The 288,358-nt window shown below is 37.8% G+C and overlaps 8 protein-coding genes and 2 long non-coding RNA genes across 24 annotated transcripts in view; 5 read left to right on the top strand and 5 right to left on the bottom strand.

Annotated features, from left to right (window-relative positions):
* Window positions 1-33,999: 33,999 nt before the first annotated feature.
* LCORL (ligand dependent nuclear receptor corepressor like) lies at window positions 34,000-114,802 on the top strand. 10 transcript variants are annotated; one of them, XM_072037745.1, is made up of 8 exons: window positions 34,000-34,276; window positions 59,752-59,817; window positions 67,153-67,232; window positions 67,478-67,607; window positions 76,894-77,148; window positions 87,468-87,558; window positions 96,685-101,570; window positions 113,710-114,802. In XM_072037745.1, exons 1-8 carry the CDS (start codon window positions 34,120-34,122, stop codon window positions 113,721-113,723), a joined length of 5,679 nt encoding a protein of 1,892 aa, XP_071893846.1. In that variant the 5' UTR covers window positions 34,000-34,119; the 3' UTR covers window positions 113,724-114,802. The 10 variants fall into 10 exon arrangements, with proteins under 10 accessions (XP_071893846.1, XP_071893849.1, XP_027313129.3 ...); XM_072037748.1 differs by having other exon boundaries at window positions 96,685-99,368; window positions 113,710-113,875; XM_038177993.2 differs by lacking the exon at window positions 113,710-114,802 and adding an exon at window positions 88,982-89,813 and having other exon boundaries at window positions 34,005-34,276; window positions 96,685-96,840.
* A 3,835-nt stretch (window positions 114,803-118,637) lies between these two features.
* On the bottom strand, window positions 118,638-143,306 carry NCAPG (non-SMC condensin I complex subunit G). The gene is made up of 21 exons (XM_027457335.3): window positions 143,005-143,306; window positions 142,287-142,496; window positions 141,157-141,385; window positions 140,014-140,159; window positions 139,021-139,105; window positions 137,739-137,931; window positions 135,483-135,632; window positions 133,480-133,620; window positions 132,335-132,458; window positions 130,656-130,745; window positions 130,343-130,522; window positions 129,892-130,002; window positions 127,668-127,787; window positions 126,654-126,890; window positions 126,145-126,326; window positions 123,278-123,452; window positions 122,725-122,886; window positions 121,723-121,894; window positions 120,187-120,279; window positions 119,662-119,737; window positions 118,638-118,998 (listed from the first exon to the last, which is right to left on the bottom strand). Exons 1-21 carry the CDS (start codon window positions 143,113-143,115, stop codon window positions 118,872-118,874), a joined length of 3,114 nt encoding a protein of 1,037 aa, XP_027313136.1. The 5' UTR covers window positions 143,116-143,306; the 3' UTR covers window positions 118,638-118,871.
* Window positions 143,307-145,238: 1,932 nt separating this feature from the next.
* On the bottom strand, window positions 145,239-150,988 carry LOC140002502 (uncharacterized). Of its 2 annotated transcripts, none has more exons than XR_011809227.1 (4): window positions 150,754-150,988; window positions 149,486-149,578; window positions 149,060-149,116; window positions 145,239-146,591 (listed from the first exon to the last, which is right to left on the bottom strand). It is a non-coding gene; the product is annotated as an uncharacterized lncRNA (long non-coding RNA). The 2 variants fall into 2 exon arrangements; XR_011809226.1 differs by having other exon boundaries at window positions 150,616-150,988.
* Window positions 150,989-151,362: 374 nt separating this feature from the next.
* On the top strand, window positions 151,363-191,020 carry FAM184B (family with sequence similarity 184 member B). Of its 4 annotated transcripts, none has more exons than XM_027457336.3 (11): window positions 151,363-151,872; window positions 164,487-165,248; window positions 171,361-171,471; window positions 178,977-179,189; window positions 180,457-180,610; window positions 181,770-181,897; window positions 182,810-182,994; window positions 187,566-187,683; window positions 187,852-187,956; window positions 188,649-188,848; window positions 190,364-191,020. In XM_027457336.3, the coding sequence occupies exons 1-11, from the start codon at window positions 151,738-151,740 to the stop codon at window positions 190,452-190,454; spliced, it is 2,202 nt and encodes a 733-aa protein (XP_027313137.1). In that variant the 5' UTR covers window positions 151,363-151,737; the 3' UTR covers window positions 190,455-191,020. The 4 variants fall into 4 exon arrangements, with proteins under 4 accessions (XP_027313137.1, XP_027313138.1, XP_027313139.1 ...); XM_027457337.3 differs by having other exon boundaries at window positions 188,652-188,848; XM_027457338.3 differs by having other exon boundaries at window positions 181,785-181,897.
* A 555-nt stretch (window positions 191,021-191,575) lies between these two features.
* MED28 (mediator complex subunit 28) lies at window positions 191,576-193,119 on the bottom strand. Its single transcript, XM_027457340.3, has 4 exons — window positions 192,796-193,119; window positions 192,641-192,707; window positions 192,325-192,437; window positions 191,576-191,867 (listed from the first exon to the last, which is right to left on the bottom strand). Exons 1-4 carry the CDS (start codon window positions 192,961-192,963, stop codon window positions 191,670-191,672), a joined length of 546 nt encoding a protein of 181 aa, XP_027313141.1. The 5' UTR covers window positions 192,964-193,119; the 3' UTR covers window positions 191,576-191,669.
* A 559-nt stretch (window positions 193,120-193,678) lies between these two features.
* On the bottom strand, window positions 193,679-207,372 carry LAP3 (leucine aminopeptidase 3). The gene is made up of 13 exons (XM_038178309.2): window positions 207,141-207,372; window positions 206,552-206,667; window positions 206,166-206,220; window positions 204,651-204,756; window positions 202,615-202,774; window positions 200,910-201,074; window positions 200,169-200,327; window positions 199,199-199,323; window positions 197,737-197,825; window positions 196,949-197,051; window positions 195,108-195,187; window positions 194,292-194,404; window positions 193,679-194,194 (listed from the first exon to the last, which is right to left on the bottom strand). The coding sequence occupies exons 1-13, from the start codon at window positions 207,228-207,230 to the stop codon at window positions 193,996-193,998; spliced, it is 1,560 nt and encodes a 519-aa protein (XP_038034237.2). The 5' UTR covers window positions 207,231-207,372; the 3' UTR covers window positions 193,679-193,995.
* A 1,877-nt stretch (window positions 207,373-209,249) lies between these two features.
* On the bottom strand, window positions 209,250-214,710 carry CLRN2 (clarin 2). The gene is made up of 3 exons (XM_021267747.4): window positions 213,612-214,710; window positions 209,987-210,166; window positions 209,250-209,533 (listed from the first exon to the last, which is right to left on the bottom strand). Exons 1-3 carry the CDS (start codon window positions 213,862-213,864, stop codon window positions 209,268-209,270), a joined length of 699 nt encoding a protein of 232 aa, XP_021123422.1. The 5' UTR covers window positions 213,865-214,710; the 3' UTR covers window positions 209,250-209,267.
* An 84-nt stretch (window positions 214,711-214,794) lies between these two features.
* Window positions 214,795-223,727, top strand: QDPR (quinoid dihydropteridine reductase). The gene is made up of 7 exons (XM_027457342.3): window positions 214,795-214,971; window positions 215,104-215,196; window positions 216,226-216,322; window positions 217,607-217,747; window positions 220,070-220,178; window positions 220,705-220,788; window positions 222,849-223,727. Exons 1-7 carry the CDS (start codon window positions 214,885-214,887, stop codon window positions 222,952-222,954), a joined length of 717 nt encoding a protein of 238 aa, XP_027313143.2. The 5' UTR covers window positions 214,795-214,884; the 3' UTR covers window positions 222,955-223,727.
* A 6,587-nt stretch (window positions 223,728-230,314) lies between these two features.
* LOC106014980 (uncharacterized) lies at window positions 230,315-244,169 on the top strand. Of its 2 annotated transcripts, XR_001186714.5 has the most exons (4): window positions 230,315-230,673; window positions 231,161-231,212; window positions 240,201-240,336; window positions 243,767-244,169. It is a non-coding gene; the product is annotated as an uncharacterized lncRNA (long non-coding RNA). The 2 variants fall into 2 exon arrangements; XR_002399148.4 differs by lacking the exon at window positions 243,767-244,169 and having other exon boundaries at window positions 240,201-240,943.
* Window positions 244,170-252,784: 8,615 nt separating this feature from the next.
* The window catches only part of LDB2 (LIM domain binding 2), a 373,131-nt gene continuing 337,557 nt past the window's right edge, over window positions 252,785-288,358 (top strand). The window contains exon 1 of the mRNA XM_072037750.1: window positions 252,785-252,819. Coding sequence (XP_071893851.1) covers window positions 252,800-252,819 — 20 coding nt within the window. The 5' untranslated portion in view covers window positions 252,785-252,799. The remainder of the gene's footprint in view (window positions 252,820-288,358) is intronic.

Genomic DNA, 288,358 nt, shown 5'->3' on the forward strand with positions numbered 1-288,358 from the left:
GCTGGCAGGTGGGGGTAACCATCAGCAGCGTGGTTTGTGTTTTTTTTAGTGATAGGTGCAGACAAATGCAGCCTTTCTTTAACACCCACCACCAAACTCAAGGAATTTCTAAACCAAACATCTTCATGCCCTTGTTATTGTTTTAGTTTTTGTTGTAATTTTCACATGCAGTAGAGGGCCCGAACCTACACAAAGAAAATGATTACCAGCTCACACTGAAATTAAGACAGATCACTCTGCAAACCAGCTGAGTTATCCCATTTAGTTGAAGAAACCTTTTCAAGGTTGCCTGGGGAAAAAAAAAAAGAAAAAAAAGTAAATTCCAGATTCAAAACCATACCACACTGTTAATATACAATGGAAATCACAATACATTGCTTGCACCAGAGTTTGATTGCTGACAATTTCTTGGCCACTCTTTCCACAAGTCAAAGAACTTTCACTAAAAATAGAGGGTTTTAAGACTTTAGTTCTCACATTGAAGCCATGAAATAAAACTAGTAGCTTTCATGTAACTGAAATAATGATTTCAGGCTGCCATAATTGAAGTCACACTTTTGAAAGAACTGACTCAAATGCACATTATGGGCTCTGAAACCAAAATGTAGACTGGCTATGTACAGATCTGTTCTACAGTTGTAGAGCACTTGGAACTGCACACCATGCCCCAGTGTAACAATCCTGAATGCCTTGTTCTCTGCCTTGCTAGATAAAACTGCAGTCTGAATTCTTAACAGTGCTTTGATCCAGTGCTAAAATGAGGAATTATGTCCTGGCCAGAATACTTCCTCCGAGCCCAGTGTCAAGCAGGGACAAGTGCACTCCACTTGAGTGTGCTACCAAAAAGGCTTTTGTCCTAGTAAAGCACAAAAATGATCCTATGTTCATTCCTTCCATTTTACATCATGGACTTTCCACAGTACTTGCCTGCAGAATTTACATTTAAGCCATGCTACCACAGATTACATATATATATATATATATATATATATATATATATATATACACACACACATATTCTAATTGCTTCTACTTTCTTCCGTTACAATTATAAGGGTTATCTAATTAATTTGGAAACATGGATGTTTTGAACTACCTTCAGTAAAGCCACTGTTAAGCTCTGCAGGCAAAAATTGAGCTCTGTATCACCACCAGATTCTTGTAGAAGCTCTCTGTCAATAGACTTTTAATTATTTCTGCATTGTGCGTAAGAACACATACCACAATGAAAATTAGAATTTCTCTGCTTATAAGTAAGAAAATATTCAGTAGCCAAAGACAAATCTGCAAGAATTTCACTTCTGGAAAAATGCGTGTTTCAGAATATGGCATCAGCAAAATGTGAATCCTCTTTAATCTAAACATTTGTTTTTACACCTGTCATACAGGACTAAATATAGCTTGTTTCTGTGCTCCACCACCATATGTTGCCAGTTTCTGAGTGCAGCAAAAGTGGTTTTAAATTTAAAAGGTTCTATGCAAATTCCAGCTGCTAATAGCACTCATTTTTATGTTCAAAAGGGGTTTACTGCTTTATGTAGATGTTTAATTTGTGCTTGTAGTTACTTAAGGTATATTCAAACATCTGATGGCACTTGTCGAAATTTTCTATGGTATATTCATCCTGTACACCTGTGAAAGGTTCTTGAGAAGAATGAAGTACCACCAGCTACACATGGAAATGTTAGCTCATATTAATCAACATATTGCTTAAACTCATATACTTTTAGATTACACCTTCTGAAACAGAATTAAAATTATGGCCTTGTTATTACACTGTTCTACAAGCAAAATGGGGAAGCTGGTTAGTGCCTCCGAATGTCTGGGACCAGATCTTTTCTCCTAACCTGTGCAAAAAACCGTCTTTAGGTCAGACACAGAGTAAATACATTAGCAGAAAGCAATCTGCACATAAAGCAATAAAACTTCATCAGAACAAGCTACCAATGAGTCCCAAAGAGTGACAGCAAGAGAGTGTCTGTGGACAACTAAGCATGCCAAACCCCAATAACAGAGCACTAACACAATGTTTAAGGCCATCAATTCACCGTTCCCTGCAGAAAAAGAATCTTTCAAGCCTTTGCTTTTACTCAGTAATGCTACAAACTCTCAAAATGGTTGAATCCCTAGTGAAGTCACCTGGATTACCTTTCTTCATCCCAGCTCTTTCCTGGGTGAAGCATTTTCACTGAAGCTCTCACCTCAGTCCAGATACTGCCTAGTCACAGATTTTCAAATCTGGCCTGCATTACCTTGCAGGCAACTTTATGTGCAGCCCAAGTTCATGCTTATTTTAAAGAGTGTCCTTGCACCTTCCTGGAGCACACGGTTTTCTCCAAAACTCTAGTCATAATAGGGAAGAGGATTTGGAAAACCAGTATGACCATCTGATAGATTATTATCTATACTCTCTGTAAACCTATGAGCAACAGCTGAAATATATAACGATTCAAATTAAAAATGTAGCTTCATATTTCAAAATATCAGTTCAGCATTTTCTTCAGCAATGTGGAAGTTGCTAATATACCTGCTGAAAGCAACAATGCAGCTATGACACTTGTGGAACCCACACCTTTTTTGTCCCCCCTAAAAGGCAATGGGCAGAGAGAAATGGGAAAAAAAAAATGTTAGAGATCCATCCTTCATCTTCAGATGCATAAGCTGAAATATTTCACGAGCTTTTGATTTGCAGGAAGCCCCAAACTCCTTTTCAGAAAACAAGCTCCTGCAGGGCAAGGTTCATTGGGCATTTGTTGTCCGTTGAAAGTCCCTTCTAAAGTATGGGCTAAAGCTGGTTTGCATTTTCTTAGCTCTTCAGCTAAACTGACAATTTGTCAGTTGCTCTTCTAAACAGACATATCTCTTTACAGGTTGATTTGAAATTGACTTTCTTTGAAACTCAAATCAGGCTCTAGCAATGAATTATATAAAACTGCTAATCCAAAGCTTGTATAACTAGCGTGTAACTATTAACTTGTGTAATTTGTGGAACAGTTAGATCACTCTATTTTGCATCCGCCTTTTTCTATTTTATGTAACTAAAATGACACAAAAAGATCATCAAATAGGTACAGGACACATAATGATAAAAGATTTTATAGACATGATTCTGGGAAGACTATGTTCCTCACAAAGGAGTTACACAACTCATTCTTAGAAGTGCCAATAAAATCTTTATTCCTCTCCTTCCCCACCCTTTCCCATCCATACACATACTAACATGAATTGTTATGCAGTATTTTGGAAAAAAATGTGTTTTATTACATTTTTATAGTTATATACTTTGTTATTCACCTAGTTTATCTATTACTTGGTATTTGTGTGAGGCTTTCAACAACTTCTTACATGTATATAGATATATGTAAATTCCTTCTTTATCCTGTTCCTTCATTAGGTATCAGATTTTTAAATATTTTAGGTCAGGTCTGGGAATATTCACTGCTAGGTCATCCTGTTCTGAACATACGGTCTTGTAAAAGAGCATAGCTGGAAACTTGTAGATTACTGCAGCAGACTTCTGGGATTCCAGTCTCTCCCTAAACTTTTAAAGCATTTGCTGTAAACCTCCTATTTAGAGAGTCGTCAGTCATGAAATCAAAATGTATATTTTAGTGATAATCCCTTTAATCCTTTTTGAAGTTTTGCATCTTACAGTAGGAAGCACAGGCTGATCTAGAAAGGCAGAACATAAACAGCCAAACCATACTGAAGATTTGCTAAGGATTTCTTGGGACAGGACAGGAAAACAGATTTCTAATTGCCTTACACGCACCATTTTTTTCCTCTGAAGTCAGGAATGATGGTTTCTCTCTCACAGATCTCTTCTGATTTACAGGTTAGGTGTTGTTGTGCTTGTTTGTTTCTTTTTTCCTCAAAGAGGAAATACCAGTCACTAAGTAAAAAAGTGTTTCTTGAATAGAAGAATGACAAAATTAAAATTGTCAAAAGACCATCAGCAGAGGTAACTAAAACAGGTAGTACAGTTTAAAATCTGAGAAAGGATTAGATATTTGGAGGTTAAGATTTCTAATACATAGTAATTAAAGCTATTTTAAAACTTCCAGCTGAAAGACCTGGGAAAAAAATTAACTCATGGTTTAAGCCAATTATTGCATAGTAGCAGTTAAGATTGCATTTAATTCCTGCTCAGATTTTTCTACAGCTGCTTGTTGGAGATGTTTGGGTACCATCTTCTCCAACCTGTGCTACTGTTCACTGAATACTGGAAAAAGTCTGGCTACAAGTGTGATCCACTGTGTTGACTCCAGTATGTATGTTCAGTTGTTTTTTACATTGCTACAGTACCATAGCTTCACAGACTGAAAGACAAAATGTCTACCTAAACAAACCAGCAAAGCTTAATATATATATATATATATATGTGTGTGTGTTTAAACAGTTTTCTTAGTTACATGATAAGATTATGAGTGGTACAGGTGAATTCCTCTGAGCTGGGTCACAGGTTTGCCTCCCAAAGACTTTGCCTCCTATAAAGTCTGAAACTTGTAGGTGCCGCCTTTTGTAAATATTAATAATGGCACAGGAACAAGTGCCACAAGCAAAGGGCACTTGGCCACTCAGAGGCCTCCCAGCAAAAGCTCACTGCCATACAATCCCTATATCATTTGTTCTCCAAGCTTCTTATAAACTGGCAGATGTACATAATGTCTATGTATTCCACAACATGTGGAGTGAAGGCTGCAGTTATGCCTTCTTTCCTGCTTGCATTTTGGACATAACATTTAAATAATTTTTTGAAGTAATCAGGAAAGCTTCAGTGCACTTTCAAGCACTCACAGTGACTGACCTAATGCAGCCTGCATCCCCCCCAGCTGACCTTCTCTAACCACACTCCTAAATATACTCTTCAGTTGCAATCAACTTGAAAGCAGCCAACTTTAACCTCTCACACAGATTTTAAGATAATAATAACAATAATAAAATAAAATTTCAGAACTTTCAAGCAGTATTAAAGACACCACCCTAAATTCTGCCAACTACCTGGCAGCCTGAGCAGGTACCCAGCAGAGATGCCTGGTGCCTCGGTTCCCTGGGTAACAAGCTTAGGGATAGAGCACAGACCTGCCAGGAATAAAGCATGAGCCATTCCACTTTTTTTGCTGTCATTTTAAAATATTTCTCTATCTTAAAAGGTGGTTTAAAAGAGACAGAAATCACCTTGTGTGCATTCTCCTTTTAAATCAAGGGCAGACCAATGATTGTTTATTTATCCTGAGCAAAACTAATGATGGTCTTTGTCCAAATCCAAGCAGACAATGCTCACACCACTGGAGCTGGCACGACACGTGTCAGTAATTCACGGGACTGGAGCAGGTTAGAAACTGACTGCCTTGGTCACACACAGAGCACGATTACTTAATGATAGCAATTTCCCAGTTTTACAGTTTGCAGTGCCAAGGAAATATCGCTTGTGACAGTGGAAACAAATCAAGCCTGAAGTGGTTATTCAGCATGGAGAATCAGAGCTGGTTCCTCTAACACTGAAAAATGTGGAATTTATTTCAGTGCTTAATTGATGATTTCAATGCCTATTTCTAAGTAGATTTGTAGGAAAGTTTGGGACACCAATCCTTTCAAATAACCAGAAGTTATGGATTAAAGTGTTTTTGCTTCTTTCAGCTGTTATCCTGACTCTGGATTTTTTTTATTTTTTTTTTATTTAATGATTTTTCACTGTATGCCATTAGTCTTCCAACTGTGAGAGTTATTTATTTGTGCTGTTTTCCTAAGTAGCCCTGCTAATTCTCTAGTGAAAGACCATGCATAAAAACAGAGCTACCAAAGCCAGCTGAAGCCTTTCAGATCAGAAGGAGAAGGCATTAGGGAAGAAAAGGGTTGTTGAAACCTCTCAAGGTTAAATTAAAAACTTCGCCTTCCCTCATTAAATAAGTGCTTTTCAAATTTATATCATCAGTTGTAATAGGAATTCACAGACAGAAAAAACATGATGGTTTTTATATTTAAAATCATTTCAAGAGAAAAGACTGAAAGGTATTTGGTTTAGCTGGTAATGAACTAACAACACAATCTCTCAAGAATAACATCATCAGTGCACAGAAGGGGAAATTCTACCTATATATATTTTGAACACCATATGTAAACAACCCTGTAACCATGTAAACACCCATATGTGATGATTTCATAAAGTTATAGGAAATGAAAGAGTCAAAAAAAAAAAAAAATCAGCAATGGGGGTTGTTTTTTTGACTAAAAAAAAATCATTAGCCCAAAAAATAACACACAAAGGTTTTTACAGCCGAATAGCTTTCAGACCGAAAAACACTACAAATCTATCACTGCTTTCTGACCTACTTTCCATGGTCATGGCTAATTCAATCTTCTTGCTTTTCATATCTCTCTGTCTCTGCCAACAGACAGATGAGCAGTGGAAGAACAGAAGAGACAGGTTGGGTTAAGAGGCCAGATCAAGGTAAATCATAGCAAACAAGAGACTGGAAGATTTCAAAGATCTAGTCACTAAATAAGCAGAAAATTACTCTTTTAAGATAAAGTTAAAGGACATTATTAACACAAACATATGTTTCATAAATCACCAGAAGGTGTCCAAGTAAATGATCTTTCCAAGGATAATGTAATGTCTGAAACAATTATTATATCACCTACAGTATCAAAACTAAATTCTACAGGAAAATAATTAAGAAAAATGAATAAATAGCAGATACATTGAAAAATGAAACTTCAAAAGTAGGGGAAAAAATTGAGTACACCAGAAAACTTTGACATTTTCTAAAATAATTATTTTTTTCTTTAAGAAATATGTATTTGTTTGGGAACAGGAGCAATTTATAAAATGAGAAACAAAACAAAACATAGGATTAATTTCAAGTCAATTGAGCTATTTTTCCTGACCTGCACAACACAAAATAATTTTTAAAAAGCTAATAATATTTTGTGGTTTTTTTCCCCCTAAGAAACTTTTTGTTCCAACCTCTATTCTGTGCCCTCTCACCTCCATTTTATTCTGATTTGATAAGTAAATGACATATATGTAACAGCACTGCACAGTTTTTATGTGACCCCTATGTCTTCTGATACATTTTCATCCCATTGACCACTTTCAAATAAAAGAAAATGCAAATTTGTGCAAATGTGTCTGAAAACTGACTTCTGTTTGGAAAAGATAGACCCCAGTTCAAGTCCCTCTTTAAAAGACAGTGCAACTCCATCAGTTTCCTGCTAACTGGACAGCATATCAGACTTCGTATAAGCTGCTGCATGACCAGCCAAACAGGTTGAAGGGAAGCAGGATTCAGGAGTTAGAAAAAAATAAAGGGAGAGGAGAACATTATCACATCAAGAGTTTTACTGTTCACTTGACTTTTGGTGTGGTTGTTTTTTTTGTGTTTGTGTTGTTGTTTTTTTTTACTGTTCACATGACTTTTTTCTTTACTCATTTTTTCCAATTTGGCCTCAATTTAGTTATTATTTGTACATTCCTAATTGAATATTAATAAACTCTCAGGTACGAGCTACATCAAAGACACTCAGGATCTAAAATTCAAATGATTAGGGGGGGTTCAAAAGAGAGGTAAAAAAAATATGTTATTTGCACTGCCTTGATTCAGAGGACCTGCACCCTCTGACTTTGGCCCAAGTGTGTAAGAAGCTACCAACTGCACTGATCTACATCTTGTGTAAAGGGTTCCTATAGCTCTGGCTGAACTATGCAGGAAGGAGGCAGGTGTGTCAGGTTTGCCTGATCACACAGATGAAAGATGTGGCTGGACTACATCATGGCCCCATGCAGATACAGGGAAAAGATTTGGACAGGGAGTGGGGACACAGCCAGAATCTGCTTCTGTACCCAGGCACACATCCAGGTCTTACAAATAGCTTTTGAAACTCATTTTTAGTAGCCAAACACAACAGCAGTCCCCACTGATAACTCTTAAATCTCTTCCATGCAGCCTACTCATTTGTCTGGTCATGTAGCAGCTCATTCAGAGGCTGATACACAGGCCATGTATATGCTGTCTGGCTAGCAGGAAACTGCTGGAGTTGCACTGTCTTGGTTTAGGAAGGGACAAATTTGGGTCTACCTGCCCACTGAGCTTCTGCCATGCTCCCTCTTTCTCCCAGTGCATCTTCTTGATCAAGATGTACCAGGAATACACTTCCTAAAAGCAACTATCATGTCTTTCTACATCTTCTTCCAATAAAGACAAAGCACATTGCTTATATGGATTAATTACTTTTCTGAGCCGAACACTTTATTCCTCATTGAAATCTATATCAATGCTGAGACAGAAATAAAAACAGTAGGGGCATCAGTTCTGTCAAAAGGCAAGTGAACATCTTCACAGCCCCACAGTTTTCATGCACCCATGTAAACCTCTTTTAAGGCATGTTTGGATTTTTATTTTTTTTCAGTCCTAAAAGAGCTAAGTGGATTTTGTGCATTTCAGTTATAACCACAAGAACCTACCGGACACATTTCGACCAATTTTCTCAAGCTATACCATCTTGTGCTGTGACTTCTAGGGGAGCTGTATGCACCACCAGGAAATGTTAGCACCTCTACTATTGTTTTTTGTAGTTTTACAGAAAGTAATTTTTGTTTGTTCTTGCCTGCAAATTTACCTTTCAGAAAGCTGCCAATATTGGAAAAAAATAAGTATGCCAAAATTGCAATTCTCTCATTAGCTACAGCACTTTAACAATCCTGTAGAAAAGCTATGGGAAAAAAAAATAATAATAATAATTTCTATGACACATTTCTTTTTTATTATTATTTACTAGGAAATACTGTGATGATTAATTTTCTGAAATTTCCAGATGACAAAAGAGAAAGTAGAAATACAGAGGTATTTTTCAGCTCTATAGTTGATGTTATATGGAAGGTTCAAGCAGACCTTCAAGTAGATTAAACACACTTAGTTTCACAATTTAATATTCACATATTTAAAAAATAATACTTCTTCAGAAAATGATGGAACTGGATAAACAATTTTTAATTGTAAATCATAGGTGTTTTATTCTGCAGTCTTCTGACCACACAGAGGAAAGGAAAAGGGAAAGTTAATTTCACTGCAACTTGCAGTTCAAGATTGCTCCTAAAATTTATTTATTTGAATTCAAGAACTGGAGACAGTGTTTGTTCAGAATTTCATTTTAGTAGACATTTTGGTAGAAAAGAAAGTAAAAAATAAATTGAAATTATTTCAGTAAATTACGATAAGAATAATTAACAAGAAGTTACCATTTTACTATAAAATCATTTAGGATTCTTTTCATTTTTTAAAATATTATTGCTATATATTATGGAAGATAAATACCTCTAAGCAGCTAATAAAGTACCTATCATTTATGTACTGAAACTTCCTAAGGCATCTAGTAAATCTAATGATTTGGGGTGTGTGTTTTTCATTCTTCAGCTACCTCAGCTAAGAGGTGAAAACATGTGGGAGATTGATAAAACATTATTATAACCTTTATTATAGGTCATTATTATAACCTCGTGGCTATAAGATTGACTATATTGAGTAACCCAGTTGACAGTAAAGTTGATGTGAGTAAACTTGCTCAATTTGCAGAACTGTAAAATGGTGATCTACTCCAAACATGTATTTAGAAAAGCGGGTTTCGCTACAGAAAAATAAAAAATATATATATTAAGAAAGAAAGAAAGAAAGTTCACCTTTGAAAAACAATCTTTCACAGTGCTTCTTAAATCAAAGAGGCTATAATGTTTTCTGTTATTAAGAAAAAAAAAAAAAATATTTCATAGCTTTCTCCTTCCATACTCTTTTTCTTTGAGCTTTGAAGACTTTTCTTCCCTCAATAAAACAGGAAAAAAAATTCTCTTGTAGAGCAAAAGTACGAAGATCAAGTTCAGAAATATACAATAGATATTTATTTATTTATAGTACTTTGCTTTCTACTCTATAAACTAAAAATATCCTCAAAGATCATGTCCACTTTTTAAACAATGGAAATTATTTTGATATTGCTTGAATGGTCTTCTAAATATCTTTTATAACTTCTATCAAAAATAGCATGTGTCATTTTTAACTATAAGGATATAATAAAACATTTAGTGTAAAATTCTATAGTTCTTCACTGAAAGGAATTATGATTCTTCAAAGGTCAGCTATAAATACCTTTTCTAATGCCTTTGTGACTGAAAAGAGCTTCATAATAATGAGTATAATCTTTGTCTGTCCAGATTTTCTTTCTCAAGGAAATCACAAATGGGTAATTTCTTCCTGTTAAATTGGCTTCTTTAACTCTCCTTTACAGGTGTTCTGCAAGGTTCACCCTTTCATAGCAAAGGATAAAAAAATAAACCTGTAAAAATAAAATTAAATTAAAATAAAATAAAATAAAATAAAATAAAATAAAATAAAATAAAATAAAATAAAATAAAATAAAATGTAGCTGGTATCATTGCAAAGTAGTACTTTAGGAAAACAAACTTCAAGAAAAAAAAAAAAAAGGAAACAATTCTAGATTAATATAAGGAAACACAGGAAAACCAGATTAACAGGTAGGATTGCTGTTTTCATTGTTTCCTTAGATGGGCCTCACCCACTGCTCCCAACACCACAGCAAATATAAAACAAGTCCCAAAGGGCAAAAGGAGCTGTTGGTGTACCTTTTGAAATTATATTTTGCAGCTGTTTTTACAAGAAATCTGTAATAATATGAGCAGGTAGTGAAGTTGAAGACATCGTAGAGCTCTTGTATAAGCACACCTTCTCTGCCATTTTAGGAGATATTTTTTCTGTTTACTTAGCACTCTCCTTAATGAAGTAAATCAAATAAGCCACTGAAACCCGAAGTTGAGTAAATAAGAGTAAGGTCCACAGTAAGTACGAGAGTACAATTGAATTTCCAACACTGCTTTGGTGGTTTTTATTTTTGTTTTTAATTTTAAAAGTCCCTCTCAAGTGGAATAGATCTAGCCAGTAGTCTTAGTGGCTATCTCACTGTACCCTGGCTTTTTCTATATATCCCATGTAGATATATAAATAATGTCTTTACTTAAGATAACTATATCCAGAAGTCAAACTACTCTGAGACATTTCTTGGTAACTCCAAAAGAACAGTCTTGAAGGTGTTTATAGTAAAAAAAGGGACCTATACAGATAAAAGTGACAGAATTAAGAGCCTCAGTTTTATCTGAGCTGACACACTGAAAACAGTTCATTTAGTCTGTATGTGAAGACATGGAAGAACATCATTTTTTATGGCTCAGCAACTTAGCCTTCAGACCCCCAGGGATAGATTCTGTCTCTTTGAGGGCACCGGGTTGGTCTTCAATGAGAAGAGGAATCACCTTTTGGGTAGGTGTGGTATGTACACTTGTCTAACATCAACTCAACAAGAAAAGACAGGATCTAAATCTCTTCCCCTACTAGACAGAAGAGTAATTTTTTTCCAGAAGTTGTAGCACAGGTCATCAGTTGGCCCCAAAAGCTTCCTTTTGAAGACCCTCCAGCAACAAGTGGTGCTCAAAGGCTGTGCAATGAGGCAGGTGCCAGCCTTCAACAGCCTGCCCAAGGAATTATAGGTTGGAGCCAGAAGCAAAGTAGCACACATCAAAATAACACACAATTTTAGTTTTGTGAGGGTTGAGTGATCCCTGACCACCATATGATGCCTGATGCAAATAAGGAAACTCAGTTTACATATGGATCATCTGTAACCAGAGCTGAACATGTGGATGCAACCAAAGTGCAAAATAATGTTTAAATTCATATATGTGAGCAGTGGGGGCTATAATAAACAAATAAACCGGCAAACACAGATTAACTGTTACCTTTTTTCCCTAAGATGGTTTTGAGGCATTCAGTGCATGTGGCTCTGTTACATAAATCTGAGGATTTTTTCATGTCAAGGAACCGTAAAAGGGTACTAATTTCAAAAGACTACTAAATATTGAAGTTTCCAGTGCTCAAGTCAATGCAGCCATAATTTATTCTGTCTGTAGCATTGCAGTCAAGAATCTCATATGATGCTTTATGTCATGATCCACCAATTAATTCAGCACAGAGCCACACCACTGCTGAAGGGGTCGAGCCTGTCGTCTTCCTCCCTTCCTAAACCCTGGCCCCTCTCTTGTGCAAGTATCAGCACTCAGGAGGACTTGTGGTGAACTAGACAGAGGTCTCATCGCCATGATTATGTGAGTGATAATCCCTGCTCAAGGGAAAGGGCAAGACTAAGCACTTTGGTTGTGCCTTTCAGTGGCAGTGATGGGTTATGCCTGTTAAACTGCTGTGGGATCCCCAGGTAAGGGCTGCCACAGAAAACCCTAAAATGGCACAGACTGTTATCTACTGCAGCTTTTCATGGGATCAGCTACAGTGATTCCTCAGCCACATCTGGCAGCTTCTTCTTCTGCCTGACACTTCATATATTTTTCTGATATTTAAGCTATTCATCTGCAGTAATAATAGCTATTCCAGCCTCATTAACTAATGAGAATAATTGTCCATTGTCATTTTTATTAAATACTTCCTTTTTTCTTTCTTCTTTTTTTTTTTTAATAGTCATGCTTCTTACTGCACTTCTTTCCTCAAAGTTGACTAGGATGAGTTGATTCCCATTGTGGCTGCTAGAAGAGGATGTGAGCTTAATAATAATGGATCAAATCCCTGTCCAAATTAAATCAAAAGCATAGCTCTCTGATTGCATTGCCATTTCGATTAACCCATTGTTATTCAAATGCAGGAATTCTGCTAAGAGAACTCCAAGTCTCCATTGTTTCCTATGAATCAGCTTTGTTACTCGTGCCTTAGCTTCCCCTTGTCAGTGTAGATTTTGCAGCGCCTCTGCCCCATCATGAAGCACACACATCTTCCCTAGCTGCCCTTAGCACTAATTTCAAGACACATGGAGAATTTGGCAGAGACCATTACGGCGCAGTGAATAGAACCACTGTGGTTAGCAAGGGCGTCATGAGCAAGCCCATATTACAGTGTCATAATATAAACATATAACTAATTAACTAAATAATGAAGAGGAGACATAAAACAGTTTCTTATGCCTGGGGAATTATAGAGCCTAAGGCTCAAATGGCATCTTTAAATAAGTATTTCTTTGCTTTCGTTAAGGCAGGTTGCTTTATTTTAATATACATTTCATATTAAAATTAATTATAATGTATATTGGATTCTGCAGTTATAATTTGTATTTTCTGCTTTATGTGTCACTCACTCATTAGTTTCCTAAATAACAGAGAACACATTTAGTCAGTTGGCATTTTCCAGTGTTTTAATTGCCTGCTGTGATATAATTATTGTGACATTTTGGGATGTTTTTAACATCCTGAATTAAATATTCTGACATCCCACAGAGCACTTCATGAAAACAGTCAAACTGTATTCAAGTCATTAGGAGTCTACAGTTGTCCTTTAATATTAAAATTATTTTTGACACCAAAAAAAAAAAAAAAAAGCAGATAAAATTAAAGTATTTAACAACTTAGATCTTATGTCAGTTTCCATCTTGAAAATTGCTAATTATTATTAGAATATAATGAGTAACTACAGATCTTAAAATATTGTATTATTTTTTTTTTAATTTTCTTTTTTTTTTTTTTAGGTAGCTATCAAACAATGCTACCTCTGATGTCCTATCTACAAAGTTCAATTTTTAGTGAACTCTCACTGTAAAATTATTCTACATTCATTTAAAAAAAAAAAAAAAAAGAATAATAATAACATCTGATTCACAATGGTTATGAACTACTTTATATTCATAAAAATAATGTCAGTTGCACAAAAAGAAATGTTTACAAGAGTTAACATAAAATGCCTTGGATTCCAGATTAGAATTAATTTCTGGAAACAATAATTGTTTAATGGATTACATAAAGAGAATTAGATAAATCAAATAAAATTTGTGAATTAGCTCCTAAAAGATGTAAAAATAACACATATTTAGATAATAAACAGACATTTCCCTGCCTTGGTCTTTTCAGCCCTATTTTGCAAAAGGATTGCAAATTTCCTGGCATGTGAACGTGGAGGTTTTAGGAACCACAGAGGCAATGAGGGCAGCTCCATTCAACCTCCAGTCCAGCCTTTCTGCCTCTGCCTGCACCACTGCAGAAACACACAGACCTTGTCAGGGACAGAAAGAAAAGTCAGAAGAGCAATGGAGGGTGATATTTTACGCTGGCAGTCTCCAATTAATACCTGGTCCCTAAAGAGTCATACATTGGCTTGTGCACAGCACTATATTGAATTGTGCTGTGGTCAAGCTACAAAAACAGACAGACACAACTTGGCACTTCCCTTCCTCGTGTGAGTCAAGCACAAAGTAGTGCAGTTGTGAGTATGGCACTAAACCAGAAGTTGTGTCTGGTGATTAAACACAATCTTAAAAAGCAAGTCAATGTTTTAATATATACTCAGCATTTGATTTATACTTAATGCTGACACCCTAAAAATCCTCCCCCATTAAAAAAAAAAAAAAAATCAATTTGTTTTTTGACTTGTCAAGGTCTATATAATGATTTTTCTATCTCAGCTGCAAATTTAGTTATTCGACAGTATTAATCAAATTTCAAAAGATTGTCTGAATCTTCCTACAATGAAAATTGGAAATGAATGCAACACTGTAATAATGGAATAATATTCTACAAATCTTAAATGTAATCATTTTATGTTTATGCAAAAAATATATTGGCCTATTGAGCAACCAAGACACAGATAATGCAAGATGAGTGACAGAGTCAAGACCTAGTTTGTGTGGAAAGGCAAGAGCTGGCAGTTGTCAGAGCTGAAACTAGATGTGAGGGCTAAACAGACCAATATCCTATTGACATCAGTTAGACAGCAAGAATATGGAAAGCAAAGTTCTTGATTTCGTGATCACTATGCATTAAAATATTTTATATCAAATTAATTATCTTACACAAGTGAAGAGACAAGTGCAGTGTGTGCAAAATTAATGTCCATCGTAACCTCAGTGAGAAGCCAGAGAGATAATGGAGTTAAAACTTGGGGAACAAATTTGCAGCAAAGATGTTACTTTTATGTATATAATTACCTGCCTTTTCTGTGAGTTATGACTTTACTTATATGAGTACTTATTTACTTTATATCTTTCTGATGGTACACTGATGATTCATATTGACTTGAGCATGCCCTAGTGTATTTACTGCAATAAAATGCACTGAAATAATTCCAATGATACGATCAAAATGTTCAATTACCCAGCTGACATTTAATGCTGACACTCCACTCCATCCTCATGTCAAACTTCCATGCAGACTTGAGGTATTTTTGTTGTTGAAACCATGTCTCCATTTTTATGTCATAACACTTTAAATGAGTTAATTACAGTTCCAAACAGCAGGTGTGTGTTTTAACAGCCATAGGATTTGCACTAACATGCTAATTGCTCAAATATTCTGTTAACTTAAGTGAAACTTGTGCTCTGGCAGAGCAGGAGGAATAAAGAACTAAGAAATAAGAGATTACAAATAATAAATAAAATCAAACTCACATAAACACAGTATGCATTTATAGACAGTACCACACTGGCAATGATCTCATTTTACCCCAATTCTGCATCATTTCTGAATATGTTAAAAGATCAGCACAAGCGTCCTCAATCATATTGATCCTACTGAAGTCACAAGTCCTTTTGCCTCATTTTAGCTGCTACTTGGCCAGGCAACTAAACTAACCGTGCTGAGTGGATCCCTTCTCAATGGAGCATTGAAGTACACACTTCATGCAGCACAGCCCAATGGAGACTCAAGCAGCCACTTGTAATGAATGTGGTAATACACAGCCGTGAATTGGCTTTTCCTTCTACCTACAAGAATTGCCAGACATGAAGATGGTGACAGATCACTGCAAGTGGGAAAAGATGCAGCTTATTCAGCTGCTCATTTTCAGGTGCAAAATCTGAGGGTAATGAGTTTTTTAAATTGAAATATGATCAGCTGACTCTGTACACCATCGTGGGGTAGCATTAAAAACCAAAGAATAAACCAAAGAACTGATAAGTGCCAGAAACAAGACTTTAAAAAGTCTTTCCAAAAGTTTTATGAAATATATTTTGCAGGAATACCTATCAGAAAATAAATATTTTTGTGCCTGTGTGTTGGAAAATGCTAATAGACTCTTCACTTTGCTAGAAAATCCATCTAACAAAAAGCCATCAATGCTTTACTATTTTCATTCATGGTTTGCTACAAGGTAGTATGAAGTTACTGTCATATTTTCACTTAGTTCTTTCACATATACTGAAGTGATAACTGAGGTCATGAGTAAAGTCTTGCTCATATTTCAATATTTTCAGACAAGGTACTTCACTATTAATAAATTGGAATTAGACCATTACCTTTACTGAAGGAACATTACACTGGGAGCACCCACATTAGCATTTCAGTTCAATAAAAAAATTAGTGTTCTCAAGCATATCTTTCACTCATCCCCATGTACTATGCTCCATTTCACATTAAAAAGCTATTTTAGAGTGCAAAACCTGGAGTTTTTTCAGGTGAATGTATGCTGGAAGGTATGCTCAAGAGGCACACCTTATGTTGTCTGGCCAGGAAAGCCTTGAAAAGCATGAATAATGGAGGCAGAAGATCTGATCACCAATGTTCAACTCTGCAGGTTCAAGGTGTGAAGCCACTTGCTGATGTGCACATAACCATTCTGTCCAGAAAAGTGACATGGAAGGTTTGATATTTAAATGTACAAGTCACTAAAAAACAATATTTCCTTTTTGTCAGTATGTCTTCACCACCCAGATAACAAAACCAGGAAGATGACACAGATTTCACTTCTACCTCTATCTGCAGGTTAAAAAAAAGAAAACCTTAAACCTTTCCCTCTGAAGAAATATCTGTAACCACAAACCTGTGGGTAATATATGGGAGATGGTGCTCTCAGTGGCATGACACTCTGGCATCACACAGGAAGAAAGTTATGATAAATCAGATAAAAAAGAGAGAGTTCAGCTCTAACTTAATGGTTAAGACATTTTTATAAAAGATGGGAATGTTTGGTGACAGTCTGTGGGTAAATAGATGTAGTTGCAATTACAGAAAAAGCCACCCCTAGAACTGGTTTCAAAAAAAATATTACAACTGCATTCTGCCAGGGCCCTAATCCTGTACTAAGTATTAAGTATGCCCTAAGAATTCCTCCCAGATCAAGCTGCTTAGAGGATTTGGTAGAGAAACTGTTCCCAGATCACTGCTGGTCTGAGGGAGAACACAAGCAAGCTCCATGAAGCCTTGGACATGCACAAAAACAGCTCTGCAAGTGGACCTTTAAAGGTAAAGAAAGAAAGAAATTCAAGTGCATCTGGAATTAAAAAGTGACTGAGCAAGGTCTTCTTGGATCATATTTTAGAGTTCATGATCAAAAGCCCTTTATTCAAGCTATTTCTGATTCCTGTGATTTTGAAGTATATTAGCACTGTCCCTATAAAAGAAACAGCAGGACCTTTGGAAAATAAACAGAGGCAACTTCTCAGCAGGAAGGAAAGCAGACTAACAGAAGGCAGCATAGACTACAAGCTGCAGAACTTAACAGGCTTTAGCAAGGCATCATGAGCACTGGAAGCCTGTCGGTGGAATAAGCCTGCATGCCAGGCAGCTGTGGTTGTGGCTGCTGCCAGCCCCCAAGCAAGCTGCTCTCCAGCCAGCTCTCTGCTCTGCTGCAGTCAATAGGCATAACCTAAAACCCATCCAGGAAAAAAAAACTTTTGGTATGTGCTTGTTGTGGTTTAAGTCGGCAGGCAGCTAAGCACCACACAGCCATTTATTCACTCCCTCACAGTGGGATGGGGGAGAGAATTGGGGAAAAAGGTAAAACTTGTGGGTTGAGATAAAGATAGTTGAATAGGACAGAAAAGGAAGGGAAAAGAAATATTAATAATAATAACAATAATAACATATAAACCAAGTGATGCACCATTCAATTGCTCAGCACCTGCTGACAAGTGCCCAGCCCATCCCTGAACAGTGGCCATCCCCCCAGCCAACTCCACCAGTTTTATTGTTCAGCACAATACCACATGTCATGGGACATCCCTTTGGGACAGTTTGGATCTGTTTCCCTGGTTCTGTTCCCTCCCAGCTCCTTGTGCACCACCAGCTTCCTTGCTGGCAGGGCAGTATCAGAAGCTGGAAAGTCCTTGGCTCTGTGTAAGCACTGCTCAGTAACAACAAAAATATTGGTGTGTTATCAGCATTATTTTTATCCTAAATCCAAAACACGGCACCATACCAGCTACTAGGAAGAATATTAACTCTATCCCAGCCAAACCAGAACAATATCTACCCCTTATTCTATACCATCTATGTCATGCTCAGGTTCCACACCTTCCAATACATCCCAGTTAATCAACACAAACCTTTCCTGTCTTTTGATATACACACACAGCTATCATTTCCCTAGTCTATGGACCATCCTTCTAAAATGTCCACTGAGTTCATTTAGTCTACGACTTTGGGCTCCATCTGTCATAACAGACTTTCAGGGTAGGAGAGATGGTGTGTGGTGTTGGATTGCTGCATGCTGAAGCTAATTCTGGTTCCATCACCTCTGTAGTTTACTCAGTTCCATCAAAATTCATTCTTCATTAGTCTGAGTGATTCTCACTGTAGCACCTTTGATATGGCACCCAGCCAATTCATCCACCATTTGTCCCCCTCCATCTTTCCAGGTCATTACTGCCAGTGAGCTGTCACACAAATAATGGTGTGCTCCATACAAACTTCCCCACATGGGCTGCATGCATTTGACTTTGTCTGGACCTTTGAATAACTGGTTGCTGTCCAGGTCACCATAAGCCACCTCCAGCGTGACTAGTTCCCTCAGGTACTGGATACCCCTCTCCATGGCTGTCCACCCACCTGGTGTACCAATACATCTTTCTTGAAGAAGATTCCTTCATGACTGAGAGGAGTTACCTCCAGAGGCTGAAGGCTTATTTCTCTTTTTCGACCACTTTTTCAATGTCCCTTTCCCTAGAGAGGGATCTTAGTCATTTGGCTTCCCTGCCCTCCAGTATCACACTACTTGCCCTGTTATTCCAGCATCAGAGAAGCCAGGTGACAATGTGCTTCCCTGAGCAGTGACTGAAATCCTTTTGCACATCTTGCAGATCAACCAGTGATATGGATGGAGTGGTTACTGCCCTATTTATGAGATCTGTGCCTTCCTCCTCCTCTTCTCCTGATGGCCCTGCTTTGGAGTAGCTTGCCTCACCCACTTCTTCCTCCTTCCCCTTTATAGGAAGGGGGGAGCCTTCTTCATGCCTTCTTCCCTCACTTCTTCCCTTACTAAACGAGACTTTCACATCCATTGTTTCTTTTCATGTATAGCAGTGACAGATGTCCGCATGGGTTTATTCTCCGGTTCAGCCACAGGGCCTGTCGCAGGGGTTGGAGTGGCCACTGGGCCTGTTGTTTTGTTATCAGATCCAGGAGCCTTCTCTTCCTCTGAGGGTGCTGAATAGTGTTGAACAAGGCTCGGTAAGCTTGGGCCAGGCCCCAGCACATTTCAGTGATTTCATAGAATCATAGAATCATTAGGGTTGGAAAAGACCTCCAAGATCATCTGGTCCAACCATCCCGCTACCACCAGTATCACCCACTAAACCATGTCCCTAAGCACTAAGTCTAACCTCTCCTTAAACACACCCAGGAACAGTGACACCACCACCTCCCTGGGGAACCTGTTCCAATGCCTGACTGCTCTTTCTGAGAATTGCCAGGGTGACAGTATACTTTTCCCAAATATTTTACTAGTTATTCAGCATTCAGGGGCGACATTTCAAAGCACTGGAGGTGCCCCCTGGCCTAGGTACCTGTCCATACTATCCCACACACTCTGTCACTCATAACTATCCTGCCTTGAAACAGATCTCTGGGTGTTATTCTTATAAAGCTTTTTAACCTTAAACAAAACCAGGAACATATTCAGGAGACACAGCAATAGGAACATGCTGGCTTGAACATCCCAAGGATATTCAAAATTCTCAAGAGCTATTATAGCTCGCCTGGAGGAGAAGGGGAAGGTGAAGGGGAAAGGGAAGGTGAAGAAGTAGGAGAAAGAAAATTAACTCTATCCCAACCGAAACCAGGACAGCTTAAGTTCCTTTCTAATTAGGAAAGTGGGTAAGTGGATTCTTGAAGTTAATCACCTACTTAAGTGCTTTCCTGAATTACAGCCATGCACTGCTATACACGATGACTATATCTTTATGTAGACTCCATCTTATAATTCTATACAGAAGCAGAGAATGAATGTATTTAGAATAAAGGAAGGGGGAAGAAGCTGAGTAAATTCTATCCATGCTAGTATTGTATGCTTTCTTAATGCTGTCATAACAGCTTGACCTTTGTTTAGAAATCCATTTGATTTTCTTGTCATTTGAGATAGATATATTTCAAAGCAATAAACTGTTTCTGGAGGGAAACACATTTCTTCCTTTTCATGGTGCCTTTTGTTTTTCTTCACGTAAGAAATTTTACCATTTCTTACTTCTATTGTTAAAAAGATATGGTTATTTTAGGTTTGCAGTACTTCCAACTATAACTGCATTGTGTATGGCAGACAGCTGTCTCCTGTCTCTCACCCTGGCAAAGCACCTTTCCCAGTAAATATTTACAAAGAGACAACATTTAAGTACACTGTAATTAAAATGTTAATTTTTAAAGAATGAGAAATACATAATGATGATGTGATTAAACCAAAGAAAAAAAATAGCAAATAAGAAAACATGAGGTAGAGTTAGTGCAATCCTATTGATCATTGTAAATAAAACAGAATGTTTCTTCTTGAAAATGATCATTCAATAATGAATATTTGTTCTCTGAATTCATGCAGAAACCCTTCCACATCTTTGTGTCTCAAAAAATGGCTACAGCATAACAGCAGAAAAAAATACTTTGCACATGTAGATCTGAGTAATGAAACAAAGACATATTTGTTTTTAGCTACGCATATACCCTTTTATTTGTGCTTGGGTAGGCGATGACGGGATTTTGAGGAGATTGCTACATGAGCAAATATTTGTCCATATAAATTCTCTTGTAGGTTCAAGGCCTAAAGTAATTCAAAAAGAACTCAAATTTAGCCAGAATCTTGATGTTAGATAAGCTTCACCTTTTTTTGAGCTCACCCAAAGACATAATTTTTTCTCATCATCTAGTAAAATCAATACTGTAAGATCACTACTGTAGTGATCCTACTCTTTCACAGCAAAATCTTCTCCCAGGTGAACGTGCCTAACTGCTCCCAGTGGATCTCCTCCATGCTGACCTGCAGCAGCCAGGCAGCTATTCTCTGTGCTCAGTCACAGGCTGATTAATGAAACATAGCATAGAATAAAATGTGAACAAAAGGTTTTATCAACTATCGTGATAGCATTGGTTATAACCTTAAGCTTGGATTATCAGGTTAGATAAAAATTCAACTTTTTTTCTCTTTTTATTATTTGTCCTATCTTCCTTTCCAAAATGGATCTCCTTTATAAATAAGCTTAAAAAAAAATTATTTATAACACTCATTTCGGGAGCTGATTAGCATGTGTTTCACATTATTGTACTAGGTGAGTATTTGAATATTTTTTTTCCTTTGATCTGATTATTCTCAAGATGATGCATTGAAGTTTTTTGATTCTGGACCATTTATTTTATTTTATTTTTTTTAATCTACTGAGACTGCCTACAAAGACCATAATATGTACTGGAGTATTAGTTGCATTAGAGGCAGGTTAGCAGAGCCTCAACCTTTCCATAAACTCCTGGATACCTACTTACTCATTCTCAGAGAGGGAAGCAAGGTAACTACCAAATCACTCAATATTTTAAGGAAAGATAATTTCTAATTATCATTTCTCAAGTTAGCTATATTGAAATGAAATGTCATAATGAAACTCCCAAGAAGCTTGCATAACTTGTACCAAGAGGATTTCCTTACAGCCTCTTCCTCTAACTACTCTTGTCTCTCACCTATTGAAAGAAGCAAAACTTGCCCTAAATATATAGTCAGAAACAAACAAGCAAACAAAAAAAAAAAAACTACACTCATCTGCCTGCCTTAATTTCTTTTGTTGTTATAAGAGGCAATGTGAAGGAGGCAAAAATACATAATAACTTGTTTCAATATTACTTTCTTTTAATTTTAATTTTCATACTGAGCTTTGCTTGCCTGACAAGAGTTTGCTACTTATTTATGTGTTTGTATGCAGGGCATGTGTGTGTATACATATATGGCTTCGTTTTCGAGAGAAAAACCCATTGCTGGTCCCAGATTCTGTGTGATGTGGAACTGTTTCTCCACCTTTAAAAATTGTTTTAAATATTATAAAGTGGCATTTTAAGGAAACATATGAGCTTGTTTTAAATCCATTTCTCTACTCCAAGGCATGTTATTGCTTAATTGAATGCCTCTGTAACCACAAGGAAACGTCCTTCCATACGAGCAAAAGGATGACTGTAATCCCATGTCCAGAATCACCACCATCACTTAAGCTTATCTCTTTAGGTAGGCCTACTAGATCATCTTTTCTGTTTCTATTGGGAGCACAGCTGTCTTCCCAAGAGTAAATTCCAGCTCTAGAGGGTATGCCAAATTCCCATGTTGGCCAGAATAATTACAGACAAATGCAGGAACAATTTATAGCTTATGTCATTCTATCCTGTTGTAAGCTATTTGACTTTTACATTGTTTTATTAAAAATATAGCACAATATTTTTAATCTTCATTTGAAGATGGGAATTGTCTGACAGTTTAGTGGTTAAAAGGGAATGCTTTCAAAACGATCTTTTTAGTAGGACTCAGCAAAGGCTGACAGGCAGTGCCAAACTGGTCAATAAATAAATCCAAGGACAGACCACATTAATTCCTCTAGAAAGATTAATGTGAATCAAACAGTTATGTTCTTACCAGAAAATAGTGAGTATCTTTTACCTGAAGTCCTTTTCCTGCCAGTATTTCACTTTAGTAATTCTAAAAATTCTAAGCGTTCTTATACATCCTTTTTTAAGTGCATTGGAAAGCTAGAAAACAGGCCAGCAAGGATCACAGTAAATAAAGAAATAAATGAAAATTGAGGAATATGGCTTAGTTTGTGACTGCAGTTCATAAATACCTTTTTGCTCCCTCTCCCACTCATCAGAGGCTTTGAATTATGACCTAAATACTTCTGAGACACCATGCCAAACCTGATTTTTTTTCCTCTCATCCACTCAAAAAATGTCAGTTCAAAATTAATAATTAAATCAAGAGAGTAAATTAATTTATTTCATGGCGAAGCATATTTCTTAAAATAAAGTTGTCATTGTTTACTTGATAAAAACAATTTTGGGACTATCTGAAAACCCTCACAAATGTTGCTCATTTAGCAAAGGCAGGAGGGGAAAGAGAGGTTCTGCCTCTTTTCCTTCCCAAATAGTTTCTCTATGGTATTCACCTAGATCATGAGTAACCCAAAGCACATTATCCTGTTCCCTCAGAAATTAGAATACACTTGTTTGAGCACTGAGAAGAGCCTGATGGTTATCACACTACAGAGGGCTTAGGGCAATGTTTCCTTGTCTGTGGACTTACATGCCCTTTAGTTTTATAGCTGTCCACTTGGTATGGATTAGCTAAATATTTGCATTACTTATTTGGTGACGAGCTGTATATCTACATAGGGCCCTATCCTGAGGGATGACCTTAGTTCAAGCTTCTGCTTCATTTGTTTCCCCAGTTTGTTTTTGTTCAAAACCCCCAGGGGTTTTGGCCCTCCCCTCAGCTTCTTTTTTTTTCCCCTACTATATATATGATTACCATCCTGGACTTGGTTCTTGTATCACACCTATTAAACCACTAAAAGTGGTATTATTTTATTAGCAAACTCCAAGGTTCTATTTCTGTGAAGCAAAATGCATTCCTAATCCTGCACTCTGCACAAATCGGTAATACGAGTGATATAATAATAATTAACAGTTAATGTTCAACTCTTTTCATATCAAGATGTTCTTGGGCAACGTTGACTTATCACTGGATCACATGCCACATAAGATCTTGTTGATGATAATTTTGATCCGAAGTATACTCAGGTACTCAAATTTAACAAACAATCAGGCCACAGATGGCAGTTAATCTAGTCTTTGACTAAATTAATTGCTTTCATAATTGGGTACACATGGAGCTGTTTAAACATTAAGCACAGTGTACTTAGGTATCTTTAACAAGAGAAAGTAGGGTTGTTTTAACCAAAAGATTTGTGCAGCTGGGAATAGCAGGAAAGTGGGTGTCATAGGAAAAAACAATGCAGTGATTTCTTTGCAGAGCTAAATGAAACAGTAAGACTAGAATGGGCATGATTGGTTAAATTCAATAAATGTTCTTAATTGTTTGGAGGTAGGAAACTTTGTACTGTTATCCCTTCACTGGGTACAGAATTGGTTTAAATATTTGGGACATTACATGTTTTATTAGTTTCCCCTACTCTTAACCAATTGATTGCCCACATGTGAAAATAAAGGGAGAGGAGTATTAGTTACCAGTAAGCTAGCATTTCTATGCTACAAAGGAAGTGCAAAATGTTTTAAATTTCTTTAATTTTCACTGATAGGAAATATGGATCCTAGGAGTGAAAAGATTTTATTTCCAATAATCTATTGCCGATAATAATATAAAGCAGTTGTGCAAGGTCGGCATAGAAATGGAACTGAGATTTATTTTAGAAGGTGCCCTCCTTGTATAAAAAGCAGCACTCACAGGGGATAAAGACACTGCTGAGGAGCTTAGTGAGTTCTTTGCATTGATGTTGGAGGTGGCAGAAGCTAGAGAGATACTTATGCTGAACCTTTTTTCTGGTAGGAGGGAACTTGGCATCGGACTTTTCTGAAATCAAAGTGGTTGTGGAAGATCTATGGAACAAGTTGCTAAATAAACACTAAATAAGTCATCAAGGCTTGAGTCTTCACTTGAGTTCCGGATGAATTTCAGAATGAAATAGCTGAGTTACTACTGGAAGCATGTGACCTCTCATAACTTCAAACCTGGGGACTGCAGATAGCGTCACTAGAAAATTGCCACCTTCAAAGCAAATAAATAAGTAAATTAGAATAAGATTAAGATCAAAATTGCTTTGGGTTTTACAAGTAACTAATTCTATTCCAGTTTCATAGTCCTACAGATAAAAAGATAAAAGATTAGAGCCCACTTTAACGAACAGCAACAAAAACTACTGGTTAAAGGCATTCCCAGCACCTCCTTTCAGGTTCTCCAGCCTGAAGGATTATTTGAATAACAACAGGAATCTATTTTATGGCACTAACACCAGGCTGACAAATGTTTAGAAAAGCTGATTGTGAGACTGCCTAAGAATAAGAGAATCAATCTAAAATGGGGGAGGACTTGTCACAAGTCTATGCAATTACTCAGTATTGTGAAACCCGCTCAAGTGGTGGTACACCCTTGGCGTGTAACAATATTTACTTGTTTAACACATAAGTCTACTGGTTTTTATTTTACTTATTATAAATAGTAAACCATTAGAGTTATGACAGAGTCTCTACCAAAACATTGTCAATTCTTACATTCATATCACAAAATCTTTTATTTTCTTAAGCCCAAGATTATGGAATCAAGTGAAGATAGGAGACTTTTGACTTCCACTTCAAAGAAATTCTACAGGCTGGATGGAGAAGAAATATGTCCGGATCACTGTGGCACAGGACCCAAACTGGAAGGAGCAGGATCCCAGCCTTACTCTGCCATGGCTACAGGGCTTTCAGACCCACACTTCCTAGCCAGCTGTCTTTGCTGCCTGCTGTGGGCACACATTGCTGGGGAATGTAGATAACTAGCTGTGAAAGTGTCCTTCATGGCAAATGGTGAAAGCCTAAAGTCTTGAATTCTAAACAAGACGAAAGGGAAGAAATAAATGTTTTGCTTTGAGGAAGTGGACTTGCATAAAATAAAGGAGGAAAAGATCCATTCTGTCGGCATCTGAACCCATGAATAACTGGAAGGAATAAGGCCATTTGGGGATGACCAAATTATGGAAAATGACAATAGCAACGTTGCACCATTTCTTATGGTGATCCATAGTAGATCTACATGGCCATCCAACTTTCTCAGCAGGAGTCCAATGAGGAACTGTTCGGTCTGCAATATTTATCCTAGTGACTTCCGTTTTGGTTATCTGAGGAGATTACTTCATACAGTCCCAAAAAAAAGGAATACTCAATGTGAATCTCTATTTTTTCTATTAATTTGTGTGAATTAACATAATACAAAATAGTCTTTACAAATTAATGGGAAAAACTGTACAGCCAGAAAACATAAGAAAATCAGAAAATCAAGTTTCAGAAAAGCTACTGGAAAATAAAATGAACATAAAAATCATTCCTTATCTTTGATTTCAAAACCTACATTTGAAAAGAGGTACAATAAGATAATCACAGTTACATTAAATGTATTATCTGTTTTTTGTGAAATATAAATTTTATTTTTGTTTCCTTACGGCAGTACTGAAAATGATTAAAATCACATGAAAAGATAAATATTGAGAATTGCTGAAAAGCAAACAAGCATTTCAAGAACTGTTATGTGAAGGCCACAGCAAACTAAACCCCGTAACACTGATCTAGCGAGGTCCTTATTTTCAAATAAATTTTTGTCTGAGAAATTGTATTGCTGTCTTTTTATTTCACTACAGAAGTAGGGCATTTCATCCACAATGTTCCTCCTTTCTTTTTCTTCTACTTTTTTTTTTTTTTTTTTTTTTTTTCAGTTTGAGAAGTTTAGCTTGAAAATGGAAGAGATGGAACTGGTGGAAAAGGAGGGAGGAGGGAGTTAAGTGGGGATTCAGAAGGTAACATAACCTAAAACACAGACAATTCAGCTAAGAGAAAGGTTATACATAAAACTGATAAGATGAAGTTTACAGATGTAATAAAAATAGTTGTCTTAAATCAAACCATGAAAAGCTCAGCTTCAAGAGGCAATAACTGTGCAAGTGATGTTCCAGGAAATAAGCAGCTTTACTCAAGTGACCGATGAGCTTTCCAGCCTCATTTCCTGCCACCTCCCACTGTGGGTGCTGGTTTGGTTGGCTATGAAATAGCAGACAATGCCAAAAACTATAGGAAAACCTACCCAGTGTGATGTCCCACACAAGGAAGAGTAGTATTGGAGAAACAATATCCTCCTTAGCTTAAATTGTAATTAATCTGTGGTCCACAGCAGAGCTAGCAACCCTTGCGGTATTTAGTTTTAGGGAGTACTTAGCTAGCGTAATTGTAGAAGTCATTCATGATGACAGTAAACAGTTCTTTGTCTTTTCACTAGTGTAAGTTTGGATTACCAGCACGTTGCCCTGATGACTGGCTCAGTATTTCATGTCTATCTCTAATATTAAGCTGCAATTAGCGATCTATTCTCTCTGGGTTTAATGGCAGTATATTTTCAGCTGCAGAGTTGCTCTGGTGATGGCATACTTAAATTACTTAGCCACTTGGGAAACTTTAGAGAGAGTGAGTGACATTACTCAGCTGTGTGGAACATAGGATAACAGTTTAAATGGAAGGAAAAAAACAGCCATATTTGACAGATAGTGCTATGGAGACATCACTTAGGCATATATATAGGATTTTACCTTCCCTCTAAATTTAATTTTAATAGTCATATAATGACGTGTTAAAACAGCAGCTTAATCTATAGAAGACTATATTTTCCTCTTTTTTTTTTTTTTTTAATTTTATTATTATTTCAAGCTGGCTCCTTTCACTTACACACCTTTTTCTGTCAGGTTCATGGTGAAACATAGGATATATCATCCTCAGAAAAACACTTAAAAATAATAAATGTTTTAAATCAGCACTGAACAAAAGTTGTTATATTTCTACTTGCAAAGTACTGTGATTGGCTTTTAAAAGATAAAAACACAGAATCTTTTACTTATTTTGCATATTAGCACCTAATATCACCTTGCGAGCATGTATTCTTTAAAACTCTTTTTTTTTTTTTTTTTTCTACTGTAATGTCTACCAAAATGTAGCTCTGCTTTGAGAAGTGATTCTATTAAATAACATTTTAGGTACTGTTCTGATCAAATATTCTCAGCTTGCCATGAAGCAAGCTTTTTTGTTTGTTTGGTTGGTTGGTTAGTTTGGTTTGGTTTTGGTTTTGGTTTTTGTTGTTGTTGTTGTTGTTTTGTTTTGTTTCTTTTTTTTTTTTTCTCCAGCTCTACAGCTTTGTCTAAATGGATTGCAGCCCTCATACACATGCACTCTTGCATAGTAAAGTGTGTGTGATGAGAAAATGACCCCTTGGCTACATAAGCAGGAAAAGTGTGGCACAGATTGGGCCACCAAAACCAACATCATACAGCTTGTGCCCATCCACTCTGCAAGGATGGTGGTCTGCAGCTTGCAAGTACTTTGATGGGTTGTTATTTGAGCCATAAAAGATGGCATTACTGTCACAGGATGAAGATGATACTTCTGCTGCTCAGAAGCCCACAGATTAATTCTACTGAGATAAAAAAAAAAAAAAAAAAAAAAAAAAAAAAAAAAACCACTGTGGAAGTCAGTATTAAAAATCTTTATCCTGAATCCTATAGCCCATAGTGATGTTTTGCAGTCAGTCTTGGTCCAACCTTTGTTGACTGCCTAAGGAGTTGTTTATTTTAAATGAGTTTGTTTAGCAGAGCCGAGTTGGGAAGCAGAGAATTTACCATGGTATGATCAGTCAGATTATGAACGAGGGAAGCAGAATATTAAAATGCCAACTTTAGCTTTGTCATGCAGAAATAATGAGAGATATTTCCTCTTCTTTTTCAAACATTTTTGCTTCTGAAGAATCATCTATTATGCTGGAAACCTGAGCACATTTGCATGTTAGAAAGCAAGATAAAGCATACTGTGAATTATATTGTTACAGAGAGGAAAAAAAAAAAAAAAGAGGTAAAAGAGGTATAAAATTCAGAGGAGGAATGAAAACAGGGAAACTTGGAAAGGGAAATGACTTCTCTGGAACATGTTGAGAAGGATACCAAATAGCTCTGAGCACTTACAGTTCTCGTGAAAGCATGGGGAGGTGAATAATCAAGTATTAGGCAAAACAGAAATATTCCACAAGTTTCTGTCACCCCATTTCTGTCTCACTATTGACAGCAGTTCAGATGGTGAAATGGCTGGTTCGTAGCTGGGTCTTTGAAAACCAAATAAAGGGGGACAAATGATGCTGTATCAGTTGGTGTGACAGTGCAGCACACTGGAAAGGAAAGCAAAGGGGGACTAATAACCATGGGGGGGATGCTTGTTGTGTGCAACTCTCTGGCTTCTGTTTCACTCTCAGGGTTGTGTTTCATTTGGTGTGTTATGTCTGCTGTTTTTTTAAATACATTTACCTCTTGATAATTAATAGGTCTGAGCTGATTCAAAATCTTGGCTTCAATGTATCACTAAGTTTACTAAAATTATGTGCAGGCTGAAACATGACTGTTGGCTGCTTAACTGTAAGAAAAAATGGAATTGTAGCTATACCTAGTGGATTTATTTAAGTATTTTAATAAGTTACAAATGAATAAGGTAACAACCAATCTCCTGAGAGCAGCTAACACTTACAGTCTGAAGCAACCAATTTTGATTTAACCAATTGGCACCGGTTGAGGATCACCCATAAAATTATTCACACAGAGTATATCTGCTACAGACAAATACTATTCCCCTTTCAAAAGTCACAGGGTAGTTATCTCTACAACTGTGGTAACCCATTCAACCCAACCCATGTCACTTCTTCGTTCAGTAAACATCCTAAATTATCACACATTTGATGAGTCTGAGGCAGTGTACATAAACATGGACATCTGTGAAGTACTACATTTCCTTTCCTCTCCTCATTCTGGTCCACTGCTGCTTTGGGAAGGCTTTCCATCTTGGGAACTAACAAAGAATTTATTTATGTACCATGTCCACTCAAGAGGAAGGTAACACTCACAGAGAGGGCCTTGCAGACCACAGCTATGCATGTGGTACCTGCATTGTTTGCATGAGTTGTTCTGGAGGCAATCCCTTTCTTCAACCCTGCAAGGGAACTTTCTGCCGTCATGCTGTAATTAGAGTAGATGAATTTTCTCCATAGCTCCTTGGCAGAGGGGAGCATCACCAGACTCTGAGCCTCTAAAGAGTAGTGATAAACTCAGATCTGAAAGGAATGCAGGAAGATTTCACTTTGTGTTCCAAAATGGTATAAAATGAAAGTTCTATAAATGTCTTAGTTAACCACATAAAACTGAGTGTATCTATCATAAATATTTACTGTATGGTTTTATTTCAAGCCTTGCTTGCTCCAAACAAGGCTAGTTTGATGCATGGCTGTTACATCTCTATTAAATCAGCTAGTATAGTTAAAGTAGATAGGACATGAAGAATATTCGTGTTCTTGAAAGCTTGGCTGCTTTTAGATAAGTTGGTTAGATGGTCTGGTAAGAAAACAGCAATTCGCATGCAAGCTTTTCTTTTTACCTATTTTGATCCTCACCGCTTTAAGAGCACTAAGAACACACAAGAAGCATTTTTCCATTTTTTACCTTGCTTTATGACAGATACGGATGTTTGTGAAAAACAGTCATCTGTCTGCAATAATCAGGTTTCATGTGATTAGAATTAGGTCAACAACATGAGCTCAAGTATAGCACTGGCTTGATTGGCTTAGTGCTGCCTTTCTACTTAAGGTAAGCTTCACTTTATGAATTTCTTGGTCTTTTTTTATAGGCAGAGATTCAAGGAGAAGTTTTTGGCCAAAAATGTTATTGTTCATTTTGAAATTCACCTTGGCTGGCTTTCTATTAACCTGTGCAAATACACAATTGTGCACATATATTGAAAGCAATATCAACTGATGCTGATGAAATTCCCAAAGGCAGACCCTGTAATTAAGAGAGAGCAGTATTTTTCATTTTATATACTGCTGAAACACGCAGTCACTGAACACCAAGTATTCTGCAAGGAAAATGTCTCAGATTTAAGATTTGTTGTAAGGCACATGGAGCCCCTAAACCCAGATGTCTGCAACTGTAAAGGATTTCAACCTTTATAAAAGTAGTTATGTTTTTAAAGCTATTTTTGTGTGACTTCATACTGATTGAGGATGTTATGAAATTCTAATTCTGAACTATTAGATTAGTCATAATCTTTTCACATGGGCTAGGCTGCTTGCTGCCATGGGCAGGTTTCTCATAGCACTCCTGCTGCACTGCACTACAGCTGCAGGTCTGGTTTCTGCTGCTGGAGGCTACTTTCCTCCTTCACTGGAGGAAAAAGAGTAGGCTGTATATCAAACCTGGAATAGTGGAGGTATCTGCTGGCGGTAGCTGAAAGAGTAGGTGGATCAGTTATGCCCTAAACCATACATATCAAACCACAGTGGCAAAATATTTATCATTTGCTAGCTGTCTGTGCCTACCTCTCTTGGGTGGAAGCTGCCATCCCTTAGGGGAAGCAGCAGAATTAAACATTTGTTGGCTATTCAGCATTTCACAGTTCAGTGCATCAGCCTAAATCTGTGAAGTTTGCGGTATTTTAGCATATAAGATTGTGATCTTATGCATCTTTATAATGTACTAAATCACTGGAATATGTATATTGCATATAGATTTAAGCAGTTATATTTTGGTAACCTAACGTTCACAGTGATTATTAAATATCGCTTGTTCAGTTTAGCTAGATCCTTTACCCAAATGATCATGTCAGTGTTTATTGTGAAATCTCCCCTAGCATTTATTCTTCAAACCCTTGTTTTCTGTTGTCATTTATCTTTCAAATATTAATAGTTCTCTGCAATACTCATTCATAAAGCTATTGTACAATTCATTATTTAACACTTTTTGTTTTACCAGAAACACTGACAATTTCAAGATTTACAAATTGTGTTCATGTAAGGGGGGAGGTTCACCATTTCAGGACATACTCATTTCAAGATACCATCTGCAAAGGCTTTGTCTGTTCAAGTTAGACTGTTTTAATTACACTTCATCCTTACTCCCAGTTTCCACAAAGCAGTGCTTATGTGACAAAGAGCCACGCAAAGCTGTCTGTACAGGAGTGAATTTCATCTTTGGGGATTAATTATAAAGAGGTTTTGGTGATGAACAGTTTTGCAATGTATCAATAAGACAGTTCAATCTCCCCAATATGCATTTAAAAAAAAAAATAATTCAACATTTCAGATTGTGATAGGGTTGTAGATAAGCTCCTGTGACAATTTTATTTTGTCTTTACCCACAAATTAATATATGAGAGAAGAAACATGCCTAAAGACCATAATAGTAATTCTTATAGCTTTAAACAAAATTGTACTGGACTTTGCCTCCAGAGCCATTTCTAAGTTAACTGACTCTCTGATCCCAGAAAAATTAGCTAGGATAGGCAGCTAAAATGAACCAAGTTAAAATTAGCCGTCACTGCCCCTGGCTCTGCCCTCAGTCAGTCTTGGAGTTTCCTTGTTCACAACAGTGGAATCGCTTCTATAAAATGAAGTCCAAGTCCATGCAAGCAGTAATCTCTTGGCTAGGAAGTCATTTTGATACAGAAGGAAAACCAATACAATTAATTTAAAAGCACCACCCCTGAGGGTTCAACTAAACAAGATCCTTGGGTTGCCTGCTTTAGTTTTAGATTTGGAAGAATAAAGCATCTCAAAGGGAGGGAGCTGTTCAATACCTAGTGCCTAGCATGTCTGACAGCTAGGCAGTATTTTCAGAAGGCCTAGGAATACTAAGTCGAGGCAGTTTGAAATTCTTTTGCCTTCCCTCCCTCTCCCTGAAATTTGCCCTCCAGCTTGGTCAGCCACGTTTAGTTCTTTTTTCCTGCAGTGCCTGGAGAAGTCTCTCGAATGGGACTTGCAACTAGAGCAAAAATTGTATAAATGAACAAAAGGAGGTGGGGGTAGTGTCTTGTCAATTCTTTATTTAAACATAGGCATCAAAAAAAAAAAAAAAAACCTCTTCAGGTGAAGGACATTTGTGTCCATATGAAACTATGATAATCTCCGGGGTTCAATTAAATGAATAGTTTTTAAAATTGCTGTGTGCTGAATTCATTAAGCTCTATTAGCTGCTTTACACAAATGACCAAGTTTATTTTTATAAAATCTCTTTGGGAAAAAAATAAAATTAAAAGGGATAAAAGCCGTGACCTGTCATCTGTTACAAAAGCTCAGTTCATTCCAGTGGAAACAAAGGTGATCTTCATTTGCAGGCAATCCCTGAACACGTCCCTTGCCCAGAAAAGCATCTTCAACGAGTTCAGAAGGAAATATCTGCAAAGTTTTGCACGAGTAGCAAAAGCACAAACAGATTTCTTAAGCCCATCTTGTGAAGAATAATATATCTAAATACATTTTTAATAGTTTTTCCTTCAGAGTTTATTATTAGTTTGAAACCGATGCATCCTAGCCTCACACGATTGTGTTTACTCTGTGTGGGCTCTGACGATGCCTTGCAAGAGTTGCCTTGGGTTTCGCTGCTTCTGAGGCGAAGCCGGTGACTGTTGGAAGTTCAGGGCAAATAAAAGACACGAGGCGCTCGCAACAGATCTGAGGTGGAGAAGGAGGAAGCGAGGAAGCTGCCGAGCTGCTGCTGGCCGCTTACTGCCACTTACACCCCCCATTGGGGATGGCTCTGGGGTGGGCGTTCGGCTGCCCCCCCTCCCGGCTCCCCTCTGCGGACTACAACTCCCAGCATGCTTTGCTGCACAACCTCCCCCCGCGGGGCTGCAGCAGGTGGCGCGCTGCCCTTCGGGATTTGTAGGCCAGAGGGGGGGGGGGACATCGATGGGAAGCGGGGAGGGGGGGCCGGTTGGCGGCCCGGTTACCGACCCGGAGCGGGGAGAGGGAGCGGAGGAAGGGGGGGGGGGGCGGTGAGGAGCCCGGAAGGCGGGAAGGGAGGAGGGGGTGGACACGTGTCAATCACCCCGCCAGGCGGCGCGCGCGCGCGCTCCCCGCCCCGGATGCTAAGGGGGGAGGAGGAGGTGAGGGGGGGGGGGGGGGCGGTTGGGCGCGGGCACGCGCTCGCTGAGGTTTGAAGGAGGGGGGGGGGAGCGCGCGCTCGTATGTAAATGAGCGGGCGTGAGGTCAGAGGCAGATGGAAAAGGGAACAGACAGAATGGCCGCCGCGGCTCCCGCTCCTCCTGCCGCCGCCGCCTCCTCCTCGCAGTGCCGGAGCCCCCGCTGCACGGCGGAGCGCAGGGGAGTCCGCCGCGAACTCGACTCCTGGCGGCACCGGCTCATGCACTGTGTGGGTAAGCGCCGGGAGGGGGCTGCGGGCGGGGAGCGGGGCGCTGAAAGCTCGGGGGGGCTCGGCGGCGGGGAGCGGGCACGGCAGCCCCAGCCCGAGCCTCCCCCTCCGGCTGGCAGCGGCGGTGAGGGGCGGTTGGGGGGCGAGCCGAGGTCTCCTGAGCCGCCAACGGGCAGCGCGGGGTGGGCGCCGCGGCTCGGCTGAGGGCCGCCCGGGCCCTGCCTTCGCCCCCTTCCCCGGCTCCGGCTCCTTTTGTCTCGGCTCCCCGCCGCCCCCCCACCTCCGCCCCTTCTTCCATCGCGGGTGTCTGAGCGGGGAGGGGGGGGGGGGAGCGGCGGGGGTGGTGTGTGTGCGCCTTTAAGAGCCAGCCGCTCCTGCACTGACGGTTGGGATTTGAAGTTTTCCCTCCCCCCGGGAAGTTGTCATGGCGACGGCAGTTCTCCCTCACTCCCCCCCCACCCCGGGGCTGCCCCGGCCGCGAGGTTCCCCCCTCGGGTCACGTGACGCCCCCCTCCCGCGGGGGCGCGCGGGGCCCTGGCGCCGTTCCCGGGCGGGGCGGGGCGGGGGCGCGCTCCCGGGTACCTGCGGGGCCGCGCCCGGCGCCTGCCCCGGTGCGCGCTGCGCCGCCCGCTCCTCGCTTCGGCCCCGGGCTTTTGTGCCTGTGCTCTCTTCCCTCCTACCCCCCCCTTTTATTGTTTTTGTGTTTTTTTTTTCCTTCTGTTTTGAGGCACCCACGTGCCCGGGGCCGCTCGCTTGTCTCGACGGAGCTCGCCCTGCTCCGGCCCCAAAAAGCCTCGGTCCCAAAGGGCCGGCGGGCAGAGCCCTGGAAGGGGGTGACCGAGGGGTGACCCTGTCCCGGTGCTGCTGCTGCGTGTTTTGGGGAGCCTGGTGGCTCCGTCGTGTGTGCTGTCAAACACCTGTGTGTGTACTACTGCACCTGTACGTAGTGCACTTCTGTAACCTTTCCCGTTTAACATAACGCTCTTTAGAAAACAAAACGCGTTTCCACATACTCCTATACTCCTCTCCCACTTCTGTGGAAAGGATGAAATTTAATTAGAATACATAAAAAGCGCTCGTTCGCTGGCACAGACATCACAGTGCACTGCTAGAGCTGACGGGCCGATACCTCGCACGAATTATATATGAAGCATCCGCTCCTCTGGTTACATCTTGCTTGATGGCATTTCGTTTTTAAATCTAAACTGGGATCCTAAAAGCCTGCGTGATAGTTGATAACTGAAGGGACTTTGAGCTGTAGCAGGGTGCTATCAGATGCATTCAAGGAACACAGTGGCACATGACCAGCACGGACGAGGACTGCGAAGAAATGCAATGAACTCTCTGTAAGATAAAATGTCACTGTAGACTGGGACCTCTGCTGGGCAGATCTGTTGTGTTTGAGAAACTTCTTCCAAGTTGCTTTGCGGTTGCTCTTTCACTGAGATTCGTTATGTGTAAAACCAGAAAATAATTACTTACACTTTACACAGACTCCGCTGTGTTATCGCTTTGTGCTCTCATTCCACTTGAAATGCTTTTTTAGGATATAATTTCTTCATATACTCATATGCAAAAATTAATTAATAGAAAGAGCCCTGCATTATGATTAGCTCCTGCTGAGGAGGAGGGGCATGGGTTATGGTTTAATAGTTAGTCAAGAGCTATCTCTGTTAAGAACTGTTACTTGGCATGCCTGTTGAATAGCCCTTATCTAAGAGAAAGTGTAAACACAGTGGTAAGGAAGTGGGTAGGTAGTCAGTGTAATGGAGGTAGAGTACACTTAACTGCTTTTATTTTGAATGCTTTGAAATCCTGCAGCATTAACTTCTGCAAAGTAACCCCCTGTATTGGTGCTAATTAACTTTCAAAGTAGAAATGGTTAATTATTCTCCCTCAGCAAAGTATTCCTAAAGATCAGAAGAGTCTTACCAAAGCTAGTGTTAACTGGAATGTCTAAACAATTGCTCAATTCATGGCTGAAACAGCAACAAGAGGGAGGGGGAAGTGGTGAATATGATTGATATTTGGTATAGCTTTTTGTTTTTTTCCTCCACCTTTTTCAAGAGTCATACCTGTGTAGCAAAGTGGTGAAAATGATGTAGCGAAGTAGTAGCCCACCAGTGCTTGAGGTAGTTCAACATCAATCCTAAAAACACCCACATCTCACGTCTTTCTACCCTTAACATTTTTTATTACCAAAATTGTTGAAAGGTGATGTGACATTGTGGACTGTAGTTTGTCAAGCAGTGTGTTAAAAGAGTGACGCAGGAAAGCAGAGATTCCTTCAACATGTCATCTGCCAGCCGTTTGGATGAACAACTTCTTGATTTCTTACATTGTTTGCTATATTGATGCTAAATCTGACACGTTTCTGTGCTATGGTGTTGCTTAAGCACCTTGAAATCCTTTATATGTGAGGGATGCCTCACCCACATGCTTTATGGAAATGGTAAACCGAGCCAGAGGTAATCCTTCCAAGACACTGATTGCCCAGCTTGAGGCTAATAGTCAACAGATTGTTCGTATCCACAGCAGCACGATGAAAATAACTCGGTTGTCTGAAGTGTACTGTTTGCTTGAGGGTCAGTAACGGTTAGGGACCTCTGCTTGAAGGGTTTGATTGCTGAATGGGTTTTTGTTCATCTGTCAAAACCTTGTTGCAGACTTGAATGTTTACATGGGTTTAAGAATTAAAAGCTTGTTTCTTGCCAGGCTATTGTGTTAATTAGTGACTCGTGGAATATTACTTTAAGTCCCAGGTCAAAATGTTCAAGCACTTAAAGACTTGGAGAAAAACAGTGATTAAATTTCACTGATATCTGTTAGTTGAGATCAAAATGTATTTGAAGGTACCCGAAAAAATCCTTCATGTTATAATTGCGTGGAATATAGTCACGTAAATTCCAAATAGGTATGCCGTATGAAATAGCTGTTCAGATGGTAGGCTTTGTGTATGTTACATTAAGCACTAACATTCCTAAGATGCCTAGGCTTCTCCTTCTGGATGTGCCTTGCTCCAGAGCACCTAGCTCTTACGTGACTACAAGCTCAAACCTGGAGGCTCTTAGAAGCCATCTGCAGCTCGTGACTCTGTAGCTGTTTGTGCATCATGTACAGGACATGCCAACAAATTCTGTTCAGAGCCCTGCTTACAGGTGTTTTGTCCTAGGCATGATCTTTGTTATATAGCTAATAAACAAGATACCTTAATTCCAAATTCTGTGTTTATGTAAAACTGTCTGAAAGTTTGGAGTTGAAGTACCTAACTTATACAACAAATGAATTCCATGGTGGTGTAAATTGGAAAAAAAAAAAAAATATATATATATATATATAGGTGTGTATCAGAAGGGCACCACACCTGAATTTTAAGTTATCTGATTAAAACTTTGCAGTGTGAAGTGGTTATATGCATTCCACTGGGTTAAGAGGCTTTGATGTGAAGCTATATAAGTTTAACGTGAGACTGCAGTCAGCTTTAAGAAACAGGATTTATGCAGTTCTCTGAAACAGTCACCGACCCCACAGATCAACATTACTTGGCAAAGTGTTTTGCCTTTACAGGCAAAGTGTTGGCAAGTGTGTTGAGCCCACATAACTTTCATGGCATGGGCACAGAGGAGAGGCCTAGGAATTGCATGAAGAAGCTACAGCATGAGCTGGTGCTTTTCTTTATATTACAGTGGTATCGTCTGTGTTAAGCAGAGACTTTTTAATGGAAAATGCCAGGTAACTTCAGTCATGGAAGTCAAAGTTTTCTTTCTAGGGCCTTGCACTGTATTGTGAAAATATGAAAGAGTGGGAATGATCTTTCAGTATGGAAATTAAAGATTTTAATAATAACCAATTCTTAAAAAATAAGTGCGTCATTACTTAGGAGAAGGATAGAAGTTCTCCTGATCCTTTGGTACAGCTCGGGGGCATACATTTGACAGGAAATAGCCTTGGAATTGCTTTCTTATGAAAGCTGAAAGTTGATCAAAATGAAAATGTACTCTTTGGTATGCCTGTGAAATCAAATCATGCCATCTCCTTTGCTTTCAGTGTCACTTCTTTCAGACTTTTTGCTTTCTAAACTAGGGTACATCAGTAAATCTAATTCTGTTCGTTTTCATGACTAAAGGTTGAAAGTTGCTTTTTTAAATATTTCAATTCCTGCACCAGCTTGTTCTTTTTTGAACAAGTTAGTTCTCAAGTGGAATTCCCCCCAAACCAAAGACTTGTAGCTTCTGCACTTGGTATTATCCCCACTGTTGGAGCCCTCCTGCATTAACTGCTTCCTGTCCTTATCCCCGCAATAATACACAGGAGTGTCCCCACCTTCCCCATGGCTGTAGGTCCTCTGCACAATGTCACAGGGTTTTGCTGTTTGTTTTGTAATGCCATCACAGTTGTAGGTGACTTCCTACAGCTGCCACAGTGGCAGAACCAGCTATTTCACTGTACATCTGTTATGTTCTTGTCTGTCTGCTAGTGCTGCAGGCAGCCAGTATCTGCCAGCACTGATGCTCTGTTACGCTGGCAAGGCTGTGTGCAGGAACGATCTCAAAATGATACCTGCTTCTTTGGCACTCTGGGCTCCTTAAACAGCAAGCAAGCTTACTGTGGCCATAAAGTCATTGTCAGGTGTGAGCTGTAATACCAGCGTAGGGTCTTCCTGTGGTTCTGTCATGCTTTGAGCTGCGATGTGACAAGCAGGGTAAGGAAAAAAGAAAATGTTTAGACCCAGTGCATGGATATATATCATTGGAGGTTTCTGCAGCATATCACATGAGCTGTCTTTAGATTGAAATATGAGAAGACACGTGGGGCTTGCTTTGCTTGTTTTGGAAAACGTGCTTCAATAAGCTGTGTTAAAACAGCTTCTTTTCCATGTTTTTTCACAAGCCTTGTCCAACTCATCAGCTCCTCTCAAGATGTCATGGCCTATTGTTGTCATTATGTGTTTTTGAAGGGATGTCTTATATGGGATTCCTGAGGGTAATATTCATGTAGGAAAACAATACAGAAGGTAGGGTGATGACATCCAGGGACTTAGTTTAAAAAGTTGGGGGGAAGATGCAGCGGTGTTGTGTATATTTAGTGGCAGATGCCTGAGTAGTCTGCTGATCTGCTGTGAACCTGCAGCTGTAAGGTGGTACGGAGCATGCCTTTGTGACAGGCAAAACAGTACCTGCTGCACAGACCACGTGGGATGCAAGCAATGCTCTGCTGGAATTATTTGCCCTCAGAACAGAAATGTGTTCTGGAGCATACAAGTAAATACACGTGCCTTCGGTAGCGCGCATAAAACCTGTGATTGTTTTTGTGCTCCTTGTGCCTAGATATTAGTATATGGAAGCAGTTCAAGTTTTAAGTGTTCCAGGAACTGCTGTGATCTTTGTCTATGGTTTTAGGCATAGCTTGAACTTTCTTATTGTATGTTCTTATATGGTAGCTGTTTATTTTTGTGTGATTGATAGTGAGCTGAGAAATTTGAACTCTGCTGGTCTTCCTGCATTGTAGGCACTAACAGCTTAAGCTGTAACTTCTGTAAACCAAAAAAAATTGAGAGATGTGTTGTCACTGCAATTCAATCTGTTTTTTTCTTTGAACTGGCATTCAGTAACTGTACAGACCTCTGAAGTTGGTAACTTGTTTTTGTGTTGTTGCATACCATAATTTTGTTATTTTTTTTTTTTCTGCACTCATTGTATCTTTTGTCATGGTTTGTGTAGACCAGTATGAGGATTCATTCATTAAAACTACCCAACAAACTCGATGGTAAAATTAGTCTTACAAAAAAAGCTAACCTAACAAACAAGAGGAGAAACGTGGCAGCAGAAGGAAAAGGGAAGGAAAGGTCAAATCTAGTTTAGCTTGGCTCGGTTTCCTAGTCAAGTTTACTACGTACCTGCTGTTTTTCCTTCTCAGTCAAGTGTAAGTGGCTTCACTAGAGAGTGAATCAGAGTGGCTTCTGATTTTAAGTAACTTCTAGCAATGAATTTTTTGTTCCAAATGAGCTAGAGACAGAGTTGGCTGAACAGCATCCCAATCAAAACGATTGTTGACAAAAGCAAGGTTACAGTACTGCTAACAACAACGTATTTCTGCTTGTTCTCCTCTGTGGTGGAACTGCTCTGATCTAGTAGCCAACTGCCCTTCTGTTTTAAGTGGTTCTGAGGGGCCTCTGTGGTGGTTGTTCCTCTTGGTAAATTTTCTGTTGAGTCTTCTGAACCGTCTTACTGTGGTAGTAAGCACTAGTAGTTCTGTAAAGGCAGGAAAGAGGAGTTTGTCGTGCTGATCAATTCATCGGATTAGTTTGTTCTGTTGAGAAGCTAGCTGTGTTTCAGCTCCTGGCAAGTAGCCAGGGCTTGTACTGCCTACAGCCACAATGGGAAAAATGAGTACCTCTTCCCCTTATCCGCCCCTGCCTTTTTTATTTCTCAGCTCTATTATATGGGTGTTTTGAATAGATAGTTACAATGGATCCCTTCTTCTTGAATATGACTCAAGTATTAGGGCTTCAAACAAGGTTGTTATTCTAACCTTTAGAGTTCAGTATGTTTATGTACAGTGTAGAGGTCAGCCAGAGCTTTATAGACTTCACTAACTTAAACTTCTTTGTCCTCCTTAGGACCTTGTCTTTCATGTTATTCTTGAACTTTTTCTTCTATGTACATAGGAAACTTTGATAGGTAGGAATATTGATAGAGAGATGAATGTGAGATTCGTATTTCTGGTATCAAACTCCTGAAAAGTAGGATGGCATTATGAATTTAACTACCATATATTCTGGAAGGTACTGAGAAGCTTGTTTGAGGGTGTAAAGCTATTATGTGATCTATCTCTTTGTCACTGCTAATCTACCACTTTATCCTTCCATCTGCTAAAGGCATAGAAAAGCCAGGAAGAAGAGAGGAGAGAGTAGGGAAGATGGATGTACTGGCTCATCCATTTGAGACTGTAAGGGAGTAGATGATGTATTACAAAGAGCAGGGGATTCTGTATCTGCAGAAATGCATCCAGATATAGAAGTTGAATCCCTTTTTATTGGATGTGGTCAGCTGCATGTGAATTCTCAGATCAAAGACCCATGTAGCACACCATCAGCATCTTTGTGTCCACTTCTGGCACAGACCTGGTTCCTGTGTAATATCTTGAAGCTGGATTAACCCCTTTTGAGATGAATCCTTCATTCTTTCCAAATTTTTTGGAGTCTCAGCTGTTATTTTGGGTTGTCTTTGGTTCTCAACATCCATGTAGACTTGCATCTAAATAGCACCATGTGTTATATTGTGGGGGTGACAGGGGTAAATGTCATTAGATGTGAATTTTAAATTTTTTTCAAGGTCTGGTGGTAAATAGAAGATGACTGAACTTGTAACCTCTTTTAATTATGTCCCTCAGCTTTCAGGTTCTGTATAATTTTGTAATGTCCTGCTTTTTAAATATGGAACATCCTAGCTGACTCGAGATCAATCGCTCATGTTTAAAGGGCTTTTCAGTAGAAATATCAACTGTTTTGCTGTCTTACTCTGAAATACTACAGATTGCTCTTAAAAAATATTTATAATCTGAAAATTAAATATAATCTTCCTCCCTTTGCAAGTCTTCACTTCAAACTTAGTTAAAGGCTAGTTAAAATCTTATATATGAAGACTAGTCACCACTGTCATAATCCCACTGCTTTAAAAGCTAGCTTTCTAGTTTGCTTAGCCACTGATAGGTCAGAGGAGTGTTGAATATGCTGCTGCTTTTCATAACTCATACCAAAAATCTTTGTGGATCATATTAAAAAATTTTTTAATTCTTAAAACTACACAATTTTATGCCAGGTTACTACTGGTGCAAAACTGCTAGGTATCTTTAATGATGAACAAATATTGCTGCCATATAGAATGTACGCTATAGAAAGAAGCTGTCCATTTGTGACCTGTAGATTGGACGCAGGTCATCTAGTGGGGGAAAGAAAAACGAGATCTACTCAAGATCCACTGCTACCTTAAACTACTCTGTACATAGTGCCAGCTGTGCCACATTCAGTCTTAAAAGTTTGCTATGCTACCAGCTGAGTGACACAGACTGTGGACATCCTTTTGGGTCTGGTTCATGTCCCTTCAGTCTTCTTGTTCCTGGACCACCCTATCTGTTCATCCCTCAACTTCCATGAGCAGTAGCTTCCCATCCTTGACTTAATAAAAATTACTAGATTGTTTACTTCTAAACCTTTATCTATTCTCTTTGACTTTAAAGCAATTTTGACAACTGTCTCCACAAAAATATTCTCTTAGCTTTTGATTTTTTTTAGGTATGTTTCTTCATAGTTTATTTGCATTACATCAAAAACTTGCACACCAAATAAATAATACTTTCAGTCCTTCAGTCCAAGAGACATCAGTCTTCTCTAAATGTTTTGTCAACTTCCTTCAGAATTCTTCCCTCAGATATTGCTGTTATATAATGCATTGTATGGTACTTGAGGAAAAAGGAGTATATGCTTCTTCATATCACCTTATCGAGGAAATGTCAGGCTCTGGCATTCTTGCCAGGTCAAGAAGTCTTATTATCAGAGGGTTCTGCATATTTATCAGTACCCATGTGAAGGGACTTCAGTGTTCTGGTTTTTTGTTTGTTTTTGGAAATGGATTCCAAATCCATTCTGGCTAGAAGTGTCCTAATTTCTAGCCTAAACTTATTCACAGTGTATATGCACTGTGGTAATGTTGTCAGGTTGCTTTTTTTGTTTCCTCCTCCCATTTTGCATTCTTATTCAGATATTCTCACTTATTTAACATGGTAAAAACAGAGTATTAGTGGACAATGAGTACAAATGACCCAAGTTACCGTAGTGGATTTGATTTTTTTTGTTGTTGTTGTTCTTGTTCAGACAAGCTGGGGGGGGATACAGCTACAAATATACATGCTAATGTAGACTGCTAATAGCTGATACTGTCCAGAGTTTACTGTGTGCAGTGTGATGCAGTCCCAGTTGCAGTGTAGGGGCTATAATGAGCTCTCTGCTCTGGTGATCTCCTTGAGCAGTCTTTCCGTTCCTCCTGTTCCAGTTTGAAAAACTGCTTGGAAGGATTCCTTAGAACCCATTCAAACAAAGTATAGTCAGGGTTGTGCTCCGTGGGGGTGGTAGTAGTGTCTCTGCATCATTGGATAAGAACAGGTCCACTAAACCAGAGCAAACTTGTCTAGTGCCGCACCTATTGTCTGCAGCCAGTGGTGGACTGCTAGGGGGAAAAATATGAATACATAATTATATTTCAAAAATACCTCTCATCCTTCAACGACTCATCTCGATCCTTTAGAGAAAGTTTTCTTTGTTCTGATAACTGCCCTACAAGATGATTCTGCTTGTTGACTTTGAGTGAGTGGGTGTGTGGTTGTGTGTTGTTTTGTTGGTTTTTTTTGTTTTTTTTTGAAGCAACATAAAACTTCAGTGGATCTCTGTCATCTGGTTATGGATTCTGTATTTTATGTGACTCATTTGCTTGTCCTAAAACAAGAAGTGGAAGCACCATATGAAACCATTATTTAAAATATATATATATATGTAAAAAGGCAAGTGATAACAGGTGTTTCCTATTTGAATAGTTCTGGGGTTCTTCCAGTTCTGTTTTTTTCTGAAGATCTGACGTATCTTCACTTGGCAATCTCTTCTGTCCTCCGAGTTGAAGAGTTGTGTGCCTTGTAGAGAAGCTGTGTATTAAATTTGATCATTCTTCCCTCCTTTCTTACACTTTCTGCTTGTATCTTACAATGTGGAACTAGAAGTACATGCAGTAGCCAAGGTTGTGTCAGTTTATGGTGACAGACCAGGGAACAATGCAGAAGATATTCCTCTAAGAACTCCATAAATTCATGGTATATTACTTGCCATTTACCAAGCTTATTTGTTCACAGGACAGTGTGTTTGAACCCCAGGATTAAAACCTGAGTGACGACTCAGTTCAGTGCCTGTTGCTGTCTAATGTGAGGATTTAATTTCTTCACCATTCAGCTTAGTGCTTACATGCCTTTGGTTATCTTCTTCCGTTTCACCACCTTGACACCTCAGTATTTTGAAGTTCCCCTGATGTTCACTGACCTCTGCATCCCCCTGCTAATACTAGACTGCCATGTAGGGAACTGTAAGTCTATTAGATAATCTCTTTGGGTGGAAGAGCACTGGCACCCCTGGGACTCTCTTGTGTCCTTCTGCTGGGAAAACTAACTGTTCATTTCTGTCTTTTAACCAGCTAGTTTTCTTTGCAAGAATTTCTGTATCTGTTCCTTGGGAAGCTTTTTTTAAAAGCTTTTGTTTTTGTGTTCCTGTTCAAAAGAGTCTGTAACATTATTACAAGAGGATGGAGAGAAAGAAGAGTTAGCTTCTTGGTCTGAGGGGTTAGAAATGAAAACTTCTGTAGATCAGGCAGTACAGGACTCATTGGTAGTACTTGATTGATGGAAAACAAGCTTGGCAGTGATGCAGTACGATGGCTATTGGAAATACAGTTTATAAACTCACTTCTAGCATGTCACCTTTTCACTTTGGAGTTCTACCATTTTTTAAAAGCTGTGTTTCGTTTTATGTAGTCATAATGGCTTTGGAGTTTAGAGGTCTGCTGGTGTGGTGTTCAGAGAATTTTGCTCTAAGGAAGAGATCAGAGAAGCTTTGTTTCAAAGTTGTACTGACGAAGGTCTTGTGAGACCTTCTTCTACTGATGCCTGAACTTGGGGAACTGTCCACTTAACAGCTTACGGTTGTGTTGTAATCTGTTGGGAAGACAGAGCCTTCAAATTTCTACTATTCAGCCTTTAATGGGTTCTTCAGTCATCCTCAGGTGTGTATGTTCCTACACTTCATACCATCAGTATGTGATGAGATGTCATGCTTGTGTTTGAGGCCACCATCATCTTCTGTTCTGGCACAGTCAGAGCTTCAGGTATGTTTCTTGTGGTCATTGATAAACTGTGTTTAGCAAGTCATCTGCTAAAACTTACCCTCGATGAAATCTAATACCCTATCTCCAGGCTTCTTCAGCACTACTTGTTGTTAAGTTTCTCCTTTCTTGTTAGTACCATGTCTATTTTGTGTGTTTCATGATTATTTCCTCAGCCTTGACAAAATTTTTCCTCAATGCTGATCCCTATCCACCCTAACACTAAATGATTTATATGCTGTACGTCATGCCTGAATCACGGCCATCATCTCCAGCAAGAGATCTTTGTCCCACAAACCTCTAGGGAGTGAACTAAAAATTCAAGCATCATGAGCTTCTCGTTTAACTGGTCAATGCCTTCTGCGCTGACACTGTGGGAGAAAAAGCTGTGAGATGCCCCCACCATTGTGTGGGGCCTTCCTGTTGACTGTCCTTTGTTCTGTATGACACAGCTTCTCCACCTGCCCTTTGCTGACCGACTGACCTAATAACGTGGCATACAGAACAACTAGGAGCTAGGTACAGGACAGCTTTGTCAGCAGCTTCCTGCACTGACACCATGTGGGGGAAAAAGCTTCCACAGCGTGATGATTTTGGTTACTGAAACTTGCGGTCTTGTTTGCTGACTGTGCCTCTTAACTGGTGACCTTAAAAATACTTACCCAGTGGTTTTAAAGAGGAATGACCCAAACCCAGTTTTACTTTCTTTCAGGTTTCTGCCTATCGTAGCATTTTGGGGGCTGGTGCTTGAAGTGAGAAGTAGTCGTTTGTCCCATTCATATTGTCTAAAGAGATCTTGGCATCTTCTCAGAATCCCTCTTCAGAGGGATCAAATTACTTTTCTTTTTGGAGGAAACTGATATTAACTGTGTTCCTTAAAGGCAGTAGAACAGCTACTTGTTTTTTTTTTTTTTTTTTTTTTTTCCTCAAGAACTTCTTATTGATTTCCTATGAAGGAACAACAGGTTGCAGATCTTCTGTCACGTTGTCAGCTTCATTCGCCCACCACAGCATCACAAACCCAAGAACCAGAGTAGCCTCTTCTACTGCTGTTGGCAAGAGTAACCAGTTGGTGGTGATTTGGATGGTGTATTTGAAGAGTTGACTGTCCTTTTGTTCTGTGACACTACTTCTCCACCTGTCCTTTGACAACCGACTGACTGGATTATGTGGCATGTAGAACAATTACAGACTAGTTACTAGGCAGCTTTGTCAGTAGCACATCTATAATGGTCCTCTGGCATTTTCTCCTTCATTCTTGACCTTACAGATAAGTAAAAGACTTCTTTGCGTGGAATATGAGTGACTTAGACCTGTGAGACTAAGAAGTTTGGTACTGGAGAAGTAACTTCATGTGATGTTTTCCAGAATGCTGGAACTGAGATTTATCTGGTTCCTACAGTACTTCTCCCTCTTGCTAGAAATAGGCTTTCTTTAAATAAAAAAAAAAAAAAATCCTATTCCTGTATTGACCTTGCAGTTCAAGTTGGCCTTCATAAGTGGTTGCTGTTGTCTTCCTAAATTGTTTAATTAACGGGAAAAATCCTAGGTAAAGATCAGCTTGAAGTACTGAAGTTTCCCATTTTTGTGTTACTAGAAACTTGTTGGAAGCAATAAGATGACTGTCTTGGGTCAAAGAAACATACTACATTGTCAAAGTAGTAGTGAAACCTGGTGGTGAGTCAGCTTTTTCTGATTTTCTTCTCGTTCCTGGTCTTCCAGAAGAAAAATTAGTATCTGTTTTGCTTTTGCTTAATGCTTCTGCATCAAATGCATTATCTGCTTAAAGAGCAAAATAGGTATGTAACTTCTCATTTTATACTATAGAAAAGGGGAAAAAATATCACTTCAGATTTTAAAGTAAACTATTGAATTCACAACTGAAAATCAATGTCTGTCTAGAAATAGAGTGATTCTGCTAAGGAGGAGCCAATGCTGGAACACAGGAGGAGTGGAGTGTTTCTAAGGTGGGATGGTACACTGTGCTTAAACCCATGCACTTTGTGTAAGAGCTCATCATTCTCGCCATGATTAAAGTATTCAGAGTCCTGCCACTATGTACTTGAAATTAGTCTGTTTCTTTTCTCTCCTTGCCACCACTCAGTCAGACGTTAATAACATGAGTTTTATAGAATGTAGGAGCTAATTAAAAGATCATTACAGACTTTGCTAATTCCCAATGAATTCTCAGAGCAAGTACATTTAGACATTGTGTGATTTCTGTTCCACACCAGAGGTAAGTCTGAATCCAAAACTTAAAATCTTACCATTTGGTGCTTTGTCTTGTGCCATGTAATCCTTGGGAGGAAGTTAATCAAATTTGTATAGATGTGTACTGGTTGCTTTTTAAACTTAAAAAGCAAGAATAAAGCACCCCAATTAGTCTCTGAAGCATCTCTAATTCTAAAAGCTAAGATGAGACCAATTCACTTTTTTCTGTTCTCTTATCTGTCATCTTTTCACTGAGAGCGCCTAATGTGAAGCTAAAACTTGTATTTGTGGTCTTCATTTCCTTATTTCTGCTTTTTCAGTCTCCAGTGGGAATTGAGGAAATTTAGCTCTTACTAAATGTTAGCTGATGAGAAACTTGTGTGCATGCACGAGTTCTTTTTAGTTGTATCGTACAGGTTCAGCAGAAGTGACTACATTCAAGATGTAGTTTGCAGGTTGGTTGTCCCTGACATGTAAATAGGCAATGTATCTCAACTTACTTTCAGTAATGGTATCTATTCTTGTTAGCTTTGGGCATGTTTAAGACAAGATCTGAAATCAGCTGAATTGAGCTTAGATATTCTAGCCTAAGTGAAGCATGTGAGTAAAGCACTTTCAGTTTTAACTTTGAACTCTATAAAATTTTATAGAGAGAAGAGTCATGGTTAATACCTTTTTTTTTTTTAACTTCAGGTGAAGTTTTTACATAGATCAGTGCTCAATTCTGGTTGACCTAGTTGACACGTTGGCAATTTGAAACTCTAATTTGCCAAGCCAAATTTTCTTTGGATATGAAAATGGTGCCTGTGGTTTTTTCTTTTAACCAGATCTTTATAAGACTAAAGGTGGAAATACATGGCATCATTATCATAAAAATGTAGAAAAGTAAGCTTATGACAAACATATAAAATTTACTTATAAAGGTATATCCAAGATTATAAAAATATTTTTTTTAATATATTGGCTTTGGGGTTTGTATGTTAGTAACATGCTTGGAAATAAACTTTAAAGAATGTAGGATTGATATCTATAGAGTTGATAATGTGTTTGCTGTGTGATAGTTTGATATCTAGATACAGAATGACTGTCATTCTGTAGCTTCAGCAGGTAAGAAATAAATGTCAATGTAATTTCAAAACAGTACGCAGCAAATAGACAAGTTGTCTGCTTGAGGCAGAAATGGTAGATGAAAGGAAACCACCTGAAAATTCTCATGAATTAGAAACTCTGGATTTCTTAGGGATGACTTTCTGTGAAGTCTACTAGTTAAACTTGCTGTTGGGCATCAGTTTCATGGAGCTTTTCTGACGGCTTGCAAGGTCTTGATGTGAAGTCTTTCTTGCAGCAGAGCCATGGTGTGGTTGCAGAACCCTCAGCTTCAATTTCTCAAACACTCATCAAGCTTGGGATGTTTTGAATTAAATACTTCTTTGGCTCAGTGAAATACTATTTTCTGATAAGTTTATTTTTCCAACAGCTTTCCCCAAGATCTCCCTTTCAAGCAGAAGGCTTCATATTTCTGATTCTGCTAATCCAGGAAGTGTGCCAGACGAACTCATTCATTAGTTGACTGCTAGACTTCCATCCAGATGCTGGTTAGGCATGTGGTGCTGCACAGTAGGAAAGCAGTGCTGGAACCTGTTTGTTGTTAGAGACCTGCTGTGGACTTTGCTTTTCTGTGATGATTCAGTGAGCATCTAAATAGACATGCATGTAGGAATGAAGCCTTTCTCTAACAGTTTCCTTCTCTAAGGAAGTTACAAACTTGTAACCAACAGAAGTTGGCTGTACAGTTCGTAATAGCAGTTGGTATTGAGACTATCATAGAGTTAGGACTAGAACAAAGAAAAGCAGAAGCTTTGTTGGCAGAATTTTTAACCAATGCCAATGTGAAATGTATTTAAGGTCTCTTTGACCACAGGCTGAAGATGTCTCAATTCCGTGTCCTGCTGCAGGGCTGGCTAGCTTACTAAGATCCAAAAAGTGGTGAAAATGGGGAAAGAAGTGGTAATAGATGATTCAGACAGTTTCTGGTCCCTTTATTCTGGGAGGTAGTGGATGCATCTTGCACTGAGTTACCTGGGCTTGGTCACCCATGTCTCTTTCAAGAAATGAAGCCTCAGTTCATGGGAGGATTTCTGCCTGTTACGTGACACAGAGTGTCTCCTGCTTCAGTGCTGGTCACTATAAGCAGTAACAGAGGGCCATGCTTCCTTCATTGACTTGCAAGTATGTAAAGTAGAGATGTCTTGATGTCTGGTGAGATTCAGACCAATTCTAGATCTAAATGTTCCTGCATGACAGCTAGGATTACACCATTTTTCCAAGAAATTAGAGTTTTTTATAGTAAATAAAATTCTAGTAACTGTCACTTAAAAAGCAATTTTCCTTCTCTCTACCCCAATACTAGCTCAGTTACTTCTGAAATGCTTAAGGAAAAGACTTCAGATTACAAATAACACAAAACTCTCAAAGTATCTTGCTGCTACTTTAGAGATTAAATCTAGTTTTGACAGTCGCTAAAGTAGCAATGTCTAGAAGCTGCAGTAAAAGGTGTCATGGGCTCTCCTTTTTAGGGGTCTACAAGGGCACATTCTTATTGACATAAAGAATGCAGAGATACTTCCTTATTTACTGAACCTCATCTCATTTCTCTTACTGTGATTTGTAAGTACCTGAAAAATAGATATCAACCTTAATGCTAGTCTTGGTCATGGCTTAACCTACAAATCTGATTTATTTTTGCTCTGTTGGCTGCCACCCTTTTCTTTAAAATTGTTGAACAACTGGGGAGGGGGTGGGGAACACTTCCTCTCTTTGTTTTGCTCCTGAGGTATAGCCAGTGTCAGCCTCTAGCACTGCACGTTACTCCCTCTCTGCCTTCTGCTGAGCTGCTCAGTGGGTTAACTAGCTCTTTTGATGTACATGTCCTTCTTGGAAACCGTGCCATCGCTGTGCATCCCCTGGAGGAAGCACAATGTTAAGACTCAAGCATGATTTTTTTTATCCTAACTGCAAAGTAGCCTGTTAGAACTGAGGCTCTTCTGTAAGTTTCATTGCATGTCTCACTGACAAGTGTATGCAATCTGTGGTCACCCAGTCTCTCTTTCTCTGGCAGCAGCAGTGCCCTCAACCAGATTAATTTTTTTGGGGTAAAGGTTTGCATTAGACAAATATCTTTCTTAGCTATGGTGCTGAATTCGTATTGGAGTCTAAATAGAGGATTTCCTCCCTTTCACGCTGGAATCTCTGGTATGTTGGTTCCTGTTTGCTCATGGATCTGAATCAATACAGTAAAGAAAATGAATGTATTAAGTTTAAATGTTTTAGAACTATCTTACTTTTTTTTTTTAGTGCTATAAGCAAAAACTGGGTTCAAACTGGGCATAATAGTGTAGAGCAGCCTCATCCCAATCCTACCACCCCCATTTGAAATCCATCCTTAATTATGTTCCAAGAAAAATGTTCCAGGAAGAAAATGGGGCTATTTTTCACCTGAGAATCTGGCCAGCATTTTGTCAAGTCTTACTGAATAGATATCCTGTAGTGACATTGTAGATTGGGGGTGGAGGGGGGAATAGGGAGTGGGATAGGAGGAGTAACACTCAAATGAAATTTTATTTTTGCTTCACTTGTCATGATCTAGACCTCAGGTATTTTACCAAACAATCTAGTTGTGTATGATTTTTTTTTCTTATGACTTGTATAAATGGCAGAAATATTTTATTTACTTTAACTCAGTGCCTCAATGGTTTCATAACACAGTAGATCCTTTCCAAGTTCTTGTTATAGTAGCTTTTTTTTTTTTAAAAAAAAAGTATTTGAGAATAATACCTGTATGTAAAGAGTAGATTTACAAATCCATCTATAGCTCAGGGGGGGGCAGCCCCTACCCGTGGAAAGAAGGGAGTGGCAGAAGAAACCGAGAGATGTGAAGGTCAAATTTAAGTTACTCTGCTGAACACCTTGCTCTTTATTCTTATAAAATATGAAAGTAACTCTTGTCTGCAGAATATTCTCCTTTTATCAAGTTATGAGGGAGTTGCTGCTTGTATCAGAATGGGCTAAAGATAACCAGGTGTAATAGAGCAGGAGACTGAGAGAACTATTTAATGCTTTTCAGAAATTTGAATTAGTGGTACAAAAATATCATAAAATGCCTTCTAAATCAGTCGAGAGTGGTCTGACAAACCAAAGGAACTTGGTGATGATTAATGAACATATGTTCTTAAAGGGTTTCATTTTTGATGCAATTAATTGTTTTTCCAGCTACTTAGAAACAGGAGACTTTCTTTATTTGGAGACAAAAAGGCAAAACTTATATGTAGATAACAATCTTTCAGAGGAACCAGTGACCTAGTGCATTGTCAAATACAGTGGCACACGGAGTGCAAGTAGCACCTGTGAAATGGGGGCATACACTTCAGAAAGCTGTAACTTACATGATTAGAAATTAAAAGATGAGTAAACATGAGCTCTTAGACCCATTCATCCCCATTCAGGGATAACCTGTCAAAGGAGTAATCTGCCTTTCTTTAAGTAAGCCAAAACAAATACTTTTTTCCCCACTCTTGCACCTGTAACTTTAAGTATTGAAGAAATGACTTGAAAAGAAGAGAAGCAGAAGTTAGTCATTCAGAGACTGAGAAACTTAGTGTTCTTTCTGCATAGGTTACTTTTTTTTTTTTAAAGCAATTGAAAATAAATCTAATGCCTGACAGGACTAAAGAAACTGGATTCTGTCTGTGGTATGACTTGGTTGAATCCAAGATAGCTGACTAATGCAAACTACAAAACTTCCTTCAGGTGCATTCCTGTACTGAGCCAAACTAAATTACACAGTTGTGAAGCTGTATAGAATGAGGACAAGTATATATAAGTGACAAGCCTCAGTTATTTTCATAAGCAGAACATCAGTATTGACTGGTGAAAGTTTTTGCTCACTGTGCATATTGCCTTGCCATGAAAGGCAATGAAATAAAATAAATACTGAAATAAAAGCATATGGGAGCAAAAGGAGGCTATCAGTTAAGGAGGTTAGTTATTGGTTATGACAGTCTGGGGTGTGCAGGGCCTGTCTTTTGATCCTTACTTGGCCATAATTTATTCCCAATGTGATTTTTAGTTTCTGAAACGCCTCATATGGTTTGTGTAACAGTCTTCATAGATTAGGGAAACACCTCTTCAAAATACAGGTTGTGATCTATGACTTCAGGGTGGGAAGATAACTTCCATGAAGACCAGATAATAATGTTCACAGGCTCAAATTCAGAAGTAGGAATTAAACTTAGTTGTAATCAAGTCACTTGAGCCAGTAGGTGAAATAACGCTACTATTACAGAAAACCAAAAAAGTTTCATTTTAATGCTGTCTGGTGGTATTGTGCTTGTGCATAAGCTCATTAAATATAATCCTATTGTTTGAATTTCCTAATTACATTTTGAAGACTCTTTTAATTTTTACAGTTCTTTAACAATTAAAATCAGCAGTCCTGAAACTATTTTAATGTTAGTTTTGGTTTTAAAAGCAGCATTAATTCTATGATTAATGTTGTTGATCTGTATGCTGCTTAGCATGTGCATTTTTCTGCTTTAACTTTACGTTTGATTTTATTATAATATCAAGTAAAAACTCAAAAAAAAAAAAAAAAAAAAATGCAAGTCTTCCTTGTTAGAAGCATGTTATTTAATGGAGGTGTTTCTTAAAACCAGAAGAGTGGTGAATGGTAAGTAACAGAAGTGATATGGACTGTAGTAAACCAGCTTGAACCACTGTAATTCAGATGTGATTCCTAGTGTTGTAAGGCACAGGGTGGAGGAAGATGGAAATTAATGGGATACTAGAAGAGGGTAGGTTTAGATATAAGGAAAAAATTCTTTACTGTGAGGCACTGGCACACGTTGCCCAGAGAAGCTGTGGATGTCCCATTCCTGGCAGTGTTCAAGACCAGGTTGGATGGGGCTTTGAGCAACCTGATCTGACTGGGAGGTGTCCCTGCCCATGGCTGGGGCGGGTGGGACTGAATGGTCTTTTGAGGTCCGTCCCAACCCAAACCATTCAATGATACTAATAATTTTTAGACTGTTGCCCTCAGGGGGCAGTGGCGACCTGGTTCAGGAACGGCACGGCGACCAACCCCAGGCCACTCGGTCCATCGGCTCACAAAACAAACAAGTTTGTTTTATGTCAAATGGGAGCATATCTTCTCCCCCGAAAACACCATCTATGAGGGTGAAGACCATTGCAGAATGAAGCCCTTTATCCACAATGGCTTTAACAATCGCTTGCACGTCCTTAGGGTTTATTGGTGAGTGAACCCTCTGCCCCCCATCTGTCACCCAGACTGGGAACGCTAACATGGCCGATAGAGCCCAGACGGCGCACGCAATCTTAATTTTCCTCCAATCCGTGAGAGGAATTTCTCCCCCTCGCGGTGCAGCTTTATTTCGGTTGGGGATGTTTTTGCTATCTGTCCCCATTTCCTCCTCCGAATGTTGTGTGAGGGGCCCCGCCCCTCACCCCTGCGTGCGGGCCGCTCTCTGCCTCGTGGCTCGCCCCGCCGCCTTCTCAGCGAGGTGTTTGCACCACTAGAGCATTTTTTCGGATGGCTGTTCCGATCGGCTCGCTGCCCCTCTCTCACACTTCTACCTCCTCCCCAGTTGTCCCTGCAACCGTTCTCTTTCTCCCATTTCCATGTGTTAGTAAAACCTAGCACTTCATCCCCGTTCCCACCGGAGGCTTCTTCACCTGACTCTTCGTCTTCTAGTTCGGCACCGTACTGGGGTGCACATGGCCATGGTCTCTCCCAGACTTCCTCAGGCTCTAGTTCCCCACCGGCACCCCTGGCTTCCTCAGCTGAGCCACCCCATAGCTTCCGCAATTTTGATATGACCTTCACAAGGGTTTCCATCTTCCTTGTTGGTCCGGGAGCGTCCTCCCCGCCGGGCTGGTCCCGCCGCTCCGGCCGCCGTTCACCCAAATCCAGGAGTTTTCCCGGGTTTCGGCACCACTTGTTGCCTTCAAGGGGCAGTGGCGACCTGGTTCAGGAACTGCACGGTGACCAACCCCAGGCCGCTGGGTCCATCGGCTCACAAACACCAATGTGGTGGATGGCAAATGGCGTTTATTGTCGAGTCACATGGGGTTATGTAGCTGAGGCCCATAGCGTCACTTCTGCTTGCTTACATCGCAGACCATGCACTACTGCCCATCAAGGGAGGGGCTCCACCTTTCCGTACAGCGCCACATCTTCCAGCTGCCAGACCCTAACTACCCACATTTATGCATGAAATCTGGGAGGATTACAACATCTACAATGAAGTGAACAGAGCTGTAGTTTAACAAAAGTGCGTTTTAGAGAAATGTGAGATCCTGTGGTGCCTTCAGAGGCTTCTGTACTAGGGCCCCCAGCACAAGAAAAGGATATGAATCTGTTAGAGTGGGCCCAGAAGAGGGCCACAAAAATGATCGTTGGGCTGAAGCACCTCTCCTGTGAAGAAAGGCTGAGGGAACTGGAGCTGTTCCTTCTGGAGAAGGCTTTAGGGAAACCTCACTGTGTCCTCTCAGTACTTAAATGGGACTTAAAAGGAAGATGGAGAGTGACTTTCTGCATGGGCAGACAGTGACAGGGCAAGGCAGAATGGTTTAAAACTAAAACAGGAGAAATTTAAACTGGATGCTAGGGGGAAGTTCTCACTCAGAGGGTGGTGAGGCCCTGGCACAGGTTGCCCAGAGAAGCTGTGGATGTCCCATCCCTGGAGGCATTCAAGGCCAGGCTGGATGGGGCTTTGAGCAACCTGGTCTGGTGGGAGATGCCTTTGCCAATAGCAGGGGGTTGGAATTAGGTGGTCTGTGAGGTCCCTTCCAACCTAAGCTGTTCTATGATTCTGTGGTCTCTTCTAATAGATTCTAATAGACATTTTTCACTTTGGTGCTGAAAAGATGAAGCAGTAAATGTGAATTGGTGAAGCGAGACTGTTAAACATCTCTCTTCCATTTAATTTTTTCTAAGTAAGGACTGTTTGTGTACTGCTTCTGTTATGTATCCAGCGATATGGGTAAAACAGTGTTTGAGTGGGGAAAAGTATCAAAAGTGAATGTATTTAGGAATATTTACTTTGAAGGCTTTTTATTAGTATGTGCTTATACTTTTCTAAACTGGAAAAAGCTACAGTAGATCAGGTGTGGGGAGAGGGAATGGTAGAGAGCAGAACGCCTATAAGCAGATGTTTTTTCTAGGTGACATGTTGCAAGGTCATTTGTGTGGCCAGATTTTGGATTATAGGGGTTTCCTTCCCTGACATTCCTTCCCTTTCTCCTTTCCCGCTTCCTCTCTCCTCCTTGGTGGCTACAGTGGAGTAGCTAGCTATGTGGCTTCCTGGGTCTCAGTTACAAGTGGCTGTAACACCTCCATATACCTTGCATCAATTGCGGATACTGGAGTTTGCCTAAGTTTTTGTGAGGCCCTTCACTGAGATTTAGTATTAATGTGTTCTAGTGTAGAACGGAAGAGTAAGGAAAAAAACATAGTTTGTTTTTACCAAAAGATGGTTAAATGACAATAAACTGGGGGGGTTGGACCCAACGATCTTTTGAGGTCCCTTCCAACCCCTACAGTTCTGTGATTCTGTGGTAAACAAGACTAACGGAATATAGAAGTGAATGTGATGTAGAGTATATAAAACACTTCAATATAACCTGCACACATACTACTGGTCTCTTTCCCAACTGTGTAATAACTCTCTAGCTTCAGACCTGCCAAGTGGTGTGTTTGAAAGTGGTACTCCGATGCCAACTTCTATTTGTTACATGATATGTATTCTTCTTGGATGTTCTTCTAAGGCTTGGTCTGAGTCATTTGAAGAAACTTGTTAGAAACATGCTTGCAGGCTCAGCTGTGGGATGCTACTGGAGATCTGTCCCTGCTTATGCCACTTTTTTGGGGGTGGTAGAAGCCTTGCTTTTATGTTGTCCTGTCTTTACCCTCTCTGTTGTTCTCCTACTTTCTGGGCTTCAGGCTGCATTGCCTTAGCAAATCCTTGGATTTTGAAACTGTCATTACCAGGCAAGCCTGTTGGCAATAAGGATTTGCATTACCAAATGGATCCTGTTACTTTTGAGCACTTTCTCAGAGAGACTCTTATTGCCATAAAATCTGAAGTTCTGCCTGCAGCCAGATAACCAGATGCTTACTCCCAGGGTGTGTTTGTTCCTGTCAAAGCCTTTTCCCTGGATCACCACCAGCGTCCTTCCTATTGTTCCAGGATATCTACAGTGAATATTGATTGCTGAAGATCTCCCTTGGCAGTATCATAGTGACCAAGCACCACATTATAACATTGAATATGGTCAGGTGAACTGTAAAATATATATATATATAATCTCTCAGCTATATCCTACCTAGATCAGGACCCCAGGCAAACAACAGACCTTTGTAGCCGACCAGACAGTATGTTCCATATGTAGAAGCCTTCATCCCACACATGCAGAAGTCTGCAGCCACTGTTGGTCACTGCTTCTTTTTAGTGGCTTTGGTTGTGGACCCATGATTCAGGCTTAGATGCCAAACCTGGCAGAACTTCCTTCTGACCTGTTCTCTGGGCTGTGTGCCTTTTCAGCGCCTAAAGAACTACTGATGGAAAAAGAGAGCCCTCTTCCTGTAGCTGGAAGTCACAGCTTCCAGTAACCATGTCCTGGGAGTCCTTATTCTAGCCCTGAGCAAGGAAAGCAACAGATTTGGGAGAGGATGATCATAAGGGGGTTAAGGAAGAAATACGTGTTGTAGGGGAAGTTGACAGCTTTGTTCAGAAAAGTTAACTGTGGAAACATTTTTCCTTAACTGTCAAAAGATTAGCAGTATCATAAACTTATGCTTATGAAAATTGTTGGAGGAATGACTTGGATCATAATGGATGTCAAGTAATTGATAGAGCTGATACTGTTTTTATGTAAAGATATAAGAAGACAAGTAACACAATACATGTGCTAGAGATAAAAGGACATTGCAAGATGATAAAGCATGGTGTTTCTCTTCAGTTTGGAGCCAAAAAGTGTCCAGGATAAATTAACAGTAGTTGTGAAAGGCAGTTTAGAGTCAAGCCACCAAAAGTCTGATATGAAGACATCTGTAAAATGAACTTAGAACAGATTTTTTGATTGATTGTTGGAAAGGTGTATCAGTAAAGGTGTATAAGTACTTATACAGGTGTATAAGTAAAGTATATTTGACCAGTGTCTGTAGGCTCTTCAGGTTTTGAAGAGTTCCAAAACTACTACTTACATTTCCAATGAAACAAAGATCTGTTTAAATTCCTGGGCTCAGGTGGTTACATTTCATGAAATGTTGTTGGCTTGTGTTCATCAGCAGTAGTAAGTCAAACCTGTGGCCCCATGGGGAAGCTCTGGTAAGAGAAGGGTAGGACGGAACCCAGTTTGGTGAAACATCAGTGAAGTGGATTGGTGCCCACTTTGTTCAGAAGCAAAAACCATAAAAGCCAACTGTGCTATTTACCATTTATAACACAAGATGCATGGAAAGCAGTTTTGGAAAGAACAGGTTTTTTTGCAGAGCTAGAAAGTACTAAAAAATTGGAGTTAGTACTTGTTCTGGAATAAGCCCAGCTGTTTCCAAGCAATGCTCCAGTGAATTGTAACTTGCAAGAATCTAAGTATTGGCTAGCTGCTGAGCTTAAGTGGCTTGCTGTTTATAACATTACACTGCTTTTCTTACTAGGATTTCACTTTTTTCAGGTGGTTATTTGGGGAATTGCATCTCAATTTAAGATTTCTTCTCTTGCCCTTGAAGTCAGAAGAGCTAGGAATCTGTGCAGTATGATCTGAATTGATATAACGTTGAATCTCAGGGTCAATGGATGATATTTTAATATAATTTTTAGTGTATACTTGGACGTTGGATTTTTGGATTTTTTTCTAGTTTTTGTAGCTGTGTTTAAAAAAAACACCTGAGAAGAGAGTGGTTCTGTCTATTACCTTGTGCTGTTGTATAAGACTATATTTATTGGAGGAAAAAAACCCAGAAACCTAGAATAGAAGTATATTTATTCCTATCTCAAATTGTAAAATTATAGTAGGTACTAGTCAATTTAATAATATACATATAATTCTTGTATAAAACCCATGGAATCATACAAAATTAAAAGGTAATTTTTAACACAATGTGACCTGTCAGGCTGAACAAAAGTTAAAATAGCTTTAACTTTTTTTTATTTTTTTATTTTAACCTTTAGTTAAAATAACTTGTCTAGGTTAGGATTTTAAATTATTAAATATCCACTATACCTCATATAGCATGTTAATTCCTCCTCATACTAGTGTACATAAGATCTAAACCAGAAAGTAAACGTTGTCTGTGATAGAGGGTATCATGGGTGATGAGCAGATTTATAATTAGAAGTGTTCTGTGCTGATGGTAGGCAGATGTTTCCTGAAGATACTGGTGGTATCTTTCATGTAGTAGGATGATAAAATAGTCTTGCAAAGTGCTGTCTTCATACTCAAGACCTGTTCATATTAAAGAATGAGAACCTTCAAATGCTGCTTTGAATTATCCTCTTAGTTGAAAATAGGCTTATTATATAGGAGTCTGTAGGAGAGAAGAGAGGGCACATGAAAATTATTTCTATATTGAACAAAACTTCCGTTTTATTGATGTTACAAATTCTGTTTCATTAGTTGTCCTGCATGTCCTCTTCCTTTTCTGTTTGTTGCAGACAGCTAACGATTGATTAACTTCTCTCCTGCTGCAGTATGTGCTTTTACCAAATACCTAAAACAGACTAGCTAGTAAATCTGGAAAATAATTGGATTTATCTAATCCTCAATTTTAAAATGTTTTCTCTACAGAACTGTCATCAGAAGCAAAGAAGCTTTCTTTTCTTTTATTTGTAGAATACTGGCCTACTCATACAATATAATTTTTTGTGAGCCTAAATGAGAAGTTTCTGATTCTGAAATCCTGTGTCCTCCTGCCCTCTTCTTCCCAACTTCTAATTCTCAGTGTAAGAAAGACTTACTCCACTAGTGTAGAGCTATGAGGTTAATCTTCCAACCCTTAAGATTCTATAGTAGTTATTTTAAGTCTAATGAGGTTGTTGGGGCATGGCTTAATAGGCTGACTGTGTGCAGATGGCAATAGCCTTGTCTTATGTTTATCTTCTAATTCTGCTGAATGGTACTATAGTGTCAGGAATAAACACACCCATGTGATAAATGTAACGATTTTTGAAATTGCTCTTGGAATTTGAGAGAATGTCTGTTGCCAGTGTTCTCAAACTTGCATTCTTTTTATAAGAAACCTTTGATTAACTGTTCTAAATGTTTCTTTTGTTTCCAGGTTTTGAAAGCATTTTAGAAGGGCTTTATGGACCAAGGCTACGAAGAGACCTCAGTTTATTTGAAGGTAAATAAGCCAGCTTTTAGTGGGATGATCTTCATTTGCAAATTTTCTTTTAATTAGAGGCATTTTAAAGCATGTAAAGTTTATTTAAAAAATAACCTTTTAGTTTTGTTTCCAACTTATTTTTCATCATGCTCACGTCAGTACTGTGCATGAGCAAAATATTAGCTAAAATGGTACCTAAGCAATCTTATGTAAGGAAATTTGGGATTAGTTAAACTCTCATGAAAAAAGTTTTCTGGAATATTGTAATTCTGGCTTTATTTTTTAGACAGCTTTTAGAAACTAAGCTGAGCAGCTTGTCTTCCCTATCAATAGTAATTGGAAAAAGGAAGATTATGAATGCTTGTTTGCTTTTTGTAGTAGTCAAGAAAGCGTAATCTTTTCTATTAAAAAAAATATATGCACTAGACTTTTGTAAGACCTATTCTTATTCAAAATGGGTTTGGTTTTCTTGGAATAAGTGTTAATAAATAGTTAACTAAAGATCCAGATATTATCAGTCTTGAACAAAAGCAGGGAAAGAAAATCCAGCACAAAACTGCCTTGAAGTGTTGAAAGAGATGTACTGTCAAAATTATTTTCATGGCTTTAAAAAAAAAAAAAGCATTATTTGTTACCAAACCTTCAGAATGTTCTGTTTAATTTCCTTACAGTTTTGATAGTTCATAAAGTTTTGTAATTAATATACTGCTAGTACATTAGCCAGTGTGTCGTATACTGTGTATGTTTGCTTATAATAGATTTGGAATGATTGTTTTAACTTGGCTGAGGTTTTGTCCTCTTTGTATTGTGTCAGTTCCTTGGCCGGTATCATACACATAACACTATTTTCAAGGGGAGGGAGAGAATTTGAAATACTACTTTACTGCTGTTTTAAGAGTAACTTTCTACCACTTACAAAGCTAAGCATAACACTAGTCAGACTCTTAAAAATGTTTAAGAAATTTGTAAATTTGGGCTAGAGCTTATTTTCTTGAGTGGTACTCCCATCTCCTGTGATAAAAACAAGCCCATTACTCTTTGGAAAGGAAACACGGCAGTGTTGATCTTGTAATAGTGTACAATATCGTTTTCTTGTTGTAATTCTAATAGGTTGTTATATGTTAGGCTTCACATTGATTAGTGATTGAAGCTTTATTATTCTCTTGCATCAAAGGGTTTACAGTTTGAAAGGAAACTCAGGACATTTTTTTGGGCTTTTGCATAAGGTGACAAAGCACCAAGCAAATGACCACAGTGTAAGCATTACAGCTAAAGGATCCCAATAGTACACCATAAAGTGTTACATTACGACTTTAGAGTTGCTTCATTTGCTGCTTCCTTTCTTAAGGGAAAAGCTTCAGTTTATTTATCTCATGCTGTTGAAGATTCCTTGTGGCCTTCTGTTTAAGGTGATCTACTATTTCCATTTTTGTCTGAATGCCCTAGTGGATCTTTGTCCCTGCAGGTTAATGTGTATCTAAAACATAGAATTTTAAGTGATTTCTTTTTTCCTTATCTGAACATCAGTAATGTACCTGAATTTTGAACAGTTAGAGCTTCTTTCTGTGTTTGACACCTATAAAATTGGTTTTATTTCTGGAGCAACTGCAGAAGAGATGAAGGATGATGGGATTCCCACCCCACCTTATTATTTTATATTCCTTTTTTTGATATAGATACTACAACAGTTTGAAAGAGACTTGCTATGTTCTCTATAAATACAGTAGAAGCAGACATCTTAGGATTTAGGGCTGTTTCTAAACTGACATCTGAATTGCATTATAAAGATTAATACAATCTTGAGTAAGATTGACAATAAATCTTCCCCGTCATAATTCAAGTGCCATTTCTTCCATTTTTACAGGTAATGAAACTAAGAGACAAATTTGACTCACTTCAAAGTCTGTCATTGGTATATAGAATAGCAGCCACACTTTTAGGCTGTTAGCAACATTTTGTAAAGTGTCTGTTTTGCTCATCATGACCACTGGATCACTACTATCAGTATTGTCAACATGCACCATTATGCTTTGTTAGCAGGAGAGTATGTTTCTTTGAATAAAGCGTAAGAAATTAAATGTCTTCCCTATCCAGAAATTTGTGAGAATCAACTGAAATATATGCCTCTTACCTACAATACCATTTTTCTCTTATTGTTCATTCTTATGTTTTTGTGTAACAAAAAATGCATAAAATTTAATATATATTAATTGTATATTTCTTCCTTAATTGTGTGTTGAAATAGTATTTGATCTATAGATTAAATCACTGTAATTAAAGCTGCTTGAGTAAAAAAAAAAAAGACAAAATTAAATGGTAAAAGGTACATTTTTAGTTTTGCTAGTCCTCTTTTTCTTACCTTTCAAAGAAAATGTCTTGTAAGCCTTAAACTTTCTTACTAAGCAGCAAACCAATTGAACAACCCCACCCATGGTAACAGATGATGATCTGATGGCAAGTTTTTTTTCATAATCTTAAAATTCTTACATGTTGTTTATGTAGGACTTGTTTGCTTAAATGATTATTGTTACCTCTATTACTCATCACCATTTTTTTCCTGACCGCTTTGATAGTGTATCTTCTGGTTGCAGAGGTGTCAAATCTTATCTCAGCATCCAGCCTTGGTCCTGCTCAGAACTTCTCAAGTCTTCTTGTGTCACTGAACCTTTTAGGGTTTCCTAATCCTTTCCTTAATAGCCATTTTCAGCTAAGTAGATTCACATGTAAATTGTTACTCTTCACATTCTACTTCGGCATATTCAGTTAAACTGTTAGAAAGCTTTTCTTCTGTGATGCGTATATTCTCATGGGATTATGTGCTGGGATTTGGGGTGAGATTTGAGATGAAGGGGTTCTGTTTTTTTATGGACAGAGGGAAAACACTGTATTGTGGGTAAAACACAGCTTTTGCCATTCTTCCTCTGCCAGGGAAAAAAAAACAACTTTATACAGGACAAAAGGGTTGTTTGAGGGTGTGCTGTGTTCTTTTTTTTACTGAGCTTTTCTTGAATATTTATTTATAGTGGAGGTAATGGGATGAAAATTTACATTTGAAACACAAATCTTTTAGTCATAGTCAAGTTTTTATGAAATTAAAAAGGTGAAGGAACATGATAATCACCTCAGATACTTCAGTTTAATTATTAAGAATCAGTAGTGCCATATGAAAAAGGGGATTTGTTTGAAATTGTGACAAATTGCCAGAACATTTGTAGGGACATTGTAATAATGCAGAAAATCCTGGGAAGTGTGAGTCTGACTTCTTTTTAGGTTTAGTAGATGATTTCACATTTTAAGAGATAAATATGAAAGCCAATTGATACTACAGATATCTGTTAACTCAGCATGACTTCGGAGGAAAAAAGTGGGAGGAAACAAACATTTGAATGGCTTAAGAACTGAAAACAGGTGGTAACTTTTGTCAAAGGCCCTCATTAAACTTATTTCCCTTTTTTATTAAATAGCTTTGCACTAAATGATATTGGTTTGAAGTAGTAGTCTGAACTATGCAATAATATCAAAATACTCTTTGCACAGTCCAGCAACTTTTTCTCATGGGCTGGCTGCTGTTTTAAATTGTCACCAAATCATTTATCAGCTGATTCCAAGCAAGATAAAATGGGGGAATGAATGATTGTGATCCTAAATTAAATGCATCTAAGAGAGACAACCATACTTTCAGAAAGATCAGAGGCACAGATGGCCTATCTGTAGTTAAAAACTAATACTGACATCGATATGTTTCCTCTGATGGTGACCTGAGACTGTTGTGTGCCTGACACTTGATGTATTTGACACATCAAGCAACAGCCCTGGCAGTTGCTTCTGGGAATTTGCTGTTTTATTGTGTGTTTTTTTTTGTTTTGTTTTGGATAAGCACTGGTCTGAGGTGAAGAATAAGATACTTGGTTGTGTATTTTGGTGGTGGTGATTTTTGTTCTTCTTTTTTGAGGGGGGGGGGGGGAGGATACTCTTTCAAAAGATACCTGTGGGGCATGAAGTAAATTGCAATGAGTCTAGGTCTACGGCTGCTGTAACATTAACTAATGAAACACTGGATGTAAAGGCAAGCATGTGTACTTAGTTCTTTTCATTATATTGAGCTGGAATAGGTATCATTAATTCACGCAAGTTTATTTGACTTCTTGACTTTGCTGTGCTGATGCTGAAAGCCTGCAGCTCTGAAGAAAGGTGTCAGAGGATGGTTTGGAAATAATTTTATAGCAAAGAGCCTTCTCTTCTCTTTACTACTTATCTTTTTTCCTGAAGCATGACTTGAATTTTAGGGGACAGTCCCTGAGAGCACATTTAGGCTTTCTCTTTGCATCAGTATTATGATTTTTAACCACTATTTGCCAGGTAACAACAATTTGTTCTTTTCCTTGTTAAGTTCCAAAGTTCTTCTGTTAGAGAAGCCTAGAATTGATCAATCGCCTCTAGATTTGAGTCTTTATTCTGATAGCAGTGTTCTCTAGCTCACTGAATTCTTATGTTATACTCTTATTCTTAATACAATACCTTGTACATGATTTACACTTCTTTGAATAAACTTAGTGTGATGCAGACCTTACGCCTCTTAAGTGGTGCTTGCTTGGTCCACAGAAGGATTGTTCTCCAATTAGACTTTTACCGGTAGAACTTCAGGATTCCAAGGCGGAAGAATTACTCTGCTAAATTTACTAGCTATGTTGGAATTGCACACATAATCCCAAGTATAAGTAGTCACATTAGATTAGATTCCTGTTGTGATTTGCAAGGAAAACTATGAAAACACGAAGTTATTACGAACGTATATAATGTTTGAAGCTTTTTATGTGCAGACATCCTGAAAGAATAGTCCTGACAATCAGGGTTGTGTAGATTAATTTAGCAAAAATGACGTGCTGTTTTTCTTACTGTGCAGTTGGAGAAATCCCATGTCTTTTTTTGATCATCAGCTGTCCAACCCATCAAAATTGCTGGTTTGCATCCCTGGAAGTATATAACATGTTGTTAATACAGAATTCTGCTCTAAATTAGCGTTTGACAGCTGAGATAACCCAAGTAACTCAGTATTATTATTTAAATCAAGTTATGTTTGTATTTAACTTAAGAACATTTTTTTATTCATTTTATTTTTTGGCTCCTCTGTGCCTATTTGGGAAAACAAACAAACAACAAAAAAAAACCTGCAAAGCACTTGTAAGAGAGGAATGGGGATGGAGGGGAATGTCAGAAACGTTCCAGAAACACCACAGTGAGAGAAAGGGAGGAGGAAGAGGAGGTTCTCCAGGTGCTGGAGCAGAGATGTCCCTGCATTAGCCTGTGGAGGGGACCACAGTGAAGTGGAAAGCTCCTGTAGCCCTTGGAGAACTGCACCAGAGCAGGTACCTTTGCTGCACCCCAGTGGAAGACCCTATGCCACAGTAGGTGGCCTGAAAAGGAAACTGGAGCCCTTGGAGAGGCCACACAGGTGCAGGTTTTCTGGAAGGAACTGTGGCCCTTGGGGTACCCCTGCTCCCTGCTGGAGCAGTCTTTTCTGAAGGACTTCCCTGTGGGCAGGACCTGCTCTTTGAACTGCAGCCTGTAGAAAGGACCCATGCTGGAGCAGTTTAAGAAGCCCTGTAGTCTGGGGGAAGGTTCCTGTGCTGGAGCAGGGGAAAAATGTAAGAAGCAAGAAGCGGCAGAGAACAACTCTTAAAAACTGATGGCAACCCCTGTACCCCTATCTTCCTTGCCCTGTTTGGGATCAGGAAGGAGATTGAGTTTGGAAGGAAAGACTGATTGTGAAGAAGGCAGAATCACAGAATTTCTAGGTTGGAAGAGACCTCAAGATCATCGAGTCCAACCTCGAACCTAACACTAACAGTCCCCTCTAAACCATATCCCTAAGCTCTACATCTAAACGTCTTTCAAAGACTTCCAGGGATGGTGACTCCACCACCTCCCTGGGCAGCCTGTTCCAGTGAAAGGCGGGGAAAGATGTTTAGTTTCACCGTTTTGTCATTATGGAAATTGTTTTAAATGGCAATAAATTCAATTTACTTTCCTTAAGCTGAGTCTGTGCCTGTGACAGTAATTGGTAAGTGATCTCCCTGCATTAATATTGACCCATGAGCTTTTCCATCTTATTTTTACCCCCTGCCCTTGGCTGCTAGCTAAGGTCAACCCACCACAGTATCTGGAAGCAGATAACCTCAGGAATCTCCCTAGCAGAACTGTACTTGTAATGCTGCGGTTGAAGGGAAGATGTATTTGGTATTAATAAGGAAAACAAATTTTTAAGCCATGAGTGCATGAACTGGAAATGACTGGGATATAGGAAGATCTGTAGTTGATGTAGTTAATATTCTCCTGCCAAAATGATGCAGCCATGATCAAGACTCATATGCAACTGGGGTGCTGCAGGAAAGGTACTGTTTATTATCTTGAGACCTTGGTCACCTGTGTTCAAGAAATGGGAGTTCAACTGGGAATAGTGCAGAGATGAGGGCTGAGTCTCATGAGAGACTTAGGTAGATTTGATTAGCATAGCAAAATGAAGTGTAGGGGGTGGGGGGGGAGGATAACATTCTCTATAAGTACATCAAGATGCTGAATAGCCATGAGCAGTAACTGTTTAGGTGTAAGAACAATGTTGCCACAGAAACAGATTGGAATAACTTTGACATATGTAAATTTAAACAAGAAACTAGAATATTAATTTTAATTATTAAAGCAGTCTGCTTTGGAAAATCTGTAGTGATTGGTGGTTTGTTAAGAGTATGTGGTTGAAAACTAACTTTTTAAATGGAGCTTAATAACTTGATTAAACAAATAGATTGTATGTCTCCATTGAGATCTATTTAAGCCCTATGTTCCTTCAAATCTAAAGTATGATGTCAGATGACTTTAAAATTCTCGTTTTTATCAGAACAAATAAAGCATTACAAGTGAATGTAGGGTTTTGGTTCATTTGTAGTAATAGTATAAAATAGTCTAAATATGACACATTGCTCAAGTAATGAGAGGACTGTATCTGAATTCCTAGCTTAGTTTGGTGTAGGCTTGCAGACTTTAAAAGGAATAATGACTGGGTTTCAGAGCATAATTTACTTTACTCAGATGCCTTTGGTAACTGATAAGTAATCAACTGAAATGTACGGGTTCACTTTTCATTTTAAGGAAGATGCCCTCTGATTTGAAAGTTGAACCATAAGAGCCAGACTAGACTTAAGAAATAACTGAAGAATTGAATACTGTTGACTGCATTGTACCAATAAATGCATATTAGGTTACAATGGAACTTAGTTAAGAGAATTGTAGGATGTGTATTTTGTTCTCTGAATCCATTTTTACGTGTTTAAAACATCTAGCTTTTTTTCTTCTTTTAAGACTGTGAGCCAGAAGAGCTAACTGACTGGTCTATGGATGAGAAATGTTCCTTTTGTAATTTACACAAAGAAACAGTCAGTGTAAGTATGAACATGGTATGAAGCATGACTCTCCAACGCCTAATTTTTGGTATGAAAATATGAATCTTTGCAAATAGGTTAGCTGAATTTTGCAAATAGGTTAATACTGCATTTTGACTTAAGATAGGTTAGTTATGATGGGAAGTAGTAAAAATCTCTTTAGTGGCTCAGTAACTTAATTGTGTATTATACTATCAGTAGACTAACTTCTGAAAGATTGTAAAAATCTTCCATGTATCTTCTAGGATCGTGCATCAATTATTGGTTCTTCACAGTCAACGCCTACAGAGGAACTATCATCTCAGGGCCAGTCCAACACTGATAAGATTGAATGCCAAGCAGAAAACTATCTAAATGCACTCTTTCGAAAGAAAGGTAATGAAAGCATGTCTTTTCTATTAATAGATGACATAAATGTAGCAGAATCAAATGATTTAGGGTTGACTTTGATTCTGAAGTAGTTTTTATTAATCTGCTGAGAATGCTGTTCTTCCTGTTTTATTCATTGTTTTTTTTCCCTAATCTCTTCCTTTAGTTTTAGCAAATAAAGCATTAATTCTTTACTTGCCGTTGCTGTGAGTCTTGTTGCATTGTTTGTTTTTCTTTTAAATCTGTGTTCATTACCTTTTTCCTTTTCTAACTTTTTTCTACGCCAACTTGGGATGCAGTTCTTGGAGTTTTTAAGTATTTAAACACTTTCTGTCCCTAAACTGCTTTTACTTACAGTTTTCAGGAGGCAAACTCTTGTAGGTGAGATAATGTGATTTACGGATTACAAAATAGGATTTGGGATCATCTTATATAGAAGTTGTGATTTCATATATATATCCAAGCCAGTGTTTGAAGCTTCTTCTTAAAACAGTGTTAAGAAATTTTATTCTTCGACTACTGTCATTCTTTGGCACTTGTCAAGTTATAGCAGTACACGAGTGACTGGCAGGTCAGCTTGGTTCATGTAGGTTATTTGCCAGTAAGCTAGTCACTATTGATAGAGGCAAAATTACAAATTTTCTTCCTCAAGTTCCTGTGTAAAGAACACGAGTGCATCTTTATTCATTGTGGGTTTCAGAAGTTTTATTGGAGTCTAGTTGGTGTACTTGAATGTCAAAATAGGTGAGTGTGACGGGGTGACAGCCCTCTTGTACTCTGTCAAAGTAGTAGAGCAAGTCACTCATATTCACTTCACACAGGAAGGGGGGGGAAGGGAAGCTAACTTTCTCCTGCTTTACCTTGCTGTATCAGGAAGAGATTACTGTGCCTTTGAACCTGGGATGGATGTAATCTCTTTCCATACAGGGCACGTCTGTTCAGCCTACAGTTTACTTAAGACTTTGAATGGAGTGCAGTACGTATTTTGAGTCCATCTTCATTCCTTGTCTTTGCTTAAAACCACTTGTTTTCCATTTGAAATAAAATGTTGCCATGTCAGTGTTTATGAAACTTCTATTATATTTTGATTAAGGGGGTAGTTTCATGGCATCTCCCTAGGCAAGTATTATTAAATTCCTTCAATTTTCTACCTTCTCAGCTGTTTCCTTGGTCATGTGATATACAGTGTTTTCCAACATTACCTGCTTTATGCTTTGTCTAGATAGAATCATAGAATATCCTGAGTTGGAGGGGACCCAAAAGGATCATTGAGTCCAATTTAAGGCTCCACACAGGACCACTCAAAAATCAGACTGTTTCTGAGAGTGTTGTCCAAGTGTCCTTTTAACTTCGGCAGGCTTGGTGCTATGACCACTGCCCTGGGGAGCCTGTCCCAGTGCCCAACCACCATCTAGGTGCAGAACCTTTCCCTAACACCCAGCCTGACCCTCCCCTGTCCCAGCTCCATGCTGTTCCCTCGGCGCCAGTCGCAGTTCCCAGAGAGCAGAGCTTAGCACCTGCCCCTGTGCTCCCCTTGTGAGGCTGCCATGAGGCCTCCCCTCAGCCTGCTCTGCTCTGGGCTGGACAAACCAAGGGACCTCAGACACTCCTCATACATCTTTCCTTATAGACCCTTCACTGTCTCTGCCCTCCCTTGTATGTTCTATAATAGCTTTGTATCTCCATAGAGATGCTGTCTTTTGATTCTCCTTGGGAGGAAATTTTATCATGCAAGAAGTGAAACTTGGTATGACTTCACCTTAGCAGAGTGAGTGACTTCTGTGAAATTTCTCAGAAAAGCACTTGTTTTTTTAGCATCTTTCTTAGTTTTTTTGATTTGCCAGATCAGCTCAGTTTAAAAGGTTTTGTGTCTTGAAAAACAAGTGGAAAAGCTTTCCTGGTTATCTTTGATTCTCTGATGGTCTTGTGCATTCTTGGGTAACTGATAGCATGTTGAGGAGTTTTCTAGGAATTTGCTTCAGTTCAGGTTCAGCAGAGTCTTGTAAATTGTTCAAATTATGGAAGGAAGAGAGGAACAAACTGTTCTTTGCAAAGGGCATGTAAAGCCAATTTCTGAGATACTAGTTTCTCTTTGTAAGAGCAAGCTGAAGAGTTTTGCTAGGAAAATCCCAAGTCTTTAAGAACTTCTGTAGGCTTTTGAGATCAGTTATCCCTGGGAGGGTGGGAGATCAAAACACTTGTAGTAACTGTTTAGCCTAAGGAACTTCTGTTACACTTGGTAGTAAAGCAGATACTTTTTCATGGTCAAAGTACTGCGGAAGTCTTGGTTGGCTGCCTTTAAAACAGAAGTAATAGTAGTTTCATTTTGTTTTGATTATAAACAATAGTAGTTTCATTTGTTTTGATTATAAACTTTTCAAGAGCATATACTGTCTCTTACTGTCATGACCAGTGGAATTTCATTTGGGGCATCTGTGAACAACTTCTAAGACAGAGCAAATTAAATTTTATTTATTGGTCTCATTATCCTTTTACTTTCAAAATATGCTAGTATGTGGTTGGATATTTTAATTTGCAAACTGTTTTTTTTGGCACCAGTTCAGATGGTCTCCAGACATACAGGCGTGTTATAAATGTTGCCCATAGCATACAACCTGCAGGCATTCATTGATGAGGATGTCTGTAAAATCCCAAAGATGATGACTCTTCCCTTTTAAGAGTGATAAAATCACTGCCAAGATGAAAGAACAAAGTGTTAGCTTTTTATTAGGTAGCTACTGTTGTGTTAGTGAAAGACAAATTTGGTAGACAGTTGTCTGTAAGGAAGTCCTATCCTTGGCAGGCACTTCAGTAAAGCCAAAGTAGTTTTTGTTACCTGCTGTAGCCCCTATTGAATTGATTGTTTACACTAAACAATTTATCTGAAATGCTTTCTTCCTAGGTATGACATCTCTCTTTGCCCAATGGGTGTTGTAAGTAGAGTAGACTCTTCACTTACGTAAGATTAAAGTATCCATTTTCTTTTGGCAAAGCAGCCGTGAAAAAAAAATATAATGTGCTTTAAGAAATTCAGCTTTTTTCTTGATTTCAATATTACTTTTATTTCAATATTTCTTATATTTCACTACTTATTTCACTATTGCTTATATTTCAATATTCTTTTTTCAATATTACTATCAATATTACAGAATGTGCTAATCTTTACATGGCAGAGATGTAGTTGCTCAAGAGCTTTATCAGACATTTTGATCATTGAATATTAATTACCTGGCTTTCTGATAATCCACATCATATGTTCCTGGAAGCTTTCTTTCTTTCACGATTACCTTAATATGAACTCTTAAACCAAAGGTCAGTTAAATACAATCGCAGCTGTGAATCAGGTTCTACCTTCAGGTCCTGATCCACCAGGACAGAAACCTGAAAATCTTTTTATGGAAATAAAGGAATTGAGGTAGAAAAATGGAGGGAACAAAATAGTCAGGATGACTTGAATGACTTCAGTCTTTCTAGGTTCTATGTGTAGCTCTGTCAAGCTTCTTCAGTATCATATTTTTGACACCAAAGTAACTTCCTTTAAAGCTTAGTTTTCTCTTGTTTCTAGGTGCCTCATGTTCTAAAATGTTTCCTTTCATAAGTATGTATTTATACAATATAATTGCCTTTGCTTTTGAGTTCTCATTCTTTACTTAGTTGTATCTCAGGTGCAGAGATGTCAAGAGCTGGTTACGCTTCTCAGACAGTATGTAGGGTTTGGTAAACCCTATCTAGACTTGCACCTATAATCTCAGACTACAGAAAACCATCGAAATGTTCTTAAATATTCATCTTTTAAAAATTTTACTTTGAAGATGAGTTTTGATGTGCATACTACTTAATCCAATACCTGCAGTTCCTTCTTAATAATTCTAAGAAATCTGATTTGTCTTTTCAAAATCTGGTATTATCTGATAAATTAGGTTAAGTACAAATGTAAGAACTGAGAACTGTCATAGCAAGAATGTGGTACAAGTGTGCTGCGCAAGCTGCCTGTCCCTCAGGTTCATCAGGAAATAATGTTTAGCAGTATTTCAACTGCTTGCTGAAGGAAGTAAAATGTACAATGTGTTGATTGTCTGTTTGCCAGTATTACTGTCTCCAGTAACTTGAATTTCCTGGTCATTTTCAACTTCATTTAAGTTTTTCTACTTCATTTATCCTCAGAGATATGAGGATACAAAGTAAAATGCCATTAAAGTAGAGGAGGGAATAACTTTGAATGTTTAAAAGAGCTGAAAACTAGAATAAACTTGGCCCTTATTCCTTCTGTTTGTTGATCAATTAAGCAGACTAAACTAATCATGAGGGGTAAATGGCTGTATTCTGTTTTTTTTTTTAACCGGGCAAAGATTGTACAATGAGCTGAATAAGTTTACATGTGGAGCTAAGGATGCTGCTGGTACAGTTTGGCTATTAAGATGGGGTCATTCTAGAAAACATGCAGCCCCTTTGTTAAAGGGAGAGGTGATACAGGAAATGCTGATAAGCAACCTCATATTATTAGTTCTGCTGTTCACAGAACTGCCTTGTAAGGTACAAGGAGAGCTATGATTCCCTGCTGATTTCAGCTGCCTTTTTGTACTGTATCAGAAGAGAAATCAAAGATTGTTGTCCCAATTCCCTTTTAAATGGAAAAATTACTATTTTTCAAGATGCAAAATGCTAATGTGGAACATAAGTTTGGGAGCTTTCAATTCCTTCTCCATTGTCCTGCCAAATACATGTGTAAGACTAAATTAGCTGTTAAATCATTTTTGCTTTTACAGTTTAATTCACAGAATAGTAAAACACAACGATTTGAATAGCTACAAGGTGGTATAGTACTTAAACTGAGGGAGTCTTAATCCTAAATGTGAGGTTTGGGGAAAAAAAAAAATGTTACGTTTAGTCATAATTGCATATCATCTTTACTGCTGCCTTTGCATACTGGCTGGAATATTCCACAAGCAGAAAATACCAGGCTGTATCATAAGTGACACATTTGTATCTTAATAGCAGGAGGATCTACAGTGATCTGAGAGGCACTAGAGGACCATCAGAGCTACCTATTACTCCAAATTCTTAGAAACTTTTGCTGGGTTTGAAGTGGTATGTATTTGCATACACAATCTATGGAGTAAATACAGCTGCCTTGTCATGTAAATTTTCTATCTGAAAAATAGAAGCTTAAACAGATGCAGGCTTATAAATCTAGAACTTTAAACTAGCTGTAATCAGTACTCCTAATAAAATATCTTAGAATAAAAACTTTAACTTTTTGTTCGTACAAAGTATATTTGGTGCCATCTGCTGATAATAATTAAGAAATATTTGCTAGTGAGACTAAGCTCAGAGGTTTAATAACTTCCCACAAAATACATTAAATGTCTTTTACAAACTTTGTGTGACTAGTTAAAGATTTCCTATGTGTAGTGAAACCTCACCACTGAACTTAAAATTACAGGTCTCAACATGTTTTCATTACATACAGTAATGAAGACACTGAATGTAAGCAATTACACTCTCATACACGTTAACCATGTACCCTGTTCTGATCACACAGTCTTATATTGATAAAACATACAAAGTTACATTTATATTTTATAGAAAAAATTAGACTATGGATATAGTGTACAAAAAGAAAATTGTATATGAAAATATCACTATCATTTGAGTATCTATCATCTCTCATCTCTCCTGTTTTATTTGGATAGCTGTGGGAAATTACTTCTGACTTAAAATATTCTCAGTTAGTTCTTCCTAAAATTACAAGTTATGTATCCACATAAGCTTTGTTTCCATTAGAGAGGATGCAGTATTAATAAAAATGGATCAACAGCAGCTTTGTAATACCTCTGAGGAGGTTACTGAGAAAAGAGGATCAAACTCTTCATAGTGGTGCATAGCAGGACAATGGAAGACAAATTGAAATGAGATGTTCTTGGTTGTATAAGGAGAGATGAGGATCAGCAAGCAGTGGAACAGGCTACCCAGAGAGATTGTATAGTCTCCATCCACAGAATTTTCAAGTCCCAGCTGGGTAGAGCTCAGAGCAGTCTGGTTTGATCCTAAAGGTGACCCTGCTTTGAGCATGTAGTCTTACTACAGACCTCCTAAGGTCCTTCCAATGTGAATTATGATTTAAGGGTGTGAGGATGTCATGCTATTTGTATTTTTAGCAGTTAAATTTAGACTAACTAGGGTCTAACTTTGTAGACTGAATGTATATACATTAGCAGATAGAATACTGCAAATGTGCACCTGGAGCACATTTTTTAGATTGTGCTCCAAGGTGTTTTTTTTCCATCTGATATTACCTTTTATAGTAAATTAACTTAAACAGTCAGTAGTTGTAGCAGTTATGAGAAATCTTACTGCATTTATTCTTCCATAGGGGGTATTTGGAAATAATTAAGAAAAAATAAGACTAATAAGATATATAAGAGCAAAAAAATAAAATCTTTGTTATTCCAACTAGTTCAAAAGATGGTTTTGCTGCTAATGGAAAAGCAGACTTGTCAGGCAAATGTCTAAAAACAGTTCATGCTTGGATATTACCAGTGTGAAGACTCTGAAACAGAATAGGAAGAAAATAGAAACATTATAGTTCTGGAAGAACTTTGTCTCACTTACAATACTTAATGTTGGTGATTAATAGGCAGATGCTTATTCCAGGCATTTGTGTTTTTCGGTTAATTATGAGTATACCCTGTGCTTCTGATCTCTTGGTTTTTAAAGGCACAGATTGTATCGGGATGTAAGGTAACTGTCTTTCCCATTTGGGCTCATAATCACCTGTTTTCCAAAAGTCTTCAACAAAGGTTTTCTTGGCTGCATGCAGCAGACTAATTTCTCATCTGTTATAGAATGACCCTTCTTATATATCTGTTAAACTGGTGTTGTTGACATTGCTCATACTTCATTGTATTTGAGTTTCTTGATTATTCACTGTAAGGTTTTTTGTTGTTGTTTTTTTTTTAATCTAAGTTTTTGATCAGTAACTTTCTTTGTTTGACAGTGGTGGAATCATAGCTTTAGGCAGATACTGTTCCTAGGTAACCCAATTTTCCAATTCTACATCCAAACTTCCCTTGTTCTTTTGTTACTGGTGTATGTACACTAACATTTTTACATCCGTTGCCTTGCTGCTTCAGTATCTTTTGTGAAGTTGTTTTCTCATGTATCTCTAACTGTGTGCCAGTTGGACACTTCATGGATTCATTATTCAGGAATCAAGAAATACCAATAAACAAATAATACCTGTGTCTGGATGTTACATGATGGAGAGAGATTTTTCTCTGCATGAATCATCCTGCATTTGAAATTTCACTTTGTGCCCCTCCTCCAGAAACTCCTATCAAGTTTTAGAAATTTTGGTAGCAATCTGGTTGAAAGAGTGTCAGAAGATAGGCCTTCAATCATAAGCAGCCTTCAATCATAAGCAGATTTGTTTTTTATTCATGTCTTGCGTAAGGTCTCTTGAAGCCAAGACATCTAGCATATACTGAGCTTTTGAAAATGCTGGAGCTTTACCTTACCTAGTAACCAAAAGACATTATCAAGAAGCACCAGAACAGTCAGCTGCCTCAGCAGACCAGATCTATGTATTTGTAATGTCTTGCAATACTTCCTTGGCAAAAATGAATTCTTCAAGGTGAATGTTTAAAAAATTAAAAAAAAATAAAATGAAACAAACAGAATCTTACATACATTCATCTTAAACTTGAGCAGTGTGCTTTGGTCCAATCTCAGTGATCATTCTTGCTGGTAGATGGATATAGCTTCATTGATATAAAATGCTTGAGCAAATACTGTGTGATCCACTCATCTATCTTCCAACAGTATATACCTGGGTGAAATATTTGTGAGATCCAGTCCTTTCAGTTTCTCAGCTTCCAGGAAGACAAAACTCAGCTACTTGGCTTTTTTTTTTTTTTTTTATTTATCTGTTCTGGACTGATATAAGTTCACTGGTAACTGCCACAATATCCTTTTGACATTGCTTTCAGGCAATCAGGAATGACCTAAAAGCTAATTCCTCACGTTCACAATTCCTTATTTTTAAGCTTTAAACCTCTGTTCTGATGAAGTTTGTTTTGCTGATTACCTGTGAACTTGAGGATGGACAGCGGATTAAGCAAAGCTTTGAAATGCATATTTTTGTGTGTATAGTGTCTAGGGAAAGAAAGAAGAGTGGAATAGGTACTACTACTGCCACATTAAGGAAGAATGTAAACATTGGACTATGGACAATTGTGCTCATTTTTTTTAACTGAAATATTGCAGTTTCTGGTATTGCATTGATCAGTAATACAGCTTACTCTGTAGTAGATTTCTTATGTAACTAAGCATAAAAATGTAATTTTTATTTGGTTTTGGCATTTGGAGGGATTTTATCACGGTAATTTACAAATGTAGTTTCAGCTTTGCTTGTCAGATAAACTTTAATTTTTTTTTGTCTAGCTGGCACATATTAAAGTTATAGGGAACTTATGTTTGATCCTTGTACTCATTTTGTGCGTTTAAAATAAAACGTTTTTTTCCATGGGATTGTTGTATGTATCCACGCACACGTGTCCTCACACAGTGTGTATACAGTTTAGAACAGGAAATGTTTCTTCTCTCAAATAATTTCATTGTTAGCACTTTGACCTCTGAAGATTATTAATGCAAGCAACTGAATTTTACAATACAAATTATATGGGAAATCTCAAGTCATATCACATCAGATTTGATGTTGAAACCTTGAATCTCAAATAGGCATGATGATCTAATATACACATGAAACAACTCTTCTCTAAGGTTAACTTCTGAGAAGTCCGACTGTTCTATATTATACAAAGGACTAATCTGTAGAATTGTAGTTTAAAAATAACTTGTTTCATTTGCTCTTTGAAAGTAACTCCTTGTATATTCATACTTCTATTTATCTTGCACTAAATATTCGAAAATCTTTTCTGAGCTGAAAGTTGTCTTAAAACAAAAATTCCTCTGAATTACCAACAATAAATGCAAAGTCTGATTCTTGTACTTGCACTGTTTATCTTCCCGTATAATCTGACTTACTCCATGATAGTGAAATTCCATGATAATTACGTAAGGTAAAAATTGCTGATGGGCACTAAACGCACTCTTGCAAGTGACCAGTAAGGATTATTTATAAGAACAATTTAGGAGGTATCTTAATGTGTTCATTAAGTACAGTGAATGGGTGCAGTGAGTTCATGTGTGTATGTGGAATCTTTATTTAAAGAAAAGTATTTCAATTTGTTTTCTTAATACATCTGTTGCTTGTGTTGTTTTTTATTCCTAGATCTTCCTCAGAACTGTGATCCTAACATTCCCCTAGTTGCTCAGGAATTAATGAAAAAAATGATCCGCCAGTTTGCGATTGAGTACATTTCAAAAAGTAGCAAAATTCAAGAGAACAGAAATGGTTCATCGTTTGAACCAAGTATGATATGTAAAAGTATCCAAATGAACCAAACGGAAAACTCCCTTCAGGAAGAACAGGATAGCCCTCTAGACCTCACTGTGAATCGAACTCAAGAACAGAATACTCAGCAAGGTAAATATCCTCTATCTGCTTTTCTGTGTTTTGATGTCATTTACTACCTTATGTCTCTTCACTTAAAAATAAATAAATTGTTCTTGTATGTGCCAAATAACTATATATTCTGTTTTTCCAAAGCAGTGCTCAGTACATGGAAAAAGAAATAAGAAATTGTGTGCTTAAAAGAAGTCTTTCTAAAAGCATTTTTCTTATTGTGTGTTTGGTGATAAGTATCCTAATTTCTGGGTGCATGTTTTCAAGTAACATGGGAATTTGTTAGTGTTAGAATACCAGCTCTTAAGTCTGTTATCTGTGTTACCACAGATGAACTGTGGCTCAAGATTTTTTTTTTTTTTTTTTGGAAGGAAAGGGCTGTTAAGCCTTCTGAGAGAAGAGAATTTACTGCAATTTCAAAGAGCAAAGTTCATTCTGGCTGATTTTTTCAGTACTGATTAAAATGATGGAAGGATGAAGGGTGAATTTTCTGAACTGATCTGTAATGATTAAGAGTTAAACACAACTTTATTCTTCAAGGCAAGGAAAGATATTTCATATTTGTAAATGATAATGCAAGATATTTTTCTTGCTTTACTCTTAAATACTGTTATCCGAAACTGATGATAAAAGCACAAGAGTGCTTTGGACTTCAAACTTAATTTGGAATAGCAGCAATTTTCAGGGAGGATTGTGAATTTTCAGGGAGGATTGTAAATGTTGTGCAACTGTGAACGCTCTCAAAATCTGCTCATCTTTGACAAATACAGGGGTTCATGTTAGTCCAACTATATTGCTCATCACAGAGAAAAGGGAACCTGTATCATACTAAAGTTAAAAGAAGATAGAACTGCAGAATTAAACTTTTAAAAGACTACATTTTTCATAATAGCTTTCATATGTTTGTGCTTAATGATGCAGTCTTCAATTAGATGATGCATCATTTGGGGGAAAAAGATTTTGACCTTGCTAAATGTACCTATTCTATGAAATTTAACTTTTTTTTTTTTTGACAATCACTAAGAAACTTTGAAGTTCTTGCTTTTATTCTGTGTGATTAGCAGAAGCTAGTTCATGTCTAGATTTAGACATGAATTTATGCAGACTAAATACCTCGTGCAGATGAAATCCTGAGAAAATATCAATTGTGTGTTGACATGCCTCTGCTGTAGATGAATTACAGATTTCAGACTTACAATCTCTAGACTGAAGCTTTTTTTTTTTACCCCACCCCCACTCCAAAGATGGTAAAAAGTACTTTCCTGGTATCGGCACTATAACCTGCTGCTTACTTCAACAGTTTGCTATAAAGAAGAACCAATTTTAACACTAAAATATACATGAGGGTGTAAAGTCCCCAAAGACAGGTTCTGGGTCACTGAGCATAAATAAGTCTTAAAGGAATGAAAACGAAGGCAGAGGGTGAATGAGGCAATAGGGTAGGGTTAGGAAGAAAATTCTACTGCTACAGTCACTCAGCTATTTTGAAGTACACTGATCTTTTGTCCAAAAAAGTTCATAGCATTTGAGGTATTTTTATCTTTCAAGTCATCTGAATCTTATTGCTGTTTACCCTAATTATATAATATAAGTATAAACAGGTATAATCTTGAACAAGCTTTTCAGTGGTACCTTAGGATGATTTAGTCTATACAACTAATATAATCCTGATCCTTAGGCACTGTTATGCAATTGATCACGGATTTCAGCTTTTAATTGCACTTTTTTTAATTGTCTAACACAGAACACTCAAGTCTCCAGACTGGAGGAAAAAAGCTGTATGTTCTTATTTGCTGCCTTTCTAGTAGTCTTCTAATTGTCTTGCACCTCTTAATCTATTACTTGCTTGTTGTAATTTCCAAGTGAAATGTCAGTAACAGTACAAAGTTCAAATCTGTATGTTTGATCTGTTGTTGGATCCTCGAAACTGATACCCTTTGAATTCAAATTCTCTCCTGTGAAGCAGGTAATGGCCTAAACATAAATACTTGAGATTCATCTTTTTAATTAGGCAGGTGCTTTGTATTTACAATAGTCTCATTTAAAATGGCAGATCTAAATAATAAAAGCAGGTAGCCTCTTACCTGTACTATGGGAATGATTCTTGAACTACTTCAGAGGAAGTTTTAGGCTTTATTTTCCAGATCACGAGAAGCATTTTCTTGCACTGAGCTGATCCAAGCTAAGCACTAGTTCAGTGCTGAGCAAAGGTTCTGCCACTGAAGACATCTGGATGATCTTATCTTCACCTCAGAAAGTTTCTTACCTTCCTTTGTTATCTCTAGGCTGTCTCTGAAGAACTCTCATAATAGTCAGGTTTGACACTAACAGTGCTGCATGTTGCCAAAACCCCTGCATATTGGGTTTATGTGCCAGTTTTAGCAGTAGGATGAATTCAGGTGTGGCATCTGTAGGAAGAGGTTGGGGGTTGCTCTCTGCCAGGCACAGCCACTGCTGCACCAGACCCACCACAGGTTGAAGCAGCGTGCAACAGCAAAGTTTGTGGCACCTCTCTGAGAACATGTAAGAGTGAAAATGCTGGAGGGGCAGAGTGAGAAACAGTCCTGCAAACACCTAGAGCGGAGGAGGAGGTGCTGCAGCAGGTGTTTCCCTGCAGCCTGTGGAGAGGACCACGAGGGAGCAAGTATTTCCCTGCAGTTCATGGAAGAGAGTGGTCTGGAGTAGATATCTGCACTGCAACCAGTGCACATCCCCACATCAGATCAACTTGGCCTTTCCTGAAGGAAATAAGGCCTGTGAAGAGTCCATACAAGCAGGGGAGAAGTGAGAGAAGGAAAGTATCAGAGAGGAGACTAACCCATGCTTCAGGGGAAGAGGGAGAGTTGATTTGGGAGTGAAGGAGAGAAGTTGAGCCTGGGAACAGTTGGGAGGGTGTTCTATTGTGTTGTCTTCCTCATGTTACCCAAATCTATTAAAATCAGCAATAAATAAATTTTCTATAATTGAAATCCGTTTTTACTGTGACAATACTTGTTGTCTGTCTTGACTCATAAGCTATTTCATTTTACTTCTTCCCTCGCCCCTCACTTCCTTCTGCCTGGCCTCCTGACAAAGGAGAAAAAGAGAGGGTGGGTGTCTGGTTGCTGACCTAGGTCAACCCATCCCAATCCTGGCACTGAATCATTCAGTAAATGAGCATTTAAGCACAACATGCAAGTACCTGTAGCTAGCACCTGCCTCTGGTAGTGGAGTACCAGAATTACGCTCTGCTTTCTACTGTAAGTGTGATAATTCCATTGCCACTTGCTAGTAAATAACTAGGCTCAGTTGCTTACTTCTAACTGACAGTAAAGTGTCAGAAAAGACCTCCAAGACCATCTGGTCCAACCATCACCCTACCACCAGTATCACCCACTGAACTATGTCCCTAAGCACCATGTCCAACCTTTCCTAAAATGCCCCCAGGGATGAATCACAGAATTTCTAGGTTGGAAGAGACCTCAAGATCATCGAGTCCAACCTCTAACCTAACACTAACAGTCCCCTCTAAACCATATCCCTAAGCTCTACATCTAAACGTCTTTGAAAGACTTCCAGGGATGGTGACTCCACCACCTCCCTGGGCAGCCTGTTCCAATGTCTAACAACCCTTTCAGTAAAGAAGTTCTTCCTAACATCTAACCTAAAACTCCCCTGGCACAACTTAAGCCCATTCCCCCTCGTCCTGTTACCAGGCACGTGGGAGAACAGGCCAACCCCCACCTTGCTACAGCCTCCTTTAAGGTATCTGTAGAGAGCGATAAGGTCGCCCCTGAGCCTCCTCTTCTCCAGGCTGAACAAGCCCAGCTCCTTCAGCTGCTCCTCGTGGGACTTGTTCTCCAGGCCCCTCACCAGCTTCGTCGCCCTTCTCTGGACCCGCTCTAGCACCTCGATGTCCTTCTTGTAGCGAGGGGCCCAAAACTGAACACAGTACTCAAGGTGCGGCCTCACCAGAGCCGAGTACAGGGGGACGATCACCTCCCTAGCCCTGCTGGTCACACTGTTTCTGATACAAGCCAGGATGCTGTTGGCCTTCTTGGCCACCTGAGCACACTGCTGGCTCATATTCAGCCGACTGTCCACCATCACTCCCAGGTGATGACTCCAGATGGTGACTCCACTGCCTCCCTGGGCAACCCCTTCCACTGCCCGACTACACTTTCTGAGAAGAAATTAGGAGAAATTTCCAAGCTAAACTTCCCCTGTTTTAACTTGAGTATATTTGCTAGTATCCTACCACAAGAGGCTGATGCTTCTTAATGCTACCAAGGACTCAAAAAGAGTACGCTGTAATTATATCACAAGAGAAAATTTGTTTTGCCTGCAATGTGCCTAACAAAAATAGGGTATGTGTATGTTTTTGTAATTCCTTCTCCTCTGAATGAAGCCAATGATAAAGCAGCATCTTCACAAAATAAAATGTGGATTAAGAAACAGTCTTGGACTATTTTACAGCAATTTTAATTTTTTGTACAGCATTTTAGGGAGTGTATCCCAGCAGCAGCTGCTTCGATGTAAAGGTTTCTTCCCCTTAATAGATACAGAAGGGTTCATCACCCTGAAGCACATAAGCAGAGTGACTTGCAAAGAGGCAGAAGTACAAACTGTACAATTACATACTCTAAGAAGCTAGTTTAACTGTACAATTTTTTTGTTGACTGATAGAGTGTAAACATAGCACACAAAAAAAGCAAGAGAATTTGCGTAACGCTTTTTCATGTCTCTTTGATTCATCATAGGTAGAAATTACTAGTAACTAATATCATGGATTGTCTTCTGTTTACTAGTAATTCCAGAGTTGGGTGACAATGAGTGTTGTTTTGCTGCACTGAAGTTCTTACAGCTATTCCATAGCTATATCGTTGTTGGCTATTCTTGAAGTAGGAAAACTAAGGATAACCAGAGTTAAAAAATTCAGTTTGAATGATTTTAAACAGCTTTTTATTATCTAGTTTTCCTATATGCATGTGAAATCACCAAAATTTCCAACAAAACAATTCTTAGTTTTTGAGAAGTAATTAGTTTCATAACTTGAAAACCCTCCTTCAACTTGGTATGGCAACTGGACTCACAACATGTATGACTTCTTGGTTGCTACAATCAGGTGTATTGAAAAAAAAAATCAAATAAAATAATCCTTTACCATCATTTTAATACACTGCTCTCACTATATATAGTGGGGAAAATGCTATGTCCTTGAAGGTACACAAGCTATGTTTCAAAAAATAAATCGTTTAATCTGCAAATATATTCAAGAAACAATTTGTTTAATAATTGTGTAAAAAGGTCATCCTTGGAACAGTGTCCAGGGTTTTCATAGAATCATTAAGGTTGGAAAAGATCCCCAAGATCATCTGGTCCAACTATCCCCTTACCATCAGTATCACCCACTAAATCATGTCCCTAAAAACACCCCCAGGGATGGTGACTCCACCACCTTCCCTAGGCAACCTGTTCCAATGCCTGTCTGCTCCTTCTGAAAAGAAAGGGTTTTGTTTCTTTGACTCCCAGTAGTGGAAAACAGACAAACTCCGAGCCATTTGCTTGCTCCTTCCTTCCTCAGTGGCAGACAGGGGGAAGTAAGACCAGAAACAAGAGCTTGTAAGTTCAGTTAAGGACAGGATGCTGACTTACTGCTTGACATCATGGACAGTGACTCACCTTGGGAAAAGTTAATTTAAAATATTGCCTATTAAAATAAAAAGGCATTTTTCCCTCACATGTTTTCTGAGAGGTGCCACCAGCGTGGCTGCTGGGCTCAGCTGTGTCCTGCAGTGGGTTCGCTGGAGCTGACTGGAATCAGCTGTGGTCAACCAGCATGGGGCAGCCCCTCTGCTGCCAGCACCTTGCCACATGCACCCACTGTATAGCCAATTTGGCAGTCCTTCATTTTACAAAATAACTGGTCAGCAAAAATTAGTCAAAGTGGTAGTTAAAAAGTAATAAAAGACTTTGGAATTACTGATAGTTTTCTAAAAACAGTGTCTCCATAAAAATAGACAGTGAAGGGCAAGGTATCATCAAGAAAGGTGTTGGAGACAAGGCAGTGTCATTTTGTTCCTATTTAAAGATATATTGAGGTTTGCCACAGTATGATGGATAAGGCAAAGGAATAATTGTTATTTACCAAATCTAAAAATACTAGAACTAGGCAGGGTTTGCTGAAACATTTTAAAAGGAAAGTAAAAAAAAAAAAAAAAGTAAGGTGTTTCTTTTACACAGTGAATTATGAACATCTGGAACTGTTATGACAGGAGGTGGTAGAGCAGGACAGTGGCAGTGGGTTCAAAAAAGGCCTCTCATAACTTCCCAGTTAACAGAACCAAGGCCAGATAGTAAAGACAGCAGTCAGGGAGAGAGACCTCTGGGTTCTGTGATCCATTGGCATCTGCTGGGAGAGCAGGAGAGGAACGAGCTGCGGGTGGTGGCCAGGCTGATGTGCTCTCCCTTGCTAGGAGTGGAGTTTCTGCAGTGACTGGAGTCAGAGGACTGAGTAGAGTAGATATCTGACCTAGTCAGGCAGTGAAAGATTTACTGAAAATCAGAAAATGATTTTTTTTTGCTAGAATCAGTATTGAAATACCAATTGTAGGAACTCAGGTATCTGATACAGACTCATTTTTTCTCTGTTCTCTAACCTTGCTAGTCTGGTGGAGGTTCACATTATTGTGGTCCTATTTATTCTGAAGATGTTTTAGCTTAGTTGTACCTTGGTATTGTTGTACCTGGTGATGTGATGCTGAGCAGTCAGGTCCAGAGGTCAAGCCATTTCTTTGAAATTCCAAATAATTAGATTGCAGCAGAAATAATTCCATTAGAAGGTCACGAGGAGCAGACCTGAAAAACTTGTAATAACTTTTCTATATTAACCAGTATTGCAGAGTATCTGTTTATGAAGGCTATTTTTGTAAAAGTCATGGTTTCAGATGAAGAGTGCAAGCAATTCCATGGCTCTAGTTAGACCCACATTATATAGAGTTTTTTCTGCTCCTGATGTTATTCACTTCCTTTCCAGAATTTTTGCCTAAATCATCTGGTTTGAGTGATTTGATAGAAATAGTAGGAGTGCTGGTTTGGTTTTAAAAGAACTGTTCCTACCTTGGAAGTAATGAAGGTTTGTTGTCTGCCTGTACAATCTGTTTTTTGTTCCCTAGTGCTATAAAACTGTGTGACTTGGGTCCTGTATTAGGGCAGGAGCTGAAGGATGAGTTGTAACTGCTCTATTCTGTACCTTTACAATAAGGTGCCCAGGGGACAAGCATGATCATAAGGGGTACTGCTGTTCAAACAGATTTCTGTTTGTCATGCAGGAGATATGTACATAAAATTACTAGACTGTGTGAACATCCTATTACAACAGAAATTTTGTTAGGCTGAGAAATCAGTCTTACAGAAACCAATACCTGGATAAATTAATGCCCTCATTACATAGAAAGGATACCAAAAGATCATATTTAACTGGGTAAGTGTATGCACAAAGTGTGTAAGTGTAGCAGAGGAAGCATTAGAATGCTTTGTAACTTTATGCAGGACAGAAATGTATTGCTGTACCCACAGAAGCAGGGCTTCTTTTGAAAATCCTGGCTTGGAGATGTGGTTAGACACATGTTTATTTGCATCTCGTTATAGGTAGTTGGCTCTGTAAACTTCTGGTCTTGTACCTAACCAAAATGAAGATCTCTACTGTTTATATATACATATGTTCATTTCATCTCATTTAGTCTTAAAATGTATTGCCAGTGCTCTTGCATTCCTACCAATTGGAGGTGCTCCTTCATCATAATTTATTTTACTGTAAAGCAGTAAGATCCAACAACAGTAGGATCATTTTAATGAAACTTTCTAACCTATCAGCACCTCCTGCATCAGATTGTTTTATTTGTTTGACTGAAATCACTGAAGAAAAGCCTGGTCTGTGGTGACTTTATCTGCTATTTTGTATGGATATCAAATCTCTCACATGCTTCTCTTTCACTCTTTTTACTGAGGATCACCTTCCCATAGAACATTGTTTTCATGGAAGAGTCATATGTATACTTAATAAATGCATTTGCTGTGTTGAACATTCAGCTGTCTTGAATCTGAGATGGTTATTCCATTCTGCTTACCTTTTAGAGGCCCAAAATGTATTTAATTTCATGTCTCAGGAGTCTGTATTTTCAGTGCTGTCCTCTTTTTAGTCATTTTTTCAGTTTGTTGGGGGTTTATATTGTCAAAGCCAATTCTGAAAGACTGGAGATAAAAATTATTTGGTTTGTTTAGATTTCATTGTGGAATCTTACGAGAGATCTTGTTAGCTTCAATTCCTTTGTGGAGTGGTTAGAAAGAGCCATTCCTGTTGGTTGTCTTGATATTCTAATGTCTTTAGCAAAACTCTCTATTTCAAAGTTATAGATTAATTTGGTTTTCAACAGTGTTTCTCAAAATGGGTTTTCATTTAGGTGTTTTTGTTTTGTTTTAATCTATTCTTGGTGTTCTTTTGTTCTTAGTAATCACGTAATAGTGGTCTACCTAATGATTAGCTTTTGCAACTTGATGACTTTGAACTTTGAGGTAGTTTTCTGAGGTATTTTTTCCAGTGACTTTGTCCAGCTATCTCTTCTAAACATTTTATATCACGGTGCCTGTGAATATCAACTGAAGGTGGAGAAACTATTCTGAAAGAGAACACACAAACCCTTAAAGGGTAATGTAGTTTGTATCGCTAACGAAGCACAACAGATGAAATCTGTCTGTTGCACAGGAGTCAGGGTAATTGCAAGTATTTGGGATTTTTAACAGCTGGGTAGTAGTCTGGATATTCCTTGCAGAATAATTCTGTAGTGATTTTATTTGTCTTTTCCTTCTGGAATATTACTGCTTCAGAAAGCTTGATTAGCATTAATCAACCCCTTCCATAGGGTTTAAGGAAGACTTTGAAGGGAACAAGTTTAGCAGAAAAGGAGCATCTTTGACAAGTGGTGTATCTATAAATATGCTTAATATTATTACATTGGCCTACAATGGTAATTTTTCTCTCTTTACTCTTCTTCCAACATAAAATAGTTGAGCAACTAACACTAAAATATATTTCTTTGCAATATTGGAATAAAGCAGAGTTAACCTAACTATTATTCTGAATTCACATTTGAGTTTTGGCATTTGGAAAATCCAACCAATGCTTCATGTCTTCAATCAAAGGCTGTAGGAAAACATATATAATTGATTGATGTTTTGCAGATAATACATGATAACGTGTTGCAAATAATACGTGATAACTTAAAAATGATACGACTGTATAAAGGCCTAACATAAGATTGCTTGTAGAGTTGAATGTTGAGCTACATGTTGAAACTCAAGGATTCTTATAACAAGCATACAAAACAGCCCAAGTTTGAAACAGAAAACCAAGAAAAAAGGTATGAAATGAAGCATGTTCAGGCAATTTATCTATAAATTAAATGTGATTTAAAAAATATAAACCAAAAAAATCTCAACACTCTAACTGGAAGGAAAGTGTCAGGCACTAAGGAGGTTTGCTAATTTTCAATGTTTGTAAATACTGATTTGAAACAAAATATGGCTATTTCAAAAATTCATAGGTTTCAACATCCAGTTATAAATGTTGAATATAACATTTGCTGGTGACTGAACAGAGTGAACTCCCACCCTAGTTTAGGTCTTTCTCATTCTTTAGTTACGTCAATTACTTCTGTGTGGGGAAAGCAGGGGGAGTATGTATAAACAAACTGTTAGTAATGTTTATGCTGTTTAATGACATAGGTCACATACACTGAAAACACTATGGGCTTGAGCTCTCTTCCCATTATTGGGGTACTACTATTCCTTTCTCATCCAGTAACCTGATCTGATCTCATAGCTGACTCTGCTCAGAGCAGAAGGTTGGTCCAGAGACCTCTTGAGGACCGTTCTAGTCTAAATTATTCTGTAAGTCTGTGATTTAGTTATGTCCGTTTTAACTTCATTATCAGATTCGTTTGTTTACAGTATGTTTGTACAATAATACGAAGTACATTGCTCTGGTTGCCTTAAAAGTAAACGGTGCAATATCCATGCATACATGATTTTTAGGAAAACAGACATTGCTGTTTAAGACATTCTTCTTTTAAATTTCATGATTTTGTCGTGGGTTCTTGAGTTTTCTTAATTTTAGACAATTTTGTTATAAATCAGATAAAATCATTTGCAGACAGCTGATACTGTTAAAGGAATAAGATGCCAGAAATTTGCAAGGTAAATTTAACTGCTTCAAAACTGTGCCATAGCTACAACACAATTGCTGACAAAATGTCTGAGGTCATCCTTAAACAAGTGCTATCATCACTACTCGTTCTTTGCAGGGGATGGAGTGCTAGATCTCTCTACAAAGAAAAGCGCAAGGTTGGAAGAACCCAAATATGATCCATTGTGTTCTGAAAACTCGGTGTCTGGGTAAGCAACGTTTAGGACTCTCTTCGGCTTATGTAAAAGAAAATCGGGGGTTTCTCTTACTTCTCTGAAGTCAGGTTTTATGTTCATAACATATTTGTATATACTGACACACACGTGTGGTTTATATTTTGCTTTCAAAAGAATTTGTGTCACTCATAAGTGTGTGTCTATGTATATATCATATGTTTCATTTGTCTTTTTCCTTTTTTTCTGTTTAAAGAAAAGTTATCAGAACAATCACCAAACTTTAGTTCATGTTACTAAAAATGAACTGAAAATTGATTATGTAACACAATAAAAGCAGTAGGACAGTAGAAGAGAATGCAAATATATTCTTTCAGAGTTTACTTAGGAAACTTCAATTTTTGACAAAAATTACCATGTTAATATTTAGATTTAAAATATTCTTCAACTAACATGAACAATTAAATGACTGTTATCTATAATACTCCTTAATATGAGAGAAAGAAAGCGCGCGAGAGAGAGAGCTCTTAATCATCATACTTATACTTACATCATGGTTCTGGCTATGGTGTGTGGTGGCAAATAGTTAAATTTCTTTATTCAGCAAGAGAAATGTTGTTGCATCTGCTGAAAGCTACCACAAAGCTAGTGAAACGCATTGTTTTGTTGGATTTCGTTATGATTTTGGCATCCTCCCATCCACTAGCCATAGCAGGACCCTTTTTGTCACCTGTACGTCTTACAAAATAACTTCTTACCAATAGGAGTCCAATAGCAATATTTGTTGGATGATGTAAAGTTGCATTTTATTAATTTGCTGATATGAAGAAGTTTAAAAATTAATATGACTTTGTAATTAGAAAGCTGTAAATAGTGGCTAGAAGTTTTTAAACGTGTGTTTTATTTTGCCAAAATGGACTTGATTGTTAACTACAGCTCTTTACCTTATGGTTGTAGAAAACCTAGTTTTGTGTAAGTCTGGGATGGTTGTGTGTAGTTATGTACTTATTGCTGCAAATTTTCTATGAGGGGGTTGACTCTTTTATTACTTGTTTAGCGGTAACGTCACGTTTCTACTAACAAAAACTCCTTCAGGATTTGGGTATTTAATGGAACGTTAATTGTATAATTAAAATTATAACAGTGTTGCTCTGCAAGTATGTGAACAAGGGAATATAGCAAGCACATGAGAATATTATCGAATACTGAGCTAGGATATAAAGTTCTTGGAAGGGCTGCTGTAGAAGCCACCGTATGATTTTTGACGCACTGTCCTACCAGAACTGTAACGTTTTGCTAGGATAATCATTTAACTACCACATCTCAAAGGCTTAAAAGTATCAGAAGCAGTGATGTTACCGAAGCAAGGAGTATAATAAAGGAGTGGACCCTTCCCTTCCATAGCTGTGTGAGAGTCTCTCATACATCAGTTTACCATCGTTTCATTCCATCCATCCAGGAGACTACACAGACACAGAGAGGACTATGTGGAAAGAAGTGCTGAGTTTGCAGATGGTTTGCTCTCAAAAGCTTTGAAAGACATTCAGTCTGGAGCACTGGACATAAATAAAGCAGGCATACTTTATGGCATACCTCAAAAAACTTTACTTCTCCACTTAGAAGCCTTACCAGCAGGAAAGCCTGCACCTTTTAAAAACAAAACTCGAGATTTCAATGATAGTTATTCATTTAAAGACAGTAAAGAAACTTGTGCAGTCCTACAAAAAGTAGCCTTGTGGGCAAGAGCTCAAGCAGAGCGCACAGAAAAAAGTAAACTCAGTCTACTTGAAACCTCAGAATTAAAATTCCCAACAGCTTCCAGTTACCTCCACCAGTTAACTCTACAGAGAATGGTCACACAATTTAAAGAAAAAAGTGAAAATCTACAATATGAAACTACAAGTCCTACTGTACAATTAAAAATTCCTCAGCTAAGAATAAGTTCTGTGTCCAAACCACAGTCTGATACTGCTGGTCTTCTGGATGTTATGTACCACGTTTCTAAAACCTCCTCAGTCTTAGAAGGATCAGCTCTTCAAAAATTGAAAAATATACTCCCTAAACAGAACAAAATTGAATGTTCTGGACCTGTAACTCACTCAAGTGTTGATTCCTACTTTCTGCATGGGGACCTCTCTCCTTTGTGTCTTAATGCTAAGAATGGGACAGTAGATGGAACCTCAGAAAATACAGAAGATAGTTTGGATCGTAAAGATAATAAGCAGCCAAGAAAAAAACGTGGCCGCTATCGGCAGTACGATCATGAAATAATGGAAGAAGCAATTGCAATGGTAATGAGTGGGAAAATGAGTGTTTCCAAAGCACAAGGAATTTATGGGGTACCTCACAGCACTTTAGAATATAAAGTAAAAGAAAGATCTGGAACATTGAAGACTCCGCCGAAGAAGAAACTCCGATTACCAGATACTGGCTTATTTAATATGACAGATTCAGGGACTGGCAGCTGCAAAAATAGTAGCAAGCCTGTGTAGAATAATTGTTAGCAAATTGTTTTGTGTGTGTGTGTATGTATGTCTGTATACACACACTGTGTGAGAAATACATATGTTCACTCTGACAGAAGACGTGAAATTATACAGTTCAAAAACCACATACATGCCTTTTGAAAAATAGTTTTATTCAGGGTTTTCACTGTGGACAGAATTATAGAGTTGCTCACTTAATTCTGATAGTGTGTATTTAATATAATCCTTGTATAAATAGGTGAAAAGATTCAGGTTTTATTTAGTAGTCAATAGCATAAAGATGTTTTGGGAAAACAAGTATTTGTCATGTGAAACATAATTTTTAATTGGTGAAAAACCACTCTACCCATTCAACAAACCATCTTATTACGGAAATACAAGAACAATGGTTAGCAAACTTCTAAACTTCACAGAATACTTGCAATAAATTGTAAGTAACTCAGATTATACAAATCAAGGGATTTTTTAAAAAGCTAGTTCCTTAAAAGAAAGTGAATTTGTGAAGTATTAGTAGGATATAGTACATTCTGTGAAAGAAAAAAAACTTCATCGTTACTTAAATATCCAATACAAGTAAAAAATAAACATTTCATTACTAAAAATGTGTGTTAGCAGGCATAAACTGCATTTTTTTATCATTTTAAGACAATTTTGTTGGTGGTTTAGAAAGAAATTGGTGTTTACAAAGTGTACACTTATGAAACCTGAGAAATTACTGTAGTTATAGAATTATTAAATATGAAATAAGATGGAATACTAAGAGCATAAAATAATTTAAACTTAAACCTAATTTTCCTTTTTAGTTTGAAAAATAAGGTGACTTGTAAGGTTTAAAAAGAAGGTTGGAATGCAACTTAGAGCATGTTCATAATGTGCACAGAATGAGCTTGAGAATGGCGTTTTGTTTTGTTGTTCTTTTTTTTGTTTAAACGTTAGTTTAAACAAAGTGTTTAAAGTTAGTGTTTGGTTAGTTGACGTTATGACTACTTAAAATTTATTTAAGGATTGTGTCACACTCCTATTGAAAAACCTCACTGTAACTGTAATGTATTTGCTGCTGTGACATTTCAAAACATTTTCAGTTTATCAAAATGAATACCAAGTTACATTATCATTTTGCTAATAACCAAATTTGCAGTTCAGGGTCTTGATAGAAATACAAATATTGAACAGTGAAGCTGTTTTGAACGTTCAATAATATAAATTCTTTATAAATTTGGTAGTTAGAAGCTAGACAGTTCACTTTAAATAGGTAACTTTTAATAGAATTTAAGGGAGACCAATTACCTTCATATTGCAGTTTTTAAATGAATTTCAAAGTATTCACATTGGACTTTATATCATACTTAATTTTTTCATGGAATATCACAAAGAACGTGTCTACATACGAAGAATGGGGGCTTGCTTCATGCATTTGATACAGAACATCAATGCCCTTTTCCTCTCAAAATGTAATTACTTCTGTATGCATCTAATTTGGGTAGAAAAAGACTTCTCTCCAACTTTTATACATTTGTTGCACATGCATACATTGTCAATTTTTTTCCCACTTAAATTTGCCTGTGTATAGGTTAATTATAAAAACTGAAAGGGGACATTAGATACATATGGGCCACATCAGGTAACTTGATTTCTAGATAAACTTGCCATTAAAGTCAGCAGAGAGCATACTTACAATATTGATGGCAAAATCTAGCCCATATTTATTAACCTTATTAAAAAATAACAACTTACATTTTAAAATACAATAATGTTCCTTAAGTGAAGCTGCACAAACAGTGTATCACTTCTTTGGTCTCTCAGATCTATACTGAATCTTCTTCAGTGACTAAGGTTTACTTGCATATTACAAAATGAATCCTTTTTTACGCAGAACTGTACCCGATAACAAGGAGGTTACAAAACAGCAAGTGTCAGGGTCATCTTTCCTTTTAAAAGAATTAAGCCATACTTTGTGAGGGCCAGAAGGATTAAATTCTTAATGCATCCCCACTGGAAAGTGAAGTTGAAAATAACCTTAAACGTTTCAAGATCTGTCTTTATACAGTTTTACTTGCAAAAATTTGGGGCTTCAATACTTTGCCTAATATTTGTACCATACTGGTGTTTTCTACTCCTCAGACAATATTATAAATTTGAATCTGAAGTTTATATTGAAGGCAAGTTACAGTACTCTTTTTATATCATTTAAAAGATGACCTGACCAAAAAAATAACAGGATTCATAATATCAGGGATCATTTTACTATTGACTTAACAGTACTCAGTAGTTTTGTATGTAATATTATAATTAATTTTCAACATTTTAGTACTTGTATTTATTTTTTGGTCAGAAATAGTATATTAAAATATTTTTTGATAGTTTATAGATGATACTCAACCTGTAAGTGTTTAAAGGAACAGAATTATTTGTTTCTAATTATTAGGCTAACCTTTGATTACACAACTAAGGAAAGGCAGGGAAATGTGTAGATTCTCCTTCCCCAACCCCTATGTACTCCATTAAATGTCATTTAAATTACACACTTTGAACTGTTTTATAAATTCAGTTACCAGTCACTACTTAGTAATTGACATTTTCTGAAAATCCATGTTTCAGCAGAATTTTAAATGAAGGCGAAAGCAAGCCCTACATGCTTTCTACTTATTTGAATGTTTCTCAAGTATTTTATATTAAAAAACAGTGCCTCTGTTTTTAGAACTACTGCTCAGTAAAGCTGTTTAAACCATTTCTGGTAGCTAATGACAATTTTATATTAAATTGTATATTAACTTTAGTGAGACTGATTTTTTAGTTGTTTACAGTACAAATACTTGTATTTGTTTTTTAATTGCAGTATTTCCATTGTCGCAGTAATTTAGTAAAACTCTGTGGCTGCCTTGATTTTTGACAGATTTTTGTTAACAACTGATTTTTAGGCAATTAGTTATATTTATGCATAAATCAATTGCACTATAATTCATGAATTATTTATTACAATATTTTCTAATGAATTCCATGTATTTGTCTTGTGTTGTAAATGTACTGTAATTCTGTTTCTTCTTTGTGTTGTTATATTCCTAAATCTGATTGTATGAATTTAATTGTTTAGTTAACGTGTTTCTACGTTGTAATTTGTAGTAAAGCACTTCAATGCTTTTGCACATAAATTTACAACACTGATGTGTGATTGATTTGCTCATTCAGTAAAAAAAAAAAAAAAAAAAAAAAGAAAAAGAAAAGAAACAAAAAACCTGTACACTGACTCATTTGACTTACTCCTGAGGCACATATTTAACAGGGGCATTAGATCAAGACCTGTACAAATTAAGCATTTAATGACTAATTTACTATGAGAATTTCATATAGCAGAGATCATAGCTTTAAGGAAGGGTGCTATATGGGTGCTTAAATGGAACCAAATATTCATTTTACTAATACTATTGTGGATAAAATACAGCTTTGGGGGAGAGATTTATTTACTTAGGAAGTTCTGTGAGTACAAACTGATAGTTCCATCAGAGTTCTATGCAGTCCATACAAGTACCTGCAGATGTGTTCTGTTCCCAGTTCTGCCCCTCTGCTCAGTCTTCAGCGACATTGCTAGGTCGGTCCAACAGGGACAGAACTTTAGGGAAGGAGATCTTTTGGGAGTCCTCTCATAAGAACACTTTCCTGAGAATTTTCTGGATTTGAGGATAAATATTTGCTTATATCTAAAATAATATGCTGAAGGGCTAGTTCTTAACCTTACCACATCTCTGCCTTTGTGCCAGTTCTGGACTCCAGTCGATCATCACTCTGTGGTATTAAATGCCCCTTCCATTACAACTAATGTAATTCCATGCTTGACCTTTGTCTTCAGGGCTTTTGTACACAGAAGGTGTTGGGGGAGCAGCATGTATTGCTCCCGTCCCCTCTCAACTCCTCCATTTCCTATCCACTCTCACTGGCCACCTTTTTTTGTGTCTGTTGTAGGAAGTGTAAGGCAGCTCTGTGAAGGAAAGATGCAGCTGTGAAATAGCTCGTCCTTCTGTGCCGTTAATGCTAAAGTCCTTTGTCCCAAAGAGAGTCTTAACTGCTGTGTGACAACACAAATTTAAAGGGCTACAGGGAGCCCTTTCAATTTTATTGAAAAGCTATTAAAGGAGTTTGTCTAAATATATGGACATCTCTACAGAGAGAGACTCTCTCGAAAGAAAAAGCGTTGTTTTAAAGCTTCTGTGTGTTTGCAGAGTAAACTCTACTCCCAGATGGTGACCATGTCAAGGCTGCTGCATTTTCACAAGCTTCAGAGACCTTTTGGAGTATGGTAGCATTGCCCTAGGTGAAGTTGTCTGTCAGCTTTAGAAACTAACACACACGAAGGGAAAGCAAGTTTTAGTTGTGTTACACAAGGGTAGGTAGCTAGGAAATAAATCATGTTAGGAGAATGTCCAGTATGTCCACAGTAACCAGCATATTATTTTTTAATAGATTAATCTCAACATATCAAATTCAGAGCAGTTTTAACTTTGAGAAGGTTTTAGCACTTGGGAAGGTTCTTCCGCCAGTGAGCATATATGAAGTAGCAATTACTTACATTCTGGATACAAGCAGTCTCCATTAAAATATCTCCAGTGAAACATCATTAGACAGAGCTTGCAAGCCTGGAAAGACACAGACATCTGTTTAGAGATTTGTCCATAAAATCTGTACAGTAGCCATCAGGTAGCAAATTATTACATAGCAAAAGGACTGTGATTTACAAACAAAATACTGAAGACCTGGTGCTTGGGGTGTTTTTTGGTTTGGTTTGTTTTTTGTTTGTTTTTTTTTCTCTTTAGCCTTTTAATACATTATTTCATTAAAGTCATGGTGGGGAGGGCAATTATTTTTTATCCATAATTGTATTACTAGAATAAGCTTTGTTTTCCCAAGTGTAGTGATGCAGTTCGACACCTTGTGACTCCAGAGAAATAACGTTCTGAATCTTCCCAGTGCAGGGGTGTTTCAAAACTAGTTAAAACCTGACATAACATGCCCTTGAATCATGTTTTTTATTTTGGATTGCAAGTGCAAAGAGGGTTTTAGTCTTTTTATGTCTCCAATTTAAATATAATCACAATTTCAATTGGTAGCATCACAATTATCTTAGGCTTTTGAGTTAGCAGTAGAACCTAATGATTGATTTTCAATATATTCCATTTCATACTAAATATTGCAGAGGAAGGAAAGAACGCAAGGGATTATTAAGCATAGTTGGCTGTTTTCAAACTCTAAACATTAAAATCCACATGGGGCATTAAAAATACAAATTTGTGTGTATAATTTCCAGTAAGAAACCTGAAGCTAAAAGTTATTATTGATGTTAATTACGTTGGGTATGAGCTAACAAAAAAATAGGTAACTTTTTAATAAATATATTCCATTTTAAATATGTATGTTCCTTGTTCAGCACAATTGTAAAACTAACCAAAATGAAGGTTTTCTGAAGTACAGGCTTAAATGCAAAAAGTTACATAAGATAATATTAGGACAAAAAGTTAGTGTCATGTTCAGAGTTTGGTGATATGTTTAAACAATACATACTTTTCTAAAACAGAATTCTTCTAATACTTTCTGCTCATGCAATTGGTTTCAGTAAAACATTTGAATTAGATGGTAACTATCTGGTGATAGTTGCTATCCAGTGTAAGGAATTTGTATTTAATTGAAGAACTATCTGTATTAATTTCTACCATGGAAATTTTTCAGCTTTTCAATATAAATGATTGATTAGGTAAGTAGTTACATTAGTTTTAATAATTTATGAGAAATGAATTAAATAGTTAAGGTAGTATTTCATCAGTGATTTTATTTTGAGTTAATATCTTTGAGAAAACTGCTCAGAAGTCTTTCTTAGATACAGACCTACCCTATATTTGAGATTTAATGGATATTAATCTTTGACACAGCAGTTTCATATTCCAGTGGTGATTATCTCTGTTTCTGTATAAGGAAACTGTGTGTGCGTGTGTATATGTTTGTGTAATATATTGCAATGAAGAGCCTGTGATGCACCACTGTAATTTATTTAAAAAACAGAAGGGAAGCTTGTATCTGAAAAGAACCGTAACAGTAGCAAATGTCTATTTTAAAAATTCTTTGTGAGCCTATTAAGTGTTACTGAAGGAAAAAAAGAAATGTCTTTGAGAGGATCTTAAACGAGTATCCTAAGAGCAGTCAATACACTTTGGTGTACATCTTAGGAGGTATCTCAGGAGAGATGGATCCATTCTTGCCTCAGCCACAAGCTTGAATTGTGACCTTAGGCAAGTCATTTACCCTCCCTCCCATTTGTGCAATGGCAGTAAAAAATAAGCCCCACAGGTTCATGGTGAGGTTTTACTTCATTAATGACCAAGACAATTTGAAATATGAGGAAGCTAACACTACTGTAATTACATTTAGATATGAGAAGCTGTTTTTAGAACTATTCTATTTGTCCCTTAGTTTCTTTCTGATTATTCTTCTTCTTATGGTAGGATTACCACTGCTGTATACAAGATGCACATCATTTCTAGTAAAACTTGCAAATTTGAGTGAACTGTGCAAATAGAACAGAACTGTTTGGCAGACTTCAGGTTTTTAGTCTTGAGCTTAGCCATTGTAACAAACATTAGATATGGTGTTTTACTGTAATTTATGTTTTGTTTTGATTTGTTTTCATTTTCAGTTCAAGCTCAACAGCTGATGCAAATTCAGAGGAAACAACTAGTTTGGAAAAAGGAAAATCAGCATTAAACAAAGTTTTGGAAACTTTTTGTTCATATCACTGGCAACAGACTTTGGCTATGTTAAAATTTCTAATACAAGATGAAAATGTTCCTATAGCTTGCAGTTGCACGCAAACACATTTGGTCCACTCTGAAACTCCCAGTTCCCTTACAGAAGAGGATGTTCACGTTTCATTTTGCAATTGCAATGGACATGTGCTGACAAAAAGGTGCTGTTTACGAAATCAAAGACCAAACACTTGTTTACCACCTCTATCTGTTTGTGTTAAAGATTTCCATTCTTTGTCATGCCAAGCTGTAGCAATTGGATGTATTAAGACAATGGTGAACAAAGCATGTAGTTCTCATAAGTATTGTGCTGAACAATTGCAAAATTCTAGCAGGCATTCTGCAAAAGCAGCAGCATGTACGTCTTCAACTAAGGACTGTGATCTGTTAAACAGCATTAAAAATTCAAATAGATCTCGCAGCCCATCACCACCTCCCCTGTCACCTGTACAGAGTAAAGAATTTGAAATATCAGAAGGATCAGGCATAGATTTTCCAACTTTAGATAACAACAAGCTTGAAATATCCATCAACCAGCCTCCATCCCTCTTGCCAGCTGAAAGTAGCAATGAAGAATTTGAATATGAAGGTAAAACATGCAGAGGAAAACTGGCTGAATACTCAGATGGAACACTGCAATCAACAGATCAAGAAGGCAAAAATTATATAAATTCTGAGAAGGTTGAGAACAGTGAACATTATGCCATTTTGCAAGATTTAATGGACCGTATTAATGAAAAGTTAAAATCAATAGACACTACAGACATAGCAACAAATCTTGTAAAGTTTTCTAATAGTGACAGGGCACCAGAAAATGATGTAAAATTAGGAGACTTCATAACCTCCCTTTTGCATAACGCTAAGGCAAGTGATTATAGTTTTATGGAATTACTTCGCCAACATGATAAACAAATGGAAAATAAAATTATCCAAACAAGATTCCGCAAGCGTCAGGAAACATTATTTGCAATGTATAATTCTCCTGATTCACCATTCATTCGGCGACAGTCTTTGCAAATCAAGAGGCAGCTTGCAAGCCTTGATGAAACACTTGTAAGAAAAAAGTCAATTTCTGATAGAAATGCAAAAAAATCTACAAAGACTTTTGATAAGATATACCCAAACAAAAGACACAGTTTTACAGTGATAGAAGATAAAGCTTTGCAATGTCTTGAAAGTAATCCGCGTATGAATTGCCAAACCAAACCAATGTGCTTTCCAGTACACCAAACAGAGTCTTTCAAACTACCTCTTAATAATTTTCAAACCAGCCCTGACTTTCTACTTCTTTCAGAAGACAGAGCTGTTGCCGCCAACCAGGCTAAATTTGCAAAAACACAAGGAGATTGTGAAAGCCTAAAAGAGTCTGATCAGATTCCTCAGGAGGAGGAAAGCAATGAAATTCCAGGCAGAACGAAACGCAACATTGTGCCTCCTGGATGGTATTCAGTGTATGTAACAAACAATATTGTATTTAGGAAATCATCTGATGCAAAAAAGTCTTTAGAAGGTTTGGAAAATATGGAAATAAATAAAGATGTTCATGCTGACAGGTGCAGTGACATAAATATAAGCAAAATTGTGAGAGACACAAATCTGCAAGTCGTTGTAGAGCGTTTAGAAGATACAATAAACTTAGCTAAAAAGACTAACAGCTCATGGTTGGATGCTTACAAAATAAGCCAAAAATTAAAAGATAATGCCTATGAACAGATTATCAACCCACTTGCTAGAAGAGGTTTACCTTTCAGTCTGAGTGAAACTGGATACACAGGACAAAGCTTCCTTCCACATTCACATGTGCCAAGCAGCAGTAAAACTAAAACTGTGTGTGTGACGACAAACAAACAAGAGATGGCTATAGATCAAGAAATTAATGACTGCCTTTTGAAGTCTCTGACCTTTGATTCATCCAGTTCTAATTCCAATAATGAGAACTCACATACAATTTCTGAAGCTGGGGAGATCTCATCTCCCTTAAGCTACTCAAGTCCTATTAAGCTTATGTTCGTCTCAGAGGTTAATAGTAGTGAAGGAGTCAAATACACTTTGACATCTGCAACTGCATCTTCTAAAGGAAACACAGATATTTGTTTATTTCAGGGGCATGCAAACACTGTGTTAGACAAACAGACCACAAAGAATCTTTCTCATGCAGTCTGTGACAAGGATTTCGATTGCAAAGAGAGTGATACCAAGGAGGAATCAAACTGTGCTTATGCAGAAGAAATTACAAACTCATGTGCAGTTGTTCAAACTAACTTAAATGACTCAAAGCAAAATGAAATTGTGGAGAAATCAAACAGTAGCAGTGAATCAGTTTTAAAAAGAAAGCCTGGTAGACCAAAGAAAATAGGTCCTCAAGTTGTTAAGCAGGTTAAGAGACCTATTGGGCGGCCTCCAAAACCAAAAATAGACGTAACTGAAAATACAGAACATAGACCTGCACTTAACAGTGATGGTAAAAGTACCAAATCAGATGCAGCAGTCACGGAAGACGTTAACAGCAACAAAAATATTACTGTGACGGTTGTTTTTGGAAGGTCGAGAAGAACTAAAAGATACGTTTCTGAAGGTAATCCAAATGTCATCAGCACTCTGTCCACAAAACACGTTGATTTCAATGTTGCCAATGACCACAGCAAAGTGCGGCATAGCACAGAAACTGAAAATGCTTTGAGTGAAATAGTAAAAGCCTTACAGAAGCCTTCTACTGAAAATGAGGTCTCTGGTTATGACTATGTTAGACCTATCAAGAGTAACCTAGCATCACCACACCCTTGCAGCAATATTATACGGCCAATTAAGAAACCCCTAACCACCGTTCGAAAGCCTGGTAGGCCAGCAAAAGTAAAAATCTCTGGTATATCCGTGACCATTAATAGATTTTCACCTCAGGAAAGAAAAGTGAGTATTAGCAACTGTTTGCCTCCTTTACAACAGCAGAATGTGTTAGAAAAAAACATACCACAGGAGAGAAACAATCAACTGTGCAATAATATGGGTCAAGTAAAGAGCATGCAGAAAGATTCTAGAGAAGATGGATCAAACAACATTATTACGACAGTGTCAAGGAAACGTGAAATTCCATTAAGACATTCTGTTAGAGACAGAAAACCTTCACTGCATTTTTTGCATTCATTAGCATCCTCTAGTGCGTTTACTTGTAGAAGTGCCTTGTTACATAAGTCTTATAAGCTCCATTTGAGAAAAGCTAAAGATCAAAAGGAAAGACGTAGGCAATCAAATCAGAGCGCCACATCCAAAGATACCTCAGAAATGCGAAATTCAGGAAGTGCAAAAAAGGATCTTAAGGATGGCGAATTTGGGCCCATTAATGAAGTATCATCAGATCCCATCTTTTCATCGAAGCCTTCTCTCAGGTGGTGGGCTACTTCCACTTCAAGTGACACGTTGATGGAAGAACTAAATAATAGATTTGAACAGATAACTAATACCTGGTTGCGAGTGGGGGGAAATGAGTTTGATAAATGTGTGTGTGAAAACAGGGATCCCGTTGAACAGGACTGTAACACTGAAATGTCAAACCCTTTAGACTCCTGCCTTGTAGAACTTGAAACATCACCTATAAAAATGCTTTTTCAGAAAAAGTGTAATATGAATGAGCTCTGCACCTGGTTTATGCAAACTACAGAAACGCAGTCTCTCTCTCTAGTGAGAAAGGCAAATGCTCGCAATCCTTTAGAAGTAGTTAGTACTAGAGAGATAAAGGTGGAAACTAAGCAATCTGACCTTAGTACTTGCCCTTTCAGAAAGCACTTTAAAAAGTTTGCACTATCCTCTCCTTCAAAACCAGCAGGGAAACTACAGATATTACATAACATGGTGAGGTCTCCAGTCTTAAGCATGAAAAGTAATTTTACATTAGCCAGATTAAAAAGAAATGACTTTAAGAAGTTACAGCATGATAGGTGGGGACAAACAAAAAAAAAGCTGTATAATCAGGCTTCTGGAGGCTGGAAATCAAAAAGGAAAAATTTACAGTTCTTTTGCCAAAGCCAGTTGTTTAAAAGTACAAGTGGGGAAAGCAATGATGGAATGCCCAAGCTCCAGGAAAAAAACACGGTAGAAATGCAGCCCACTCAGACTTTGGTAGAATCTCAGAGTAGCCTCTTGCCAACTGAAAATGAAGCCAGAGATGCATTTGTTCAACAGATGATGGGATCTTCTGACTTTAACCCACATCCCGGTTTAGCAAATATACTATATAAGTCACATGCAGAGACAAATGGAACAATTTGTTGCCAGCAAAATGGTAGAAAAGAACAAAGCCAAGATAAACTGTTTCAGAATACATGGAAAGCCAAAACCTTTAAAGATTGTAGAATATTTCTAAGAAAAATCAACCATATTGAGCAGCACAATTCATTTAAGTTAAATAATGTCATTTATTCTCCTGAAGCTGTTGAAAGTAAAAGCCATCCTGCCTATTTGGAAGAAAAAAGACATCCTCTTTTAAGGTCCCATTCTACTAAGCAAAATGCATTAAAGAAACAAGAAAATGAAATGGAAACATCTAAAGGATCTAATTCATCTAAAGTGACTGAAAGGCTGGATGACCAGTTTCACAGCAGAAAATTAAGTAGTGGTGTAAGCCATGATGATATTCCTGCTGGTAGTTCTGAAGTTGTTATCAGAATAAACAAAAGAAAAAGTCCACAATGGGAGACCACTGATACAAATGTAAGAAAAAGGCATAAGAGACAATCATGCAATAGTGGACAAATGGCAACTTATTACCCAAAGTGCCAAGTAGGTAAGTTCCTGTTCCCCCCTTCACCTTAAAATGCAGTCTTAAAGAATTAGAGAGGTCAAGCAACTAAGCACTTTGGATTTATTTTTTATTTTTTATTGCATGATAATCATTTTAATTTCAGAGAAGTAATTAAACATAGCATCAGAATAACGCAGAAAGTGCAAATTTAACACATACAGAATATTTTACACTAATTTTTCAGCTACAATAGGTGAGTTACATTGTGTTATGGCTATAGCGTGCCAAGATGAAAGAAAAATGCTAACTGACACGGTCCAGAGAGGCAACAGATCAAGTTCTGACATTTCTGAAGTCAGTGGCAGCTGGTTATTGATTTCAAAATGAACAGAATTTCAAAATGAACAGAATTTCATTCCATGGTGTAGTTACTCATATTGTGAGGAAGGGTAAACTATAAAATGAAGTAGAAATTTAGTTTATTAACCAACAGAGTTGTTTAAAAACAAAGCAGAACATTTTTGTCATGTCATGATTTCTAATGTAAATCTGTAATGGTTTCGTAATGAAATAGTAGAAAATAGTACTATGTACTTCTGAGAAGTATTCATTCAGAGATCCGTTTTAGTATCCATTCGATGCCAAATGAAATCTGCTGACTCTAAAGGGTTTGTGCATTGAATCCTTACAGAACAATTTCAAATACAAAATTACTCTAGTCAAACTCAATAAACAGTTACCATGCTAAATGCATTTGTTTGGCATGGTTTTAGGCTAGTGTGAAATTAAATCCATTTTTAAAGCTAGATATTTATAATACATTGTTATGCAACTGTGATCTCAGAAAGGCCATAATTTTACTTACAAAGAGGGTACACTTGTGAAATTATTTCTTCTCTTGGGTGAAGAGATCTCCTTAAACAGAAGTCTCAATTTATTTCAATAAAATAAGTAAGGTGTTAAGTACTCACCAAAGTAGAAGAGTTCTGCATAAGGAATTAAATTACTGCAGGAATACTCATTTTTAGAAACAACTGTATTAGCTATTCAGATTATATTGCCCAAAGGATAAAAAAACTATTCAAAACAGAGCAAAATCTTATGTACCCCTTTGTATTTTATATTGTAGAAAACTATCCCTGATAATAAACTGAAGTATTAATTTAAGTTGTAATATAAACAATATTATGGCTCTTGTATACTTCATTTCTTTTGTGCTTTATGTAATATATACAATTCTTCATATTAAGCTCATTCAGTGTAACCATTCAGCGCTTTTCCAAGGTACAGAGTTTTTTTTACATTTAAGCTATTGTTTTGTATTTTAATTCACTGACTTGGGGTCAAACTCAACATTAAAAAAAAATGTTTTTATGAAGTTCAAACCTTGACACAAGATTGCTATAAAAAAGCCAGAACTAGAGAAGGAAGGGTAACATCTATGTTTGTTTGTTTGTTTTTGCAAATGAAGAAAGAGCTCTCTCATACTTCTTTTTCTTTCATAATTTTGACTGTAGCCAAGAAAATTTTGCATTCAATTTATATTTATCTTTATACTGTTTCTTGCTATAGCAATGTAAGACCTATTACTGTGATATGGTCTCGTATTAGTTTTAATTGGGACTCAATTTTATTTACCTGATAACTTTCCTCCCTTAGTTTTGGATCATTAGGAAATCTGATAACTATTTTACATTATTTCATTTACAGTTTTTTTTTTTTTATTATTTTCCTTCTTACTCATAGTTTCTCATATTAATTGTTGTCTTTAGAAAGGATATAACAGAAAGGTCATTGGTTAAGGAAATATTAAAAGATAAATGATGATTCTGGAGCTTTCTCCATGCTTGTAACCCCAAATCTTTTTTCAGCATACTCTTGCAGCATAGAAAAGGATGTCTTGTTTAAGCATGTTGATTCAACATTGTGTACTGTCTGCACTAGCCAAGGAAATCATATAAATATTTTTAGTCTACCATGTAAGTTACTGGCTAAAAAAGAAGGAACATGATTTCTAGCTGTGCATGCATGTGTTTTCAAACATCGTTCTTGCATCTGGAAGTTTAATGCACATGAAAACATCATTATTCATTCATATGTTCTCTGGATTGTATTTTTGTTGATGTGGTACCATAATTTATATCATTGTTCTGTTGCCATGCTTGAAATGTTCTTATGGTGACACAGTCAATATTTAAAGTTTTTCTTCACATTTTACTGATCTTGGTGTCTTATGAAATATTCCTGAAAGAGGGAGGTATTGTGATGCTGTTTTATTATGAAGCATTGTGGCAAGTAGGCAGAATGTTGTCAAATTTTTGTGTATACCTGATATTTGTTAGAATATGCAAGTGGAATAAAGTCAGTCAAGTTCTTACAGCTCAAGGTGGTACCAAGCAACTAGGACTAGTCTCACAGTCAATACAGCAACAGAAAACAAATAATCCCTTTTTCACATTATCTGTTTTATTCAAGGTAAGGTGGATGGGTAGACACATTGGTCTGTATGTTGTATGTTACTACTCAACTTCTGAACTGTTGCTTCAACAGTGCATTTAATGTGTTGAGGGAAGTTCCCTTTTACCATAGATATGGGTTATGATTATTTATATTACTTTCTTTAAGAACATTGAAACATTATTACTGTCCATGGTGGCAAAGAAAATTATATAAAAAAACTTTTAGGAAAGCATTTATGTTTCTTGCCATGAGGGTGGGTCAGACCACACTCACATACCCTGGAGACAGCCAAGCGAAAATAAGAAAAACTATTATCCAACAATAAAATGGAACACAATAAAAGACTTACCATGTAGTGAAAATATTTTTAAAATTACTTCAGAGGGTGTGGATTTATCAGAGTATCGGAGACATAAAGAAGACTGTGGACCTGCCACAGGAGCAGGCAGCACTGCGTTCAGATGACACAATATCCATGTCCGCGTACCCTTTGTGTAAGGTTGGAACTCACATAGAAAAGCTTTTAAAATGACTTCTGATCAGCTGGAGCTAGGATATTGTCTTCATTTATTTTTCAGTTTCTTCACATTTTTTAGCAAGTCTTCCAGCTTTCCCTTTCATGAAGGAGCACATTCTACACTGCTAAAGTGGAACCAATTTTAAATATTAGATGAGGTAAAATGCAAAAGAGACACATTGAAAAGGTCATTAAGTCTGCTGATCTCAAGCAATTCTCTTAGCAGCCATATCTTAGCTCTTCCTGGAAGGCTTTTCATCAGAAGTACTTGGCTTCAGGATGTTTCACCTGTGATGCAGATGGACATTTCCTAACTGTAACTGCCAGACAGGAAGTTACTTTTTCACACAGCCATAAAACAAAGTAAGGAAATTGATTGAAAACAGAAAAAAATAGTGAAAAGAACAACTATTCTCAGTAAGTGGACTATTTTTAATGCAGAAGTATAAAAGCAGAAATGTAGACTTGATATATAGCTGACTACACGTATATAATAAATCCTGACTCGTTTAATGAACCTCGTGGTCTCTGCCTCATTCCCCAGCAGCTCTCCTACCACTGCCCGATGTTCTGGCGGGCTTCACACGATGGGATTGCACCTGCCACATGCAATGATGTAGCCTGTCCGGCTCCTCTGTGAAAAAGAAATAAGATTTTGGCCATATTTTAAGAACAGTATTTTCTTATCACAAGGCTTCTTATTTCCAAGCTGTATCTTTTCCAAAGCAGGTGTATAGGTAGAGTTATCTTCCTAGCTCCATGCTTTTTGGCCAGCAGCTTTGGACACTTCAGAGTTCTAGAAAAGTTACTATTTCTGCTCTTGTGGAACAGGTCTCGACACAATTTATGTTCCTCTTTCCATTTTTAATTAACTGAAGGAAGGGGACCTTTTTCTGATGATTTCTCACGTTCTGGACATCTGTCATGTTCTAGGTTGTTCCTCAGTATTCTTTACAGTACAAATAATGGTATCTATCGCTTTATTAAGAAGATGTAAATCTGTATCTAGAGAGAAACTTCATGTTTTATGGGATCTAGACTTGTTTTCTGTATTCTTTTGATAGTTCTTTTGGTCAGTCTGACAGGTTTCACTGTCTTGCTCTTTCAGCAGCCGAAACTCACCTGACTTCTGTCTGCATTCAGCTTTATCCCTCACCACAAATGAAATCTAGACAGTTATTTAACTTTTATTCAGCCCACCCACTTCCCATCCTCTTACGTAATGCTACATGCTCCTTTTGGTCTCCCCTTTCCAGCAGATGTGTAAGGGATGTGTGCTTCTGTCCTACGACATGGTGTATGTCTGTAAGCAGGGCAAGCACCTTAACTTTGCTCTAGATCTTTTTTTAGTGATGACCATTGTTAGATTTACCTACCAGTAGAAATTGCTCTAACACTAGCTTAGGGTTTAGAATCCCTTCCAAGAGCATAAGCCTATGCATTTCTACTTGGTTTTGAATGTTTTATATCAGTTGCACGTTGTCAAGCCATGAGTGAGTAATAGGGCAAATTCTTTTTTTTTTTTTTTTTTTTTCCCAAACAGCTCTTACATAAGTAAGTGCTCTTATTTTTTGTTTTCACTTTGCAGCTCAGGGTAGAATATTTCTTAATAGTGGCCCTCATAAGCAAATGAGACTTCCACATTTCATATTAAAATACATGCACATGGAGAGAATAAGATGCTTAGGGAAGTCAGTCTCTTCAGATGGATGTTGTCACAAGTTCCTCTTATCCTCGTATAAACAAGAGAGTATATTTGGCATTTTACTGATAACAGCTTGCCATCCATGTTGTGTATTTCAAACCATTAAAATCTTGATTAGTTGCTTCAAATAAAGGATTATTTTCCTGTATATGAAACGGAAGCCTAACAGAAAAAAAAATCTTGAAGCTGTAAGAATACCATATGACATTTTTTTAATCCAAAAAAATGGTCTCTTGCTCACTTAGATGGTGCTTTTTTATCTTGGTGACATGTTTGTGACATTTGGAATGGAGGCTAAATTTGGGGAGAAAGTCAGTACTTAAAGATAGATTTCAGTGTTCGTATTGGGGCATTCAGCATAAATTTCAAAGCACTCAGTAACAATTATTTCTTTCTCAAATTTAAGAAATTTATTTACAATGCAAGTAAAGATTTAAGAGCTATGCTTAAGGTATCGATTCTTAAAATTTTGGTTGTGTTGATTACTTGTATTTCTAGTTTAAAATTGAGAGGTGTGTTTCAAAAATACTCTTCTTTTGTATATTTTGCTCCTGAATACATATATCAGTTCACTATTCACAGCTGTTTTAAAATTTATGTAGTAGCAATCTCAGGAAAGGAAATTACTTCTTATTTGCAAATTATTGTTTGGCCTTGCTGAATTCAGAAATCTGGTGGGTATAAGCCACATGGGGACTGTCTCATCATATTTCTGAGATGATCTCCCTCCATAATATATCTGCATTTGTAAAGAAAAAAAAAAAAAAAGAATTTGAGATTTATCCAGCTCATATGACAAGATTTACATAGCTGCATTCATTGCATTCATCATGGTACTGAGGTGGTGGTGCGCTCTGTTTTCTGAGAAGAGCCTGAATCAGCATCTTTAGTTCTGAACCTCCAACATTCTGAACCTCCAACATTAACCTTTTCTTAAACTTGTTCAAATGCATTGTGTAATTAAGAATAAGTGGAATAAAAATAGCAAAGCCTTTTTTTTTTCTGTTACAGCATGTTTCTAAGGAGAACTCAGCACTATTCATTGCACATTTTTTTGTCGCTTATTTAATTGATTTGTATGCTGCTAGCTTTTAGTAATGCATAGAAATTTAGTTTTCTTTCATGCAAGAGACAGACTTGTTTCACAGCAGTGCCTCCATATTAAGAATGAATTATGTTCCTCATGAAATTAATGATGCTTCTTTTCAACTGTTAGATTACTGAACTGTTAGCTGGTTTTTTGTTTCCAAGATTTTTGAAAGCAGTATGCTTGAAAGATTCAAGATCACAGAACTCTTTTTTAAAAAAAGTTTTAATACTATCACTAATAAAATATTCTTGACAATTTATCAAACTTTTAGTTATATTTCTTGTATATTTCCTATGTATTTCATTCCCATTTCCTTCCTTTTTATGTAACCTTCCTTTCTTCTGGACGCATTTTTTTCCTCTCAGACCAAGAAAACATTTTCTGAGTTAGTGTGAAAAGCAGAAGAAACTTTTCCACCATAATTTCAGTTTGTTACTATGGCTGATTCTGACTTCTCACCCTATTTTTTTTGACTCTGTTCACCCCCTGTGTTCCTCATGGTCTTGTTTACTGTTCTATTTTTCATAGTACCCCAGCTGTGTTAAATACAATATGTAATATCTCATATCTAATTTTTGAAAGAGTCCCTGAATATTGGTTATCCCCTCCCGAATTCCTTTGATCTAGTTGGGTATGCCATCTCTTTCCAGGGCACTTCTTTCTCACATACTAGCAAGTATGATTCCATCCATTCACCTCAAAAATACTGTTTCTTATTCCAACAAGAACCCATTTGATAAATAGAAATGAGGCATAAAAAGCTTTCTTTGTAGCTTTCTTTGTTACTGCATTTTGGCATTGTGTAAAGATGAGTATAAATTTCATAGACAATAAATCTGACTGTGCATGCTTGATTTGCCTTTATTTCAATGTATGTTGCATTAGCAAACCAATCCCTGCTTGCAAGCATGCCAAGGCTACTGTCATCAGTGTAGCATTTACCCTGTATGAGTTCTAATATTTTCCTTTTCTGGGAGATCTTAAAGTGGTTTATACATAGAAAATCATTTATGCTGCTCAAGTTTTACTATTTCCACTCAGTCTTTTTGAAACCTCTCTGTAAAAGCCTCAAATCAGTGCTGTGTGTGAAGAATGTACATTTGCTTTCCAAGTTACAAATTTTCACATCATTAATGATGTTTTGATTAACAAGTTCAGTTTGCAGAATTTGTGTCAGACAGGAGGGAAAAAACCAGTTTGAGGTAGCTCAGCTAGTTGGGAAGGAGACGTTTTTAGCAATGAAATGAGTGTTGCAAAAGATTGAGAGAAACATAACCCTGCGATGACACTTTTATAGTCATTTTACAGAATACAAATGCACAACATCTGATGGTAATTTCGTCAGCTGTAAAGGCTGAGGAGTCACCTAACAGTTATCCCCATGCCTGCTTTTTCTGTGTGGCCCTGGTACCTAGAAAACAGAGGGTAATGCAACAAAAGTATGCACTTCAGCTAAACGGATTTTCTCAACTTTGTCATTTTCATACAAAGGTGTGACAGTCCTGTTTTTCTTGAGGAACACAGTTACAAACTGCATAGAAAATAAAAAGCTCAAAGAATATTATTTTCTTTTCATGCTTGGCAGCCTATCAACTTATACAGAATTGCTCTCTAGTCCTACTATTAAAAGTCAGTTTTTCTATTATCGTAACTGGATGATTTGGGTAAAGCTAAAGTAACAAAAGCAAAACCTCAGAAAGAAATATTTGTATTCAAGTAGTTTTAAATGGAAGTGTGGAGAAGAATCAAAAAGATCTTTAGATCTTCAAGCATAGAAAGGCCCCTTGATGTTTCCTTTAGTAAAAGATTGAATTCAAAGACCTTCCTATTTAATTCATTTTACTTTAATGATAGGAAAGAAATTTAGTGGGGAGAAAGAATCCTTTTAGGTCCCAGCAGGCCTGGACACTTGACCACATACAGGCTTGCCTGCTTAGCCACGGCAGACAAGATAGGACTTTGGAGTCTATCAGCATTAATCTCATTTGGTTGCTATGAGTTGTTAGAATAACATCGCCAATTGCTCTTCTCCAACACTGTTGAGAGACAGCAAATTCAGAGGTAATTAGTGGTGGTGACTTGGAAACACAGCCTTAGTGATCCCTCATCCTCAGCGCTGTCAGCAGCATCCAGCTATGCAGAGTCAAAAAAAATCATACAAATGAACATTCTGAACTGAGCAATGGTACAGCACTCCCTGAGCAGTTAGAGTGCAAGGGCAGATACAGAGTAGTGTAATAAAAGTGAAAAAAAAAGAGGCTGAATTTTCAAGAACTATCACTATTCTTTAAATACTCTTTCTTTATGTGAGATACCAAAGAGTGTTTTCTTCTTTTTCATTGGGTGTTTAGCGCTGTGGACTATGACAAATCCACTAGGGAAAGGAGAACTATCAAATGTGCCATCACTGGGATTTGTTTTCCATACTACAGAAGCACCTGTATCCAACTTCCAAAAATTGCATGCATGGTATCTGCTTGACTGAGCCAGTTACAAATGAACAAATCCAAAACAGATAATTGCTATAATGGAAAACAGATGTCTTCAGAATTTTAACCTTTTTAGAGACTGCCATTTAAGATCAATAAAATGCCTGTTTATGTCAAGGCATTTCATTTCAAGAAGTTAGAGAGCTCCATCTTCTTCCCAGAGCAAGCCTTGGGAGTGGAGAGCACTAGAAGGCTGTAGAGGAGCCAGTCTCCAAGCTCTACCAAAATAGGCCTCATGGCTTCTGGTAGCACGAGGCTGTAATCTGCAGTTCCTCCTAGCAGAAGGGTGGCTGTACAAAGCACCTGTTTCAACTAGGAATGCTTAATGCACACCATATCTTTCCTTTCAAAAACAGAATGGGATAAAAATCTAGAGTAGAACATACTGATGAATCTGGCTGGGAAAATTCAGCTGCTCATATTGTAGTCCATAATTACATTCTTTTATTTTAAAAATACAATTGAAATACACTATTTGCGTAGTTTTTATTACATCAACAACTAGAAAATCACAACAGATAAAAGAGAACCAAAAGCACAATGAAAGACTAGGCTCATGTTGGTTCAAAAATATACTAATGCAGATCTCTAACCTTACTTTTTTCCACTTTGCCTTTATTAAGGTTAAAATTTCCTAAAATACTTAAGCTTTTTATGTTGATGTTAGTCATAGTGGGGAAATGAAAAAGATGTTGATTTAACATCTTTCTACTCCTGTTTTTAAGCATTCCCCTGAAATTCCCAACACTTGAGTTTCCTGTTCTTCCATAAAAGGCAAATTACCAGCATGTCCTTCAGGTCTAGTTTTGCGAAGTTACATGTATTTGTGCCTCATGTATAGAAACCTGTGAAAAACTAGATTAAAAATACACATTGGAACATGTCAGTCTGATCAGTTTTCAAATCATTTCTTTCAGTTGTTCCTCAAGAGCAGATAGTCTGCCACAATAGCTTTCTTCCAGGGTTTGATGTTTTTTTTTAGTCAGTCATGAATCCATAGTCATAAACAATTCCTATCCTCTAGAGAAATAAAAACAATTAGCTCCTAGCAATAGAGTTAATTTTGTTATCTTTCAGTCAATGGAATATCAAAATACTTTCCCTAATACTTGAATTAGGAGCTCAAATGAATAAAAATATGTTAAGATTTAAATAGGCAACATACATGTTCAGAATGAAACACATAGGTTTTCTTTGAGGAAGGGAATGGAAACTCCATTAAATGGACTAGAGATTTAAGACCAGGGTCTTTTGTGCTTATGTAATGTAGGCAGGGCAGGACATTGATCATAGCTGTAGGCGTTGTGAACATTACTTTTTAAACAGCAGGACAGCCCCTCTAAGAATGCCCCTCTAGCTCTTCACATTGTGATTTGTGGTTCGATCTAATGGCAAAGAATTATGTTCATAATTACACCAAATCCTAGTGTAGTTGTATTGTCTGGTTGGAAAACAGAGCATCCTTACTCAGTACAATTCCTACCGTCTGGAGGAAAGTAACATGCTAAATCACAGAAAAAGCCCAACCCAAACCTTTGTCATTTTCTATCTGGCATTTGCCCAGCATTAAACAAGGTTTACATATCTACTGCTTTAAAGACAGTGCAAACTTTGCTCTTTAAAGCATTTTGCAGCTATATCCTTCTTCACAGAATCATAGATCATCCCAAGTTGGAAGGGACCCACAAGGATAATCAAGTCCGGCTTCTGGCTCCACACAGGGCCACCCAAAAAACAGACCATGTATCTGAGAGTGTTGCCCAAACGCTTCTTGAACTGCAGCAGGCTCAGTGCCACAACCACTGCCCTGGGAAGCCTGTCCCAGTGCCCAACCACCCTCTGGGTGCAGAACCTTCTCCTAACCCCCAGCCTGACCCTCCCCTGTCCCAGCTCCATGCTGTTCCCTGGGGTCCTGTCGCTGTCCCCAGAGAGCAGAGCTCAGCGCCTGCCCCTCTGCTCCCCTCGTGAGGGAGCTGCAGGCCGCCATGAGGCCTCCCCTCAGCCTGCTCTGCTATGGGCTGAACAAACTAAGGGACCTTCATATGTCTTCCCCACCAGACCCTTCCCCATCATTGTACCCCTCTTTGGACACTCTCATAATAGTTTCATGTCCTTCTTATGCTGTGTTGCCCAAAACCACACACACAGTACTTCAGATGAGGCCGCACCAGCGCAGAGGAGAGCAGGACAACCGCTTCCCTCAACTGGTGGCAGTGCCATGCCTGAGGTACCTCAGGGTACTGTTGGCCCTTCTGGCTGCTAGGGCACGCTGCTGGTTCACGTTCAACTTGCCATCAATCAGAACCCCCAGATCCTTTCTGTATGTACACCCAGGATTGCCCCATCCCAGGTGCAGAATCCAGCACTTGCTCCTGTAGAGCTTCATTCAACTGGTGATTGCCCAACACTCTAGCTTGGGATTTCTGGACTCCCAAGGCATTTGTGTTCCTTCCAGCTAACCAAAACAACAACAAAAATAATAGCTCCAGCACTATGACTTCATGGAGCAGTTGACTATTTCTGTTCACTGCTAAGAGCAAGTGAAAAGCACACAAGGAGCAGGGGGGACAAATGCAGCAAGTCAGAAGTCAGCCCTAGCACCTAGCACCATCTCCTGTATGCTTCATCCCATGGTCCTGAGAAGAGGCTTGAGCTTTCCTGAAAGTAAGCAAGGACAATGGTTCAAACTTTTAGAAGCTGTAAATTCAAGAAGTTAACCTTACAGACTAGTCTTCTGTCACCCCCACCTGCACGCCATTTCCTATTGGAAAGAAAAGATCAGAGCAACAAAAGCATGTAAAAACCAGAAAAAGTGAACAAATAGAGTGCAAAGGCAAAAACAAGACTAACGATATCACAGAAGAATAAGGACACAATGAAATACTTGTTGGAGAAGCAGTACCCCCTGTTACAGAGGACTAGAAACAGGGGTTGGTAAATCAGTGGTGCCATGCCTGTTCCACGCCATGTCACAGAGGCACATAACATTCCAGAGAGCTTGCATAAGAACGTAGAAGCATGGAAGTTGTGTTTCAGTGATCTGTGAAAAGTAATGAGTTGTCACTTCAGTGGTTACACTCACCGTTGTTCCCTCTTGCCCTGAAGTAAGAAAAATTTTAAACTAAATCAGTCGGTAGTGTAACACAAACCAATACATTTTAGGTTATACTCTTGTATACTGTATTCATTCACCCATGTTATAAGCAATTTTGCATGTCTTCAAATGTACAACAAAACTAATTGTATAGTTATATAATCAGTCGGTGTAACTAGAGTGAACACTAGACTTCAGCAGATTCAATCCTTGATAATTTGCACTTAAGTCCTGTGGGAGACCTGGCTTCCTGAAATACAAGATAGGAGAGATTCTTGCTGCTAAGACCACTGTAATAGGAGGAACTGGGTGCAGATAGCGTGACCACCACCTCCTAACATTTTCCTACCTTCTATTACTTACTCTCCTAGAATTGAAGAAAAGTTACCTCTATATTAGTCTTCTTATGGCTGTACTAACTCTATGCCATAAAGAAAAAATTACTTCTTGGATGGTTCCTATTTTGTGGTTTTACTTTGTGGAACCTGAATTAAGTAAGGTCAGACTGCAGACCACTCTTCCTGTGCAGACTAATGGCAGTAGCAGGAGACTGACCCAATACAGTCTGTGCACACCAGCAAGGCCAGCTGCTTCTATGCAAACATTCCTTCCCTTCAGCCTTTGCCACATGGAGAGCCGAGCACAGGTCAGGTTCAGTTGGTGTTTCTGGAACACACTGCAATAAAACAAAACCAAAAACCGGTATACGCAACCTGCCACCACCTCACCTTGCCTCTTATCAGTTTGCTTGTTTGCATAGAGAGGAAAGTGTACTAAACTTTTTCTCATTTTTTCCCCTCTCCCACCCCCACTTCTTTTCTGACAGCACGCTACAAGTGAAAGTCTCTGAGCCGCAGAATTCAATAGACGTGAACACAGAAAATGAACATTTGAAGTCCATAAAGATGTGCCTTAATCAGCCCACTGAGTGGAATCTGAGTTTTTCAGCAGCATCTCTCGCCAGCTGTAAAGTTTTTAACCAAAATCTCAAAACTGATGAGAACAAATAGATTGCAGCTGTTCTTGCACTATTATTTTGTACATTGTTCTTGATTTTTTTTTCTGCTGAATAATAAGCATTTATTACATTGATCTTGAAATGATCTTGTGTGATTTGGCTTTATATTACTATTAGCATTATTCATTTTGATGTACTTTTTTTTTTAAAATAAGAAGTTTCACATCATGGGATTCTTGCAGTACAAATTTACATCAGAATCAGATGTTCCCCTTTAATAGTATTGTGATTTTTCTATGTTCTTTAAGTTTAATTATTTCCCAATTTTATTTTTGTGCACGAAAGTTAATATATTATGTAATTTGTGGCATAGGTCACCATGTAAAGATTTATGGTAATAATTCAAACAAATCTGTAACAGGTGGAGACCGACTACCTCGAAGCAAAGCAGTAAAGAGAAGGTAAATTATCCGAGATCTCCCTTCATCATAAATGGATTGAAATGTATCAAAAACTAGTTTGTTTCTGCAGTATGCTTTCATCTTCATTTATCTTGAGAACTTTTGTGTGACAGTGTTTAATGACCGTAATGTCTAAAAGAAAGGCCAACCTTGCAGGAGAATCTCGAATGATTGTCATTCAACTAATCTGTATCTGCACTTTTTGAGGTTTCTGCTAAATGGTCTTTCTTCCCCTTTTGTTTTTATGAATTTATGCCTGACACCAATTAAAATGGATGTAAATGCTCTTCCTATTTCATTTTTTCCTTGTACTTTGGAAATTCAATGTAAACAACAAAATTTTAAACTCTACTCAAAGAAATAGTAAATGGTTGTAGCTGACTACATTGTAGACATTCCATGCCTAAATCAGCTTTAGCAAGGTTCATGTACTTCATTCATCAAAACTTTATTAATAATAGAGCTATAACAAGAGTGTTAGAATAAAACCATACAATCTATTTCGCTTTTCTGGAGTCATACATTCAATAGCTAGAGTAGAGGGTTTTTAATCCATTGTCTGTCCTTGCAAAGAACAAATTTTCCAGAAGGGCAATTCCTTGGAAGACACTATTTATAAATTAAACATTACAAGGATTCATTTAAAATTATCATCTTAACAAAATGAAGATGCAATTCTTCTTCACAGAAGTGTGTTAGCTTGCAGATGCAATCCAGTAATTCAAATGCAGACTTACTGGAATTTACAACGATCTTAAGTTCTCACAAGGATACTGAGGCACCCAGATGTCAGACAATACAGAGTGAACATTCATCGTCACACCACACTAAGAGGGTCTCTATGTACCTTAACTATTTAATGTATTTGAATGCTATGAGGCAAGAGAGACAAAAGAGAATTCAGTTTCCTGGGGAAGAGGCACTGAAGCTGACTTCAGTTGAGCACCACCAAAGCACAGTGAACAAAAAGGGAGGTAGAAGCCATCTTATAAGCAGTGCAACTAATGCAGCCTTGTCCTTGCTCATGTGCCTGATGGAAGAGGTGCCATATCGGTTTTCTCATATCAAAGACCAAGTACGTACCAAACTTCTCCCTCACCTTGGAGGTGTCTCACCTCCAAGTAGTTGTCTATTTCCATAAACTTGTAAAAAATACGGATCCCTTCCTCTGTGTCAAATTGAGTTTCAATTGACTGCTGAGTTCACAAGTTTTCAGGTAGGAATCGGATAGAGACATAACACAAGCTCACTTACAACTTCCTACAGCAAGGCAAGAAGCAGCAAAGCTATAGAGAAGTGTTCTGAAGTGTTCTTGGTACAGCACTCACGCTTCATCCTGAGATGTGACTGCCCAAAGGAAATTCTCACCAGGAGAAAAACGTTTTAGGTTGTAGAGACTTTGTAGAGGCAAGCAAACAAAAGCTAGCGTAGGATAATCTACGTTAGTAGCTTATTTCAAGTTTGACAATGAAAAACCACTGCAAATGTATCATCATTTAGAGTGGAACCAAGTCCTCTGGACTGGATCTAGTTTGCGTTATGCACGCTGAACATCCTGTTGTGTTTAGCCAGCAAAAGGATGCACAGTACATGGTTTAAAGCAATAGAGAGGCTGGAGTTGGGTTTGTTAAGTCAGAATATCTTACGAATTAAAATTTTATTCATTGGTTGAGCAGCCAGAAAGTAAGGTACTTTCACCTCACAGAACTAAAGAAAAGGCAGCAACAGTGTATATATATTATTCTTCCTAGCTAAAAATACTAAGACATTTCACCGCAGGTAATAAGATACTTCCAGACTTGCCTCTTCATCACCTGCTATGTACACCCTATTTCATTTAAATACAGTTTTATCAGAAATACAGCTGCATACATTTAAACCTTGGTTATTGCTAATAAATAGCTTTGAAAAATGCAACACATCTAATCATGCAATCCTGCAATTAAGCAGCCATCCCTCCTCAGAAGATGATAATTTGTGAGCGTACTTCCTATTGCACTGCAAACCCTTGGCAGGGTGCAGGGCAGGGGAAGAGCCCAGAGAGGGCAGGAAATTAGCTGCCAGTTGCTGTGGAGCTCCCAGCCCTTGGGAGAACCATGGGGTAATTTAGGCAGGTCCATACTGCAAGCACCTAACCAAAGCCACGCCAGCTGTGGGGTCAGACTGGGTTGTTCAAGGGTATTGAGCCTGGTCTTGAAAACCTCCTAGGACAGAGTCTGAACAAACTCTCTATGCAACCGGGTGCACTGCCTGTTCCTCCTTAGACCTGGCCTTGAGCTTATGGCCATTGTTTCTTGTCCTTCCATCATGCAACAAAAAGCCCCAGGTAACTGGGCCCCTCCCAAAGTCTCCAGACTGAACAAACTCCCCAGGTTCTCCTCACATAGGAAGTGCTCCAGCCCCATTACCAGGTTGAGGGCCTCCACTGGACTCACTCTAGTTTGTCAATGTCTTTCTTCTATTGCCACCCACCAGTGAAACCATATCCACAGCAGAGACAGCCACTGACTGGGAAGCTTCAGGGAAACCCGATCTTTTAGTGCAGCATTCCTGAAGAGATTCCAGGGACAGAACCTGCATATGTGGCAAAGCACAACAGCACAGCAAGGCAAAACTGAAGGTCTTCAGTTTATTCGGGAAGGCATTCACAAAGAAGCCTTTAAGCATTTTTATTGTTCCTGTTTTTCCTAGAAACTCATTTTAACCAAAATAACAGAAGGGACTACCAGCAGTTGTTGAAAGTGTATTAGTGGCAGAAGAGTGAACCACTCAGAAAGAATACTTTGAGAGGAAATAAAACCAAACCACTAATATTTAAAGTACAAGAGAAACTTTGATTGACAATCAACTGGAAAAATCAAAAAGATACGCTACACCCTTTTGAACTATGTTCAGGCAGCATTCAAGGAGAAAGGCAACGTCTCTGATCTCAAGTGGTTGCATGCATGCAAATTCACGCTGGGAACACAATTTGAAAGAAAAGAATTATCAAAAGAGGGAGCTCAAAACTTCAAAATTCAGTTTAAAACGATGAATAAAAATAATTCATCACAGTTACATAAGCCTCTGAATAGCAAATATTGCAGCACAAAAATGTGTCATGGCATGTTGTGGTTTGAAAGATTTCCAACAAAAACTGAAAGGGATGAAAAGCAACACAGTTCTGTCTGTTTTCTATATGCAAACTTTAAAATAGGATAGTAGTTTGGGCACTACACTTTGGAAATGCTACTTTTCACTTCTGTTGTCCCTAAGCCATTTCAGAGAAATACCAAAGATCATAGCAATATATTGATTTATCTTAAACAGAAGTTCCTTAGAAAGCTGTACTTGACATCAGCAGTTGATATACACATGTTGAGCAATCGACAAGTTTTCTCTGACTGCCTTGGAAATTATCTAAATTATAACACAGAAGGATATGATTGACGGTGTTTCCAAACCAAAACCCTAACATTTCCAGAGTAAATATGCTCAGCCAACAGTGAATATTTGGCACAGTTTGATCTTCTATTGTCTCTGCAAACTTCTGATTTTTCCTTGTCATTAACAAAAAGGTTTTGATCTTCAAAGTTATATACCAATCACAGTTGTCTGCCACTGTAAAGAGATAACATGCAGACCTTAACAAAGTGGTTGTTGGCTTTTTGGGTTTTTGTTCGTTTGTTTTTTTTTTTTTCCTCTTTCCTTATCAGATCTTATTTTGTACCACAAATATTTTTATGCTTTTAGAAAAGCACATCAGTGATTTTATATAACAAGGCCAAAGTCATAGAATCAGAGAATGGTTTGGGTTGGAAGGGACCTTAAAGATCACCCAGTTCCAGCCTCCCTGCTGTGGGCAGGGATACCTCCCACTAGACCAGGTTGCCCAAAGCCCCATCCAGTCTGGCCTTCAGCACTTCCAGGGAGGGAAGTGTCCCCATCTTTCCTGTAGGTCTCCTACAAGGTCAGTAAGAGGCTTCCAGGCTTTGATTTGTAGAATAACAGTTTTACCATATTGACGTCATTTAAAAATAAAACAGACATTTATCTCCAGGAAGCAGAATTCACAATTAAGGTGAAATCTATTTTTTCTAGATAGTCAGCAGGTACTCAGGCCAAGAACGAAAGAAAGAAGGTGCATTAAAAGCAGGTACATTCAAAAGTGCTGCCATCACACACAACCACTCCAGCTCAAACATTCTGTCTGAATAATGTTAAATATAAAAACAACTTTAAAAAAGCATAAGTTGGCAACTGTTAAGTACTTACCACCAATAGCAATTTTCATTTGCAGATAAAAAGCCGCCTTCTTTTTAAAGTAAAATAAATAAAATCACATTTTGTTCAGGCAATATTTTAATGGTTATTTTATTACAAGAATGATGTACTTCACATGGGGAAAATAACCAAAAGCACTTTTTTAAAAAAAGTTCCTTTTTAAAAAAAGTTCCTATAAAAATCTGGAATTATAAAAGATTCAATACTGAAAGAGTTAGATGAGACTAAAAACAAAACAGATCTTACTTTTTCAAGTCTGCTGTTAACTACTAGCATTAGCGAAGGACATTTTCTCTCATTTTGTCTTCATTCATCTGCTTCCCTACACAAAAGGCTTGAAAGATTCATTCTTGTTTTTTCAAGTGCTAATGTTTTTGCTCGTCTTGAAGGCCTTGAACTGGGCACTGGGACTGATTCTGGAATTTCATCATCACTGAAATAGAAAATATTTTAAATTATGACCAGAAAGATTAAGCAAACTAAGAGTTTGTTAATAGAAAATCTTGAAGTCTGTGTATAACAAAATCTTGGTCTTAAAGAGCAAAAGTACTGATTTTGTACTTAGTGGGTTACTTGCTTGAAAAAGACATCACAACTGAAGCATATAAAATTACAGAGATTATATTTTAATCCTGTAAGATCTCAAGAGAAGGAATGTCATGCGTATATTCATTTATCACTCATTTCTAAACGTTTTTTAAATGTAGAAAGACAGGAACAAAAATAGCAGCCAGAAATGTGGTGGGGAAAAAAAAAAAAAAAAAAACAACACAAAGAAGTCAGAATCCTTCACAGAGCAGTTATTAAAACAAAAAGCAATTGAAAGAGCAATGCAACCAAAAACTTATCTTTTGACAGACAGAATGTATGTTAACTGTATGTAGTAAATATACCTGAAAATTAATAATAACATTTGAAGTCTTCAAACCTACTATTACATTTCAAACATATCAGTTTAAAGAAATGCTTTTTCTTAAATATTTACTTTTACATTAGGTTTTGAGAAAGAAAAGTATTCCTTTTCTAGTGAGGAATTAAATTGCTTTGCTGGAACTGCTAGAATCATGCTTTTGAAGGTGGAAAGTAAACAATTTACCTTTCACTACCAGATTTTGCACTTGCACTAGTTTTTCTTCTGCTCACAGACCTCGTTACTGCTGCTTTTCGTTGTCCTAAATATAAACAGAAGTCTTTTTGCATCACATTATTTCTTTTGTTAAACCAGTTTTGTATCTTTTCCTCAGTGTCTGATGTTCCATTGAAACATGTAACATGCAGTCTCCACATTAGATGGAATATTTTGTTTAGACAATACAAACAATAAAAAGCCCATGAGATAATACTTCTCACATAAACATTTGCACATTATTGTAAGTGGCTGTGACCAAATTATCTTGATATTCTGTAGTCACAGGGAGTATTTTTTATTTTTTTCCTTTTAACTCTTCTTGGGAAAGACTAACAGCACAAAAGCCTCCACAAAACAGATGATTTTAATCTTTTAATAACTTTTTAAAAAACAGATTACAAAGACTGAATTGTTTAAACATAGAGAGAGGTTCATAAAAAATTATTTTATTTAAAAGAGATAACATTATAGCCAGAAACATCCAGTGCATACCTCTGCCAGTTTTGTTTCTTGTGGATTTCAATTTTGTAGTAGCTTTACTTTTAGCTTCATTAACTGGAGTATGAAGAGCATCTCTGGTATTTTCTGTTAAAACAGAATAACGCATGCAGAAGTCAATCATCTCTCAACTTATCATATGTACTTTAAAGTACTATCAGTACACTTCGAACATTGGCTATTATATAAAGAGCCATACAATTTTAACTCCACTTTTCTTTAAACTAGAAATGAATTAATAAGACAAGAAAGCAACGTAAAATGTCACTCAGTCATAACACTGTCCCATCATAGGTCAATCATGTATAAACTACTCCTGACAACTATTTAGCCCTCTCTTACTATTTCTGACAATTTTAGGAAGTCTTTTTCTTCAGCAATGTATATTACTGCTAGGAAGTTGTTTGTTTGATTTGTTTTGTTTTTTTTCCTAATGTCAAATCTAGATCTACTTTGCAGCAATTGAAGTACAAAAAGTAAAGGGTTTTGCTCACAGCTATCATTTCCATATTTGAAGAGGTAAATATTGGATTATTAAAAATAAAGCAAATTTATTTAGGTGGCATTGAAAGAGAAAGGAAACAAAGCTTTTCTCCTACTGCTTGCCTAAAGTGCTCAAAATTCTTCTTTCATGAGAAAATCATACCAAAATACTATTGGCTGTTAGCAGAAAATGGTTCAAATAGAAAGTTGCTTTCTCAAGACCAGCTAGCTTCTCTAGCTTCCCATCCAATAAATATTTCAATACAGAAACATAGAACATTAAAAAAAATAATAATTTGACACTTTCAGAAGCAACAGATCAACGCCTTGAAATAATCCACTAGAAAATAAGCTTGTTTTAAAGGGGATATTCTGCTTAAAACAGTTGCATGTCAATATCTTTGATTTATTGTTTCAGGTAAACCTAAACAAGTTTCATCTGATTCCTTTTTTTAGGCTTCCAGCAAAACGTACTCTGCTAAAGCATGTGCTTTAAAACATAAGCTTTTCAGACAGCAGAAAGTCTTCCAGCTACTTTCACAAATAGCAATAAAAAGAAATCTGGCTCCAACATATGAACTAGTAATAAGGAAAGACCAGTGTCAACAGTTTTGGTGCATATCAACTGTACATTGCTATAATACAGTCTGCAAAAAGTACAGGCATGGTAATTCCATAGTCCATTGGAGCCTTGGTGACTCATATTTTAAAGCTGAATTAGTCAATACGATTTAGCAGGCAGATGAGTATGTCAAACAGCTTTAAAAAAAAGCTAATACTTTTGTCAAAAAGAAAGAACTGTAGGCTAAGACTCGAAATATACTGGTTAAACTAGAACAATAAGGAGAATAAGAAATCAGAAAAACTGATCACAAAGCAATAAAAAAGAAAATGCTTAACAAACGTATTAAACGGGATACATTTTTACTAGTTACCTTTTCCACTTGTTTCTTTCAAAAGTAGCTTCATTTAGGAGAGAAAAAGCTAAGACTTATTTTCATACGCTCACTCACTTGTACCTACTGAAATACACCTCTCCTGAATTACCTTCTTCATTTCTAAGGGTGTCTGCAGGTAACGTAGCGCCAGTTTCCTGCGTCCCTTCAGTGAGGCCTGTTTCCTCTGTCTGTTCAGAGTGGCTTTTGCTCGCATTAGCGCCTTTGGTCAGGTTCACCTTGATCTTCTCAATCGCTCTTTGACACAATTTATCTTTCACTTCCTGGGAAGAAACACTTAACATTAAATGCTACTTCATTTTACAACCAAGTTTACACACTAATAGGATTAGTTAAATTTACTCTAAGAACGACAAAAAGTGTCACAAAGTTGATTACTCTAGCTGGAAGGTGAAACACTTTCTCCATCAACACTGGGCACAGAAACTCCAGAAGAATTTTTATTTTAATCTTTTTAACCTGAAAAAGCACTAAAGTTATAGGACCTTTCCAGGTGAGTCCTGGAACATTGCTACTTCTTGATGTTATGCCCAGAGGGATCAGGACTCTCCAACATTTCAGCATAACACCGTCTTCCTCTGTCCCACTCCCAACTTTTATTTTATATTTACCCAGAAAATGGATAAATGTAAAAGCTTTCACATCAGATTTGTAATCCCTTCCTACTTCATCTTAAACCAAGCACCCTTTTCATGTTGCCTAATGATCTTAGGGTTACAATCCAAGTTAAGGCATAAAATTTCAACTGTTAATTATTAATAAGCCATGCAAACTGTGAAAGACAATATTCAATTTTATTTACATTTAAAAACTAAGAACTAACTACACACTGGTTACTATAAGACCTTACAGTTTTGAACTGTATCAGCTTGGACAGTTATTGCTATCTATGGTAGCTGAAATATGAAAATCTGAGCTGAGACTACTGTATAATTTACATAAATAACCTCATCAAAAATTAATTTTTCAAAGACTGGTTAAAAAAATAATTCCAATCACATTGTCATAGTAAGCAGGCACTTCATTTTTAAGCATTTAACCATTTGATAGTAAAATTAAATAAAAAGCAAGAACCATGTTATTTATGCCCTACCTCTAGAATCTCATCAAGCAGAATCAGAAGATTCTCTGTGGAAGAGCTACTGAGTTCTAACATACTTAAAGCTTTTGCATAAATACGAACATCTGGTGCAGTTGGGTCCGTCAAGATTTCATTGCAAATTTTCAGTGCTAAACTATCATGCACTGTGAAGTCCTGTAAAGGAAAGAAATCAATACCTGAAATTTTTCTGAAAATTATTTACCAAAGAATGAAGTCATGCTGGTTTAAGCAGCTAATAACTAACTTTACATAGTAAATATTTTCTAAAAATATAGTATTTTGACAATGTACATTAATGTATTTTTAAAAATGTTTTTCCCTGTACAGGTAATTAAGGATGGTGCAAGTTCCTGCTAGCATTACTTAATTGTAAGAGAGGAGGGGTTGGAGAGAAGGAGAATGAAGCTAAGAGTTTTCATTGCCTGGACTGTCAGTTGCTTAATCCAGACTCTGACAGTAGGAATCTCAGAAGGCCCAACAAGCAGCTAGCAGTTCTTAATCTCTAGACGCAAATACTGCTTTCTTTCAATTTAACCCACTGTACCTGATAGTCTAGGGACTTTTTGACCCGAGGGTTCAGTCCACTTGGTCTGGTCAGGTCCACTAATAGTTCAGAAACATTACTGGTATCTACTTCAGCCAAAGGGGAAGCTGCAGGAGCATTTAACAGCGTTCGCAGAGTTGGAAGGTAAGCTTCTTCAAAGCATTCCTGGTTAGACCTGTTTCAATTGAGTCAAACATTAGTAGCACAAGGAGACAGAATTAAACATTAATTCATCCCTAAATCTTCTCCTCTATGATTAAAGTTTACAGACCCATTACAATATATTTTAGCTGTCAAAGCAGCGGGGGAGCAGCCAACCTTATTAGAGACAGGCAGCAGGATCAAGACAACAAAACGCTTCACAGAACCAACTCCTTTTACATTTCAGCTCATTGTTTTTTCAAGGAAATTTTAGGTACCACTTGTATCTCAAACAGTTTGGAAGTTCATCCTTACCACTAAAAGCCTAACTGATATATACAGATGGATACTCTCTCAAGGGACAGAAATACACTTCCCTATATCTTTATTTTTCTTGTGCTAATTCCTCCTTCCTGCTAGTATTTTTCTTTAGGGGTACATATCTCACTGTAAGAAAAACAATGAAACCTGGCAAAGAAAGGTGGTGATTACCAAGATATTGAAAGAAATACTTGGGTTTTCTTCTCAGAAAAGCTCGCAACTCCTGCCAAGCAAGCTTAAAAATCACATAGATGAACGTGGTTTTGCAGCAAGTTGTCTAAAGGTGTAGTTCCATAAGATAGGTAAAACAAATTAATAGGAAAGTTGCCAAAAATTACAAGGTACTGGTTGGTGAAGCAAAGTTGTGGGGTTTTTTTAAACCTCAAATAATTGTTCACCTCCTATTTAAACCCAACTAACTGGGGAAGAAAGCTAATGAAGTCAATAATGATTTCCAAAAAAAAAAAAAAAATCAGCTTGCTTGCCACTAGGTGCAAGTCAAATGAGCTGACCAAAAGACTTTGTGAGCACTATAACTGGGGCAAGAAAATACAGAAGCAAAAACTCTCCCATTCAGCAGTTTTATGCTTTAAATTGGCTGAAGTACAACTGAAGTATCATTCAGATTATTTCCTGCAAGTTAGAAAAATAAAATAAAGTCTAGTAACATATAGGCACAAGGCAGAACATTTTCCTCTGAGGCTGCCAGGGAAATTATTACTCTTTAATAAACATTCCATGAATAAGAATTGTTCACCAGTTACAGGACCTCGTCCCTGTTACTAACGTGCCATGCCATTCTTCTGATATGACAGAATATTACTTATAAAAGCCAGCAGCAACATTTGTTTACCACACAAAGTTCAAATATTAATTTTAAAAATTAAGCCTCTTGACTGTATCTGATCACAGGGAAAAGTCAGAGCAACATGCAGAAAACAAACAGAATTTAAAAGTTCAGCAATAGATCAGAACCAAAATTAAGCACAAAACCCAGCCAAAACTCACACATTTGCCTTCGTTTTCCTTTTCTGAATGGCAACTTTGCAGACTGCTCTGAATCAGCTGCCACAGTGTAATTAATAGTTCCCTTCTGAAAATACAGTATTGGTAACTGAAGACACTCCATGATTCATCTTAAAATGAACCATTTGTGAGATCCAGAATGCAGGTAATGTTCTGGACAGAAAATTAATGAGGTTTCCTAGTTTAACAGAGATTCTGAATTAGTGAGCCAGACTAAGATTTAGGATTTTTTTTCCTCCATTGATTTTTCTACTTTTTGCTCAAAACATGCAGCCTGCCCCAAAGATCATCTGTGAGGTGCAAAGAATTGTCTTGTTCACAAATAACTTTGAAATACACAGAATTACTCAGGTGGGCCTCAGTGAGACAATCATTAGGATTCATAATAAAGAGAGAGATACATAGGGTCAGAAGACATTCACAGGTCAAAGAGATCACCAGTGGTATTAGCTTATGCTCATTATTCAGTATCAAAGGTATTGGAAGCATACAAAATTAGGTTTTTGTTACCTATTTTCAATAGCACTTAAACAGGGAAAAAACACACTGAAGTAGACTGGTTGCTTTTCCCATCATTCTTCTGATAACAGCAAAAAATACTCAACCTGCCTCTCCTTCCTGACAACCAAGTCCCCTTTGAACTATGCTAACTCTAACTGTGGCAATTTATACACCACAAAAACTTCAATTTGTTTTGGAAAAAATACATAAGGTACCACGTAACATTGCTAAATTAAATCTTAGCCATAAAAAAGAGAGGAGAGAGGAGGCAGAGAAAACCCCACCAAGTTCAGACTGGCAAGAGCTGAAAATTAAGTCAAAAAACACTTTGAGCAAGTAAAAGGACTAGAGAATTATTATTTAAGCTCCTACCCCCTTAGATAAGCCCTTTGCCTCCTCTGTCCAGTATCAAACTAAACAGAAGATTTTGAACCTTCTGTGGATTTTGTTTGGCATATTCTTTGGCTAAGAAAACAAACAAAAAAACAGCCTGTTTCTTTGAGAACTTGCTGGACACTTTATTCTATTTTGAACTATGCCTCATAGCTGCTCTTAAGTGACAGTTCAAAGCCCACCTGTAGTGTTCAACAGCATAAATAAAGTACATCTTTTAAAACTAATCTTTAAATTGAATATCCAGAAGAACTGTTTCACTCAAGCACTCCTAGGAAAGAAAAAAATAGATCACAGAAAAAGAAGGAATTAATGGAAAGTTTTCAGAATGGTCATAGGTTGAGTTTACATACATTCAAAAGTAATATGCACAGGGGTCTGAGCAAGACCATTAGGTCTAATTTGCATTTGTGCAATTTGAAAATGGTTGCTAAAGCTGCTAAGACCAACGTACATTTTCACATAATATTTTACAAAGGCCATACCTATTTGCATAAGCAAATAAAGGGAAGAAAACTCCCAGACAATGCCTAAGCTGAGTATCCTCTTCAGTCACGGGATTATACCACAACAAAACAAGACGAGAAAGAAGTTTGGCACTATTCAGCCTCCCGGAGAACATGAGTTTGGCTATGCCTTCTGCAGCTTCTGTCCTAAGTTCTGAAAACTGAAGAAAAAAATTATCATATACACAGCATACCTACCACAGTGTCAGCATTTTCACTAATACTTTGTAGTAACAGTCTACATCCTATTGCAACTATCAGTTCTCTGCATTCATGTATTTGTACCTGCAGAGAATTCAAAAGTTGGCTTAAAAATAACACTAGTCAGTATCAGTGGAAAACTTATATTGTTTTAGGGCAACTATTCTAACATTAAACCATCCAGTTACACATAATGTAATGTTCAAATGCAACGTAATAGAATGGAAGGCTTTCTGTCAAAATTATTTTAGAACAAAAACAAGGCATATTCTGTAATAATTTCTTACCTCGCTGTCTAAAAAACTAGAAAGAAGCTGTAAGAAGCTCTGAATCGTAGCAGTCTCTTCTTCCTTCTCTGTTGTTTTACTTTCTTCCTCACAATTCTCATTTCCACTTTGTACGTCTTCACTTTGAGACTCATCGTCTGGTCTGGCTTTGAAAGGCTCAATCCCAAAGAGCATCAGCTGATCAAAGACTGCCTTTAAAGCACTAAGCTTTATCTTTATATTATCTACTTGTAAAACCTAGGTTTAATAATGAAAATACATCCATAATGTTACAGCATACCAATATTAAGCATAAGTAGATATTAGCTTTTTTTGCTTCAGCAAGATTATTCCAAGTACTATACAAAATTTCCCAAATTAAACAAAGTTCAGACTCCATGAAGGTATGATATTAAATGAAGCTTAAACTGAGATTTATAGTATTCTGAGAATTTCTCAACTTATCTATGTAATTTCTATTACCAAAAAATAAAAAATAAAATCTGACCAACTTCACTCACAGAGGGCATGCGTGTACCATGCATGTATGAGATGTAACCTTATCGTTCAACTTTTATGCAGACATTGGACAAACAGAATCCTCCCTAAACAATCTATTTTCTAATGAGACATAACTAAAGGCAGATTGAAAACATTTTGCTAGTTTTTCAGGAACTCTAACTTCTGCTGATGGCTCTAGCATCTTGTCTGATGAGAACATGCTATCTCCACACCTTCAAGCCAGGGTTTGAAAAGTAGACATCTGATGCTCAACTGATTGTATAAAAGAACATTTACTACGAAGATAGCATAATTCCAGCATCTCCCATTCCATATATTCCCAATCCAATATTTTTACTCATCAGAAAAATCTACATGAAACTACACTCTCCAGATCCAGATCTTCAGCAAATCAGGAATCATTGCTACTCAAGTAACATGTAGGATAACTTGTAATAGTAAATAAAACTACTCTTGGATCTCTTGGATCCAAGTCACATAAGCCATCAGTCTACTTCCCATCAGAAATTTTACCTGTAACAGCAATGCAAGGTGTTTTCGGGCAAATTCTTTGCTCTGAAGGCCACAACAACCTAAACACAGAACCGCCATGTTTCTCACAGCTGGATGGACATCTGCTATGCCAGGAAGTATCTGGAACCAGTAATATTTAATTTGTAATTGAAATACATAAATTGAAAATAGAAAATCGGCTGCACTGTTTAACTTTTCCTTACCCTGAAACTAGAAATAATGTAGTACATTACAGGATTGGAAATTGGTAAGTACTATATACTCTGTTTATCAAGGCATAAACAGAAACATTCTGAGTATGCTGTCTGAAGTCAGTACTAGAAGAATGGTTCACATGAGCATTGTGCTTTGCATTTGTTTTAATAAACATTTGTTTTCAAACCAAATCAAGTTGACCACTCATTGTGAAATGAAAGACAAACCTACACATTTCTTCATAAGAGACATTAGCATTCTTGCAGAGAAACAATACCCAATTCCAAATTGCAAAATACAGATGTGACTTTCATTTACTTGGAATAGTTTTGAGAAATCAATGGTAAGAATCCACATGAAAGAAAAGAGAGGCTCCATACAGGAAGCATGCTACAATGATGTCATTCTATACTTTGGCATTGATTGAAGAGTTTAAGTTTAAAAAACAACAAATAAAATATACTGAAGCATGTAATATGTGAAAACCCATTAGTAACAACAAAATGAAAGCAGGATCTTGGAGAAAGAAAAGTGGAATAAACAATGAATGTAAAAATTAAAGACCTAATTAAAAAGGGGTCTGTAGGACACATCAAAACTGATTTCTTAGAATACTATTATACATCTGAAAGAAATCAGGTGTGGTTCCACAATATTTAAGCCAATCTAAATTGGTGTTGTAATTTTCTTTCCAGTTTGCATTTTAAGAATGCCCATACTGAGTCAAATCATCTGGCCCATTGCCCTGTTAATAACAAAGATCAAAACCAAATTCCTACAAAGTATTACATAAACAGGCTAAGTAGATTCTTCCCAGGAATTCTTGACGAGGTCCCAGCAATTCGCAGCTGAGACATCAGAGCTGTGAGACTGTTCTATCTACCTAATTTCCGTAATATTTATTTTTATTGAACTTACTCAATATTCCTTAAAATTTATGCAAGAGTTCAGCATGCACGCATCCCGTAACAAAGGATTCCACAGATTACATATTAGGAGAAGAATCAACTCATTTAATTCATTTGTTCTGAGCTTGCTAGTTGCTAGCTTTATGCGGTGAAGTGATCATCCAATCATTCACTTTCTCAGATGTGAACCTAAGTCCTCTTTTTTCCAGGTTAGAAAAAGGTAGCCTATTTAGTCACTCTTCATTCAGAAGCTGTTTTGTAAATTTCCTCACTACCCTTCTCTTGACCATTTCCATTTCAAATATAACCTTTCTAGACAGAGGGGATAAGAATTGCCTTTAGTATTCCGATGGTGTACCACCTGTTCATACAGCGGCACATTGCTTTTTTCCCCACTTTGTTCTCTATTACCCGCACAGGAAAGAGTTCATATCTTCTTGAAGCTGCACACTCAGCAATAGCTAACATTCTATGTTATTTAGGAACATTTGTCCTAAAATCCACACTCCTCACAACTAAAACTAAGTACATTTTGCAGACTGTAAAAGGCCCACCATGCGACTGCATTCATTATTCAGTACAGAAATGTTTTGCTCTTCAAAGGTACCAAGAAAACAGAGGCACAAATGCTCTACAATAAAACAACTTTGTACCAGGCAGGGATGAAAGAAAAGTCTACAAGGGCTCCAGCCTCTTTCCGATGAAGTGCTTTTGACTAGCTCCAAACAAAGGTACCTTGGAGTTCTTTATTAAAGATGTCATACCTTCAGCTAATAGAAAATTCAAGTAATTGAAGTACAAACAAAGGCAGTAAACAGATGCTTAAGCAGCACACTAGAACTCAGCACTGTCCAACACTGTCAAACATTAGTCAGCTATTTACCATATTCCCATTTTATTTTAGTAACTCTGCTGCATCCAGTTCTGATGTAGATTCTGAGCTCAGAACAGCATATCTGGACTGCAACTCCAAGACACCTGGTTTTGGTAAGGCTTAAAGGCATCACACTAAGGTACAGCACAACTCTAAAACAATCACGAACCATCCTGCTAGCACCTAAGTGCCAACTGTGACATACCTATTTTTATTATCATATAAAGCAGTATTTATTATTACCTACCAAAGATTCAATTAGTTCGTTAATGGTTGGACCAATTCCTTTAGAAAGGGATATCATCTTCAGAAGCTCACAACACATCAACAAACACTTCAACAGTGTTTCAGGATCATTCTTCAAGGTGAGTCAGGAAAAAAGAAAAAGGTCATTATTACAAATGGTGTCTGTGATGAGGAGAACAGGGACATTAATCATGATTATTTGCTACCCAAACAAACATTTCCTGTCCACTACACATGATTGGCAAGATAATTAATCAAAATTAATCTGTAAGCAATGATGAAAAGAATCAGTTTCATGTTTTCAGTTGGTTATATTAGTAAATACAGCAAAAGCAAAATTCTTTTAGAATTCTTCAGTCATCCAAGGACAAAAAAGAAGCTTACTGTAATCCATTTTGAATAGACATCAAAACACAATTAGCATTTGGTAATACAGGAAGGGAAAAAGAAACCTTTTCCACACGCATTTCTTTAATTTCAGGTTCCTCTGCTTCTTGTATCAGATTGGCTTTTGTGTGTTCCAACTCAGTTATTTTCTCTTTTAATACAGATGCTGTACTAAAATCCTGAAGAGAAATGCATTCTTCCAAAGCTGCTTTTGCTTCAAAAAGTTTCACTTTTATTTCAGCCAACTGAAATATAAAGTACAAGGAAAACATGGCAATATTATAACTTATGTTATATCAGCCAACATTAGTCAATAATGCACATTTACATAGAACTCTTATTTGATAGAGTAAAAAATATTTTTCTTCATTTCCCTACCTTAACCTGTCGCTTTCTTATTTCAGAAGCTTCAAGAGGCTGTTCAACAGAAACAATCGGCTCACGAACCTCTGAGATGATTTCTGCGACCTGTTGTTACAATCAGAATATTAGTGCAAGTAACTTCAGCTTAGATGTCAGATCCGATGCATTTAATTTTTACAAACTTAAGATACCATGCTTCTGAAACTTCTGTGCAGTTTTCCTTAGCTGTTAAGTCACTGCAATAGGACTTATTTGACTGCTATTCAATGACAAGGAGCCTAACCATTAAAGTCCAGTGTTTTCCACTGTTAGGCAAGTATTTAGTATGTTGAGTGTTTTCTACTATCAGCTAAGTAAACAAGAAGATAGAAGACTGCATATCCTTTAAGTTATGAATTTCTATGCAGACAATTCACAGGCACTGCCTCCTCTAGGTTTGAGCACACATTTCAAAAAGAAAGACTAGTAACAGGAGTAAGGGTTTGTTTTTCTGTTAGTATGTTTTTAAATCTTACTATTTCAGTCAAAATACAGCTAACACTATCATTTAAAGGTCTATAAACCACCACATTTTTTTAATATATATATATATAAGCATATATATATAAATATAGTATATATATTTAAATACAGTACATATATATTTTATTTATATATATACTATATAATATAGTGTGTGTGTGTATATAGTATATATATAAATATAGTCTATATTTTTATATATATAATATATATATAAATATATATATATAAAAGGAGCAATATAAGTAATTGAATTCCAAGCCAAATATATGCATAAAACTGGAAGCAGAACTAGTCTGAGGGTTTTTCAGTTGATTAGAGGTTTCTTTAAGGTGAGGCACACTATGTTAATAAAAAATTAGATGAAATATAAGGAAAACTAAGGAGTGCGATGAGGACAGTCTTAATTTGATTTGCCTTGTATCAGATTGCCTCAGTTTAACTTCTGTTTAACTCAGTTAGTTTTAGCTTTATCCAATAAACAGAATGTATTGAATCAGTGCATTTCACCAGCACATTAGAAAAGCATACATTCTCTGTTATTATCATAGCTCTAAAATTACTATGGCTCTCCCAACATAATCAGGGAACAAACCTATACCCTAGCTTTACCCACTAGACTGAGGCTTTCCAGAAGTGGTCTCTGTTCATAAAGTCATTTAAAGTATTTGAGCAAAACCAAGAGTCCATGTTTCAGGAGTCAAGTTGAAATAATTATGCTGCATATAGGGACTCTGCTATATAAAATATTTTTCTTACAAGGATTTTTAGAACTGCTCTCAGCTGAGAAGAGGGAAGAAAAAATCTGAAGTCTGGAAACACATACTATCCTTATTTTGAATGTTCTAGTCAAAACCAGTTGGATCTAGTATGGCAAAGGATTTTGAAACAGGCTGTTGAAGTGTAATACTTTCCTAATTTGAGGATTACGTTTACAAAATCAGCCAAATACTCTCAAGACAGAGCTCTTCATATCTTCATGAGCACAAAATGCAGCAATGCCAAGAAAAAAAAAAAAAGGCGGAGGCTGGTATGGCAGGGAAGAACATAAATATGTTTCCAAACTAAAAATATTTTAATTCCTGATATTTCATTTACAAAAATTTATAAATGCTGTTTGATGCACAGAGAAAGCAGAGCCCAGAGAACAATGAGCCTTTGGAATTACTTACAATTTGAATCCTTCTGTCATCATCCTTAATGATACTAAGTAATCTTTCCACAAGCAGAGGCACAAGGGCTGTTGAAGTGGCAGGCAGAATGAGAATCTTTTGTAAAACAAGTAACAGATGCTTTCTGCATTAAAGAGAAGAATAAAAATAAATCTATTCGCTTATTCAAGAAAACTGAAGATATTTAAGAGCTATTATTTTACCTACTTTGAGTTAGTGTTATGAATATATTAAAAGAGAAGCTTATCTATACAACTATTTAATTGCTGAATGTGCTTTTGTAATTAGTAGTATTTATCCTCTCCCAATTTCACCTGATACCTCTCAATTAGAAAATGCTGTTGTTTTTTTTGTTTGTTTGTTTGTTTTTTAAATCAGTTCTGACTATTGTTGAAAGAAAGACCATTCCAGTAAAAAACAGTGAAAGCATTAATAGTATGGAATGCTTCCACAGAAATTATCTGGCTGGAAACTTAGAAGAAAAAAAAGAATAAAAATTAAACTATCCTGACAGTCAGGCATTACACAGAATGAATTCCACTGAGAGTATAAGATTGTTACCATGTTTGTACTATCACAATTTCTATTTTTCTGAAAACATATGTGATGGTATGAACTTTCAAATTTATTCCTTTACTATTTCACATGCAGAGGCCATTCAAACTATAAGATCATCATCTAACTACCTCAGCTAACAGTCCAATTCAGCTTGACATCTAAAACATCTGTACCTTTCTAGGCTTTAGCAAACGGGGCTTAAAACTCAAGAAACTCACAGGCTACCTACTACAAGTCATCTGTAAGACTATGATCCATTTATGTCCTCTTTTTTTTGATATACTAAATTCCAAATGAACAGACTTGTAACTTCATAATCTCAAGAACATGTTACAAAAACAACCAATTTTGGTCTCCCCGGACAATGTTATATATGCATTAAACCTCATTTTTCCATAAAAGCAAGCATGCAGTACTTCGCACCCTTTGGGTAACAATTCCATTAAAGAGACAGTGCCTTTTTTTCCCAACTATCAGAGAACCATATTTTGTCTATTTGATGAGGTCATTTTCCCAACAGAGACTTTATGCCTGTCCACAGGCATGTGTCATAAGCCTAACAACACAGATTTTCTATTTAAATTTACCTTCCTCCCTCTTCAGTGGTATCCATGCAGCCTATAATATGAATCAGTTGCTGGCCTATAAATTCTTTTGTCATCAGGTTTTCGAAACAAGTGAAGTCTTCTTTTTGTTCTTCACTAAGAACTGGCATACTTTGAATGTAACTGAATAGAAGCAGAACAGATAAATTACTTCAGAATCACTGTTGGAATGAAAAAACACATCACAAATACATGTTCAGAAATGTTACACTGCCTACAAGAAAAAAAAAATCACTAAAATATATATCTTTTAAATTATGTATCTGAGCAAGTATGCCAACACAGAACAACAATCTGTTGTCAGATGCACAGAGCCACACAGCACAGAAAGTGTAATCACTGTCTTGTTTATTCATTTTCCTACAGTCACTGTTCTTTAAATTTTATCTCTTAAGTTGAGCGTGTAAGCTCAGAAAATCCATCCTGAAGCGTATGACAATTGTCATATAGTGTATGACATTCGATGCTGGATATAATGTAATACATAAAAAACAAATTTGAGCTTTGAAAAATATGCTTGTTTTTACAGATGCTTTGTTCTGCATATACTTTTCAGCAACAGCTAAGTTTAGTGATTTTTTTTTTTAATTCTTCAGAATTAGGAAAAAAGCTTAGCACATAGCTACTATTTAAGACCAGCTGAAATTACAACACAGGGCAGTTGCTGATCATTTAAAAGTAGTGTAATTTGCAACAGATAATAATGAAATACTTAAGCAAAGCATACAATCCTGTATTTGTTCTTACGTGTCAGTGACTTGCAGTTTCTTGCTCCTCCTGATGCTTTCACAGTGCAAATAAATTAAAGACTTCACCAGAACTATAAATCTTAATTGAAACAACTGTTGGCACTACTCAATGAACAGTTTAACAGTTGATACTACAACCAAGTACCAGCAAACCTAATAAATCTTCCTCAGTCTCTTCCTTAAAGGGAGTAAGATTAGATGGAACAAGCTTTTTTGTTTGTTTGGAGAGCAAATGTTTTGTGAACACTTATGAACTAGAAAACTTTTACGCTCCAGAACCCCTTCCACATTTCTATATTAAAGAAGCACAGGCACTTTATACAGTAAGTGTTTATGAAAGACATTAGCACATTCAATGTGGAAAAGTAACAATGATTCATAGGAGTACTATTAGCATATTACCACCCTACTGAAGAGAGAAGAGAATATGCATTATTAAATTGGAAACATCTATCAAAGTACTACATTCTTCAGCAGAACTGATTTATAATTGCTTTTGGAACCTTCACTCTACATTTTACAAGTGTAATACCTCAGTTAAAATTTCTCAGCATTCTCCACACTCATGAAATTTGAGCAGAGCTTATTAAGACTGAAAACTTTTCTAGATGAGTATCCCACTGAGACAGTAAAATTTCCTTTCTTCACTTAGGTAGACGATTGACTTCTCAAAATATCCACAGTTGCTCCTTTGTTAAATTTGTAATTGGCTCGTTCACTGCCTTAAAACTTAAGTTCTCGGGAAACATGGCTGCTTGAGCAGGGAGTCAGAAGAGAATGGACTTTTGGTTTCAAAAACACTTCTGGGGAGAGTAACCAGATTTTTGTTTATTTTCACAAGTTACTGCAACGAACAATGTGTCAGTTTCTGCAAGCTCTTTGCCACACATACAGCAACCTACATACTAACTGATGGACAAAAGAATAGCTGCTTATTACAGAACAATCATTCTATTAGCTTTAATGACAAAGAATTATATGCAATCAATTTAGAAGTCCATCTTGCTCATAATTATTAAGTAATGAGAAAACCATTTTGAAATACTCTACTTTTTACAGTTTTTGTCTAAAAGAAGTAAGTCCTCTCAGAAAAATCTTTTTAAAAATCCCCAAAATGACTGTTCAAAAAGAATTTTTGTTTTGGAGGAAGCCTGAGGAGTTGAAGCACTCAATGTTCTCTTTTTTAAAAATATCTATTTTTTGTGGAATGCAAGAAAGATTTAAAATGTAACATACCTTAATAAATAATCTGCATATACTGCCGTTTCTGGCAATATCTGTTCTAGCAAATCGTCACCTTCTTCAGCTTTTGATTTCAGATGTTCACAAAGACATCTCCAATATAACACATTCTCAGCTGTTAAGTCTTCCAATGGAATCACTTTTCTTAACAATAAAATAAATAAATGCAGAGAGAGAAATAAAATACGGCCAAAGACAATAAATGCAAAGAAACTGACAATTTCCTAAGCAGAAAATAAAACCCTGTCAGAGATGCTCTCTATAGAAGTACTTATAGACAGACAAAAATAACTTCTTCCATAAATAAGGACAAAGAACAACTTGAACCTCTGACTGCATTGAACTTTTTAGCGTTTTAGATTGATGCTGTTCACATTCAGTATTTTAAATCAAGGTTTTCTGTTTGCAGACAAACTCCGCTCAGCCCTTCAGATCTCCAAAAGCAGACACCTAGGTCTAACTAACTCCATGAAGCATTGCTATGTCTCTGCAATTCTGGAAAACTAAGCCCCATTAAACTCCAGAAATGCAATAACTGCACTAATTTTCAGCTTATCTTTGTGAATTGTTTATTCTGTTCTTAACAAAAGATTTTCATAAAACATTCCTGTAGCAATTATAGTATGTCAAACACAAAAAGTAATTAACTGCTTCTCAACATCCTCTGCAAGTTTATCCTCAGTTTATCACTCATAAGAATGGCACTACTTTTCCACTATAAGCTAAGCAAGTGTTATTTGTATTCAGAAGCAGAAAATTAAATTGTACATTGATTCTACCTCACTATGATGCAGCATATCACTGTCAGTGGCACTTCAGCATTTATCATTCACTAGAATCCCACTTTATTTGCAGTCTATCAGTAAAAATGTTGTTTTCCCTTTAGGTTTCTCACCCCACCTACCCCCCCCAAACAAAAAGCACACAACACAAACAAAACCACCTTGGCAATATGTGGATGAAACTTCAAGCTGTAGTCAAAGGCATGATGCAAGAACTTGCCAAACATTTTGCATAAATCAAGTAACCTCATTAAAAGCCGAATAATTTCACTGCTTCTCAAAAGGTCATTAGTCCAACAGATCTATTTCTTCAAGATACTTTCCTTTAGAAAGGAAGCATTGTTTTGTGGAGGTTCAAAGTCAGACTGAGAAGTCCATAACTATATATATTTTTCTTTTAAACTTCTTAAGATATTATAGTATATATTATATTGGAAATATGCCAATAACTTCCTGTAAGGAAGTTATTTCCCCCGTTATTGGGGCTACTTAAAGAGACAGACCTGCATCTGTAGCTTTGGGGTACAATGCATCTAGCATCTACTGATTTCAAAATATTGGTCATAAGCTACTACAACAGAATGTGAGACACTTCACATGATGGTATTACACTTTTTTCCCCCAAAAACACAGAATAAGTTTTTGTTAACACTTTTTGATCAGGGACACATCATTTACCACCTAAGATTTCTAACACTGTTAATAACCATACCACTCTGGTTTCTTCAATTAACTCGAGCCATTTCTTCTCATACCATTGTGCTCCCCATAGTAATTTCCCTATAGTTTTCAATTCATTTTTTCCCCTTTCATTTTATCTTTATGGCTCTTAATATTTATCAAGACATCTTCGTTGCAGCTTAGGAGCTCACAAAGTCAAATTGTACTAAAAGTAAACATAGGAAACCAAGCCTCAAAGCTCTGTTAAGCTCTGGTAGTACAACTGAAATACTCTCAAAAGAAGGCTGAAAAAAGATCAGTAACTGTATTCTGATGGATTTTCCAACCGCTACACAGGTAATGGTAGCAGCCACAGACTGTGCTGCCCCTAGGCCAGCAAAAAAAGAACAGAAGGAAGCCAAGGAGGACTAGAGAGAGAGAGGGGGGGGGGAGGGGGGGCTCTTCAATACCACAGATTAAGAGAATAAATTACAATTTTGTAGGTGTAAACTGAAGTATTGCCTTTAAGCTGTACAGACAGCACAGGGAAGTAAAAGAAAATAAGAATTAGTAAGTCCTATCGCTCGTAGTAGAAATTGCTTTGTTGATGAATTTACTCCCCTCTTGAACTCAACCTAGTTTAAACACTTAAGGACACAAACACCAGGGATACATCATAACTTACACTACAGTATCAGTCTCCTTATAACAGGCAATAGTTATTCTGTTCCCCATTCAGATATAACCTTTAATATTTTTCTTATATACAATATGTATCTTTCAAGATCAAGAAAACCAATCTGCATACCTGCTGTCAAGATTTTTACAGTTCTGAACGTTGTCATTAAGTGGAATTAATGAAAACACAGCATTCAGTACTAGAATGGCCACTTCTGGGCAGTTTTCCACATCCAGTCGATGAAGCAATTCTAATACATCCCCTTCAGTAAACTGTAACCAGGCTTGAAGCAATTTCTTCTTCATTACTTCCTTAACAGCATCTAATAATATAAGAATTTAAACAATTTAAAATAGGTGTAGCTCAATGTAGCATAAGAGATCACTCAGCTGATCCTCTCCACCATTGCTATCAAGAACATGATACGACGTCAGGCTAGCCAGGAGGAAAGGTAACTCAGAACACATGCACATGTGATGCTCCTTTAAAAGCTCTGGTTACCAGTGACCATAGTACTTGTCCGGTTCTCCAGGGGCATACGCACTTAGGCCACACCTCTCAAAATTCCCAGGCAGCATATTACTACACAAGGAAAATTCTCAGAGTAAATTCCAACAGGTCTTAGTACAGGCCTCCCAAACAAAATACCTGTATAACACAGTAACACTCAGTAAACTGTGAAACTGATGTGTATAATTACTACTGTTGCAAAAAAAAAAAGTCACTTTCTACCTAGGCAGGTCTAATTCTCTGCCAGACATTATGACCTTTTGATGTTTTGGCAACAACAGTACACTCAATTGTGGGCATGTTCTGAATGGCTCTTTATATAAAAATGATACAGCACTGAAGACATCAACACAAATAAAGCTGCTTCATGATGAAACGAATGAAGGTCAATCAAAAAAGCAAGAAGTAATATTCAAGATAGTTAAATGACATATGGAGAAAATTTCTGAACTTACATTGCAAACATTTTAAAACAATTTCAAAAAGATATTAGTTACATTTAAGTTCTTTAATATACATAGTGGTCAAAGACTTACGTAATGAAGCATCTTTGTTTCAAAATACACTTAATTACATTTTTTCCACTCCTGTGTTTAATTACATTGTGGAGTGTTCTTTTGTTTCTTTCAATTTTTATAGTATTCAGTCGTACTTTAGAGCTCAGCAGCTTTCAGGTTTTTGCAAAATGCAATCCTTTTCTGTTTTATCCACTATCAGAAGACTGGAAACCAAAAAGCTGTAAAGTAGAATTTCTTGCGCTTAAACATTTCCTGACATCTCACGGCTCCCTTTGAGCTCCTTATTACTGTCATGACAGCTTCCACATAAATGAACCCCACTACATCAGAAAGTATTCTGTCAAACATTTGTATTAATATATTTAAAAAGGATGATCTCTTACCAGATCTGTCATTAAGTCCTTGTTGCAACAACTTTACTCTCTGTGCTATTGAGAGAGCTCTCACGTGAACTTTTTCTGCCAAAACCTTAAAAAAACACATATTAAAATACATTTATACAAATTTTAATAACTGAATTCATGAGCTACCCATGGGTCTAAACTCTCAGATTTATCCATCCACAGAATATGCAAGGCAGTAAAAGCCTGCAATGCAATTGTGACAATAAGCTAGTAAACAGATTCTAGTTCATGGAAGAAAATATATAATGCAGTTAACAAATAGCTCAGAAGCTTGGCTACTCAGCTCATGTGCGACACCTGGATATGAAGACAGGTCCAAGAGCACTTAATACCACCAATGAAATAACTGCAGTATGTATTTTTCTTAAAGGCCACTAAAGGAGAAACAATCTAAGTTAAGCAAGAATGGATTAGGTTGCATGTGAAAAAAATTAAAATTTTGTTAGACCTTGTCCTACAATTTCTAAGGTGCCTGACCAAAAAATGTACATGTCATATATATATGTATATATATATATATATATGTATGTGTGGGGTATGTATATGACAGCATACATTCTTGCCATTTACCTCTACTTGTAAACACAGGTAACACAGAGTCATTGGGATACCAAAAAATGAAGTATTTTACACTAGCACTGCTGTGTTTCTCACTTCAATTACCTATTACATAACAACAGAAGAAAAATTGCTTTGCAAACATCCCAACATGTATGTAGTAAATAGCAGACTATGAATAATGTACTTTTTACTTTCTGATCCTAAAGAGCCAAGTTCTATCAGAAATGTAATTTTTATCACGCAAGTTCCTGAAAACTTGTATTTAATCAGTATTCTCTCCCCCGCCCCTTTCTGGTAAGTGAAAATGAATTATTTAACTGGTATTACCATTTAACCAGTGAAACATGATAAAAGATTTAAAGCCTTTCCCTAAGCCAGTGTTTGAAATTAATTATAATTGATGCAATTTACCTCATATGCCAGCTTTCTGACAGCTTCCTTTACATCCATAGTGCGGCCTACAATTTTTGGCAAAGTCCTTGCTGATGGAGCAATACATGACAGTACTGCACGTCTCACTTCTGAATTTGAATCATTTTCAAGCAATGTGTTGTAAACTGAAAGTTAAATAGTAATAAGTTTTTGTAAGAGACTTAAGAATTCACATTACAGACAAACAGAACATACTTTAGAAAAAGGAGCAGGTGTTGTTAAATTCCTTCAGGTATATATCTCTTTCAATACTTTTGGTTATATTCTCACCCCTTCTTCTGGCAAAAAGTTAAAAGCAACAAAAAAATTTAAGTCACAGAACACTTGAACTCTCCTTCTTGCTCTGGGACTGTTTTGATTCACTATGAAATTTATACATTCATAAGAAAGAAACTTAAACAAAACATTTATAAAACAATTTCAAAGAAGGTACTTTAACAACAAAAAGAACCCAGCTAACTAACATACTCTAACTTTAAAAATCTACAGTCCACCTACCATAGCGCTGACCCTGGAGGTAGGTCTAATCAAGAATCATACCGTCCAGAAAAGAAATCCACAAACGGCACAAAAACAGCATAAAGAAATCTGGGTTCTAGAGGTACTAACCTCTTAAAAAAAACGATTCACGAGCAAGATGACTCTTCTCAACAGGAGTCAGGGGCTAAACATACTTAAGTCAACAATCCCAATAACCACTTTGCCTCTCTGATATAGCTGACTGCCATCATTTGGACAAAAATCAGCTATTCTATTACCATTTCTAATCCTCTAGGTGTTTTCATACAAATTCAGGTCAACTAATAGTCAACAGCAGACTCAGAGGGTCTGAACAGAGCAAGAACACATTGTATCTTCATCCCAACTTGCAACACACACCATTACCTTTCCTATCCCACAAAAACCACAAAGTTCATAGAACAGCCTGAGCCCACTGTGATTTACACCCCAACTCTTGTAAATACAGCCTCCACTCACAAGGATCCACTATTTACTAACAATTGCATGAAGAATACCTCTAAGAATGGCTTACTCGATGTTTCAAAAAAAAGTTTTAAAGTAAATTAATGTAAATCAACAAGTGTTCTTCGTAAACAAAAGAAAATAAACAATACTACTTACTATTAACAACAGGACAGTTTTCATCCTTAGGGTCTTGAAGTCTCGATAGGGCCAAGACAGCTTGAATTCTCACATTCGAAAACTTATCTTTAAGTCTAATCATCATAGCTTCATTAATTTTATCAAATAAATCATCGTCAATCTGAGCATTCTCTGGCATACTTCCCAAAAGCTTATTAACAAGCTGGCATGTTCGAAACCTAACTGCATGGCTGTTTGCATTGTGAGACTAGGGGGAAATGGAGCAGAGTGGGGAGGGAGAAAAACACAAGAAAGTATACTTATAACCACATTTCTTACATTTCCATCACAAGGTTATTAATATAAGAATGTAACATTCTATGTATAACGTTAAATATGCATTTCTATGTTTCAAAAAACCCTTCCTATTTTAATAAGATTAAAAAAAATTCAGAGCACAGAAAAACATTTATGGCCCACCACATGTAACAACAGTATTTTACATAACTAGCAATGCCTCCACAAAGGAAGAAACATGCTCACCACTCAGTGTAAACTCCACTACACAAGCTAACTTAATCCTCTGTCTCCATAAAACATTAAAAGAAAAAGAAAACAGTAACAACAACTACTGATGTTAGCATTACCAATTTTTCTGTGTCAAAACAATAGCTTAAAAATTAACTCTATTTCTGCTTTCATGCTATTGGAACTGGTGGTCTTCTTTCTACGTATAACTCTTGCAATAAGCAGAGATTAATAATACCTGTGCCGCTCACACCTATGTGAAAAATCTTGTGATATTTTTACTTGTCAGTGAAGCAATATAAATTAATTTCACACTTATAAATGCGCCCACAGTAAAGCCTTTAATTACACACCTGACTGCCAAATAAGAAAACAACCCGTATTTTCCCAGAGGGTTAACTTTTAAGATCTGTTTTGCAGGGGGGAGTAATGGGGGGTGGGCAGTTTGGTGTTTTTCCAACCCCTTTTTTTTTGTATAGTGCGTGTACATGCTTTTGTTTTGTAAATCATAAAGCACTAGCCTTTCCTTTCTTTCACTTTGAAGTTTCCACTTTGTAGATAACGCCATAAGCATGAGCAAATTTTCCTCACCGTGTACAGTTTCAATCTGTCATGTTAGAGATATAATAGTATTACTGTACCTCAAGCAGAAAGTTAAACACATAATTCAGAAGCAAGTTATCATCTTCTCTTTCCTCGCTACTCTCCCCTTCCTCCAGTTGATAAAAGGAAGTAACAAATTTAGCCACAAAATTGATCAGCTGCTCCACCGCTGGCTCCCGTTTGTAGATTATCATAGCATACTTAAGGAAGTGAATGAATTTTTCATGGAAGTCTGCCTTATCTTCCAACTGAAAAAAAAAAAAAAACAAAAAAAATCAAACCTCAGTGAGCGGTAACTACCAGGCTCATCCTTCAAAAGCAGCCTTTAAAATACGGTTTTATAATCGGCGCCGTTCGTTTAAATGCTTAAAGCGCTGACGGCAGCGGTTCGGGTATAACAACACGGGTTATTTCAGGTGGTTTAGCAGCCCCAGTGTCGGTTTGTTTCCACGCAAGGTTCCGTCCCGGAGCTGCCGGTCACTTGCTGCAGTGTCGGGACCCCGCCGGCCACCCTGTGTCCCTGTCACCCGCTGTCACCCCGCCTGCTTCCCCGCTCCCCGAGCGCCTTCGGGCCCCTTTTTCCCCTCTCGGCTCGGAGATTCACGCCCCAAATGGGCTCCCTACAGCAGCCTTGCGTGTCCTGGCTCATCCTTAACCGCAGGGCTCCTCTGCGGCACGCTGAGGAGAGACAAGGCTGGAGTGGCCCCCCCAGGGCACCCCTCCACCAGTTCTTCCTCCTCAATTCAACCTTCCTACCTGGTTGTAGGCGCTCCTCAAAGCCACGACGAGCTTGGCATGGTTTTGGTGCGGCTTCTGCGCCAGCCGAAAGGCTTCCTTCACTTCCAAAGGCTTCTTCGCCACTCCCATGGCTGCGGCCCCTGCCCAGATCTCCCCTCACGGTTTCTACCCCAGGCTCCCCACGGAGCGGGGAGGCGGCAGGAGGGCACCGCAGGCTCCCCTCAGGCTCCCCTCAGGCTCCCCTCAGGCTCCCCTCAGCGCTCGCCGGTGCCGCGCGCGCTCCCCGCCAACGGCCCCCAGCTTCAAAATCGGCGCGAGCGCCACCGCCCGCTCTCGCGAGAAAAGGCGGCGGCGCGTGCACGGCTCCGCGCGCGTGCTCGCCTCCGAGCACGCGCGCCCTGAGGGGCGGGGCGCCGGTAAATTGGGGGGGGGGTGGGGCGCTGCGCGTCGCCGCGCCTCTGCCGGGCGGGCCAATGGCGGGCGGGGAAATGGCAGGCGGGGCCGTGCCTCAACCCGTGTGCCGCCATCTTGTGGGGAGCGTGGAGCTGCGTGGGGGCGGTACTCGCGTACAGAAAAGGTTTAGAAATCAGCTGAGGCCAAGGGCAGGCGGAGGGAGGAGGTGGAGACGTTTGGTGGGGGAGTGACCGCTTGGGGTCGTGGCCAGGTTGGAGGGTTTAGGATTTTCTCGTTTTAGGAAGGCGTGAGGTGAGCTCTATGCCTGTGCTGGTACACGATTTGTGACTTTGTGACTGTTCTATAGCAAGGGCCAATAAAAGCTGAAATTAAAAGGATGATGGGTGATCTATGAGGTATAGAGCTACTGGAGTGAATCCAGAGGAGGGCAATGGAAGTGATGAGGGGACCTGAGCACCTGTCTGCGAGGACAGGCTGTGAGAACTGGGCATGTTCAGGCTGGAAAAAAGACAGGGGAGACTTCATCAACGTGTATAAATATCTGAGGGGAGGGTGTCAAGAAGATAGAACCAGGCTCTTTTCAGTTGAGCCCAGTGACAGGACATAGAGGCAAAAGGCACAAATTGAAGTGTAGGAGGTTCTGGCTGAATATGAGGGGGCAGTTTGTTTCTGTGAGGGTGACTGGAACAGGTCATCCAGGGAGGTTGTGGTGTCTCTTTCTCTGGAGATACTGAAAACCCACCTGGATGTCGTCCTGTGCAGTGTGCCATTGGTGATCCTGCTTGGCCCAGGGGTTAAACTAGATCTCTTCAGAGATCCCTTCTGACCTCACCATATCTGATTTTGTTATCTTGGGAGTATGGACACACTAAGAGCTGAGATGAATGTTTAGTTTTAGTGGTATACATATATGCAAATAGCTGAATATGTCTGCCAAACTCTGGCACTGCCCACAGCACTCTGCCAAAGTCCTCTCCAGATAAAATCACCCAGAAAGATGGGTATAGCTGCATTTTTCTCATTGGGAGCCTTAGACCAAAGCAAGGGGGGTAGCAAGCCAAGCTCTGCCTGTGTCTAAAAGTAATAAAAACCCTTTCTTACTGAAACATCTCTGTTTTGTGTCATTTGTAAGGGGGCGGAAATTACAAGAGTAGTAGCTGCCTTGTTGAAAAGAGTATTTGTGTTCTTCCAGATTGCATCTTTTACTAGTGTAAATTTTCCCCTGCATTTTCAAGCATAAACCTACTGTATCCTTTGAAGTAAGAATAAATTCTGTATCTCATTAAGAAGGGAAAGGTTAAATAAGCTGAAACTCCAGAGTCTTGGTTACAGAACATGCTGTGAGAGGGGGGGATACTTTACAAGAAGCAAGGTACAGTGGATGATGAGTCGGGTGGAAACATTCTGAGCACTTACTAATTAGAGACAACATTCAAAAATGTGGACATAAGTAGTTCACTGTGGGCCCTAGGAACTTAGGGTAGTTCATCTGTGTTAAGGCTTATAAAAACATGTCTAATAACCTCAAGTGACAGTAGTTATTTAGTAAGGATAGGTGACATACCATTAAGAGTGAAAGCGGGTCAAATAGGCAGAAACCATCCTGAAGAAGTATTGGTTTTGTGTTTGTGTGTTTTGTTTTGTTTTCTGAGAAAAAAAATAGATGAACACTAGGGGGCAGTATTGCTTCATATCTGAATCGTCACAGTATTTAGTAGATTTTTATCAACAATATAATGGAATGATTTTCCATTTACAAATGTGTCAAGGATTATGGGTTATATGAGCTATTTATGAAGAATGGACAGAGGCAGCAAGAAAAAAAATCACTTATACATGTAGCAGGGAGATTTTTCAGTCATCATACTACCATATATTTCCATGTATTCAACATCTACCTACTTTTTAAAGATGAGTCATTTGTATTTTCTATTAATTGGTAAAACCTGTGGATCTGGACTAATCCCATTCTGCTCCTAGAGAGCAGGAAATGGATTCTATATGTTCAAGTATATTAGTTACATAGAGTCATATTTGTTAAAACATCTGTGTCTACTTTTTTTTTTAATCAGAGAAACAGCCTACAAAAACACTGTAATCAACAGTGAATCCTCAATGAGGTTTTGTTTATTTATTTTTAAATTCATATTTTCTGGGAAAAATATGATGTGTAATCATATTTCTGTTTAAGATATTTGTGCTGGAAAATTAAATTCATCCAGCTGTTTTTTCCACCACAGTAGTCTGTTTATGAAGAAGAGCATTAAAATAGGAAGAGAACAGGTAAAATTTTGTGATTCTTGTGACTTTAAAAACCCAGGACTTTTATTTTAAGTGAAGCTAATAATGCAAACTGTATTACTTTTGGTTCACATTTGGCAATCGAGTTGTGTCTGCCTGCGTCTCAGATCTACAGATGGAGATTTTCCCCTGTGAATACCTTGCAGTCCCTTATGATCGATTTCATCCAGGATGTGAGATTTATTTCTTCAGTCTGCGTTAAATATTTCTTCTAGGCTTTGTGTTTCTAGATTGAAATGGAAGTCAGGCTTCTGTTGTGACAAATTGAAGTCTAACCTGGTTAGACATACTGGCTTTCAGGTAAATATGCCACAGCAATCCAGATTTCCATGAAGTGTAACTATCTTGTGATAATAGCTACTTACTTTGTTTGGCTGGTGGAAGGATTTGCTGTCAGAGTTTTTGCAGGTCATGTTTCAGAGCCCTGAGTGTGCTATTAAGCCTTAGTGGCCCCTGAGCAGCCTCCCTGGGGTTTCCAGCCTTTGCCCATGGGTCCTGGTAACCTCATTTCAGCTCAGCCTGGTACTCCAGTCCTGGTCTGAACTAAATGTCAGGACTCAGTGAGAGCCAGCTGCTTCCAGAGGGATGAGGAGCTGAGGAAGGGCAGGACAAGCATGAAGGTAGTGACTATACCAGCTTGGGCCCAGTCCTGCAGTGCCAAGTAAGGTGAGCAGATCAGGCCAGGAGGAGCTCACAGTCCTAACTGAAAAGGAAAGCAATGATGACAATCAGATCTTGGATGCTGCTGCAGGCTTTGGAGGGAAGCGTGCTGAAGATTCTCTCCTTGTCCTTCCAAGTAGCGATCTCATCTGTTAATGCTGTCTCTTTCTGACTGTATCCGTCTCTTCTGATAGCACTGCTCAAGAGCCTTTCTCTTTCCTTTGTCAGTCCTGTTAAGTGAACAGATACAAAGTGACACAGAGTGAGCAAAACTTGCTGCGTGCCATTCACTTTGTGGTAATTTCACTTGTAGGTCACTGGGTAAAAAGCAGGTTAAAAAAAGAGAGTTGTTGCTATCCCATTTAGTTTGTGTTCCAGGACTTTTATAACTGTTTCATCTGGTTGGTTCCAGCTTCCATTCTAAAGTATAAGCACAGGAATACTTCATCCATAATAGGGCCATCATTATGCAGTAGTAATCAGAGATTCTGTTTGCCACATTCCTCCAAAATGTGTGTGTAAGTCAGCTATAAAATTGCATACGAGTTCTCAAATAGTTACTATTTTTAGTCAATGAGGAAATCAGCCCCACTTCTGATGAGTTTTGAATTGGATTCTCAAATCCTGTTTGCTTTATGAAGGGGGAGGAAAGGAAAATTGTAAAATAGTTACATAATCCCATCATTGTAATTACCCAGGATATACCAGTGACAGAATCTCTTTATGCTTGTCTTTTTTCTGGCTTTCAACCCCTAAACAAGCTTTACTAGAAGCAGGATAATGAACTAGGTGGGGAGGATAGCTGTTCTTATGGGTCTTCGGACCACTTCTTATTCCTCTTTCTGGTGTTTTGTTGTTGTTTTTTTTTTTCTTTCTTTTCTTCTGTAAAAGGAAAAAAAAACAGTCCCTGAATTCTATACTGAGATCAAAAAGGTACTCCATGATCAAAATGAATTTAAATGGAGATCAATAACGAGACTAGTGATCTATGAGTTAAATTAGCATTTCACTTAGGGATGCATCTTCCTTTGTTGAGACACTGACTTGAGAAGTTGTAAATCTGTTTTACTGATAGGGCTTTGCCATTTGAAATCTACCATGACAGTTAATGAATGACTACCTGTATTGTTACACCATTTTCAAATGCAGATTTTATTGGGCTGGAAAACATCAGTAGAGTCTAATCTGGGGGATCAGCTTAATTTTGCCCTCATAAATAAATTAAAAAAAAAATAAATCCCACTGGCTTCAGTGGAACTGGTATTCAAATAAATAGTGGAAGAATTGGGCTCTGTATTAATTGTGCTTTGGGAAAGCTGTTTGCAATACACTAAACTAAGGACAATGCTTATGCATTAAACATTTGCAGCAGAAGTATCTTCTTTGTGTCTTAGAATTCATGAATTGTGGCCATTTTAATAGCAGCTAGTCTTACCTTGTGTATCCTACCCATTTTTTTCTGTAGGTATAAATAATGCTGGATTGATGGACTTATGTTTCAGTTGAGATAGCGAGGATAAAATGGGTGAATTTGATGGTGGGTCACACTTTATTTTAATTGTATTGATGTTTAAATCATTAAGAATTTGAAAGATGTACTATTAAAGCTTTCCAGCCATTTGTTTCAGCCATGTAAGCAATGATGTTGACTTAGAGGCTTTTTACTGACTTTGATGTCTTTACTGACATTAACTGATCAGCTGCCAGAGATTGTTTCTGGCATGAGTCACTTCTATAGACTAAATGTGTGACAGGAACAAGTGGTATTATGTTAACCAGGCAACAACAGGTTGCTTTGGTACCATGGTAAAAGGATAAGAACTCAAAAGTTACTTAACTTCGAGTGCAGGTTTTTTTCTTAAGTTTCTTTTCTTTGTGACAGAGGGAAAAAGGTAGTATACAAATATTATAGAAGGATAGTTGTTTTTTTTTTGTTCTCCTACAAAGAAGGAGAACTCACCAGAAGTCCTGTTGACTTCCTCACTGACTGAGAACAGTAAAAATTCCTTCAATACTACATTATCAAAAAAAAAAAAAAAAAAAAAAAACCAAAAAAAAAAAACCAGACCTGACAAATTTGGGGAGAATGTGATGAACAGAATATCTAATTTTTACTATGTAATAATGTCTCAGTCCTCCATCAAAGTAAGGGAAAGAACATACTTGCACGTACTGATAGTCCACGTGCTGTGTTGTTCCAAATGCTAAGGATGAGGAGACTAAAGCTTGTGGAACAAACATCTCTAAGCTTTAGTATGCACTCCACAGTCAGTTGAGTTAGGAGGACTGCAAAGGAGGATATAAAACTTACAGAAACTGTAGTGTAGTCTGCATATTGAACAAGCAGCAGGTACTGAAAGTGGAAGGCATATAGTCTTCTATTCATATGACACGATTTTGTTAATAAAAAAAAATAAATTAACACACTTGAGCAGCAAAGCTATAAACCTGTGTACAGTTGCTAACAGACTTGAAGACTATAGTGCCATAACTACCTTCTCTTTCATAATTTATGTATAACAAATGCAACAATAATAATTCGAGCAGAATTGTGTATGCATGTGTGTTTTCTGTTTAGACTGTTCTCATTTGTATTTTAAACTGCATCTTTGCCTTGTACAGCTCCAAGTTCAAGAACATTTTTCTCATCCACTTATGTGCTCACATGGTTCACTTAAAATCCACTTTTGTATAGTACCTGCTTAAATTAGCCTTTGTGATGTTCTTGCTTTGTCTTCTTATCCACAGGCAACCCCTAGATTCAATTAAAAGAAAATAAAATAAGTCAAATTCTCATTTAAAACCTCTGCTGAAATTCTGTTACTGAAATCAAGTGTTTTCCTGAGTAGCAGAACTAATGAAACGTTGAGCCTCCTGTGAAGTTATGTTTTCTGATTGCATTTGTTGGTGCATAAGGTCTGACCAAAGCTTTTCCAATGTTTGAGCTGTTAGCTGACAACTCTTGTCTGGACTCAGAATAAGAATAATTTATCAGTGACCAGTTATGTCCTGCTAAAAAAAACACCATCTTGTACCAAAGCCTCAAGCTTTTCCTTCTAATCCCCCAAAACATATTAATGGACTATCTGAAAATAACCTGTTGTTTATTGCTTTCCCAGCGTACCTGAAGTTCTGTGCTCCTCTTCTCTGTCTGCCAGTGGAAGTGTCTCAAGTCTCCATCCAGGCATGCATTCAGGTCCAGTGATGTACTACCCTGCTGTTCAGCAGAAAAAAATAAAAATAATAATAAATAAAAATAATAAAAATAAGCATTGCTATCTCTGTATTAGAGTTGTAACACAGGTAACTTATTGCACGTATTTTTAAAACCCTTTGCATTTATCTTAATAGCGTTCTATTTTCATTCAATTTTGTTCTTTTTCTGAGGAAACAAGGTAGCTAGGAAACGGTACTAGCCCTTTGTGTTTTCTTGATTGTCCTAATAAGCTTGCCAATTTTATCAAAATTATGCATATAATTAAGTTCCTGCCTTCTTTTTCCTCAAGTCAGTGACCATGTAGAGACGATAATAAAACCATATATTAGCAGAGATGAACTTTTGTGTGCACATATCTTTATTAGATACCAGGCAACTGACAATGGAGTGTCCTTATGCCATAGTCACAGAAAAAGTTCCAGTCCCAGGCAGCAGCATCTCAGACACTAATGCCAATTAATGAAGATACCACACTTAGGTATTAATTTGTGCAAAGATTGTTTCTTATCTTTTCTTAGTAATGTTTTTTTCTGGGCTAAATTCTCTTCCCTGCTTAGTATCTAGCATCAGTTGTGACCATCTTCATTTTCCTTCCTGGTGTTTTCTTTCTGCAAGTTTCTCAGTCAGTCTTCACTCTCAATCCTGGAGTGAAGATCTGCCTCCAGAGCTTTAGAGTCCCTCTTTTTCTCCCAGCAGTTAAAGGGTTTGCTTTCTCTGTCCCAAGATCTTCTCTTACATCTTCTCACTCCTCCCTCTCCCCCCTGCTGCCTGGAGGCATTCTTCTTCTGCCCAATCTGTTTCCTCTTGAACTGCTTATTCTTAACAGGACCTTATCCCTTTTTGTCCTCATCGAGGATTTCCCTTTTTCTGCAGATTCCTTTTGCTCTGCCCTTAGCTGACACTGGATAATTCTCCTTCCCAACTCTGATCACAAGAAGCTTTTTTCAAAGCCACGGCAAGCAAAGTGGAAGCTTCTAGCCGGAGAAGGACAGGAGGTGCTGCCAGGAGGTGAGAGGGGGCCAGGGAAGCTGCCGTACCTGCGTGGGACAGGGGGAAGAAGCACCTCTGTCCCCTCTGTACCTATCTGGGCAGAGATGGGGCTTCCTCTCTGGGGTCCCTTGCACTGGCTGTGGTGACATATCGCAGGGTGTTGAGCAGCTCTCAGCTTCTCCTACCTGTTCATTCTCCTTTTTCTTCTCCACCTCTGTTTTCCCCCTACTTTGCTTTCTCCTCCTTCGCCTGTCTCCTGGGCTTGTTTAAACATGTCCAGTAAGCTTTTTCTTCTTCCACAACACTTTACTGAACCATCTAAAAAAAAAAAAAAAACGCATTTTAATTGCTTGCCCTTTTATGCCTTTTTCCTGCTTTTGCTGTGCTCTAACCTATTTATTTTTACATTTTGAAGTGTGGTCTTTTTGAAGAGAATAAATAGCTGCAGATGAAGAAAAAGAGCCCAGCAATATTGTCCATTTTCTTCAGGCTTCTTTCCAATGTGTTTAGTGCATCTGAGGGGAACTGGCCAGTCTCTGGATAAAGCAGGCTGAGCGGCTCCGGGACACCTTTTTGGGGCTCAGCTGTGTTTGAGGTGGCAGAACTGCTTCGTTCTGCTTTCAGCAGAGCAGCAAAAATTGCACTAGCTTTCCTTCATCACTTTATTGGTCCATCTGGACTTTGAGAGCACTGCCAAAATAGCAGAGCTTGTGAAAGGAGCTATAATCCTCCTCTGACGACCCCTGCGATCCTTCAGCAGTCCAGGAAGGCAACATGATTCAATCTGCAGACGATCTCTCTTATTAGATCCCCAGCAACGTCTGTGCCGCTGGCTCAGCGTATCCTGTGGGGAATTTGTAGCATCCAGCCGCTGGCATCTTCTCCTGGCGGAAGCTCAACCATTTGAAAAGAAGGGGAGGAAAAAAAAATAACACGCCACAATCGGGAGGCTTGCACATGCTGTTCTCTGCCTCCTCGCCTGGGTGTTTTGCTGAAGGACTGGGACATCTGCACAGAAGGGAGAGAAGCAGCTGCTGCAGCTTGCCCTGTTTGGGGCTGAAGTTCCTCCAGTGCTGCAGGGGTTTGAGTGTGGGGAGGCGAGCAGTGAGGACAGGCTCACGCTGCCCGGAGCATACACAAACGGACTTGATTAAAATATTTCCAGCCTAATGGCCTCCGGCATAAACAAGCTTCCTCAGCCCGGGACTTGCAATGGATCTAAAGCCCTTCGCAGCAGCTCGGCGGAAGGCTGCAATAAGGAAATTCACGTGAAAATGTGCAAGAAGATTGCCCAGCTCACCAAGGTAGGTCTGCCCCTGGCAGCCTTCCCAGCGAGGTGAGGCTGCCCCAGCCCAGGCTCGGAGCTGCCTCTGCCCATGGCCCCTGCCTGGGAGGAGGGCAAGGAAAGCACCTCTCTCCTGTAAGGTGCTTCCTGAGAGCATCCTGTGCACAAACTTTGCTTCCAACAGTTCCCTGCAGGTGCTACAGACCAGCTTTAGCGGGTTGTCTGTGCGGCTGGCGACCTGGGTTTCACACTCAACAGCTCTTATTAGGGGGGAGCAACAGGGAGAAGAGCTCAGGCTATGCAAAGATGGGTTTGCCTTCGTGTCTGCACTCTGCTCAGATGAATTGACCTTAGGGGCTTTTTCCTGGAATTACCAAAACGTCATTTCACCTGTATTTTATAGATCCTCATGTGATTTTGTTGCAAAGCTGCAGACAAACTGTGGTGCTAAAGAGTATTACTTCTCGTCTCGTGCTTAATTGTAACTGATGTGCATAAACGGAAACTCATTAAATGACCTTAGTAAAAGACAAGAGTTGGAGAAGACAGAACTAGATGACATAATATATGGTACTAAAACTTTCAGTCACTACCAAGCTACACTAGAAAATGTTTGAATATTTTTTTCTAAAAAAAAAAAAAAAAAAAAAGAGAGAGAGAAAATCTGTAGCAGGTGACAGTTACCTTTTAAGCTATTTTTATGCTTCATCTTTGTTAGTGAGAAAAAGCTATTTATTACCTTGGTTTATTAACCTCGCTTTTACATGCTCTGTATCTTTACTGCATTTTTGCAATGCAAAAACAGTGACTATAAATGCAGGTCAAACAACAGGAAATCATTAAAATGTTTGAGTTAGGATGGCTTGATAGAACAAATGCCATTGTTCTCATCTGATGATGACTACAGATGATAATTTATATCAAGTATTATACATAGATAACAGCTACCTAAGCATACACATGTACTAACTGTATATACTTACTCTGCTGTACCTATGCCCATGCTTACTTACCAGTGCTTTGGTTGTATGTTTCTGTAAGAGCACCATAAACAGTTTGATCCTTACTTTTAGCCCACAGATGCACACACACATTACTCTTTAAGGCAGGTGTTGATTCTGCTGTAATTGTAAGCTAACTGTCCAAATACATTACAATATATTTTTTTATTATTCTTAGAGAGAAGCACTTTCTGTTTATTAATACCATTCCCAATTCCTCAAACAGAGTGAAATGTGCATGGAAAGATGTCTGTAAATCAGATTATGATTTTCCTAAATTTCTTGGTCTCTGTCTGGTATTCAGTTGCTATCTTAGATTGATATTAAGTAAAATTTGACCATAAGTACCACTTAAAAAAAAAAAAAAAACTATTCCCTTTTCCAACAGAAAAGTATTAACTGTGTCTCTTGTGCTAACTGGGAGCTGATTATACTTCAGATTAGAAGAGTTGAGGAATTACCAGGTCCCTCTTTCTGAGTAATTCATTTCTCAATATCTGACCTACAGCATATTGATGGGATCTGTGCAAAGAAACCCTTCTTCAACTTTTCAACTCCACAAGCTGAATTCATATTCTGTAGAGATCTCTGTGCCTTCCTTTTCATATATCACGATTCTTTTCAAAGTCTCTCTAATCTCAGCTCTTTTAAGGGAAAGAATGCCTCATTCCACATAAAAACTATTAGATTACTTTATAAAGATAGGCTTAGAGTTGGGGGAGAAAATCTTTGAGAGCTATTTTCGCAGCAGAAAGGCAAAAATTTTACCTCAGTACAAAGGTTCCTGGAAAATGTTAGGAAGGCTTTCATCAAATGATATGTTCCTGATGAATTTCTACTGTTAAAAGGTAGGTGGGGTAATTTCTACTTTTAATAGAAGTCCCCATCTGGATACTTTTAAGTCATCTGAAATAAAGTTGTTTTATACTTGAAACTCAGAAAAGTATTTCTGAAAAGCAAATCATTCTGTTTTAGAATGTGGCTTTTCAAGAACCAATTTTCTCTGCTTTAACACCATGATTACAGAGAACTTGGGGCAGGATTTGAATTTTAATCATACACTTTCTTTTCTATACTCTGAGTATACTATTGGTATACCAACAGCAAATAGCTATGAAGTAAAATCTGAGATTGCATTAGCAGAAAAATGGGTATATGAAAAATGTGTTATAATCCATTTTGGCCTAGGAGCTTTGAGAGCTCCCTTTCAAATCACTCTCAGTTCTTTTCTGTTACAGTTGGGATAACCGTAATGAATTCATTCTTAGTTTTAATTTGCTCATAGTGCTCTTGTCCTTTTTCTAACAGTATGATGTACTCCTATCTGTTATACAACGACAACTTTCTGTCCCTGCAATGACAGAATGTAATTGATGGGGAAAGAATAATCTCCACATGGACAGTGGGACTGAGTGCATCCTCGGCAATTTTGCTGATGACACCCAGCTGTGTGGTGTGGTTGACACACTAAAGGGAAGGGGTGCCATCCAGAGGGACCTGGACAGGTTGGAGTGGTGGGTCTGTGCGAACCTCACGAGGTTCAACAAGGCCAAATGCAAGGTCCTGCACCAGGGCAATTCCAAGCACAAACACAGGCAGGGCAGAGAATGGATTGAGAGCAGCTCCAAGGAGAAGGACCTGAGGGTGTTGGTTGATGAGAAGCTCGACATGAGCCAGCAATGTGCACTAAAAGAGGGTAGGTTTAGTTTAGATATTTTGAAGAAATTCGTTCCTATGAGGGCTGCAAGGCACTGGCATATGTTGCCCAGAGAAGCTGTGGATGCCCCATCCCTGGAGGTGCTCAAGGCCAGGCTGGATGGGGCTTTGAGCAACATGGTCTGGTGGAAGGTGTCCCTGCCTATGGCAGGGGGGTGGAACTGGGTGATCTTTAGGTCCCTTCCAGCCCAAACCATTCTCTGATTGTATTCATCCACTCTGCATTGTGGCAGAACAAGAAATTAATACAAAATGTTTAAATTAGGTGTGTGATACAGAGGCTGCCTTGCATTCTGTTTCTGTTATATAGTCAGAGGTGGCTGCCTCCTACTCAAAGGCAAAGGAGCAGCGTGCAGAGGTATCAGTAGCAGAACCAAGCTGGGTGAGGTGATGGTTTCTGTCAGTAGCATGAACTGCCGATGACATGGTACAATGTTTGTTGGTATTGGGAACCTTCAAAGTAATCAGGACACAGAGGTCTTGAAAGCAACTCTCATTTTACTGTCCTGCAGTTTCTGCTTTTTGAGAGGTAGAATACAGCAAGTTTTCGTACCTTCAGTCATGTAGTGCTTTTTCTGTTCTGAACTTTTTTGGCTGTAGTGGTAATAATACAAACCTCAAGAAAATCTGCTTCAGGTGGCAAACCACTGCTTTTTGTAGCTCATATGGAGGCCATTTATGAGTTTTTTAGAAGCCTGGCCCTCCTTTTCAAAGACCGACTCTTGCCACTGTTGACATTTCACCAAGCACATTTGTTCTGTTGCATGTTCAAGGTGTTCAACGCAGACTGCATCATGCCTGCTCCATTCTGCCCTGCCAGCACCCGTCTGTCCTTGAAAAGGGTCTCAGTGCTTGGGAGTCTGAAATTAAAAGTGCAGAAGTCAGATGGTAATAGCAATAGTGGTAGTACTCCGGTATTGGAATAGCTATCCACTAATCTGAAAGTGAGGAAAATGCATCTGTTTGAAAGTGTGAAAATAAATAATTTTAATCACCAAGTAATGGAATTGGAGTCTTTCATAAACAGAACTGACTTGAGGGGTGACTTGGATTTCGCAGGTGAAGAGAAATACAATGTGGAAAAACTATGTATTCAGTATGGCATATTTATAAGCTCAGTCAGGTTCTTACTTTTCCCCCTCCTCCTACTCTCCCTCCAAAAAAGTAAGGTGGCTTTTACAATTCACAGCAGAATTAGCAACAGACTCTTGTTTACCATTAGACATCTGGCTTCCCACATTTGAAGTACACTAATGAAAACATGGCAGGATTTTATTGTTCATTGTGCAGTTTAGTTTATTCTTTTAAAGCATTAGCTCATGGTACTAAATGAATATGAGACTCACCAGGTTTTGTTTTAAAAACATATTCTAAAAAAGAAATTACAAATTAAAACCTGAAGTTTTTAATGCAAGTAAAAAATGTACAAGACTTGGTAATATTAGTGACTTTGGATGAGAGATATCTGGGTCTTCTGGCTTTTGACATTAAAATCAGGTTACTTTGCAGCTATTTCCCAATGAACTTGGCTTTGAGTTTTCAGAAGATAACTCATGAGATTTAAAAAGTAAAAAAATGCAAACAGAAAAGTTCTGCTTCCAGATGGGAATGCCCATCCGTAGTTGTCATTCACATACACAGGTGACACACTTGTTTGGTGGATAACTTTCTGTAACATTTGAATTAATAGGGACTTCTGCTGATACATTTTCATGATTGTAGCAGAACACACAACTTTGTGCCAGTGATGTAGTCTCCATCAAACACTGCACCCTTGGTACACTCTTTTGTGCATGCCAATTCCTTGTATTTCCAATATGTTTAGCAATAACATGGAGTTTAAAATATGTGGTGAATTTTACAAGAAGCATTGGGCTCCCTGCTGCCTCAGGCTATGGGTTTCTAATATCCACTGGCTATTACAGGATATTCATCTGCTTACAGGTTCTCAGGACAGTTCTTTTCACTTGAGATAGGACAAGGAATGCAAGTGAGCTTTTGAAGAAGAGTACTTAGGAGAGTGGATCAGCTTTCAGTGAAAAGGCAGCCTGGACAGAGCTGGCAAGCACTAGATACAGTACAGATATCCATGATATTCAGGCTTCTTTTCAAACCTCTGCAGTGAGGCTCAGGCAAACCTCACGTTCTAGACTGCACTTCTGGAACCAAGCCTAGTATGAATAACTAGGATGGTGACCTTATCCGGTTGTCAGAGAGCTCCCTAAGTCACAAAACAGTTCTGTTTCCTTCTTAGAGACAAATTCCTGGAGACCAATGGAGTAATATTTTTAATGAGGAGAGATAGTTACTCATTTTCTCTAGGGGTTCATGTGACTCTTTATTGGGAATTTGGGAGCTTTGTTGTAAGGAACACATTTTAAGTTGTAGTATTTCTATTAAATAGATTTTTATTTAAAAAAAAATATCAAGCAGTCTGGTGAGAATTCTGCGTATGTTGAATCCTGTGGGTCTAACCGGAGGAACAGAGTGCCAATGCAGGGAAAAGTTAATTGCTGGTGAAACACAGTAAACCCTTTTTTTTCACCTGCAGGGGAAAGAAACGTCAAGTGGGAGCAAGCGTGCTCTTTTTGTACAAGAAGCAGCATAGGCAGATGTTCCTTAATGGCTCTGTGTGGAGCAGCTGAAAATGTTACGTACTCTGGCTGCTTAACACCACCAGTCACCAGAAGGTTTATTGCCCTTCAGCTCAGTCAGCAGAGTAGAAAATATGAATATTATTTAATAAGCTTCAGTGGGAAATGAGTCAGATAAGCAAAACCCACTTTCATTAATTGTTTAAGGAAGAATGTCTGACTTTTGCACAAAAGTGTATGAGATACACTAGAATATTCTCCAGCCCTGCAGAGAAGGATATGGGGGCTCTAGGTGACCTTTAAGTTCCCTTCCCAAACCATTTTGTGATTCTGTTATTTAGTTCTATTATTTTCACTCTAGAGGTGGAAATTTCTGGAAAGAATTAGCAAGTCATCTGTATGTGTGTGAGCACATAGATTATTTACACCACTTCAGAGTTTTGCAGGATAGCTGTATATCAGATCATTTAACCTTTCCTATTTTATCTGCCATAAAAAGTGGCTGATAGGTTTAGGATGGAAATATGATCAAGGTTCAATGGTTTACTCTGGAAGCACCCAGCAGCTGAGCAGGTGTAACTGTCTGAGCATTCCTCTTATCTGCCCATGTTCCTAGCTGAAATACCTTGCCTTTCTTAACTAAGTTTAAGTTAAGTTCATTGACGCTATTTACTATGATGTTTTAACAGTACTTGGTAACCAGTGCTTGCTGTGCCCAGCTGATGTGCAATTAGTTGTTATGCTACCAGAGCTCTACTGTGTGCTTGAGGCTTTTTGATGTCAGTTCTCTAGAGAGGTATTCAGCATTCTACAGAAATGAAGCAAAATGGAGCAGCATAAAAACTAGGATCACGCTTTTGGAGCTACAATATTTTTCCTTTGGGCAAAGAATATAAAAACTGGTTTCCATGTAGGCAAAGTAAGAAAGAAAGAATCATTTTATAAAGCTGCTTACATTTTGTCCTAAAAAGACTAGCAAAGTCAGCTGTCAATATCCCCATGATGTATTTCATGATGCATTTGTTTAAATTATTTTTACCTACAATTTTCTATCAGGATTTCAAAGGTAGCATTATTGTTGCCTGTCAGCTGACAAAAAAGTGCAGAGTAAGATTTCTTAGCCTGTCAGCATTACCATTTCCTTACAGAGCTGGAAGGGAACTCCCAGATCATAAAGCCCACGTGCAATGTCATGTAATTGTGTTAGCTAGTCAAAAACAGTAGTAAAGCCCCTATTTCTATTAGGAAGTAACCAGAATCTTCTTATTTAGATGGCTAGAAACTGTAATTTAAATTAATTCAAGGTATATGAATGGCATCTATGTATTGGAATTACCTTCTTAACAAACAAATTTGTTACCAACTATGTCAAGTTTGCAGAAAATCTGACAGCCTTAGTAACTGACAATTAAAAGCTATTTCATAATGGAAAGTGTATATCAAATTTATCAAATATATCACTATCTTGAGGCCACCATGTAAATAATGTCTTTATAAACAAAATGCATTTTGTTAATACACACATTACAGGCAGTGGGTAATAAAATATCTAGTGGTCCACTAATTGCACAAAGGAAATTTGCAAGGTTATAGTTTATCATGTTCAATCTTTTCTTCATGGATAATGTCCAAAAGTACCCTTTTCAGTGACTTTATTACATTACCTTTCTTCTAACATTTTCTTTAAACAGTATAGAGGAGTCAGCATTTTACAATGGAAAAGATTATGCCCAAGTCAGAAGTTATTGCCTACTCAGCTTTCCCACTTAAATACTCTAATGTTGTATATTTAGGCTTTGGAACACTTCAGCATTGCATGTGGAATATGAAGTATTTTTGTCTATAAAGCATTGTGTTCTTGTTTTCCCTGAAGTCACTTTGCCTTAGGTAAAAAAGTGTTTGTTTTACTAAAACAACAGTTACACTGAGGTAGAACTACCTCTTCTCCCAAGTCTGCAGTCAGATCTTTACCACGTTAGCTCTCACTGTAACAGCTCACTTGTTCTTCCCAGGTGTACACCACCAGGCTGTCTCTTTGTGCTGCTGAAGACCACTTAACCTGTGCTTTTAGTAGGAGCAGAGCAAGAGCCATCAGGAAATGTGTGAATTACTCCAGTACCAAGACTGAGTTAATTTATCTTGCCTCCCAGTGGGACACATTAGGTCAGGCTCAGTTGTGCTGGTTCAGACTTGGCATTGTACTTACTGTACGTGCACTTGTCTTCCAAGGGGCTCAGGGGCAGCAGAACATCACATAACCCTATTACTGAGGAAGCACTGCCTTTATTTTGTAAGGGAACTACAAGCTGTCCATTCTCAATTTGGCATTTTTTCTTAAGATCATGAACTCAGTAAAATTCGTCTGAAGTAATACTGCACCTTTTTAATGGAGTTGTCATTCAGAACTTTGTATGAAGTGGCCCTTAAGCACTTAAACACAGTATTAACTTAAAACTGATCACTAGCAGAGCCGTTTACTATTGTAGTTGTCTTTGGAAGTTACAGTATTAGGTTGTGACTCTTCACTGACAGTTGGAGGTTTATATGAGAGCTACCTTTAAAAATAAATATGAGGTTATAGTTCAATATCTGGCATTTTTCAGGAGGAGGGAACTACTATAATTTGATAACAGGGCTGTTTAGATTTGATAACAGGGCTGGTACTTTTAAATGTTTTTGCTTAATATTATCGTTCTTACTAGCATGCTGATATAGCTTAGTATTTTATAAAAATAATGAAACGCCTGAAAACTATAAGACAGGTGCTCTTGGAAATGCTCCTTGCAGTTCTTACCAGCTGATCTTCCAGATGTACTGGGACACAGTGCAGCTCCTGCCCTCTTGCATAGCCAGGACATACAGGCCAACAGGACACAGCGATGACCACTGTTCCTGGTCCTTCAGGGGAGCTGTGGTTTGCAACACAAGTATGACACTTTGAACTGTAATGCTTAAAAATTAAAGATCAAAGTATACATAAAAATTAGCATAAGCATTAATATTTAGGCTAGCTCTTGCATATTTGCTTAATAAGAATGTGTTATTGAAATGTGAATGTGATTAGTGGCTAATTTTGGTCAAGTATTAAGGTAGAAATTGGGGTATGTGAGTAATAGTGTAGTATTGCAATGTCTGTCCTTTGGGTCTCGATTCTGTCTTTTATGATACTGCTATGTGTGGAGGGAGAGAAACGGAAAGAAAAAAATCTTTTAAAAAGCACTGTGCTGACAAAGACTTACATGAGGACAATCTGGGGCACATCCGTGGCAGTAGTTCATCTCTGATGGTGTCCAGAGAGTGGGAGGAGTACGGCATGCCTCTTGTGCAAGGTACTCTCCCTGCCTCCAGTGATTTCCCTGTGTTTTCCAGAGACCACAGAAGTATCTTCGTACTGAATAGCCCTCATAGGATTTTTTTCAATCAATTTGTCACATCACTTCTTGAATTCTGCTTGTAGAATTAAATTCTGCTGTATTTAAAGTAAGGAAATACTTTAGGAAAAAAAAAAAAAAAAAGAGGTATTAAGTGAGAACTTGATGAATTTGATTTACTTCATTGATTTTAAGACTGGGTAGTATTGCATTATGATAATCTGTACCAAGATTCTTAAAGCTCTTTTGGAAGGCTAAAGTTTCAGTTAAACATCATAAAAATGCAAAACAACAACAACAAATTAAAAGCAGTAAACATGTATCTGCAATTTTAGACCCCTTAAAGATCTTTAGACATCTGAGAGTTGATTGAACATTTTCACTATATTGAGTGCTAATTTGGCAAATGTACTCTATCACCACTCACTTTAGATCTGCAACGAAAACCAGATAACTAAATTGTCAGTGAAATACATGGAGATAAGGCCTTTTGGTTCCTTCTGTTAACACAGAATTGTGAACTTTACTGAACTTTACTTCTGTACTAAAAAATCACTTACACTACACTCAAGTTACACTACACAGACAGTGTGTAGATATAAACATAGCTTTTTTTTTGGAAGAAGACATCTTCTATTTCTTGCATGTAAACTGTCTGAAAGAGCTGCATAAGGGTGATTGAGCTCATCCAAGGCCGTTAAATCCAAAGTTATGGGGGTATTCGAGACTTAATGAATTATATTTGCCAAGAAAGAGATTGCAAAAGGTGAGCAGAAAGCATTCTCTAATCTGACAGTTTAGTCTTAATCTCTGTTTGTCCATTTACACGTTTGTATCAAACACATTAGTGGATTTATCAGTAAACAAGCAGCATCATTTTAAATGTTTTCATTGAGGTCTGTATTTTTTCAATAGTCACAAATTTTACCTAATTTAACTTTACTTAAAAATAATGATTCTGTGGCAGTATTGGAATACAGCTTAACCTGATAAATACACTGAAGCTGAATTTGATTCACTACATAGAGAACAAAGAAATAGAAATAAATTTCATGTAAATGTCATGCTGACTGATTTTCTTATTCTGCTTTATAGTTGCACACAAAATGTAAAATTGTGGTGATTTTGTCATTTAAGTTTTGTTAAATGATGTCAAAGTTAGGTAAAAAATGTTTTTGACAGATAAGATGCAAGATGAATCAGAAACTGTAAACTAAAGTTTTACAACATTGGATTGTAGGGAGGCAGATGCTACAAGAATTTGGTTAGAGCTCTCTATTTCACATGTGAGTTAATGATCTGGAAGTAAAAATAAGCAACATACTAAAAATCACAGATGATACTAATTTGAGGGGAATCATAAACACCTAAGCAAGATTGGGAAAAAAAAAAATAAAAAGAGAACATAGATGGAAAACAAAAGGAAATTACAAAAAGCTTGCTTTTCCAAAATCCTGCATCCAAGCAGGTGCACGTAGTATTTGCATGCCCAATATCTGTTTTGGTTTGTAAGCCAACATGAAGTGGGTATACTGACATGAAAACAACTTTTGAAAACAAAGGTATTTCATGTGGAGCTGTGCTTTCACTTCAGAGACAAATAAGTCTCTTTAGCTTCCTCCAAAGGACTGAAGTCATACCTGGAAATCTAAAAAGTCATAATGCTCTGGTGGCATATACTGTGTAATAGTGTTTTTACCAAGCTGCCATATAATTTGGTTGCTGTAACATCAGTACAATGTCTCCCAATGCAGATACAGCTTTGTAGAACTGTAAGGAGCTGGTAGCCATTGGTATTAAGCTACTTACTCAAGGAGTGATGTTTTTTGCATTTGAAGGCAGTTCTGTCTGTGTTGTCTAACCAATCATTTTTAGAAATGTTTTTGATGAGCTTTTGATCAACACAACTGTCGAGAGGTTTATACCACATTAGTCAGCATCATGTACACTCTACAAGGTACAGGTGCTGAAATCATTTTTCAGTATTTTTCCTTCCAGCAGAATGCACATAAACTGCCCAGATTCATCTCACTTAACTCGAGTCTCTTCAATGAGGCATCTGGGATAGGAATAGAGTAGCTATATTCAGTAGGGAGTGAAAGGCATGTGTGAGGGGCTTAAATTTCAGAAAGTACAGAGCAGCAACTCTCTGAAAATTAAATCTTTTAAGAAGGTTAAGATATTGAGGAATCAGTTTCAGCAGTCAAGCTTGAAGATTAAATTTAAAGGCATTCATTTTCAAGTCAGAATTCTTCATTGTGGTTCTAGCCACCATTGAATAGATGTGTAGGAATGATTGACAGAGCAGGGAGTTCAGTGTCTCCCAGTCTTTTAGATAACTTACCTAAGATGTTGGTGATAACCATTAATGTAGAAGGTCTCCAATTTGTTTGAACAGTCAGTGGAATTTGAGGAAGCGTGAGGATGAAGTCAGACCTCAGAGGAACCCAATTTCCACTGTCAGACTGAACACAACATAATATGAGACAGACAGTGCCGATTTACGAGATAAATTCATCACTGAGGGAGAAGTCTGAGTCACAAAGGTCAGATGTTCTAATGCTCATCACTGTTTTGCTGATTAAACAAAATAAAAATATGATTGCTAATATCTGACCTAATTAATTGAAGAGTTGCCCAAACTTATTACAGATCATTCCAAAGCCATGGGCAAAATTAACATTTTCCTTGTAGTTTTTGTGTCTATCTCTGGAAGAGTTAAAAAAAGGTTCAGAGAATTATTTTAGTTACCACTTATGGGGAGGAGGAATCTGCTTCGTATCCTGCAACTATTTATGTTTCAAAGGAAAAATGATCAAAAATAGCAGAGGAGATTTAACATCTAATCTAAGGCCAACCAGTATGCATATCTAAATGTAGACAATGACTTTGTGCCTGTTTGTCTTCTGGAATATGATGCTGTTACTCTTTTCTGTCACATATTTATCCAGGAATGTATTCAGACCATGTTTTGCATTTGTGACTCTTTAAGGCTTCTATATTTATTCCATTACTGCCAGGGAGGAAGTTGACTTCACGTAAAATGTATTTATGTGTTTGCTTTCATTTATGGATGACTGAAATTCAATATCTTATTGAATATACAGAGAGCTCCAAAAAGAATGGTTAGACATAGCCAAGCAAATTCAATAACTGTAGAGAAGTCTTCAGGGTTTGTACGACACAGACTCCAAACTTTTGTCACTTATTGTTGTATAGTCTTAAACACATAAGTAAAATTGATCGTAACTAATTCTTTAATTAGACTAGAATTCTGGCCCTGTAATCTTCAATCCTTCCTTAGGGAAAGTCTCAACTGAGAGACCAATAGGCATAATCATAGAATCACAGGATGTGTGAGGTTGGAAGGGACCTCTAGAGGTTATCTTGTCCAACCTCTCTGCTCAAGCAGGGCCACCTGCCTGTATCTGTTAAAACATGGTTTTTGAGATTTATTGCTGTTACTGAGGTAAGATAAAAGACATTACCTGAGAACTTCTGAGATTCAAACCTAAAGGTGCTTGCAGCTGAGTAATAGCTATCTTGAAATGCTAATCAAGTTAATATGTCAGTCATATGGCTTCTGGAATGCATCTTCAGTGGTGTTTTAGTTCAAGTCAGGAATGCAGAATTTAATCTTCTTACAGAATTTCTGTTTCAGTCCCTGTATTAGAGGTCAAACCTGATGTATGAGGTGACAACTTGCTAAGAACAAAAAAGTAAATCTCAAAAAAAATCTGGAAAAATATTTCTCACAGTATTGTATAATTTCTCTGTGAGGATTTGCAGTTTATAATTATCATTTCTGTTGCTAGTGGAGAAAAAAGAAAAAAAAAAAGATAAAATATTTAACTGTAGTGATTGTTCTCTTGCTAAATATAGCAACTGAATGCATAACACTACTGTTTACCAGACACTTTAATCTCCTATATTCTTTTCCTTCATCTACAGGTGATATATGCCTTGAACACTAAGAATGATGAGCACGAGGCTAGTATACAGGCTCTGAGAGATGCTCATGAAGAAGAAATTCAACACATTCTTGCTGAGACAAGGGAAACAATTCTCCAGTATAAAAGCAAAGCTGAAGAAGAACAATTGCTGAGAAAACATATTCAAGCCCTTGAAATTGCAGTGGAACAACATAAGAGACTAAAGGAAGAAGCCTTGGCAGAGTTAACATTGTGCAAGCAGCAGGTGGAAGAGAGGGAACTGAGGACAGAAGTACAACAGGCACAGATGGTCCTTTCCACAGACACAGTAGATACTAATGCAGACTTTGAAAACAAACTTTTACATTTAAATCAGGAGTCTGAAGGACTGATGAATGAATGCAAAGCATCGAGGAGACAAAACTTAGATAGAAAAGAAATTTTAGATGAAAAATACAATGTGAAAGGACAAGCTGTAGTAAATGAGATGGAAAACCTGAAGAGTGAGAACCAGAGAGCAATTAAAGAATGTACTCAGAAAACAAGCCAGCTGCAAGCCTCCTGCAAGAGAGAAAAAGAGACTTTGAAAAAGTCTATGCAGCAATCCACAGCAGAAACAAAGAATTGTCAGCAAAGAGAAATGGAGCAAAGGAATTGCTCGGAGGCTAAGGAAGGTTTTTTGCTGCAGCAAGTAAAGAAGCTGGAGGCAGACCTAGAGGAGAAAAGCCAGAAGATAAATGAGAGGAAGAAGCATTCCCAGAAGCTGAAAGAGAGAATACAGGTAGAAAATTGTCTATTTTTAAAATTTGGGTGAAGAGAGTTCTTTTAAACATCATTTTGAGTCAAAAGCTTGTAAACACTAAAACAGTATTAGAGGCTTGGAAGAGAAATTTGAGGGTTTTGGTGCTGAAAGTTTTAAAGAAAGAGTTGATTAGTAACTGATTAGGAGGAGTCTTTGAACACTAGACTTCATACTTCCTGAGGGAGAAGTGAGGTAAAATTTGTCTGTTGACTGAACAGAGCTGTTAACTTTCCTGCCCAGAAATGTGGAGAGCAGCAAGCAGGCACCAACAGTTAGCAATGAGTACTTACACAGCACATTCTCCGTTTGCATTGTGGCTGTCAGCAGCTCCGTGTGAACTAAGAAAACCATGAACTAAGAGACCATGTACATGAACTTAATTAATATGAACTAAGAGACCGTGCAGTGAGCTGGCAGGTTAGGAATGAAGTGCTTTGTATTGTATGACTCTTGAAAGAATGCCTCATACCAAGTGACATTTGACAAAGTGTCGTTTACATCTGTGAAGTTTCATGTAGTAAGTTTCACAGTTACTTCTCACTTCTCACCTTGCTTGTCTACTCAGGTTGATGTACATGTATCTCTCATACATTAGCAGCACAGTCCTGCAGCCCCTTTCTGGTTCATTGCCCCTTGTGCCAGACGCAGTTGCAGAGATTGGCTACATTTGGTACATAAGGTCAGGGTGTGGGAGAGACACTGATGAACTGCAGTGAAGCCAAAGCACCCAGACAGCCTTTGTGCTCAACAGTTCTACTTCCTTCTAATAGTATTGGCCTTTCCCATCACAGAAACTTACCTACCAGACCTGACCCCAGAACTGTGACAGCAATCTAACTCAGAATCATAGGATCATAGAATGGCCTGGGTTGAAAAGGATGTTAAAGATCATCTAGTTTCAACACCCCTGCTCTGGGCAGCATTGCCAACCACTAGAGCAGGCAGCCCAGAGCCCCATCCAGCCTGGCCTTGAATGCCTCCAGAGATGGGACATCCACAACGTCTCTGGGCAACCTGTTTCAGTCCCTCACTCTCAGTGAAAAACTTCCTCCTAATATCTAACCTAAACCTCCCCTGTCTTCATTTAAAACCATTCCCCTTGTCTTATCACTACCAACACATATAAATAGGCATTCCCCCTCCTGTTTATATGCTCCCTTCAAGTACTGGAAAGATATACAATGAGGTCTCCCTGGAACCTTCTCTTCTCCAAGCTAAACAAGCACAGTTCCCTCAACCTTTCTTTGTAGGTGATAGGAGGAACAAGTAAGATCCTGATTTCTTGTGGTTTCTTTAAATAATATTCAGAATTGGAGAAGGGATGCACGAAAGTTTATCCACATGATTTACTGTTCTCTTTTATTGTGCCAAAAAGGCACTGTTTTAGGAATAATATGTTTAAAACCCAACAAGAACTGGGTATAAGAAAGTGGTGTCTTTAGCAATTTAATTTCTAAATTCAGTATCAGCTGGATGAAACTGAAATCTTTTCTGATAGACATCTGCTCAACTCTTGTACAGTTTAGATCTGTTAAGTCTATGCATATTAGCATATTGCCTTGAATCTTTACAGAGAGTTTGGTACTAGGTTAAATCTGGAAGGTGAACTGTTAAATACAGTGCTATTTTCTATTTCTCTCTAGTTTAAATAGAAAGGAGAAACTTCTGCTTTTTCAATTGGCTATTTATGTTGCCACAGTTAAACATTACATTTTTTTCAGAATCCTATGGACAGTGGCAGATTCGGAAACAGAAGCATTTCTTTAATCCGTAATACCTCTGATCATCAGTAAATACTAACCAAAAAAAAGCTGTCAAAATGCATGAAAGATAAAAGGACTGATGTTTAAGCAAAGCGATTTTTCTGTTTTCTCCTTAGTGTATGTCAAGTGGTTTGAGACTTTTAGATGAAAGGCATCATGTTAGCTCATGTTTATTATTATTACTGTGGAAGAAAGAATATAAAGGATGACAAGTCATTAAGACTGATCTATTCAATCTAGTTTTGGAATAATTTTGGCATATTACAGAAGTAAAAGAAACACACCTTTAAGTTCTCATCTACAGTGTCAAATACAAGTAGGTTTGATCCATGAGGTTCTACTCAAATACCCTTCATATAGGAGCAAATGGAAATTTAGTCTGGGTAAGTATTGCATTATTGTGTTAGACATTTGGAATTTGAGGGTAGAACCTCCAGAAATGTAATAATAGTTATGTTCCAATTTTTACCTTTAGTTATGGACAGACAATTCTCAGGAGAGTCTGTAGGAGATGATTTTTCTTTTTTTAGGCATCTGTGTTATGAATTGTGTAACAAACTATTATACTTCAGCAACTGGAAAAAATATTAACTATATTTTAACACAAGTTGTCAGAAAATTAAAGGAAGTATGTCCTGTTTCAAATTTAGGATAATTTCAGGCATCTTTTAAATGGTAAGTCTTGATGAGTGTTCACCTTACAATGATGGTTACTGCATCTGACGGAATGGCCCCACATTACAAATATTCTGGCAACAGAGTAACTTTAAGGGTATGGAAGAGCAAAAGGTTATTTTAAACATTCCTTCTAGGTGAAAGATTCATGCCATGGTACTGCACCAAGACAGAAAATGATGATTTATTCCAGATAACAAAAAAAGAACATATGTAATAAGCTTAGAAGCACAATGCATATTTTAGAATCTGGAAGTGTAGCTTTAGGGAACACAGCAAGAAATTCTGGGATCAAAAATTGTGTTGAAAAGCATGAAGGAAAATCTAAGTGTAGTCAGAGAGAAATACGTTTCAGGAGAAGGAAATCTTGCAAAAAGCAGGTAAGGTGCTCATTAATGTCATTCTGAATTATTTCCCTTGTTAGTAGTCACTCACGTTCCACCAGTTACTTATGCTATTTGAAATGTAAATGTTGCTACCACAGAAGATACAGAAGCTGTATTGAATTCCCAGAGCAAAGCTTTTAATGAAGCAGACAAACCAAAGCATCAAAAATGCAACTGCAGCAAATGACTTCTGCCAAACAAAACCAAATGAGAGGCTCTGAAGGTGTGCAAGTGCTTAAACAGGTGCTTTGCTCTTAAACATTCCAAAGCATGCCAAAAAGTACTGAAATCAATGTAATTGTTCTTTCAACATTCATGGCCTTTAGATTATTCTGTAGAAGTCAGTCCTGTAAGATTCCTAAAGCTCTGCCCTCATCCAGTGGAACACTGGCTTGTGTTCATAACTTCAAGTACATCAGATGCTCAATGACAGCTAAAACACTACTGATATCCTTAAGTAAAATTGAGCTAGACCAAATTAAAGCATTCAACTTCTTCTGTAACCAAAAACTGGAAGAGAATAAGATTCAAGCCAGACTTTCTTTGTTAAGTTAAATTGAAATGCAGATGTTTTAAATTATTTTTTAGTAGAGAACAGTTCTTTTTTTTTTTTTTTTTTTTTCTGAAAAGCTAAGCAGAAGTAATATCAGGAACGGATTCACTACAATCAGAAATGTATGGATCCTGAGAGTTCCCTCTGTATGCAATCACAGAATCACAGAATCACAGAATCACAGAATTTCTAGGTTGGAAGAGACCTCAAGATCATCGAGTCCAACCTCTAACCTAACACTAACAGTCCCCACTAAACCATATCCCTAAGCTCTACATCTAAACGTCTTTTAAAGACTTCCAGGGATGGTGACTCCATCACCTCCCTGGGCAGCCTGTTCCAGTGCCTAACAACCCTTTCGTTAAAGAAGTTCTTCCTAACATCTAACCTAACATATGTCTCCCCTTAATCAATTGTACAGACACGATTTTTTTCTATATATTTGTTTATTTTTTCCCATCTTCCTACCACTGTGGAAAGTTAGACCTGTTATTGGAGACATAACAAAAACAAATTTTCCTTTGTACTTTTTGAAATAATTAAGGTTATCTTTGAGGAAGCCTCCATGCTTTGAAGTGAGTCACACACCCAAAACCAAATTAAAATTACTAAAAAATAAAAAAGATAAACAACTGCAGATGAGGCATGCAACCCTCAATCATTAAAGTACCACACTGTTTCTAAATAATGCCAGTATTTTTCAGTGGAGTATGTCCACTGAAATAGCATATTCCCTACAAAATGGATAGCTGAGACCACAAAATTCTACCTCATTTTTGTCAAATTCTATAGCTAGTGTATTGCAAAGACTATGGAAGCTGTAGCTAAAAGAGGGTATGAGTAAAAGACACTGAGAACTTTCATTGTAACTATCAGTTCCAAAAGGAAAGGATTTGTCTGAAGGAATAGCTGTTATATGGTTTGGAAGATCTTGTAATGAAGCATATAAAGAAAATCAAGTTAGTCTAAAACTTCATGCAAGCTAAAAAAAAAATGCAGAAGGTAGATGTATTCTATTTATAGATGCTCTAATTCATCTGTCTTTAATCTTATTGGTCACAGTGACATCATTTGAATTATCCTCACTGGAGGCACTTTGAATTATCATAAAATGCAAGGATTTTCTTGCTATGGTCTTACTGAAAAAAAAAAAAAATGAAAGAAGAAAGTCTAGCTGACGTATTTCTGTGAAAAGCTCCAGAGGCAGGAAGGTGAATTTATCCTTGATGTGACAAACTGCCTTCTTAGCAACACGTTGCGTGCTTTGTGTGTGACAGCTGGAGTGATTAATGTAAGTTCCCCCCTGAAGAAAAATGTATTGTAGGTATATTCCATTTTCTGACTTCAATTTCCATGGATCTCTGCTGTGAAATACTCAAGTACAGTGATTTAATTAACGTTTTGCATTGTTTAGGCAGAGAAGCTAATTCTACAAAGTGTTAGTAAATGGATCCAGAGTGAAGGTGTTATCAATTACATCACCACTGATTACAAACAAATACATAAGTGTGTATGTATGTCCTTATTTAACTTTAATCAGAAAGAATGATTGTCTTCTCATGGACAAGAGAGCAACTTCAGGCAAGTTGCCAGAGCAATACCTTTTCTCAATGTGTTTTAAGTGGTCAAGCCACTGTTTTATTGTTGGTATGTACTAGCAGCAATTGGTGTAAGACATTCTTAAAAGAATTTCACTTTCCTGGGAATTGCTCTCTGGTAAATTCTGCTCTCTTGCCCAGTGGCATGGAATCCTTTGGCTGCAGCACATTTGCAATCTGTAATATTCCCGTGGAGTAGGAACCTAAATGTGAGCTGAAATACATTCAGAGGTAAGAAAACACGTGTTTAGTCTTAAGCACATGATTTAATGCTTACCTCAGTGCATGCCAACTAGTTTGCCACATTTGGGCATAAACTAAGGAGAAATTTAGTTTCTGTCTCCTACTATATTTGTGTGTTTGTCAGGCATCGAATAGACAAAAAAAAAAAAAAAATTACAGCAGTTAGTAGGGTTGGACAGTCAGACTACAGGTCAAATGACCCTTGCTGTTGCTAAGATGGTGCTTCTGTTATTTTTCCTAGTTTTAACACTGCTATACCTTTCCAAGTTCAACATCTACTTGAGAATAATCAAAACTCTTGCTGATGAGTTGTGAAGCCATAAAAAATGTGCAGTTCCTATCACTTAATGTTCACAGTACTTTCTAGATTTTGGGGACTATGAATTGTGTTAAGTGCGCTTCAGAAGAATTCATATCTGTCTTCTGAAACTGCTGGAGTTCATACATTTTTGCAGTCCTGCTTCTCATAAAGGAATCTGTGAGAGTAAATTATTTTATCTGATCATGAAGGTATTCATATATGATCAATATCAAGTGTAAGCCCTATCAAAAGGACTCTGCCTTTTACATACAGTATTGTTTTATGTGAATGAGTTTGTACACAGTATACTTAGAATGGTGCCAGGCTAAAATTCTTCACATAATTCAGATCATTCCATATTTTAGTGAAAAAGCATAATAGTAGGCATTTATTATTTATAGGCAGTAAATATTATTGCTTATAACTCTCTCTTCTGAGAAAGTCACAGAGAAGTATTTAGGAAATCTTAAGTAATTTATTTTCATGCTGCCTGTTTTGTCTCAGCTATTTCATGCTCTCTTCTCTTCTTTTTTTTTTTTTCTTTTTCTTTTTTTTTTTTTTTTTAACTTTAGGAGCTCCAGGCACAGCTAGAGGAATTTAAAAGAAACTCTGAGCATGAAATAAAGCAACTAGAGAAAGAGAAGGAAGCCCTAACTGTGAAACTTCAAAACTCTTCACTTGAGGTAAGCTGGGCATATATGTAACTCAGTAATAAGAGGGCACTTCATTTTCCTTTCATCTGAAAACAAAAACCTCAAATGAAACCCCATACAGGGCTCTATGAGCTTAGAATATTCCTTACTTTCTGATTTTTTTTCTAATTTTGTATAGATATGTAAAAGGGCTTTATTGTTTGCTTCCTTGAGCAAGAGAATTGCATGAAAATCATTGAATAGATCAATGTTTCTGTTCTGCCTGCTTGATAAAGTGACCAATGGGGTAACTGAAGCAGTTTGGAATGCACAGTATTTTATATATTAGTCATTAGTTATGTCTTCATGTTCTCTAGATCAAGAATGAAATAGGGAAACCATTGTGACCCCAAAGCAGCTTTGAGGATGACACGGCTTATATAGCGTTCCTTGCTCCAGTTACATTTAAGTCACAATAAGCAAATCTGCTAACATGGATTAATCTGGAAATAAATACCTGAGATGGTTTAGTATTAGATTATCCACTAACAGCTGTTTGTATAGGTAGCTGAAGGCTGAGTGATGCACATTTTCCAGATTAGTTATTTTTGGAAAATATTAATACAATAAAGTGTCATGATTTGAAAGTCCGTGACTGCAGGTTAGATAAACAATTTTCTGTCAAAACAAAGCAAAGCTTCTGCAAGGCAATTACTTAAGCAGGTAAAGAGTGCATCTTTAAAATTCCTCACAAATGTGCATATATGTTTTCTGCCTCAGGTGTTCCCCTGGAGCGTTGTTCAGTTCTCTTAGGCAAATATTACTTGCTCTAAAACCTTATGGTCAGGATATTTCTTTTTCTTCAGTGTTCTCATGTGAAGGTTTTGCTTGTGAACATCTTGATGCTTTTATCTTGTAGATAAGCTGTAAAGTAAATGCTTTAAGAAAACTGAAGTCATTACCCTAGTGAAAAGTTCTGTTGATGCTCAGTGCAGCATTTATTTTTATATCCCAAATATATCATTACATTTGTTAGCTTTTTTCAGCAATAAAATGATTTGTGATTTTCCATTCTGGAAAATTATAAGTGGACGCGTATGTTTCATCGTAAGAACTTGTCAACTTGTCTTTTTTTTTTCTCCTGAAAATCGAGGTTTTAAGGAGCCAAATTTTTACAGAATGAAATCAGAATATTCCCCAAAATACAAAATTTCTTCAGTCTAATTCAAGAAGTAATGGACAAGCAACAGGAATTAGGTAGCTGACACTGTTGTACCAGTGAATTAGAGATAGCCACAGTTCTTCTAACTGACTGTCTATAATTTCCATCGCTTTTTATCTTCAGTGCTTCTAACCAGTTTCACTTCTAGCAAGCTCAGTAGGTGCTTGCATGAGAACAGCTCTGCAGAAGATGAAACCCTAGATCTTTCTCAGCTGGCATTTGTGGACTCTGAGTGGTCATAATAAGCTCTCTTTCAATGTTCAAAGACAGAGAAAGGACAGATAGGCTCATTGGGGGCCTAAGTAAGATGTCACATCTCCTCCTGTTTTCACTTTCTCTTGCTATTAGTACTGCTTGGTGTGGTATATTTCAGCAATCAGGGCATGAGTTGTGGTCATTTACTGTATAACACCTGCTTTTTCTCCCATTCAAGCTGTAGTAGCTGTGCTAGTTCTGAATGCAGTATGGTCTTTTACCTTTTATTTCTCTTGTAAAACAGGTTTATACTTTCTGGTATCAAACAGTTGCATTCTGACATTCTGTCCCTTTCTCAGTGTTAAAAGTACAGAATTTAAGTCTAGTGTTTAATGCTCTAAAATTTCTAGCTAAATCCTGGTTTTAGGTTTTATTACACATTTGTGTATAATGCTGTTTTCTACAGTTTTCTTCACTGAGCATTTCAGGTCAATCCAACTTGTGTTGGATTATCCACTTAAGTGTCTTCCTTGCACCTAATGCAAGATGTGGGTTCGTAGAAATCAATCATCCGTATTCTTTTTCTAATTCCCCTTAATGTACATATTTCCATAAAAACTTCTTAGGCTATTCAAAGCTGCAAACTGCTGGTATTGCTGTGTTGTGCCTGAAAGTTATACTCATTTTGAGGTATGATGGGAAGAGATGGATACTGTCCAACCTGATAATATTGCATATTTATATGCAGCTGGTATATTCCACTGGAAGATATCAAAGGCTTATGTTGTGAAGCAATTATTGTTCAGATTTTGCAGATGCAAGAATTAAAGCAATGAGCCATCAAATTACTCTTGAAGTCACACATTCAGGACAGAAAAATAGGAATGATACCTGTGTTTCTTCTGATATCATGAGTTCATGGTAAATTCAAGGTTCGCTGGAAAATTATTGTCACTAAATACAGAAATAAAATAAATACCATAAAATAGCATATATCATGTCATATTTTATATTCACAACACCATGGTAAGTATCAACAGAACACTAAGAAACATTTCAGTATATCTTACAGTGCTTGCAAAATGGCGAAGATGGAAATGGTTCTTCTGAAGAGAAAGTTTGCATTGTTCTTGGTATGCCCTGGGTTATTTTCTGAACCAGTTGCTTGGCAGTTTTGCCAGGGAAGTGTTGTAATTTCAATTTATAATACTTTACTTGTATAAATATTTGACTATTCACAGCCAAGAAAACACCATTTACTATGCAACATTATGTTTCGCTGAGGGCATGATTCCCAGCTGGGAACTTTGCAATGGCTCAGCCCAGAGCTTCCGCCTCGAAGGTTAGGCAATGTGCTGTTACTAATCCAGTTCTAACCTGGATACGATTTCACATCTAAAAATAGCTTTCTTGGCTGCATAAGGCATATTTTTGGTTGGGCTGACATAGCTAGAACACTGTGCAAAGTAGACAGAATCATGATAATTTGTTCTCTCTGGGGATGCACTTCAAAATGACAGTATTTATTTATTATTGAGATATTTCTGAATAAATAAGCTAGATTTGCACCTGTTTGGTGCCTTGGAAGGAAAGACACCAGTGTAGGTTGACTGCTAATTCATTAGAGTCCTTCAGTCTCTTGCTTAGGCACTCCAGGATCTTTTCAGCATGTGTGAGACTATTCTGGAATTACAAGGTATATAAAATGGAAGGGCAGGAATCCCTTTGTGATATATCTGTGAACAGTGCTAACAAAGCAATGCCCAGAACCTTGATCACGGTCTTGGAGGCACCACCAAATAATGATAGCAGCAGTAGAGGTGTGACTATTGTGTTTGCACCTGTCCCTCCAGTCAGGAATTGCCATAAGTTTAGGAAGGCATTTAACTATGAACTTAACTGAAGTAACTGTGAAATAAGCCTAAAGACTACAATAAAATAGCATTTCATTATTTTCTTGTTACTTTTATGCTGTGTTAGTGTTTTTATGTAATAGCATCATAGTATGAGTAAAACCCTGTAGTGTTTGGGCACCTTATTTTCACTGTCTGAACAAACTCTCAATGTGGTGACTCTTCTATAATACATCAAAAGGCAGTTTTAAGTCTTTTATATAAATTCATCCCCTAGCAATGCATTGAGAAACTCAGATCTTTCTACTTAAAAGATACAGGAAGTCAAAATATTCTCTCTGATTCCAACTTTAGATCCTGCCTTTGAGATTTCACACTTACATACAACAAATAAAAGAAAGGGAGAGCAGATATTAGCTAGGCTTCAAATATTCATAGTGCTTGGAAGCACAGTGAATTAAAATAATCAAAGCAGCAGTCAAAAGGCAAGCCAACTGTGATGACAGGAACAGTCTTATACTTGCCCAGTATATTTTTCACTTGTTTGTTCAGACATCTAGTTGTGTTTAATTGGGTGACACAAAGGAAAAAGTCAAGAAATGACTGGAAGATTAGCTGGATTAAATTCACAGTTTGAGGCATCTGGAGCTAGATGCTTTTTCAAATTCGCTAATTCAAATCAATTTGGTTGCATAGCTTCAGTGACGTGTTCCAAGTTGATCTGAAAGTGTTTGAGAGATGGTAAAACTAACCTTTCCTTTTCTGGCACGTATTAAAAAAAAAAAAAAAAAAAAAAAAAAAAAAAAAGTGAATCAATAATTTTATCTTAACACTGGGTGAAGGACTGTTTGCTTTCTTACCTACCAAGCTAGCATCCCCATGAAGTGTAAGAGACCCAGGCTTCGTTTTGTTTGTGTTTTTTTTTTTTGTTGTTTTGTTTTGTTTTGTTTTTGTTTTTTTCCTTCTTCCAGCTCTCTCACCATTTAAAGAATTCACTTGTCACTGGGTTATAATATACTACTATCTCCTGATGCTACCTCTTCACTTACGTATTAACTTGTCATTGGTCACCCAGGCCTTCATCGCTTGGGTAAGTGTCCCATTTACCTTCAAATGCACACACACGTACTCCCTTGCGCTTGTTTTTTCTGTGCCTCAATGCTTGCTTTCTCTCTTAAACACACAGAGCAGAACCGTCTCTGCCATCTCTTCTTCCCTTGCGTGCTGCAAATAAAGCCATTTCTCTCCTTGCAAGTGAGGAAATAATTTATTTTTAATTTCTTAAAACAGTGAATTTGGTCTGAAGGAACCACATTTTAAGTTTTTGTTCTGACATGTACATTCAAAAATGTTTTCTTTGGATTGATTCAGCTGGAAGTTTTATTGATCGCTTGGTTTTACCACCAAGTTTGCAGCTCCATTAGAGTTTTTTAACGAGGTTCATCTCTGCTTGCAGACTTCTGTCATGTGTAAATTACGGATAGTGTTGTAGATCTCAGAACATGTGAAACATCAGTAATAAAACTAAGGAACTTTGAAGTTCAAATATAGCACACTACCCCATCTGGTAAAGGATATCCACATTAATTATAATACTGGTATGGCCTTTTGTGAGCAAACTGATGGAGAGAGTATGGAGAGAAACTGAAGTACAAGATCAGTGATGATCAGTAATGGCCACCACCAATTAGCTGGAGAAAAAAGTGATCTGTGGATTTGAACTGAAGGACAAATTTTATCTAAATGGAAGGAACACAATATATTGACTTGTATGTAGGAACAGCAGTTGTGCAGCCATAAACATACTCAAAAATGGAACAGTAACTTTCTATCTTGTAGCTAGTTACGGAGGTAAAGAAACCAGACTCAGTAAGGAAGTTATGTAGTTCTGATGATAGATGTATATGTTCAAGTCAGGTTTTGAGTTATCACCACATGAAGTCCATGAAGAATATTTGTGTTTCACATGAATCTTCCTTATACAGAAATAAATCCTCTTTGCCTGATATTCTGTGAATATCAGACCCAAATATTTTACTCAAAATTATAAACAACCAAAAGACCAAATGGAGCATCTTTTTTTACAATGTTTTCAGGCTCTTAGTTGCTCTGTAGAGAAAATAAAACAAGCACTGCCAAGTCTACCACTAAAGCATGTCCCTAAGCACATCATGTGAAGACCTCCAGGGATGGTGACTCAACCTTGTCCCTGGGCAGCCTGTTCCAATGCTTCACAACCCTTTCAGTGAAGAAATTTTTCCTAATATCCAACCTAACCCTCTCCTGGCACAACTTAAGGCCATTTCCTCTTGTCCTATCGCTTGTTGCTTGGAGAAGAGGCAGACTCCATCTGCCCTACAACCTCCTTTGAGGCAGTTGCAGGGAGCAATAAGGTCTCCCCTGAACCTCCTTTTCTCTAGGCTAAACCCGTGCTCCCTCAGCTCCTACTCATAAATCTTGTTCTCTAGACCTTCAGCAGCATTGTCACCCTTCTTGGGCATGCACCAGCACCTCGGTGTCCTTGTAGTGAGGGACCCAAAACTGAACGCAGTATTCGAGGTCCAGCCTCACCAGAGACAATTACTGGGGCAGATTAAAGGTTGTGGTCATAAAGTGGGGGTACAGGATGCCCTTTCTCCAAAAGGCACTGAAATCCTAGGAATTGATACCAAGCATTTTGCAGCATTTTGAGCCTTCAGAGGATTGTTTTGTGCTGGGAATCTATGGGAGTACTACAGCCTTACGAGTGTACTTGAATGAGGGCTGCAATCCATCTGGGAATGGAGAAGGGCCTCAGGAGAGAGGGAAAGAAGATAACATCCTCTGGAGGAGAGAAGTCAATGTGCTCAACTGCTGTGAGAAAGAGCTAAGCCATGAAGTAGAGGGAATACATTTAGCTATCATGAGAAAGTATTCCTAGGATTTGGGGGTATACGGCATAGCTCATTAGTATCTGTCTTCGGACAGTGCAATGCTGCCTGTGGCCAAGAAGTTACTGAGAAGTCAGGTTTGCACAGCATGCCTCCTTTTCTCTTATGTAACACAAAATATACTGGAAAGTGCTACAAGACTGAAATTGAAGGATGTAGATGCCTCAGCCCGCTTAGTAAATCTTCATCCAGCTTCTGTGGTGCTGCATCAGAAAGGACCATGAGTGTGCAGTCAAAGTTGCAAACAGCTACTTAGCTAGTTAAAGTGCTGCCTCAACTAACAAACTGTTTGCAATATTTGGGAGGAAAAAAATGAAGGCAACACTAGAGAAGAGAAAAAAAACATATTAGTGTATAAGGCAAAAATACAAAGGAGTCACAGGCTATATAGTCTTTATGATATCAAACTTGCAGATGTGTGTAACATCATTTGAATCATTTAAATTGTATGAACATCATATGATTTATCACGTAAATCCTATGACATTCTAAGGAAGAAGCCTTACCTCTTTCACAGTTTTAATTCTGTTTCTACATGTATAAGGCTGGAATGTACAAGTATATAAAAGATGAAAACAGATACATGCTTTCACGTGCTTCCAAAAAGAAAAGGCAAGAAGTTTTGCAAAACTTCAAAGCTATGATGTTTGCAATGGCAAATTTAAAAAGAATGACATTTTTTTTCTCAAAATTTAAGAGATCTATCAAATAGAAAAGAGAAGAGGCACATTCCTGGCTCCCCACAAAAAAAGCAAAAGGGGGGGGGGAGAAACCTGCATCCCCAGAGAACTGTAAGAACTGTTCTATTTTTCTCACCTCTGATGCTTCCAGATGTTCTTCAGAAGGAGCTATTCTAGTTGGTCTTTTGAATTACTCATTAAAGCTGCACTAGTCATTTGCTTTTTGTTTATTAATCAAATCAAAAATCAATGAGAGGGCAGAGAAAAAATAAAGAGAATCCTTAAATTATAAGTTTTAATAATGAATGTTTCATTTGAGGTGTTTTTGTCATTTCAAAACCAGGAATCAAGTAAAATTTCTAAATGAAATGTTTCAGATCAAGAATTCAAAGCTTCCTACTTAACAGTGGCACCATGAAAAAAAAAATCAGCTTTTAAAATTAACCTATTAATATTTTTCAGTTGGCTAAAACCATTCTGAGTTACAATATTGGTACCCAGAAAAAATCAGGTAACTCCATTCTTCACTGAAACAAAGGGCTCATTTCATGAAGCAAGCATCTTGCTATTTTTCATAGAGCAACACAAGTTCATAAAATATACTCAGATTTACATAGTTCCTCTCCATTGTGAGTGTAGCCATTAATCCTATCCTGCTAACTTACTTTTCTGGCAGGTGGCTCAACTGAAGCAAATATTAGAGCAACAAGCAAATAATTTCAAGGAGTCGCTGAAGAAGCATAATCTACAGTCCAACAAAGAAAAAGAGAAGCTTTTGCAGGATCTTCAGAGCACCATTAAAGAAAACCAGAATGTTAAACTGCAACTGGAAGCATCACACCAAAAAGTCTTAAAAATGTTGGAGAAAAGCAAAAAACAGGAACTCAAGGTCGGTTTATGAGATACTAGCTAAAAAATAAATGGTTTGGGTTAAACTAGGGAGAAACTGATTATCAGCTTAGTTATTACCTTTCATCTTAATAATGTGTTGCCATTGTTGCACATAATGCATTATTCTGCTGTTTTTGAAACCTCAACATCTTTAATTTTTTTTTTTTGTTAATTTTAGCATTTGAACTGAGAACACAGTGGAATAAAGTATTACATAAAATAATGTATCCTACTCTATACAGTTAGGCTGAGATGAATACAAGCTCTTCAAGCTCTGCTCTGGTTTCAAAAATACAAGGGAATTCCTAAGCATGCTATTAAAAGGACTATTTTATTCTTTTTCATCCATTATTCATTTATACATAAATACTTTAAGAGAAGTATAATATGCATGTATAATGATGTGTATTGGCTTAGATACCTTAAAGAAATCAATTCTGTAAGTAGATAACCAAAGCTTTTAAAGATTCAAGTGGATTTATTTCAATGACTAAATGTTAATGCAATATATTGAGGTACTCAACAAAGTAGCTGTTCAAGGGAAATAAAAAAAAAAAAAAGCTTAAAAATATGTAATTGTGGCATGGAGTTCAGATGTCCTTGTTGATATTACAAATATTAGGGAAAATGTTCTTTAAAACATAAGTGGTAAAATAAAATAATAATAATAATAATAATAAATAAAAAGAATTTAATATCTTGTTTATATATAATAGAATATATAGAATAAAATCCCAGCTTTAACAAACCAATCTGAAGGCTGGTAAAAATGAAACTGGCAGTAAGGGTTGTTTTCAAAGCCACTACATAGCAACTGCTCCATCATTTATTGCATTTCAGCAGTGTATCAGGAGCACTTCTCATGACAGTGGAAGTTCTGTCCAAGAAAAATTAAAGGAAAGATAGAAGCCTTTTTTTGATACAGTGTGATAAATATAGAGATATGGGTCAAATCTGGGGCTTTGTATGTTGAATAAGAAAACATCTTACTAATGTCAAATGTCTATGTCATTGTTATTATTTCATGATGTACAGCAAATCTAATGGGAGATACCTTGATAATTTCTCTTGTCCCTGTTAAGTTTTATTTTTTAACTTCATGTCATTTTTATTCTTGTGTTGGTGAAGTGCCATGTAAAGTGATGATGAAAATAGTAAAAGTTCTGCAGTGAAAGACCAGATTCATGCAGGCATTACAAGTAAAACAACAAGGTGATAAACAGGTTCCAACTACTTTATTTTCTTGGGGTGTACTTTGCTTACAGGAGGCAGAAGAGCGTTTGAAAAAGGAATTTAATGAGACTTTCAAAATCCAACATCAGTCGCATAGGCTGGAAATGCAAACCTTGGAAGAGAAAGCAAAGAAAGAATTACATGATGAACTTGAGCAGATACAGAAGCAGCAAACTCTATTGCTAGGTATAACGTCTCATGTTATACACAGCTCCTACTGCTTGATGATATGCTGAGAAGCCCTGACCTTCATCCCATTTATCCTCTTTGTCATCTTCTAGGTCTTTGTGAATCTTCTTTCCCATACCCTACAATTTGAGCAACACACACTTAGCACTGTTTGTTCACCTTGCTCTTAGCTGTCAGCAGCTGGTATGCAACATACAGCTATACATCTGGTAGTGTATTAAAATGGAATATTGTAGTTAGTACATAGGTTTCTTTTTTTTTTTTTTTCTATGTGAGGAATTATTATATGTGATTCAGGACTGTTCTGTCTGCAGTGGAAGTCTGTGACTCCATACATATTGTTTGGTCAGTTTAGAAAGTTCACTAAATAGTTCAGATCTGACTAGAGCACTGCAATATGTGAACCTGTAATATCTCCAGGCTTGAACTCTGATTATTAAATCTCATTTATAAGAGGTTTTTATAAATAAAATTAAAAAAAAAAAAAGAATTGAATTATTAAAGTACTTTAAATATAAGCTGGGTTCTGTTCTTGCTTTTTATTCAGTATTCAAATTTACTCAAAAGATTTGTTGCTCTCTAAAATTAGTATGTTCAATAGAGAAATCCTGTTCTGCTTCTTTAAGAAAAATGTAGGAATGAGAGAGACAAACTTCTCTCTTCTTGTACTTAATCCATTTTGAAACTTGTACCCAATCTACACAACAGTAACAGTATATGACAGATTCCCCTCATTTAAGTGTTGCATTGTGTGTTAGCACAAACTGAAATCTCAGTGTGTGTTATGGCCTTTTATAAAACATCAGAAGATTTAACAGGGAAGCTCAGGGCTGCTCTATTAAAATCCAAGGTTAGAAGAAACAATTATCGTGATTCAGTTTGCAAAACAGCTGACACAGACTTTACCTCTCTGATTATGATGCTGTGTTACTGCTGTTGTAGCTCTGTATCTTCTTACTATTGCTCAGTGAAGTTGTCTATAATAGGTTTAGCTTTTACCAGAGAGAATGCATGTTCCTTTTTCTACTCCTGTATATAATATTTAATGGCAAAGGAGCTGTGAGACAAAGCAAATGTAATGTGTTAATGTTTTCATCTACATTGTCTATATCTACCTCCGATCCATCTGGCCTCTGTCTGCCCTAATGATTGTCAGTCTGGTTGTTACTAGGATCGCTAAGGATGGAACTTTCCGAGCAGCAGACATCATGCACTAATCTCAAAAAACAAATAGAAGAGCTCCAAATGGAGCTGAAGAGTGTGAGGACACTGAAGAAGCAACAGGCAAGAATCCAATTCCTACTTCATTATCTTGCTGTGTTTTCTGAAAGCAGTGGTATCACATTTATCTCTCCAGACATAGTAAAATTCTCTCACAGGAATGCAACAGGTTTCCTTCCCTTATGTCACACTTAAAAATATTAGCATTGTTTATCAGCTTAGAAATGGGGGAAAAAATGAAGGATTTTTTGACATTTAAAGATCATAATCTAAAGCACAAGTAATGAATGAATGTTCCAAAAAATATGGAGACTATAAGGTATGTTTAAGAAATTATGATCACAGATTTTGTCTTGCTCATAGAATTTCACATAGAATTGAAAAATCAGTTCATGCAAAAGCAATGCATGCAAGTACAGGGAGATCTCTGAGGTCCCACTTGGAGTACTGCATCTAGCTCAGGGACCCCCAGCACAAGAAGGATGTGGATCTGTTACAGCAGGTCCAGAGGGCCATGAAGATGATCAGATCTCCTATGAAGAAAGGCTGAGGGAGCTGGGGATGTTCAGCCTGAAGAGAAGCCCCAGAGAGATCTCTTTGCAGGTTTTCAATACTTAAAGGGGGCTTACAAAAAAGATGGAGAGCAACATTTTGCTCAGGCAGATAGTGATAGGACAAGGGGGGAATGGTTTTAAACTAAAAGAGGGGAGATTTAGATTAGCTCTTAGGAGGAAATTCTTCACTCAGCAGGTGGTGAGGCGCTGGCACAGGTTGCCCAGAGAAGCTGTGGATGCCCCATACCTGGCGGTGTTCAAGGCCAGGTTATACGAGGCCCTGGGCAAAACTTGCCTATGGTAGGGGAGTTGGAACTAGCTGGTCTCTAAGGTCCCTTCCAACCCAAACCACTCTATGATTCTGTGACATTAAGGTTAATAATAAGAGACTACGAATAACAGAATTTGGCCTTTTTCTTAGGAAGGAAGTAGCCAGAACCAGATCAGATCTCTTCACGATGAACTGGCAAAATGTCAGAGTGAAATTTCCGAGCTCAAGAAAGAAAATTTACTTTTGAAGGACACAATGGAACTACTCAGTGCTGAATTGGAGTCACAGAAGCAAGAAGCTGCACAGCTTCAGGACAGGGAGAAACAGCTCAAAAGGTTTGCCTTAAATTCACAATTCATTCTACTACCCAGAGTCTATTCTTACTGCCAGCATTAAAGGCGTTCTAAATGTGAAGTCAGAATCCCTCCTTTCTGAAGTTCTAATTGTAGATGCTGGGAGTTTTGCAAGAGCAGGAGTATCACATTTCTCTCTGCAGCCACAATAAAAGCATTTGAACTAACTGTTCAGTTACGTGTCACAAAGAAATATGTCCTGTGTAGCCCCACGGGCATGACCTGAGAAAAGCTGCATAACATCAGCCTTATTTCAAAGCTTTGGAAAAGACAAACCTTAAACTCACCCAAGAGCTATATATATATATATATAAAAGTCTCCAAGAATAAATGTCATTTTTGTAAACCCACTCTCTGTAGCTGACACCAAAGGGTTGTTAACTCTGAAGGGAACACTGGAGATTGCCATACGTACTCTGTGAGGCTCTGCCAGGGCTATAGCAGCCACCTTGGCACTGCAGGGTGAGGGCAGTGATGGCAGATACTGATAACATCTGGGCTGATGGAAGCCTGGAGCTGTAATATGCTGTCAGGGCACAGGAAGGGCAAGCTGACTTGTAGTCTTGGCTGTCTGTAGAAGGTGGACTGCATCTTCTTAGTGTAGCCACAGGCACAGAGCATGTGTTGCATTGTTGTAGTAGAATTTGTCTCATGTCCGTACAGCAAAAGTGGTAAACTTAGTTTTTATATGGGAGACAAGATTGGGGTTCACTGTCCAGAACATCTGTAGGGCCATTGAATCATTTGAAGTTTCTGGATGATGATACCTAACACATTCTCTTTGCAGGGAGGTTGAGGGATCTGGCACATGGTTAACTTCCAATTCTTTTCTGCGATCATGTAGAATGCATACCCCTAACTACTCAAGCTGTATATATAAAAGGATTTCTGAGGAGTGTATCTTTAAAGGAGTCTTTTAAATAACGTCCTACATAGTCTAGAGAAAAGCACTCAAGGGATATGTCTCTCTGAAGATTGTCAGAGTGGCCAAAGTAATTCTGTTGCTGTCTACCAGTCAGTGCATATTTAAAGAATGAGAAAGAAACTTTTTTTTTTTTTTTCCTTTGCACTCTTTGGAGAGTTACTTGAAAGTGACTTTCATTTCAAGCTTTTGAAACAAGATCAACAGAAAGAATTGCAAACCAGAGAGTTTCATCAGTGCCCTCCAGCTACCTTGAAGGAATTTAGAGCTTCTGTTCATGAAGAGAAGAATTATTCACATGTCAGTGATGAGGTCTAAAAGGCCTCAAACGGTAAAGCTGCTAGGCTGGAGGATAATCTTTACAGGGGGATAGCTGGTGTAGCTCTACTGCAGCACGCATTTGAGAAAGAAGCATTAATGGACATTATGTAATGAGAAATCCTTCAAATAACAGGAGGTAGAACCAAAGAGCTCAAATAGTTTTAGGTACCTGATACAGGCTGCTCTGAAATTAACCCATGCGTGATCTGGAACATTAACCTGCAGCCCTTGATTTGCTTTTGTAGGATGAATAATTTGGGTGAAGGAATAGTTAAATTGTGGAGTGCATAAAAGTAACAGCTTTTTACTGTCACAGTAACAACAGCAACCTTGTCTTATGCTATGTAGTTGTTTCTGATTTGAAAGCTAATTGTGGCTTGCTATTAGCACGTTAAATTTTTTGTAACCAATTTTTAAAAATTAATATTCCTACTGTTGCCAGGCAAGTGTAATGAGTAATCTGCTTTCAGTAATCATTTCCATTTCCATTCTCTTGAATTGTGGGAATTCTACCTCTGGGACACAAACCTTCTGTAAGGTTTAGGGTCTGAGCATAAAAAGTTTATTTTTACTGGAAGAGAGGACAAATCCTAAAATGGAGGGACTCTCCCTCTGAATGAGAGTTTAATTCTAACCCTGAGGATCCATTTCAGAGATTAATTCCCCATTTTTACTCTTACTCTTCTTTTGTGCTGAGTGACAAATCAATCGCCCTCATGGCTGTGCGCTTAATTCCAAGGGCAGAAATATTCCATGGGCGTTTCATCCTTCCTTGAAGCAGTTCAGAAACAAATAAAGCATTTCAGAAACAAATGAAATACTTATAATAAAAAAAAAGTAATGGAGAAGATGAAGAAGAAAAGGTAAACTGAATACATTTTGTGAAAATTAGAGTTGTTAATCTGCTGAGTTTGACACCTTTATTTCAGTCAGTAAACAAAAGATGGGTTCTTTGCATTGAGTTAATGAAAAAGTTTATCTGTTGTGTAACAAAACATTAGCTAACAATAGGCAGTAAGATAATGATTCTTCAATAAATGTCTTTTGTTTTAGGGGTTGGTGTCAGAAAGCTATGTTATAGCTAGGCTTGAAAAAATATGAGGCGTTTTTTAGTTTTCAGTTGATGGTGGTAAGGAAATAGCAGTATTTTTCAAAATATATTGCCTGTTAAATATGAACATTGTAGTTAAAGGCATTGCTATAACATTTCTTATATTCACATTTAAGAAAAAAAACTTTTTTAGAGTGGTAGTAGACATTAAGTGTTTCTGATGGGGTGCTAGGAGGTGATGAAATAGAGCATCAGAGCCTCTTCTTAAAATTCCGGAGATTACAAAATAATTTTATTTAGTATGAGTTCCTATAATACTTTATTGTCACCTTTGTCCATTAAGATCGATGTACAAGCTGACCATAGACAGAATACCAATAGCATCATATAAAATAACCCCCCACTTCCTGAAGGCTGAAGGACAAGGGCTTCTTCTCCAAATAATTTCACTCTTCCTCACTGTTAGTGTGGATCAACCTCAAACTGCAACCGAAGTGTTGAAGTCAGATCAGCAAGCAGAAGCCCGGAGTTGTGCTGTTAGCTACCTTTGTAGTCGGTAACAGACCTGAAAACTGCATGCTTTCATCAGTCATAATAAACAAGTATTAAAACATGAGAATTCAGACATATTTTAAGATCAATGAAAGGCTAGTGGTAGAAGACCTCAACATGAAGCATAAACAAGTAGACAATACTGAAACCAGATCACCAGAAGGAAATAAAAAAATATACATTACCTGCTTTCAGCAGGCAAATCTCCAAGCAAAGATTTTCTCCTTAGAAACTAAGCCATTTAAATAAACTGTGACTCATACTGGCAGTGAGTTCTGTTTTTAATTATTATTCCTACCAAGCATGATTTTTTTTATAGCTTATGGTTAGAATAATATGAGCACTGAAATAGAAGTGTTTAGGTATTTCCTTTGCAAACACAGAAAGACATAGATATATTGCAATAATCTATGAATATTGTTTAAAGTAAAGCATTATACATACATTTTACAATGATAAGTTAAACCCTGCACATAACATCTTACAATTTTATGACATGTAAAATCATCTTTGTCAGAGGTAATATAGAGACCTTGATTCATCATTTTGTACTTAATTTTGTTCAGTACAGCAGCACCTTTGAGATGAAGCTCCCGCTTATTCTCACTCCCTTGCTAGTTTGCCAGGATATTCCCAAACTGCAGCCCCCACTGTATCATGTAAATAGATTCACTTTGCAGCCCTCTTTGGAGGTAAGTTCTGTGGTGTTTCAGGCTCTACAATAGAGACCCCCACAAACAGTCCTTGGTTGTGACTTTGTCCTTTCCTCAAATCCCAACTGTGCAGCACAGCTCTGCAGAGATCCCTACTTGTAGGTAAGTAGGGTCTCAAAACATTCAGACATTAAATTTTATCTTCATATCTGAATTCTGAGATAGACTAAATCAAAAGTGTAAGATTGATTTTTTTTTCTTCCTCTCAAAAACGTTTCCCCTCACCAAAAACAAACAAACAAACAAACAAACAAACAAAAAAAAAAAACACATTGGTTTGTATTCTGTAATTAATTTCACAGCATGGCAGATGAACTTCATAGCACTCAGTTTCCTGAGCAGCAAAATTCATGAACTTGGCTGATGAAATAATGAGTCTTTTTTCCATAGGTCAAACAAATGTATGTTTCCACACCATCTCTAAGAAGGTGTAAGTTCTGATTAGATCTTTTTTTTTTTTTTTCTTCCCTGATGAAGGCATTTAAAGAGCCAAAGTAAAACTACAGGTTTTGCCTTAGAAGACACACTAAAGCAGCACGTATATCCAAGCCACACTAAAGCAGCATGTATATCCAAGCCTCTCTTTTTGTGAAAGTTATAGGAAATTAGTATTTCTCAGGTCTTTATCAAGTATGGTTGGAATTAGGCTGTAGATTCTAAGATTATTGGTAAGGAAAACAACAACAACAACAACAACGAATATGGATACAGATATGCATAGATATGGTGATAGAGATTTTTCTCATTAGTAAGTGAGATTAGCAATATGATGGGCAAGCTTGATAGCATCTTACTTCAGGGAATGGATTTTACACTGGACAGACAATTTGCTTTGGAACTCCACAACATTCCATGTTCTATAAAATGCTGTTTTATCAGAGTTCTGCCTATGTCCCTATGTCCTATGCTTGGAATTTAACAGTACAAAACAGGTATTGCTTGAACCTGGCCTAAAGAAGTGTTTTTGCTAGTCTGCAATCTTTCTTTCACACAGACTTAACGAATTAGAAGAAAAGACAAGAAAGCAGGAGTCCAGACCAGAAGATATACAACTTATAAGCTGTCTGCAAGATAAACTAAGTGAGAGAGAAGAGCTTATTAAGCAGCTGGTGGTGAGATTTCCTTCTACATACACATATATACTTCGGAATCTGTTGGAAGGTTCTATTCAGTGTTTCACACATTGCTTTTGATGAATACTTTCTTTCTGCTCTGCAATTCTTTGAAAAAAATGTATGTTTCTGTACCAAAGAGGCACACGTAATTTTCTTTTTCATCAGGAAGGAAGAAAATTTCACCATTCGCTTTTAGCCAACACTGAATCTTACAGGAATCGATCATTTTCTTTCAACCCTACTCAAGGATGCTTGACTCCTTCTACAAAGGTAAGATAGGCAATTCAATTAAAATCACAAATCATGATATTTTGTTGCTATTTGGATAATACAGATGACAAGGACAATAAAGGTCCTGTTAATTTCCTACTATTATTCAGTAGAACTCCAGGAAGCCAACCTATAATGAGGTGCTGAGTAAAACATAAATTCATTAGAAGTGTGTAAGCACATGGGTACAAGTATTTAAGCAAATATAAAGCAGTAGACCCCCAAGGAGCTCAGTCCTTGGAATAAGTACAGCCACTGACTGCAGGTAATTGTGAGTTGTTACTTTGATATCATACACATCAAGCAAAAATATGAATTGGGTTTGGGTAACACAGGATTTGTCCCTGGTCATTCCAGCCCCTCTGTATGATACCATATATAAACTGTAAAACAGTATGTTGGTGGAAAGCACTTAGCTCTGAGTATCCCTGCAAATCTATTGGCTTTGATATATCTAAAACCTCAAGGTCAAACACACAAGTTGTTTTAATTGGACTGCCTAACCCCTGAATCCTCACAGTGTACCTGAGAATTTATTTTAAATGGCTATAGAAAAATACGGGACCCTTCATTTTTGGGTGCTCCTCACAAGATGTCTAAGATGTCTAAGAATGAAGTATTGTTGAGTTTTTATAGTACAAGGTGTGAAAAAATATGCGTGTAATGCAGTTTTCTGTCATGATAAAAAACAGCAGAAGAGACCAGTGGAGGTGCCCAGCCGTGTTGTCAGTGTTCCAAATTTAGCTTCCTATGCAAAGAGCCTTTTGAGCTGTGACTTGAGATCAAAAAGAAGTGCTCAAATAACAAAGTCTACAAGCTTAGACCGGAGTCCTAGCTGCCTCCAAGTGGGCTCTCCATCAGCACAGACCTCCGACAGCAGTGCTGCCACAAGGTATTTGTCTGTTTTGAAGTGACTTACTTGTAAGATGATAACTGAATAAATATTCTGCATCTTGTAGGCATTCAAATGCATTAGACACTTGGAAATAAACAATGGTGTAAGGTTCCTGCCCTGCAGTGAATTCCATGTGTCCTGCAGAGGGATCCAGAACTTAACTCCAGAGGGCTATAATCACTGCCCAGCAGAGCTTGTGATTGCAGTCCCTCCAGATACAAAGGAAGATGAGAGGAGCTGCAAATATTTGAAAAAGAATATGGTTAATAGTGAACCTGGCCTTAAAACTCTGAGTCCATATCAGTGATTCTATTAAGGATTATTTTATTTTTTACTTTTGTTTCCTTGCTTTGCACTTGGATGATGTAGATGGCATTTTTATTTTAGAAGACGTTTGAATGAACCTAGGCAAAGGATTTTGAGACTTAAAAATTGGTTAGCGGATACTTAGTAGTCTTCCAATGTCATACATTTTGTGACAATGTCACAAAAGACTGTCACACAGTCTTTTGCTGTTCTTGATTTCCAACTTGGTGTATAGTGTTTTTTCCCTGAAAAGTTCTTTCTTTTGAATTCAAATGTAATATTATTTAAACAACACTAATTGTTTAATTAATATGCTAATATTAATAATGCCAGTATTTAAACAATGCTTAGTAGTTTCCAAATATAAAAATATGAGCGCTATACTTCAGGACAAAAGCCAGTCTTCCCACCTATGTCCTTGGTGGGCACTAGTTAGACCACACACTGCATGCTGCCGTTCTTTCCTGGAAGGCAGATGGTGCTGCCTGCTGCCAAAGACAGTAACACAGGACGCTGGCTGGGGTCCAGTTGGGCAATTCCTTTATCTTAAAGGTAAAAGCATTCTGTGTCATCCTAGATAACTGCCAAGGCAAATCAGATCTGTATTTTAAAGGGAAATATACAGGGACACTACGGACAGATTGGCTGATACTTATTCCTTTAAATCAGACAGTTATAAATGAACTCATATTTGCTACTGTAAGCTAAGTGAAATTAATGTAGATTAAAAAAAAAAAAATCTTGAATCCTGAAAAATCAGGGTTTATGTAATAGGATCTATTATTTTAGAGGCCACTTAATATTAAGAAAATATTCAGTTCCAAATAAAATTTCTGTTGATGTTTTTTCATGCATAAACTGTATATTTTTAAGAATGCATTTGAGCTGCCCTTTTCTGATTTTCAGTATTCCCCATTATTGAAGCATCCATATTTTTGAGATGTCAAAAAATATATTCAAACATTTATTCATAGCTGCTTAGCCCTTTGTCACCCTCCTCTGATTTAATACCAGTGCTGTTAGTCCAGTCACCTGGCTAGCACTAAAGTCCCACTAGAAGTTGCAGCTGGCACCTTCTGGCCTCACACACATCATCTAAGCACAGGTCCAATCATTGAATTTTAAGTTTTTCCATGAAATTTAGTGTTAAATATTAGTAAGATTGTAAGCAATGCTAATGTTGCTAATGTTTGTTTATTTGCACAGGACACACGGCAATGAACCACCACAAACTAAAGACAACCAAACCCAAGACCCTCAGCATCAAGAATGGTTTACTAAATATTTTTCGTTTTAAAGCAAGTTTACTTATTCCTCAGAATTACTAGAAAAGCTGTTTCTGTTTTCTCTTAAGGAATGATAATGCAATGTATGATTTATGAAAAAAAAAAAATCAAACATGATTTCCAAGTAAATAAGTAGGGACAACTATGCTTATATCAAATTAAAATGAAATTATATGTACGGATTTCAGTAAAATGCATTTTTTAACAATCTCTGTGAAAAATGAAGAAAAAAAATCTGCATTTTGTTATGTGAAAATTTTTATTCAAGATAATGTACTACTCTACAATTACATGAAATATGCAATTTGTTCCCTGAAATGTCCTGTCAGAGGGACCCCAACTGAAGACGTTTCTTATGTGCTTCCTGTAGGTTGTATACTTGCTTCATCAGCTGCTTGAAACCATTTCTGCATATAATATAGTAATGCAATTTTATATTTGTAAGGGTTTTTTTGTTGTTAAATTTGTTTTATGCTGTAAGGCATGTGACATACATCTGAGAGTAGCATGCTTATAGCCATCTGTTTTAGAAATACTTTCTGGTTTGCTTAATAAACTGGTTTGTATAGTCACTATTGCCATGTATTCCTGGTGCACTTTGTCACATATAACAGTCAATCGGCCTAATAAATCAGGATAACATCTAAGTATGAACATTAAAATTTGGTTGTAAACCAATGATTTCCATGTTTTGCACAATAGTGCTGTTATGGTAACACGTGAGTCAGACTGATACTGATACACTGAGAGGTTACAAATTTATGGGAGATGCATGTTTGCGATTTTGTACAATCAGTATTGTTCTCACGCCCACTGAAATGCAAAGTAGGTGGATGACTAAACTTATCAAATCACACCAACCAACTCATTGCTGGGGAGGAGAGGTGTTATTCTTAAAAGAAGACACCCATAAAGAAATCTGTATATCCCGAGTGCCCTTCATGAGGGGAGTGAAAGCCCAGTGGAGATGGACAGTTCACGTCAAAAAAGCACACTCTTTACCTGAACTACATACAATTCAAAGGGTGCTTCTACAATGGCACTGAAGGATAATTACCGGATCACAAAACACTTAATTCTCAAGCATTTTGGGGGGGGGGGTGGGTAGAAAAAGATAATTTATTTCACTTAATTCTGTCTTAACTCATATTTATTGTACAAATTACTTTATACAAAAAGTATATGCTTTGCATCATTCAAAACATTTAACTATGTAAATTCAAAGATCATGTTTGCTTCATTGGAGCAGGAATATTAGCAGACGCCTGTTCTAGGTAAGCTAACGGACCCTGAGGCATTTCTGCAGGTTTTTTGTGTTGCACACTGATGTCTTCCAGGACCTGTTGCCAGTGCCGCAGTTTACTCAAATGCTTCTGAATTAATGCTTCTTTTCTCTGCAATTCATTTCTTAACTCTGAAACATCCTATAAGTGAGAAAATAGGTATTAGTAAGTAAATAATATTCCTAAGAATAATAAAGAACCTCAAATAAAGTGCATGTAATTTTTAGTTTAAGTTTTCACATTGATCTTATAGGAATTCTAACACTGGAAAAGCACTTAAGACAAAAAGCACTGCAGATGCTTTTCATTCTGTTTGCCTAGGTCATTTATTTCAGAGCTCATTACTTCCAACATTTCTTCAGATGAATCATTCGCCCTTGTGCTCCAATGCTCCCCAGAGCAGCAGGCATCCAGCTTCTCCAGGTCTGGGGCAAGAGGTACCTTAACAAGCATGTTTTACCAACTTTAGATACAGCATCACGTTGACAAACCCTGAATTAGTGTGAATGAGGTGTTCTAACTGTACTGGTACACAGGATACCTGGCCTGGCATGATATAGGCAAACTAATTAAAGCATACAAACTCATTTAAGCGTACCTCTTTAATTACTTGTTCTGGTTTCTGGACCGACAGCTGCAGTCTCTTTTGTAGGAAAAAACACTCGGTTTGCCTTGCAACATCCAGGAATTTCTGGATGCACTGATCAACACCTAAACGTGGAACACCAGAATGGAGAGAGAGAACAGATTCCCACAACATCATTACAGGCTGATATTGTTTATCTGTATATACATGTTATTAACAACACCTTTTAGAGTATCTTCTAGGAAGAGACCCTTTAGGTGTACGAAGAGGGCCTTTAAGGGCAGGTATCCCAAAGCAGGGATACCCGAGCCCCCCGCCGGGCGCTCACCGGTGCGGATCTCCTCCTGGTCGGTGCCGTTCACGTAGTCCTGGCTCACCAGCGAGGCGAAGCAGGCCTGAGGAGAGAGGAGAAGCACCGCCGTTAGAGGAGGTCGCGCCGCCCCGGCCGGCCGCAGCCTTCCCCCATCCCGACCCGCCCCTCACCTCGAAGGACGCTTCCAGCTCGTCCACGAGCGTGTTGTTGGGGTTGCGAGGCCCCGGCGGAGGCGGGATGAGGCCGGCAGGGCCGGGCCCCCCCGGAGGTCCCGGCGGCGGTGGTGGCGGCGGCCCCGGCTGCTGGTTGGCGAACATGGCGCCCAGCGCGCCCGCCATGGCGGCCGCCTCCACTCACGGCCCGCGCCTGCGCCCCGGCGCCTCAGGCTCGGGCGTGGCGAGTCCCTCCTGCCGCCGGGCGTTACCTCAGCTCGGGGCGGCAAATATAAAGTAAAATAAAATAACGTGGAAACATAAATAAGGAATTAAAAATAAAAAAGGCAGCAAAAATGGCATTCCTGGCCCGAAACTCCACCTCCAGCCCCTGTCCGGCTGCAGCTTGTGCCAGCCCAGCGCTCCAGGAGGCTTCTGGCCAAGGGGAGCTCTGGGCCTGGATCTTGCAACCCCCCCACCGCACATTATAAACGTTAAATCTGTTTGACGTTTCCACTGGTTCTGGAACTACCTTCGTTGCCAATCACTTTCATTTCAGTGATGGTGTAACATGAATAAACTACCTAGCAACCTGGCTGGAAAAAACATGGAAAACTTTCTTCTTTCAGCCATTACTATAGTCAGAGGACAGGGGAAGTTTTAAAAGATCAGCCATAAGAGCATATCCTACTTAATTTTGTGCTGAAGCCACGTAGCAGTATATAAAGGGTGCATCATTTCTACCTCACAGCACACCCAGGGTAGCTTCCATTTTTCTTTCTTCTCAGGGAACTTTTATTAACAACCCTCCAGCACTACCTTTCCTACTCCATTAGTCACCCAAAACAGAGACACAGCTACACCACCCCCCTATTGTTATTTCTCTCTAAATCAACAGATGTACCCACACAAATAGGAGATTTATTGATTACAATAATTATGCTTACTTTACATACAAAAGAGGAGCTCAGGTATTTTCCATGATCATGTTTTGGTATTTAATACCCGACATAGTTCAAACTGCAACTTTTTATTTTAAACTCCATAACAGAGGGAGACAAATCTCAAGTTTGAGATGTTCTTACCCAGTAATGACTTACAAAATGTGGGTACAGGTCATCACTATAGTGAAAATATGTTTGGGGCACTCCGTTATTAACACTTCTTAACTTTTTTTTTTTTTTTTTAAGGCAGAATGGATGATTTTAGAATAGGCATTTATTTGGTATTGTGACTGTCTTGACTTAATCGAGCCGCAAACTCTACTAATGTTCGTGTAGGCCGGCCTGCCATGCCTTTTCGAAGATAGGGCACCTCATCTTTATTGGACATCACACCAGCTATATCCAAATGAGCCCAGTGAGAGGCAGTCACAAATTCTTTCAGGAAGGCAGCAGCTGTGCACGCTCCCCCAGCTCTGTGGGAAGCAGAAAGATGGTGTCACTTTAGAAACAACACAAACAGCACAAACAATAGACTAATACACTGAAGGGAAAGGCTGTTAGCACATCTACCTGCTATACTTTCCAATGTTACTCAGGTCTGCAAGAGGAGAATCCGTTACTTGCTTGGTGTAATGTTCAAAAAGAGGCATTCTCCATACTCGGTCTCCTGTCAAAATGCTGGCCTGAAAAAGAACAGCAATAGTTGGGGTAAAGTTCACTACGGTAGTTTTGGTGTTTCCCCACCCTCCCTTTTTTTTTTTTTTTTTTTTAAAAAAAAAAAAAAAAAAAAAGCTGCATTTATAAGCACCACCACTATGCATGCTTATCTTTGTCTAGCTTTGATTGGTCTGAAACACACTGCAAGCAGAACAATGAAGCCTCCTTTTTGGGTACTTTAATGGTAGTCAACAGGCAAAAATCTAAAGAATACTTTTCCCCCCTGCAATATATTTTATTTTCTGGTAATGTATATATTCTCAAATGCTTCCCTTCAGGGGCTTCCTTCATCTATCACACTTCAGTCACTCACAAGGCCTCTGAATTTCTCTTGGTATTGCTAAGCAAGACCAACAATCTTTGTTAACAAAAACTAATTACTGTCAGTAGTGCAGAGCTTATGCATATGCAGTAAGTTATCAAAGGATGCAGATACTTGAGATAATGATTCATACTTTCTGCTGTATGATACTAAACCTCACTAAAGAGCCAGTAATTAATAGTCATCATTATGTATTTTTCAATTAAATGCGATACTAACACACTCCTATGAGATTTCAAAATGTAGTAACATACTTTTTAGGTTGGCATAAAGACTTTCTGTAAAGCACTGTTTAGCAATGACAACTATTACTGAATTATTATTTGATAATAATGTTGATGGCCTACCTCATAAAGGTGATTCCAAAGCCAAGATGAATTTGTGAACACTCCAGTCGCAGCAGATCCCAATGCAACATCCATGGCACCTACAGAAAAACATCCTGAAGATTATACAATGAAGGCAAAGGTGGACTTGAGCATGGACTCTGCATCCAGACTCCTCACAGTACTTTCCTTTTCAATTCTCATTATCAGTGACTTCTAAAGTCCACAAACCAAAGATTTTGATATACTTATATTTATTTTTAAAAGCTCAAAAGTTTTTTAAAAGTTTACATAATCGAAGAGGACAAGAATTCATAAAAATGATATTTCCACATCTCATAAAACTAGACTTTCTGCTTTCAGCTTGATGCTTCCTAGCAATATGTCTACCATGATGTATTCAGAAATATGTCTCTTCTCAAACAAAACAAAACACTCAATTTTATTGTTTTCATATAGAAAATATACATGACTGGGCTTTTTCAAAGTTACAGACTTATGCAATTTTCCAGCCGGTATTTTTTGCTTTTGTGAATTTCACTTATGTAGATTGTTGCACAACATATGCAAATGTGCTTTAAATAAAAATAATCACTATCAAAATAATACACAATGCCTAAGGCAGAGGGATTACATATATATTCAGTTATTTGTTGCCACAGAAATGCTTCTCTAATGCTGATGCCATTTATGGCACTCAATCCCCAGGGAGATTTAAAAAACAAACAAATGAACAAAAAAACTTTAACAAAAATGGTACGTCAAAAGAAATTTCTGCGGGAGCTGTCCTCCTTTCTATTTGTGCCCAGGAATTCCCAACACAGCAGTCTGTAGTGGCAGCAGCCTCTTTCCTGTATCATGCCTCATATAGAAATATTGCCATACAAGCCAACCATCTTAACATAAGCATCCCTTCTATCTAGGGACATTTTCAACAGCATTTGAACTTGTAAAGCTTACAGAACATGATTTAAAGCCCCAGTTTCCATATAGAAAGATTATTCTTCTTCTCAGCTTATTCGTTAAGCAACACAGAGGACTCCTACCTGAACTACTCTTCCATGTTTGCTCACCTTTCAGGTGAAGTCACTTCACCCATGACAGCTTGTTGCTGCCGTTCATAAGATGCATACACCATTAATGCTATTTTTGCAGATTTTAGATTTAAAATTATAGCTTCATTCATATATAACCATAGAGGTAAAACAATTAAAACACATTTTTTCATGCCTGAAAGTGTGCAAAGAGATACTTCACTGGAATGACTTCCTGTGACGATGATAACGACTCTCCTACTACATGGAATCATGGACACCTGAGATAGCTCAGCAAATGGAAGAACTGGTGCTGGATAGCTCAGAACTCAAAGTGCTAAGAGGCTGTTCATAATGGAGCTATTTTGGCTCCAGCATGGCCAGTACTGTATGGAACTGGAAAGAGTCTTCCACAGCCATGCCAGTTTCTTTGCACCAAACAGGAGCTGGAAGTTCTTCACTCAGATGTTGGGTGACATAATTGCCTGGAAACAATTGTTAAGCTCACCCAGAAACAGATCCACCGGGCACTACTGTGCAGAAACATCCAAGCCTGCATAGGTTTTCCTGAGCTTATTACTGCCAGCCCAGCTCCACGTGCACTGTTCAGCATGTACCCTGCATGCCAATGCTTGCCAGTCCTGGAGACACGCAGCTGAAGAAATTGTTAGAGCATTAACTCTGCAAGCTCTTGTCCTACAACATGTAAAATCATCTCCGCTGCTTTTAAATTTAGGCTGAATTTGTATATATAGTGCAGCTAATCCATAGCCAGTTAATAACAAAGACCTGACATCTAAAATGAAGCAGGGAATGGAGACTGCTTACCTGTCAGTGTTGCAGCATTCACAATAGCCCTGGCATTAAAATTGTGGGCATAACAGAGAGCATCAGCTAATAGCAGCCTTCCTTCTGCATCTGTGTTGTCAACCTTCAGGTGCAAAGTTAACAAAAATACATTAACTACTAAAAACAAAATCCCTTTAACTGACTTATTTCTTACATACTCTCTTAAACAGCTGTCAGATTGTGAATGCACTGTCACAGGCCCCAGGAGCTTAAATCAAAATTTACGCAGTTTCCTCAGAAGGGTCTGGAGGCAGGAGAGGAGCCCCACTGCAGCACAGGGGGAGGTCACCACTCCCAGCAAAGCCCCAGCAACCCCAGGGCTGTTTTGGAGCAAGCAGAGAGTTCTGGCCCACAGAAACAGCAAAGAACAAGAGGGATCCACAAGAAATCACAGATACATGCCTGGTAACAGTTCCTTATTAAAATAAATAAATAAATAACCCCCTTTGTATCTTTCTCCTTTCAGAGAAAGTTTATGATTTTCTAGCATGTTCACTAAAAGTTACCATAGTCTTCAGTTTTTCCTAGTGATTTCTAAAACATGTCTAACCTCTTCAATGTTTATATTTGAAAGAATCCTATGATAGCAATTTCTAAAAATCTAACTTCTAAATAAATTAATAATTACATTTGTAAAAACATTACACTTGCACTGTGTATCTTTATAAAGGGTCTTTTTAAACACGTGCTCTTGACTGCAGTCATGTAACTCAATCAATTAAACCAATTCACCAAAAGTATTCAAAATCCAAGTTTCACATGCATACCTGTATTGTTTTTCCATTCTTGGCTCTAACTACATCCCCAGGCTTGTTTGCCTTACCACTGGGCATATTTTCACAGAGGGGTGCCAAACCTCAGAGAGAAAAAGGAAAGTGCGTTATTGGTTTCTTTTTGGAGAAAGAGGCAGAAAAAATACTTAAGGAAAAAGAAACACCTTAAGAAAGCATTATTCTCATCTTGAATTATGTTCAATAGCTGAGTTTTCCTGATCTCTGAAAGACACATGGTCCAGTTTTCAGTTGGTGACATTTCTCTGCATGGTGTAAGTGAAAAAATTTTGTGGTGCACCATTTTAACACTAGGAGTTACTTCTACTTTATGCCTAGGCAAGTGAGAGCAGAAAAGGTTTAAAATTTACTGAAGCTCCTGTCAACAAATAGCATCTCATGTGTTTCATATATGAACAATTAGTCACATGTAAAGGGATTTCTTTCTGAAAATAAAAATTTCTACTGTCTGAGCTGTTCAAGCTCTGCTCATTGTATAATGTCAAGAGGGATCCAAGGAATTGCCACAGAATGCCAAGCGTAAGAGCAAACAGAGATGCAAAAGTGTCAACATCAAAACTACAAATGGAATAATGGGATGAAAGACTGTCCATCTTTCCCAGGGAAAACATGCTCCTGTGTTCTGCTCAAAGAACAAGGAATATGAGAATTGTGATCGACCACTTTTCAGTGGAGTGGCAGAGAGAGACTTTTGTTCCACTGATTTCTGCTTAGCACTTCCAATTCTGTGGGAGGAATCTCTTAAGGATGTGTGGTTCACTGCCCTCTACTGGTTGAAGTATGTAAGCGACTAAAACATTAGTTGCCTGAAAGTTACAGTACTCAAACATAAAAACCTAGAACGGATTACATGTTACCAGTGACTGTTTCTTTTAAACAACAGTTCCTGAATCAGCCAATTCTAGCTGTGCAACATCTCTGCTGAAAAAAATAAGTAGTGCTCAGAATTCAAGAATACTATCAGAAAGCCTTTTTGTTGCAGCTCCGTTTAAGTTTCTGCTGAGACATTCACATAAGGAAACAAAAGCTGATCCCTTATCCTGTTCAGCTGGGGCAAACACTCATGGAAGTAGTTCACCTGCTTTTTATTTTTAATTGTTTTTACAGGTATCCACATTCCTTCTTGGAATGAAATAGCAGAACTTCTGCAAAACTCATTGAAAACAAGTTTATCAACAAGTCTCTCCTAAGATCTAAAAATCATGCCCTCAAAATTTTTATTCTTTCAGTATTTTATTCAAGCAAAGCTAGTGATTTTTGATAAGCAAGTAAAGACAGAAGAGAAGCTAAGAAAATGAATTAGATGAGCAACTCTGAAAAAGCCTATGACATTTCTGTAGGACATGTCTTACAGCAATGGCTGATACTAGGAAAGGACCTTGTCTAAACAAAGCCTTGTAAAATTAAGATTCTCAGATTCTCACACAAACACACTTACCAATTATATTAAGAGGTAGATTTAATGTTGCTGCAGTCACAATGGCCGAACAGACAGTTGCTGCCCCTCCCATATCTGCTCTCATCGCATCCATACCTGATGACGGCTTCAGCGAGATGCCACCACTGAAATGAGCAGAACAGTATCATCAACACGGAGGAGCTGAGCGTTAATATGTTGATTATACTCTGCCCATCAGTGTGTTTCAACACCAAATGTCAGTAAACGCTAGGCTCTGTTTTCAGATTCTCTTGCACACATACTGAAAACACAAGGAATCTAGAAAATTCAGGTGATCTGCACTGGACTAAAAAAATAGACATTCTTCTCATGTGCTCAATGGTCTTCATAACAGCAGAAGAGAACAAAATGAGCATAAAACCAAGTAGACTTGGTAAAAACCAAGCATATGGAAGGAGAACAGACTAATAAAGTGTTCAGTAGTTATAACTGTTTTTATGTCCTATTAAAGAAATTGCTGCAAAGAATGAACTGTTTTTACTTTGCTTAAGCATGAACTAGATGTCCAGTGACAGACTGCAACTCTAAACACTTAACTTTTTCATCCCAAGGTTTCCTCAGGCCAAGAAAAAAAAAAAAAGAAGACACTAAGTTTTGTTTTCTTTCCTTCTAGCTTTCCATTTTCCCCTTACAGACCGAAGGCATATAAGTTCTACTTATTTCAATCACTCAAGCTTGCCTCATCCCCAGCAAAAGCAGCACAACCTACTAAATTTGGCAAGTTCACTGGAATGGCATTGAAAGATGTGCTGAGCAATAAAAAAGCAGCTCTGTGTTGAACATGAAGAGCAGGAGGGCACAAGGAAAGCCTCACCTCTGTGTTTAAGGGGATTGCAGTCAGAAGCATTCATCTCTTGGTTGAATTACACAACTCATCCCTCTGTGCTCCATCCTTTAAAAACTGAAACACAGCATTCCCCCAAATTATTCAAGATATTACCACACATACCTGTCAAATGTAACTCCTTTTCCTACAAATACCAAAGGAGAGTCATTCGCATTAGCACCACCTAAGTAGTGGATCTCCAGAAAGATGGGAGGTTCAGCTGAGCCCTTAGCTACACTCAGGAATGCTCCCATCTGTTGTGTTGCTATCCAAGACTCTGGCCTGAAATAGAAATATATACGTATAAGTTTAAATTGGACACTTTGACCAACGTGTTTTGCTTGTCTGTTTTTAAAAATCACAATTCTTGAAGGTTTGTACACAAACTAATTCCACTTTAGTTAGCTGAATTGGAAACCTCATTTAAATGCCACCATTATTACTATTTTTGTGAAGCAGAAAAATACTGCCTCCAAGTTCTTGCCTTTTTTTTTTTTTGTAAGACTAAACTATACTTTCTGAAAACAAAGGGTATTAGGAAAAAGGTACCTAGTATTTGTAGATTATTCACTGATTCTTCATCAGGCTTCTTCTTTCACAGCACATGTCAATTAAGCAATTAATTGATGGCATGGCTAATTGGTAATCATTTTATTGTGTCACAGTAACTTGCTTACGCTGCTAGCTAGAAGCTCACCTTCTAAACATTGAGAGGAGCCTGCAGTCTGGGTACCTTTATCGCTTTTAGCCAACAACTTTACCTGCTTTTGTCATTTGAAATGGCAGAATGAAAACGAGAGCATGTGACAAATTTGGCATGGAAGGTTTCTTACCCTATAAAGGAATCATTTGAATGTATTTTACCTTATATGGACCTTCACGTTGCTGCTGAAACCCCTGAGCTTCTGTTCAATATATTCAGCAAATTTGATTGGAGTTATATAATTGGCTGGAGCCTCCATCAGGTACCGAGCGAGGTTCTGACCCTCAGCATAGATAACACCTTTCTGCCAGGCTTCACTTCCGGCACTAAAAAACACCATACAACAACCATGATTGTACAAAAGTAAGATAATATCAACATTTATTTGTTCTCTCCCATCTGAAAATACAGTATTATTAATTCAGGGGAATTAAGAACCTCTTATTACCCTTCCTACAAGGAATTTAGGACGAGATCCAATATGTATCTAGTCTAATATCTCATCTCTGGTTCCAGTCAGTGCCAAATGCTTCAGAGAAAGCTAGAAGAATCCTAGAGCAGACAGATGTAAAATTATCTGATATGTGGTCTTGTCCTAATCCTTACTAGTCAGAGATTGGCTTGAACTTTAAGCACATGGTTTACTATCCCTTCCAAAATTTGTAATCGCATTAACTACAACACCCCTGAAAGTTTTTATTTACCGTACAAAGCCTCTAAGTCTGTTTTTCAATTTGCTGAAGTATGATTATGTGATAAGAGTGGAACTTGGACCTCAATTCACAGTGCACTAAAGACATTTCACTAATAAAAGATAGAACAAACATTCACAAAGCTGACTGCATAGGAAATAGGGATCTCTGATTATTTTGCAACACTACTAGTATATAACCTCTCATTTTACTGAGACAGAACTAAAAGACTTGCTTATTTGCTTTAAAAGATGCCATGAAGCAGGGGATTAAGTTGGATTCCGCTCTCAAAAGAGCAATACAGGGCAGATGGAAGCCAAAAGGAATATAGAAACATTGCTTGGATATGCGGGGATGGAATTAAGAAGCCAAATCTCAGCTAGAGAGAAACTAACAAAAAGTGGGAAAGGCAACAAGAGGGCTTCAACTGGTACATCATCAGCAAAAGGGTCAGGATATGAGTGTCCCGTTGCTAAATGGGGCTGGCAATCTAGAGAACACTGAGAAGCCTGAGGTTCTCAATGCCTGCAATCCCTCAGTGCTTCTTGCTTAGTAACAGAGTTTGGAGAAGAACAGTACACCCATGGAAGCAAAAGCCCTGATACTATTTTCTGCCCCCAAGAAGCAAAAACCTTGATACTATTTTCTGCCCTCAAGGAACAGTGATGTTTACTTAAAGTCTGTAAGCACCACAGCTTTTCTTCTTGCATCTTGTTCTGTGAATGCAACTATAACAGGTGAACTATGTAAGACACTCATTATGGCATGGTCTGGTCTCATTTAGCATTTCCTAATTATCAAAAGGATTTATTCACTTACAGAGTTTGAAATACTTCTGCTCCACAATTTTATCATGCAATACCAGTATAAGTCCTTGTACATCAGAGTAATGTTTCAAGTAATTTTTTACTTTTATTTTTATCCTGGAACTTCTTTTCTGTGAAGCAGCATTTATTTACCCTTATCCTCAAAACACAGCATACTAACAAAACCTATGGAGCAAACACTATGAATATACCTGAGGTGAAAAATACTTAACTCCTTGTACTCATTTGAATTTCCTTAAGACAGAAATTGCTGTTAGACCTATTCTACCATTTTTATTTTTTTCTCATGCACGAGCATGCACAATTTTATAAATAAACAAATATACAAGCTTTCCTTTTGCCATCACCTTCCATGAAGCTGAGGAGTAACTGCAGTTTTCTTTTTTTGCTTCAGCTCATTGTATTCATGCAATCCAAGGACAGCACCTTCTGCGGCCGCTTGAGCATCTCCGCAAGGGTCCACTTCAACACAGGGGATTTCCAGATCTTGGATCTGTCTACAACCAACTGAAAAACACAGTATGGAATTAATAGGCCAAGTAGTGCAGAGAAGAGCAGAACAGGTGTCTGATGTGACCAATGTAATACTTCAAGGAAAGTATTAAAGGAAAAGAAAAAATAGCTTTACTCAAGATATCCGAGTTTAAAAGTAAATAAACAAAAAAAGATCATGTAGTAAAATAATTTAAAATGCTAGTGACCGTATATTGACAAGTTTTGATAAGTTTCTTGGTAAGTTTCAATGATCAAGCCATTTCACAAGAATAAGAAGGAAACTTCACAGTAGTTCTGATTCCTTTAAGCTCACACCACATCAAAGAAAACCTCTATCATTCTGGAGTGTTATGGGTTGTGAAGACCTATAGTTATCAGAAATCTGCCCTGATTTTTTTTTCTCCTAAGACTAAGTAACTGTTCTTTTCTGACAAAGAAGGTCATACACAATTTTATAAACATTATTAAAAAACAGACATAATTCCATACATTTTACAGAAAAATTTAACTGTTTTGGCAGCTGGCGAGACAATGTGGGCTAGTCCTTTGGACTAAAGGGCAAAGCCAACACACAGAGATTCACTTTCCTCATTATTACAACTGTCACAGACGTATGACTGACCTCCTGTCTCAGATTATAACCATTATGGTGAGAACTCTTTATTCTTGTTGTATACACAGTTAGATGCAAAAATCAACCCCTGATTAAAACAGAGGACCTTTTACTGGGTCTGGCTGAGCTGGAGTTAATGTTTTTCATAGCAATCTCCATAGAAGTTTTAGATTTTTGATCAAAATGGTGTTGATTACACAACAACATTTTGGCTATGGCTGAACAATGCTCAAACAGCACCAAGACTTTCTGCTTCTCGCTGTGCTCCCTACCCCAGTGAACAGGCTGGGGGTAGGCAGATAAATGGCAGGGATCACAGCCAGGACTGCAGACTAGAACTAACCAAAGGGATATTCTGTATCACTCTCTCACAAGCAGTAAAAGCTTGCTGGTGGGGACAGGCAGATACTGTTTTTCAAAGTAGCCACTGTTCAGGACTGGCTGGACATTGGTCAGCTTGTGGGAGGTGCTGAGCGATAGCTTTTGCATAGTGTTTTCTTTCCTTCACTTATTAAACTGTCTACCTTGGCTAACGAGTGGTTCCTGCTTTTACTCTTTTTATTCTCTCCCTGTCTCACTGAGGGGAAAGTGAGCAAACAGTTGTGCGGGTGCTTAGCCGTGAATTGACGCCCCAGCCAGCAACGTCTAAGCTGTAAAGTAATAATTTGTTTGTTATAAGGAGTAACAGCAGGGTTATCAGGTATCTCCGCTAGCTACAATTCCTGAAAGTACAGATTTATCACATTACAACACACCTCACAGTTATACGAGGTGCCCACTGTTACCTTTGTGGCCATGCACCACAATTTCAGTAACAGAAAAATAAGAGGCCTTTGCCTGTGAGGGATAAGGAAACATTCTACTTACATTGGGAAAGTTATCACTCCACAAAACAAAACTCTCAGTTACAAACTAGAGCAGCAAAAGGAAATCTATATGCATACTTAAGTACAGCACAATCATTAAGTGCTCACTTAATTCTCTCAGGCTTCAAAATCATGGCAATTAAACAAGTGCATTTTCAATACCCCACCATTCAGGAGACGTACTGAAGTTATCTGTCTGCAGGTTGATTTACATGCTGTATAACTTCTTTCTCACTAAGAAAAAATCTCATGAATGTCAATGACAAGTAAACACATTTCCCAAACTATGCAGTATGTTTTGCATTTCAAAACGAAAGCGTATGTAGACTCGCTCTTCAAAAATGGAACACGCTGCACCATTAAAAGGCTTTTCTAGACAAAAAGTTAAGAAAATAAGAAAACAGTTAACCTGCAACAGCTGCACGAATGTTTTCTTTGTCTTCATTCCAGTTTTCTTGGTCATTTATTCCAGCATTCTTCTTACCCAAGCCAACTACAGCCACACTTGGAAAGTCCTACGCAAAGCCAACACACAGAGATTCATTTTCCTCATTATTACAGCCACAGCATGGAGTTGTTACAGACTCCACTTTCCCAACCAAACACAGCATTAAAACACATTCAATACTTTCTCTACGTCACACAGCCGATTTCTGCATAAGAGCACCAGTATGGTACCACAATCTTGCACTCCTATTCATTTACCACAGGCAGCCAAACAGTTGTTCTGGTTGTCCATTTCACAATTTGTATTGCAGCAGATAGAGCTTTATGCTAAACAAATAGCAAAAGATATTTCTATCCTTCTAAGTGTACCCATTTTCACTCAGAAGTATGTTCAAGCTAATAAAATCTCTTCAAAGGTCAAAAAATCTCTTCAACCTCTTCTCAAGCCTAGAAGCTGAGCTGAGCTGGTGCGATTAGCCACATACCAAATCAAAGCTGAGCAGAGGTACACAGATCCAGATATTCAGGAAAGTAGCGTAGCACAGCAAACTACATTCCTACCTCAGAAACTGAAAGTAATGGGCAAAAAGGAAGAGATAGCAAAGATGAAAGGAGTCTTTTTAAGGACATAGTCAAATTTGTATAACCTTGAGTATGGCTTTATACAAGTGAATAAATTCCCACTGCTCTCAGGAGAAAATGAACTTAATCTTAGACTTTCCCTTACCCTTCCATCACAAATAGCTGCTCTGTCAGCTTTTTTTATTTACTTTTTTTTACACTATAAAGCCTCTTAGTCCACAAGATGGTGGAACTAACATAAACTTGCCAGATCAATGACTCAAGTTATCCTTTTTTAGCTATCGTTATTTTAAACACTAAGGAGAGGTCATTAGGCCAGATTCTACTACATCCTCTTGCAGAGATTTCCAACTCACTTTAGGTCATTCTGTAGGCAGAACTGGCATAACGGGACCTTCAGGGGACTCAATTTCCATGAAATTCATGACAACCTTTCTACTGAGTACATCACCTGTGTTCTCCACATAGGTATTTTTGCATGGTAGGCATTAATCACTACAAAATGATTTATTTAAAATCATTTACATAGCCCTAACATACCATGTAATTACATACACAAGAACACCTTGTGTCATATTGGAAGTCTGCCTAGCCTCTAGCTATCTGACCAAAAAGGTTCAAGTTGGAACCAGCCAGCTCCATCCAGACACATTAGATGAGTTACGACTTCTCAAATGGCAACAGAAGCCTAACTTTAAGCGGGTGAATCCCTATCTCGTACAACTGTGAAATATCATGTCTGTGCAGACAAGAGTTCTGCCTGAACAATGGCAGAGAGGGAAAAAAAGCGCAGAGCGTTGACACAAGCACAGCTGTGAACCAAGCTTAAGGTAAGACGCACGGGCAAGCCTCACTCATTAATAAATATACATCATGAAAATCCCACCATTCATACCTGGTGCAAACCATGGAACAGGTACGTTTTGCCTTTCTTCAAAGGTGGCCCACAACTACAACACAAGAAGGTTCTTTCAGTAAAGAAGCCTTAACCAAGGTAACAAGGCTTATGGTATACTACATTAACCCCACACTGAGCTTCTCAAGACTATGCTGGGACACTTGGCTCAGTGCTCACTCACAGAAAAGGGCTATCCCTACGAGTATTTTGCTTCTCTTTCCTTGATGCTTGGCTTCTGCCACAGGAATTTCCCTCCAAGCTGCTCATCCTGGCCTGAAAAGGGGTGTGGGTTCAAATGCCAGCAATGATCAGAAAGACAGCCCCATTCTTATTGGTGTTTCAGAGATACTTGAATCCATTTCAGGAAGGTAGCCAACACTTACACCGACAGAAGTTCTCTCAGCTTTCCCGACACGAGCCTATCGAAAGCATCTCCTGCACTAGTGAGCTGGGCAGCACCTCCATCCTGCTCACTCGAATAGGCTCCCAGTACAAGGCCCTAGGAAAGGATACACATTAATGTAAACAGCGTGAAGTTTAGAGACCTGACAGAGAAACAAGCACAGCGTTCAGATTGCTGCTGGTTTACGCGTGCATGTCGGCTCATGCACCCATCTCACGTGCAAGGCACAGAGCCACGTGCTGGTGGTACAGGATAAAACATTACAAAGGAGGCACAGCCCAACCAATCCCTTCACCTCCAGAACTCTTGCAATCTGTAATTTGAAGGCACAACAGATTTATTTTTTTCCCCTCTGAGCCCACCAAACGCGGCTCCTTCGCCTGGAGCCCCGGGGGCTGCGCACGGAGCCGCACCGCGCCCAGCCCCGGCTCCCCAAGGCCAAGGGGCAGGCGAAGGAGCCTGGCAGGACACTCGCACACCACTTTCCCCCTTCCTTCACCTCGCCCGATCCCCACACGGGCGAGAGGGGCCGTGAGGTGGCGGTCCCACAGCTCCCGCTGCCCCCTCACCTTCCCGCCCGCCTCGCGGCTGTAGCCCCGGCCGGGGAGGTGCCCGGCCAGGCGGCGGGCGGCCACCCGCCGCACCCACGGCACCAACATGCCCGGAGCTCACAGCCCCAGAGCTCACAGCCCCGTTGCCTCACAACCCCAGAGCCCCGCAGCGGAGGCAGGCGGCTGTGCCGGCAGCCGACCCCGGCGCGCTGCTCGCCTCATCAGCAGGCGCCGAGCGGGGCGGTGCTGGAGGAAAGGGGAGGGGAGAAAATGGCGGCGCCTCCCCGTCGCCTCTTGAGGTGAGCGCCACTGGAGGCTGCGGGCTCGCACTGCTCAGAAAATCCTTCTCCACCCGAAATGATCAAATTTCCAAACAGTTTGTAAGCCCATAAGCGACACAGGGCCCGTGGTCTGCCCCCCGTTGTTAGCGCAAGGTGTGGGGAGCAGCGGGTGTTACGGCGGAGTTTTGCCCTCTTGTGGTGTGCTCCAGGTTAGCGTTCACACGTGCTGCTGAGGGCGAAACAACTTGTCTCGGAGGCTTACCGCAGCCTATAAAAACCAGACCTGATATCCATGCAGTGTATTTAACGTACGTGTGAAACACTGAAGTGTAAGTGGTGTATGAGAATTGAAAAAAAAAAAAAATCTTTCAAATGCAGACAAAACAAGTTTATGTTATTTCCCATATAGGGTGGTAGCTTACTTGTATAATATCCTCGCATTTAGGTTCTGAGTGAAAGTGATAATTTCCCAGAATAAAATTAAGAAAACATAGTAAGTGAAAATGAAAGACCAATGAGACTGACTGTGGCTGTGACAGGAAAATTCACACCAGACCAGAATTCATATCAGACCAGAATCATCAGTGTGATGTCAGAAGTAGATTTATGCTTTTCTAGCAAGAGCACTGCATGGAGAAAAAGTGTTTGGAGTTTACTGACGTGCGTGGTATCATCTGTGCAACAGCCAGAACAAACACGTCTAATTGAGGACAGCATCATCCAGAGACAGTAACTGAAGGAAATTGCATCCATTTTGATTTACCTTGTAAAATTACTTTTTTTGTTTGTTTGTTTTGTTTTTAATGTTAAATCGTAACTACTAAAAATCTCAAAGTGTTTTAGTAGTTAACCTCATTAATTTTGGAGTGACTCTTATGTACAAATAATAGTTTCTTTGCTCTTTGAAGAATGGCTCCATAACTTCTCTACCTCCTTCATGGAGCATCTGTATATTCTGCAAGTATTAATTAAATGGGTATTTCCAGTGCGTATTAAGTACTCTTCAATTTTATGGAAAAATAGGATTTTACCCATAATCTCTTTACATTTCTGAACAGATACACTACATAAATTATCTTGTTTGGGATTTCAAGTTTTCTAAAGTACCCACAAAGAAGCCTTCATTTCCACATGCTGATTATATTATTCATATGATTAGGTAGGTCTCTATATGAAGCATACCTAAAATGTTTTAATAAGGTAACTTTATATCCAGTTTATAACACTTGATATCAAGTTCCAGATATTCTGAAAGTATTTTATGATGTAACGGGGAAAGCTGCAAAGTGATAGAGTTAGCCACTGTTAATCTTTGTTTTAACACTGTATCACAAATAAGTAGCCTGTGCTTTCCCTTAAATTTAGTCCTAGAGATAGGGCTAAATCTTCTTTTTCAATGCAGTTTAATATTATTGTACGTCTTATATGACCCTCTGAAAAATGTCCAGCTAATTCCAAGAAGGTAATTGGCAAACATCCATCCTTTCTGTTTTAAAATAAGCCTATATTATGAAAGATTTATTACAAACATATTTTATTTCTAAACAAAAAAGATACTTGGTTTAGGTGAAATTGTATTATAACCTATGTTCTAAAATAGCTAAAATGTAGATTTTGTAAAAACTGTGAACTCTATAGGTCAGTTTTGAGAATAATATTTGTAGTATTTGTTGTTCCTACTTTCCCACACGTGCTAATTGCTGGTTTTGTAGACTGACCTTAAAAAAAGTACTGCAGATTTTTACAATTGGCATCTTTACTCATGTCTATACCAAAATTCTCCATCCAAAGCAAAAGCTGACAAGTCAAGAAGCTGTTTCTGTCATGATAGTTCACTTCACCAAAGTAGTCTTATGCAGATTTATTAGTACATGATATCTTCTGCTGTAACATTTGCTTCTTCTGTCTTAGTCTTTATTTTAGGGAAATGAATACCACTAATGGCTATTAGCAGCAAGTTCACTGCATGCGCTGTGGCACTTGCCACACAAAGCCAAAAACAGTCTTCAAACCTTTCTTCTAAGATAACAAATTGAAAGGCGTTTTCCCGAAAATTGGCAATTCTTTCTGTGAGGCGATGAAGTTTTACAGCAGCCATAAAGCCAGTGACTGCAAGTGCTATAAATCCACCTGCAACAAAAAGAAAGAAGTATTCACCATTGTTGTCAAAACAAGACATGCATTTTGGTTGTGCTTCAGAAGAACTTATTAAATACAAAAGCAGGTCTTAAACAGAATGTGACAGACTTAGACATGGCTTAAACACCTTCAGCATGCTTAGCCTTTAATGTATTGCCAAACAATATAATATTATAATAAATTTAAGTTTGTAATAAAGGCCTTTTATCAGTGATATGAACCATCAAGACTGGCATTTGCAGCTCCTGTAAAAAGTTGACTAGACACAATAAGCTGAAAAGCCATCTGACAGCTCTCTTTTGATAGTTGAGAATTCATTGGTAACTTCATTTTATTCACAACTATTTAAGTCAGGGAGATATCGAGTAAGGCAAGAAAAGAAGTTTTACAGTTAACATTTTCCTATGAACATGACTGGTGAAAAATACTGGTGAATGAACTTACCTGCAAGTAAATTCCAAAGGCATAGTCCTGCTGGACCCTTAATAGCCCGGTAAGGAACTTTTATTGCGTTAAGAATGCAGAATCCAAAACTGACCAGAGAAAAGCCCATGGCCACACAGAGGAACATTATAATCATCACATGCAGGCCTGTGTTCAGCTTTTTCACCATATGTGGGAAAACTGTCAAGAAAAAAAACAAACAACTATTCAATGTGTGAATGTTTTCATGTTTTCATGACAACAGTAAACATCACACTCTACTTATGCACCAAAGTCAAATTACATGTAAGCAAGACTATTTTTATAAAACAATCAATTCAGGTAGTTACACTCATGATGTTTTATTTCTCACTGCATACGACAAACTAGGGATACTCTACTACAGGAACAATCACTCACACAGGATCTGTAAATAAGGATGCAGGGTTAAGTACTCTGTTATTTATCTAGTTTTGTTCATGTATTTATCTCTGCTGCTGTATTGTCTGTTGCATTCTTTTCTGCCTCGTTTTCACCTCTGCTCTCTGCCCCAAACTTTTTTCCTTTGAGTTTCCCATTCCTGTTCCATGCTCTTAATCTCATGCCTTTGAAATCCAATAGTTCAGTTTCCTTGTCCAGCTCCTCTGAATTAGTGTTACATCTGCTTGATTTAGTTTCTTATATTATTCTTCTTTCTATCTCTTCCTCTCTTTAAAATGGGCTCCAGTGAGATCCACTCTGATCCACTTCCTATTTACTAATCTCACAGGTTTCCACTTTCAAATTCCCTTCCTGGTTTCTCATCAAGTGTTTATACCTCTTTTATGTATTTCTGGGTGTTGGACAGTATTTTAGTTAAACTCATAGAAAGGATGCAAAGTGCCGCAGTCAGGGCGGGTTTGGCATGAAGTATTCACAGGTTTTGTTATACACGAGCTCTTCTTCGGCAGCCTGCCTGTCTGTAAAGGACAGTGACTTTATTAACCTGTTTTTATCTTAACAGGCAGTTACTTCGTTGGAGGGCTACATCAGCCAGCAATAGGGAGATGCAGAACATGCAAGAACTCAGGTTATCCTGCAGCCCTTCAGTATCTAAATCAGAAGAAACATGAGGAGGGAATTGTAGACAATGTGCTGACTGACAGGAAAGAGAAAAGCTGATCAAGAAGGAACCTAAAACACAGGCCGATCGAGAAAAGCCCTTCAAATAATGCAGCACCACACATTCATACATATTTGGAAGGACTAACTGACTATTTATGTCACTAAAAACAAGGTACATCATATTATAAACAAATAGATCACTTCCTATGCTGCGTAAGTGAAAAAAATAATCCAAAGAAACCATATATAATGCAGGCAGAAATAACTGGTAGATGACACAGCAAATATCAAGGATATAATGTGGTCATCATGACATTACAGAATTCGAGTAGATTATTCAGAAAACTTAATACTGTACAAATTCCATACAAAAATCCATGATTCAACAGCTCTTCAGTAATTCATTCTGGGCTTATAATGAGGTATGGTATACACAGGAGCTACAGGAAAGACTCCAACAAGAAGAAAGGAGGGAAGTAGAAGAGGAATGGGAAGCCAGAAACTAGCTTACTTTCCCAGTGGAAAATAACTGCCTGTAAAAAAACAAAGCACATGGAATTTAGCTTTATTATAAACCAGAGTTTTCAGGGTGGTTCTAAAGATTCCTTTGTGTCTTTTCTGAGGCTCTCACACAGGTCCCAAAGACATGGGCAGCGAGCCTGTCTTAATACACAGAAATAAAAACCCCGAGGAAGGACATTGCCTTGGGGACTGCTGACACATTCCAGCTGTTTTTTGCTGTACACACAGACAAAATGTCTGACTTTCCCAGTTTGTTTGCAGGGCTTGATTCAGATGTCAAAATGTACGCATCTCATGCCAATTTAGATGGGCTAGGACTTCCAGTAACAACCATATGGATCTGACATAGATGACACTATGTATAGGAACACCTCCAAAAGGTGTTGGATTTAACAGCTTTGTAATACTGTTGTGATACCATTTTGATGCCAGTGTTGTGAAAGTTGCAACCCTTATAGAGCTATTAAAATACTTAAAAGGGAAAGTCTCAGGCACATTTGTTTACCTAAATGCATGGTTGTGTCCGCTGCATTTATTGACCCAATTTTACAGATCTAATTGGAAAAATTCTTGTTAGCTTCAGTGAGATCTTTGTCTGTCTAAGAAGAATACGATCACATCCTCCAGATATGTATTCATACAGTCAGTGGTGAGGGTGGAATGCTAGGCCTTCTTCTCAGATTACAGAGTAATTAATCAGAAAGTTTACTAACAAGGCTAGAATTCTCTTTGAATTCTAGAGGCTTCATTCTCAAGGCTTCTAGAATTCTCAAGGCTTCATTCTCTTTGACATTTATGGATGGGTTAAAGAACTGGAACTATATTTCTGGATACCTTGAAGAGAAGAAGCAGCAGCAGAGCAGGATGAATTTGACCCGTTTGCCAGCAATTTGGGCTATGGAAAAGCAGTTAGTCCAAATTCACAGTGTAACAACAGGTCACACTGATCTGTATTTCTTTGGTTCTCTTCACCACTCCTAAGACTGCAGTCCTGCCTGCTTTCAAGACTTCATAGCGGTGTCTGTGCAACTGTGTAGGGAGGCAGTATAGAGGGATGAGTTTATGGGAAATAAATAGATCTTTTGCAGGCTAATTTTCAGCAAGCTTAAGTCCCCGAACTTCCTCACCATACATCTATGCTAAGTACCACAGCCATTGCAAAGGACGAGCCAGCACTGCTGTGCAACAGGGGAGAGTTAGCTTCAACTTATATTGGTTTAAGTTGCTGCAGATCTGTCCACCAAACTAAACATCTTTGATGAAAAATATCATTTTCACTTCAGCACAGGATGTGTGAAAACTGGAAATCATCCAAAGTCAACATCTGACAGCTTTGGAGAGCTCAAGAAAATCTTTGACATTTCTACACTTTGTATGCATTCACCATTTTTTCTCTTTGAAGTTACCAGAAAAGAAAGTAAAATCTTCTTCAACAAAGTAAAAACTTCTTCAACATGTTAGTAAAGTTAGGAGTATCTACAATGGCAGACATCTGTTTTGGGACAGCTAGGGAAACACATAAACCTGGCTGGCTAAATAAATCTCTACTTCTTAAAGGAAAAAAAAAAAAAAAAAGAAAAAAAGAAAAAAGGGAGCAGTTTAACAAATATGGAAAAAATAGAGGTGCAGATATTGTGGAGCAACACTTGGCATGGAAAAGTTTCAGTCAAGGGAAAGTATGACTTACAGGGTCATCTCCAATGTACTTCCTCCTATAACTACCTGGGAAACAAGACTGAAAGGGAACCCTTTTCACTCCATTCACAAGAATAAAGGAATTCCTCTATCTAGCTCTAGGGATTTTTTTTTTCTTTGATTCCAAAATCACAAAACATAATCAGAGAGAAAACCTAGCCTGAAATAGCACTCAAATCCCAAACCATACAGACCACAAGTAAGCCACAATTATATCTTTAATAATAATGATTTGCTCTCGACAGGTTATGTAAACAAAATGAACAGAGTGCTTTTAAAGTTGAACTAGACATTTGACTAGAGAGTCAACTGAAATTGTACTTACTTGTGAATTTGGAACGACGCCCTCCCAGCCCACACTGGCGTATCTTGCCGCCCCTAAAAAGGCCATAGTAAATTTCTCCCATGAACTTGACCAGCTCTGGATCTGTGGCATTGACTAAATCAGCCCCTGTTTTGCAAAGCATCTTTCCAGTCATCCACCTTTGGGTCCCCATTGCGACGGCAATTACGATAAAAGACGCAAAACTTATTGTAGAAGCCAAGGCAAATAAAGTCTTTTTAAAACAGCCGGGCATCCTAGTGGTTTCAAGGAGTCATCTCCAAGGCCTCTCTTCAGTAATTAGGCACATTTCCCATTTTTCCTGTCGCTCTGAAATCCATGAACGAATAGCAAATATTTCAAAATACATCTCATTGTATTTCAAAGCTCCAGAAATTAAACTGTACAGTTAAAAATCAAGTCCAAAAAGATGTTTTGCTGCGACAGCATCCTGAAATGGTTGCGAACAACAGCTTCATTACCCTGTCATGCGGTGGTGCAGAAAGTAATCCTATATCTATTGCATGGCTAATGTTTCACCGGAGCTTTAATTGTCCTGCTCCAATGGCATCAAGTTCTTTACCATAACCACGTGGGATGAAAATTAGAAGCATTTTTCTAAAGATGATTAAAAACGTGGGTAAATATCTGCGAGGGACAAAGCTTTGCGAACGTGGAGTTTAGCAGCAGAATCCTGCTGACATCTCGGCTGCGTTAAGCTACCTCCTCCTGGTGCTTACTCTGTGCCTGTGTAAATGTCAGTGCTGTCAGAGCCACCAGGGCTGGCAATAACCCTCAGAGCGATGTCCCTCCATCCCTCGGCCTGCTAGCTGAGGTGTTTAAATGCTGTTCAGGAGGCTGTGGTTGCACACAGGGACCTGCTGCCTGCACAGGGCCCTCCGTGCAGGGCGGGGAGGCACAGGCAGGCAGCAGGGCCTGGAGCTGCGGGCTGTGGCGAGGGCAGTAATTCCACCTAGCAGCGATATCGAGCAGCACTAAAGAAAACTGGCAACAATTGCTCGCACTCCTACAGTTACAGCCCTTTACAGGCGCCCGCTAATTAACCATCCCCTGAGGGAACACAACCCGCGGAGGCTGAGATTAAAACCCAGGGCTCAACCCCAGCTCGGAGGCTCCTCCTGCTCCCGGTGCGAGGCGGAGGCAGCCGCCAGCCGCCAGCCCCCCCCGGCCCCGGGGGCGGCCCCTGTGTGGCGTTGGAGCGAGGCGAGGCTGGGGCCGGGCCAGAGCCGGAGCCGGAGCGGGGCAGGCAGCGAGCATGGCGGCGGCGGGCAGGGTGCTGGTGTACGGGGGCAGAGGGGCTCTGGGCTCGCAGTGCGTGCAGTACTTCAAGGCCAGGAACTGGGTGAGCGCCGGCAGGGCTGCTGCGGGCCCCGGGGGGTGGGCGAGACGGGGCTGCTTTGGAGGGGGGGAGTTAAAGGGGGCGAGAGGGAAGGGTGCCCCGCCGGGCGCTAACGGTGCCTTCTCGCCGCCCCAGTGGGTCGCCAGCATCGACCTGGCCGAGAACGAGGACGCCAACGCCAACGTGGTGGTGAGGACGACTGAGTCCTTCCCCGAGCAGGCCGAGCAGGTGGGAGCGCGTCGCGGGGTCGGGGGGAGGTCCCTCGGGGCGGGCGAAACCTCTCGGTCCGGGCTCCACTTTGCACCCACTCGCTATAAACCCTCTCTTTCAGAAGCTCTGAGACCCCCCAGCAGTGAGCAACCCACTGGTTTTGGTACCCTGCTGCTGTACCCTGAACTCAGGGGTGCCACCATTTGCCAGCCACTTCTTAATTCTTTTTATTTTTCACTTTCCTTTTAACTGCTTGGAGGCATGGATTTGCAGAAGAGCTTGATTTGCGAGTTTAGAAGTTACCCTATGTTGTCACTCAGAATGTGTTGCACTTGTGTATTATCTTCCTCTTTGTTACCTGAAGGGCTGCGGGCAGAATGAGATTACTTTAATCAAGGTGGATTAGGACATCTTGAAACGCAGCACTCCTTTCTCAAGTCCTGTCTGTGTTGTATAGCTGGATGGTGATGCTGAAAACATTTCCCAGTAGGGTTTACACTGTGACAGAAAATTGACAACCAACAAATTCATTACCAAGTGCAAAGTCTCATTTGAAAGAGAAAGAAATACTGGGTATTTAAAAGCCTACCTACTCAAATCCAAGGATGTGGTTCATAAGGAGGCTTTAGTTGTTTGTTTCTTGTGCTATCATCGGAAATGTCACAGAAGCAGTTCTGATCAGACCTGGAGTTTCATTTCCCATATTATTAAACAGCACAGTGTGCAGAAAAGAACCTGTCCAAAAGTAAGTCGCAAATGAAAAATGATGATATAGGTAAGGATCAGATCTTTCAGTCCTGCTCAAATCAGTTATTGCCAGTGACATCGCACACTGTGCAGTCTGACTTACATCTACAGTTAGCTTTCAACCCAATTATTGAATTGATAGATCATAAATGTTAATTTTGTGCAGCTATTTAAGTTGCTGTTGTTTGTTGTTTTTTGTTTTTCAGTTACATAGTTGAGTAATATTAAGGCATTCTTGATATTTACTCTTTTACCTTACAAATTCAATGTTTTCAGAATGTTTTGTTCTGTGTTTTGAAGGTGACAGCAGAGATTGGGAAGCTTCTTGGTGAAGAAAAGGTGGATGCGATCCTGTGTGTAGCAGGAGGATGGGCTGGAGGCAGTGCCAAAGCTAAATGTAAGCTGGTGCATGCTAGCAAATACATGATTGAAATCTGAGAGGAATCCTTAAAAATAGTGGTAAAAAAGGTCTTTGAGATCATCTTTTATCCTGAGTCCAGAAGAAGTTAGCCTAATAGTGCAAAGTAGCTCAGTCACAATGTTTGTGAGCACTCTTCTCAATTATCGGTGCCTGTTAAATTTCCAAAACTTGATGCACTATATAGAAGAGTTCAGCATTATCTGTGAACTAACTTTTGCCAAGGTTATGTGCGTCAGGCTTATTACATAAGATACTGGCTGAGTGGAACTTGATCTTTTTGCCCAAATCATTGCTTTATGCGTAAAACCTCAGTTGTCTGATGCAGTTCTGAGCTATTAGTATACAATACAGTGTTGGAAGGAGCTGTCTGATGACCAGAGGTTGTGCTAGAGGGGAAAAAAAAATCCTCATTTCATAAAGCTTTTAAATGTATAATATTCAGGAAATTGTTTTATGCTTTATGTACTAGTGTAGAGACTTTTTTTTTTTTTTTTTTTAAAAGAAGCCTTTCTGTCTGGACTAAATCTGTTAAAACGTGGTGTTTTCCTTCCCCTTCCTTATTCAGACATCATATGCAAAATTTTCACTTTAAAGAGAGAATATGAGAAGACATGCACAGTTAAATCAGAGTGAATACTTTTTCATTATATTGGATTGTTATAAATTTCCACAGTAATTTGAATGAGGTGATAGATTATACCCTACTATCCTTCCAATAACATTCCTATGAATTAAGGTTATTTTGGGATCAAGTGATCAGCTTGATCAACTGCTTGATTCAGCTCCTTTATCTCTTGGAGTCTTATATCCACAAGTTGAGCAGCCTGTGAGGAAATCATGGAAAGAGAGCTCATGCTGCTACAAGGTGAGGAGAAGCTAATGTAAGAATTTTTAGATCATTGACATAAATTGAAACAATCCCTACAGAAGTCTGAAGAGTTTGAAAATCTTTGAACTGAGCACAGTCATTAACAGAGAGCTAATGAAACTATCTGGTGTTTATTTATTTCTGATTGTAAGAAAGGAGCTAATTGTATAGAATATATGCTGTGAAGTTGGGATTCAAAGTCTAAAGAGAAGGGAGAGGTAAGAGATGTAAATAGGTATTTTACATGATACAGAAGTAGAAAAAGATAGAAAGCATGTTTTTATAGTACTTTGCATAGTACTGTTGCACTCTGTGATATCGTAGGTATCACATGGAAATCATAGGCAGAAGTCTTGTTCTTAAGTTACCTACCTAATTCTCTTCCTAATCAGCTTTGTACAAAAACTGTGATCTGATGTGGAAACAGAGTGTTTGGACATCCACTATTTCCAGTCACCTAGCCACAAAGCATCTGAAGGAAGGAGGTCTTCTGACTCTGACAGGAGCTCAAGCTGCTTTATCTGGAACTCCAGGTAAAATGCCATGCATGATAACTATTAGGACATGAGCAGTTCTAGCTATACCTTAGTCTGTTCATGAAAAAAAAACAGTTTATTGTCATCTAATAGAAATGGAAAATGGCTGCTGAAACGCTTAAGGCAAGTGTAATTTTACAGACGGCAATACTGAATCTCTTGAAACAGGAGTGCAAACAAAATCACTATTAAGTAATGCTTGACATGCATTCATGAAATATGCTTGGCTAATACGTAGTACAATAGAAAAAGTAACTTGGAAAATTTTGAAGAACTGTGAAGCACACATCAGTTAAGTATAGTACTTAAATGAAGTCAAATATCTTATTTGCGTTCTGAAAGGCAGAGTCCTTAGTTGCCCAGTTTTTCAATCAGTGATGACTCAGCTAATTTTATTAAACGTGCTTGTCCTGTTCATGTTCTGATTCCAGTCCACCTTTGCTTCAGACACAGATAAGCTTGTTGACTTTCAGCTTTGCCCTTCGGTAGCTATTTAGTACAAACTTTTTCCTGAGATTTTATTTTTTTCTCATCTCACTCCTAGGCATGTTGGTCTGCATGGAGAAAATCTGGGAACAATTTAAAATTAAAAAAACAGCAGCACAGAAGCCCACAGGCAGGGAAAGTTTTTGTTGAAACAAATGCTCTTATTTCTCAATCTTCTTCTAGTGTGAATTCAACAATATTTTGATGAGACATAGCTATTAATTTTTTTAAAAAATCATAAAATATTTGTGAATATTTGTGAAAGCCTTGTCTAAAATAGTTCAGGAGAAATACACTGTGTTCTCTAGTTAATGCAGCTGTAAATACAGTAGATAAATCATCTGGCCTAGTCTGAAGATAAAAGGCTTATTTTATGTGACTCAGCAGACGAATAATTTACTGTGTACTACTGACTGACAATATACAGATAAAAAAAAAAAAAAGGGAACTGTGGCAAACTTTCATGATGTTTTTTGTTTGGCTCATTTTGGGTTGTAGGGACCACAACACAGGAATCGGTGATTTGCTTTCATGTTTTGAACTGGCTGTTTTCAACAAGTCTGGAATTAAAAAAGAAAACACATAGCAGTGCTTTGGGCAAACACATGCAACTTGTTAACATCAGGAAGAATTGGGAAAGAAATGTTACTCAACTTTTGTAAATATGCCTTGTTAGTCTTGTTATTACCAGCTATTATGGAAGGAATTATCTCTTTTGTTTTTGCTTACTGTGTTTTTTTTCTTTTCATCTGTGAAAATGCTGAGTCACTTAATGCAAATTGAAGATAAATGAAAATAATGCAAGTTATAGAAGCAGTCTGACAGGGATAGTGAAGAAACACAGGTTTAAGAAAGCTGATGGTTTAGAGAAGAGGCAAGAGGGAACTATGATAGAAATGCAAATATTCTGTAGTCATAATGAAATGTTAGCTACCACTGCCCATGATTCCTCCTAATAAACATGTTTGTTATACAATATGTCTAACTGAATATAACAGAAATATTTCTACAGTGTGAAACTACCTGTGTACCTTCATTACAAGGTACTTCCTCACAAACATTAAGAGGTTTTACAGTTGTGTAGATGGGTAGAAAGGCATCCAGTTGTAGTACACAAAATACACTTATTTTTCCTACATGCTTAATCTGTTAGGCTGCTTGGCAGATATGTACCATGAGACATCTCAGACCTGGAGCACCCTGATAGTCCAAATCTTGTACGTAAGCAGTGTGCAGGATGCTCTCCTTCCCATGCATCTTACACTGCTAAATACTGGCTGCCTAGAAAGCAGTAGTGTTTGGGAAGAAGTTGGTTTTACATGCAGGTTATTCAGTCACTTTGTACTTTTAAGGGGTATGGGTTGTATTTGTTTTTCTGTTTGTTTATTTTATAGTCAGGATACTGACCAGGTGAACTACTGTTTCAGAGAGAAATGAGCTGTATCTTTTTAGGTCTAAAACTGCAAATACCTTAGTCATATGCTTAAAGTTAACAGATGATTTATTTAATAAAAAGCTCTTCACGCTTACTAGTTTAGTTTTGTAACCCTGTAAGTCTCATTCTTCAGGATGCATTTTGAAGCATTAGCCGAAGATGCATAACTCAGTAAGTTTCTTACTTCTGTAATGCTGAGTAAATTGAACTTTGTGGTAGTTCCAGGACATCTAGTAAGAATTGTTGGGATTTTTTTCTTAAAACATATTTTGATTCTGTTCTGGCTGTGGTAAGTGATCTGACAAACAGTAAATTTAAGATAACAGGAGTTTCTGTCATAGTGCTGGTATTGAAAGCTGCATTGATTATACTCTAATTTGTCTGGTTTTAACTGCTAGGAATGATTGGCTATGGCATGGCCAAAGGAGCAGTGCACCAGCTTTGTCAGAGTTTGGCTGGTACCAATAGTGGATTGCCATCTGGTTCCGCTGCTGTTGCTGTTTTACCGTAAGTGATCACAGTCACCTCTGCCTGTATCGTTTTATTTAATTTCTACTGTAACCTGTAATCATATTGATATGGGTGTGATGTCCTGTCCACAGTACTCAAATAGCTGCTTAGACTGACATAGTTTCATAGGGAAAGGATGCATGTTGAACATATGTGAATAATGATGTGCAATATATCCTAAAAATTACATATTTTTTTTCCTTTTCTTTGCAAAACATTAGTGGATTAAAATTTCATTTGATTTTAATGAGCATGAGACTGGAAGGATCTGTGGGCTAAGTGATAGCCTTAATGGGCTGGATGTCATCAGGAAGCCAGGTAGCTAAGGGGCTATAGGCTGTGATCCTTTGATATACATTGAAGCTGATGGTTATATGCTGTTAACATATGTAGAGGATGCAAAGAAAATCCATACCACGTGGTATATAAAAGTTGAGCATATGTTGCAGTGATGAATAGAAGCAGGTGGCTCTTATCAGAAACAGCATGTACAAATAAAAGTTTTATCTCATTTTAATCACAGGGTTACCTTGGATACACCAGCAAACAGGAAATCAATGCCTGACGCAGATTTCAGCTCCTGGACATCCTTAGAATTCATTGCTGAGTGAGTATACATTTGATAAGTAAGCAGTTCCTTACTGGGCCTCTTCCTGCTGCATCCTACTGTGTGTTCTTCCTAAGTAGCTGTCTTGCATTGGAGGGTTTGGGGTTTTTTGTGTTTCCCCATCATTCCCCTGATCCTGTAGGCCTTCAAATCACATTAGGCATCTTGCACAAGCTTCCTAACTGGAGAAAATTAGCTCAACTCCATCAGCTTCAGCATCTCTACACCAGTTATAGTGACAAGGCAGATAGCCTTAAGTAGTTGGAAGCCAGAGAATCTCATATAGCCAGTAGACAAATTAAATTACAGACAGCAGATGCAGGAGTTTGTCTCAAAGGTAAACTGCAAATAGGCATGTAAACTTTGGTGTTGTTTATTTTAACACTATTACCCAGTTTTTGGTGTGTTAATTTGCTTCTTTTCACAGTTGGAAAAATTCCTACTCTTGTTTAGAAAAATTTAGTCAAGTTTTTTTTTTGTTTTTTTCCATTATCCAAAAGGCTTGTCCTGAGTGATGTTTCAAAATGCTGAAACTTCAGCTGCAGCTTATTCAGCAACAGGCTGAGACAATATTTATTGTTTCTAATTTCTCCAAGAGACAGTGGTGCAGAATATGTGCTGCCTTCTGCGACATGATGGAGAGTAGCAAAGATTTTGCTGAGGGTGATCTGTTAAATGGAAGAAAATAATGGACACAGCTGTTTTGCCTTTTTGAGGAAAAAATGAAAAGGAATCAACTTTTGTGTTGTAAAGGATGTAATGTTTTTCTTTACTCTCACTAATTCAAAAGCTTTTAGAACTGACACTGAAATAGCATTTACCTATTGCTACTTGTTCAGAGTAGTTGTGGCATTTAGTTTTCTTGTGATGTGAATTTTTTATTCAGTTGGATGTCAGAGTGGAAAATGTTTTTTGGTTCGAGAAGCTTATGCAGCTGTTCAGTGTGGTTCTTTAAGTGTCCCATCAATTGAGTTTAGTTGACCTAAAAATGTTCAGAAAAGTTCTTTATTGTGCTTAACCAGATGTTGTGGTTTTACAAATTAATTTTTAACTTCTAAAGACTTTTTCTTTATGGGAGAATTAGGTTCAGTGTGTTGTTTTGTTTCTTAGCTTCCAATTCTCTGAACTTAAATCCAGCTTTGAAAACTGAAAAGTTCACTGGTGCTGAAAGAAAGAATTCTAGTGTTGTTAGGATTTTGGTAACATCTGCATCCTAGAAAGGATGCAGGAACTCTTTTTCTCATGAGGTGCTTGCATTTTGAAGCCTGTTGTATCCATATATGTTGTGTCAGATGGCAAGATGGTCCGAAATGGCAGTTGCTCTGTCTACAATAGTGGAAAGGCTGATGGACCTGAAAAATGTTGTTTTCTTTTTCTCTATTAGTTTTGATGAGTGTTTTGATAAGTGTTCTGGTGTGCTAACTAGAATGAGATCATCTTACTCAGTGTGTGTTGGATGTCTTAGCACTTCCTGTGCTTACGCTGAGACTAATTTCAACATTAAATACGTGATGGCAAATCAGCAAAAAAATGGGTTAAGAAAGAAGGACTTGGAAAGAAAGGGTACTTGCACAGGTTGAAAGGCAAGGGGGTAGGTGGGGCAAGAAAGAATAGAGTACAGAGATACCTGGGGAAATGAAATTATTTAACCTGTGTGGTTTAACCTATAAGGCTAAAATATGGTTGCTAAACCATATTCCCAAATTTTTTACATGTTATAAAGGCAATTTAAGTAGCCACTCCCTCCCCCTTTTCATTTTTTTTTTAACTTGGGAAAAACTTTTTGACATCTTCCTGTTTTTATGCAACTCCTGGCCTTTTGCTTTGAAGTGTTCTGAAAATCCTGCATATGTACTGTAAAGCCCTTGTGATTTCTCTGGACCTCTGTCCTACTCTGAGGGTCTGAATCCAGTGATTGTACCGCTAGTTTGTGACATACATAGAAATCGCTACAGAGAGGTAGGAAAAGAAGGAGAATCAGTAGGCTTTTATGACTGATAGTGTATGTGTATATATTTTCTCTCCTCCTCATCCTGTTTTATCTATTTATTTTAAAACAGAACCTTTTATGATTGGATAACAGGAAAGAATCGACCAAATTCAGGGAGTCTAATCCAGGTGATAACTACGGGAGGGAAGACTGAACTAGTTCCAGCACATCTTTGATGTCAGTCACTTCAGATGGTGAAACTTCATCAAAGAAGAAGCTATGGAAAGTCTGACTGCCAGCATAATTTGGATGGTCTTATGTATCCAGTAATTGTAATCATGTCATTATTGGAACCAAATCTGAAGTAGTATTTCTGTGCTGTCTGTTGTTGAGCTGTCTGCATTTATTTACTGACAAGTACTACGTACTTGTCCCTAAATAAAAGTTGAAGGCTTTAAAGTCTGTAGATGCTCAAATCCAGAGCATTATGTGATCACTTACACATTTTTTCTGAAATGGGAATTGTGCTTATGTTGTGTAATCACATATGTAATGGTTGGATTCTTTTCTCAGCCACTGTTTCTGGCAAGTTATTGTGAATCTTCCAGGAGTCTTTTTCTTTCTCTGCCTGGGAACATAGCCCCACCCCTGCATATTATGTTGACTGTAACTGTAGGAAACATGGTGATCATATGTCCTTGTCTTGTAACACTTTTCTTGTGAATGTTCCACTGGAGTTAATGGAACTGTATAGGGATGGCTTACTTGAGAAGGACTTCCTAATTTGCCTTAGAGTTTATAAGCTGCTATCAGGCCTACAGTTGTAGGATAAAACAGTGATTTTGCCAAATGTCTGTGCTTTTTCAAACAGGAAAGAACCATAATGACTAACACAAAGTGCTATAAAGAAGTATAAAGAAAAAAATACAAAACCATCTATTTGAGGGGGAAAAAAAAACCTTCTATTTGAACGTGTTTTTTGTGCTAAATAAATGTATATTGTTTTACATATTGGGCTGTCTCTATCACTGTAATACAAAGGAGAAAGGCTTTCAGCTGGAGAAAAAGTTCAGAAAAAGTTTAATTCCATTCTGCACTTAAACCATATCTCTATATGATGTAGCTGGATTGATGTATCGCTGCTTCTCTGCACAGGCTTACATGGAACCATCATAGCCAGGTTTTGGGAACATCTTGAAAATAGATCTCAAGTTCTATCTAAGCTGTATTTATTTATTTTAGTTACCTTCAGGGTTGTGCTGGGCATAGCTCTACTGCCGTGAGTCAGGAACATTTTCTCTTTCCCAGTAAGAAAAAAAAATTCATGTGCCCATGCTGATTTTAACGTGGTCAGATGGCTGTGTGATTGCCTTTTTCTTGTATAACTGTCCCTTTACTCATTTTGTTTAGCTGGATGGTATAGAGGGAAAATTCTATGTCCTGTCAAATCAGTCAAGAACTGTCAAATTATGGTGTTGCTTTTGATATTAAATGGAAGACTAGCAACCATTCTGTGTAAGCAGCAATTTCTGCAGGCTAAGAGTACAGACAAACTGCAAGGTACTGATGAGGAATGAAAGGGTAAGGTGTTAGTATATTGTTCTGGAAAATTGAAGAGCTACAACTACAAGCTTGCATCATTTGAAGGCTTCCCTTTGCCAAGCTAGCTGAATTTCCAAACTGAAAGCAATTTGTTTGTGTTGTGTCTTTTAATGAACATGTATTGAATCAGGTCTCAGAAACTCCCTGAAGAACAGATCAAGTGCTCGAATTGTGAAGGGAGCGCAGCTTGGATTCCAGATCTGTGTTTATATGGTTGTGTAAAAGCAGAGTCAAGGACCTAGCAGGCTGAATGGCTTATGGGTATTTCTGTAAAACTGCTGTGGCAGAAGATGGTAACATATTATATGGGATTTAAGACACTAACAGAGAATCTTATTTGCTAAGGGCTACAACTGGTTTTTGAGCATCTTTGAATAATGCATACATACCTGGACCTTAACGATATTATTAATAACATGGTGGAAAAAAAATTCCATATTACAATAGTCATTAACTTAAGTTGAAGGCTGTAAATAACCAACCCTAAGATTATACAGAGGGAGGAAAGGAAAGCAGGTTTAAATTTTGATAAAGAGAGTAAAAAAGTAGAAAAGAGTCAAAAAGTAAAAAAGAGAGTCAAAAAGAAAATGAGATGCGATCCATTGCCTGATTAATTTCTTTTCCATTGAGACATCCTGGTAGGAAAACGAGGCAAATCTGTGTTTCAGACCTAGCTGCTTCGGATGTGTTTTGCCAGTGTCAGAGATAAGGAGAACAGAGGTGGTGTTTACACTATGCTACAGAGAGGGTTGCCAAGCTTGTGGTAGCCTAACCAGGTTAGTTATGTCTTTTCACATAACGTTGTATGACTGCAGCAGTGCAGATCTAGAAGCACAGCTGCTGTGTCAGGACAATGGTGAAACGTAGCCACTGTAGCTTAACAGTGCAGAGCACTGTCAGGCATTGAACCAGCTGTGTGTATCCTGACTACTATCTCACCTAGATAATTAAATGAAAGGCTACAGTCAATGCAAGAGAGATAAGCTGTATAAGCTCATGAGATGGAAGAAATCCTTGCTGAGTGGCATGTGATGTAGTAACAGGTGGATCTTCAGTTAAGCTTCCCTTCTTCCACTTCTTGTCTGAAGGAGGAGGAATGGTAGAAAATGTGGCATAAAAAATGTCTACCTCACTGTCTTCACTCATCTTGTACTGGTGCCTGCTGGAAAGTGTTAATCTAGCTATAGAAAAATACAGTATGCTGACTGTAGCAATGTAAGAGTGGTGAAATATGCTGTGAATAGTGTTAAAACATAACTATGAATGGAAGAGTTGGATGGATTGCTGTTTAGCAATTGCAGGTACCAGTGGAAAGGTACAAAAATGGCATTATCAAAGCTTGAGAAAAGAGAATGGTGTAGGCAAACTCATGGATAGATGTTGGACTCGATCCTTACGGGTCCCTTCCAACTCAGGATATTCTATAATTCTATTCGATGAGTTTGATGGAAAAGAGTCTTTACATGACTAGTTTCATCCTGTGTCTACAGACTTTTTTTGTGGTTTAGTAACTGTCTTGGAAAAACAAACACCCCAATACTGCAGACATCCACTGGGTTGCCTGGCTCCTTCAGCAAGTTATGAGATCTATTGGTGCTGTGATGAGAAGCAAGGATATAGTCTGTGGGAACTGCGGGGAAGTAATTCATATGAAATGCACACATACCATGAAACTGCAAGTCTGTTGGGAAGATTTTAGAAGTTAGTGCTTCTTCCAGAAATATGATACTTGATGAATTTCTAATTTAGTGTTGTTGAGAACCCTTGAGTTGTTCAGCATATTTTACTATGGCACAATCAACAACAGTGTAATAATGCTGGAGAAGCAAGAAGTTTATTCTCCTTTAATTTAAGGAATGTAACATTTTTTTATATAAAGCAGATGAATGTACTTTATTTATTTAGCATTGTACAACTGATGTCATATTCAAAAATTCACATATATAGAGCCAGTTTAGTCTGGCACTTTTTTATACAATTTTCTTTTGAAGATGCATATTACTGTTCATTAAAGAAAGAGATTAGTGGAAAAGGAAAGCACAAATCATGCCAGGCTGGTCAGTCTTGCTTCTGTACTCTAAGCCAGTTGTGCTTAGCATTCTTGTTTCTACCGAAGTAGCATTATACAACCCCCTGCCGCCACCCCCCCCCCCCCCCCCCCTTTTTTTGTTTCTCTCAGAAAAAGGATGTTTTGAGACCAAAGCCAAGGTGCCTTTGAAAAGACAATGCAATTATGTGGTACATCCATACATGCACAGATGCAATTATCCAAACTGTGGCAGGCTGACACAGTAGCATTGGATACAAATGTGCCTCCTAAAATATGACTTTGCCAGAATGCCTTGGCAGCAGGGACAGGTCCATTCAGCATAAATATTTTTCTCCTGCAGATTACAAAATATAGATTTTAGTGAAGCACAAGTAAGTATAAGATGCTTTTTCAGAAGAATATCAGTAGCATCACTGAAAATCCAAGGATTTCTGAATACTGGGCAATAAGCTGCTCTAGGCATTTCTAGCATGAGACAATGAGAACTTGAGCTGCTGCTCAGAAAGAGGCCTTCATCTTGTGAAGCCTGACCCATGTCCACACCAGCTGCTTTGCAGAAACTTTGTTTTGTTGCAGGAATGAGTCTGAAATGTTTTCAGATTTCATTATGAAATGTCTCAGGTTATTCAGAATTTAGTGCTTCAAAGCTGGGTTTTTACAGGAAAATTAGCCTTCTACAAATTAGCTAATAGCAGTTGTCACAAAATGATTTAAAATTATGCTATGCACTCTTAATGTTATGGAATGGTTTCCAGATATGATGGAGTCATATCTGAGTTGGTCAGCAGCTGCAGTTCTAAATTAACACAAAATTGTACTGTGAGATCTTTTGCTGAAATCATTTGTTATGCCTTTTTTTTTTTTTTTTTCTTCCCAGTAGTGGAATGAAAACCACAACCACAACAAAAGTAGCATTTATTTTCTTGTTTATTCTTCCTTATATTGGCTCGCTGGAAGAAAACAGATGGAGACTGTAATAGTGTTCGGAGATGCTTCAGACTAACCCCCTTACAGCATTGAACAAGGTGAGAAGTAGGCAGACATCTGAAAAGCATCGCAGAAGTCAGCAGCAAATGTCAGTTGAGATGTAGACCCCTGTCAGACACTGTCATTCCTGCACTTTCCGAAACACCATGCTCTAAAGGATTTGTTTTATAAATACAGCCAGTCTCCTGCAGTCTGCGATGACTCTTCTGAGATACGATCACCGACTCCCACAGCTGAGTTGAGGCTGCTCTTCGGGAATGCCAGCAGAGGGCAGAAACTTCCAATACATTGGGGATATTTCTTTACTGAATATGTAATGTTATTTTCGACAGGGAGGATTTTAATTGTGCCACAGTCTCTGCTGAGAGGCTCATCCTCCTTTCTTGCTTTGTTGCCTGTAATCCAGGCATCCCAGCCTTTTTTTCACTTTAGTACAAATGTATTACATATTCTGCATCCAGAAATTCCCAAAAACATTCCTTCTTAAAAATAAATAAATAAATATATTCCATGTTAAATAATAATAACAAACAGTGATTTCTACTCTTCTGTCCACAAAAGACAGACAAGAAGACAAGGCTGTGAAATTGTACCACACCAGGGTGTGGCATTTCTGTTGAAGTGTTATCAGTAAGTGCATTGTCAATCAATATTCTGTCACACAGCTTTAAGGGCTTGGACACAATAAGAAGGGAAAGAGAGTATTTAGCTCCTGTACTGCACTTAAGGACTATAAGAAAATACAGAATTTCCTAACCCAACCAAAAGAATGAGATGAGATTGTTATTAACAAACAGATAGAACTCGGAAACAAAAGTTGATTAATTAATCTGGGGTTTTGAATGTGGAAATTTTAACTCCTTTGCCTGTGGAATAAAGTAATAATAACATGTATATATATATAAAGTATTATTTATGAGGGAACAAAAAGTAGCAAGCCATATGACTGTTGTTTCTATAGTATATTATTCATTATTCAGTATCTCTTGTCAATATGAACTACACCACTAATCACAATATTTTCACAAACAAAAAGTCTGCAAAAGCCTTAAGATTGGAGCCCCTGGTTTCTGTTCCTGCTCTGGCTTCTGGTCTGCTGGAAGACTTTGAATGCGTCTTCGCACCTATACCTCAGTTTCCTCATCTCCCAAATATATATGAGATGATTTTAAAGTGCTTTGAGAGCAACAGATGAAAACCAGGACATAGGAATGAAATACAGTTCTCTCTTCCACAAGTACACTAACAGAAGCTGAAAATAACCCACATTGTCAGAAGAGAAAGTAATGTAAAATCATGAGCACAAGCCAAAATTACATACAATGATTTGCCAGAGGTACTATGCCAGAGATTACATCAGACAAGTAATTTGGATGTTACTGTTACCTCTGCCTCTAGAGAGGTGGACTATGAATCTGGTAGTAGGTGGTGATAAGCGTCTAGCCAGCACAATGGACATTAATGTTTTGTGAATGTCTCAGCTGGGATTTAAAAATTCAGTGTTGTTTTTAATTTTGAAAAACCAATTACTCTTTCTACCAGTGTACCCTAACATCTTAGTGAGAGGTGGCTGAGTAAATAATACAAATGAAGCCCATATTAGATTCTGGATCCGCACAAGTTATTGTGAAAATTATTTTCATATATTCCTGTACACGAACATCACAAAAAAGAAAGGAACTTTTTTGACTCCCAAGAAAGTATCTTTTCCAGATTATTCAGTTCCTTCTCATATACTCAGAATCTCAGATTTTTTTCTCCAGCCTCCATGTGAAGAATGACCAGACACATAAAATGCCAGCCACAGCCACCCACATCTTTCCATATTGTCCCAAACAGCAGAGAACAGATACAGTGCATCTAAAATTAGTGCCACATAGAGTATTTGCCCTTAAGAGCAGTAATGGCTGCCTTATGCGTACATACACTACTGCACTAATGAGGCTGTTCATTACTCACATTACCTGATAAATAGTTTTAATTTTTTTTGAATAAAAAGTTTTGTTTCTCCTTCCAAAACAAAACAAAACAAACAAAAAAAAATCCAAACAAACAAACAAAAAAAACACCCCAAACTTCCTGTTTGCAGGCCCATCTTCAACCAAAGTGTTATCTTTTTCATTATCTGTATAGTCCATGCGTGCAGGAACCATGCTGTTAGCAGAACGAGGCTACATGGAAGACTAAAAAAGAGTATCTTTCCCCCCCCCCCCAGTCTCAGCTTTCTTTACTTTCACTGATCCATTCACTCAGCTTGGATTTGTTCAGCAGGCTGTAAGGACCCTAGTCCCAGCCCGTTAGGGGTGTCCCACAGGCCGCACTCCACCTCATAAACATCTGTTCCCCCTTTTGGCATCCCCCACAAGTGTATCCACAACCCCAAGCAGTTTTTAGCAGCACCAGAGTGAGACAGAGTCAGTTCAGGCTGGGCCAGGGCAGTCCCCAGCCAGATCCCTCACAGGGCAGGCAGCAAGCCCACGGCTTGCACCGCATCCTTCTCCAAAAGATATGGTGAGAATTGGTGTGCACACGCTTTACAGGGGGTTCTGTCCTTTTTGTGCTGGTACAGAGAGGTATGTGAGTTGTATTAACACAGAAATATTTTGAATGCTGTATAGAATGCCTGAACATCATGTGGAAAATCCATGGAGAGGAAGGCAGATGTTATTAATGATGAAGGAACTATGTAGCTTGCAAGCAGTCATATATCCACTCAAAACATTTTTTCCTAGTGTTTATTAGGAAGTGCAAAGCAGTGTTTGCCCTCATAGTCATCAGGTGATAAAAAACCCTGTGTGGAAGCACTCAGGCACTACAGCTCTGGCTGTAGGCTGCTCACCAGAAGCTGGGTACAGCTGGCAAAGGCTGAGTGTTGTATGAACTGCAGGTGAAGCAAAGCTTCAAGCATATCAAGGTGGATGGCTCGTGTAGTTGTTGGCCACCAGTTAACAAAATACTTAAGTTCAAAGCAACAGGAGTGGCTAAAATCATCATCAAGAGAGTAGTTGTTGTTTTCAGGCAATAATTAATTCCTTCATGAGTGTCTGATGCCTTTTAAAATACTGTTTGCTTTTTGTTTGTTTGTTTGTTTGTGGGGGGGACAAAAAGAAACAAATGAACAACAACAAAAACAGGAATTGACACTCATGAAATGCTCAGTCTTCATTTCCATTGTGGGATGAATTTTCAAATGAGCATCTTCTCCTTGACTCTCACACTTAGAATCATTGAATCGTTTAAGCTGGAAAAGACCTTCAAGATCAAGTGCAAACATCAGACTTCCAGTTACTAATTTGCCAAAAACATTGGAATTCAGGTAAAGGAATGCTTCTCCTGTTCTTTTGCATTCTAGTTCTGGAGTTTAAATTGATAATTCTGATTCAGAAAGAGATATTAGTTGCATCTACTGTTAGGTACTTCTGCTGCAACAAAATGACTTGGGTAGGTACCTTCAGGAAGAAGGGTTTCTGAAAGCTATAACAAATTTGAGTTACGTTCCATCACTTCACGTGTTAATTTCACCTGTACTATAGTCACAGAATCATAGAATCATTCAGGTTCAAGAGACCTCTAAGATCATCTGGTCCAATCAATAACCCAGCACTGCCAAGGCCACCATTAAACCATGCCCCTAAGCACTACATCTACACAATTTTGAAGACCTCCAGGGATGGTGACTGAACTACTTCCCTGGACAGCCTGTTCCAGTGCTTCACAACCCTTTCATTGAAGAAATTTTTCCTGATATCCAACCTAAAAATTCTCCTGGCACAACTTAAAGCCATTTCCTCTTGTCTTATCAGCTACTGCTTGGGAGAAGAGACTGACCACCACCTTGCTATAGCCTCCTTTAAGGTGAGTGTAAAGCATGATAAGGTCTCCCCTGAGCCTCCTTTTAGTCCATAGGGAACAGATTTAAACAAAGTAGTTACTTTGTGCATGGTTGCATTCTGTGGGTTTCATGCAGAGACTCTGAATGCACCTAAACATGCTACGATTAGGAAAATACTTAATGTTTAGAGGTTCTTTTCTTATAATGATTTTCACTGAGGGTGGCATTTACAGGGTAATTTTGAAGTTCAGCAGGAAAAAAGGGGGAGATTTGATATTAAGTATTTTGTTCCACTTACTCATTGTTAAACTTATTATTCTTTGTCCTATTAATTTTTTTGAGATCTCATTCAAAAACATTTTATGTGAGGCATGATTCTAACTGCTGTGATTATAGGTTGCTTTGGATTGCTGAGCAAAGTGGAACTGTTAACAAGAAAGGTTCTCTTGTGTGGGTGAACTAATGCTGGTGTTTTAGAGCACAGCTTATTCTAATGGAGAAGTGTGAGCAGTGTTAGGGTGCTAGGGGATGATGGTGATACTGAAAACTAGGGTAAAACAGATGACTGAAGTGGGAAAATCAAACGCATGAGATAGAGGGGATTTACTCTTCAAAATGAAGTTAAAAATATGAGCTCCAAACACTGTTGTAAGGCAAGAGGATGAGCTATATAACATTCCTGTTTTACTTTTGAGTAACAAAGAAAAATTATGGTTGTACTATCAGTAATTTAGTGTGTTTTGGTGTGAGAGTATCAACATCATGTAGACAGATCATACAGAACATTATACATCATACAGAAAGTTCTATGTAAAGATGCAAACATACCATGAATTTATGGCCAAAAGGGGGAAGAAAGCTTGAAAGAGATTAATTTTGATTTAAGAGTCAGCCAAAACATGCATGCATGTTAACAAGGTCTTTTATTCTCTTGATTCTTTCTGGTTTAAGGGAACCAAGACTCCACGTGTACTTTACACAAACATAAAAAACAACAACAAAAAAAAAAACAACAAAACAACAACAAAAAAAAACACATATAACTTGGTCAGTCTCCAATACAGTTGAAAATGTCAGACAGGTGACAGAAGCAGTTTACCTGTTCCAATCAGAAAAGATAACATTTTAACCCTGGATTTTAATTTCCTGAATAAACAAGGCTATCATATGTTGCTAACTTTCCCCCTTGTAATAATGCAAAACTGCATGTATTTCATATGCGAAAGGACACTCCACCATTTTGATAAGAAGGTTCTCCAACCATTAAAAATGAGTAGGAAAGGACAATACTTTCTGCTACCTATTGGCTACATAATTTGCTGCTGTTTGGATTACAGTATAAAATGAGATGTTAACCTTAAAAACAAACAAACAAAAAACTTCCCAAGTGATTGTTATGGATGTTGAAAATGTGCTTACCCCAAATTCAGGTCAAGGCAATGTATCTCGTTCTTTTCCTAAGTACGTGATTCTTGAAAATTTGCTTTTCCCTCTTTCACTACCCATCTTCTGCACAGGGTCTCAAAGGCACCCACACTTCTGAGAAAATAGCCTCCAGTGTTGCAAGCTGGGGCCCTAAAAGCAGCACCATATGTGGACTTCTGATCCTTTAAACTTCATTTTATTAAATCACACACTAGAGACTGTAAACTTTAAAAGAAAAAGAACATTAATGTCATCAAACCAAAGGTTTTGACTAAGTTACTCTCTATCCACCGTGGCCTTGGAGGTTGAGGCCTTTTCTTTGCTTCTATTCCCTAATAGTCTGCCTGGATTGTGACTCAGTCTAGGTCCACTGAATCTCCAAGAGCTTCCCCACCTTTCTATCATTTATTTGCTCTTCACATGCCCTGCCCAGCCTGGGCATGCCCAGTGTTTCCTAAGAAAAGTGCAAACTTCCTTTCCTTAAGAAGGTTCTGCCCAACCCAGCTCAAAACAGACAGAGTAAAGTAAAAATAGACTTTTTAATGGAATGCAAAGTAGCTATGCATTAGACTGCAAAGAAATGCATGGTATGTGTACGTTCTTTGTGATGATATAGGTGAATGAAATGCCCCCTGGATGTGTCTCATCTGATTGAACCTAGGGGAAAAAAGTGGGTTTGAATTCTACATCTGTCTGCTCATGCCAGCAGTTGGAATACCTGTAACATCACTGCAAAAATTAAAAATATAATTCTTTCCACTATTAACATCTTCTTTCCTGTCATCCTGAGCAATTACAATTTCTGTGGGGAAGGTGTAAGGAGGAATTAGTGGAAGGAGTGAGTAAGGAAGAAAGGATAATGACTATGATTGGGACATTAGGACCTAAAGAGTTAATTGATTAATGGGAAGGGGTGTGGAAAATGGAAGATAAAGTCCAGGATCACTCTCAAACTGAAAGACAAATACACCTCTACCATTTTCCTCCACAGCCTTCTTCCACTGTCTATATTCTCCATTATTTCCAGGCTTATTTTAATGATAGCAACCTCTACGTTACGCCTCTACAGTTGCCCAATTACCTCTTTTATTTCAAGGATCTAAGAGATGAAGTTCAGCCTCCCTTCAGTTCTTCCCATTATTCTGAAGACATTCAGGTAACTTACAACCAGTTGATCTTACAGGTTTTGAAACAAATTCTAACAATATTGGGTTTACTTCTGTGATTCTTCTTGGCCAGTGACACTAAGTTTAGGCATGTTTACCCACAATATCTTAGAAAAAAAAAAAAAAAAAAAAGGTGTTTCTATTTATATCTGTATACTCTGTAGGTCCTAATCTATAACTAAGTATAGTTTCATGGCCTCTGCTGTCACCCAGTCTGGTCAGACATTCATACTATAACACAGACTAGTTTTAATTAACCCAGGAAAAACAAAAACAAACAAACAAACAAAACCCACTCTATCATATGTCAAGTTTCAATCTGAGCTATGTACTCTACTTAGATTTAAATAATAATAATGGTAATAATGAATCTGTAATCTTCTTACCTGCCATGCTTCTCAGATGCTTAGGCTGATAAGAAGGGAATAGAACCAAAGAAAATTTGCTTATTCAGTTAATTTTCATTTTGGGTGCAGTTTCAAAGAGCATTTCAAGTTAGTGTCCAATTGCTATCACAGTCTTCCTTCCTCTTTTAGTACTTAATTCTTAAACTCTCCAAATGTCTTATACTGCCTCATACTGGAAACAAGGTACCAAGACAGATGGACTTTGTCCTTGGTTTAGTATGCTAGTTCTTACGTTTTTAGCATTCTTACACTTTGCAACTAAACAGTCTTAGGGTCAACCTAGAAATTAGAATAAGGTTTTGGTCCTTAGAGACATGAGGTTTAGGAACAGCATTCTTAGTGGGATTAGAGAAGGGCAAAAGGTAGTCCTAGCTTCAGGATGGAGCTTGTTAAATTTATGAGAAGTATTGAATGATGTGACCATATATGACATGAGGTGCAAGGCTTCCTAATCCTAGGAGCTTTCTGCTTTTCAGTGTTTCCTATACAAAACCAAACCAAAACAACAACGTCTGCTCCTTAAGAGTCCCTTTTGCACCTCTGGAAACCAGGAATAAAGCCATTTAAAGATGATGAGATGAGTGCTGGCAGTGGAGATAGCTACAATCTGTCTTTCTGTTGAGAATAAAGCAAGAAGATGTATTCATGTGATGGTAGATGTCAAGAGTCATGGAAATTACAGATTAAAAATCATTTATGTAGGAAACAGGTTTTATATCTCACAACTTCTATTCTGAAAGAGTGTCATGTTAATGCACCATCATCTAAATGCATCATGGGAGCAAAGGATCTGAGAAAGGCTGCGCACTGACGGTGACCTACATCCTGGGGCATACCAAAGCCACAGGAACGTCAGGCAGGATCTGAAGATTGGCCATTTAACTGTCAGCCACATGATCTGTAGCTGGATGGAGCGAGTACTAAAAAGCCAGTGTTTCCATTAGTATGTAGGAATTCAGACACCTCTGTGTAGAAAAACAAACAAATAAAAAAAAATATTGGTAGCACTGAAGTTTTTATTCAGATTGTAAATTGATAATGAGAAATTCCCATTAACACTACCCACTTCTCTAATTACAGACTGTCAGGAAAAGTTGTTTGTTTTTCCTTTTCTCTGGAGGAATAAAAGAGAAGCACAGATAAGAAACACAGGTTCAAAACACATGCCAAATAAATAGGAACAGAATACATCCATTGGCTGTAAACTGTCATCTCAGGGGCAGGGATTGACTCTGAGCTAAAGTGGGAGTTATAGCCTATGCACCAATGCTGGCCCTTGAAAAACAGGAATATTTTTTTTTAATCTGGGTTGGTCTTTTAACATTGTTTCAGTCTTTAAACTATTTGGGGTGCTTCTGGCCTACTCTCCTTGGCCACACCATCATAAGCCATACTAATTGTGGCCTTCAACTGAGTTTGTTCACATGCTGTCCTCTTCATTTCCCTCATTCTCATGGTTCCCCTTGGAGTGCTGGACAAAGCTACACAGAGAGATTTGGCAGCATGGAAATGTGCTTCTGGCTCTGCCTGCTGAGAAGAGGGAAACTGAAATACTGATGTGATGTGGTGTCAAGTCTGATGTGAAATTGGTGCTGAAAATCTGTTCTCTGTCTGAGAACAGACAGAGATTGTTCCATCGGTGTTGTCAGACACATAAGGAGTGGGAGCAGAGAAAAAAATCTGTTGGGGGTCTCCATGGGAGAACTTGCAAGCCTTTGAACCAATTAGTTTGGATCAGACATTTCTATGTTACTTCTGTTACATCATGTTATCGCTGGCCATGTAGGATCGGGTGGTAGCGGCATGTCTGCTGTGCCCGCTGAGCAAACAGCTGCACTGCATTCTGGTGCCATGTCTTGTGCTCTGAAGGAGCTGTCTGTGCTCCTGTGGTTGAACCAGATGGTTTTCTCAGGGCAGGGGATGTGGTTCAGACAAAGAAAAAAAAAAGAAAAAAAAAAAAAAAAAGAAAAAGAAAAAAAAAAGAGAGAGAGAGAAAAGCTGCAGTAGTTAGCAAAATCCATTATTTAGCAGATCTGCTGGTGTCAGGAGTGATGGCTTACAGTTGTGAAAGGAACAATTTAACATGGGATGATTAGATCACAGGTGAAGTTCTCTGCATCTAATCCCTCAGGCTAGAAGCTGCTCTGTTACTTTGTTAGTAATTCTTTAACCATCACTCATTTATCAATAGCTTGAGAGAGAGGCAGCAACATCTCCTTGCCCTGCCACACACTGCCTTGTCAGACTGAGATAAATGTAAATTATAGCCTGTTCTATGAGGCTAAAACTGCCCTCTAGCACTGCCCCCTAAGCCTTTATTCTCCCTCAAACTGGGATCCTTAAACTACATGAATGGACATGAAATTGCTGAAGTGACAAAGCCATGGTTCCAAACAACCTTTATATTTACCTAACAATCCGAAAATCTCACTTGTTATGTCTGCAGGTGAATGGAGCTCATGGCAGTGTGAAGACAGGATGAGTGTGATTGAGCATGCAATGAATTAGAGGAGTGCAGGAGGCACCACCAATAGCTCTTCAGTTTGATTACTAGCCCCAAGTTCTTTTCATAGCATACAACAGTAACTCCTTACCTTGCTCTAGACTAATCTTTCCTAAAACTGCTTGGTGAGAAAGCAGGGGGCTGGGGATCTGGAGATGGATAGATCTAGATATCGATCGGGGGATATAGAGATGGATGGGCTCTTCTTCGACTTTGTATCTTAGAGAATAAAAGGGCTTCAATACTCCCTATGCTATGCATTTTTTCTTCTAGTTTTATTTTGTAGTGTTTGCATGGTCACAGTTCTGATTCTAGACCATCTCAAAACAATACAGAAAAGTTAAGTCCTACTTGGATACTATCACTTTGTGGGAAACTCAGATTTTTCATTGCCCTGACACTTGTTTAGTTATTGATGAACCATCATTCTGCTCAGTTGGCTTTGGCAGTAATATGCTGGGCCAGCTGTATGAGTTCTGCTATGCTACTGTGCAGCATACGGAAACTGCTGATCTAATTGCTAATAATCAGATCCACCTAAATGCCACCCTGTAGGCATATATTTATTAATTACAAAACCAAGACTTTAATTTATATATCATATGGTAATAAAAGTATGTGGGGAGGCAAACAAAGCCAGAGTGCTGAGGAGGTTTTAAGTGGACACTTAATTTATGTAACTTGATATGCATATACTAAGCAATAATTCATGGCCAAAGCAATAATTCATGACCAAAGGTTCATTGGTCACTGACAAGTTAGATGGAACCAAAGCAAGAAGCTTTCTTCAAGATGTCCTGGAAGTCCACGCCTGAAGCAGAATTCTTTGACGATGATATTATCAGGGTAGTTCTGCTACAGCTACAAAAATAACATCACCAATTGTCATATAAACAGCCATTCTCTAAATAATTTAAACAACAGGAAAAAAAAAAAAAGAAAAAAGAAAAGAAAACAGTAAGAAAATATGTCTGAGGAAAGATTGTTGTGCACCTTTTTCTTCTTTTTTGTTAAATGAAAAAAGAGAGAGAGGAAATGAGGAAAATGCCGTAAAACCCCAAAATAATTGGTGAGGAATTTAATTGTGACTGAAATTATTATCTTTTCCTGTAAGAGAAACATATACATGGAAAAATTTCCATCTGTTTTACCAAGAAATGCTGCAACTTGTCTGTTGAGCTAATTATTGATTCTGAGATAGCTGAGCAAAAAAATATAACAAGCTTTTCTTCTTCATTTCAAAAGATTAATCATCTTTAGGATGTGATTTCCCCCCTTCATGGCATAGGAGGAAGACAGTGATAGTGATTAATATATTGTCATAGGATTTAAATGCTCTTCCAATATATGTTTTCCTCAGAGTTTTTCTGAATGCTGACAATCCACAGATTGCTTGAAATATTAAAATAATGTACGTTTACAATCTGCTAAGTGTAAAACATGAGAAAAAATAGAATATAAACATATTTGTTTGTATAATAAAAATATTGCACCAAATTACAACCAAATTCAGAAAGTCTTTTAGTCACAGTAGGTAAAAGTATTAGTTTTCTTACGTTCACCCAGCAGCAAAATGCTATATATATGATCTCTTTCTCTCTCTTAAAGATCTTTCATCTTGTGTCGCAACACTGTGTATTCTTTTTTAATACTTCACGCTCCTGCTGGTGTTTATATTAATCTTTCCACTGTTATCAACTTTACTGACATTGTTTAAATAGTAGAAGATCAGCGCAGTTAGTGGTAGTGTTCCTTAAAGTCATTGAATTTGCTTGCTTCTCTTTTCTGTTCAGGGTTGTCAGCTGTAATCTAGCAAAGTCTGTAGGTCATTGCTGGAGAGCTTCAGGAGGTAGGGCTCTTCTCACAGACTTGTGTTTTATTTTTGACTGTCAAGAGTTAAGGCTAAGGAACTCTGCAAAAGGAGAAGGGAGTAGAGAAAGGAAAAGAATGGATATTGGGGAGTTGCCTTTTCTGGTAAGAGGGATTAATAAAGTTAAACCTCTTGTAGAGTCTCCCTAGACAAAAGGGATTTACCCACATTATGCCACATGTATTCCACCCCTCCTTTCTTGTGGTAGATATATGGAAACTATTTATAGACAATATAGACAACACTACACTTCAAAAAAACATTGGAATAGGAAGGGAGAGATTTTTGGCAGGTCTAGCAGGCACCTTTCAGCCTACAACAGAGGGGTAATGTTTAGAATTGGAACAAAAAACATTCCTTGTGGGTTGTGCCTGTCTATCACATGGCCATAGAGTAACCTTGTCGTGATTCTTCAGTACCTGTCACTAAGACACGCAGAATTTTTCTGTACTTCAGCAGTGAGAGGTGTAAATTGCTAAGGACTGTGTGGAGACACTGTATTTTGTGGGATTAAACTGCACATATACAGCCAAAATAATCTTGCCCCTTCAAAATTCAATTTAAAAAGTCTTCCATGCATGATACAGAGAAAGTAATTGCTTGAAAATAGTTAATCAGGAGAACATATTTTAATAAAAGTGAGACAAAATACTTGTGGCATTTTTTTCTTCCTCACAACCCGCAGGCAATGTGCAAGTAGTACACAACAGATTATTTTACTACTAGCATACTAAGAATTATTTAAGCAATAGAGTACAACAGTGAATGCTCCATCAAAGTTGGTTTAATTGGTGCTAGAACAGGGATCTTTTAACTATTTTGTAGAGTAGGTTGAAGTTTAATAGAGAGTATATGCTATTGTGACTTCCTTTTCCTTACTATTAAGCTATTACTTTTCTCTCAGAAAGTTCTTGGGGCATGATTTGAGGCTACTGTATTAGGATATTTAGGTGTATTAGTCATAGTAGATCCTCTAAGAATTGAAATAAAAAAGTTAATATTCAGTTACAGAGAGTAGGGAATACCAGAGCTGGTTTGTTCTGTTATTTCTCATTTTGTTCATTTGTTTCTCTGTTGTCTATTTGGTTCCTTTCTTTCCTTCCTAGAAGAAGAAATATAGAAATATCTTTTTTTGTTCTTGCTCCATACAGACTGTAGGTACAGTGAGAAGAAGTGCAGTAATTCTGTCACAGAGTTGAAGACAGAAAGTCTTCAAAGCTGAAAATCTGTTTCAGAGCTTTCCCTAAAAATATAAAAATGCAAACTGCAAATACGGCATATTTCTCAGTGAACTATTAGGCAACTTTAGGCCACTTTTTTTTTTTTTTCTTTAATCAGGAATATGCAGAACTTGGTCTTGATCAGTGTGTCATTGCTAAAGACTCCTTTGAATTCTGCAGAAATACTCCTTTGTATAGACTTGAGCTATTTGATATTATCCAGATTGGTTTGAGCAGCAGAAAATTTGGACCTTACTACAAACAGACCACTGCTCTTCGTGTGGCTATACTAGCAAAAGAATTCTGCATCTTTTATCATGCCAGACATGGAAAAGGAGTAGCAGAGCTGCTGCAGGACTTGGGGTGCCTAGGCAGTTTGTTAGAAGAGGATTACTTTCAAGCTGCTTTTTCTCCCCACAGGCCATTGATTGGGACGGTCCACCCAGCACGTGCTACATGTGCTTTGTGGTCCTCTTACCAGAGAACAACTTGCAGCAGGATGCAGGAGGGAAGGATTGACCTGGAAATGCCATCCCCCTGCTTGGCTGATGTCTTTGTGAGTCCCTCAAGTCTCTTTCCCTTCACCTGTTCTTCAGGACTCTAGATTTACTAAACATTTGCTGAATGCAAGATTAATATCTGTTCTGTCCCTTAAAAGAGCAAAAGATCTGCTTCATGGTTTACCATGCGCACACCCAGGTAACTCTCCTGGAAGCAAAAAAAAATGTAAACTGTCTCCCTGAGCAGGATGAGTGGATATAGGATGTCTACAGCCAGAATAAAAATGTCTCCAGAGCTCACAGTTTCAAAGAAAGCCTGAAGGTGTCTATGACAATTAAGAAATAGTATAACATAGGCATTAATCTGAGTTAACAGTCCTTAAAATTGCGAAGTAATTACTTCACAACTGTGCCTTTTGTGTTTGTTTGTTTGATTTGTTTTCTTAGCATGCAATAAGCAATATGCAAACTTGCTAACATCATTTGAAGGAGACTGTAGATCTTGAAATTTGTAGCGAAAAAAATTATTAATAAACATTAATCATCACTACAAGAGATGACACATTTTACTTGTTCACATAGAATATCATGTGTATGTGTCTATAGAAGTGTTGCAATTCTTTATATGCTTTCTGCCTTTGAAATGACATTAAATGATATGGTAGCATACAGATGATAAGTTATCCAAAATAAAGTAAATGCATACCAACATGCTCAAAACTCTGAGAAAAAAAAAAAAAAAAAAAAAAAAAAAGAAACATCATAGGTAAGTCATAGGTTAATTTGATAGAACATCTTTCCAAACTTTTAATTGCATTTGTAATCTGTTTATACCTTTGGTATAATGTTTACTCAAGCAACTAAGACTGAGGGGCACCTCTAAGCAATAAACAAAAGCAAAATAGTAATGCTGATTTAATAAGTGTGGGAAGTTTTAAGCTTTTTGTTTTGTTTTGTTTTCCTTTTTTGGTCTGCTCCTCACCTCTGTCTAGGAACCCAACAACGATGTGCTGTTTCTGAAGGAATGGTAATAGTGCAGGCTTGATCTGGTACTTAATAAAGAGAAATTAATTTTAAAATTTGCTGGCCTGTGAGATAATTACAGGAACATGTATGTGTCAGTCCGCTAGTCCTGTGCTAACACTTTTTCTGTGGCATCACCAATCTTTACTTTTCCCTCACAGATATATCTCTAATTTTTGATTTTTCAGTGTTATATCAAAATTAGTTCAGTAAAAGATTCCTGCTGGGTCTAGATTGCTTGCACTATGCTCTTGTGATTTGACATAAACAGACATTCAGGACTGAATAGATACCTTGCCAGCACTGCAGGCTTACACTCTGCCTACAACAATTTCAGCAAGGGCTGAATTACTCTTTCTTTAAGCACGCCTGCTTTCTCTTTCATGTGTTACCGACAATCTACTAAGAAAGAAAATTGCAGCCAAAAATCATAGCAATTCAGGTTGCCACAGGACAGAGAGAGCAACCATACAAAACTTTAATTATCACAGTACGTGGAAGAAAAATTTACCCAAATTCCCCTTAAACTGAAGACCAGTGTCTTGTACAACGTTACTTCTGGGCTAATGCTGAAATGAGCTTTGGAAAGTAAATCAATGAATAAAGGCTTAATACACTAGATTTATGTGTGCTGTCAGTTTCTAGGCAATATAATTATTGTCAGTTTTCTGCCTCTAGCTACTCCTTTAGCTTCTGGGAATAATGAGAGAATGCGTTCAGCCATGTGACATTTTTTCCTTTGCAGAACCAACCACTGTTTCCCCCTTGGCGAAATGTGTGTTTTAAACAACTCTTGTACATTCTTGCTTGAGAATTTTGTAAAATACCATGTGACAAAAAATAATAATAATAATAATAATTTGACAATATTGTAGCTGAATCGGCTTTCCATATCACATAGCTGAAAAATCAATGTCAAGCTGGATCCGTGGAAGCACGCTGGCTTAAATAAACTGGAAGTCAAAAGATGCAATGCTTCAGATTCAGAGAAAGCTGCAGAGTGACTGTACAATAGATAAATTAGATTCATGAAGGCAATGCACTGCATAGTCAATCCCTTCTGAAAATTTCTTATTGGAGACTTTCTTGCTTTCTTCTCTTTCTTGCTTGTTGTTCTCTCTTGACCCTGTGAGCCCAGAATGATGCGAGATGCTGCAGTTCAGCTGTCCCCAGCTCAGCCTTACATCAGGCTCAGAGTGGTTTGCTGTAAAGCCTATAGGTCAGCAGTAGTTTAGTGCTTACCCACTTCAGAGAAGTAAGGTGTTTTGCTGGTTGGAAGTTCTGCTATTGATCAGGAGAACAGCCATTTCACAAACAATCTTTTTCATGCTTCTTTTAAGTTAAACTACAGTGGGGATTGGTCTTGTTTTGTAATTCTGTGGTTCTGTGAGAAACGACTGATTAAAGCCATGGCACTGTAATTTGAATGTGCAAAGTCATAGAGGTTAAAGCAGTGCATAGCTTTCTGTACTATGTTTATGTTGTCATCTCTTCCTTACGGGGCCATGAACTTTGCATCAAAATACTCACAGAGGTGTATTTGTAACCAATAATGTGTGTTTGCTTTAGAAATAACATTCTGGCATGCCTGCTATGCTAATTTCCAGTTAGAAGGGAGAAGAGATGCATCTTTTGCAGTCTGGGGTTTACCGATCAAGGGATGTGATCAGTAATGCCCGAGGTCAGACTAACTGATGTTAGCTAATGATCTGCCCATTTCATGGGGATGGAAGGGATAAAATACCTTGTGCAAAACAACAGGAAAATTACTGGTCATCTATAAGAACCTTAGCTGAGAGTTTTCTTTTTACCTAGGTTCCCTTTTGTATGTAAAAAAGATTGATTTGACCCCATACTTCTGCTAAGATGCAACTTTTTTTTTTTTTTTTTTACTTTGGGTTAATTGACATTACAAAGTAAGAATGTGATGAATTATTTTTTTTTTTTAAGAAATGAGAATATCTTAAAAATTTATTTCAAAATTAGTAAGAAAATAGATTATACGTCATTAAGATTTAAAAAAATAATTGTAAATTTATGAAAAATTATAATAATGAAGGGCTAAAACATAGGAATTTGCTCATATTTTCTCCATTGTTTTAATAAGACTTGACTAGAAATTAAAAGTTAGGTCAAAATCAGGCAAAGTATCCCAAAAACTTATTTAATATTTCATGTTATCATTCTATAGAATAAACGTGCACAGAATTATGCAGGTTATATTATTTTAACCATAAAGCTTTTATGTTTTACAGACTAAACAGACAAAGAAGTTGTTTTAATTATGGTATTCCTGTAATGCAGTCACATCCAAATGGTGCAAACACAGCTCCCAAAAGCTCTGACAGCTTAACACATGTCATGCAGAAGTAGTGTGGTGGGGTACCTTGTTTTGCAGAGGTGTTTCATGTGTCAGTGGGTTACAGCGCCAGAGTTTCACCCGGGTCCTTAATTCTATTTCAGGTCTCAAGTGGAAATGGAGAAGGGTTTGACTGAAGACAGCACCTATTTCTGTATATCACAAAGTTATCGGAATCATTAATAGGATTTCTTTTCCTTGGTAAAAGGCTGTGTTAAAGCAGGATTAAAATGTGATATATGGAGTTATTTTAAGATATTTGCGCAGTAGTTTCTAAAGCTGTTATTAGACATAATAGGATTAATAATAAAAGGATAAGCTTCATTTTGTCAGCCACACAAGGTAAAGCTTAGTTTTACATATTTTCATGAGAACTACACAAATGTTTCAAGGGGCTATAATGCACCATTTAGAAGGCTACTGTAATAAGTACTGAGTGTACAGTAGCAAAGCTTAAAAGATAGCTCACCTGTACAGAAATTAGCTGGGGAATTGTGTGGACTTATTTATCTCCATAGGTTGTCTGCATGGGAAGAATGTTTTTAGAAGAAAAGGAAAAATAAGTTTAAAGAACATTAAACATTCAAAATATATTTCTTAATATAAAATATATTGAATATATATATATATTAAAGGAACATAGGAAAACTGAGAATGGGATGCCTTTTGAAGAGTGTTGGTAGTTAACTCCAACATGAAATTTTTCTTGCAGGCATTTTCACATATTGTGCTTATTTACAGCTGCTTTGTCAGGCTTTCAATTAACATACAAATTCAAGTAGATGCTTAAACTACTGTAAAAAAAATCTTATTAAATTTGAACAAATTCAGGCTTATATTTAGGACCTGTTCTCCACAGTGGTACTTCAATAAGGTCTGGAGTATTCTGGTTTGTATGCATTACAAAGGCCATGATTTCATGTTAGAAAATGTTGGCACCAGTACCCGCATAAGATATTTCCATTTTTCATGACTCACTCCTACGCAACATGTGCCTTTGCTACAGATATGGCAAAACAACAATTTGTGGGCCCTATCTAGCTTTAAAGTCTCTTGTTCCATCTCCTTCAGGCTGCACCAGTCTCTGGATGTGGTTCTGCACATGGCCCAGAGAAGGTGGTGGTGATCAAACTGAGATAGCCCACACCCAGTGTGCAGGACAAGGGTATTTTGTATAATTTTTGCAGCTCTTCTTTGTGAAAAAGTTACAACAGGAGTTATAAGAGTTGGAAGAACTGCTTTTCATGGTACATCAGAACAAAGCTACTCAGTGAATTCTTACCACAATCGGCAGAATACTTCTACGCAGTTGTCACCAGCTATGCATTGTTTTTTTGGAGCAGTGGTGGAGATAGTGCTCACCTGTATCTCAAGAGACAAGGGACGTGAAAATACAGGCGCTCTCACTGAAACTGAACATTTCTTTGCAGTTTAGATTCACATTGGAATAGCCTTGTGTTAAATTGCTTCAAATATCTTCAATAGCTAGTGTTTGAGGGTGGCTGCTTGAAGCAAGAGATGACAGAAATGCTATTGGCAAACAAAGGTTGATCAAGGCAGAGAATAAACTGGGCTTTGGTCACAAACAAGCAGTCATCTACACTTTTCTCCTTAATTCCCCCAGCAGCTGAATAATCCTATGATATGACTGTTGACCTTCCTTTTTTCCCCCCTGTCTTTTAACATTTAAAATACTTAAGTGCTGTAACTGTGGGAGAAAACACCTCCAAACTTGACTGTGAGTTGAGATAAAGTAAAATGGGGCTGAGAAATGCGAATTGCCATGTGTCCCAGCAAGCTCCAGCTGGATTGAGTGCACCGATCTGCTGGACGTGCTTCAGGTGCAGCTGGATCACAGCACTGAGGATTTAACTTCTGCCTGCTTTGAACGTGTTATCAGAAATGGTAGAAGATTAAAGTAGCTGAATGGGTCCTTTTGTTCAGATTACGAAACCCACAACAGCAATTTATAGTAAGCCAAAAGCCAGACAAACATTTGGGCTCTTGTCTGATGTAGGTGAAACCTAGACGGGTTTTTATTTCCCACTTTTCCAGTGAAACTATTTCCCATTTCCTATACAGATTTCACTGGGAAAGTGGGAAATACTGAGGTGTATAATATGGAATTAGCTGGGAAGCAGCTGTAAACTTTCAAGCTAATTAAAACAGTAAGTTCTTTAAATATCTGATAATATAGTTTTCAATTAAGTTTTTATGTCACATTAAGTTAGTAAAAAATAACTTGAAAGTTGCAAAATTCATTAAACATTTTTCAGCCTCTTAAATATTTTTGCTATTGCTGTTAACTCAAGAAGATATTGAATAGAAATGCAAGTATTTTAGACTCTGAAAAGAAATTCATAGCCTGATGTAGTTTCTTATAGAATACTATTCTACCATTACTGGTTAAAAAGCTTTATTGTAGTAATGCTCCAGAAGTATTAAGGGGAATCATCTACATCTCGTGTTTGGCAGTCCAAGATGTTGTTATTTGATTATTTGGTTATTACTGATATGGAAGTCTTGTAGATTATGCTGCTCACCTGCAGTGTGATGTTTTTATTTATTTGCTTTCCAGTCGTGTGATGTGATCTAAAAACCAAAGTTCTGTAAAGTGCTAAGAATGCACCCAGAACTTTAACAGTTAGTTTATTGATTAATTTACTTATGTAGCATGAACTATGCTACCACTCATGCAGCTAAGATATTTTTTTACTTACATGATCGCTTTTCTTTATATATTCTTGCCATTGTTATAGCAGGATGCCAGAGTCCATCTGTAACAAACATCACACTCCATGATCTTTGTAAGAAATAGAAGTCTAACAGTGTAATCGCAAAGTCTCACAGCGTTTTCTCTATTCCTGGGCATGAAACAGAGCAGACCATGTTGTTATGTGCTGAATATGATACAGCAGTTTCAATTTAGTTTAGGATGTGCTAAAGGTATTCTTTAATATATTGAGACAAATTGTTTCACCACTTTTTTATTACTAGCTTGTGTTTTATAAATGTTTAATACAGGAGTCTTAAGATTCCTGAATCTGCAATGACATTATCTGGAAGACCTCAAAATACTTAAATTTCAGTCCTGTAAAGATTTGAAATTTGTTTCAGACATCAGTCAGAGTTTTCAGATAAGAATCCATGATACTTTGTGCTACATCTCTGAGAAACTTGTCTTCAATCTTATCCAAAAGTAATTTTTATAGGTTCCCTTTTTATAGGTTCCCCTAGGACAGTTTTATGAATTCAGCTCTCTTCCTGTAGGACTTGTAATTTTACATAGTTACAAAAAAAGTGATTTTGGTAAATATAAATAGCGTATGTATTTTTGAAGATAAAAAATCTAGAAGACTCATAAAGAAGCCAAGAACAATAGGGGAGAAACTCAAAGCTAATGATAATGAGGTGTCAAAGAAATTCTAGTTGTGCTACAGACTCCTTACTAACATGAGATAATTAAATAACTAAGCCTGCCAGAGTTCAAGAAGCATTTGGACAACACTGTCAAACATATGGTCTGATTTTTGGATGGACCTGTGTGGAGCCGGAAGTTGGACCCAATGATCCTTGTGGGTCCTTTCCAACTTGGGATATTCTATGATTCTGTGATTCTATGAAATTTTTAATAATGATGTAGAAGATGTAAAAATAATCAGTAAGAGTTTCTGTTCTGCACTTGGAGGGCCATATGTTTGAATTCCATGAGGATAAGAAAGCACTTCTCTGGGTGTAGATAATCACTACTGGATAAGCATTTTTAGTTTCACATAATTTGTACCAAATGGTCTTTAAAGAGCTATAAAGATATCTGTCATGCTGGTAATTTTTAATAAATGTTGAAATACTAAATAAAATTCAGAAGAGCAGAACTGAGAAAATATAAATATTAAAAAGAAAAAAAAAGGCAAATTGGATGAGGCAACCAAGAGTGGTGTGTTTAGTTGGATGAATGAATAGCATATCTTTCGTTCATTTTTTTTCCATATACATACAGGTTCTGCCATCAGGTAAAGCAATGAAAAATAGTATCTGGAAACAAAAATTTGAAATATTATTAGAAATATATTATTATATTATTAGATTATCTAATATTAGAATAATGGATATTAGAAAATATTAGAAATTATTTTAAATATATGAAGTGATTAAGCTATTGCAAATACAAACATGAAGAGAAGGTGTTCATATTCCATGATGTGAAAACCTCAGATCAAAAACCAAAAACTTTCACGGGAGATATATTTGAGTCAACTACACATCCTGAGTTCCATATTAAAATTTATAAGTAAAATATACCGTGCTTTGCTGAGGTTAAAATAGATAATCTAATGCCCCTCTTATGTTTGATCTTAGCCATCAAGCCCTTCCACACAATCTTCCCTTCCCTTCCCTTTCCTTCCCTTCCCTTCCCTTCCCTTCCCTTCCCTTCCCTTCCCTTCCCTTCCCTTCCCTTCCCTTCCCTTCCCTTCCCTTCCCTTCCCTTCCCTTCCCTTCCCTTCCCTTCCCTTCCCTTCCCTTCCCTTCCCTTCCCTTCCCTTCCCTTCCCTTCCCTTCCCTTCCCTTCCCTTCCCTTCCCTTCCCTTCCCTTCCCTTCCCTTCCCTTCCCTTCCCTTCCCTTCCCTTCCCTTCCCATTTTTTTTTTGTAAAATTACAGTGCACATGTGACAATAACCAAATAAATGTGATATGATGGGGAAAGGGGTTATATTCTTTTGATACATAAGATAGGACCTGAAGAAGGGCTTGTGTGCCCCAAACTCTGTCTGATTTTCTAGCTACATTGAGTTTATAATATACGTATTATTATATTACCATATATTATTATTATATAGTAATATAAGGTAATATAAGCAGTAATATATAATATATTTAATAGCTTTAATTGTTGGGAAATCAATTAGTTCTGAAAATTGTTACCTCTTCTCACGTTCCTTGCTTGCCTTGGATCTTTGAAATACCTTGGCTACACTATTCCTAAGTGTGTGTTCTGTAAGCATTAGAGTTCAAAGAATGAGGAGATAAGATGTACAATATTTTACAATGATCAAATTCTTGTATGAGAAGATTCAACTCAGAAAATTGTTTTGAATGAATTCTAGATGGATATGTCCTTGCCTGTATTTTATTTTATTTTTTTTTAGTTTAGTTTTGGCTTTTCTTTCATAACACAACTGTTTTTCCTGGTTTATAAAATGTCAAGGTCAAAGAGAGGTGAAGCTGAATGGTGCTGGGAATCTGAGATGCAAATAAGTTTTAGATAATCCATGCGATGCTTAGAGGCCATCTAGTTTCACAGAGCCATTAGCATTCAGGGACGCTCATTAGCACTCAGGCATCCAGTCAGTATGCATTAGCAAAATGAGATGTGTTGATTAAAGTTACAAATTATGTGTTGAATGCTTAGACTTTAAACCATGGTGGCTTCATATTTGTAAGAGTGTACCTCTATACTTTCACATTAAAAAAAAAAAAAAAAAAAAAAAAAAAGACTGTAATCTTCAGCATTTGTTTTGTATATGTGAATGTGTTTCCATGTGTTTGTGTATATGCGGGGAGAAAGTGAAAATATTTATGGAAGAGAAGGTGAGAAGTTAATGCAATTTAAATATTTGATGTTTTTGGTTTGAAAAGTATTTGAGAAACTTATGGTTAGGACTGCCACCGTTCTGATAGTAGGATGAATTTGAAATGAGATTAAAACTACCAAGGAGAGGAGGAGGATTTTAACCTTTAATCTGTGTTATTTGAGGTACTGACCTGGGAGAGGAATTCTACATTTTTTTAGGCACAAATACCCCCATTGTTTTATTGGTCCTTAGGAACTAACACTTAACAAACACTCTGGCCCATATTGAAAAAGATAATCAACATGTATTATCTAATTATTTTGGAGCTTCAAGTGAGATCTAGCTAAAACCAGAGGATTATGTGAAAAGCAATCCCATGCTGGTTTAATGTCTGTATTAATATTCAATTTTATTACAATGTGTCGTGCTCATGTTATGTGGGGCTATCTTGTATAAACATAATAAACAAGGATACTGTACTTAACATTAGGCTATCAGCATTTTGGATAGCATTAGTAAAATTTATCATCCTTATTGTGCAATGTGCATCATTGCAGATACATTTGAATAGTTATCTTAAGCAAACATAGCATACCACTCTAATCTCTAACAATACCAGCCTTCAGAACTGCCAAGATAAGGAACATCAAGCTGGGAGTTTAATCAGATACATAGTTCATCCCTGAAGTACCGAAATTTCTTTTGAGTATCTTCAGCCAAACCATATTCCTGATTGTTGTGTAGAAGACTGGTGTGGAGTCGTATTAGCCAAGGAGCTGCAGTGACTGAATATTTGCTGGTAGTTTTCATACAGCCATGAGAGGCAAGTGAGGCTGCTGCTCCAGCATTTAGCACTTGCTCTTACACTTTGTGCTTCCCTGTAAGTGTCTGGGAAGACTCATTATTATTAAGATGACTAGATTAGATAAAAACAGCTTGTGCAAGACTAACAGGACTAATAATAAAATAGTTTATTTGTTGTCTTTCTTAGGAAACTATGTCTAGTATCTGCAGCTGTCAAGGCTCATGAGGAAGGAAAGAATGATTCTGAGAATGACTCAGCTCAGAATTTCTTTTTTCTGTGTCTGAAACAGATACTTGAATAGATGCACTATATCCACTGTTATTTTGAAAGAGAAGGGTCTTGCAATGTTAAAGCAAAGGTCTCTGTGGGGATAGCTTTGCTGTCAGTGCAGATGAACTTCAAAAATAAGATACTGTATTGAAAAACAGCATAAAAAAACTTTTTTTTTTTTTTCTTTTTCCTGATCACATTGCTTTAAGAGATTTCTTAGTGGGCTAGATGGAAGTGCCAGCTCAATACCAGGTATTGATTCCAGCTCAGTATCTGTTTCTGACAGAGATGTCTCTGCCCCTGGGCAGACCACCACTTGGCAGCATCCATCGGCTCCACCGTGTAGTGTCAGGGAGTGGTGGTTGCTGTGAGCTCTCTTTAACATCCCTTTACATTTCCCTGGCTTTTCTACTTTCGATGCTTTGACACCTTCCTGCATTTCACTTGTGCTCTGGGAATGTGGTCGACATTCATATTTTGCATTTATGTGATGTTTTCTCCTCGAAGTAGACTTTTACCTCCTGTGTTTGCAGTGATAACAGAATCTGTTTCCTACTTGGTGTTTTCTTTTTGCATCCTTAATTTTAAATCATCATTCCTGTATTTATTTTGTTTGTTTGTTTTTATTTTTATTTCTGTTTTTGTCAGTTACTTTTGCAGTATTTGAACACCTGATTCTGTGCTTCAGGGAGAAGGTTGTTTGTTTCAAACAGGCTTTCTCCTAGAGTAATCTGACAAAGATACCTGCCAATAAAAGATATTGAAAACATAAAATTAAAAAGATAAAAATCCTAGGGTAAGCCTAGTATATTTTAATCTGTCCTTCTGAGCTGGAGGTTATACCTCTATCATCATGTTTGATAGCTGTCAATAGATTTCTCCCTTGTTTCATGTAATCTGATTTTAGATCTATTTATATTTTTGGGCTCCACGACATCTTGTAACACTGAATTTTGTAATTTGATTTATGTAGTTCATGCTGTACATATATATATCTATAATCCTCCCTATTGCTTTGAATCTTTTGTTCTGATTCTGCCATAGAGAAGTCGGCTTTTGCTTTATAGTTGTCTCTAAACACCAGGGATGGTTATGAATTCTTCAGAAGAAATCATAGGTTGTTCTGTGAAACAGTGACTGTATTTACAACCATTAGAATCAAGACCTGTTTTAAATTAAATTGTTTATAAACATGAAGAGTGGTTTCCTTACAGCAGCAGGGTCCCTCAGACATTACTGGGACTGAATTATTTTCCAACTAGTTAGTAACAGCATTGACAAATTGTATTCTTATGAAGCTAAAACTTGTGTGTGAAATGTTCCTTTCTGGACTGTGGAATCTGGAATCAATCATTAAACAAAAATCTGAGTATTTGATCAAACTGACACTTTAGGGTCATTTCAGATCCTTTAACTTTGGTTTCTGTTTTTACAGTCATTGGGATAAGCTTTGTAAATATTCCCAAATAAATGAGAAATAGAGCTATTAGAAGGATATATTCTGAGGAGCTAGTTAAGCATTTTACATTTATTTCTGTTTATATTCCTATTGTATGTTGTTACCAGACAGCAAAAGTCTTTATTTATACAATAAATATACATGTGGAATTAGCAATAGATATTTTTCTATAAGATTTAAGTAGAAACAGTCTGGCAAGCAACAGAATTTCTCTGAAGCTTGGAATGCATGCTTTGAACTGAATTAAGTATAGTTGTGAATTTTCAGGACATTAAAATATGTGTTTTCCTCTACCCAAATATGATTCAGATGGTTTTCCAGGGTGTGCCAGTCTCAGTGGAGAGTTCTGTGAGGAGGAAATACTATGTTTGGAGTGAATGCCAGTTTTTGTGCATTCTTACAGAAGGAGATTTGCTGCTGATGCAGAGAGAGTGCAGGTAGGCCCAGCTGTGATAGCTGGGGTGCTGTTGGTCAGAGCAGGATTTTTGAAATCTGAGAATAAATAAAATTGTCTTTAATATAAGTTAGCTTAATGGTCTTTAATATAAGTTAGCTTTCTGGACCTTTGAAAATCATTTGGGAAATGAGACATATAAGCACTTTGTTTCTCTCCTGTTTGGTCACTTTTTATCATGTTTCAAATACACAGAAACATTTCACAGGAAAAAAAAATCATAAAAGGTCACAAGTGCTTTCATAGTTGGGAGTTCTGAGAGGTATATTTAAGCCTTGGCAGACTTTTAACCTTTTCTAGCTTACAAAGTTTGCCATCCTTTTAAAACCCTTTGATTGTATGGCTTTTGTTCCCCTGAAAGGGGGACAGGGCTGCCTGGTTACCCAAGCAGATGCCAGGCTTCTGATTTGCATTTGATGAAAGCCACTTGTGAAAGCAGAATCAATGCTCAGATTTACAAACAGTAAACGTGGGTATTGGCTTGTCATTTCTTCTTAGGTTGTTGTCCTATAAAGCTGCTCAAGTTCATCTCTTCGCAAGAACATCTTCCTGCTATCCCTGCTGCCCATAAGCATTATGTTAGATCGAGATGAAGGGTGAGTAATTCCTTTTAGCTCCATTATCTTTTTTTTTTTTTTCATTTCACAGGAGGAAAAAAAAAAAAGAATGAAAATGCAGTCATTTAGAATAACGCATTATAAGTTGATGAACCATAATAACTAAACTGTGTGTCTGAAGGGGCCTAATTACAGAACACCAGAGGCACAAGAGGGAGCTTATTGTGGACAACAAAATAGTGCTCTAATAACGCTGTCACTGTACTGAGTACAGCACCAACATTAATCCGTGTGGTTATATCCAGGTAGAGAATGGAACAGAATGCATCAAAAAGAACAACAGAAAATAATCTGAAAGGGTTATATATCAAATCAAAGCCAGAAGGGAGAGAGACATTATTTTGAATGGGGTTAACTGAAAGCAAAATGGCAGTGCTTCTTAAATAAGTGTGTTTTTTGACTAGTTTGTGTGTAAACTACCACTGTTTGATGTATAAGGAGTGTGTATGTATGCTAAGGTATAAATACAGGAGGAAAAGAGTCAGCAAAGATAGGCATTCAAGACAATCTATTATTATGTGATGAGATCAGCTGTTACAGACTCTATCAAGACCAGTGGCCAGTTAGAGCTGTGGATGCATCTTTTCTCCTGTTAAAGTGTGTCTGTGGTTTTCAGATTGGACATGTGGCACAGCACTATTATTTTATGCATGACACATCAGGAGAAAAAGCTCAGTGTCAGTAATGTAGCCTAATAAAAGGACTACAGCAGAGATGTTGCCACTTCCCTTTGATATGAACTATAATGAATCTAACTTTGTTTGGCTTGCGTGTCCTACCTCAGCAGGCATGCTCGGTAAAACCTTGTTTTCTGTGATAATACATAGCCATTCTGACAGAAAAGATGGAGGTTTCATATGTACCAGATGAAGAACATTCTTTATAGTGCAGGAGGTCAGACAGAAAACTTACCCACAAGCGACAGGGCTGAATATAAATCTCAAGATACTCAAAAGCTCACTGCTTTGTCTTGGCTATTTCTGTTTTTCTGTACCATACAGTGCAGTACAGTGCACAGACTCATGAGCTAGATCTAAATGAGCTGTTGCAAATATAAGTGTCACTGCAAGCAAGTGTAGGAGGTAATGCACCTCTTGGGCTAACTTAGGTTTTTTCCCATGATAGAGTTACTGTGCTCAGTACAAAATAAATCAAATCAGCTTTAGCAGATTTATACCATAATATTACTGAACTGCTTCCAGTGTCTGAGCAAGTTTGTCTAGTGCCAGTTTAGATATCTCTCGATGTAATTAATATTTTTTTCTAATTCTAGACAGTTGTATATGTAGGAAGTTTTAAGGGATTTATAAATGATGACCTTGCTTGTGTCAACTTTTACTCTCACTCATACCTCCCAAACTCATACATGCATCAAATATTCAAAAATAGTTTTTTTAAGTAATACATGGAGGTTATATCTATATGTGAACAAATGTTTTAGTATGCCATAAAATGTTATCCAAATGTTAGTTTACCTTCTTTTTTTTCTTTAGAGTTAATATTTCATGCATCTATTTTTTCAGAATCAAAATTTCCCATTAAAAAAAAGTATACATATGTTGCTGTAATATCAGAGAGCTTCATTTAAAAAACAGAAACAAAAACAAAACAAACAAACAAACAAAAACCTAAATTTCCTCATTATTTAGTGGTTACTTTACAGTTAGTACATAATATCTATCAGTACAGGGTAGATACCAATATTTGGAACCCAAAGGTAGATGGTAAGAATGCTTCCACAGAAACTACAGGTTTAAAGATTGTCATTATTATTATTGTTATAAAGTGTAAAGTAAGAAATGAGGTTGTATTACCTTGTTTCTTGTAGGCCTGGTTTTTAGTCCCTGGGTATGATTTTAGTCTGAAGACTGAATGTAGGAATCAGGCCATGAGTTTGATTGTCCCAAACACTTGAAACTTCTTAATACATGTATGTTTGGTTGTGAAAAGTTTTCACTAGAAGGTTTCCACCCTGCAGACAAGTATTATGTTATACCTATATCCGTCTCAATGAAGGAACATATGAACTGTTGCAATGAGAGCCAACTGAGACTTGTAGTGAGAATTGGTCTGATGCATGGAAATTTGACTGGCTATATGTGAATACAAACAATTAATGTAAGTAGTTGTAGTGAACCCTCTTGGCTTGAGCTGTTATACTTCTCCAATGAGATTTGAATCTACTTATGTTATTTTATATGAGGAACAGATAACCCCCCAGCTATCTATTTATACCTGCTCATTTTTTAGGTTGTAGGCATTTTAAAACACTTAGTATTCAGGACCAAAGTTTACACTCTCAGATAAGTGCAAGCAGCAGCAAATAAAAGGACTTTTTTTTTTTTTTTTTTTTTTTTGGTGCAGATATAAGGTCAGGAGACAGGGATGGGTAAGCACTACTTCCAGGCAAGAAAAATCTTTTTGGACTCCTGAGAACAAGTTCTCTGACAGTACTCCTGCAGCTGTGCCCTTTTGTTCCCTTTTTCTTCCAGTTGCATCAAGTAGATGAACTTTCTCTTCAGTTAACTGATTTCACTATTTCACTGTTCTCTCCTTTTCCTGTCATTGACTCAAAACTAAATATTTCTTCATGGCCTTCTAAAATTATTTTTTTTTTCATGTTCTTGTCTTGTATACTATGTGTATCTCTTCCAGTCTGCATCATTCCCATTTCATGCCCTCTCTGCAATGTGCCTCTTACCTAACAGCTCTTTTGTGTCTTGATTCATATAGTCCTGCACTTGAAAATAAATGTTTTATTTTGCACTGCACACCTCACTCCCTCTTCAAGGCTCTCATTCAATCCATTCCTATAAGCTTACCACCCTTCACTGCCTATGCTCTGGTGCAGTCTAATCCTTAGTTGTGAGTGTATTTGAAAATGAAAGAACCAAACACCTATAACTATAAAGAAAAGGGAAAAAAAAAAAAAAAAGTTAAAGACTCAGCACACCACCTTGCAAATAAAAATGATTCCAGAGTGACCTGTGTGCTCCCTGTTGATTGCATCAACAACCATCATTTCTTCGTGATTATCTTACTAACATTCCAGACTTCAGATCAGGGACCTTACTTTCTGAGTCATCTGTAAATTGTAATCTTTTCCAACACACTGAAAAACAACAGACTTTTTTTGTTGGACACACAGTTTGTCTATTCAAAAAGAGAGTAAGAGTTCATTTTCTATTATCTCTTTTGTGCTTCAGAGGGAACAGATGGCTCAGCAAAGTAAACATCTGTATGTGAAATGTAAAGTGTTTGTATGTTTGTCTGTGCCAATGGAAAGTGAGACCTGGTCATCATTACTAATGTACAAACTTTTGAGGAGAAGACTAGGAAAATTTTGATTTAACACATAAATCATCAAGTAGAAAGTTGCTGACAACTAACTTTAAAAAATAAGAAATTTCTGGCTGTTTCTGTGACATCCGTTACATGCTTGGGCCCATACTATAGAAAAGGTAGCCATAAATATCTCTTTTCTCACAGAATTTCTCTGTTTGAGAAACACTGTGATAAGCATTCCTGTAAGCTAAGGCAAAGAGTAAGTCAAGGGCACTGCCTGTTACCTGCTGATCATTTCTTGTCCTTGCCTCTGCTTTCTCTGATGCATGTAAATTATGGTACAACTACCAGAAACATGTTAATATTTGCATTAGCTGATATTTGTGTGGTCATGCCCTAGAGTATCTGTTGCATTCCATATTTGAGCTATACTTTCTTTATTGAAATTGGACACTTGAGCTCTACTCTGATTGTCTCGTCTTGTTTAGGGAACAGTATATGTAGCATGAAGTTATTTCAGTTACTCAGTTTTCTATATTCCTTCTACTGTTAAACTGCATTAAACAGGGGGATAATTTCTCTTTAATACTGAGTAATATAGGCAAGATTTGTAAAGGAAGATAACATTAGACCAACTGATACCATGGCAGGCATATAGGTGTGATATAGCAGAGCCACTGCAGTAATGTATTCAGTATTCCCCATTCTCCTATCCATTTCTCTGTGGTATGCCTGAGGTTTTATACTGCTGTACCTGCTTTGTTTGAGTAACATATAACTGCATTGTAGAAGTTGTTACAAGTTGAAAAAAATGATTTGACAACTTTGTGTGGAATAATTGATGCTTTTGACTCCCGGAAAATTGTTGGAGGCTATTTGCTCTTATTAGGTGGCTGTTACTTGGATGATGGGGAGGAAGTTATTTTCTTGTTCTAAGCATGCTGGCAGAAACGGAGGTTTTTTCTTTCTTTTTTCTCTTTTTCTTGTGAATTTGACTTGAACTCCTAGTCTCTTATCCCGGAAATACTAGATGACAATCTATAATCCTGGAGTCATTACTTCTGTAATTGTTGTTTGATTCAACAATTATAGATAAACACGATAATCAAAATGATTAACAGTGAAAATAACTTTTGTAATGTAGATTTTTAGATTTTAAGATAAAACCCTATTGTAATAAGTAGGGCAGTTCAAATTTCTCCAAACCACCTTTTTTAGGTTTTAGAGTCTGTGATAAAATCCTGATTCCACCAAAGTCAGCTGCAGAGTGACGATTGCTGTTGACTGAGCCCTTCAATTTCTAAGGCACTTAATGACCATTTTAAAACATGGATATATTTAAATGGATCCCCTAACAAGGGAAAGTTTTATGTGCTTGTTTAATGATTAATAAACATGTATGGGAGCATAACATGCTTATTTCTCTGCAAGGCCAAGTTTTGTACTGAGATAGATTAAATTCAGAAGTGACTTTCATCGCAGTCCTGTTCCTGCTTTTAGTGTCAGTTGAGTCTGATTGATTACTTTTCTTCAATGGCAAAGGACTAATGGAAAAAGATCCTAAGACTTTTGGAACTAGGAGACCTCAAAATCAAATGTAAAGATCTCAAGGGTTTTCTCTGCTCACAAGGTTCTGTTTTATTTGTTGTTGTTGTTATTGTTGTTGTTTGTTTTGTTTTCTTAAATAGCTTACCCTTGTTCTTTTGCAAAAATTTGAAGATCTAAGGTGTTGTTAACATTGTAATAAATCAGTCTTGCCTTGTAGTGTTGAAGAATAAACAACAAATGAGGATATTTAAACAACCTTAGATGTAATCGTAATAACAGAGCACTAAAATTCAGTTTTTCAAATTTCAATACTTTATCTATCTCCTATTTATATTGGACACGTTTTCTGCTTTAGTTAATTCTTTTCCAACGGAAAACCAAATCCATTTGATGCTTTCTTCTAATTTAAGACTTCTGGACAACATTGATATATAACTTCAGTATCCTTGGTGGTCTTGTTATTTCTTCTTCCTTGGCCTTTGAGAAAGCTGTGTCCTAAACTATCCTGTTAACAGAAAAATATGAGGAATAAGTGAATGGAAGTTGATTTTGGTGTTCTAGATATACTTACATTTCATTTTCAAAACTTTTTTTTTTTTTTCTGTTTCTGATTAAAGCCACCTGGCCAAACCTGTTTGTTTTAATTCTAAAGAATTAAAGAATTCAGAGGAGAAATTAAAAACGTACAAGCCTTTCTAAATGAATGCTGTACAACATTGAAGTCAGTTTTACAGAAAATAAAGGGCATGGAATTTAGGACTTGGAAATGAGTACACTGTGCTAAGCTACTCCTTCAGACACATAAAGTACTTTTCTTTAAATCTTAATGAGCAGAGGTGAAACCTGTCTAAATTTTTTCCAAAGTCAGATATTTCCTTCTTTAGTTGTTCTTGACTAAATTGCATTAAACTATTGCATTACTTGTCTGCCACACAGCTGCAGTGCTAGGAGGCACTAAAGTTCCATAGTGCATAAATATCACAAACAGTTCTTCTTTAATTTGAGGCTGTAAATGTCTCCCTCCCCTCCCTGGATATCAAAAATTAGAAAAGAGTAAAGAATACGAAAAGTTTTATCAAAGCAAGAAGAATAAAATATAAAGTAATGTTCTTGTGGGTGTACTTCTGTGGGACAAACCAATATTCATCATAATTTTACTTGAAATGGGAAATGAAAAATAGAAAGGAACCCAAGAGAATAAATTAAATGGCAAATACTGTGTTATTTTGAAAAATACAAGATTAATTTCAGTTTTTGAGCTGGCTTTTCTTTTTAATAACACATTCTATTTTAATCTTCTGTATCTATTTTATCATGTATTTTTCTCAATGTACATCATTACACCTAGGGTGGATACAAATTATAAATTTACAGGAGCTAGAATTTATCCAAAATAATTTGGAAATCACTTGGGAACAAAACAGTGCTAGAAGCAGTTGTGCAAAAGCCTATATTTTAAAGATCATCAAGCTTTCTCCCCCTTAGAAAAACAGGAGAATAAAGATCAGGATGAGGAGCCAAATTTATCTTCAAACTAAAAGTATTTAAATCTAAGGTTGCAAGCCTGAGGACTCCTTCTTTCCTCATCTACTTGAAGGGATCACAGTGATATAACAGGATCAGAATTATTCTGAATCCAAACAAGTCCAAGGCCATGGCAGATGTGAGAAGCACAAGTGCCTTTTGCTGTGTATGAGAATAAGATGAGGAGAGCAGCTGCAGAAGCTGCAGTTTCAAGTGGACAAGAGTGGCATGTTGTAATCTGCTCTAGAAATGAGGAAGGAATAGATTACTGCAGTCAGCATTCCAGATGAAAGGAGAGGTCTTGACCCTGCCAAGCAAGCATTGGAGGAAAAAAAATCACTCATCTTCATATATCAGTAGATGGAGAACCATCTGACTAGACCTCAGTTATGTGAATCTATTTAAATTAGATGCAGAGGTATCTCCTAATTAGAAATAGAAGGCATTTTGTGGTTTCTTCACAATATTTCCTGACGGTAAACATATTACTTAGAAATTATATTAGCTGGGAAACAGAAAGGTAACCCTAATTCAGGATTTGATCACGACTGTGTAACTAGACACAGGCGTTTTATTTAAATCTTTGGAAAGAACATCTACTGGTACGCTAATATCAGTTTATTTTAAAATCTCTGTGTCCTTTCTAGTGGCTTTGCAGGCATTGTTCAGTCAAAAGTGGCAGTGCCATTGCAGCTCACAGGATCAGACTCGTCCCATAAAATGTTGAGGTATTCATGGGAACAAAAGTTAGGGCAGACTTGCTTAGTATTTTTCTGCTTAGAAATGTGTTCTTAGAATTTTGGATTTAGGCAATACATCATCCTTTCTCTTGTCTCCTTATTCACAGTTCTGCACACCTACCCTCTGCCACATCATTACAGCTGACAGTGTAGCTGTTTTGGAGTCATGCTGTGAACCAGATCTTTAGCTTATTAGCTAAAAAAAAAATCTGAGCAGCAATCTCTGCATTTAGTACACCAAATAAAAAATCTAGTAATGATTACACCACTAAAAAGAAAGCACGACTTTTTTTTTTTTTTTTTTAACTAATGTCCCTGGCATTCCACTATCTCCAAGAAAATGTTTTTTAAGAAAAACTCTGTGATATAAAGATAGATTTCTGACTTTATCTGGCCGGTAATATAGAATCATTCAGGTTGGAAAAGACCTCTAAGGTTATCTAGTCCAACTTTTATTACAGAATCACAGAATTTCTAGGTTGGAAGAGACCTCAAGATCATTGAGTCCAACCTCTGACCTAACACTAACAGTCCTCCACTAAACCATATCACTAAGTTCAACATCTAAAAGTCTTTTAAAGACCTCCAGGGATGGTGACTCCACCACTTCCCTGGGCAGCCTGTTCCAATGTCTAACAACCCTTTGGGTAAAGAAGTTCTTCCTAACATCCAACCTAAAACTCCCCTGGCGCAACTTTAGCCCATTCCCCCTCATCCTGTCACCAGGCACGTAGGATAACAGAACAACCCCCACCTCGCTACTAAAGTCCACCACTAAACCATGCTGCTAAGTTCTACATCTACATGTTTCTTGAAGACCTCCAGGGATAGTGACTCAACCATTTTTTTGGTCAGCCTGTTCCAATGTTGCACAACCCTGTCAGTAAAGTATTTTTTTCTAATATACAAACTAAACTTCCTCTGACACAACTTGAGGACATTTTGCCTTGTTTTATCACTTGGTGCTTGGGAGAAGAGAGTGATCTCCACCTTTCTATAGCCTCCTTTAACATAGTTGTAGAGCACAATAAGGTCTCCCCTGAGCCTCCTTTTCTTTAAGCTATACAACCCCAGTTCCCTCAGCCCCTCATCGTTAAGACTTGTTTTCTAGAGTCAAGCCAGAATGCTGTTGGCCCTCTTGGCCACCTAAGTACACTGCTGGCTCATATTCCTTTACATCCTCTAGAAGCCCATGAAATATTTATATTTTTACCTTTGTATCTAGGTACTTTCAACAAATTGGAATTTACACTAAAATGGATAACTGGCAAAAGAGCCTGAATCATGGCTAAAGAAATATATTCCTGAGCATGACCATTCTTTTCAACCAGCATGAAAAATATTCTGTGTTTGCAATGCCATGTGTTAAACCAAATGACCAATAAAGTAAGGGGCAACAGAGGACTTGTCAGTTTTAACAGGCCTACACTGCTCATCAAAAATTTCAGTATTGGATGAGTATATTTTCAGTACATTACACTTAATTTTGATGAACTTATCAAAAAGATCATTAGACAAAACCACCTAGGAAAGTGGTGGTGATGGAAGGAAACAATGGATCTATTTACATGATCTATTGTGTTCCTGTGTCTTAACATTCCATTCTGTTTTGGTAAAAGTTAATATTTTTACATGGAAATTAGAGTTTTTATTAAATTATGTATGTGTCATTTTATTAGATTTTATAAAAAGAGTCCCTCTCACTCCCAGCTCTAGTGCAGGTGTACTTTTGTTTGTTTGTGTACTTTGCTGCTGTTGTGGTTGTTTGTTTGTTTGTTTTTGTTTTGTTTTGTTTTGTTTTGTTTTGTTTTTGGCAGTTCAGCTTTTCAGAATACCACTCCAGAAAATATCAGATGTATTCCAGATTATTTTTTTATAACTTCTGAATATTTAGTGTATTTGATACCATGATCAAAAAGTACACTGATACCATAAGAGTTGCACAATACTGAGCTAAACTTCTATTTAATACCAACCATAACTATGCTGTAATATAAAGCTGTGATTAATGTTTTTTCAGTTGTAATTAGAAATTATAAGTGTGTGATCACCTCACTTCAGATGTAATCTATAGTAATTAACAAATACATAAATTATGCTGTGAATAGATATCTACTTTTCTTTTACTGTTTATAAAGAAAGATATCACACAAAGAAGACTACAAATCGTAATTCAAATTAAAACCAAGTTCATTTCAATTTAAGGTATAAATAAGAGATATTTCTGCTGCTGATATTTCAGTAACAAACAGGCCCTTACTGACTTTCTCCAAGGTCTTAGCCATTCCACAGTAGAGATAGGACAAAACTGAGGAGTGGTCAATTTAAGGCAATGTTTTTTATTGTTCTTCATCTCTGTGGACTGCTAAGGTGATTCAGACTCTCAGAAATTTCACAAAGGTCAAATAATGGCTATATTTAACTTTCCCTACATCCCTTAGCAATACTACATAGACTCAGGGCCAGGGTGAAAACTGCTTATCAAAGACCAGTAACACACACAGTGACTTTCTTGAGTTCAGGAATCTATGCTGTTTCTCCATTTAACAGTAATCACTGTCTTGCTGGTAGACTGAATCAACAAAAACTTTTGTTCCTCTTCACACTTACCTACATTCTGTACAAACCAGGTCAAGGTAACTGGCTAGTCTTATTCGTTATCTTTTAGCAGTAAGGGAAAATGGGTGAAACACAGGACCTTTTTCTTTCTCTGATCTTGGTGCAGTGCAGCCTGTTTGGAGGACTTTTCCATGGCTATTTGATTGAAATAATCAAATGGTCTCTGCTGGAATTTTTCCCTCTCTGAGGGGACCTTATACTATGTTGTGGTACAATAGGAGCACAAATGAAATCTGATGGGATAGTTATGGGACAAATTGCTTGTAGCAAGGAGAAGTATCACAGCTGGATTTATTTCTGGATGTAACAAGCCAAAGATTTCTGACATAGCCAGACACTGTGCTGGATATTTTTCTCTCAAAGCTGGAGTTATTGTCTTTTGGTAAGACAAAATACTTAAAAATTCTCTGTCATTGATCTTCTGTATTCTTACCACAGAAATTCAAAGAGCAAAAAGTTTTATCTTGTGTTTCTGAACTTTTTCTTTTCTAGTGCACCTGTCTTGAAAAGCCTCAGGAGCATGGATAGCTATTCTAGCTTTGTGGTTAATGGTCTTGGTCATAGATGTTTCTCCTTTCACTCAAGCAGGGCTTCATGTTCTTTGTCAGCTACTTCATCCATCTGCAGTTTTAACTGTTTTGTGCAAGCATCCTTGTACAAATCAGCCTAGTTTCTACAGATTGTATAGTGCAAGTCTGATCCTCTAAAACACTGAGACTTGGAGTCACTTTCCCTGATGAGGAATGATGAGGAATTAGTATAAAATGAAGATAAGAAACTGTCCACTTGTTCTGTTAATACTAAAAATCAAACAAACAAACAAACAAAAACCCTTTATTCTACCATAAATATAATCTGAAATATATTGCAGATGGAATTGGTGACTCTGCTTTTGAATTGTACATTAGTCTTTTGATCAAGAGTATGCATCTGCTCATATCTTCTACTATGGAGTTTGCCCAGATTTTTCATCCTTAAACTTGTTTCTATTTTGGCTAATCTTTTCCTCTGTGAATTCTGCTAACATTACTGTGAGCATCTCTTTAACTTTTTATATTTCAAATGCATTTCAGAGTATTTTAAAAATTATAGAATCATAGAATCATAGAATATCCTGAGTTGGAAGGGACCCTTAAGGATCATCAAGTCCAACTCTTGACACCGCACTTAAAACCCAGTACACACCTGGAAAGGAAAATTGATTTTCAAGAAGAAGGTGGCATCCTTTCTCTGTGAAGCAAAGCCTGTTTCCACCACACTGATCAGCGTAACTTCAGCATCCCCAACTTCTGTGTTACAGCCACTTGGGAAAAGTTTAGTGTATTACAAAGTGAAGGTGATTTACAGGTTGAAGCAAGCTGCAGGTTGGGGTATGTAAGCACCTGCCTAGCTCCTTAGGTGCATAATATAGAGCATATGGTCTGTACTGGGCAAGGCTGCAGTCTTTTCAACATTCCCCTGCATCCCCAAATCATGGATCCAGGTAATTATATAATTATATAAATTATAATTATAATTTTTATTCTAGGGTAGTATGTCCAGATACAGATTTACTCTGGTGTAGATTGAGTAGAATAACTTATTTTGGCATAGTTAACTTCAGTCAGTCTTACCTATACCAGCAAGAACTTGGGGCAGACTTAGCATAGCACTAAAGCACTTGCACACTTTTTTGCTAGTTATCCTCTTTGGATCAGATGGAAAACTGTGATTTTTACAACTAGGGAGTGTTCCCTATCCCATGGACATTGTTCATGTGTAGGAATGCTCTGCCCAAGAACCTCTAGGGTTTTCACTGGATAATTACATTCTGCTTGTCCAAATGGCTTCTTCCCTGTTTGTGAAAAGCATCCCTCCATTTCTTTTGAATTGCAGCATAATGTTGTTTAAAGCAAATGTAGTTTTTCTATGTAGAATGAAATAATCCCATAGCTGTTGTCTGTATTTATTTGCTTTAGATCCTCGTGCCACACCCTAAAGTTCTTGTGGTGGTGGTTTTGTCAACAGACAGCATTATTTTTTTGTAATGAAATCCAGCAGTTTTGTGAAAATTAGCTCTCCTCAAATGCTGTTGTTTAACATTTGGTCACTGGGTGTCACTACTGATCCAGGAGAAAAGCAAAGCTTTGTTTCCATTTTTGTTTTAAATGTTGTACAAAGCAGAAAAATAATATGTATAAAAGAACTTTTGTATTGTCTATAAAAACTTACAACTAAGGACTCTATAAAATGGTCAGTAAAGAGGTACTGTGTTCTCCAGTTTTAGCAAAAAGTCTTTGCAAAAAGTTTGCAAACCACTTCTAACTACAGAAAAAGAGTTACTAATGTTTTTCAGTATGTTAGCTGCTCCTAAAACAGAACGATTTTAGCTGCTGTTCCAGTCAAGGACCACAACTGCAAAAGGGAAAAATGTATACTTATTTATTTATTTATTTTGGTTCAGAGTACAGAAAACTAGGTTGCAGTAGAACATTAAGAAGTCAGACTACATTTGCAAAAATCAATTGTCAAAGTAAACCTCCTGCTTGGAATTTCTTTTGGGGTTCCTGGATTCCTGTTTGTGTGTTATAATCTATCGGTAGAAAGATTAATCAGCCTACACATGATATATGGTGATCTCAAGCAAGGCTGGAAAAATCAGACCCAAAACCTGAGCAAGCATTGAATGGTCTGGCCTTTTCCTATTGTATGTAGGAAAACCAAATTTGAATCTGGAGATAAATCTTAGTCTTTGTTCACTGATAGCTCTTGGTAAATGTGAGGCACCATTTTGGAATGTATGCTGCTATTCTAAGAAAATGAACTTTGGCCTTTTAGTGAAGGAAAACCTGCTTCCTTTGCTGCAGTGCTGTATAAACATCTCCTACTCATGTCTATTCTCTGCTCTTGGGATTCAACAGAGCTTAAGAAAAATATTTTAATGGAGACTGATTTCTAACCCCTGCTGAACACCTCAAGAAATAAATGACTAATGATTATATTCACATTTTTCTGTTCTAATCACTTAATGATCAGCATTTGACAGCAAAATGCCCCACTTGAAGGAGAAAGCAAAGGGGGATGTTAAGTGATCCCTTCATGGAGGAAACTAGCTATATGTTTTGCCGTTCTCCTGCTATTTTCTGAGAAAAGCTAAATCCTATGTGTCCAAGACACCTTGTGCTGACCAGAGTTGAAGGAAACTGAGTAAGCTATCAATGGGTCCATTTTCTCTACCTGGGAGTGGCAAGTATTTAAACAGGGGCAAGTGATGCCTGCCTGTTGCAAATGCTTTTGAATACAAAGATTTCCATGGAACATAGGAAAGAGCTCAGTTTTCTATTTACTGTGTTCCTTCAATGTTATGGGCATAATTTTATTTATTTATTTTCCCCCTGGATATTCAGGAAAATTATCCACAAATGCTGCTGAAGCAGGATTCAAAAGATTTTTTGTGTGTGTGTTAATCCTTACCTGAACAGGCACATTTCATCTGTCCTGCTACTTCATCAGCCTTGTCATGACTGCTAACAGACCTGTTAATATAACAGTTTCTGGGTAAAAGGTTTCCTGGCTTGTAACTAAGTAAATCTGTGAGTGTCAGATAGGTACCTTTGCTTGTGCATAGATTTCTTTTTGATTTATTAGAGTGTATCACCCAACTTCCCTGTTGTTACATGGAAACTGGAAATAATGATTCAGTGCTCTACCTTTCCCAATGTTAAAATGTAGAGTTTCTTTCTAGAAACATGGGTTCATATCCCAGGAGGATGACTCAGCCCCTTTGCTGGCCAAGGAATGCAGGCTTAGTATTAAGGAATTCTTTGTGTTAGACTCCTGAAAGTAACCTTAAGAGAAGTCTTGTGTCCTTACTGTGTAAGCGAAGTGTTCTCTGGACTTCTTTGTGAAAGTAACTCCACTTTCTTCTTCCTCTTTGCACTCTTCTCCTAATAATGACCATTATTTGCAAATTTAGTGTGTGTGTGTTGGTTCCACAAGAAGTCTTAGGCAATGTCACAACATCCAAGGTAAAATCTGCCTTCACCTCCATGCAAAAATAGAGAAAGGGAAAATCAGGCTGTTCTGCCAGAAAAGGGAGGAGACAGAAAAATGTAAGAACAGTCACAGAATGATTTTGTGAACTGCAGTCTATGGAGCTTCAGTTAGATCACATGTCAATAGCTCCAAAGTTATGTTATTTTAAATGTATTTGCTCTACTTTTTCCTCCTCTAGCTTTCATATGTTCTGAGTACATAGAAAACTCTGAATTCCCCTCCCAAGGAGCCAAGAAAGTGTTTCCTTTAAATCTGTGACAGCAACAGAACTGTTGTCCATGTGTTTAATAAGAGCAGAATTACAGTAATGTTCCTGTAACATGTGAGCAAACAGAGTAAGTATTTCCACAATGGCTACAACTGGGATTTTGTAATGCTCACTGCTTTAACCAGTTTAAATAAAGCAAAGCAACCTAAAAACCCCTATCTGATTTGCTAAACAAGTTCTGTCCTGACTCTTTGTGTATATCCTAAATCTTTCTCCAGCTGTTAGTCAAAACAAATACATAATTAAGGAGAACTACCCCTTATTACTGTTTAATTTCCTGATAAAGACATTAAATTAAATTAAAAGGAATTTCCCCAAAAGCCCCCCTTACAAACTGAATCCCTGCACTGACAAGCTATTGGATTTTCTGCAAAACAGAATAACAAACAACAAAAAAATCTACTTTCGGGCTTTTAGATTTGTGCAGTTTAATTGTTGGTCTATTTCCCTGATAAGGTGAGACTAGTCCCATGTCACTAGGGGAATGGTATCCTGCTGTGTTTTTCCATCCTCATTTACAATGATTATGTTATCAGGCTAGCCAGGCAAAAGGGTGGAGCAACTATAATTTCAAAGCAGGATTAGGTTGAAATAACGAGGTCACCAAGTTGTGGTTGTCATGGCAACGTCACATCTAAGAATATGGGATGCTTCTAGGAGATGAGGCAAGCCTCGAGTCTCTCCCTTTGCACAAAATTCCAGACTATTTCTGTAAAATTGCTTAATTGCTTTTAAACATTTTTTTTTTTCCAAAGTGGCTTTTGCCATAACAATGAATCCAAATTGCACTGCTTTTTATTGACTGTGTCTTAAAGATGTGTTTACTTCTGATCTGCTATTGATCCTGTTTTCCTGTTGTCTTCTGAGTCTATATTTTGGCTGTTTTTAAAAGATCTTTTGTTTAAAATATATAACAGAAGCTTGAGGTGATTCAAGCAGCACTCAGGTGTCTTGATTCTCCTTGAGACTTCACAATCTTTTGAAACACAGTGTTCTGTCAGGTCAGACACTGCCCTGGGACCTCTCCCATACTCACAAATAAAGGACAGCGTTTTGCTGTTAACTCCTGAATTTCCCTGCCAGTGATAGTTTGTACCTATTTCTTAGTATCTGATCGTGTTTTTTTATATGTATGTTAAAATCCAGCCTCCCCCCTGCCCTTTTTTTTTTTTTTTCTAGTAGTGTCTAAAAATGTTATTTTAAAACATATCATTTATTATTGTTTCAAGTTGTATAGTTGGATAGGATAAATTTGTGTGGCCGTGGAGCCTTACTTCACCATGTCACTGTTCATTACAGGCTTTTGTGGAAACTTTGTGGTACAAACTCCCGACAGGCAAAGTAGGAAGCAGCTGCGCTGCGTGTGGTTTTGTTTTATTATATAAAATATTACCGCAAATACTTTCTTTTCTCAACTTTTATCTGTGCTTTAGTATTGGTGAACCATTGTGATATAAATCTCTCAGTATACAGTTCTATTGAAATCAGTTTGATTTTGTGCTTTTTTGTTGCCAAACATCTACTGCAATCAGTATAAGGTAGTGTATAGGTGTTCAGGGCTAACAGATTTATGGAGTAAGGGAGTACATTACAAACAGTGTAAGGGAGAGGGGGTAGACTGTAATAGTAGGTATGGTTTTTAATACATAGTGACTCAGAAGAAGCCCAAATTGTCCCAGAAGAGTTTGTCTGAATTTTTCTTCGGTGTCTGGGGCACTTTTGCTCTGGACATCTGAGCTCCACAGAAGATGTCATCTCTGTGGTGTATCAGGATGTGAGATCATGCTGCCGAAGTCTCCTCACTGGTATAAGTTCCACCCTGTTCTTTACATATCGACTTACTTACATGGAACTTGCAGCAATGTCATGGACCAAAGACCACTACCCTTTCCCAGTGTTTGGTTGAAAGAAGAATGTAGACATTCAGATAAACACGTAAACACAAAGTATGATCACATAAGACCAGTGGACTCAGGGCTTAAGTGAAACCATAGGATAAGAGTTCCTACAAATAGGAAACAGAATGAAAAAAGCTTTTTTTTTTTTTTTTTTGCCGTGTTATGAGAAAATTACCAAGCTTACAATAGAGATGGTTTCCGTGGTAAGACTTTTGTTTTTTTATAACAAAAGAAATCAGACAGAAAATACCATATTCAACATCTTCGTTCAAGGACATGAGATGCTAGGTTGGAAATGGTGCTTTTTGGCAACCTGATTTTTGATTGACTTCAGACTGCCTTCAGGGGACAGTACAGATGTTTGCTGTTTCCCTTTCTCTTGTTCTTCACTGTCCTGTTAGACTTGTGGAGAGTATGGCATCTTATACTTTGCCGATGTGCTGGGGAGTAGGGACTGTGCAACATGGATGGTTTCCAACATTAATGAGACTAATCACTGAGTTCTGAGAGTAAAAGGAAAAATAAACCTTGGCTTTGGTGTGGAATGCACTGTTGGACTAGCTGGTAGCAGCATAGTATTTTCTCTCTGACTCTGTTTAGAGGAAGTTGGTCTGTTATTTTCCACAAAGGATGGGATCTTTACACAGCAGCCAGGAATATGTGTTGATATTGTCCAGTCAGGTGAATAAGTTCTATATTTAACAGATCTGCCACCTATGATGGTGCATGAAAATAGGAATTTTCCCTGTTTTTGCAGGTTTGTGCCTTGTCCTGAGAAGAAGCTATAGATTACTACTAAATGGCTTGAATGTATTTTTTCTGTGACCTTTTGATCTATTATTCTTCAATGAGCTGAAGAACTATGTGGTAAATAAAGAAAAATTTAAAGCCAAATTGTCAGTGGGTGTATCCACCAGATGGTGATGTTCTACCAAATTATTTGCACAATGATCTTGCAGTAAAAATCTTGTATTTTGAGAGAATTGTGATTACTTCTAAAATTTCATATGAGTGACTCTTGCTGTTGCTTCACTCATAATTAAGCTTGAAAAGAGAGCATGTTTCTGGCCATGCTAAGGAGTCTACCTTGTTTGTGTACAGTAGAAATGACACAGTGCTGAACAGGGGAAAAAAATAAAAATCTGTAGCTTCTACCACATTGAAACTGGGCAAATGATAGCATATTAGAAGCAAGCTTTACGTGACTACTTTACAATTGTGGAGGACCATGAATCTGACAGACTTGTGTACCACTTGGGCAGTTTGTTTCTGTGAGAAAGCAAGCACCAGGATGAGAAGTGTGAGCAGGGTTTGTGTTGCTATATTGTTCCATGGTTCCTCTTGCCTGAAGGATTGTGTGGATGGATGCCAGAGGTTTGGTTTGCTGGGTGGGGCCTCATCTGCATCTCAAGCTGGAAAGGAATGGGTCTGCGACATTCATCCTCCCTTTTCTTTGGCTGGCTTGTTGAGTTGAACAGCCCTCAGGAAAACTGTGTTATGGAAAGTTACACAATTTAAAGTCTAGCTTTTCCATCCTCATATACAATAAACATCACTGCAGCTTATGCACATACACTGAAGCCACTCAAATGGAAAGAGCTTTGCTATTAAAAATTGTTAGTTATTGATTTAGTTTGAGGAGTAACTGCCAGTAAAATTAGATCTTTCAAAAGTCTTCAGCCACCGTACCTAACATAGTAAAAGGCTCTAAGAAAACAAAAGAAATGTTCTTCTGTTTAGTCTCAAACTACCATCAGAAAAATGAAAATTATAATTCTTTGTTCTGCTTTATATTTTCCTCTTTCTTATTGTCAGTGATGCTGTTTTGCACACAGATCTCCAGTGAAACCATTCTATAGGATATCAAATACCTGTAAATACAAGCTGTGCTCTGTTTGATCCAAAAAGGTAGTAAGAGGGACAATTAATACACCTGCAAAATTCAGTCCCTAATGGGAATGCTCTTTTCAAGACAGAATATCAGTGAGAGTGATGCTAACCATAGAGTTGCCAAAGAAATAGTTGCTATTACTTAATAAAAATAACAGTGAAAAATCAAATAAGGCTTTCAGTAAGGGTTGGTTCTGTTAATGAATTTTGAACTGTGAGCTTGCTCTGCCTTTTCCCACATTAACATCCTAGTCTGGGAGGGTTCCAGCAGTCCTATTAGGGTAGGTCTGATTGTGGGAATGCTGATAGTATTGATATTGATATGGTTCACACATCCAGATTCAGCTCTGTTCTTTGCCACAGACTTCCTGGTCGAGGTGGAGCATCTGGGGCCACAGTGCATTTGAAAGGAAATGGGATGATGTTCCTTCTTCCTGTCAGGATGACATTAATTACATGCTGCGGATGCCGGCCATCTCCCTCAATACTGTTAATCCAATTCTCCTCATGTCCTTAGTCTCCTTGTTCTTAGCCACGACAGCTGGCACTGATTTTTGTGTGGTTATGCAATACTGTGAGCACAAATGTAGTAGTTCACCCTATCTCTAGCTACAACACGCTGCTTTTGTAGAGCTAGTGTGTATATGCTTGTAGTTTTGTGAACTTTGTTTTCTTTTGAAGCTAAAAAGATAAACAATTTTCCTCTCTCATGACCTGTGTGCACTGGTCACTTTGACTAGTTATCACTCTGTTTGGAAATACATTTCCTATATTTCATCATTCCATTCTGCACTGCCATTTGCTGAGGCAGAAAACCAGCTCAGTTTGCTGCCATTGATCTTAATAGTACAACATGTCTCTGACAGAGTTTTTAGTGGTTTAATTTTGTAAGCAGACTTATCAGTGAGGTGACTTGAGGTACTTGGACTGGACAGTACCAGCTGGGAGAAACTGCACCACACATGGTTTCCTTTTGTTCTGTACAAGTCCATGAATGACTTACCCATTGAATTGTTTTTCTCCTGCAGCCCAGCGTGATCGGTGATGGACAACACTGATCATTCAGGAAAATGTTAGAGAGTTTACATGAATTCTCCAAGTTCTGTAACATTCATTAGGAAATTACTGAGGAACTTGTGGAATCTGAAAAAAAAAAAACAAAAAAACAAAAAAAAAAAAACAATAAATATTCTGATGCACTTTTGCTACGTGTAGGTGGATGGCACTGTGCTTGCCATGTGCCCTAGCTGAGAGTGTGCTGCCAATTTATTCTGCTACACACATGGAGCATTTGATCTGTGGCCAGAAATGTTTGTAAACTCTTTGGGATTCTTCAGCATTTGCCTTCAGGTGTTTGGTTTGGTTGCATGCTTTGACAAGAAGAGTGAGCGAAAACCAAGATTTTTTCTGTGAGCAGCTGTCCTGTTTATTATGGATTTGATGGTTGGATTCCCTGCTGTCTAGTATCAGTGAAACTTTGACAATACCTTTTCCCATGGGAAAGACAGTATTTACTGGTGTCGATTTTCTGTTTCTAATAAGGTTTTATGTCCGATAGTTGAACTTGCCTTAGTAAATCCACTGATAAGGTCTATCTTCTCTAACCAGCCATTTATTTTAATGAAATGTATAGGACAAAAATAATTTTGAAACCATTGCCCTTCTGTCAAATCTGGTTGAGATTTGCCAAACTTCTGTAGGAGAGCAGAGGGCAGACTGACAGATGAGGAGTCATGCTGTGATTACATAATCTTGTTTCCTATGAAACCAGGCTAACAGGGAAGCTTTAGATGGCTAGTCTTCAAACTTGTCCCAGACAAGGAATCTTGCAAAGGAAATGGTGCTTGTAGTATAATAGAGACTATCTTTGTGAAACGTATGCTGGTTTGGCATCTAGACTTCAGTGAAACTGCCCAACTAAATTGTTAGTGGGAGCTGTGCCATCTGAACAGATGGGCATGTGTAGGCAGTCAGTAGTCATGTTTGTTCTTCATTTATGGGAATTTAGACCAGGATTTGAAATACCATGAAGCATAAAAAGCAAAATGCCTGGATAGACTATCCTCAGGTTTACAACCGAACCAGGTAACTTGAGCATGAGCCCTGTTGCAAGGGGGGCATCCTCTCAGTAAGCTAGTCTGGGACAGGACATCTGACAGAAACATTTTTTTGGCTTGAATATAACTATATTCAGATTTCTCAATTCATTCTGTCCCACCAATCCAGTCCATTTTCCCTGTGACTCTTTAAACCATGGTATTTTTGCTTTTGAATCCTTTTAACGACTTTCCCATATCTATTGCGTTCAGTTCCAGCTTCCCTGCAGTCATAACTGTGAGTGATTCCAGCTGTGCCTGGAATTCTGCTTACTTCTTTCCACATCGTCTTCTTGCCCATTGGCTAGGGTAAAGTTACTTGTTAAAGCATGTGGGTAAGTACATATATTGCTATAAGGTAGGTTAGATTGGAAACCTAGTGTTGGCTGCACCTCCAATAACTACCTGACTGCATTCACTTACCTGCCTGTAAATGTAAGTCATTTTCCCTCAAACTCTTACTCTTTTTAGCAAGAGAACTATTGAATCTGCCCAAGCATAGAAGTAGTTATTGAGGTAGTTATCACATTATATGAAACTTTACAATAATTTCCATGTATATTCAATCCAAGCTTTCTCCAAAACATTTATCCACAACTTTCAGTTTTGTAGGTGGTGTTTGGAGCAGTTTTAGGCCTTTTGTAGATTAGGAACATTTTACTATGTTGCTGTGGCAGCAAAACCTTCTAATAGAGACAGGTTATGCCAACAAAGCAGTTCTTTGGCTTCTTTGGCTACAGTGGCCTATACCTGTTCATAAGAAAAAAAAAAAAAAAAAAAGCTAAATAGCCAAATCACAAAGAGACATTTTTTCTTCCACTTTTTTTTCTTCCATGCTAACACTTAGACAGAATGGTTTTGTCAAATAGGTATGAATTTTATCACTTTCTTCCTTGATGTAGGTAATCTGAGAAAATATTTACATGCACACCTGGCCTTACTGAAAGCACACGTGTTCTGTAATAATGTTAGATTAAAACATGGTTGAGTGCTGAAATTTTGAGCCTCATCCTTCATTTGTTCATGCCATGTGGCATTACTTTGAATGCCTGCACTAAGCATTCTGTCTCATTTAGAGTAAGCCTCATGAGACAGGGACCATGTCTTTCCTTCTGTATCGGACAGCTTCAGATACCTTGATGGTACTCAAGAAATAATAAATAATTTGAGGCCAATACTGTTGAGAGATCAGCCACATATGGAGTATTTCTGTCCCATCTGAAGCAGAGGAAATTCTGTGCAGGAAGTCAAAGGGGTGGCTAAGGTCAGAGTCAGGGCTTACAGAGTCTCTGGCAACTTTCTTAGGCACATGTTAAAACAAGTGTTCTTCAGATTCCAGGCAATGTGCATCGCCTGCTGCAGACCTACATGTTGTATAGCCCTCTCCCCAGATATAGCCTTCCATGCATATTTCTGTGTTTACTGGTTTGGAAACTTTCTCTCTAATTTATGCAAAATCACACTAACACAGGGAGTAGCCATGTGTCTTGTGACTTAAAAGAGACCTACATAAATATGATTTTCTTGATTCTGTGTTAATAAGTGAATCAATGCACACTTGCACAAATGCAGTACATACACAGAACAGCTGCTCTACTACAAGTAAAGGGAGGGGAAAAAGTCCAGATGTCCAGAATAGGGTAGTCCGAGCAGTCAGTCAACAGCCTTAATCGTTCGCTAGGCAGGGACAACTTGAGAGCTGCCAGAATAACTGCCTGTGGATCTCGCCAAGGAGCCAAATACCCTGGCTGAGACTATAATATACAGGCTGGCATCTGGGCTCTGTGATTGTCATCAGTCCCTGAGCATGAAAGAGGAGGAAGCGGATAATAGTAATTGAAATGCTCACTGCAGCATTTTAAAATTAATTATTTCAAATATTTTCATAAAAAAAATCCCACTATTGGGAAAATAATTAAACATGGTTTTGAAGAGAGGGGAAAAGCAGTGCTATCAAAGCAATGCAAGTTTCCTCTTAAGGAACTGTTGCTTAAATGGCAGTGTATTGTTTCCTTTGCTTAGATTTTTCTCTCCACATTGCAGTCCTAGTATTCAGTTAGGCACTTAGGTGATTTCAATTAATTCCTGTAGGTTAGATAATTGCTATTTGTATGGAGAGAGGTAGAATCTGGTCAAGACAAACTGTGGAAGCATGTGACTGCACCTCAGTTTCCTCTTATGTGCCCTGGGATGCTCTCATGCTACAGAGCTGATATATCTACTAGGTCTTCTCTTCATGAATATGCTTTACTCTCACAAACACGGTTATTTCCCTTTTGTGAGCAGTCTGGTATGCCAGCAGTCTTCATGTGACATGAGAGAAATCAGATCTCTGCTTCTGCACCCTCCAGTACCTTATAAGGTGTACCTTATGTTAAATTAGAGGCTATTGTGCCAAATCCTAGACTTGCCTTTAAGTCATGTTAAAATGTATGAACCTAACCATCCCTTTATGATTCTAGTTTCTTTACCTGGAAGAATGCGGCACTGCTTAGTAGTTTCAACCAAGAATCTGATAAAGTTTCGCCAAGCCAAGACAGTGCTCAGCTTTCCAGGAAGCTGATCTGTTGTTGTCTGCCTTCTCATTCAGACCTTTACAGAAAGTGTCCTGAGCCTAGTGCTGGTGTAATCCACCATTACATTTTATGCTTCTGTCACTCTACTGCAGCCGGACCTGCCCTGGAGTTCCTGATTCCTCTGCTGTGAAGGTGAGGAGAGCTCAGCCTTTGTGAAGCATAGATATTTACACATGCTTCTTTAACCAAGTGGGGAATGGTAATGGTTTTTGTATCCAGGGACCCTGAGTTCTGTCTTTTGTGATCCAAACACAAGCATTTTTAAATTTCCTTCTAACATTTGTAAACACTATACTACTATTTGTTCCTAAAACTAGGAAGAGAAATTGAGTATCTCCAGTCTGCTAGCACTGCTGCATTACTGTGTAATCCCCTGGCAAAAAGGATTTATAGATGTAGTTCCTTATAAGGACTAGTCCACAGGAATATGATCAGTACTTTCTCTCTATGCCAACACTTTTTTCTGGAATGGAAGAAGTAGGACTTTTGATTTTGGAGTTTTTGAGCTAAATCCCTTGCTTTTGTTACATGCTCAGGTAGTGAAGTATGAAAAACAGCAACAACATGCTACAGAGGAGTCATTGAAAGGACCACTGGACTAATTTTTGGAATAATTTCCTATTGTTGGATGTTGTACTCAAAAAAATAATTTCAGCCTTACAGTAATTTTTGTTTTGCAATGTGTTTTTCAAAACTCTTTTATCTGATGTCTGTCATTTCAACTGCAAACAGTCTGGGTGCTGCAGGCTTTATAGGTTCAACTAGCAGAACAGTATAGAAGATATTTTGTCAATGCCAGCAGAGAATGGACACTCTTGCCTGTAAAGGTCAAAAATGTTTAATTTTTAATATTTAAATGCCTTATCTTTCCTGAAAGTAAGGTATTTTTTTTCAGTTTAAGGTTAATGTTTATATCACTAGACACTACTAATAAGCTATAAAGCCTTTCATCATTCTGTTCCCCAGCTGAATAACACAATATAAGAATACAAAAAAAAACTTACTGAGACCACAGATCCATTTGCTCATCTGACATCACTCATAATAGACAGTAATAAATGACTAAGAAAAGCCTAGAAGAACAGGGCAGTATATTATAATATTTCTTCTCCATACCTTCTTCATTCGTGTTATAGCTCAGGAACTGTAGCTTAGGAACTTCTTGAATCTTTAGTTAAATCCCTTTTAAGTTTAATATCCCTAATACATTTTCCTTTGTTATTTTTTCTGATCACTATTTGAAAGCATCCATCTGCAAAATCCTGCTGCAATGAATTCTAGGGTTATTTAGGCATTAGGTGTGTGGGTTTTTTTAGTAGTTATTATTTTATTATTTTCATTTTTAATTCTGCCTTGGTGAGTAGAGATTAATATTTGTTCCTGTTAAATGGAAGTTCTGGAGATGTCAATCTCATTGACATCTGAAAGCTCATCAGACTGTCCAACATACTTTACTTTGGATTGTAAACTCTTCAGGAGAGCACCTTCAGTGTTGTCAGTGCCTGATCCACTTGAGTCAATTAGTAAGAGCTTTTGTAGTAGATTGCTGGTCACTGCTCATTAAAATCTGTGAGAAGTGGTAGCAGGTCAACATGCCAGCATTGGAATGGTTTGGGAAAGATCAAAACTCTGTAGACCACGTAACCAGGTGTAAAAATTTGGACTCATAGCAGGATTTTTCAAGTCTCTGACTTATTTTATATTCCCAAACTGGGTTGAAAGGAGACTTGATCACTATCGGTTGCACTTTGTGACTGTGTACGTAAATCACTTTTTTCAGTCCTTTTGATGTTTGAACATAGAGAACAAATAGGAGTCTTTCTTCTGTTCCTTCCATTCTTTGATATAAAACTCGACTTCTGAGTTTTACCTTCTTTCTCTAAAGCACATTAGCATGTTAGATTAGGTAGCCAAAGAGCACTAGATGTGACAGTACTAAAAACATCTCATATTTGTGTTTATCAAATTTTTTGTGTTTATCAAATTATTTGTGTTTATGCAGTTTCCCCCCAGACTGGCTTGGGACTGTGCAGGGTACTTTGCCTTCTTCCTGTGTAGAGAGTAGAGTAAGATACTACACATCTGAAGAAATTCCCTGCTATTGTAACAGCCTATAAGACTGAATATTTTACTCTTTTTAGTACTGTTGTGTGTGGCTTTTGTTATTTTTGTTAAGTTTCAGACAGGAAGGTGGGGAGCATACTAAGCTCAGTTAGTGACAAGATGTATGTGTTCATGGAATCTTCTGAACTAAGTGTCTATTATGTGATTTGCTGACATGTGGAGACCCGGATTTGGTGATGTAAGGATCCTAGATTTTTAAAAAGCTATATATATATTTATTTCTGATTTTTCAAAGCCTGATTTTTACATTTATTTTTCAGATTGGCAGCACCAAGAAGTATTCATCTCCACTCTTCAGATTGTTAAATATTCTTCAGGCCCTTAGCTCTGACTTTGCATCTCTGTAGGAGGAAAGACTCCAGTTCATGTTGTTCTGTACTGGTTGCTTCTGCCAATCTACTCTAAAACTTTGGCCACTATATCTCCCTAGACATCTGTTCATCTTTCAGCCTCTGAAAGTCTTCTTATCAAGTATCTGTCTCCAGAAAGTGGGAAAGCAATTATTTCTACAGCAAACACTATTTCTAGCCTACTTTCCTACCTAAGAGGTTAGGAAGGTTTTCCCTCTGAATGTGGGTTTCAGCTTGGGAAAACTCCAGATCATTTGATTCAGGTAAAATATGACAAGATTTCACAAAGATTTTCACTATCTCTTGGTCTTTGCTTTTTTATCTGTCCTCAGAAGAAACAACGTCCTCCAGACACCAACTCTATACTTTCAAAAATGGCAACAGGAACATCCATGGATCACAATGGTCATGCATAGTGTTAGGTTTAGAACTGAGGGACTGGGTTATATAAGGACGGTGATCGAAGGCCACAATGAAGGAGAGAAAAAGTGTATTTTGCCTTCATTAACTATACAAATGCAAGCCCTTTTCAGAAGAGAGGAAAGTTGCGTTTCTACCTTACCTCCAGGAAGTTAACTTTTGGGCCTGAGTAGTGCTGGAAAAGTGCTGCCATTAAATATGATGGCATGGGAAAAACAGACTCCCTCAGATAGGTCTGAGACTCCTTAAAACATTGGGTGAGGTTCTACCTGGGGCTCTGCCAACTTCCGTTGGCATAAATCCTGGCACAAATACCTGGAACTAGGATGTCTGCTGGGAGGAAAGGTTATAGCAGCACAAAAGTGATGCAACATACCTTCTGCCAAAGGCTGTTCCAAAAGGCCAATGTAACCCAAAGGGTGGTCAGTTTTAAAGACAGGCTAAACAGTTTCAGCTCTCTCGACCTTTCCTCCTATGAGGGATGCTCCAAACACTTAAGCATCTTTGTGGTCTTTTACATGACTCTGTTGTATGTCCAGGTTTCTCTTGTAGTGAGGAGCCCAGAACTCCAAGTATGGATGAGCAGAGGGGAAGGATCACTTCCTTTGATCTGCTTGCAGTACTTTACTTAATGCACTCCAGGATACCACTAGCCTTCTTTGCTGCAAGGGCATACTGCTGTCTCAACTTGGTCTCCACCAGGACCCCCAGGTCCTTTTCTGCAAAGCTACTTTCTGCCAGTTGGCCCCCAGCATGTACTGTTGTAGCTCTTATCAGCACTGCTCTGCTGGAACACCTAAGTTCTTGATTTATCTTTTTAGCCTGATGTACAGCCTGAGAGAGAGAGATGCATCATTGATGTGACTACTCTTATCATGGGGCCAAAAGGGCACTGCTGGAGAGAGTTGTAAGTCCCCTCTCAATTCATTGCTTTTAGTAAAGCCTGCTGATACTATATCTTCATAGCCCATAAAATGATGAAAGATCAGGGGCATTTTACCCTTACTGGATAGGTTGCTGGATAGGTTTGGTGCCCATGGAATCCTGAATCTTAGGCCTAAAGATGCCATGAGTAGCTTTGCAATGTCCAGGGCAGGCAACAGAAACAAAATCAACAAGCTTCCAACTCATTTAATCCAAAATTATACATTTAAAAATATGTAAACTTAAAGATAATGCAGTCTTAAAGAGAAGCAAGAGTAACAAAGTAGGAAAGGGAAATGCGAGTGACATTTTCCAATGTACAATAGAATGGGACTTTGCAAAGATGGTACAACCTAAGATAAGTGGAGAAACTATCATATAGCCTGGGTGGAGATTTTGATAGGAATCTTTATGCTAAATCAGAGGGAATTGGAATCTATGCCTTCTGTGAGCAGAGGCCTACATTTGGAATTGTCTGAGGTACTAAAAGTACAATCCAGCTTTTATATAAAACTGCTTGTGAAAGCCAAAGCAACAAAAAGTTTGTGGCTATGTGATCATTAATAACAGATCTATATTCTGCAGAATCATCCAACAAGACAAATTAGATCCAGATCAGGTATAAGTACACAGTTGTATTTCTGTCTATTTAATCAGATCATGGTATGAAGTTTGTGCCATTTTTTTTTACTTTTGCACAGATTTTATGGTGATTGTAGAAAGTCGGGGATCTGATACCTGATCCAGAATGAAGCCTAGCAGTGCAAATGTTTTTGAACAAATACGAGCTGTCAGGGTGAATTTAAGCTCTTCTGTAAGTTCTAGAGATGCAGCATTTTTTATGTGGTTAGTTGGGAATCCTTAAGTTTATTGTCTTATGCAACCACAGCATGGCTTTGTCTAAACCAAGAATACTACTGACAGAACCTATAAACTGCATTACATGAATTTCTGGTAGACAAAACAGTGTCTCTCTGTACTTCTCTGCCTGGCATTTGCTTTTGTTCACATAACTGGATGTAGACAAGAAGATGGAAAGGTCTCTGTAACTTCATAACTAGCACCAGGACTGCTAGAACAGCCAGGCTGAGCTGAGGAGTCTCAGTCACCACAGCTGCACCTTTCTGCAAAGTTAACTCATTGCTAAAATGCCTAACTCCAAAGAGCAGTTGCTGTGGTCTTAACCAGAGGAAGAACTTCTATTATCTCTATGTTTTTACCTTTCCCTCTGACCACCCCTTCTTTTTTCTTTGCCTTCTGTTTTGACATTTGTGGCTAAAAAGGCTTCTTTTGTGACACTGCCATGAAGTCATAATTTAGAAGGCAACTAAAAGCAATGTCTTAAGTAGGTTGATGTTGGTACATGTCACTCAGGTCTCACAGGAGCTGATAAAACCTTGTTCAAAGTCTGCCTTTCTCACCAGGGAGGCTGTCAACAAAAACTGCATTTCCAGTCTTTTTTTTTTTTCCCCCTCACCTTTAGGTGTATGTTTGTCTTGTTTTGTTTTCAGTGAAGCAACACTGAACTTTAACAGCAATTCCCACCCATTTTAACTGTTGCTAAAAGGACAATTCTTACTATCTTTAATGTTACCTGAAAGATTACCAGGACTATTTCCACTTAAAAATGTCCCTACAGGTAAAGGGCAAAGGAATAGGGGGTAGTTAATATGAAAGCATGAGTTAATACTTTACAATTTTGGTGCTTTGACTGTTTTTCTGTTTTATCTTTAAGAAAAGGTTAAAGTGATTCTTAATAGTTCCTGTTGCCAAGGGACTAAGAAGCTGACGATCAGAATCTTTGCTTAATGTTAGACAGTGGCAAGATTTTGCCAGGCCATGTTCCTTCAGCAAAATTAACCTGAAATAATTTGCCTAAACACTGGACTGCAGGGCAGGATAGGATAGCCTTAATCCTTGTTCACACTGTGTACCCAGAATTGTCACAGATCAAACAAAATATTTTATTTAACCTGAAATGAATGTCATAGGTCAAAACCCCCTGGCTTCAGTTCTGGCCTCAAGTTGGCCTGGTGTTTGTTTGTTCGTTTCAGTTTGGTCTATGTAACAAAACCCCAGCCTTCAAAAGCATAAACAAAAATCCAACATCTTAATACTCTTCTTAGTGTTGCAGTTGACAGCAAAATGTCTCACAGGAATTGTATTTTCTCGCCTTGCAACCAGGGAAAAACAGGCAGACGCACACACACACACACAAAAAAAAAAAAAAAAAAAAAAGTGACCAGTCTCAAAGTTATTTGTGTATCTGTAAATAATTTAAATAATTTGCTTTAGTTAATCAGTACTACTTAGCCCTGTTCTGATGCTTGTCATGTTGACATGGTAATTGAAAGACAAAATCCACCAAAATGAAACACAAGAGAACTGGTTAACATTTATTGTTACTATCTTGTATTAGCCTAAACATAGTAGAATTGCAATGAAATATAAACAGCCTTGCTATCAATATTTTGTTTTGTTACAAGAAAATATAAACAGAGGTGTAATCCTGGCTTTGGAAAGCAGTCTGCAGAATGAAATTACTGGGAAAACAAAGAAGGCACTAGAAAAGAGTCGATAGACTATACAGAAATTGCCCTGTTACTGATAGTTGACTGATAACTAAGTGCCAGTCTTTTCTCTTTTATGACCATTTATTCTCTGATTGAATAGGTTGAGTTCTGTGAAGGAGATCCTGAAATATCTCATGCTTTTTCTTTTCTTATCTTTTCCTTCCTTCCTATTATTTATTTTTGTCTTTTCTTTCTCTTTTTCTCTTTTTCCATTCTTTTTTTTTTTTTTTCCTTTAAATAAATGTTTTATACTATCTTTTGATCATTTAAGAGGGAAAAAAAGTCTTCATGTTAGAAATGTTTGTCCTTCCTTAGTTTTACAGAACATGTCTATAGTATGGCTGGGTTCTGAATCCTGAAATATCCTTAGGGTAAATTGATCGGGGTATGCCAACTTCTGTAACTAGTGTATATGAGAACAGACTTACTAGCATTACTTACTAGCCATTAGATGGCAACTTCTGATTCCTGGCCCAGATTATGAAATACCCTTCCACACTTGGGAAGACTGAGTCTGGGGAGAGCTAGATGCTTTCCCTGCCTTAAATGCTTGGCCTTTCTTTATCATGAGGTATGTAGCCAGAAATGAAGTGTTGAATATTTAACAAAGACTTCATTTATCCAAAACATTCACTTGTCAGTGTAGACAAGTAGGTGCTAATAAGTACCAGAAAAACACCAATAGTTTAAATAGTATTAGCAAATATCCCTTCCTTTCTTAATTGGTGTATGGTACACAGGAACTGAATTTTGAATGTACAACCAAATGTTAAAAGTTGTTTCCAAGCCTTACTCTCTCCTCAATGAGACATCAAACTGTTGTCACCCAATCCTTTTTACTTTACTTTTTAGTTCAATACTTTGATCATTCCCCTCTGACATGGTTCCTGCTGTACCAGATTAGCTAGCAGCAAGTTGCTAGCTAGATGAAAAAACCCTTTAATGGGGTCTGTTTAGTACTTCATCTGTAAATCATTTATGCAAAGAAAGTGTAACTAAGTCACAAATTGCCAGATAATTTCTTAGACATTTGTGTTCCTTATGAAATTATTCTCCAGCTTTCTTTTCTGCTAAATATTCTTTAGAATGTTGGTATAAACTTTCTTTTTTATTTTTTAATGAAAACATAGAGAAGATTGCAGCCAGTCAAACAAGTATTTTTCTTTGGTAAAATAATACACCTTTTAAATAAAGGAAATGCAGTTCCTCTTATCCACTGGAGCTCAGTAAAGCAACTGATATAGTGCAATAAGGAAAAAGGCTGTTTAAGCTGGTGGTCTGTTTTTAGTTGGGATAGAGTTAATTATCTTTGTAGAAGCTCATATGATCCTGTATTTTGGATTTTTGTTGGAAATTAAAAATCTGTGTTTACAGCAAGTTGAGGACTTTTCAGCTTCTGATACTGCCCTGACAGAGAGCAGGCTGGGGGTGCACAAAGAGCTGGAAAGGGACACAGCCAGGACAGCTGACCCAGAGTGGCCAATGTCCCATACTATATGGTATGTCCCGTACTATATAGTATCATGCTCAGCAATAAGAGCTGGGTGGAAGGAACGAGGTGGGAGATATTTGGAGTGATGGCATTTGTCTTCCCATGTAACCATTACACATGAGCCCTGCTTTACTGGAAGTGGTTGAACACCTTCCTGATGATGGGAAGCAGTGAACCAATTTCTCTTGCTTTGCTTGTGTGTGCAGTTTTTTGCTTTACCTTGTAAACTGTCTTTATCTCAACCCATGAGCTTGTACTTTTACCTCAGGGATGCTGGGGTTAAACCACAACATCTAGAACAGGGGGGAGTCAGTACAAGGAATGTATAGTAGCAGTGGATCTCTTTAGAGGAGAAAGAATAGGAGAGAAGAAAAAAGAAGAAAACAGGATGAAAGCAGGGACCAGAAAAATGATCAGGATTGTAGCAAGAGACTTTTAGAGCTAAGGGAAATCCAGAAGAGCATCTTCCAGAACAGTAGGGATTTGAGAAAGGAAACCATGGATATTAGTGCTTTGTTGAGACTATTTTCTACATTAGTTTTCGTTGGTACAAACTAGAGCCCTAGAGTAAAAGAGTACTGGGGTTAAAGAAACAGGAGAAAAGGTCCTTTTGAGGACTCAAATATGATTAAATGATAAGAAGCAAGTGGTTTTAGGAAGGTAAAGAATAAGTAGTGGAAATTCACAGTGATCAGTGATAGTACTGCTTTTATTCAACCCGTTCATCAGTGACCTGGAGAAGAGAATGTGCAGTGAAATCTCCAAGATCATGGACAATACCATAGTCAAATCCCACACTGATGGTGAGCTCTGGGAGGACCTTGTAAAACTGAGTGAGGGAACAAAAATAAGTCAAATAAACATCACTATAGATAGTACTGCAACATGCCTGCAGAAAACTGACTTTAAACATAAACACCACAGATCTTGGAAGTTGTAACTCCAGCTCAGAAAAGAGATCTTCAGAGCAGCCATTGATTTCAGATCTCTAAAGCAATTGGCTCAATGCACAGTGTCAGCCAGAAAACAGACAATATGTCAGGCATCATCAGTAGTGGTTTTGAGAACAAGACAGAGGGTATCATTTTGGTGCTATGTAAAACATTAAAGTACCCACATCTGAAGCATAGTGTGCTATTCTGCTCTGCAGACATAGCAGAGTTATGGAAACTACAGAAGAGAGCAAATGAAATGGTTAAGGGGGTAACAAAGGTGTTGCATGGCAAGAACAGACCAAAAAGTCTGGGACCTTTCACTTGGGAAAGGTAAAAGCTGAAAACAATATGCTTGAAGTTTGCAAAATTGGATGTGTTATTCAAGAAATACTTCAGCACTATATCTGGGGACACTCACTGAAAATAGAAAGATGTAAAAAGAGGTTAAAAAAAAATATGTACTTTTTACATGGTGGATAGTGAACTTGTGATACTGTTACCACAGGACGCTGTGAGGAGAGGCAGATGGTATTACCAGGTTGCAACGGGGTTTGGAGGACTTTCTGGTGAACATGTTGAAGGCAGATACTAAAGACAGAGTAGGCAGGGATGTATCTCTGAGATGCATAACCCAATGACAGCAGCTGCTGGTACAGTAGGAGAGGAGTGAGCTGCGGGTGGTGGCCAGCTGATGCACTCTGCCATGCTATGAGCAGTCTCTGCTGTGGCTGGAGATGGAGGACTGGACCGAGCTTTTATGTCAGACTGGGTGTAAAGGAGGTTTTTCTTGATGATTCTTTGAGGCTTTGCTCTAGTTACAATCTAAATAACATGTGAGGGTCTTGTCATAGATCTCTAGATGAAAGCAGAGGGGATGCAGTACTTCACAGGCTGCAGAGTAACTCTGGGTAGATTCTCAGCAGTGGTTCATGGATCAGGGTGATTTTGGTTGCAAAACGGCATAGAAGTAGTTCCAATGACTGCTTTGAACTTCGTAGGTTGAAAAGATTGAAGAACAAAAATTTTCCCTTGTTTACATGGCTTACATACATATTTTTATTTTGCATGTATCTATTGACATTGCCACATTTCTATTCAGAAAATATTTAATATCTTTTGTGGTTTTGACTGCTTAGATGTACTTGTTTTCCTGAATTTTTTCATGTCTGGGTTTTGTTGTTATGAATGTTGTTATGAATGCCTATTTTGTTACTATGGTTTTCAGAAAGTAATGTAAATGACACCACATAATGCAGCTTAAAATGAGTGAATTTTATACATTAAAAATATAAAATTTCATTTGGATTTTTATTTACTCCAGTCTTCAGAGTAGCCGTGCCTTGCTACAGCCCCAAATATTCCTTTCTGTTCTTGGTATTTATGCCTTTCAAATAGTTAGCTTTGCTGTCTGAAACATTTTCTTTAATTTTACGCTTTATGTATTACTGCCAGGGGAAAAAAAAAAAAAAATACTTTCACATCTTTCACATTTGCAGATGATGTAGTGCCAAAAGAGTTTCACTATTTTACAAATGTGCAGATCCCAATGGTTGCCATAGGGTTGCCTAAAAGTGTGTATTTTGGTCTATTAACATTCACATTTATTTTGAGTTGTTGATGATTTTGTTAGTCTCTAAGGGATGTCTACCTTGAAAGCTAAAGATAGATCATGCTTCAGGTTTTTAAAATCTGTTTATGTGCATCTTGCAGCATATCAATTCCAGTGTTAATTGAGTTGTAACAAACTAAGAAATATTCTAAATTTGTCGAGTGCATGTTTATATGACGGACTTTTGCTGGCATAGCTGTGAGCCAGGTAAACTGAGCTCTGCTGGCTGGCTGATCCCACTCAGACTCACATGCCTGAATTTCTCTGAAATGAGACAAGATGTTACCACCTCTAATTTTCTGCACTATCCCATTGCTATAGGTGAGCAGAGGCAGCAGATAGGAACTTGTGTCTTTCCATTGGGTGTTCCAGTTCACATTCTGGCATATTTACTATTAATTAAGACAGGCCTGTGCTAATATAGTAAACTATGAAGTGGAGTTTGCTTCTGCTGTGGGGGTAATTACCTCTGGGAAGTGGGTAAGGTAAAAAACTGCAGGTAATATTGTCTTCATGGCAGCAGTTTTCTTTGCCTAACAGTTATGTCTAAAAACTGTATTTTTATTAGTTCTACTTTTTTAAACTCATGTAAGGATGAAGCTGTTGTAGATTAATATAAAGCTTTGATTTGTCAATATAGCAACATCTGCTCTACCGTTACACTGCTATAGATCATGTTATACTTTATAAAATATGCAGGCATATATAACCTGTTTATATAACAGTAACATAAAACCTCTATAGATGCAGTCTAACTGATATGTAGATATGATCTAATTGAAATATTTGCATTGTGGCTCACCAAGGATGGGAAAGCAGGGATTATGCTATATTGATTGGATAATTTCTCACTTTCATTATTCTCTGGACTCTATTTCACATATTTTCCCCTCCTCCAGAAGCCAGAAAAGATGGAACCCTCTTAAACAAATGTTTCAAAGAAAATGTCAAAATAATGGACAGAAATAAAACCTTGCTGCATCCTTTACTGATCAGTGTGAAACTATTTTGTGTCATGCAAACAGAAGAATGAGACTGCTATTGTGATTTTATGTCTTCTCCTTCAAAGGGTTACATGCCTGCATTAACTTTCTGTGGAAAGGCATGGGTACTGTACCTGGATGGTCATGTCAGCTCTCACCAAGATTCTCCCTTGTGATACTGACTAAATAAGCAGGTGGGTGGTGTCAAATTCTGTGTTGCTGCAGCTACATTACCTGTGACACCTGAACTAGCTGATTTTAATCTAGCTTGTGTCTTCTTATAAGAGCTAGAATCACTACAAAGTAGTCAGACCCTGAGTTGGGCTGAGGGGTAGGTCTACCAGTGGGGTGAGCTGTCTGTTTCTGCAGCATTCCTTTACAAAGGAAACCAGAAAGGCGTTGGTATAAATTTTGCCTATGAATGTTGTAAATTCCAAGATTTTTAGATGTTTTGGCACTGTTTCTGGATACACATCCTTCCAGCCTCAAAATCTGATTGTGCTGATTTGTGGTATGTCAGAACAGAGGCGCTTCTTTGGTGCAGTCACCCTCTTCTCCATGTTGGTATGTTTTCAGTTTTAATATAAAAGTCAAGCCCTAGCTGTTAGCCTTGAAAACAGGCACTGGATGCAGGGACCTGAAACAATAGCTCTGACAGATGTGACGGGCCCATTCATTTCAACAGTATTAATGCTGATACCTAGTTATACTGTAAATGTCAGTGCTGTTAACTATTTCACTGCTCATCAGAAGCATGCCAGAGTTCGATTTTAAAGTGCTGCAAAACCTGCTCAGAACCAGGGCTCATGTGGTACCACTAGTACCAGCGTAAAAGATAAGCCCCCTCTTTACCTTAATCAGGCAGCAACCCATTGTCCCATTGAAACAGTAAGTCTTCCCCCTTCTGCTTTCTTCTCTTTCCCCCCAGTTGTCATCATTTCCTTATGGTGAACAAGGGTTAATAAGCACTGTGAGACATACAAAGTTTGTTGAGGTGTTGAAAATGAGAACCCCATAAAGCTTATCCAGGCAATAAAGTCCAAGTGATGGGAACCTGTGAACATGGAGCCCAGTTCATACTGAGAATATCTGCACTAAAAATAGTGTATGACTTCTGCAATAGTAGAAGAAAAATAGATTATTCTGCAGCCAAAACCTGGAAGGGTAACGTTTTGCTCTGATGCTGTTGAGTGGTTGTAGGACGATAATAATATGCCCTTGCTCATGGGAAAGTGCCTAACAGGGCACTAACAGCTGGCAACCAGTAACAGCAGAACACCTTTAAAGTTAAATTCTTTATAGAAAAATGATGGAGTCATTAAAGCAAATCAGAAATAACTAAATGTTGCTGGCTCATTACAGCATACTGCACAGGGTTAAACTTCTAAACAGTACCACTCTATATTTTCCATAGAGTTGTAAAGTGTAATGATAAACCAGAGAAAACTGTTGTTTCCTTTTGATCACCATTATTCATAATGTGAAAAGACAAGCCTTATTTTTATTCTTCATGGTGTTGTTCAGTAATACCTGTTTTGAAAGGGCTACCAATGATGCGACAGAGTCTGCAGATTTCCATCTTGTTGCCCTACCTCTGCACTGATCAATTCTTCTCATACCCTTGGAAGA

This window comes from Anas platyrhynchos, chromosome 4, assembly GCF_047663525.1.
Source record: "Anas platyrhynchos isolate ZD024472 breed Pekin duck chromosome 4, IASCAAS_PekinDuck_T2T, whole genome shotgun sequence".
Classification (NCBI taxonomy): domain Eukaryota; kingdom Metazoa; phylum Chordata; class Aves; order Anseriformes; family Anatidae; genus Anas; species Anas platyrhynchos.

What these genes read in the sequence shown, in the direction of transcription:
- CLRN2 (XM_021267747.4), bottom strand. Translation starts at nt 213,864, where the DNA reads ATGCCCGGCTGTTTTAAAAAGACTTTATTTGCCTTGGCTTCTACAATA. An exon ending in GCGTCGTTCCAAATTCACAA is followed by an intron (nt 210,167 to 213,611) that starts GTAAGTACAATT and finishes TTTTCTTGACAG; the next exon opens with TTTTCCCACATATGGTGAAA. An exon ending in CCTTTGGAATTTACTTGCAG is followed by an intron (nt 209,534 to 209,986) that starts GTAAGTTCATTC and finishes TTTTTGTTGCAG; the next exon opens with GTGGATTTATAGCACTTGCA.
- LAP3 (XM_038178309.2), bottom strand. Translation starts at nt 207,230, where the DNA reads ATGTTGGTGCCGTGGGTGCGGCGGGTGGCCGCCCGCCGCCTGGCCGGG. An exon ending in ACTCCTCAGCTTCATGGAAG is followed by an intron (nt 201,075 to 202,614) that starts GTGATGGCAAAA and finishes GGTGTTTTTTAG; the next exon opens with TGCCGGAAGTGAAGCCTGGC. An exon ending in TCTACCTCTTAATATAATTG is followed by an intron (nt 197,826 to 199,198) that starts GTAAGTGTGTTT and finishes TTTCTCTCTGAG; the next exon opens with GTTTGGCACCCCTCTGTGAA.
- QDPR (XM_027457342.3), top strand. Translation starts at nt 214,885, where the DNA reads ATGGCGGCGGCGGGCAGGGTGCTGGTGTACGGGGGCAGAGGGGCTCTG. An exon ending in AGGCAGTGCCAAAGCTAAAT is followed by an intron (nt 216,323 to 217,606) that starts GTAAGCTGGTGC and finishes CTTCCTAATCAG; the next exon opens with CTTTGTACAAAAACTGTGAT. An exon ending in GCTGCTGTTGCTGTTTTACC is followed by an intron (nt 220,179 to 220,704) that starts GTAAGTGATCAC and finishes TTTTAATCACAG; the next exon opens with GGTTACCTTGGATACACCAG.
- NCAPG (XM_027457335.3), bottom strand. Translation starts at nt 143,115, where the DNA reads ATGGGAGTGGCGAAGAAGCCTTTGGAAGTGAAGGAAGCCTTTCGGCTG. An exon ending in AAGAAATGCGTGTGGAAAAG is followed by an intron (nt 130,003 to 130,342) that starts GTTTCTTTTTCC and finishes CTCACCTTGAAG; the next exon opens with AATGATCCTGAAACACTGTT. An exon ending in ACGAACTAATTGAATCTTTG is followed by an intron (nt 127,788 to 129,891) that starts GTAGGTAATAAT and finishes TACTGGTTCCAG; the next exon opens with ATACTTCCTGGCATAGCAGA.
- LCORL (XM_027457328.3), top strand. Translation starts at nt 34,120, where the DNA reads ATGGAAAAGGGAACAGACAGAATGGCCGCCGCGGCTCCCGCTCCTCCT. An exon ending in CCGGCTCATGCACTGTGTGG is followed by an intron (nt 34,277 to 59,751) that starts GTAAGCGCCGGG and finishes TTTTGTTTCCAG; the next exon opens with GTTTTGAAAGCATTTTAGAA. An exon ending in AGAACAGAATACTCAGCAAG is followed by an intron (nt 77,149 to 87,467) that starts GTAAATATCCTC and finishes CGTTCTTTGCAG; the next exon opens with GGGATGGAGTGCTAGATCTC.
- FAM184B (XM_027457336.3), top strand. Translation starts at nt 151,738, where the DNA reads ATGGCCTCCGGCATAAACAAGCTTCCTCAGCCCGGGACTTGCAATGGA. An exon ending in AGGGAGAAACAGCTCAAAAG is followed by an intron (nt 182,995 to 187,565) that starts GTTTGCCTTAAA and finishes TCTTTCACACAG; the next exon opens with ACTTAACGAATTAGAAGAAA. An exon ending in GCTTGACTCCTTCTACAAAG is followed by an intron (nt 187,957 to 188,648) that starts GTAAGATAGGCA and finishes GATAAAAAACAG; the next exon opens with CAGAAGAGACCAGTGGAGGT.
- MED28 (XM_027457340.3), bottom strand. Translation starts at nt 192,963, where the DNA reads ATGGCGGGCGCGCTGGGCGCCATGTTCGCCAACCAGCAGCCGGGGCCG. An exon ending in AGCTGGAAGCGTCCTTCGAG is followed by an intron (nt 192,708 to 192,795) that starts GTGAGGGGCGGG and finishes CTCTCTCCTCAG; the next exon opens with GCCTGCTTCGCCTCGCTGGT. An exon ending in CAGAACAAGTAATTAAAGAG is followed by an intron (nt 191,868 to 192,324) that starts GTACGCTTAAAT and finishes TCTCACTTATAG; the next exon opens with GATGTTTCAGAGTTAAGAAA.